General features: G+C 41.1%; 1 protein-coding gene across 2 annotated transcripts; it reads right to left on the bottom strand.

Annotated features, from left to right (window-relative positions):
* Positions 1–141918: 141918 nt before the first annotated feature.
* Positions 141919–254226, bottom strand: zgc:158766 (uncharacterized protein LOC100009641 homolog). Of its 2 annotated transcripts, none has more exons than XM_042331766.1 (24): positions 253906–254226; positions 207462–207659; positions 192536–193898; positions 189444–189518; positions 189016–189231; positions 187469–187592; positions 181446–181539; positions 173499–173585; positions 173250–173366; positions 170264–170362; positions 169619–169761; positions 167681–167819; positions 163753–163875; positions 161737–161928; positions 159773–160722; positions 158143–158392; positions 155863–155952; positions 154093–154317; positions 150045–150215; positions 149585–149762; positions 148475–148591; positions 147147–147416; positions 145825–146042; positions 141919–143379 (listed from the first exon to the last, which is right to left on the bottom strand). In XM_042331766.1, exons 1-24 carry the CDS (start codon positions 253960–253962, stop codon positions 143374–143376), a joined length of 5502 nt encoding a protein of 1833 aa, XP_042187700.1. In that variant the 5' UTR covers positions 253963–254226; the 3' UTR covers positions 141919–143373. The 2 variants fall into 2 exon arrangements, with proteins under 2 accessions (XP_042187700.1, XP_042187701.1); XM_042331767.1 differs by lacking the exon at positions 189444–189518 and adding an exon at positions 144591–144663.
* Positions 254227–288358: the final 34132 nt, after the last annotated feature.

Raw genomic sequence — 288358 nt, 5'->3', positions numbered from 1 at the left:
ATAACAGGCTCCATATCGTATGTTACATGTGTCCATCTCAAGCAATAGCAGAGTATGTTGTACCATGAGAGAATTCAATTAGTCAGAAGAGTGTGCATATATTTTGTACAATATATGTTATAAAATTGCTCTTTGTTGCATTGCAGGTGCAAGGATTCTATAACTTTTGACCCATTTAACACTAGGTTGGCATTACACTATAATGTAATTTGGCAATGCCCCACAAAGTGCTATTGAGCTGCAGTGGTATATAATAAGATGTATAAATAAAACCATCAAGTCCTACTTCTGCTTAAATGCACAACAACCAGAGCTGGCACAGAAGAGAGATTCCTGCTAACTGTATTAACCATTAAGCTGAGATAAACAAATGTGATAGTATTATGTCAGTAAAGGAAACCACATCAACCGAATCAGGGCAAAGCCACGAGCAGAGTTCATTTATTAGAACCAATTCATTAAGTGTTATCATGATAAAGGTTATCTTTCTTGACAAGATTTTGCAGGGCTCCTGAGGATTAATCCGAGATCTTGGCACCATTTTGAATTTTAAAAGATTATTAGTCGTAAATGAGATTATTTCAGACACCAGACCGAATATTCGCTCTTAAAAGGATTCAACAGAAACTCATCATAGCACTAATCTTACCTGCCATTCAGCAATCTTGCTGCACTCAGGTACATGTCACAGAGAACATGCATTGTAGTGTTTTCCAATTAATGAATGAGGCACAGGTAACATGGGTTTATTTGTGGCTGCAAGATCTCAGAATTCTTGCCTACAGAATAAACAATCACTGCTACTTTAGAGCAAAAATCCTATGAAATGTTTTGAGACGATCTTTGCAGCATAAAAGTTTTGTTATCAGATGAAAGGATTATGAAGATTATTAATATATACGATAGGGATGACCTGCTGTATTAAGGGTCTTCATCCACTATGCAATGCAGTCTGGTGTACTGTAAATATATGTAAATTTCCTCGTATTTATTGCGGAATTGCTCTAGTGTCCGTTTTTAATTTGCAATGTTTGATACATTTTTGAAGTCAAACAAATCGGTTTTGGGAATTAAATCCTCAAGGATTTTTCAGTAGTTGCAAACCTGCACAATTTTTCAGGGCTATGGCTTTGCAAAGATGACTCATGTCCAAAAGAAGAAATTGGTCTAAAATAACTTAGAAAGTTTCTGTCATCCACAGAGCGGAAATGTCATCCTTTGATGATATGTGATTACAACGAGGAAATTCCATTATCAGCCAAAATTGTCAGCACTGGCTGGAGTTACAGTCCACATATGATAAAGATTATCCTTGTCTACCAGGATTAAAATGCTCCATATCTTAGTCCTGGGAAGAGAAATTCCACCTGGGTCTAAACTTTGACTTTGTTTTAACATGCACATTTTGGACAGTTCTAAAATACAGCCTTTTGTTTTGAAGTCTTAAAATAACCAGTTTCGTGCTTTAAGAATCCAAATTAAATCCAAGTTAAATCTAAAATGAATCCAGTTAATGGCAGGATTCAACATTTCACCCACAAAATGTCGATTCACTTTACAGTATATTCTGTGAAGTGCTTTGAGACATCTCAATGATGTAATCAGGCGTTATATCAAATGAAAGGATTATTATTATTATTTACAAATCAAGTTGCAAATATTGTAATGTTGTTGCTTTAGCTGTTAAGTGCAGATGAAATTGGTTTGCAGGGCTGGTAATTTAACATTTGGTGAGTCGATTTCCAAAAGATTTCTTTTAACGTTGGATATAATATTTGGCCAGCAGTAAGACTATAATAATAATCTTGATGTTATTATTCATGATCTATGTAGCTGAATTTACTCATCTGATTAATATAATATTGTATTTCAATGAGGCCCCAATTATACATTTCATGAATTGGAAGCAAGGAAGAGAGTTCTCATTTTTTTCTGATTGCATACTATAATTATTCTGTCCTAGGTAGCATATGCATAATGCAGTTTTCATAATCCATAATTAGACAGCAAAATGATATTACACAATAAATGAAGTATTAAAGATTTACATATAAGACATGGGCCCATCCATTAACAAATGTTAAACATTGATTCTATGAGTATCAAAGAAACAAAAGAAGTTGATCTTTCTATGATTACACGGAGGACAAGGCTAGCAGAAAACATCAGGGGATGATTCTCAGATTCTCAGAAACGTTGTCCACCTGATTATGTCTTATTCGCTGCTGGGCAGAGAAACGTTGGTGATGGAATCCCACAGAATAGGAACCCCATCAAATTACAAGGACATTGTAAAATGAAGATAGTAGGATTGGTAAAATGGAAGGATGGAGTCAAATGGTTTTCTTCATCTGAACCTCTCTTGTGACTATAACTCTATAGACATTTCAGCAAATAAATTGAAATTACACATGTTTTCTACCAAGTACTAATTGGGGTTTTACTTGTTTTACTTTCCCAATTTCCATGGCTATCGCAAGCAATAAACCAAATTAAACATAAGAACATAAGAACATAAGAATTAGGAGCAGGAGTAGGCCATTCGGCCCTTCGTGCCTGCTCCACCATTCAATAAGATCATGGCTGATCTTCTCACCTAACTCTGATTACCTGCCCTATCCCCATATCCCCCAATCCCTCTATTTTTCAAGAATCTATCAGTCTCAGTCTTGAAAATGTTCAAGGACTGAGCATCTACAGCCTTCTGGGGTAGTGAATTCCATAAGTTCACAACCCTCTGAGTGAAGAAATGTTTCCTCAACTCTGTTCTAAGAGGCTAACCCTTAATTTTAAGACTGTGACCCCTGGTTATAGATTCTCCTACCAGGGGAAACAGACCCTCTGTGTCTACTTTATTCAGCCCTTTAAGAATCTTATAAGTTTCAATAAGATCCCCCCTAATTCTTCTGTACTCTAGAGAATATAGCCCTAGTTTATTCAGCCGATCCTCATAGGTCAGGCCCCTCATCCCAGGAACTAACCGAGTGAATCTACGCTGCACCCCCTCTAGGGCAAGTATGTCCTTTTTTAAATAAGGAGACCAAAACTGCACACAATACTCTAGGTGCAGTCTCACCAAGGCCCTATACAGTTGCAGCAAGACTTCCCTACTCTTATATTCTAAACCTTTCAAAATGAACGCTAACATGCCGTTCGCCTTCTTAGTTGCTTACTGCACCTGCAAACTAACTTTTTGGGACTGGTGTACAAGGACACCCAAATCCATTTGAATACTAACACTATCTAACTTCTCCCCTTCCAGAAAATAATCTGTTCTTTTATTCTTGCTACCAAGGTGAATAATTTCTCACTTGCTAACATTGAATTCTTAGGAGTACAGCTTCATCATGCAATTTGTACATGTATTGGTTTCATTAACAATGACTCCTAGAAACATCCAGAAAATCTTGAAAACAACTCAATTCCAATGCAGTACAGTGTAAATTTACTGTGGTTTACTTGTATGGATTTGGTTTCAGATTTTGTTGTTTAAAACAGCAATTTATTGTTAATTGAGAAATTCCAGACACTCAAGTTTACTGAAAACCTTATATTTGAAGAAAATAAATAGAATTTTTATTGTTTAAACCTTAATGTTTAAATGTCTGAGCATATCACAAGTTATTACTTGCCAGTGGAGTTACTGTTGTTGTTGACAAACACAATAGCCATTTTACAGACAAACTGCTATGAAATTAATGCCAAAATAATCAGGAGGATTGTTGGCCAGGATACTGGGGGAAAATTCTTTATCTTGTTAAATAGTGTTACAGGATCTTTAACGTCAATCTGAAGAACAGACAGATTGGACCTTGGTTAAACATCTCATTCAAAACACAGCACTGCCACTAATGCAGTGCTTTCCTAGTGTCACCCTAAACTGTGAACTCAAGTGATGATATGGGGCTTAAATCTACTGCCTTATGACCTAGAGGGGAGAGCACTACCAATTGAGCGAGTCTTTTGTGCCCGTTTCAAGATTTGTTAAAATATTCTAAAAGATGAGCACATTTTAAGCATATAAATGTTTTACAGTACTGTTGTTACGATGGGGATTTGTTTTGGTGGTAAAGTTTTTTGGAGATTGGCATAATTTGGCATGATAAATCGATAGAACTAAAAAAAATCCCTCACAAATGTGCCCACCTCTCACACACACCCATGCACCAAGCAATAAAGTCTATTCATTTAAATCTCATTGAACGAGTACTATTAACTTCCAATTATGATTAATGATAGGTTTGAAATTAATTGCACCTGTGGGAAATTTGCAACATTAAACTTATTGCACCACAAGAACTTGAATATGTTCACCTACTAAAGCAGTTATTTATCTTTCACAGGAGACAATTTCCCTTTCAATGGCCTCTAATGGACTAGCTATTAAATCTGTCAAAAATTATAGGCATTGTTAATTTATTCTGGCCTTACACAAAAGGTCAGAGTGTTTGAAATAAATTCAGTCAACAAAAGTGACAGCTATCTTGCAGATATCACTCGCCGGTGGGCCTATTAAAAATTAATTTGCAGTTTGGGGGAAACAGAAGCTGCCTTGCTACAAGTGCAAATTTGGAAAAGTTAAGGTAATTTTATGCCTGTTGTTAAAAATTGATGTGCAGGATAAAGGTTTCTCTGCTTACTTACATGTTACTCTTCCTGGATTCACATTCCTGCATTGTTAGGTGCAAATTGGCTGTCTTGTTTGTCCACAAATATACAGAGAGTAAAAGATGTTTACCAGGAAGGGTGGTTGAGGCTAGGGCACTCGACTCAATTAAAAAACATGTTGCTGCTGTGATGAGAAAGTGTTAGGGTAGGTATTCTGGAAGGATGAGATCAAATAAGTCAAAGTGCCATCTTCTGAACCTCTCTTGTAATATTTATACAAAGCTCTTTGAAGTGCTTTGTTTTGGCGTAATAAGGCTCTATATCAAATGCAAGAGTTATTATTCCAGTTAGCAACATTTTGAGTGACGATATAAATGTGTGTAAGCAGGGGTGGAGTTTCAAGAGATTTTGCTAATAGACAAATGGTTCATGTTTAACAATGTTCTCAGCCTCAGTATTCTTACCCTGCAGACACTGGAGTAGAAATTACCTGAAAGTGGGAGATAAAAAGCCACCTTAGCTTGTTAAGCCTTGCTAAAGATCATTAAGGACAAATTCTTGCAGCATTGCATAACTAAAAAGACCATCAAATAATGAGTACCAAGTTCAGGTCAGGCCTGACAACAGTAAATGTAATGAAAGGGAAAGATTTCAAAGTGCAGCAGTATCTGTGAGTGATGCAAATACCTGTAGTAAACAGATATTTTCTGTGCGGAAGCAAGAATGTATTTGGCAAGTATCTCACATTGCAGAGAGCTGGAGCTGAGATGGTTTAAGGGATATAGATATAATAATCCTTGTATTATGTTATATTGTGCCTAGCGCACCTTAGATTGAGACATCTCAAACGCTTCACTGGATATGCTGTAAAGCGACGTGAGTATTTTGTGGACGAACACGAAAGCCTATTTAATATAGAGCAATGTCCCATAAACTGTCAGGGAGTGAGTGATCAATTTTATTTGGGGGATTGTTGGCTGGAGACTAGGGGAAACTCCCTTCTCTTTTCAAATAATCCAAAGAGAACTTTAACATCCACTTGGATAGGTAGATGGGGCCTTGTTTTGATGTTTCATCTAAAGGACGGCATCCCTGATAATGTTGCTATATTGGTGAATAGAGCCTGTAAATGCAAATTTAAATTGATCACTTTTGAATTTTGATCAAACTTAAGAAATTGAATGACAGTAAAGTGTGAATCAATTCCAAAAGACCACAAGACTGGTTGTTGTTTGAGAAAAAAAGATATATAATTGGGTCTAACACATATAAAAAAAAAAAATAATTTAGTCACTCAATCCACGACTGTTTGTGGGACGTTGCTGTGTGGATTTGTCTGCCGCATTTCACCCACAAAATATACAGTCAAAGTATCCTGTGAAGCGCTTCGAGATGCCTCGAAGACATGATAAGACACTATACCAAATGCAAGGATTATTATTATATTGTTATTATGGCACCCACACAACCATTTGCTGACATAAGTGTTAATCAATCGCATAAAAGTCCATTTGGGCCACAAAATGTTCCCAAAAGGTGGTACGTGGAGCAATGGTTGGACTTGCATGTTATGCATAACACTGCATGATTTTCAGTATGCATTTGTGCTGCTCCACCTTTCACTGTTCATCAGCGGCTCAGAGGAGCAAAAGTCACCAAGAGCAACTGGTGACAAGTCTTTATCGTAGTAGGTAGTTAAGAAAAAAATTGCTGTTAGAGCATTATTTCTGTCACTGTTGCCTTTAGGGGTCTGTTAAAGGAAAGGACTAGCACTGGAAGATCTCAAACCTGTCACATCACTTTCATGTGACATAATCAACTGTCAGGTATCTCATATGAAGTTAATCAAATAAGAATACAGTTTGCAGTCAGAGAGCTGTAGTTATTAACTCTGGGAGCTTCCAAAGTAATATAAAGAATTCAGATTTTTATTCCAGAACTTAATTAAGAGATCTGTTCCTACAATAAAGATAGACCATACTTTGCTAAATGTAAGCCCCCAAATAACAGTGTAAGATCAAACTGCAACAATTTCATTTTAAAGAGATTTTATAAAGATAATTCAGTCTTAATTAAATTCACTTTGGAATGAAAAAGTGAGAAAATATATTATACTCACCAGTTCAATAAGAGTTGCAGAGATATTAAAACATTGAAATAACAAATAAGCTTTGAAAGAAGTACTGATGCTAACTTTAATGCAAAAATAATTTCTCATTTTTTATTGAAACCACTCAATGGGTTTTGAGGTCTGCCTTTCAATAACCAGATAAGTTTGTGCTGTTGGCTGTATTCCACAGCCAATTAAATAATGCTTATTGCATACATTTTCGCTGCCTGATTAGTCTCTGTGACACTATTTCATGTTGCACATCATGTATCTGCATTGCTTGTGAATACAGTATTCAACCCACAAGCAAAGGTCAGACAGTATTTTTTTTTCCGATCACCCACTTAGAGAAAAGTGTGAGATCCAGAGTATAAACAGGACTTTCAAAAACCTTTTCATTGCATCCCCAATGGATTCATAGATAGAGCTGCAATTATGAAACAGGAGTTGGTTTGAATCCCGGTCTTTGCTCAATTTGCTGGTCTCAGCTGGGGCTGCACAGGGAGGTTAGATTGGCTTCACAATTCCTTGGGTGATGGAGGAGAAAACCAAACAGAATTCCTACTTCTGGTCGCTCTATAGCACCATCCACTGGCTGTACGTTGTGTGGCAACTAGGTAGAGGGAGGTAAGGTTTGGCTGCAAACCCCTTTGCAGTCAAGTGGCTTGCCAACATTCAATCCCAAGACATATATATGAACAATGGACACTCAGGCAGAGTACTGGAGGCCAAACATTGCCCATGGAAGTGCATCCCAGCAAGACTAGGCCAGACTAGGAGCAGAGAGGGATACGCCAGTGGGTGGAAAATAAGTTAAAAAGAATTGGACACTCTACATTTTAGAAAAAAAATATTCTTTTAAAGGGGAATTAGATAGGTGCATGAAAAAGAGGAAGCTTAATGAGTGTTGAGAAAGATCAGGAGAATGGGATTATATTAGATCAGACATATGAAGAAAAACATCAGGGTTGATTCAAATCACTGCATTTGATATAGCACCTTATCACACCGTTAAAACAACTCAAAGCATTTCATAGGATTTTACTGATAAGTATAGGGACTATATTTGCAGGCAAATGTGGCAACCAATTAGAGCACAGCAATGCCCCACAAACAGCCCTGGAAGTGAATGATTAATTTTATTTAAGGGATTGTTGGCCAAGATATTAGAAGGAACTTGTTTCTCTTTTCAAATAGCGCCATGGGATCTTCAACATTCACCTGAACAGGCAGATAGGAGCTCAGTTCAATGCTTCATCTGAAGAATGGCACTTTCAACAAATCAGCGCTCTCCAAGTACTGCAATGCAGTATCAGCTGAGATAATGAGCTGAAGTACCAACATAGAGCTTGAATCCACAAATTTTTAACCCAGGGGTCAGAATTCTGCCAACTGAGCTAAGCCAACATCTAATTGAAATTTAATTATTTGATTTCCGTCAGAATACATGCATTAGTGATAGCTCCTGGTGTTAAAGATTCTTTAGCCCAAACAACTGCATCTAGGTCAGCTTATTTCTCAAATCTCTTCAATTAAAACTTGTGAATTAAACAAGCCGTAACTAAATGTTTAAACAGCTGAAAGCAGACAGTGCCTAACTGGAAATGATCTACTGTACGTGAAGAAGATACAAACTGAGTGGCTCAGAAACCAGCAGATCTAAGGTGTAAATAATGGAGGAAAGTAAACTCTGCTAAACACAGGAAACATTTATTTCAGCCACGAGGAAAGAATTTAACCAGAAAAATATTTACATTTAAGTCGAATTATTAGACAATTGTGGAACTCCATTGGAAAATAAGTTAATTACATGTGTTTTTCTTGATATTTATCAACAGTTTCCACTATCCAAGCCACCTTAATATAGTTTCTCTCTGATTTTCTTCCACTATCACATAAACACAACTTTTATGAGTCGTTGAATTATGTTGGGACACACAGGTACCAACGATCTGTCAGAAAGCATCTAAAAGAGGGTGAGGCTAAGTGAGGTGATGGGGAGTAGCCAATTGGAGTACGAAAAGCTCTCGCATGCCAGAGATGTGCTCTCCACCATGGGTATAAGGTGTTGGCTGCGATACCTATGGAGGCACAACAAGAAACTAATTCAACATGGCTTATTCTCCTGGAAGTAGTTTGTAAGTGAAAACCAGAGGTAAGAATCAGCTCATAAGCAGATAGTGTGGCCTTTGCATGAGAGTTAATAACTTAGCAGTGTAACATCATTTGGTATTTGCCTGCCAGCAACTGATTTCATCATAATAATAATAATAATCTTTTGAATTTGATATAGAGCCTTATCGTGTCTTCGAGATGTCTCAAAGCATTTCATGGTTTCTAAGCGGCCATGTCTCATGATTGCAATCTGTGTTGACATTTTGGTCAGCCAGATGACTGATGAATGCAGAAACCCATCACCGTACTTCAACCCAAGTAATACAAACTACTGAATGGTCTACATATGCATAGAAACTCCTGTTTATCTGAAATGGAGTGTGTTTGTCTGGCTTTTTGCAGGGAAGCACATTTCTCACCTAATTGTGGAGAGCATTAGGCTCCCCTGAGTCTGGTGTGGTAGGGTACTACTGGATTTTAACCAACTAACGCAGGGCAGCTTGTCACTCTGAACACTGGCAAGCTTTTAGAAAATGCTCCCAGTAAATGCCCTTCCAAGTCTTCTTAAAACCCAGGCTGGCTGGTCACAAAGCAATCTGTGTATTACCTACCATGATGCCTATGTCTATTTTTCTATCCCTCTATCTTCCTTTGATTCATTTCGCAGTCGCACTGCATTACAGCAATCTTTTCTTTCTATCTTTGTACTGTGCTTTATTCTAGTTATCAGTGTAAGATGCACCCCATTAATGAATCTCCTTCAACTGCCACCAGAGCGCTCTAATGGCATTTTAGTACCTTCAAAAATGCCCAAGCCAACAACATCCAATAGTAAAAACTGAGTTCTGCAATTTTTCTGATTTGACTGCCTAAGCAAAAAGCTACCAGCAACAAATCCTTCTTAGGATCAACTCAGGTTACAACAAATAACAGTATATAAGAAGAGGAGCCCATTGAATCTTATTTCCAATGATTAACATTCAAATACCACTCAGAGTGCAGTCAGCTCAGTATCGGTTGCTAAGCAACAATATTCTTTGCATGTTGATATTGCAGTCAGACACAGATTCGAACAGAATCACTTTCAACCAACTATTCAGTTCTGAGTCATCTGAATGTACAATGAATCTTCATATCAGATCACAAAGCTATCTTCAATTGCTTCACCATCCAGGAGCTCAGTTGGTTCAGTGTTAGATTCAGGACCAGGGTTTGAATCCCCAGTAGTATTCAGTTATTTGCAGTAATATTCATCTTGCACTAGCTCAAATACTCCCTGATGCTCAACTGAGGTCACTGCTTCAACCAACAGGCTTTTATGTTCAATAGAGATTGAGCTCCACAAAGATTACTTCTCTGTCCATCTTTGTATTCAGTGAGCAACCTGATTATACTGTATTAACGGAATGTCTTGGTTTTGTCATATAACAGGTGATTTTTTTTTACTTTGCAATTTTTACTTTTTTCTGCTAAATTTTCTTCCTTCATCTTTCTGAAGGGAGTTTCTGCTGGTACGAAGGCCAACAATTAAAATTGATGGCTGTTTGTGAGGCAGTGCTGTGCACAAAATACTCATAGCCGTATTACTTTGCAATATATCCTGTGGAGCGTTTTGAGACATCTCAATGACATGATAAGACGCCAAATCAAATTCAAGGATTATTATTATTGTTATTACCATCATTATGTGCTGAAAGAGTTGAGCTGAAAGGCAGTTCCGTAGACCCATCTTGGAGATACATTAAGATGCTATGTTACACAAATTTTCCTATCCTATTAAAATTAAGGCTGCAGGGGGGAGGGGGAGACATGGAAAAACAATCTGCTTCTTATTGTCTGCTTTTGAAGTACCTCATTTTGGTAGATTTAAGAAAAACATAATGCTCTGTAGCAGGGGATCAAACAGGATTCTCTCGAAAGTGGAAGTGGGACTGGTACCTTGACCCTTGAAAATGCACTTTATAACATGAACTCTGTTTTCTGCAGGGTATCACCTGTAAGTCATGTTGACTTATGAGACCTTGGCTCCAATTTCAAGGTTTTCTCAGAGTTCAGTTCTTGGGGGTTGCCAAGAGCAATATATATACATATATATATACGGGATTCCCTAGAGCAAACATTGTTTATGTTGCACTTTCTAGCCATGATATGTCAGGGACCTTAATGGTTTTAAGAGGAGTGCCATTCACTAAGATACGGCATTGTGGGTTAGAGAAGAGAAAATAAAACAGGAATTTATAACCTCATTCTTTCGATGTATACAGTGTGTTGAGGGCAAAAACCATTTCAATTTGAAAAGTTCTGTACTTCTCAGTAAAATAATAAGATGTATCCAAACTATCATGAATCCCTTGGAAGATGTCACCATAACCAGTGGGTGATTTTAATTCAAATTTGTGAAAATCAAAATGATCAGAGAATGGGTCATTGTGCAATGAGCAGCACTGCCCCTGAATAGTAGTCATGCACCCATTAAATAAATCAGATATCTCACCCTCCCTCATCATCGCCAGTTTTTTTCACATTGCTGAAGGATGATCATAATTCATTTTGTGCCTGAGGCAACAGTGAGTTATGGGTTTCTCGTACTTGTGAAAGTAGCATCATAACTCACAGTCAGCAGTCAGATATCTTCTCATGCTGCAGATCAGATCATCTGTCCAAAGAAAAAAATGTTTTTTTTTCGCTTCTTGGAATGCCATAATTCTTCTAAGATGAAAGAACGAGCCGGTCACATAATTTAGATAAGTGTAAAACCACGATTAAAGCAAATGTATTTGCTGCAATACTCCTTGTTTTGCTTTACTGCTCCTCCTTGCTGCAACTTAATTGCTTGTTATTAATAAGGGATTGCTGAAAATTTTTCACATGTCTCTGTTAGACCAGGTATGTCCGATATATTTAATGGGTGCACACCTACTATTACTGGGCTGTTCTGTTCACCTCAAAGTGACTCTTTGCTGATCATATTAATTTTGATTTTCATATATCTGTGGCAAACTTTAAAGCATCGCTGAGCAAGAGCATTCCATGCAAGTAAATTTTAGAAGCTAAAAGCCCGAAATATGATTTCTGTGGACCATTTTAATGACAGTGAGAGTTGGATTCCCATCTACCTCTTTAATGCTTTCCACCTCCAGAATCTGCCATAACTCTGCAATCCAATCAATGAAAGTAAATAATTTTAATCAGCTCATATAATAAAAATTGTTTTGAGACAAGCACATAGGCTGAACCACTGTCGCGATGGGGAGTGAAGAAGATGCTCATTCCAATAATTTACAGTGACAGGGATTGGAAGTCTAAATTACCCCAACGAGACCAAGCAGGTTTTCATTGAACGGAGCACCTTTGGAAACTCCCCTCCATAAAATTAATTAAAAATTCTGAACTGAATGTTTTTAAAATCCAATGCATTTAATAAATAATTCACATATTTTCTATGTGAACATAAGTAAGCCTGTAAAGCATCACTGTGTGTTTGTCATAAATATTTTTTTCCTGTTTAAATCAAACAATTGCCAAGTCCATGCTTCTGGTTGCTAGTTAATGATTTCTCTAACTAAGTAAAGTAAGATATATTAAAGTCCCACTGTGTTGGAACGTAAAGCACTGTTTAAACAATGGAGTCCTGTGGCTCAGTGGTTAGCGCACTCGCTTTGCAAGTGAGAGACCTGAGTTCAATTCCAGGCAGAGCGAAACCTTGGGCAAGTTTCCTTACTCCACACGCCTAATAATAATCCCTCCAGAAAAACAAAACAATAATAAATTGGTCATTTTCAATCCATATGACTGTTTGTGGGACATTGTTGTGTGCAATTGGCTGCCTCGTTCGCCCACAAATATACAGTCAATTAATTTTACAGTGTGTTCTGTGAAGTGCTTTGGGACGTCCTCCCAACGTGAAAAGTGCTATATCAAATGCAAGGATTATTATTATTATTAAACTCGCCTCATTAGTAAGCTGTTAGGTATATGACTTTAAAAAATATAAAATCTTGTTTTTAAAAAAAATCAGGTATATGACTGAATGCAGTCAATATTCCCATTTTAAAGGAATCTAATTATTTCCACACAAAATGGGGAATTCCTCTTTTTTGATCAATAAAATCCAAAGAGTCTCAACATTTAATTCAAAGTCTTGAAAGCAAGACAATAATGCATCAAAGAGGAGTCTCATCAATGAGTTTGATAAAGTGTTCAAATGGCATAACTGTTCCTCTTAAAATTTCGAATCACATAGAATTACGGAACACTGGCTTCCAAATTACAACTGAATTTACGAACTGTTAAAATTTAATATTTTTCAATTTTTAGATCATCCGGAATTTCAAGCCTCGGAAGAGATCAAGCACTCCGGAACACTGCCCTGCGTGAGGGGCGCTACATAAATGTGAGTTGTTGTTGTTGTATCTGCTTGGCTCGCGTGAAGGGCACTATATAAATGCAAGTTGTTGTCGTTGAATTTGTATTTTGCAAACCAGATAAGTTCCAAATAGGTCATATAACAATAATAAGCATAATATGTCCATTTGACATATTATCTTATTGAGCATTGAAATGTCTCAAAGGCTTCATGGTATATACTGTACTGTTAAATGTAATGACTGTACTTGTAGATGAATGTAAAAAATAATTTGCAAGCAGCAGGGTTCCACAAACTGCCTGGAAGATCAAATTAACTGGAAGATTGTGGGCCAGGATACCAGGAGGAATTTCCTTCTTTTTTCAATTAATGTCAAGAGATCTTTCATATCCATCTGAACAGGTAGTTTATTGTCTCGTATTAAATTTTTCACCTCCAGCAATACAGCTTCCCCCCAGCATTGTAATGGAGTTTAAGCCTAGACTCCAAGCCACAATTTTGTGGCCCAGAGGTAAAAGTTTTATGCATTGAGCCAAGCTGATAAAGAGTCAATTGTAGGATTATAATAGTAATCCTTGCATTTGATATTGCGCTTTTCATGTCTTCCAGACGTCTCAAAGTGCTTCACAAAAATATACTGTAAAGTGAATTGTGTACATTTGTGGATGAAATGCGGCAGCCAATTGCGCACAGCAGTGTCCCACAAACAATCATGGATTGAAGTGACCAATTTTATTAATATTTTTTTCTTGAGGGATTATTATCAGGAGTGTAGAGTAAGGAAACTTGCCCAAGGTTTCGCCCTGCTGGGAATTGAACCCAGGTCTCTCGTTTGTGAAGCGAGTGCTGTAACCACTGAGCTACAGGGCTCCACAGTCCTCCATTATGATGGTTTTGATTAAGTGATGTGAAATGTAATAGAAATGAATTATTAACCAAATAACAAAACGCAAATGAGTGGTTCTGTATATCCAGCAAAATGTAAGCCGTTGACCCCAAGGTATCTGGTGCCAGAGGGAACTGTTTTGATGGATCAGCTTACAAAGCACAAATGATCTCCTTTGCTCGAATGAATACACTGTTGTAAAAACATAGGATTCAATGGGGTTTTTGCCTACATTATTCTTTGAAAGAAAATACAGAAAAGAAAACAAAGTCATTTTTACTTCTGTTCCAGTTGTTATCAGTTATATACACTTAACCATGTTAGACCCAAACTTTTGAGTCTAAGCAACTCTTCAGCATATAAGAGACAGAACACATCATCAGTTCTTTGGCATTGAATTCTCAGTTTGGTTTGGATACTCTTAAGTATGATACATTTTCAAGGCCCTCCACGGCCTTACTCCCTCCTACCTCACTGACTTGCTAACCCCCTATCAACCTTTCCACTTCCTCCGTTCCGGCCTGCTCCATGTCTCCCGCGCAACCCGCCCTATCATCGGCAGCCTGCCCCCACCCTCTGGATCTCCATCCCACAGTCCTTTCACCTGGCTCCCTTCCTTGCCTCCTTCAAGGCACGACTCAAGACCTTCATTTTTGACTGTGCCTTCAGCCGCCCTCCTCCCTCTCTGTCCTCCCTCATCCCAACTCTGCCCCCCCACCCTTGGGTCCTGATACCTGATTGTTCAGTGCCTTGGGTTGTCCTCCCAACATAAAAGGCTTTACAAATGTAACTTTGTTGTTGTTGTTGACAGATTTCCTCATGTGTCAGACCTCGCACCGCAAAAAAAAGGTCAGTTCATTGGCTTATAACTTTAGTTGAGAGAATAAAGAATCACAATTGAGCCTTTCTGCTTCCTTAAGTGGAAGGGAATTCTACGAAGGAATTCTACATTATTTATTAAAACTTTTTTCATATCTCCAAATTAGCTTACGTCAAATGGAACAAATGGGAAAGCAGCTGCACAATAATTGTGAAAAATAAAAGGCAAAATACTGCAGTAGCTGGAAATCTGAAATGAAAACAGAAGTTGCTGGGGACACTTAAGAGGTTAGGCAGCATATACGGAGAGAAGAAAGGAAAATGAGTTAGCGTTTCAGGTCGATGACCTTTCGTCATATCTGGAGGATGTTGGAAAGTCACCTCCCCCTCTTCCCGGCTCAGCTTTGTGCTCCGCCACTGTCATATTCTCTGGAATGCTGCTCTGCGTGAGGGATGCAATATAAGTGCAAGTTGTTGTCGTCCTTTCCATCCGGCCCTCTTCCGCCCAATATACCAGCCCCAGCAGCACAGAAATCTTGAAACTTTGTTTATCTCAGTCTGCAATACCATTCTCAGGCAGATACGTATTCAGTTCTTTTTGAGAGAATGAATTATTGCACATCATCTACTTTTGTTGTGCGCTATTTTCCTTTCCTCCTTGGGAAAAATTCACTTCCTACATGAGGCATTTTATACTAATCCTTTGCCCTCCAGTTCTGCTTTCACTATCTAAGTCAGAAACCAACTTACATCAACGTCATCTATGTTCTTATTTGATGCATCACAAAGTTACTATATCAAGTCTTTTGTGTTTACTTTATTTTAATTTTTTTCCTTATTCCATTGGGTCTCTTGCTGTCTCCCTGACTCACTTATCATTTTATTGCAAAAAAGTGGCAAGGAAAATAATGTCAGATAAAAGCAGGAAGGAAATATTAAAATCACGTAGTTGGCAGATTGTATTCAGAAGGTCATATACCTAGCGCAGCAAATTATCCTGGTTATGTAAATGACTTACTAACTACTTGTAAAACTAATCCTCACCCAAAAATCATTCAGAGCAGTTTGCATTTGTCCTAAAGGATCTGACAGATCTAACATATGAAAATATCTGCAGCACCTGCAGTTTCCTGTAAGGAAGAAGGTGTACATTTATAGTGTTTGAAACATCTCAAAGCACTTCACAAGCAATTCATGCAACCGGTGGATGTTAAAGTTCCCTTGACACTATTCAGAAACAGAAGGGAATTTATTCTGATATCCTAAGCAACAGTCCCTCAGAATAAAAAACTTGGTCATTCACCTCAAGGCTGTTTATGGGGCTGTTTATTGCTGTACACAAATTGCCTGCCCCATTTGCCTACAAATACACAGTCACTACACTTTACAATAAATCCTGTGAAACGCAGTGATATATCTGAGTGTTTATAACATGGCCAAAGGCATCTCTTCAACCATGACTTTGGCCACTCTCCTACCCTCTTAGCTATCCACCCTCCCTGATCCCAACCCCCCACCCCACCTCCCCACTCAGGTCCTAATCCCTGACTGTTCAGCACCTAGGGTTGTCCTCCCGACTTGAAAGGTGTTATATCCATTGCAAGGATTATATTATTTATGACTGTTTCAACAACGTGAGGCACCATCAAATGCAATGATTAACATTACTATTATTATTACTGTATATCCCATTCTCACAAACAAGAAGGTGATGAATGACAAATTAACCTGGAAGATTGTTAATCAAGAATACAGAAGAAGCACAGAAGAAACTTCTGTGACTTGCTTAATAGTGTCATGTCAAGGTCGAGCAGAGAACAGGCAGGTGAGGCTTTGGCTTATGCTTCATCTGATTGATGGCACCACAACAATACAGATCTCTCCCATATTATACTGAACTATCAGTCTAGACAATGATCGCTTGTCTCACCAAATTAAAGTACCAACAAAACGTTGCTCCGCAGATAAGAATGAGTTAATGGTCATATGATGCTTGAACTCATGTAGCTGAATCAGTCAAAATATTCTCTTTCTATTTGACCATTCATAATTTTGGAAGTCCCCATTTAATTTTCCCTTTAATCTTTGCTGCAGCAAAAACAGCCTCAAACTTTTGAGTTAACAAGTCCTTCACTTTACGGCTGTTTGTGGGGCATAGCTATGTGTAATGTGGCTGCTGCTTTTGCCTACAAAATACGTAGTGACTACACTTTAAAGTATAACCCACGAAGTGCCTAGCGGCAGTCCTCCTGACGTGAAAGGAACTATATCAAATTCAAGCATTGTATTTATTTAAGAGACTACACATGAAAGAGAAGGGAATGGAGAGATATGGGAGAGGGGATGAGGAGGGATGGAAGCTCTTGTGGAGTATAACACGAGCACAGACTAATTGGGCTGAATGGCCTGTTTCCATGCTGTAAAATTTTAAGTCTGAATCGAGAATTATTACTGAAAACAAAAAGGAGTTTGTTAAAGAATTCATTTTTTTACATGGAGGGGCTGTTAGGATATGGATTCCCTTATTACAAATGGCTGTTGAAACTGAGACGATACCAGCATTTTAAAAGGAATAAAACAAAAAGTTGAGGATAAACAAAATTAAAATTCACGGGGAAAGAGCTGGGAAATAGAATGAGTATCAATAATTCCAGTGGGGTAGTTAGTAAAAGCACAGAAACGGTAGACCGAATGGTCTGTGGTTTGTAGGTCAAGGAGTCCTGTAGCTTAGTGGTTAGAGCACTCGCCCCACAAATAAGAGTACCTAGGTTTGATTCCCGGGCAGGGCAAAACATTGGACAAGTTTCCATACTCCACATTCCTCTCCAGCACCTTGGGACGTCCTCCTGAAATGAAAGGCACTATACAAATGCAATTTGTTGTTGTTTACATAGCTGTAAGTAGGAACCCAGTTGTTAGTCAATTAAAGGATCGCTTTTCCGAGTAATAATCCCTTGAAAAAAATAATAATAATTTGGTCAATCAATCCACGCTTGTTTTTGGGATACTGTTGTGCGCAATTGGCTGCCACATTTCACCCTCGAAAGATAGTCAATTCACTATACAGTATATTCAGTGAAGCGCTTTGAGATATCTCAAAAACGTCATAAGGCGCTATATCAAATGCAAGGATTATTATTATATTCTGTGCTTTAAACAATCTATAATTCTGTAGGGTAAATTCTGTGTTGTTCCTTAACCCATTCTTTGTTTTAATTAGCGTTGGCGTGTGTATGAAAATGGTTTCCAAGTTGACCAGTGATAAATTCACTCAGCGTTTTCTCAATGCAGCTCCTGAGATCTCTGCTCCCACTTAGCCCGCTAACCGCTCTGGGATGCTACCCTGTGTGAGGGGCTGTATAAATGCAAGTTGTTGTTGTTGTTGTTGCTGTATTCCCTTTAAACAACCCAGCAGAGTTTGGTTTAAAAAAAACACTACAGGAAATCAACTTTGTTTTAGAAAAGTGAATTTTGGTAGCAGGATGTTTGCTCAGAATCTTCCATTGTACCAAAGCCTCTGCGGGAGGTGGAGAGGTTAAAGGGAGAGAATCCCTTGGATTCTAATAATAAAATGATTATTTACTGTGTTGCTGTTGGTAAAGCCAGGCTTCAAATGGTGGCCGTGTTTTCCTCTAAACTTTGTCATTGCACTTGACAGCAATTGCCTATGAAGCTGTTTTAGCCTTATTAGGCGCTATATCAAATGCAAGCATTATTTTATTTATGTGCATAACTACTTAAATGAAAAAGAGAGATGTCTGGCTTCAGGGCTACCAAGACACACACGCACGCATGCACGTACGCACACACACACACACACTGACAGTATTTTGTGCTGGGGACAGAAAGAGAATATTTTAAAACGTTCAGCACAAGGTTGCAAAATTGACCTTCAGAAGTATCATGATGTTTTGTCCACAGGCTATCACTAAATTCAGGTTAAAGTTATTGAATAAAAAATGTCATTAAAAAATAACATGCACACTTTGAGGAAAATGTGGCTCTTCAATGTGCCTGAACATCCATGTAGATATTCAGCACAGTTTTAATTCTCCCAGTCCTGATGCTTATAGTAATAAGCCTTCCATTTATTTCTTGCAGAATCGTACCTCTTATTCTTTGGCTTTTACAGAAATAATTGTTGCCTTTTATACAGCACCTTATCACCGAGTTGAGGTATCGCAAAGGAGCTCAATGAACTTTATTGTGAAGTGTAGTGACTGCATATTTATCGGCTTTTCAGACATTTGTCCATTGTAGATAAATCGTAATCGGATATCAGACATTAACATCTGCTTATCTGCATATAATAATCCTTGCATTTTCATTTGATATAGCCCCTTATCACGTCTTCAAGACGTCTCAAAGCGTTTCACAGACTATACTATAAAGTGAATTGACTGTATATTTTTGTGGGCAAAACTGTGTTTATTCTTTACTTGAAAAAAAACACAGAAATGGAGTGGGGGAGGAGGAAAAGTGGCTCTAAATCAGAGACACTCCTTAATCTTCACAAACAAATGTACAATTTTTAAAAATTTAAAAAATGACCAGGTAAAATTCTGGAGCCTGACTGCTCTGTCAGGAAAGAATGCCTCACACCAGTTATCAGAACTAGAGCATGTGGAGAGCTTTCAGTATTGTCAGATCAGTGACCTTGGAGATTTTTCGTTTTCTTCTCATTGCTTTCAGAAATATATATTAAAGGAGCTTCATGACAGTGGAATGGAAAACAGATGAGAATAATCTAAAAGAAATGGAACCTACTTAAGATGTTGTAGGAGAGAGAGAGAGATTGCCTTTCAAATCATAAGCTAATTTTAGAAGATATTACCCTTTCTTGAAAGGTTATCATGAATGCAAGTAAATAAGGTGCGTGTCATTGTGAGTTAACCCACATTGCCCGAGAAAGCAGAAACACTACGAATGTTTCGCTAGGCAGAATTTATTGTAACGTATGTTGGGGTGAAAATTGCGACGTGTGATGTGTTAATTAAAGCAAGAAAAATGCAGCCCGTCAATGTCCCTTAATTATCGATTGGTTTAATCATCCCGACTCCCCATCCCCACCAGCAGATCTGTCACAATAGTAGAGCTTGAAGCTGAGTGAGGCATTGGGTACTTATTTTACTCTGGTTTGTTTTGAGTAAAACTAATATCCCATTGGCAATGTATGCACACTTGGGAGCAGCTGAAGGCCTTACTATAACAGAGTCAATGGAGGAGAGGGCAAACCAATATATTAGGATATCAATCGGATACACTTTTTAGTGGTATTGTCAGCTTGGCTCAGCTGGCAGCACTCTCACCTTTGAGTCAGAAGGTTTTGGGTTCAAACCCTATGTTGGTACTTCGAGCTCATAGTGTAGGCTGGTACTCCATTGAAGTGCTAGGAGTGTGCTGTATTGTCAAGAGATGCCATCCTTCATATGTGACATTAAGCCGAGTTTTCATCTGCCTCTTCAGGTGGAATTTTTGATTCCCTGCTCAAGAAAAAGAAGGCAGTTTCTCCCAGTTTCCTGGCCAACAATCCCCCAAATAAAATTGATCATTCACTTCATGACTGATTGTAGGACATTGATGTGTGTGAAATTGGCTGCCATGTTCGCTTACAAAATGTGTCTTTACTTTACAGTAAATCCTGTGAAGCACTTTAAGATGTCTTAATGATGTGATGAGGCACTATATTAAGTATTTTTATTATATATCAATTAACATATGAGAAAACACAAATGTTCGCCCCGTTATCAGTTTCTCTCCATGGTACCTGACATTCAGTAGAAAAAAAACAATATTTGTCAAGAGTTTATTAAATGAAATAAAGAAAAACAAATATTTTTTGATATTTTCATATTCACAACATATCTAATTCTTTAAACAGGAGTATCCTCAGTTCATTCGTATTTTTCCTGTGTGTAATTCCATCATTAATCAGTCTTATACCAATAGAGTGAAATGTAATTAAATATTTACCACTAGTACTTGAGATCGTGTGCTCATTTATAAGGACAGGAAATTAAAACTCTGCACCTGACCCAGCATTGCCATTTTGTGAATGTTTCTACCACAAACAGTGATCAAATGCTGCATAAAATTAAAGTCAGATTGAAAAATGGAATTTAAAATTCCCTATTTCAAAAAAGGAATGGAGTTTCTCCGGGTGTCCTGGCCAGCAATCCCCCAAATGAAATTATTCATTCACTTCATGTCTGTCTGTGGAACATGTTTGTCTGCCAATTCGCTGCCGCAGTCACCTACAAAATACACAGTCACTGCATTTTACAGTAAATCGTGTGCTTTGAGACTTTGTCCAAATGTGGAAGATGCTGTATCAAATGTAAGAATTATTACTATTTATATTTTAACGGAATATTTCCACACTAACAATAAAATAATAATCTTTGCAATTGAGTCTAGTGATTGTGCATTCATAGGGAAATACAGCAATCAATTTGTGTACAGCAATTTCCCACAAGCAACCATGAAGTAAATGACCAATTTTATTTGGAGGATTATTAGCCAGGACACTGGGAGAAACTCCCTTCATTGTCTCTATAGTAACAGACATTGGGTTCCATTTACTTAGCTATATTGTGCAACATGGAGTAGAACTACAACAAGATTCAGAACTTTAGTTGGATGATACTGTAACAACAAACAACAAATTACATTTATATTAGTGCCTTTCACATCAGAAGGATGCCCCAAGGTCTCCCAAGTAACAAACCATCTGACTGGTCTAAAAGCAAAACAGCACTTCCACCATCCCCCGAACCCTTAGGAAGATCAGTTAGCTGATCTGTTCTTGTCGAGTTAATCCAAACTTGATGTACTTATGTTTGTTCAGATACAACTGCATCGGTCACCTGTTTAGTTCAAGTCTTGAACTTTGGAAGGAGCCTATGGCTCAGAGTTGTAGGCTACTGTCAACTTGAAGTTCACTGACATCACTGTTCTCACCCCATTTTGTGGCATCAATACTTTTAGAATATATAATAATAATAATCCTTGCATTTGATATCGCACCTTATTACGTCTTCAAGACACCTCAAAGTGCTGCACAGAACATATTGTAAAGAGTAGTGACTGTATATTTTGTGGGCAAAATTCAGCAGCCAATTGCGCACAGCAGTATCCTACAAACAGTCAAACACTTTCCCCAATACTGTAAAGTTCAATTTTTTTGGGGTTCTTTTGATAAAGAATTGCATGGAATTTCTAGCCACCAGTTAACTATACTGAACAATTAGAGAAATGTAGGCACCATAGTGAGGAGGTCAATGCTTCATCAGTGAAAATCATAATTATGACTTAACACCCTGCAATTTCAAAGTGAAATGGTGTAAGGAAAGAGGAGGGCTTAGGATTAGAGGAGTTTGCAACAGTAAGGAAAGCTGGTGTCAACAAAGACACAACAGGCTAAATGGCCTCCTCTGCGCTATAAATATCTTATTCTAGCACACTAATGACTCTAGTAACATGTCAGCACTGCATAATCATTTCATTCTTCTATTAAAATAAGCCTGTCTATCAGCTCAGCCTCTGGAGAAATACTTCTAGTTCTCAATGTTGTTTCTCATCAAAAGTACCATTGAGCCCTGGTCTCTTCCTATCTTTCCCCTGATATTTTCTTGCACTCAGCAGCAATTTTAAGCTTTCTCGTTTGATTCAATCTCTTAACTACCACACATCTATTGTGATAACTCACGATTGTTAAATAAACTAACCTGATGAAATATATAGAAATTAAACAACAACAACAAAATTGTATTGGCATAGCGCCTTTCATGTCGGGAGGACGTCCGAAGGCGCTAAACAGACAGGGATCAGGTCCTGAGCGTGGGGGGGGGAGCAGGGTTGGGATGAAATGGGTTTTGAAGGTGGCAAGGGAGGGGCCGAGGCAGAGGGACTGCGAGATGCAGTCCAAAGGGTGGGTGCAGAGTGGCAGAAGGCCCGCCCGCCAATAGTGGGGTGAGCAAGGCGGGGGACATGAAGCAGGCCGGAGCCCGCTGAGAGGAGGGAGTGAACATGGTGATAGGGTTTAGGAGGTCGGAGAGGTAGGGAGGTGCAAGACCGTGGAGGGCTTGGAAGGTGAGGACCAGGATCTTGAACTGTATCCTCTGTGTGATGGGAAGCCAGTGGAGTTGGGCAAGGATGGGGGTGATAGGGTCGCGGAGCCTCATGTTGGAGAGGACACAGGTTGTAGAGTTCTGGATGATTTGCAGCCTGGGGAGGGACTACAGTATAAACTACAGTATATGTGGCCAAATGCTGTTTGTAAATTTATGATTTTCCCAGTAGATTCAAATTGATAATTTTTATAATTAATCTGTGATGAAGTGTCACAAATTTCACCCCTTGTATCATAAAAATACAAAGATAACACAGCTCATTATATCTAATCAGATCATCTCATTCCATTTGTATTTAAGTACCTCTATGGAAGCTGTTCTGATATCTCACTATTATTGACATGTTAATAAGAACCAAAGATCCAAATATATACAACCACATAGCCAGGGCTGTTATTCAGGAACCTTCATTTAAGATATTTGGTTTAAAAAAAGGCTTCCACTAAATCCTGTTGACTTGGCAGATGTAAAAGTTTACAACCAGATTGCTTATTTATGCATCACCAACAACAACAAACAACAATTTACATTTGCATAATGCCTTTCACGTCAGGAGGACATTTAATTGGACATCATGTTATATATCCATAACAATGATATAACAATAATAAGTATAATAGCCAACATTTATTGGTAGTCTGGTTCCAGAGCCAGTTGGGTCCATAGTACGCCAGGACATTGCTGATGAAAGCACAGCCAGCCTGGCTTATCAGCAGGACTTGGAAGGCCAGAGTATCTTGCCACTCAGTTTTCTGGTCTCACATACATCAGTGGGTATTTGAAGTAGATTGCCATCATTTGTGGCATGGGTTGACGTGCACAAATACAGCTGGTTGGGACTCATGCTATACTCATGCCATACTAAGCAAACAGCTTGAGAAACCCTTGACACTGATGCAGGTCCAAAGCAATTGCTGATTCAGTGTGTTAACCATCTGTGTCACCTGCGTGCCCATGTTATACACCAGTGTTGTAGATAGCAATATTAGATACATCAAGTATAGCATAACCAAGAAAAAGATCCTAATCATAAGATCACAGCAGAAGTTTGGATGGAGAAGACGCTTGAGCAAAGTTATCTCAGCCTTTGAGAATACTGATCCTATTGACTTTGCATTATAGCATAACATTTTTTTTAATTATGTCCAATGTGTTGGCCTGAAACACTCTTCCTGGTATGTTTTTCAACTATTAATTACCCTTTGTTTTAAAAAATTCTGCTGTGTGCTGTAAACTTACCTCTCACAATCTTGAATATCTGATTCTTCTCCTGCTGCCTTGGTGTATCTCAAAGTATTGCTCTGGCTTTACTTGCTCCATCCCATTTAACATCTTATGATGCAGAGGGGAAAGCACAGAGGAACACTGCATCAACCATGTTAAACACCAACACTGAAAATGTAAATAAATTCATTTTGTTTAGAACAAAAACTTGCAATGCTGCATTTTTTTATTATGCCTTAAAATTGGGGTCTATTGTACAACATGAAAAGATAACAGGAATGGTAAATAGCATCTTAGTGTCAGTAGTGTAAGGATTTTAAATGGTGCTGACCGGTCACTCAAGCAACTCAATAATGAGATTCTCCATTGCCTGTCTCCCTGGTGACTAATCTGCTGCTGATAGCTGCAATGGTGCAATGTAATGTCAAACACCTCCTTCCCTGATTCATTTTATAGTGAGTCTTTTCAAGAGAAGGCAAGTATAATTCAGATCTATGGGACATCTGTAACTAAAAACAAAATGTATTGCCCCTAAAAATGTCCCTTTGGCTGCTCCCAGCTTGTTGGATACTAATTAATAAATAAGGACCAATTAAATGGGACCAATGGAAGAAGATCAATAGGGAGAGAAAGCAGGAAGAACTGAGTAGAGGGTGTTTGCTGTGACTGTTGGATTGTGTAACTGGAGACTTAAATAAAATAATGATAATAATAAAATAAAAGAGTGTTCTACACATTGTTTGTTGAGAATGTGACACAGATCACCTTCTTCTCCTTCAGTCTCTCTGCCCCCACCCTCTGGAACCTAAAAGGCTCCATACAACTGTAATTTGTTGCTGCTCTTGTTCACTGTGATCAATCTTGTCAGTGACTTTAGATTGTCCTGTCTGCAGGTCAGGCAAACCTTCCAGTTGTTGAAGGTGTGAAGGTGCAAAAGTGCAAGGTCCATTTTAAAGAAAAAATGATGCAGTTCCCAATTGATAAGAACACCTTCCCAAACACTTGCACATTTAGGCCCTTTACATGGATTGGATACAGGTACCATCTCTTGAAAAAGTAGATGCTAATTCCTCACATTGTATGCAGTTAATATTTTCTTTGTCTTTTACTCCATAAATCATGGCCGGAATCCTAATTTTCAACACTAAGGTTTCAAATGTAATTTCGGACTCAATGTGGCATATAGGAACAACATCGGGTTGAAAAGTTTGATGCTTCAGATTCAATGTGATATTATATTCATCTGTTATGAAATATCACACTTTCACCATATTATGTGAAAAGGAGAATATAGAGTTTCATTTATCCGAGTGGAAAATAATTAGCTACAGCATGTCTAGTTCTGTACCAAAGATTAAGGTTGCACTACAAGAGCGGCACTTTTTTCAAACAGTTGGATTTTGTGTACCCAAGGATACTTCAACTTTATCCTGTTGTTAAAATCACAGTTGCAATCTCTTACCTGTCACAAGTAGCCTTTACAGTAAGCCTTCTGAGCTGCAGGATACGCCAGTAGTTGCTTCTTGGTATCCTTCAAACAAAGCTTTACCAATCATGAGCAGCTCTTCTTTTCCCCTTTATCACTGCGGATTTCTTCATTGCTTTTGGAGAAGTCAGAACGCCAGGAACAGCGTTAACAAAAGACTGCTAGAGCAACCACTGGCCCTCCACCCCTACTAATTTACTCCCAAGTGTTCACACATACATTTGGGATTTCAACAATTCCTGGACCTCGTGTAGCAGGTGGTGTTGATTCGTACAAGAAAAAGGTTAAAGAACACTGCAAATTCTACACCAAAGGTACACACACAGAAACAAAGTTAATACCAGATTGCTCTTCTGCCTAAGTACTCCCGAGGGCACAATTCCAGTTATATTTGCAATCCTATAGAGCCATGCACATCCATAAACACAAATCTGTACCATTCTGCAGCATTTGAAGTCTTTTCTTTAAATCCCCAGAGTGGGACGATACTTCCTTGATACAATACTCCTTACATTTGATGTAGCGCCTTATCATGCCGTTGAGACATCGCAAAGCGCTTCACAGAATATACTGTAAAGCGAATTGACTGTATATTTTGTGGGCGATAAGTTATTATAAATCCACCCTGCTGTTGCCAGAGTTCTGCCCGCATTGCCGTTGGCGGTTTGGGGAAATTTCTAAACAGTGAATTTAGTTCTCTCCTTTCCTATTGCTTGTGATTTGTTGATACCTCTAACCTGAACTTGTCTGTCCCCAGAGAAGGCTGCCTCAAAACCATAAGAATACTGAGGTATCAGCCTCAATACCTCAATGCTGTCCACAGAGATAGAAATAGGAACATAGGAACATAGGAATTAGAAGCAGGAGTAGGCCATTCGGCCCCTCAAGCCTGCCCTGCCATTCAATAAGATCATGGCTGATCTTCTAATCTAACTCCATCTGTCTGCCTTATCCCCATATCCCCTAATCCCTCTTAAAGTAAAGTTGTCTTTACTTTAGGGGACTGCAAGTTGTCTCTTTTGTTATATCTGATAAATTGTAGATGAATTGATCTCAGTTACAGAGGAACATCTGCACAATCAATTGGGCACGATCCAACCATCGTCCAGCGGGGTTTGAAGCCATTTGATTCTGGTAATATTTCCTTTGCGGTTCTGGGACTGCAAGTAATATAGTCTGGATTACTTTGTTTGCCAATTTCTGGAGATTCTGAAGCAGATGACTATTTGGACTCTGTCTCTCTAGGCTACCTCACCATAATTGCTTTTATTTAGTGCATGTACACTTCTGCTCTTGCTCCCTGCAGATAGCACAATCTAATGCATTTAAGACTCGAGGGGTGAACATTTTGGTGTTGGCATATATCAATTAAGTACCATGGTACGAACACATCAATGAAATTAATGATCGCATATTGGACCTTCAGCTCGCAGCACTGGATGCTGCTTAGCAGAATACTTGACTTTGAATGTTTGATTCAGTTAATCTGGTCTCCTGATAACCATCTGTACAAAGCGACAATCCAAGAACCAGATACACAACACACAAAGAGGCTGGCATCTTCGGCCTGAGCAAGGAGCAGGGTTTTAGTGGATCAGGCCACCTGTAGCACACCCAGGGACCAACCTCGGTGTAAAATATCATAATCTCACTCGTTTCAATGATGTGTTAATTAGCCCATTCTGGTGTTTTTCCCATCTTGGTCGAAGACTTTTGCTGATCCTTGTGTAGAATTGAAAGGCCAGAAGATCCAAACCTTCAATCACTACTTGATAAGTAAAAAATCTTGATAACAGCTCAAACATTTTTTAGGCTGGCGTAAACCCCAAGAGTGCAGCTTCTTAAAAACAATTACCTATAAAGTGCCCACTCAATTTTAACATTGTAGATGCTTTATCAAATGTCAGAACATGATCCCATTGCTAAGAATACTTTGGCCGTAGGCCTGAGGTGGGGGAGTGGGGGAAGAGGTGTTGTGCTTTAATGCATGCAGGGTTAGTACTGGCATGGGTATATGGTGCCAGTGAGTTAAGAGGTGTCCCTTTTTTATGCAAGGTCCATTCCAATACCTGAGGGATTGGAGAATCAAATAGTGTGTTGATTCCTATGAATAATAGATAAGCTTGCCAAAGAAAGTGGTTGCTGTTGTCTGTCTCTCTCACTGAAGTAACACACACAGTACCATTTTCAACACCTTTGAAAAGCAACATGTCAATGGTTGTAATCACTGCTGGTCAAGGTGTTCTGTAGAGCTCTAGAGAAACTAAATGCAGCTTGACAAATTCCACTTTTTTTTAATTTAACCAATTTTGCTTCCTCTCTGTAGACTCCAAAAGGTCCGTCATTCTCAGTAGGTTTTCTTTTGGCTTCTAATGGAAGAGGTTAAGGTTCACACAGTGCAGGTTTACTGCTGTGTGCTCTCCCCAGACTCTTGTATTCAAATCTACTGAATGTAAAGCAACAGGGCTGGAGAGAGACATGCAGAGGGGAAAGGAAACACGCTCTGAGCCAAATGGAACTGATTAAAATACAGAATATGTGACCAAATACAACTGAAATCCTGGAAGTATTTCCAATCCATTGAGCCAATAAAAAACTGAACCAGATGGGTGGCTAATACTTTCTAGATAAACTAATACTGTATTTGGATCTCAGTTTGCTGGCAAGAGAACAAATGGGAGATCAGATAGTTTGACTCATGCTGCATCCCTGCTCCTGAGAGGGGGAGGTAGCACTGAGGTTTTGTGGTTCACATCCACTCTAGTTCAAACAAGGCTGGGGGAAGGGGACATGGAATTGTCCTGGGCTCACTTGTCTATGTTCCAATCAAAGGACATGAATCAGATGGCGTGAGCTTATTGAACAGGCAATCATTTAATCATAATAAAGAGATGGTTGCACATTTGACTCTGACAAAAATAAACACCCAATTTCGTAGATCTGCAAATGTGCCAATTTGAGGTTGCACAGAGCGCAAAGATTGGGTGGGGATCAGCCCCGATCTGAACTGATGTAAACCAAGATGCATAAAGCAAGCTGTACTGCTGAGAGTGAAGTGGCCTTGCTGCTCCAGTACCCCAGAGACAATTATACCTTGATTAGACCTTCAAATAAACCATTAACTGTACACCTTAAAGTGTACATTAACTGTGAAATTGGTTTGCCTTTATCAATGCATGACAATTTATTTTGACAATTGCAGTAATGAATTACATCTGTAAGGATTGTACTGAAAGTATAAAGAAAGAGTTCAAATAAAATAACTCTGTGGGAAACTGATTGACTTGTCTCGTATTTAGTTCTGTGGGGAAAAATAAACTGATTAATAGTGTTTCTTTGGTTTTTGAGTTCCTATCCCATGGGTTTGGAACTTTGATAAGAGATGATGGAATATCTTTGGATCTGCATAGCAAAGAACCCAAGTTAGGTTCTTTGCCACAAGTTGGAGCATTGTGGGTTAAAATGGAGGCTGACTCTACTTTTGAGCTGCAGACACAAGGTCGTGAGAGAGATGCCTTAGAGAGCTTGCAAAGGCAATGCCACCTCCCCACCAGAGACAGTAACCGATCATTACTAATATCTCTGAGTTAGTCACCACTATATTACGTTATCTTAATATAGATTTGTCATAACAATACTTGACTGTTCTTAGATTGAGATTGTTACCATTGTTGTTATGGATTAAGGTAGTAAATGATTGATTGCAACCATTACTGGTGTGGTTATTGTCTCGCAAGCTAATCCTACACATATGCGCAGTACAGATATGGGTATTTAATGTGAAGGGGTCTGGATTTAATTTGTCCACCTCTTTTAAAACAAAGCCATGCTTTTGCGCAAAAGGATAGTCTTGTATTAGCAAGGGCAAATTGGAGAAAGTGATCATCTTTTTGAAAAATGGTGTAACCACAAGCTGTAAGTGGCAATAGTTTGAAATCCTTTTCAATGTCAGAGAAATTGATAGTTTTTTCACTTGGAGTACATGAGTTATGGACAATATAATTTCATACAACCCAGCTTCAGCTGTCAAAACAATGTGTATTGATGTGTCCCCTACACACACACACATGCACACTTACTCACTGGCCTACCAACTGCTGATCTTCAGAGAGGAAAAAGAGAATATTCCCATATAGCCCTTGATGCACCAGATTGATGACAACTGGTGAGCGTCTAAGTGAGATTTATTATTGAATGAACATTTTCAAGTTTTCCCATCAGTCTTGCTCAAATGTTTAGTGGTTGCTCTTTTGCCGGCAGCTGGTGGGAATGCTTACAGTTCTTTTAAAAAAAATTGCCCCCAATCTTACTCTAATTTCCTGTGCTTTTGTTCTCAAATGATTTATTTTTGCTTCTACTAGAAGTAGCTCTTCAGATGTCAGGTGCCCTCCTCTTGCCTCATCTAACCAGCCATTATTGCTGACTGAGCATTGCCAGTAAGCAATGGCAGGTTATTTGACATTAACAACGACAGAGATCCTAGTCCCCAGCAATGGCAGAGATCCCTGGACCCTGGCAACAGCAGAGTAATGAACGGCAGAACAATCACAACAGAACGAATACTAGATGTGTCATCTCCAAATGTGGAGACTTCCTACTATTGGCATTGCATTTTGCAAGCAAGTTATCTCTTGCCATGAATTTTTTTCTAGTTTAGTGATCCAGGGATCCTTGTATTGATCACTTTTCTGTGCTAATACTTCCAGCTCTCTTTCTGGTACTTTGGTCTCCCGGTATTATGATAATACAAGTAAATTATCCTGCAGGTGCTATCTCTGAATGTCAGCTTCTGCATAATGGCGTGATATTCATGGTTAACAGCATCTTCATTGCATTGGATGTCTGGTTTCTCAGCTGTCGAAATGTTGCACCGTTCATGGCTTACTGTTCTTGAGCTTGACAATACAACAAGAGAGTTGTGAGGTCGGAATATTTATTTCATCAAATCTGTCAATCATCTGCCCTTGTGGGTTCTCCATCTCCAACGTACAAGATTCTTCTCAAACTGTCATTCGTTACAAGCTGAGGGAGAGAGAGAGATGAACAAGAGAAGCTACCCCCTGTGAACTCATCAGCACAGACTTTGATTTTTGCTTCTTTGTGGTCAACAGTGCTGTCAATGTTATAGGTTAGATTAGCAAGGAGTTGTAAGTATGTGCCAGCAGCTAATGCGTGATTCAGAGAGTTAATCTTCCCTCTGCGTTTTGCAGCAATCACTAATCTTGCATCCTGCTGGCTTTTCTTCACAATGTTGCAGGGAAGATGATGTTGCAAACTATCAATCAGTTTTTCCGTGTCTAATTGCACAAGTCAGATTACAAGTCGATCTGTCAGTACTAAAAATCACAATATGAATTTCACACGGACCAAACACTAGGAAAAGCAAACAAAAATTAATTCTCACAGTTTAGTTTCCTTGCCTGGGGCCCTGGGACTCGCATATTGCCTACAGGGTTGATCATTCCTGTTGCAGTAGCAGAGTTGCAAGATAATGAGGTCCATTGGGGCCATTTGAAATATGATTGAAAAACCCTTTTATATTCTTAAAATGCATTTGAAATATCTAGACCAATGAGACGGTGTATTACAGAGCAGCAGGTCTGCTATGTCAATGCTTTACAACATCGCCACATACAATAGTACAGTAATACATGTTTCAGAAGATAGATTGAATACTGATAGAGAAAAAGCAACTGAATCATACATACCTCCTGTGGCATTCTTAGTTCCTTGGTGGGCCAACCACTTTTTCTAAAAGAAAAGCCCAAATCCTTTTTTGTCACTGAGGATTGGATCATACCTGTTTTGGAACATACTTGTGGCACAGAGAAAAACTTATATTCATTATGTACTTTTGTTTTGAAAATTTTGCTTGGAGGATATTTACTGTTGCTCTTTAAGAAAGAGGTCATAAAAGGATAATTCACATATTTATAACAATAGTAATAATAACCCTTGCATTTCGCATAGCGTTTTTCACATCTTCTAGATGTCTCAAAGCACTTCACAGAATATACTGTAAAGTAAATTGACTGGATATTTGTGGGCGAAACTCAGCAGCCAATTTACACAATCTGGGGGTGATAAATGATTTCATAATAGTAATAATAATAATAATATGTACCTGCATTTGATATAGCACCTTACCACACCGTTGAGATATCTCAAAGCACTTCATAGGATAAACTGAAAAGTGGTGTAGCCTTGTATATTTTGAGGGCAATAACTGTATATACATGTTACTTGACAGTGTGTATCTATAACCCAGAAACAAGTGTTTACTATAATTTCCCTTCCACATTTTTGGAATCCATTTCTTCTTCCAACTCCACTGCTATTCAAATATTATCAGTTGGGGTCTCGAACGCTTCTGACCTTCCACCTTCTTGTTCCTTAACAATTTGTTCTCACTAACTAGGGTCTAAGATCATCCCCTTCAACCCTTATTTTAATGAATTCAAAGCTCATTATAATCTGGCGGTTTTCTGCCATTACCTTCAACTCTGCGATTCCTTTCTCAGCCCAGAAACTCCCAGAGGTCTAATTTGCAGTATTTCTTCATGGCATTCCTTACTAAAGAAAACCTCAAACACACAAATGGACTGTTGTAAGTCCATAGCATGACAATAGGAACTTGAAATTATAGAGTGTTCCTCGAGGCAGCCCTTTACAAAGATGGGGTCAGACACCAAGCATGGGGAGGAGAAAGAGGCAAGTGAGTTCAGGTCTGGTCAAAGAAGTAGGTTGTAAAGACAGAAACAGGATGGGCAAGGCAGAAGGTAGAGGGAGAGAGTTTCAGAGGCCATAGATGTAGAATCTGAAGATTCAGCCACCAATGTTGGCATGGTGAGGCAGGAGAGGAGGTTGCCCAACAAGCTTGAGAACTGATTGGAGGGATGCCAGCAAAGAAGTGGATTAGAACAAGATCAAAGAGATAGGGAGGTGCTGGAGAGTGAAGAGGTTTATACATGAGGGTGAGGACGTTGAAATTTATCTGTTGGAAGAAAGGGAATGGGTGTAGCCTGGGGACAGCTTGGATGATAGGCATACAGAGTTTGGGTGAGGATGCGGGTGGAGAGGTTTTGGATAAATTGATGTTATGGATAGTGGAGCTAAGGAGGCAGATGGGAATGCATTGGAAACATCCAGGCAGCAGGTAGAGAACAACAGCAACAAATTACATTTGTATAGCACCCTTCACGTTGGGAGGACATCCCAAAGTGTTTGAAAGGGATGGATCAGGATATTAGCAGCATTTGGTGTGAGTTAGGGGCAGAAAGGGTGATATGTTGGAGGAGAAGAAAAGCAGTCTTGGTCAGTAACCAGATGTGAGGGAAAAAAGAGCTGAGGATTGAACCAGATGCCAAGGTTGTGCACTAGTTCATGAACAAAGGATTTCCCTAAGTTAAAACTCCTAATATGGATTTACAACCACATTTTTGCCATTTACCAGAAAATCAATCTTATAAAGTTAGGTTTCTTTTTTACTACCAAGCAGCCAGTTGACCAGGTAACCCCGACTACGAGGGATTAGAGGCCAGGTGCAGTTCGCTGAGAAAAGGTAGGTCCTTTAATAGTCATGATGCTAATTAAGGAATTGAGAACAACTTTGTGAGCAATCCTTAACTAGCTCAAGGAACAGGTTAGGAACACTGGAAATTTTGCCCCAATTATTTTTTGAAACAACCTTCCATTTTCCTCATATAATTCAACAAGCATGTGAGGTTGGGTTTCTCTTTATCTCTTAACTTTCTCAAAACGTATAAGTGTTTTTCAAAGAAACATAATGCCATCTTGTAATAACATCATGAATTCCTTTCCACTATATAACCTGTCAAAGGCTTTAAACAATTTTACTGTTGACACTGTAAATGATTTGTACTGTCCTAGAGTGTTTCGACTCCTGATGGTAGTCAATTGTGGATGTGTCAAGAACAAATTGTAAGGCACTTCCCATCTAAAAGAAAGCTCTTCTTCCTTTCAGTTAAATTGGGCTGAACTTTTCCAAGCTGTCAATACAAATCTATGCAAAAGGTTAAGAACAAATCTGATGGTAGGAATCAGGAGTCTTATGTGTAAAATACAATTGTATAGCTTTTTGTCATTTTTTTAATTAGATCGTAAAGAGAGAATAAAGTATAATTTAATTGTAAAGTTTGGAGCTTTAAAGCAATCTGTCAACTGAACTAATGGTGCTCAAACAATTAAACTCTTTATAATCTTTATGGACAATGAACATTTAGTACAGTGTGGAAAATAAACATGTGCACCAGTCATGTCCGAGTAAATAGGATATGCTGGTTATATCAGTCATAAGACAAATTTAGGTTCATTTATGTTTTTCACACATAGTCTTTCATACCACAAACCAATAGAAGATTATCCTGTCTGTCCTTCAGATGAGACGTGAAACCAAGATCTCCTTTACTTCAAGTGGTCCATAAAGATCCCAATGCACTATTTCAAAGGGAAGGGAGTTTCTTCCAGTGTCCTGGCCAGCAATCCCCTGAATAAAATAGGTCATTCTATTCATGGCTGTTTGTGGGACATTGCTGTGTGCAAATTGGCCTTTGGCCAATACATTTTTCAATATATCCTGTGAAGCATTTTGGGGCATCCTCTTAATGGTAAAGGCACAATACCAAATGTAAGAATTATTATAATTCTTCTTCTTTATTGACTTGGAATGAGGAGAGATGTATTTTATGCATTTTTGCAGGAGTTTGAAGTATCTTTGGAATGCAATTTCCGAATTCATTTTCCATTTGCATTGTGGATGCTTTGAATCAGGTGATGCTGTCATGTATGCGTATTCCGTAACAGTTTGAGGCTGAGGTTTGGATGAGGATTGAGGTGACTATTTTTGCTAACTCCTGACTATTATTTTAAAAACTTCAATCAGATCACCCCTTAACCTTGTAAACTCAAGGGAATAGAGACCAAGTTTAAGCAAACTGTCTTCATAATTAGACCCTTTAAGCCCTGGTATCACTTTGGTGAATCTGCACTGCACCTTCTCCAGAGCCAATATATCCTTCCTGAGGTGTGGTGCCCAAAACTGAACGCAGTGCTCTAGATGGGGTCTGACCAAGGCTCTATACAGCTGAAGCATCATTTTCTATCCTCTATATTCCGTCCTCCTTGAGGTAAAGTCCAACATTCCATTAGCCTTTTTGATAACTTTTTGTACCCGTGAGCTTGTTTTTAGTGATTTGTGTACGTGGACACCTAAATCCCTTTGCTCCTCCACAGTTCTTGGTTTTCCCCACTCACATAATCTGTCTAAGTCCCTTTGTAACTTCTTGCTCCCATTCACACAATTTACTGAGCCTCCCAACTTTGTGTCATCTGCAAATTTTGATATAAACTCTATTCCTTCATGCAAGTCATTTATATATATGTGTGGTGAATAGCTGAGGCTCCAGTACAGACCCCTGGGGAACACCACTTGTCATGTCCACCAATAAGAGAACATTCCTTTTATCCCTAATCTCTATTTCCTGCCTCCCAAACAATTACCAAGTCATGTGGCAAGGTTACCTCGGATTCCATGCAGTTTTATTTTTGCTAATAACATCTGGTGCGGAACCTTATCAAAAGACTCACATTTCTTTCTAGCACACTTAGTAAAATAAAATTTGATTTCAATGGTTCAATTATGCTATCTACTGAGCTACTGTTTATTGCATATGTACCATTCTAGAGTTGATCAAGCTGAATAAAATAACAGCCAAGATGGATTTGTTCTTCATTCCCAATGGGGAGGTGCTCAGCCTCTCACATTACTTACTGTGTCAGCATGGCTGCCATTGGTGATTCTCCATGGAGGTGCGGAGGGGGGAACCTCAAGGTAATCCTATCTCTGGACAGACGTGATCTCCACTGGTTTTTCACAGGGCACTGGGCATCAGGAACCTCCTTTGGTCACCATCTGATTTCATGGAATCCAATCTGAGATCAGATTTAACATATCTAGACACGGGCAGGATTTGCTCTGTACAAATCTTTGTGATTCAGAAATCTTGCTTTTTAGAACCTTCATTTAACCCCATGTGGACTTATTCCTTCACAAGATTTCAAGACTATAGAACTGCTCACCTGATATACAAGTAATTATGCTACCATTGCATTCTAGGAGCATTTTAAGCTCAAGTTGAGCATTGCACTTCTTGATAATATCTTGCTTTGCTCCAGGTATCCTGGTCAACAATCCCTGAAATCAAAATTGATCACTTACGTCATGCCTGTTTGTGCAACAAATTTGAAAGTAATATCTCAGGATCCAGTATATAGTTTGGGACATGATATGTCAAGTGATGCTCGGAGGGGAACTAGATGGAAATTGGTCTTCCTTTGCCTTGAAAGTTCTTATGTTCTTAATTCTTAACTGAACTGTGCACAAAAGGGGTGCTGCAGTTGCCTACAAACACTGAGTATATTCTGTGAAGCGCTTTGAGACGTCTTAATGACATGATAAGCTGTTATATAAAACCTGGGGTACAAGGCACTATATAAAGTGCAAGGGTTATTAGAATTACAGTAAACTCCTAATCACTCATCATTCCAAGGGAAAAGAGCTTAGTGACAAGTTATTCGGAGTAGTAAGTTAGGCATATATATACTGTATGTACATAAATAGATGCAGCCAGTATATTGACAGCAATGATGAATTAAGTGGTACTGATAAGTTAAGCCAGGGCAAGTTATCAGGAGGTTACTGTATTATTTTTAGCATTATTCTTACTCTTGGCACAGTTTTCCTCAGTCTATTATCTGAGCTTAATAACCATAAATTTAAATCAATACCACAGCAATTGTCTTATCATCTCTTCAGAGTTTTACTGAGGATCCCTGAGGGAGGATAAATGATCAGTCAGAGTATAAGGCACTCACAGAGATTCAGATATGTCATCTCTCCAGTAAAGGTAGTGTTAAATGTGGACCTACTGCTGTGCATGTGTAAATCAAGATGTAATTCTGAAGATTTATATAGCTATGGCAGATGAACGAATTCATTTTTAATGTGCTCTTCTTTCCCTCTCCTTAACTCACGTAACATCAATATAAAATCTAAATGGATCTTTCTCATGCAATTCATTTTAAATACCAGTATGGGGAGGGGGCATGGCAAGAAACAATGTATGAATGCTGAATCTCATATAATTCATGGTCACTGTTGATAATTATCAAAAGGATGAAAAATGCAAGTTAAAATTTGCCTTCAACTTTTTCATAAAATAAATATTTTTGATCATATTTTTGGTCAACATCCCTAATTCTCCTTTGTCTGTCATTTTTCAGTGCTCCAGAACATAATTGTTAAGCATTTTGAGGCAGAGAATTTCTCTCGGCATCCACCAGATAAAAACTGATCACTCAGAGAGTGATCAGTTTGCGGGACATTGCTTGCACAAATTGGCTGCCACATTTGCCTACAAATGCACAGTCACTACCCTTCATTTTAAAATCTATGAAGTGCTTGACATGTTTCAATGATGTGATAAGCACAATGTCAAATGCAATGATCATTATTATGAATGATATATATATTATATGACAGGTGATATATAAATACATTTTGCTATACTGTATATGCAAATGAATTTTGTATTGTGATACAATCAATGCAACAACAATGTCAATTCATTTTGAAATACTTCATTGTAAACAATACATTTTTAATATTCTTTGTGAATTGGTAGAAAAAAACTGCAGAAATTACTTTCTGTGAAAGGATTTGTGACGTGCTTTGCGACATCTTGAAGACGTATCAATGCTGCCTTTAAGTAAAAGGGATTATTTATGAACTCGAGAATGAGGAAAGTTGGAACCACAATAGTATTTCTAAATGGTAAAGAGGAATTAAAATTCAATCTGTGTAAGAAGTGAACTAATGGCTTTCCCAAGGAAACAACTAATGGTTGAATTTGTCTAATTTGCACATGAAATACCAGAGAATAATGTATTATTAAATAGGTCATTAAACAGGCTATCCCATGCAAAGTCAAAGCCTTGGAACTGCCAATAAAGACTAAGAATGTCATCAGAGATTTATTGATGACAACCATGATGTCCAACTGAGTTGTCAACTGTTTTATTCTTGAGCACGCCCCCAAAGTAACTATGATGGATCTTGGAAAAAGTATCTTGTTGGAGCAACCCACCCTCATAGAATTGTATTGGAATCCTGTATCTCAGTGGTTAGAGCACTCGCCTTGCAAGTGAACTGGGTTCGATTCCCGGCAGGGCAAAACGTTGGGCAAGTTGCCCTACTCCACACGCCTCTGATTACCTACCAGTAAGTAGGAATCCGATTGTAAGTCATTTGGCGGATCGCTTTTCCGGGGGTAATAATTCCTTTAAAAAAATGTGGTCACTCAATCCACAACTGTTTGTGGGACATTGCTGTGCGCAATTGGCTGCCACGTTTTGCCCACAAAATATACAGTCAATTCAGTTTACAGTATATTCCATGAAGTGTTTTGAGACATTTCGAAGACATGATAAAGCGTTATATCAAATGCAATGATTATTATCATTATTATTTATTGGTAACTTGCTGGACAGTTTGACTGGTAATATTATACAAGCCTCTTTTTTACTGCTTATTTGAGTTGTAATATCTATCTCTCATTTACTAGGCATCAAGAAAGCAATGATTATTTCAAAGCAAGTTGTATTTATCATGGGTTAGAAATTTTACATGCATAGGTTTACTTGATTAAGGTAACACTTCAGAGGGTGCAGAATTTAGCAAATTGCTGAATACGGGTTTAATGTTGAAATCTGTTTTCGGTAGTTTTCAAAGAAACTTGCAGAAAAAGGGCTTAAGGAGCTTATTTAAGGGCTTAAAGAGAGTATTTAAGAATTTGATAGGTTCTAACCCCTTTGAAACACTACGTTAATATAATAAATCTAGTCCGACGTGGAATTTCTATCTAAATGTCTGGACAATTGGGCTTTAAGGTCATAAGTACCTGTTGACATGACAACAGGACTAGATAGATAGACCGGAAAACGTTGATAAGATAGAGGAGCTGCTTTGACTTGTCAAAGCAACTAGTCACCCTATTTCATTCTTGCCTCCTTTCATTACTTGCTCATTTGCCGTAAATTATGATTAGCAGATAAAGTAGTTCTTAGCTGCAATAATTAGAAAATGTTGATAGGATGTGGGAGCTTTCACAGATTTGAGATAAATCATCATTCCTTTCAAATCTTGCATTCCTTTATTACTTTCTCAGAAAAAGGCATTAAGATTATCAGATAAAATGTTTTTTTTAGGTACAATGATTGAAACTTTGCCACTTCTATTAATTGATAAGCTCAGTCCTCATTTAAACCCTGCCTCTTTTGTTCATGTTCAACCCACAGTGAAAATAGTGGAAGTTTCCTCTCTCGGAAGCCTGTAAGATTCAAAGTAAATTTTGTTTGGCCAGTCTCAATTGTACAATAGTATAGCGCAACACTATCTGTAATACAGCACAAATGGAGCAATCTGACTGGGAAAGACCACAAGAGTGATCAGGTTAATGATCAGCAAACGTAATAGATATTCTGTATATCATTGTCTCTGGGAGCTGTTCAAAGGGATCTTGTAGAGAGGAGTGTGATCTGTATGGTGCCTTATTAATCAGGAAATGCAAATGTGAGTTCTACCAGAGAGCTTTTCTATTGATGAATTGTTGTGCTAGTTGACATTAGTGCCAGAAAATGGACGCTATCTAATTTCAGCCATCCAGTGCAGCATCAAACTCTCCCAAGACAGGTATAGTAATGGCTTCTGTAAAGCTCTCTCTACTTGATCAACATTGTGGTCTAACTCGAACATTTTATACTGTACTAGCTTCTCATATTTGAAATAGTGCCAGTGCTGTAACATTAATGTTAACTACCATGATATTATGAATGCATAATTTGAAGCAAATATAATTAATTTTATGAATGTTACTCACTTTGTCTCTTTTTATTTTCTCTTCCCTAATTGTCCACTGCCCTTTCTTTGCTTCAACTTTATTTTTCTATCTCCATTCTAATATTCTAACCCTTCTAATTTTTTTTAGTAAATTGCAAAATCCAAGCAAAGTCCATAAAACAGGTAGACAACAAAACAACACAATACGATTTACATTTAGATAGCTTTTCATGTTAGGAGAACATTACAGAGTGCAATACACAACTTGATGGGCAACCAAGTCAGGGGTAGGGAGCTGAAGAAGATAGTGATAAGACAAAAGATGTCTGAAAGCCAATGAGATAAGGAGATAATTCTTAAGGTAGGCTGTAAAGATGGGAAGAAAATTGCTCTTATCTGACTTTCCCAGCTTGGATTCACGATTTTCTATGAATTTCACAAACTGGAAGTGGCTATTAGCATGACAAATTTGATTTGCAAATTAGACCCATATTGCAGTGTCCCAATGGCTGCAGCAATGAGATCAGCTAATTTTGCACAGACCAATTCAATCAGTAATATTTTAGTATGTATGCCATTACCCAACCAGGGCATCGGGATAATTACTTTTCATTTTAAAACAATTGCACTGGAATCTCAGAACAATTGAACGTGTTTGGTATTTTATTAGTCTGCTTTGTACTCTCTTAGTTTTGCAATTTTGGAAAAGTGAAAGGAAATAAGCATACGGCATAGGTCAGGGGTATTGATTTTCATACAAGAAGATTTATGTGGCCTGCAAAGTCCTCGAGCAAACATGTTTCTATCACTGAGAAACTTTCGAGAGAAAACCTTTCAATTAATCTTTGGAGTTTGGCAGGGTGTCAGCCCTTGTTTCTCAGCCCACTTGTTATGCAGTTAAACAAGTTATGGTTCAAAGCACGATTTAAACCTTTGCATGGTGATCCTCAACAATGATGATAAACCAGCCAGTCTGGCTCGTCAGCAGGACTTGGCGGGACAGACCTGTAACTACAAACAGAGATTCCCATTCAGCTCCTGTTAACCCTGCAACCCAAAACCCTAACAGGTAGGGTGATCCTAGCTTGACAAGTAGCAGGAAAGCTTACCAGACAGTGCTTTCAATGGCAAACTATGCAGGTTTAGCTGATTAAACTTGAGCAGTATTTTAATGGCTCTGAGACTCTGAGATCCCCAAACCTTGATTATTGCCACCATGTGCCTAATACTCTCCAGAATTAGGTAAGCAGGGTAACTCCCTCCAAGGAGAGAGTGCAAGTCTATTCCAGAGACAACAACTTGCACTATATAGTGCCCTCCACGCAGGGTAGTGTCTCAGAGATACAGGGAAATTTGCAAGGGTGGATGGCACACATATCCTATGAAGTGCTTTGAGTCGTCTTCTTGATATGAAAGGCGCTACATAAAATGGAAGGTTTATTAAGGATTAGAATTTGAAAAGTACCTGAGTCAGGTTCTCTGCCACATTCTCTGCAAAGAGATGTGGACCTGTTATCCTAGTCCACAAGCAATTTGCATCATGGGTTATAATAATAATAATCCTTGCATTTGATGCAGCACCTCAACATCTTTGAGACATGTCTAAGCGCTTCACAGAATATACTGTATAGTGAATTGACTGTATATTTTATGAGAGACACGTGGCAGCCAATTGCGCACAGTAGTGTCCCACAAACAGTCGTGGACTGAGTGACCCATTTATTATTATTTTTTTTTTGAAGGAATTTTTACCCAAGGAAAAATGATCAGCCAATCGACTAACATTCGCGTTCCTACTTACTGCTGTGTAAACAGAGGCGTGTGGAGCAAGGAAACTTGACCAACATTTCACTCTGCCGGGAATTGAACCCAGGTCACTCGCTTGCGAGGTAAATGCTCTAACCACTGAGCTACAGGACTCAACATTGATCTACATCAGGGAAGTCTTTCATCATGCTGCAGAGAATGCATATTTTACACCGCTTGGTTTCCTTAATAAGGAATTCTGTAGTTAAGGAATTCTATTAGAATTCCTGGTGACATACAGGAACTCTGCTGCAGAAATTTATTTTATAAAAGCAGAGTTCCTGCGGATCAGTTTGATGTACTGACTGTTATTGGTACTCAAAACGCTTCTCGGGATATACGGTAAAGTGAAGGGATTGTGTATTTGAGAGTATTATGGAATAGTTCAGGGTTCCCATTGCTTATTATTGTTGTATTTTATGGAAAATGACTTGGAATACCTCAATTACAAGTCGTTTGGATGAAAAAGGCCCTTGAACCCACCCATTTGATCTCATCCTTCCAGAATATCTATGTCTTGATACTGTAGCATAAAGGCTAATAGTCACTCCTGCATTCTCTATAATGCGCTTTGCTATCCTCAGTATCTTGCGTCTTCCAATTGTCGTACGCCGTCTTCTTCTTTTTCATCCTAGACAGAATATTCCTGGTCATCCAGGCTGGCTTGGTTGTCGCACATTTCCCTTTTGTGGGAATATATCTATTTAGACCTTGAGCTATCATATCTTTGAAGATCTTCCATTGCTCATGAGTCATTTTACCTGCTACTTTCAGCCTCTCTGCCCCCACACTCTGGAACTACAACCCACGGTCCCTTCGCCTCGCTTCCTCCCTTGCCTCCTTCAAGGCCGGTCTCAAGACCCTTCTCTTCGACCATGCCTTTGGTCTCCCTCCCACCTCTCTGCCTTCCTTCACCCATACACCACCCCTCCCTCATGCTCGGGCACCAACATCTGACTGTTCAGTGCTTTGGGACGTCCTCCCGACGTGAAAGGTGCTCTATAAATGTAATTTTGTTGTTGTAATAGAATCCAATCCTATTTCACCTTTGAAAGAATCAGGCTGCTTAAAGTCAATGTGCTGGCCACACACCTTTTTTTTTCTGCTTCCAGAACAGGCCCTATCTCAGTTTTCACCACTTTAAAAAGACAGGCAGAATATTGTAGAATTCCTCTCCATAGAGTTAATATCTATGTATAAATTATAGGATGCCTGAATTCCTGATTTCTATTTGTACTGTTTCCTCCTATCTCACACTAAACTACATTTTAATCCTACCTTCCTGAGGGAGTTATTTTCTGTCAAAACGTACAGAAACCCACTGCCATGCTTAAGAGTATTCAAACCAAACCACATATGTATGGTTTCTATTTTTTTGGTATGTTGAAAAGAGTCCAAGCCCAGGGGGAATGGAGGATTCTACAATATAATGATCTGTTGGCAGGGAGCAGCAGTGAACCTCAAAAGCACTAAAATTAGATGGTGATGTAGAGAATTCTGATTGTATGAATGATTACACCTCTATCACTATGATAGCATATAATAGGGAAAATTGTTCATTTTGTGATTATCTGTACGAGAGGCAAGACTGATGATACCTCTGGACAATACTACAGTAGTGTAGTATAGCCAGTTTTGCTCACTAGGAGAACACTGATACTCCTAACCAGAAATGTGATCTTGAAATCTTTATCAGCTGAGAAGAGTGAGAAGAAGTCTGGTCCAATGCTTACCAACATGTTTTGAGAGGCCATCCCAACGTGAAAGGTGCTATATCAATGGAAATGTTATTGTAACATTCATTTTCAAACTTTCAAGCATCAAAATTTCAGATCATTCACAGGGCTACAAAATGTCCTCTGTCAGAAAAGAACATACTCAGGAAATTCTTTGTGCTGGGAAACCTTGAGCTAATAATCTAGGTCAGGTAGTCCTCCCTTTTGGCTACTGAAGGCCGGGTGCCTGATTTGAGAAATGTCTGCAGACCACATAATCAATATTTTGTGTTTTCTTTCCAGAACCATAACGCATAAGAACCAATACAATAAAATACAATACAAAATTACATTTGTAGAGCACCTTTCACATTTGGAGGATGTCCCAAGGCACTGGACAGTCAGGGATTCGTACATTAGCAGGGGGTTCGGGGTGGAAGCAAGATGAGTGGAGGGCAAGCAGGGTAGTAGGATGGCCAAAGGCAAGATCGAAGAGGAGGGTCTTGAGACATGCCTTGAAGGAGGCAAGGTAGGGAGCAAAGCGAAAGGAATGTGGGATGGAGTTCCAAAGGATGGGAGCGGAGAGGCAGGAGACATGAATCCCGATGGTGGGCAGGGAAGGTGATGTGGAGCAGGCCACAGCCTGCTGAATGGAGTGAGCGGACATGTCAATATAGGGTTAGCAGGTCACAGAAGTAGGAAGGGGCAAGGGCTTGGAGAGTCTTGAACCTAAGGACTAGGATTTTGAGCTCTATCCTCTGGGGGATGGGGAGCCAGTGTAGCCTGGTGAGGGTGGTGGTGATGGGGTCACGGAGCCTGGTGCAGGAGAGGACACTCTCTGTGTGTGCGTGTGTGTGAGTGTCACTCGCTCTCTCTCTCTCTCTCTGTGGGTCTCTGTATCTCTCTGCTCTGTTACCGGTTTAAAGTAATTCACAGGTTCTGCTGCTAACCAACTGTTTTTCCTGCAGGATCAGACCAAGCCTGGACTCCAGACACACAGTGCAATTGCGCCTTGGGACGTCCTCCTGACGTGAAAGGCGCTTTATAAATGGAATCTTGTTGTTGTATCTTGTTGTTGTGAGCTGGATGATATCATCCCTCAGCCCAATTGGACCACCATGATCTAGGCTGACGAACAGTGCTGTTTTGTCAGATCTGCCATCCTTTGGATGAGACTTTCACCTGAGGTCCTGTCTGCCTGTTCAAGTGGACATTAAAAATTCCATGGGTCTATTCCAAAAGAAGATAGTTTTTTCTGGTGTCCTGGCAAACAATTTTCCATATAAGAAAAGGACATTCATTTTTATGTTAGTTGATTTGAGGGCCACAGACTGTCTACTATGTTCGTCTACAAATATATAGTTACCATAATTTACTATAATCAGACTTTGATCACTGCCTTCTTTGTTATTCTTCAACCGGAGGCGAGTGTACAATGTAGAATGTAAGCCCTAGAGTGTTTGTTCCATGTTTTGTTTATATATTGTTCAGCATTGAAACTAGAAGAAACTATCTTCTTTTGGAATAGTGCCATGTGATCTTTAATGTCTACCGAAACAGGCAGACTTGACCTTGGTTTAAAGATTCATCAAAAGGTGGCAAATCTGACAAAGTTACTAAAGTTACAATGATTAATATGGTAAAAATCCTGTGACGTGCTTTGAGATGATTTGAAGTAATAAGGTGGCATATCAAATACAAGGATTATTATAATCATTATTATAATAAAATGTGTAGTAAAAGAAGCATGAAAGGTGCAATATATATGTAATTTGTACACGTTTTGTCCATTTCCATCCTATTAAATAAGGAATTTTGGTCGATAAAATAATGACTTTTATTGATTCATAAAGTATTACGGGTAAGCAGAAGAGGTCAGATTCTGTCAGGTGGTTGCGTGGACAAAATCTCTGCTCTCTCCAGCCAAAATATAACCTGTTACTGAGTGGCCCAGAAGCCTAAAGCTTGTTGGGCTCGATCAATAGGGCATTGATTTGGCCAGCGATGCCTTGTATTTAGACTCTCCTTCTGAGATCAACCCTGAAAAATAAACAAACACAACACTGAAAAACCACTCTAGGGCTTACATTGTACATTGTACACTCACCTCCGCTTGAAGAATAACAAAGATGGCGGTGATCAAAGTCTGACAGGAAAAGACCACTGGCCAAGAGGGCTTCTCTGGCACCTCGTGGCCAGTTATGCCAGTGATCATTAACACAATGTTAGGCTTAAAATATCACTGGCATTGCTTCACTGTTGACCATTTTAATAAACATCTTAAGTCATTGGAGAGGCCTAAGGTAGATTCATACATGAAAAATATTCATGCTGCCACAGATCATCATTCCTGAAGAGATGGAGGAAGACAATTGCTAGGAAGCTACGGATGGTAAAGAAGGGCACTTTATTGCCTACGAAGAGAAGGGACCTGCGGCAAATCACATACTGTACTGTCAAGCAACAAGATGCCAAGGTATCGTTTGAAAATTGCTCCTTGACTCTGGATTCTGCCACAGAAGCTGAAGCTTTTTTCAACAATATAGTGACACATCGACACAATGGCTAAGTGGATGCCCTTCATAAAAAAATTCTCCTGTACTTTGGGGATTGAAAATGTCTTTGAGGCTGCTCATTCTTGTTTCACCTGAATGCATGGTCACACAGCTGTATAACTTTGCAGATTGCCATTCAGCTTGGCAGCATTGGTGAAGCAGGTAATCTTCCTCGGTACTGTAATCTTTTAACCACACTTGATTGAAAACCTTTCTCTGTTGTTGATTTATCTGCAGTACATATCCAGAGTCTTTGATTTTAATTTCTGATTCCCAATCTCTGCCCATTTTCCTTCTCGTCTCTCCCTAAAACTGCCCGAACTCTAAGCAGCTAGCTTACTCAGTTTACTTATTTCAAAATAAGAATGATTTTTAATATTCACTAAATCAGATCTGAATGCTGGAATAATCCAAGAATAAGCACTCAAATGATTCTTTAGTTGGGCAGCATCGATGACATGATCTTGGAGTCCTGTAGCCTATTGTTAGAATACTTGCCTCGCAAATGAGAGGAGCTGGGTTCAATTCCCAGATAGAATGAAACCTTAGAGCCCGATTTAGGGCCATAATTTAGAAAATGAAAAATCTTCAGCTCAGGGATAGAGTCCTGTAGCTCAGTGGTGAGAGGATCTGGGTTCGATTCCCAGGCAGGGCAAAACCTTAGGCAAGTTTCCTTACTCCACACACCTCTGTTTACACCAGCGGGAAGTCGGAATCAGTCGTTAGTCGATAGGCGGATCGCTTTTCCAGGGGTAATAACTCCTTAAAAAAAAATTCTATAATAATTTGGTCACAACTGGTTGTGGGACACCACTGTGCGCAATTGGCTGCTGCGTTTCGCCCACAAAATCTACAGTCAATTTACTTTATATTATATTCTGTGAAGCGCTTTGAGACATCTCAAATATGTCATAACACACTGTATCAAATGCAAGGATTATTTATTACTCTGACATATAGCTTTTTAATTACCAAACTCTTCACATTTCTTTTAGTTATTTTTTGTTGCTGGAAGGCTAAGAAATGAAGCTGAGTGAGTTAAACAAGGCTCAGGGAATCTATACTGCTTTGTTTTACATGGAGGCACAAGGAGTTATTTAAAGCACCTTGAGTTCTTTTCATTATCAATTTGTTTGATTTTGTGTAGGTCCCAAGCCACTATCCAATTTCTTAACTCTCATTTGCACCTCATTACAATGTAGTCTTGACATGATGTAATGAGACAGAATAATAAATCAACTCAGAGAACATTTTAATATAATATGCTTTAATTTTGTTTATCATTTTGCAATGCTAAACATGAAGTTCGGGTTTGACACTTCAGTGGGTTCAACTCTTAGAGATTCTATTCCCAGCCTCTCTTCCATCTAATGCTGAGCAGTGAACAATATATCAATGAAGCTTATTTGAAGACAATTCTGATGTGTATGAATCCCAGTTTCACACACATCAGAGCTCTCTGCACACAACCGCATAAAAGCGCTCTCAGACTCTACCCTGCGTGACAGGTGCTATATAAATCGTTGTTTCAGACCAAGTTTCGCATGTCACAATTTCTTTGTCGTAATGCAGAATAACCCATTCTCCGTGAGGCTTGGCTATTGGGAGTGACAGGATATGGAAAAGAACTGAGGCAGTTTAAGCATTTTGGATATATCAGAAGATGGATAATGAAAATATCAGGCAGCTTTATATCCAATGTAGATTTTCAACCTAGCTCAATATTGTTAATAATTTTACAACCCAATTAGGCTGAACGAAAAATAAAAAATTTAGTCTTTAAATGTACCCAGTGTAAAACAAACTGGGTATTCAGGTCTTAAAATTGAGAATGATGCAGGAAGATGAAATATTCTTAAACTCCAATCTAAATTTAGAAAAAAAAACTGTTCCTTTTTAAGAACTATGGCTTCCGAATGTAAACAGAATAGAATAATTTTCAACAATTCTGCTCTTATTCTAACCTTATATATCAGGACAAAATCAGGCCAAGACCATGTGGAATTTCAGGCCTATTGACTTTTGAGGTGCTTTTGAGGTGCTTTTCACAAATTTGCTACCGATGTACATTTTCCTCTACGGGTTTCCAGCTGTAAATAAATAAATATCACCACTAAATTAGCAACACTGATCATGGCAACTATTAGGGTGTGTATCAATTAATGTTATTCTCTCATATGCAAGATGCTACCATAACTGAAAGGCTACATATAATTGTACGTTGCTTATAGTTTATTGCTGTTTTAATATTATAATCTCACGCAATGCTGGGGTTATTTACCTAAACGCATAGAATAACCCACAGTGAGTCACAATACATCATACATTCTAATACCAGTTATGATGGAATTTGCAATATAAAACAAGTGCTTAAACCTTAGTGCTGCATTATTCATTATGACACTTACACAAGGTCCAGTATATGCAATGAACCTGTCAGTATTGCAATGTTGTTGTGGAGAAAATAATTTCAACTTTTCAAGTGAAACAAATAAAGACTCTTTCTGCATGAGTATCTTACTGACAGCAGGGCCCGAATAATGAAACAGTGGCTATAAGTTGCAGAAAACTCCACGGAAAATATAAATCTTGCAGCCTGTACAAATCACCATCTTGGAAACGTCCGATAAAGATAACTCACTGCATGTTTTAAACAACTAAAACAAGTATATAAAAATGCACTAAATATGAATAATAAACTTTACATTCACGTGGGGGGACATCCCAAAGTCCTTCACAGGATCACAGAATCATAGAATTATACAGCACAGAAGGAGGCCATTCGGCCCATCGTGGCTCTGAAAAGAGCTATCCCATTCAATCCCACTCTCCGGCACTCTCCCTACAAAGCCCTACAAACTTGTCCTCCCCAAATAATTATCTAATTATCCAATGTAACATACATTCTAAAACCAATTATGATGAAAACGCTTTGAGACATCTCAAAAATATGATAAGGTGCTATATCAAATGCAAGGATTATCATTATTAACATGAATATTATTATTATGTGACAGACATTTTTGTCTTGTATATAATAACAGGTTTTACTGGAGTGGAGTCAGAAGAGCGCGGGGCGGAGGCGAGGCCTAGCTGCGGGCATAAAGCACAGCCAGGAGAGGAGCCACTCAATCGGGAGCGGAGTCAGGAGAGTGCGGGAGGCGGGTAAGTGAGGGGAGGGGGGGCGATTCACAAAGTGACGTCGGCGTGACAGTTAAAAAACCAGCAACAACGACAATGGCCTCGCAGCCCCAGCCACTGCCATCCCAGCCATGACTTGAGAGACAGCTTGAGGGCTGATGACGTCCCACTGATCGCTCGCTCCCGGTCTCTGCTTGCACGTTTTGGCTGCCGCCCCGACCCGAGCCTCCCTCTCCCCATCCGCTCCAAATGTCTCTCCTCCCACACCTCTCTATCCGCTACTCCCCCTCTGTCCTTCTCTTCCACCGCCCTCCCCGCCTTCTCTCTCTCCTCGACCCCATCACCACTTCCCTCTGCTCCAGCCTGGGCATCCTCCGCCCGGACCATCATGACTCCCAGCACTGGCTGTCCCAGACCAGCAAACCCACGTGTCCAATCATTCACTCCCTCCGCTCAAACCGCCTCCTTAAGGCAAACCCAACTTCCCCTTCCCTGGTGTGTGCCCTCCCCAACTCTCCACTTACATCACTCTCCACAACCATCTCTCCTGTACAACCCAAAATCCTCTCTGCATCAGTCTCTCCTCCCTCTCCTCCCTCCAGCAAACTCACCCGCATTTTCCTCCAAAACGTCCATTCCTCTCAACTGAAGTCCTCACCATCCACGACCTCATCCTGGACGAGCACCTTGACATTCTTGGGCTGACGGAAACCTGTCTCTCCCCCAATGACCCCGTTCCCCCTAGTGGACGCCTCCCCTCCAGGCTACACCTTCCACCACACCCCTCGTCCAAACCAACGTGGCGGCAGGGTGTCCTTCATTTCCAAAGCCTACCTTGGTCTCACCCCCTCCTCCTCTGGCTGCTTCCCCTCCTTCGAGCACCTCACCCTCTTCTATCCCTCTCTCCCATTGAAAATCCTCCTTCTCTAGTGCCCCCTAAGCTCCCCGGCTCTTTCCTCACAGACATCTCACACTCCTCTCTTCCCTGTCCCTCTGCTCCGAGCGCCTACTCATAATGGGCGATTTCAACCTCCACCTAAACTCCCCTTGCACTACTTCTGCCGACTTCGCTACCCTCGTCTTCTCCCTAACCTCATCCTTCATATAAATTCACCTACCCACAACCGTGGTCATGCCCTTGACCTCCTTATCACCCCCCGCCTTGACATTTCTGACCTCAGCATAGTGGACAAGGCCACCTCAGACCACTTCCTCATCTCCTCTCACATCCCTCTCTTCTCCACCAAGCTCTCAACCATCCTCTACCGCCCTTGGAAAAGGCTAACCCTGAGACCCTCACAAAGGTCCTCTCATCATCAAACATCCTATCCCTCTGGCCTTCCACCTGCAGAGATCCTGAAGCAACAGTCCAGCTGCTCCATGATCACCTCTCCTTCACCTTCAACTCCCTCGTGCCCCTGAAATCCAGGACCATCTCCAAACTCACCCGATCCCCCTGGTACAACATCCATCTCCACCACCTAAAATCCCAAACCCGGCAGCTCGAGCGCAGATAGTGGAAAACTGACCTGACAGTCCACTGCCAACTGTGGCTCGAGCATCTCCACAGCTACCGCCGTTTTTGACACGCGCAAAAATGGCCTTCTACTCCAACTTCATCTTGGAGGCTAAATTCAACCCCAAAATCCTTTTTTCCACCACACACTACCTCCTCCATGCCCCCCCCTCAGGCCTCCTCAACCTTTATATCAAATGCCAAGTACAAAGAGGTCATAGACTTCCTTTCATCTAAAATTCACAACATCCGCCAGGCAGCCTCATCCACCTGCTTCTTGTCACCCACCACCATGCCCTCTCTGTACCCTTCACCCTGCTCATCATCTCCTCCTACCACCACCCCCTTCCTACATTCCTTCCTTGCCATCTCTCCCTCCTCCCTCTCACCCACCATCACCTCCATGAAACCTACCACCTGCTGCCTCGAACCCTCCCAAACAATTTGCTAGTCACCCAGCTCCCCCTCCTCTGCCCACTACTGGCTAACGTCATCAACCAGTCCTTCTCCTCCGGATCAGTCCCTGACCCCCATAAAACTGCTGTCATCACCCCCCTTCTCAAAAAACCTTCCCTGGATCCCTCAAACCCCAGCCACTACTGCCCCTTCTAACCTGCCCTTCCTCGCAAAAGTCCTGGAACTCATTGTTGCCAATCAACTTCGCGCACATCTCTCCTCCCACTCCCTCTTCGAAACCCTCCAATCCGGTTTCCGCGCTGCCCACAGTAAAGAGACTGCGCTTGTGAAAGTCACAAACAACATCCTCTCTATCTGTGACCAAGGCTCCCTCTGCCTCCTTGTCCTCCTGGACCTCTCCACGGCGTTTGACACAGTCTTCCTCCTCCACCGCCTTTCCTCCATCATCCACTTCAGTGGGGCCGCACTCGCCTGGTTCGAGTCCTACCTGACGAACCGCCAGCAGTACATCTGCACATACGGTTTCTCCTCCCGCCCTCACCCGGTCACCTGCGAGGTACCTCAAGGATCTATCCTTGGCCCCCTCCTCTACGTGCTCCCTCTTGGGGATGTCATCCGCAGACATGGGGTACATTTCCACATGTATGCGGACGACACCCAACTCTATTTTTCCACCTCTCTTTGCGACCCCCAGTCCCCTGATGTTCTGTCAGCCTGCCTGTCAGATCTCAGGGGCTGGATGAGCACAAATTTCCTTCAGTTGACAAAACGGAAGCCATACTCTTTTAGTCTCGTCAACTTCTAAAATCTCACGGCTCTCACCTCCTCCACCTACCCGACCTTCCTCTAAAACTCTCCGAACCCGTACAGAACCTAGGCCACAGGTTCAATCCCCAATTATCCTTCCTCCCCCACATCAGGTCCCTCACTAGCAATGCCTTCTTCCACCTCTGACGCATCGCCCGTCTCTGCCAATATCTCGCTCCGAAAGCGACTGAAACCCTAGTCATGCCTTTGTCACCTCTCAGCCGGACTATTCTAACACCCTCCTCACTGGTCTCCCATCCATTACCATCCATAAAATCCAGATCATTCAAAACTCTGCCGCCCGCTTTCTCACCCGCACCAAACTCTGCTCCCTGATCACCCCAGTCCTTGCCAGACTGCACTGGCTGCCTGTCCCAGAGAGGATCGACTTCAAGATCCTCACCCTTGTATTCCAATCCCTCCACTCCTCTGCACCCCCGCTACCTCTCTGACCTCCTCTCTCCTCAAAACAGTACCCGTTGCCTTCGTTGCTCTAGTCTGGCCTCCTCCCCGTGCCCCGAATCCTCCTCTCCACCCTTGGCGGCTGTGCCTTCAACCACTATGCCCCGAGGCTCTGGAACTCCCTTCCGCACTCCCTTCGCCTCACCCCCTCTCTTCCCATTTTTAGGTCCCTGCTTAAGACCTTTCTCTTCGACCGCGCCTTTGGTCAACTTCCTCCTCCTCCCTCGGCCCCGGGACCTGTTACTGTGAAGCACTCTGAGGCGCCGTCCGGCATGGAGGAGAACGCTATATAAATCCAAGTTGTTGTTGTTGTTTAAGGCTGAACTAATCAACTTCTGGAGAATGTTTTTTTCAATGATTGCAAGACTGAATCACCCTCATCTTGCATATTTATCTTAGCTAACAAACTTTTTTTTATTTAGCCGCTAGTATGCCTTTTAAAATTTTTATTTTTTTAACTATTCAAATTATATTTAGGCGACCATCTGACAAAGAGGTGCAAAATTCGTGCTCTCAACACCTGGTTTCACAGACAGCGGCAGATAATGGAAAATAACCTAATTCCATTCAAATTTTATGTTTGCCATGAAAAATCTAGGTTTCAAGAAAAGATAGACTCTCACAGATACCATTAAAAATCTTAGGTTTGAATCATACAAGGTTAGGTTTTGCCCACAAATATACAGTCAATTCACTTTACAGCATATTCTGTGAAATGCTTTGAGTCGTCGAGAAGACGTGAAACGTGCTATATCAAATGCAAGTATTATTATTATTATGCACTCATGAATAACAAATAATTCTACCAATTTTTATGCATTTGTTAGCAGTTATTTTGCAAGTTGTTTACAAATATTTGAAAATTGGTATGTAATTACTTATTATTTATGAATATACAAATACACAGTATATAAAACATACTTAAAAATATACCGTATTATTTATCAGAATCTGAATGAGAGGGCATGTTAGTCATCTCATTTAAAATGTTGAAAAAGCAAACTATTTTCTATATTATGACTGATACATTATAAATCATTATTATAAATCATTATTTTCTGCATTGCAGATACTTACGACTTATTGATTTGGTTTGGCATAATCAATCAGCCCTTTCAATAGTCTACTATGTGTATTTGATTATTCTTTGTAAAGAAATGCAACAATAACAGCAAATTGCACTGATATAGCGTCTTTTACATCAGGATGACACCCTAAGCAATGAGGGGTTTGCTCCCAAGCTTCAAGTCGGCATCAGAGAGGTGTGAAGGTAAGGGCACAATGGAGGAGGACAGATGACTGAAGGGATGGTTTAAAAGGAAGGTCTTGAGATGGGCCTTGAAGGAAGCAAGGGAAGGAGTGAGGTGGAGGGACTCTGGGACGGAGTTCCAGAGCATGGTGGCAGAACGGCTGAAGCCCAACCGACGATAATTGAGCAGGCATGGCAGGGGACGAAGAGGAGGCTAGTGCCTGCAGAGGGACAGAGCAGTCAGGTCGGTGAAGTTTTGAAGGAGCAAAAACGTAGGGAGGAGCAATTGCGTGGACTGCTTTAAAGGTGAGGACAAGGATCTTGAACTCAATGGAAGATGAGAAACCAGTGAAAACAGGCAAAGATGGGATTAGTGCAGAAAAGAACACAAGCTGCAGAGTTCTGAATAGTCTGCAACTTGTGGAGAGATGAGTTGGGAAGCCCAGCGAACAGGGAATTAGCATAGTCAAGACTGTACATGATGAAAGCATGTATGAGGGTTTTGGCGACCTGAGGGGAAAGGTAGTGGCAGAGACGGGCAAAGTTGCGGAGGTAAGGGAAGACAGAATGGGTAATGACATGGATGTGAGGTTTAATGGACATGCAAATTTAATAAATAAGGTTCGCTTACAAATATAGAGTCACTACACTTTACAGTAAATGCTGCGAAACTCTTTGAGATGTATCAATGTTGTAATAAGGCACCTCATCAAATACAAGGACTATTTAGTAATAGACTGTTTCCTATGAATACCTGGCTTCACTGAAACATGTACAGCAAAGACAGTCCTGCATATGTCAAATTGTTGAATTCAGTCTTAACTTTAAAGTTAGTTTTCTGTTGTTCTTGAAAAAAAGTTACAGAAAACTGGCTTCAAACTTGCCAATTTCTGGATGCTTTAAATTGTTACATAAGTAGAGTAAATATAGACCTAGGTGAAATCTTTCCCCTGCGTCTGTGTTGTCACATTCCCCATGGGGAAAATTGGTAAAAGATAATGAATTTTCATTGTCTACTAATAAATACAGCCTAATAATATTGCAAATCCTGTAACATGATCCAATGCACTTTCATTTCCTGCATCATTAAATCAGTAATACCCTTTGTCCTACATTCCATGACATTCATCTACAAATTGCAATGGAAAAGCTTCATTTCAAACAGGTTGCATCATATTATATGAAAATATGCACACTTAAAAAAAAACCTTTCTGTATTAGTGTCAATTCTTTTAAGAATAAATGAGATAATTTTCTGTATGGAAATAATATCTCGGGATACAATATATAGTTTGGTACATGACATGTGACTGTCAGGATGGTGGAGGTAAACTGGATGGACCTTGAACTTCTTTGGTCTAGCAAATTCCTACGTTCTTATGTACTGTATAAATGCTGAGAAATGCCAAGTAAATTGCTTAAACCCCTTCTAATGTTCTATCTTTAACAGACATGCAATAAATACAAGCTCTCTGGGATGCAACAACAATGCAAGTTTTTGTAAATATTAGTCAAGCCCAATTTTCACTGGGGTCGTTTTTTGGTTATCCGGGTGTTTGACAAATGTGGAAACCAATCATAATACTTAAGCATGTCCAGACTAAGAGTTCCATGCATCCCACCTACACCTGGAAATTCCCATTTATTGGGGTCTAAAATATCTTATTTGTAACTAGAATCGCAACTAGAAACTTCTGTCAATAGAGCACAAACTGCGCTCCAAAAGTAGGTTGCTTCAGAACAGAGTTGCTCACAGATTGGCATGACACACTTCGGAGGATCAGAAGCGGTTGCTGATTTGTGATCTTCGGATTGCATGATACACCCTCACTGTGTTCAATAAGTGCTTTGCATAATGATGTATAGTAAGGACTGTGTTGCATGGGATGGTTTGAACACCGGTTATGATAATGGCTCCATGGGGAGGACTGGCTGTTTGGAGACCAACTCACTTGCACTGGTTGTACATCAGCCACTTCAATTTAAAAATATAATAATCCTTGTATTTGATCTAGCACCTTATCTGTTGTTGAGGTGTTTGAAAGCATTTCACAGGAAGTTACTGTGAATTGCTTTGACTGTGTACTTTGTAGACATACATCACAGCCAATTTGCACACAGCAATGTCCCACAAACAGCCATGAATTGAATATTCAGTTTTACACTAAGGGTTGTTGGCCAAGACACCGCAAGAAAATCCCTTCTCTTGTCATGTTGCGACATGGAAACTTTAGGGTCCGCTGTGACAGAAAGACGGGACTGTGATTTAATGTCTTACCGAAGGATGCCACCTCTGACAATGAGCACTCCCCCAACACTGCATTAGAGTGTAAGCGTCGACTGTCATTTCCCAATATGGGCTTGAACCCACAACCTTCTGATTCAGAGGCGAGAGTGCTACTAACTGAGCCAGGCTTAAACCACTATCCAACATCTGATATCCAACACATATTTGTTGTTGGCGGAAGATCCTCCACTCCAGCATGGGATGCAGTCGTTTGCCACCAGCATTGAGAGTTATGGGAGTCTGCATATTGTAGGGTTTCACAGCATATAAACAAGAGGATCAGCAAGTTTAGGGAGATTAGTCTACTATTCATTATTTACTATCCAATGACTCTTACTTTAATATTAATAATAATCCTTGCATATGATATAGCACCTTATCACAGTGTCGGGAATTCTCAAAGTGCCTCACAGGATATATCGTAAAGTGGATTGACTGTGTATTTTTTGGATGAAATGCGACAGTCATGGAGTGAGTGACCAATTTTATTTGGTGGATTGTTGTCCAAGACACCAGGAGAAATGCCTTTCTCTTTTTGAGTAGTGCCATGGGATCTTCACCATCTACATGAACAGACAGCAGCACCTCAATTTAATTTCTCATCCGAAGATCGGCGCAATCTTGACCATATCTTGGTGAGACTCTTCAGTGAATCTCGGTTAGGATAAAACATATCTATGATGTTCCCTTATCAAATAGCCAAAGATACTGTGTCCTCATCTCTTGTAACTTTAGTCCAGTTATTAGGAAGAAGAAAGGGTTGTAACTTTGAAACATCTGGTCGTGCTCTACAGGTAATTAATGCCGAATGCAGTGATTATTTTTTGTATTTTAATTATCTATCTCATTCAAACTGATCTGTTAAACAGTCACACTAAGAAAAGGGGATTAAAAAAACTTTGGTAAATCCTATTATATTTCAAATATAAAACAAAAACATACAGTTTTGCCTTGAATCCAGCAGGTCACAACTGATGCAGAGCTCTATTTTGTTTTGTAACTTTTGTACAACTGAGCTCATCATTTCATTTCTTTCCTAAATTAGTCTTCATCTTCCAGCATTTTGCAACGACATCTTCTCCACTGATCCATAAATGCAGCAACAGATTTACCTTCTGTTGAACCTGACAGAAATGCCTTCAGCTTTTGATTTATGAGACTGGTTGAACTTTACAATATGAACTGTGTTTGTTGGAAAATCAGGGCTTGATCAACCATTGAATGTCCCCAAGAATTCGTTGTATTCTTCGAAGTGAAAGATTAAGTCTAGCTAAACAGCCACATATCTGGCTAATTTATTGAATAATTTATCTTAGAATTTTACAATTAAGTGTTAAAAACAACAAATCTAGCTGTTTAGTAACACATTAGGAAATCCATCACATTACAGAAACACTGTCTAGATCATTTGAGATCACATGATGTGGTTTTAGCTGGTTAGACTCCAGCAGTACACCAACGTACCCTCCAGGATCCCCAAGCCTTGGCTTTTACCAACCTGTGCCTAATACTCTCTGAAATTAAGTAAAACAGGATGCATTGCTCCAAGTAGACAGTCCGCATTCCATTCCAGACATAAGGATATTTCCATATGCATGGAACTCTTAGTTTGGAATGGATACTCCTAAACATGATGAGGGTTTTCCATATTTGTCAGATTTTGTCGGTGGACCAAACAAAAATAATTTGGGAGAAAGACACTAGAAAGAGTGGGTGCTGCTTTTAACAAGCACAATGAGTGATGAACTACAATCATATTTGGCCAAGGAAGAAACAAAATGTGTCAGAAAGTTTCAAGATCTGCAGGTATGTAAACAATTGACGAATATCAGGCATGAGCTCTAAACAATGATTTTGCTCTACATCCAAAGTAACACTCAGGTTTATCAAAAACAAGTTGAGTTTTCAACCTTGTTAAAGGCTTGGTAAAGGCTTTGAAAGAGTAATAAGTTGAGCGAACAATTGTTTTAAAAGGTTTCACAGTCATCAAAAATCGAGGAAGACTTCAATTTCACATGCACCACCATTTGTGTGAGCAAAGTTGACTTAACATTATTTAAAATAGTAAGGGCTATCATTCATTAAACATCCAGAGGAAATATTTCAGTGCCTAACTCCTATCAGGAATGCACGATCTTCCACTTGAGAGAATCTACTGTCCCAAAGGTTTGTGTGGGGGAAAAAGAAATAAAATAACAATAATAACATTTGCATTTAATGCAGCACCTTTTCATGTCTCAAAGAGATGTCTAAAGCACTTCACAGGAAATACTGGGAGATGGTGAGACTGTATGTATTTTATAGGCAAACATAGCAGCCAATTTGCAACAGCAATGACTCCAAGACAGTTTCATCAGTATATGGGACAGCAGGATAAACTCCCTTCTCTTTTCAAACAGTACTACAGGATCTTTAAAGTAGGTTGCATTATTGGAATATGCTCCACAATTTGGCAATTGCAATAGTTCTCACCTGAGAGCTGGAGGAGAGGCTTTGACAAGTTTCTGTAGAACAGGGGGAGGAAGGAACCTGGAAAAGAGAAAACACTTGTGCAATTAACTTGACTGTACCATGAACTTCCCAACTCTTCCCTCCACAAACTGCAGATTATTCAAAGCTCTGCAGCTCGTGTCCTCTCCCACACCAGGCTCCACGAACCAAGCACCCTTGTTCTAGCTCGGCTTCACTGACTCCCCATTCCTCAGAGAATTAAGTACGAAGCCCTTTTTTCACCTTCAAAACCCTCCGTGGTCTTGCTCCCCCTACCTCACCAACCTCCTAACCCCATATCAGCCTGTCCGCTCTCTCCCCTCGTCAGACACCGGCCTGCTTCAGGTCCTCCGCTCTTCTTGCCCCACCATTGGTGGTCAGGCATTCAGCATCTGCCCCCAGACTCTGGAGCTCAATCCCGCAATCCCTCTGCCTCACGCCCTCTCTTGCCTCCTTCAAATCCCGACTAAAGACCTTCTTCTTCGACAGTGCCTTCGGCCACTTTTCCACCCCTGCGCCCCCTGCCCTCTACCTCTCCTGACCCCAACTTCCAGCTCGGTTCCAAAAAACCCTGACTGTCCAGTGCCCTGGGACATTTTTCCAATGTGAAGGGTGCTGTACAAAAGTAATTTGTTGTTGTTGGATTTGAAACCTTAATGCTTCCTCAAATGTGAACATATAAAAGTTCATGAAAGATGATTCAACTGTTGTTCCACAACATTCATTTGGTTGATAGCACTGCATAATAGACTCCTTCACCCTACGCACCCCCTATTTACTGTAGCATGAAATGATTGTTCGCATTTGGACTTTATACCACAACTTTCAGATCAGTCTTGGTCTCTGGATTCAGAAAATTTTGTTATTGGACTCGGCTGAATCTGGGACGTGAAACTCACCCACAAAATATACAGTCAATTCACTTTACAGTATGTTCTGTGCAGCATTCTTAGATGTCTCGAAAATGTGATAAGGCGCTAGATCAAATGCAAGGAAGGATTATTATTGTTAAATTAAAAGTATCAGAACCTGCGGATAGTTACTCTGCTGTCCTGCTGCAAGACAAAATGTTGCTTCTCCATAAACAGTTTAGTGCACTTTGCTCATTAGATCTAACAGGATATGTTTTGTGTCACATAATTAATCCAGAACGAGAGGAGTAACACGATATGCATTTTAACAAGTAACTTAGCCAGGATGTATTGACTTGCAGATGTTAAATAATGGTCAGCTGAAAGCTTTAGTTGAGCTGAATTCGCAACATACTCTATCTCACTGTTTACCAACATGCATACCACAGGTACATTGCATTTCAACACACAAACTATCATTAAATGTTGTTACAACATTCCCGATCGTTTGCATAGCTGGCATCTGAGTAAGAATCAAGGAGGTTATCAAGAGGAACAGATAGCTGCGTAGTTTGTCACCTGTAAACGCAGTCTCAGCAGATAGAATCTAACCAGAGCATTATTCCGCTGAAGAATAACCTTTAGATTCACCTGTGTGAGATGGAGAATATTTCTGCGTAAGCACATTTGCTTATGCAGAAATAAGAAAGATTGAATAAAAAGTACCCTTACAACAAAAGAGCAAAGATTTATAGAACACCTTTCATGTTGGGAGGATGTCCCAAGGCACTGAACAGTCAGTTGTTGGGGCCCGAGCATGGGGAGGGTAGGGGTGAGGGAAGACAGAGAGGTGGGAGAGCGACCAAAGGCACGGTCGAAGAGAAGGGTCTTGAGACCGGCCTTGAAGGAGGCAAGGGAGGAAGTGAGGGAGGAAGTGAGGTGAAGGGACCATGGATGGAGTTCCAGAGTGTGGGTGCAGAGAGGCTGAAAGCTCGGGCACCGATGGTAGGGTGGGTCGGGCAGGAGACATGGAGCAGACTGGAGCCCGCTGAAGGGAAGAGTTTGGAAGGCCGATGAGGAGGGAGTTCCCGTAATTGAGCCTTGATGTGACAAATACGTGAGTGAGGGTTTCGGCAGTGCCGGTCATGCGCGGATGTGGGGGAGAAAGGACAGTTCATGGCCAAACAAAATATCCAGGTTCCTGACTGGCTTAGTGAGGTTCCTGAGAAATTCCTGAAATAGGCAAAATTTGCACCAACAGACAATAAAGGAATAAATTGTTTATCCAAAATAAATGTGAACATGTTTTCTGTGAATGACACCTGAAGGAGTTGTGTTCTGGCTAGAATACTCAGGTTAGATCATATTGTTCTAGGACTTTGGTTTGAATGGCCATCATTCTTAGGTTGGTGATATTTAATGAGGGAAAACTATATACCTGCAGTAGAAGATCGGAATCAAATCAATTCTCCGTAGCTGGTAGTCCAGTACTTGAGCCAGGTAGGTCTGCCATACTCCAAGCCATTGCTAAGAAATTGTTGATGATACATCAGCCAACTTGGCTTAATGGGACTTCAAGCAGACCAATCACTGTGGGTTCAGATTCTTCCCACTTGGTGCCTGTTAACTCTGCAAGCCAAAGTCCTAATGTGAGGTAATCCTAGCTGGACCAGCAGTAAGAAACTTGTAAGTGTTCATAACGGCAAGCTGCGCTGCTCTATCTGGTTAAACTCCAGCTGTACCCTCCAGCAGACTCTAGGATCTCCCAGCCTTGGCTTTGGCTAACACAAACTCTCCAGGATTAAGTAAGCAGAAGGTAGCCCTCAGGGGAGAGAGTGAACATTCCATACAGAAAAACAGAATATGCAATTTGTCAGAGAACTGTTTTAAGAAAAGTAATGGCTTTTCACAAGTGTCAGATACCTAGTTAGCAAAAAAAGCCCAACCAAAAATTACAATATTTTTGCCCAAACTAAGAACAGGTCAGTGAAAATGTATTTCTCTGTGTAAACACTGATCTTTCTCGATAGTACATGCACCACAAAGTGCAGCTTTTCCATTTCCAACTAAAGATATTAAGCCACAAACAATCTTTCACAATATGTGCCCCTTACAAGAAAGCAAACACAATAAAAAAGCACCAGGTTTCACATTGCAAAACTTATAATTAATTTCTTAAAATTGCTCTCAACCTCTCCTATTTTACAGTGAGGACTGAGTAAAAGACTGTATTGAGGACACATATCTCAGGAACTTGACTCTGGTGGTAGAAAGAAGCACACAAGCTCACTATTGGCAGAGTAGCAAATGCATTGAAATATATGGGCTTAATTGTTGCCGATAAAATGGGAATAGCCAGAAGAAAGGTTGGAGGCTGGGTGCAGTTGAACCAACTGGACGATTGAGGCCACTATAGGGGCTGGCTCGATTCCTACATTCCATTGCTAAACATGTCACCTTGGAGCCAGTTCAGCTCCAAGAAGACCCTGGCTTACCTCCACCTCAAAGGAGGATAGTCACTGGTTGGTCATATGTCATCAGACAAGTGTGGGTTTGAGTCCTTACTCAGTGGATGTGGGCAATACAGCTCAGCATGAAATGCATTGTCACCATCTTCCTGTCCTGTTCCTATTTTTTTTCTAACCAGTTTATCTAATACCATCTAAATGTCCCTCGATGTTTCTGCTTTTGGTCCCAATAAAAATGATCCTATTGTTTCTTTTACATTTTGCAAGATTTGAATTATAAATATACATTGTTATTTATTGCAAGTAAGGAACTTTCCTTATGAATTGCTGAATATTAAGAAATGACTACTGTGTTCTGATATGTTTTGCAGGTTGCCCTTGTAGGCATGCAGGCAGGTATGTGGCATTTCACAGACATGTTATCAAGTGACAACACATTGGGTGATGAATTCTATAAACTGACAGCTCCTTATGGCAATGTCAGCAAAAATATCATTGTTATAAGTGACTCAGTGATGCATTATGAAGTCCAGGCTGTTATTACATAATTAGAGGTCGGTTCTTTAAAAAGAGTAAGTATATGAGACATTGAACTTAGCTGAGTGTCAGAACTGTGTTTTATTTCTGAGCTTGCAGTTCAGTTCCTACAGTTCAAATAGGAATGACTGTATCCTCTGTAAAACAGTTGTTAAGACTCTAAAGTGAAATGACTTTGGTTACCAGTCGGGACACCAAAACCACTCTCAAATTTGGCAATTGTTTCTTCCGATTCAGTATTTTGTTCAGGGAACCCATGTGGGTTTAATGTGGAAAATGAAATGGAAAATATCACATTGGGAAAATCAGCCAAGCATCTTACTAGGATTTTACAGTACTCGGTAGAAGAAGCAGTTGTTCACAACAGAATACATTCACTCAATACAGAATCATTAGAATTATTATCACCCAGTCATATTTTTTGTTACAAGTTTAACTCAGGAATATAGCAATCAGTTTCTTCACAAAAACATGAGAGATTGGATGAAAAAGATCTTTCAGGGCATTAGACCTCATCCTTGTAAAATACCCAAATTACTATCTTCCCATCACAGCATAAGCTATTTTTTAAATGGGCCAAACATTCTGGCCTCAACCACTCTTCCTAGTAATCCGGTCCTGCCATCATTACTCTATGTGTAAAGATGTACAGTTACCTGTACTATTATAATTAGTTGAATATCTTCTTATTGTGCCGTACATATCTATGGTTCCACATACTTCCCTGTGACCTGGAATTGCCATGAATCTGTGGTCTCTTGTCCTTATGTTTTGATGTTTCTTAACATAATGTTTGGGGATTACTCCCTCAATTCCATTTAGCAGCAATGAGGATGATCCCCAGTGTTAGTCGAATGAGTTATGAACAACAGTTAGACAAGCTAGGACTCTTCAGTCTTGAAAGAAAATGACTCAGAGGGGACCTCATAGAGGAGTATAAAATTTTAATTGGGATTAAAATAGTAAATCCAAATTGGGATAAGACAAGACAATAGAATAAGGGGGCATAGATTTAGAGTTGTAAAGGGCAATTTCAAGACAGACACCAGGATATTTTTCTTTTATCAGAGGATAATTAAACACTGAAACACAGGTTTCCAGGAAGTATGGACTGGATTCATTTAAAGTCATCTTGATACTGTGATGGGGTGGGTGGGGTGTCATTATGCTAGGTGTTTTCAAGGGATGAGACCAGATAGATCGAAGGGCTTTATAATAATAATCCTTGCATTTGATATAGTGCCATATCATTTCTTTGAGATAACTCAAAGCGCTTCACAGAATATAATGTAAACTGAATTGAATGTATATTTTGTGGGCAAAACACTGCAGCTAATTGCACGCAGCAGTGTCCCACAAACAGTCGTGGATTGAGTGACCAAATTATTATTATTTTTATTTTTAATCTTCATCCAAATTAATGTTGTGATCTTGTGATTTATATACCTCCATAATGTTCCTGTTGAGATGGCTTTTTACAAGCCTGAAAACACTTTGCTTATCTAGTTCTACCTCATCCAACAACAACTATGGCCTCCTTCTGTGCTGTATAATTCTATGAGTCTATGATTCTAACTACTTGCATTTATATAGTGACCTTCACGCAGGGTGGTGTCCTGGAGCTTATCCTAGAGGTCAGCTCATTCCTCTTGATCTCCTCTGCACTACCTCTAAAGCCTAAGCATTAGCACCAGTTGAATCCATAATAATAATAACAGGACAGATCCAACTGACATTAGCAATGTGTTATTTTTACCCATAGCCTGGGGTATGGAAGTGCAGCAGGAGATTTTGGCTGAATTAACATCAACTGACTTGAAGGGATCCCAAATGATTAAAACTGTGGGTGTGAAATTGCCAGTTACTATAAATACCTTGCACCTTTCACATGCTACATTATTTTGGTGACATAGTTCAATGCAAAAAGTCTGTTGTTTTTCAGTAGATGCCCAAAGCACTGTTTAGAAAAGCTGTTTGACTCATCTATCTTATGAGGAATCTTGGAAGACAGCTGGACAGAGAAAAGTGTAATTGTTTGATTGGCTTTTTTAGAATGCTGGGTCCAATAAGCTGTACTTAGATGATATGTGTTCCAGCAATTCATCAAAAATCCTATACTAGGGTCTAAAATCTAGGATTTGCAAAGGATTTGTAAATATTAAACCTAAAGAAGTGACCCGAGTCAATCGGCTGGGGTTGGAAAGTCAGAAGCTAGAGCAAGAACAACTTACATTTGTGTAAGACGTGAAAGGCGCTTTACAAATGTAATTTTGTATTGTATAGTATACCGCAGTCTCTTGGAGCACTTAACAATGGCAGAGCTTGATCTGGGAGATAAGGAGGTGACCATAGGCATGGTCAAAGAGAAGGTTTTTAGATGCAACCTGAAGATGGGCAGGGAGGGAACAAAGTGGAGGAATTGAAAGTTCTCCCAAGTAAAGATGGACCTGGGATAAGGAACTTGGGTTGGAAAGACAGAAGGTTTTTCTAATCAAACACAGACAGAGCAAGAGGTGAATTGGGCAACCTCAATACAAGAGCAAGAGACTTGTGATTTTTGTGAATTTGGAAACAGATGATATCTTATTTTGCTATTGAATGCTGCATAGAATAAATGGATACTTTTTCAATCCGTATGTTTTGGATGTGGATCTGTACTTTGATGGATCACACACTCACATCCCTGCTCTGAGATCTGAAATAAATGATGCAAAATTCCACCTGGTCTCAATTGCTCTAGTTTTAATCTAGCAGTAAGTAGGAACCCAATGGTTAGTCGATTGGCGGATCGCTTTTCTGGGATAATAATATAAAAAATAAATAATATAATAATATTAAAAAATGAATTTAAAAAATTGGACACTCAATCCGCAACTGTTTGTGGGACACTGCTGTGTGCAATTGGCTGCCGCGTTTTGCTCACAAAATATACAGTCAACTTCACTTTACAATATATTCCTCAAAGAGCTTTGAGACGTCTCGAAGATATGATAAGGTGTTATATCAAATGCAAGGATTGTTATTATCCAACATTTGGTAAATTCTTATAGCTTCAACGTTGAGTCCAATTCTCTATCTTTGAAAGACTACAGAAAAGTTACTTAAAAGTGATGACAATTCAACAATTTACCAAACTCTGAATGCTCAAAGATGCTACATAATAGAGTAAAATTGTGAAATTTCTCCCTCAAGGTTCTTTGTGATGCTAATTGAAAATAAACAAGTTAGCTTTTTAATTCTGAATCCTTCGCTCTTCAGCAGTGATGTGTGGGATAAAGGTTCAGCCTCAAATCTATTATTAAGGACCCGTTTGAAGGATATGTTTTAATTGCAGTTCCTATCCTAGTCATAATTGTCACATCGCACACTGTATATCCCCTCCCCACCATTTCTCATTAACCAACAGTAGATGATAACTTACTCAGAAAAAGCCAAGAGCTGGGTTTGTTCAATGAATCTAGTCAGGAAACCTTAGTAAAGTCAAATTTATTTTTCTAATGTGATTTTGTTGAGGTTTTTTAAAAAAATTTACTTTTTCTGAATGTTCGTGTGCCTTTTGATGTTTTGCCTTGCAATTTAAAGCTCTGTTGCTAATTATGCTGAAGTGATGTGAACTGCCAGTTCTCAATCTGTTACAGTCTCGCTTCACCACAAGTGTAATAGCCAGCCAATAACGCAATTGCTCTTGTGGCCATTTACATTTTTTATGGTCGATTCATAAAAAATGTATTGCAGTTGAACTTTACTTCGAAACCTTAGTAAATCAGTGCAAATGAATGGAAATCTAAACTACAGTTAAAAATTGCCAAGCTCAAATTGCCTCAGTGTTGCACTGCCCCTTAGATATATTACATTGTTGTGCACATTTAGAAAGCTTGATTTTGTCCTCCCTCTCCAAGTTACATTGTGTTTTAAATGAACAATCTGGTATTATGTTTTGCTTGTTGCCAAATCTGGTGTTTGTTTTTTAATGTTATTAAAAATTCCGTTGTGCAACCATCTCTTTCAGAGCTTTAAAAAACAGTCTATTGAAGGCTTTTAATGGTGTGTGAGACGTTCAAACATGTAGAGTCCTGTAGCTTAGTGGTTAGAGCACTCACCTCACAAGCGAGAGATCTGGGTTTCATTCCCAGCAGGGTGAAATCTTGGGCAAGTTTCCTTACTCCACACGCCTGATAATAATCCCTCAAGAAGATAAAACAATAATAAAATTGGTCACTTCAATCCATTACTGTTTGTGGGACACTGCTGTGCGCAATTGGCTGCCGCGGTTTGCCCACAAATGTATACAGTCAATTCAGTTTATAGTATATTCTATGTGAAGCACTTTGAGACGTCTAGAAGACATGAAAAGCGCTATATCAAATGCAAGGATTATTATTATTATAACAACAACAACAAGATTACATTTGTATAGCGCCTTTCACGTCGGGAGGACGTCCCAAGGCGCTGAAAAAATATTCTGACAGGGATGAGGATTGCGAGCCTAGTGAGATTCTCATTCACCTCAATTGTACTGCAGAGCTGTGAACCACACTGCTTGTGAAACTAGTATTTTCTTTTTACATAAGAATTGTTAGGATGTGGAATGCCTTGAAAAGGTGGGTTTCAAGAGTGAAATAAAGTTAGAGATTTGAAAAGGTCTGGCAGTGGGATTGAATGAACAGCTCTGAGAGCCGGTATAGACTCAGTGAGCTGAATAACCTCCTTCTGTGCTGTAATTTTCTATGATTCTATAATGTATTTCATAAACATGAAATGTGTTACCAAACATCATATTTTCACCCTGTAATTCTCCCCCAACAATCACTTTCTAACTGCAATGCTTTGTCCGTCACCTGTAATTTTCTGAACAATGCCAGCCATTCTTTGAGTTCAGTATGTATCGTCCTGTCCAATTTCTAGCTCACTTTCCCAGTTCAGCTTCAGACTCTACTTGGGGAATCCCTTCCACCCCTTCACTTCCTGCAAATCAATCACTATGAGTCAAAGGCCCTATACTCCAGTTTCTTCTGAGTCAGATCCCTAGGAAGTGCATTGAAATGTGAGATTCACTGCCCTTCACCCAAGGAAGTTGGGAAATCACAATCCATGCAGCACACTCAATGTATCATTACAAGAGTGAGATTCTGCAGGCGATATTTCCCACTTGTTTTCCACTGTGCTGGGTTTATTTGACAGAGTTGCAATTTGAACAGTGGAAACTTGTATCAGTGACCCATCTCGGAAACCAGTCTTCAGACCCATACATAAATCGTTGCTCATTGATTCTTTGCTAATGTTATCCTACTTTACAATTGGTTTCGTTTGCTATTCTAAAGATCCAGACAACAAAGACAACCTACATTCATATGGAACACTTCATGCAGGGTAGCATCTGTATAGTGGCTGGATTGAAAAACGAGCAAGGGAGAAGGGAGGCAAATGTTCTTAACATTTACATAGTTTGTTTACACAAATTAAAGTTTGTTATCTTCTGTAATGTATGTACACTGCTGTCTACTAACAAAACCAGTTTAACTGTAATAAATATATTTGTAAAAATGAATACATTTTTAAAAAATATATAAAAATTGTACAGAAATAGATCATGACCTGAGAAAATTATGTAACATTACAAAATTTGAGTGATTTCTGCCAAGAATATTTTATCATAATAGCAAAGACATGCAATTGATTGAAACTTCATTGGATTCACCACTGGTTCATCATATATTGGTTTCAATGTGTGAAATTGCTTTGAACAGTGAAAAGGAATAATGTTTATTAAGTGCTTAATCTCTGAAGAGTCTGGAAATAATTTACACCTAGATACTGTAATTGTTTTCAATAAAAACGTAAGTGTTTGCATAAATGCACGCATTATAAAATCAAACCCCAGATCAATATCAACACTCGAGACACTATCAATAATTCCATTATTAAAAATTCCTTGAATAAAAAATGCAGTTATGGTATTGCCTTGGATATGTCAGGAAGGATTGTGATAATTAAAGTAGTTTCAATAGGGCATTTTTGGAGCACTTTGCTGAAAAGCCACTTTGAACTCCATGGTCCAGCAGGAAGGATCTAAGCAAAGCTCAGGTTTAAAGCCACAGCGATGGCAACGTGAAGTGTTATTTCTTCTGCACTGTTTCCCACATTTGATTTGTTGAATATTGTTATGACCTTTGATTGCAGCAATAAAAACTATCAAATAAATTGAGTACATGTCACCACTGAAAACCAATCAATAAGAAATGGTCAAATCTTCTTTTTCTGCAATATTCAGGATGTGGATTTTGTTTCCAAGGTCTTATTCAAGCTTTGCAAAACAAACGTTCAACAGTGAAGTGGAAAGCAGCATATCTGGGTCAAGCTCTCTTTTGCTCAAGAACACAAAATAGCTGAAAAGTGCAAAGTTTGTGGGTGAAAAACTACACTAGATATAGAGTAGGAGTTTATAATCTTCACATCTGTATTTGAACAACGCAGACCCATTACATGGTAGATGGTACGTGGAACAACGTAGACCCATGCTCGGGCCCCGACACCTGACTGTTCAGCGCTTTGGGACATCCTCCCGACTTGAAAGGCACTCTATAAATGTCATTTTGTTGCTGTTGTTGTTGTTGTGTTGTGTCTGGAGTAACAATGGGTATTAAACACCATAACTTTACACACAATTCAGACAGATGTCATGCTGATTCTCAGGAACTTGTTTGATCTTGATCTACTGTTAGAGCAGTTACTGGAAGGATTTCCCAATTGAATTTCTTAGGTAAAGATTCCCATTGGAAATCACTGAGCTTTAACTGAGTTTCACTCAATTTGTTTCAAAAGCACAAACTTATTTTGTAGCATAAAATTCTATTTTATTCAAGTGGGAATAACTGCATGTTTGATGGGGTTTCAGGGATCACTCTTACTGATCATTTTACATTTATTTGTTAAGAACATAAGATAGCCTGAAATAAGAGAAGGGTATTGAGTTATCTATTGATTGAGGATCTATTGAGTTAATTCCTTCCAATCACCATGTATAAAAAAAACAGGTGTAGGAAAGGTGCAGGAAAGCAGCAAAATAACTAGTCCACTATATTCCTGAAAGAGCTGGAAAGGAAATACTAGTGGAACTGAATACAAAATACAGTCATTGCACTCTACAGTAAATTGTATGGAGCACCTTGAGATGTTCCAATGACATGATAAGGCACTATATCAAATACAAGGATTATTATTTTGATTCAGTGACTTGCAGGATAATGTCATTGCAATATTAAGGCAAATAAGGGGACCCCAGAGAGAGTGGTGGAGAAGCCTTAGGCTTTAACCACTTCCAACAGGTACGAGATACTTGCAAGCTGTGCGGATACGGAAGTCTGTAAGGAGGAGACCCCAAACTGACCCCAGCACCTCTGTACAGGAGACTACACAAGTGGGGGGAGCAATACGAAATGTGGTTGTGATAGGGGACGAGACAGTCAGGTGGACAGATACTCTTCTCTGCAGCTGCAACCAGTAGTCACGAAGGCTGTGTTGCCGTCCTGGTGCTAGAGTTAAGGAAGTCTCTTCAGGGCTGGAGAAGAATTTGAAGCAGGAAGGGCATGATCCAATTGTGGTGATCCACATAGGAACCCACAATATAAGTAGGACTAGTAGTGATGACCTGAGGAGTGAGTTCAATGAACTGGGAAATGAAATTAAAAGGAAGAACTTCCAAGATGATAATCTCCGGATTACTGCCTGAGCCACATGCAAATTGGTACAGGGACAAACAAATTAAAGAGTTAAACGCGTGGCTGAAAGAGTGGTGCAGGAGACAGGTTTTTCGTTTTATGGGCTACTGGCACCAGTCTTGGGGGAAAAAGGGAGCTATTCCTTCGAGATGGGCTCCAACTTAACCGGACTGGGCAAAACAATTAAATAGGGAGATAGGCAGAGCTTTAAACTATTAAGTGGGGGGTGTGGAGGGAAGGTTACAGCTACAGTTAAACGTAAACCGACGATACAAGGGACAGTCAAGGCTGTAGAGCAGAGTAGCAACCTGGGAGATAAAGAACAAAGTGTGTCAAGTAGGGAAAAAAAGCTCAACAGAGGAAATAGGGCATTAACAAGTAGGGGAAATAGTAAGAAGTCAAAATTAAAGGTGCTATATCTGAATGCACAAAGCATTCGTAACAAGATAGACGAATTAGGTGCACAAATAGAGATAAATCAGTACAATCTAATGGCTATTACGGAGACGTGGTTACAGGGACACTAAGGGTGAGAGCAAAACATTCCGGGGTATTCGACGTATAGGAAAGATAGACAATACGGAAAATGAGGTGGGGGGTAGCCCTGCTAATAAAGGATAAGATAAAAACAGTAGAGAGGAAGGATTTTCAATCAGAAAGTCAGGATGTAGAGTCATTATGGGTGGATGTAAGAAACAACAAGGGGCAGAAAACAATAGTTTGAGTAGTTTATAGACCCTCAAACAACAATTACAGTATCGAGCAGGGTATTAATCAGGAAATTAGAGGAGCATGTAGCAAGGGGAATATAATAATAATGGGTGATTTCAATCTTCATATAGACTGGAAAAACCAAATTTGCTAAAGTAGAGGACGGGTTTATAGAATGCATTGGAGATAGTTTTCTAGAACAATATGCTGAGGAACCAACCAGGGAACAGGCTATCCTAGATTTTGTTTTGTGTAATGAAATAGAGCTAAGCAGCAATCTGGAAGATAAGACTCCTCTATGGCAGATTGACCATAACATGATGGAATTTAACATTAAGTTAGAGAGTAATATAGTTGAATCCAGAGCAAGGCCTAATATGTGATAAATTGATCATTTGTTTTGTGACTGTTCATGGGACTTGCCAATGCAGGTTAATCTTGTGCAATTCAATGCCTATATATGTTGATAAATATGGTGATTACCTGTGAAATGCTAAGAGATGTTTCTACTTTATAGCCACTACAATACACGAAATGCAAGAATTATTAATATGAATACTAATGTTTATTCAGCAATAAATCAGTGCTAATGTCATTTGAGGTGCAGTGTTCCAAATGGTTGGTCTGTCTTCCAATAACTCAGGCCAGCACTTTTCAATGCTCTGGTCCTGGCATTGCTGCAGCTGTTATCTTTGAATTACAATAGAGCAGTGATAGGTTTGCTTTAATAAACACAATATCTTGAACTAGCTCCAGTTGTAATCCTGAACTGTCAGTTGATTGAACATTGTAGGGGTGATAAAAATAAATTCTACAGAACATTAATGGGACAGCAGTGGCCAAACTGCATATTTCATCTCCAATGCATCATGGAAATGGGGCTTTGGGGTTTCCTTCAGCTTCTCTTGGTAAGTGTAATGTTAATGTTCGGAATAGAACCTGAATGGCACTGATTGCTTAAGTGCTTGCTTGCTAAAATATAAGATGTAATATAAGGTGTGAAACACAACATAAAATATAAGGTGCAATTTAAGGTGTGAAACAGAACATCAATCACTTCCTACCTACTATAAACAATTAGCATTGAAGGCCGTGTGTTTGGCGAAGATACTGTATTGTTGGTGGACCCAATCTCATACGTTGCACTCATCATTCTGTACACTGGGCCATTGAGTTTCACAGGATGGTACTGCATCCAAAGTGCTGCATTGTGACTCTGCTTGGATCAAAAAAGCTTCTTGAAATTATCAATTGGAAGATGTAAAGGGACATCTGTCCTCATTGTTGACTCATAGCTGAGAGTTACAAAGACCAACACTTTTGCCTTGTCACTGTCTCTTGAGATTGCGCTGAGAAAGTGCAAAGGGCACAAGTTATTCTCGTCTCTCTTCAATGATAGCAAAGTACCAATGCAGGTTAAGCTTGTAGCATATAATAATGATAATAATCCTTGCATTTGAAATAACGCCTTATCACGTCTTCGGGGTGTCTCAAAGTGCTTCACAGAACATACTGTAAAGTGAATTGACTGTATATTTTGTGGGAGAGACATGGCAGCCAATTTTGCACAGCAGTGTCCCACAAACAATCGTGGACTGAAGTGACCAATTTATTTTAAAAAGAATTATTACCCCCGGAAAAGCGATTCATTAATCGACTAACAACTGGGTTCCTACTTACTGCTTGGTAAACAGAGGCGTGTGGAGTAAGGAAACTTGCCTAACATTTTGCCTTGCTGGGAATCAAACCCAGGTCTCTCGCTTGCGAGGCAAGTGCTCTAACCACTGAGCTGGAGGACTCTGAATTATATCCAAGCAGTTCTCCTTCATGGTTCCAAGTTCATGGACAAACAATGGAGGGGTTTCCTTCAGTACATTTTCGAAGTCTAGAACCATAAAGTACAGTGGATTTGTGGTTTAAAAAACAGAGAAGTGGGTGCAGGGAGGACACTTGCCTACACTGATCTGTCACTGAGCACCCAGGTGACAGAACTAGCTTCTCAGTTGGTACCTCTCCTCTTCAGTTTCTCCTCCCCCCTCGCAAGGTCACCTGCTATGTGTCTCAGGGCTCTCTCCTCAACCCATCTCCTTTTCCTCATCCACATGCTTCCTCATCCGCCTGTATCTTGATGACACCCCAAATCTATTTTTGCCTCCCTTAGTCGCAATCTCAAGTCCATTGATCCATTTCTGTCCTCCTGGATGTCAAAGACCAAACGCCTGGCTGAGTGGCAACATTCTGTACCTTAACATGGACAAAACAGAAGCCATTCTCTTTAGCTTCCATCAACTTCTCCTCACCTCCAGCTCTGACCTCCTCAACCTTCACGGCCAATCTCTCAAAAGTTACTGATCCTGCATCTGGCTTGTATACTCTTCTGCACGATGATGGATTTCTGCATGTGTCAGACACTCAGCTGACTAAAAGAAAATTGTCTGTTATTTGAGTTATGCAGACCATAAGTTCACAGAGGGAATTAATTTTATAATTAACAATCAATGAAAAGGATTTATTAATGTAATTAATAACCAATAAAAGGGATTACTGAATTACTCATCTGTTAACACATTGAATGTGTTTAAGTGTTTCAGTATTATAAAATTGCAATATTCATGTTCACAATAACAAACTATGCTGAGGTCACTGAGGTGAGCTATTGAAGTTGACTGTGTTAGACTCCTGCCTCCAGTAGTTTGAATTATATTATGACAATGGCATCTTTTCATATTTTAATAAAAATCAGCTCCTGAAAACATTCTACCAGTAAGCGGAGTACATTGTTTATGACCTTGCAGATAAATTTCAGGGTTACGCCCATATGATCCCCTAAAAAAAACAGTAAGTAGCAGTTAGTCAATTGGCGGATTGCTTTCCGTGGTAATAATCCCTTCAAAAATAAAAATACATAAACAAAATAATATTAATAAGAATAATTTGGTCACTCAATCCATGACTGTTTGCGGGACACTGCTATGCGCAATCGGCTGCCACGTTTCGCCCGCAAGCTATACAGTCAATTCACTTTACTGTATATTCTGTGAAGCACTTTGAGATGTCTCAATAATGTGATAAAGTGCTATATCAAATGCCATTATTATTATTTATTATATCAAATGCAAGGATTATTATTTTGTTATATCTACAATCTCAATGTTTGCACTCTCTACCAGAATAAATCATGCAAAACAGCATGCAATACCCTTGCTTCAGTTGCTTTTTAAAATGGTTGACAGCTATCAGTGGCACAAGCTTGTTGTAATTTGTGAGTTGCACAGAGACAAGCATTCCTTAGATTTTCCACTTTCATTCACAGGACTGGTAATTGCTTATTATGTGTTAGTATGACATGTCTTATAATGAGTGGAAAAAGCAAATGAAGTGTCATTTTTGCACATATTATTTGCTTAATGTTTTCCCAGCCTGCGAATCAAACCCAGGTCCTCTCGCTCGCGAGGTGAGTGCTCTCTCCACTATTCTATAGGTCTTCATGTTGGCCTGTAGTTGACTAGTTTCTCTCGCTCTGCTTATTAAAAAATGGGCGTTTCGTATGCTGCCTTTCATATGCCCTGAGTGTGTAAATGGCGGTGACTGCACTCATTTTCTGGGCGACATAGACCTTTCAGACTTCTGTCAGAGGAAGTGTGGGCCACAATCAATCAGTAAGATCAAGTACAATTTCTTCACAGATCGTCTTCCCAATGGTGCTGCAGCAATAACAGAGCAGTATACTACATTGGTGCATTCACTACTCACGATATGGACTCCTCTACATTGGGAAAACCAAACGCCGATTGAGCGACCAATTTGCCAAGCACCCTGAGCTTCCAATTTCTTGCCACTTCACCTCTCCCTCCCACTTGCACTCTAACCTCTCCATCTTTGGTCTCCTACGTTGTTCCAATGAGCCACAGCGCAAGCTCAAGGAACAGCACCTCATCTATCTACTAGGGACCTTACAGCCCTCTGGCCTCAATATTGATTTCAACAATTTTAGACCATAACAGTTCACCTTCCCTCTCCCCCTCTTCTTTGACCATTACCACATCATTTAGGGCGCAGCTACACCTTTTTCCTCTCTGGTCTGCCTATTTTGTTGCAGTTTATCCCCCTTTATTTTGCATTATTAACACCTCTATTCCTCTGTTTTGTTGCAATCCCCCCTTTGTTTTGCATCATTAACCCATCTTTAACCCATCATACCCTGTCCTCAACCCCATTTTCTCCTTTGTATTCCTTGCCTACCTCCTCCCTCTCTGTTCACCCTTAAAAGCCTTTCCCAACATGCTCCAGTTTTGACGAACGGTCATGGACCCGAAACATTGACTCACTTTCCTTTCTCCATCGATGCTGCCCGACCTTTTGAGTGTTCCCAGCGACTTCTGCTTTTGTTTCAGATTTCCAGCATCTGCAGTATTTTGGTTTTGTTTTCACATTACAATGTATTCCATGAAGCACTTTGAGACTTCTCAACAACATGATTAGTTGCTATATACAATACAAAATTACATTTCTATTGCGCCTTTCACATCAGTAGGACGGCCCAAAGTGCTGAACAGTCAGGGATTCGGGCCCAAGCTGGGGATCGGGATTGGGGAGGATGGAGGGCGAGGAGCGTAGGAGGGTGGCCAAAGGCTTGAACAAAGAGAAGGGTTTTTAGACGCGAATTGAAGGAGGCAAGGAAGGGAGCGAAACAAAGGGAATGTGGGATGTAGTTCCATAGGGTGGGGGCAGAAAGGCTGAAGGGGTCAGCAGGTCTCAGAGGTAGGGAGGAGCAAGGCCGTGGAGGATCTTGAAGGCGAGGATGAGGATTTTGAACTCTATCCTCTGGGGGATGGGGAGCCAGTGGAGCCTGGCGAGGTTGGGGCTGATAGATTCATGAGGCCTAGTATGGGAGATTATTATATCAAATGCAAGGATTATTATTATTATATCACACTATCAGAAATTACGCCCCATTCATATCTCAGTATTTTTAACCATTTAAAGCTGAATTAAACCAGTTTTCCACTAATTGCCACTAAAATGCTATGATCTGCAGATGGCAGGTTCAACTATGCTGGTGGTTTCAAGACCAACTGTTCTGAGGAATTGGGGTGTGTTCCCCATGCCCACTGGTGACTGAGGCATTAACAAGACAGCATTTTCATTGACATGTTCATATCACTCTTGTTAAATTATCACATCAAACATTACAGAAGGATAGCATTTGTTCCCCAGGATATAGAGTATGAAAATATTTACAAGCCCAGAAAATAAGATTTCAGTGCTTATAAATCACAGTGATCATTAATCTCAATTGCAATCCTGGGAAGATCAAGATCGGGAAATACTTTGATCGGGGAATGCTCCATGCCATGTGACATGGCAACACTGTGGTTACTGCAGTTAGCCTCTCAGAAGGCAGTTATAGAAGGCAGATGGTGGAGGCAGATGGATAATGGGTTGCACAGGAACAAGATGATGTGTTAGGCTGGGATATTCTGAACATCATCCAATGTAGGCGATCTGAAATAATTAGTGAGCACCTCTGTCGCATGATTCCACATGGAATAATAGATAAGAAGGAGCATTAATAAATGTACATAATCTTCCTCTCTATTTCCTGGGGAGCAAGTACTAGCGCATATTGCCTTGGAATAGTCAGGTTCCAAAAGGCCTGTGTGTGATGTTTAGGAAGACATTACACATAAAGGCAATGATGGGAAAAATTATGAAATGCATGCATTCATATATTACCTATTTACTATTGTAGAAAGTATACTGTGGAAGGGAAAACCATTTCATTTTAATTATTAATATACAGATGATTTCTTCCAATAATAAGCAGAAGAGATAGAATGCAAAAATGAAACTATTTTCCGGCATATTATTGTGACTGGTTACACATCCAACTTTAATTTTGACTTGGGGTTGTCCTGTCTACCTAAAGATATGCTGTAGTAGCTTACATGTCTCTAGCTATCACTTGGTCCTCCTCCACAGTTACACACACACTTGTGGGAAAACAGACCAGTTTTACTCAGATAAACTGGATCACCCATTGCCAGTGTTAGAGGACACTAGCAAGTATGGACATTGTAGTAATAATTATAATCCTCACAAGTGATTATAGCGCCATTCATGTGAGAAAGTCATCTCAAAGAGATTTACAGGATATATTGTAGAGCTTAGCAATTGTGTGTTCTATGCGAGATTCCTCTGCTAATACGGTTATCTAAGTCCCCTCTATTCTCTTACAGTTTTCTTTCACTGTATTAATTCTACCATTTCTTGCCGAGACATCCCAATACATCCACTGGGAGTCAAGGTGGCTTGTGCTGAGATTGAGAACATAATTGAGTTCCTGTGTTTGGCTCTGAATGGTGAAAATAAGAACATTGAAGCAGAATAATTCCTTGGGTATGCAGAGGATACAAAAGTGGATTACAACTGAAATGAGCTGCTGAAAGTGACATAGGGATATGTGAATTATCTGTGACTTAATGTATTTAAAACCCAGGAGTTTCTGCCACTTCCATCTCTCCTAGTGTTATTTATAGGTGTAAGTCTATGTTACAGGGTTCCAAGGAAGACATGGAGAGGACATGTCTGCAACAACAACAACAAAATTGCATTTGCATAGCTCCTTTCATGTCGGAAGGATGTCCCAAGGCACTGGACAAGCAGTGTTTCGGATCGAGCTGGGGTTCGGAATCGGAGAGGGTGGAGGGCAGTGGGGGAAGGAAGGCAACCGAAGGCACAGTCGAAGAGGAGGGTCCCGAGACATTAACAGTCAACAGTGATGTACCCTTGAGGTGCATTCCTCATCCTTGCTAGATTGTGCCATACATTCATTGAATTCTGTTTGTTTTGTTTTTCCTAAACTTAATTCCTCCAAAAGTAATTCGCATTTTTAAAATTATTTTCCTGAAATTGCTTAAGCTATAGATTCGCCCATCCAATTGTAAAAGTTTTCTTTCAGCGTATTTTGCTCTGAGGATATCTATGTCAATGTTTCTTACAATTTCGTCAGAACGAGCTTGGCTGTGAGACTGCAAAAGATGCTGTTGTTTCAGAAGCTGGTGAATCATCCAGTCCCAGGTTCCTCAGGATACATTGGCTGGCAGAATGCTCTAGTTAAGTTTTTATATGGAATGGAAATTGACGTTTACTGAATGTGTTCGGTATTGTGAAGTTTGACAGAGACTTTATTACTTTTGCAACTTTTGCATTTTCTGCCATTGGGTAACACAAGGGGCCTGATTTTGTCCTTCAATCTCTGAACCTTGATTTGAAAGCTGTCCAAGATAATAGAATGGGATTTCCAACATAGAAATAATTTTGACATTGCTAACCCAACCGAAAGTTGTTGAGGACCCACAATGCTGAACCCTTCCCAATGTAACACAAATAGTCCAGAAATTAATACTTTCACTGAGAAAAATCATAAAGTTGGTTATCATGGGGAATTGAATTATTATTGTTCCACTATATCATGTTCATGAGAGACTGAATTTTTAACACATTTTGGTTAGAGAAACCACACACCATATATTGTAACTAACCAAGGATTGGTTCCATTCCAAGATGCTATCTTGGGCCATCATTCTGCTCTTCAGTCTGAGTTATGATACTCTGCTGTTGCGTCATATGAGATTTTTTACCACGAGATGTCCTGTTAGCTGTTGTAGAGTTAATACAGAACAGGACCCTGGTATTTGCCCTGGTCTGGTTTTGTCCTGGTGATTTCCATGGGGGTAAGTCAGAAAAGAGAGGATAGCCTTCTGCTACCCAGTACATCCTGAGGAACCAGGAACCAAATGGTTCACCAGTTTCTGAAGCAACATCTTCTGCACGATCAAAGCCAAGCTGCAACCAGTAAGATTGCAAGCATCGTTGACCTAGATGCTTTCAGAACAGAATACCCTGAGAGTGGAAACCTTTAGTTGGGTGAATTAATAACAGGAGATTTTCGGAAAATATTTTTTTAAAAAATAACATTAATAATGATCACTCAATCCACGACTGTTTGTGGGATACTGCTGTGCAAAATTGGCTGCCATGTTTGTCCCACAAATTATACAGTCAATTAACTTTACAGTATATTCTGTGAGCTCCTTGAGACGTCTCAAAGACATGATAAGGCACTATATCAAATGCAAGGATTATTATTATTATAGTTATTGTTAAAGAAACCATTACACTCTGTGGAGATAAGGTTAGGGAAGACAAAACAAACATAATTCAGTGACTGCATGGCACAGTCAGGATACATGAAATAAGAAGCAAAAACTCCTACTCCTCCTAAGAGGAATCTTTTGAGTGTGGGCTGAAATGTTTCTATTTCAGTGACTGATGTTCAGTCAGACATCATTACTGTCACCTTTTCTTGTGGCTTGGACCAGCCATTTCCCTGTGACCTTCAACTTCACCGCTGCTTCCAGCATTATTCCGTTTCTCTTTCTTACTCACGACTAGCACTTCTGGGAAAGTGAAACATTTAAAGGGGCACAGTGATCATCAACAATTGTTTGGCAAACCTCATTTTGCTTGAGGAAAAAAGAGCCCAAAGTCCTGTGCATTAGTCATCACAATGGTGACACTGGGCAGAGGGACTCTTCCCACTCAGCTTCTGTTAACCTGCAAGCTAAGGCCCTTATGTGTAGGGTGTAGGGTGGTTCTAGCTGGACAAGCCTTTCACATTGGAAGGACCTCCCAAAGCACTTGACAGTGCTGCCTGGGCACCCCAGCTGGGGGTGGGAGTGAATGGGATTCAAAGAGGTATGTTTTAAGATGGGCATTGAACAAGACGAGGGAGGAGATGAGCTGAAGGGACTATGGAATAGAGGTTCAAAGAGTGAGGGCAGAATGGTGATATGTGAATGATGACTGGCCTAAGATAACCTGTGATTGGACCACTTCTGAGAGCCATTGAGTTGGCGCTATTGCTCCTCAAGAAATTGCAACATTTCAATGTTTGTCATGGACTATAGTTATAACTGAGCTGGGAAAGTTGCCTTGCACTTACCACATAGGGAAAGAAAACTGGAAAGAGAGATATCCTAGACTGCGTAATGTTCTTCCGAGTGGTTCAAAAATACCAATCTTGGAGGCTTGTGGCCAGGCTTTGTTCTCTTTTGACCACAGGAGAATCTGTTTTCCTGCTCCCTAACAAAAAACCTTAGGATTTGTTTAACTTATGGATTTTAAAACCTTGCATTTTTTTCTAACAATGCAGTGAATCATACATATGTAACACAGCAGTAATAATAATAATGATAATAATAATCCTTGTATTAGCAAGTCATCTCAAAGCGCTTCACAGAATATATTAGAGTGTAAAGTCACTTTACACTGATCAACCATGCACAAATACTTCTACATAAAAATATATGTGTTTTCAAACAAGATAAGGGTGCCTTTACAATTACATCTTCAAGTGAAACCAGCAGGACAATCAAACCAATGTGACGTAGTTATATTTCTCACTTCATAATCTCTATAACTGTTCACTTGCTCAACAAAATAAACTTTCCCTTTGGATTCATTTTTAAATTACATTAATTCTTCAGTAAGTATTGGACTGGAAGTGTGCCTCTTATCATCCGTCTTTCTGTCATCACAGAAAACCTAACATACAGGGTACCATTAGGTAAATGATTGAAACAGAATAATTTCCTTGTGTTACTGTCAACTGTCTTTTGTTTCAATGCTTTAACCCTAAAAAGTTTTTTTTTAAAAAGTCCTAGAAAATACAAAAATAAGTTTTAAATAAGATCAAATGCTAATAGTGGACTTTGGGAGCACTCTGCTTCAAACTATAGATGGGCTCAGAGATTGAATGACTTGACCTTTAGTCTTACATTTCCTCAGCCTGACAGGAGAGTAAACACAGCACATCAGTCATTATTTTTTGGTTTAACCAAGGATCAACAAAAAACGCTTCCATTTCAGATTGCCTTTACTGTTGATATACCTATATATTTGAAATGGGGTCTAATTTATGCGAATTCTTAAAGGATTTCTTAACAGGAAATGTGTAATTATTCAAAAGTCTAAAATATTGAAAATGCAGAAATGCTGAATGCACTTTCAGCACATTCAATGTTACAAAAATTGAAAAACGAATATTTAATAATCTTCATTAAAAATGGCTTAATAAAAAGTCTGTTATTAAATATTGCAAATATGTAGATATGTAGATACGCATTTTAATGAATTCCAATTTATTGCAACTTTTTCTAGGACAATTCCTTTACACTATTGTGTCAAACCTGCATGTATAGAGGATAAAGCCATTTGGGGGTTAGATAATATCAACAGCTAATGTGTATGCAGCTTGCATGGCAAGTGCACAGTGGAGTGTAATAGCCCTGGCTATTATGGCAATTGATCGCAAACTCATTATTAATAAAAACACCCCAGAATGGTTTATTTCATTCATTTGTGTTCAGTTTGGCTTGGCCAATAATGAAACACAAACAAATGAGATAAAGCATGCTGGTGCCTTTAATAAGTTTGTGATTGTTCCTTTAGTCATGTAAGACCTACACTTGAACCCTCACAAACAGCGATACTATCAGGGTTATGAAAGTTAGAATGGATGGGATAATGAAGGGAGAGAGAGTAAATCCAATTATTTTACGGGTGGAGGCTGAAAGGAGCTAAAGAACGAAAACCTCACGAACCGCCAGCGGTACATCTACACAAAAGGCTTCTCCTCCCGCTCTCACCCAGTTGCCTGCAGGTTACCCCAAGGATTGATCCTTGGCCCCCCTCCTCTTTCTGATCTACATGCTCCCTCTTGGGGATGTCATCCGCAGACATGGGGTACATTTCCACATGTATGCGGACAACACCCAACTCTATTTTTCGACCTCACTTTTCGACCCCCAGTCCCCTGATGTTCTGTCACCCTGCCTGTCAGATCTCAGGAGCTGGATAAGCGCAAATTTCCTTCAGCTGAACGTTGACAAGACAGAAGCCATACTCTTTGGTTCTCGTCAATGTCTAAAACCACACGGTTCTCACCTCCTCCACCTACCTGACCTCCCTGTAAAACTCTCCGAACCCGTACGCAACCTAGGCATCAGGTTCGATCCCCAATTATCCTTCTTCCCCCACATCTGGTCCCTCACCAGCACCGCCTTCTTCCACCTCCGACGCATCACCCGTCTCCGCCAATACCTCATTCCGAAAGCCACTGAAACCCTGGTCCATGCCTTTGCCACCTCTCGGCTGGACTATTCAAATACCTTCCTCGCCGGTTTCCTTTCCACTACCATCCATAGAATCCAGGTCATGCGAAACTCTGCCACCAGCATTCTCACCCGCACTAAACTCAGCTCCCCGATTACCCTAATCCTTGCCAGACTGCACTGGCTATCTGTCCTAGAGAGGATCGACTTCAAGATCCTCACATTTGTCTTCAAATCCCTCCACTCCTCTACACCCCCCCTACCTCTCTGACATCCTCTCTCCTCAAAACAGTGCCTGTTGCCTTCGTTCCACCGGGTCTGGCCTCCTACTTGTCCCCCAAGTCCTCCGCTCCACCCTCGACAGCCATTACGCCCCGAGGCTCTGGAATTCCCTTCCTCACTCCCTTTGCCTCGTCCCCTCTCTTCCTATTTTCACGCCTCAGCTGAAGACCTTTCTTTTCGACCACGCCTTTGGTCACCTTCCTCCCCCTCCCCCCGGCTCGGCCCCGGGATCCGTTACTGTGAAGCACACTGAGATGCCGTCCGGCATGGAGGGCGCTATATAAATCCAAGTTGTTGGTATTGTATATGGGGTTGTTGAACAGGTTTAAAGAAAAAGGTGCAATGATGGTGTTATTTGACTGAAGGATGAAGGAGCATCCCACATGAAGGATGCTCTATAAATGAAAGTTGCTATTGATGTATTATCGGGAGTATGGAAAGCAGCAGCAGGATGATTAATTTCAATGAATAGATAGGAACGTTGTGTGTTTGCAGGAAGAAATTGAGTAACCCAACATGAAAGACTACATAAATACAAGTTGTTATTGTTGATGTTGATTAGGTAAATAAATGGGGAACTTTTTTTTAGGTAGAATGGTTTATACTGAACTTAATTAAAGTGGGGAGCTAAATCAATGGTACACAATCTAAAAGCCGCACTTATGTTTCATTTAAACTAGAGTGCAGGAGAGATGCTAGTAGATGTACTAGAGAAGACCCTCAGTCTTTTTGTTCATCAAGAGATGAGGAATGTTGAAGTTAAGAATAAAAAAAAGGAAAGTGGAAGAGACCAGAGAAGAGGAGAAATATCAAAATGGAAAATCTCAGAAAATCGCAGATAGAAGGACTAAGCAAACAGACAAGAAGATCAAAGGGGTAAGCTATTGGGATGAATTCAAGACTGTATAGAAAGAGATACTTACGGATTAGGGGTTGGTTGGTTAGGGCACACTTAGTTGGTGAGAAAAAAACAAGGGGCATAAATATACGGTGGTCAGTAGAAGATCTAAATTAAGTTTAGAAGGAGCTTCTTTAGGTAGTAGTTGGTGCGAATGTGAAAATCACTGCTGGAAGCTGTGATTAAAGTGAAAAAAAACAATATATTTAAGAGAAAACAATGCATAGATGAAAGAGAAGGGAATTGTAGGGGACAAAAGAGAGGATCGGGCTGTTGGAGACTTATGTGGGTCATAAACACCAACGACTAATTGAGCTGAATGACCTGTTTTGATGCTGTAACATCCTATGTAATTCTATGAAGGTTCTTGTAAGTATAAATTAGCTGACAATACTTATAGCCAAATACACCACTTATAAATGCTGTGGATTGTGAGCTGCTGGTGAATTGTATTGTGTTAATGGCTCTTCTATTTCCCTTTCATGTTTAGTCTCATTGGAAATTAGATGGTTTCAACACAAGTTCACTGGCAGAATGTATTTTATCAACAGAAAATATAATTGGAAATAGTTCAAGCCAAGTGTCAACTGACATACCAGGATGGTGTTCCTCAGAGCTCTGTCCTTGGCCCTCTTCTCTTCAACATGAATATGCTCCCTCTTGGTGATATCAACGAAAGACATGGTGTCAACTTTCACATGTATGCGGATGACACCCAATTCTTTCTCTCTGCCTCCACCCTTGACTCCAGGACCACCTCTGTCCTGACATCAAGTCCTGGATGAGAGCTAACTTTCTATAGTTGAATGTCAACAAGACCGAGGCTTTCCTGCGCCTCAGGCGCTGACAGCATTACCATCCAAGGATGCACACTCCACCTTATTAAGCCAGTCCAAAACCTTGGCATCTTTTTGACCCTCAACTGTCCTTTCTCCCCCACATCCATGTGATGACCCGCTCTGTCTTCCCCCACCTCTGTAAGATCGCCCGGCTCTGCCACTGCCTCTCCCTTCAGGCCGCTGAAACCCTCATCCTTGCATTTATCACATCTTGGTTCAACTATGGCAACTCCCTGCTTGTTAGCCTTCCCAACTCTTCCCTCCACAAGCTACAGATCATTCAGAGCTCTGCAGCTCATGTCCTCTCCTGCACCAAACTCCATGACCCTATCGCCCCCAATGTTGCTTGGCTCCATTGGCTTCCCATCCCCCAGAGGATAGAGTTCAAAATCCTCATCTTCGCTTTCAAGATCCTCCATGACCTTGCTCCTTCTTACCTCTGTGACCTGCTGAGCCATATCAACCTGTCCGCTCCCTTCGCTCAGCAGGTCCTGGACTTCTTCACTTCCCCATCCGGCCCACCCTACCATCTGCAGGTGGGCCTTCAGCATCTCAGGCCCTATCCTTTGGAACTCTTTGTCTTGTTCCTCCTTTGCCTCTTTCAAAGCACATTTCAAGATCCTCCTCTTCGATGGCACCTTCGGCCACCCTCCTACCCTTACCTTCCCTGCCCTCCAGCACCTTGGGACGCCCCCCCAATGTGAAAGGCGCTATACAAATGTAATTTGTTGTTGTTGTTGTTGATAATGCAGTAATAATCTCAGCATTTGTTCCTAATAAAGAAAACAAAACTTGTTCAGATTATCCTAGCTACTATTACTCAATGAGCTGGATCTTTCCAGGGGTTGAGAATCCGGCATTCAGAAATCTGAGGTGGTTGTGCTATGCTAAAATTTGTAATGCAGTTTGACTGAAATTGTGAAGTTCACTAACTATTCTGGCACTTTCTAAGCACTTGGTGCTTAACTCCATACATCTGAAATGCATTTTGCAATCTTGTTTTCATTTTAACAAGCTTGTTCCAACAATTAAACCTTATTCAGCCAGGATTGTGCCTTCTGCAAAACAGCCCACAAACTGCTTAGTATCTCATTTGCAGGTTTTATTCATAATCCACTATTCCTTTTGAAAGTCTGTGCCGATGGGAACAGATGGAATTCTATCCCCTTATCTTTTATGTGACTCCCCATCTTGCTCTCTTGTCTATCTGGCCACCTCAAATCCAGGTGCTGGTTATCCACATCCTTCACAACTCTGCTCATGTATCCAATAATATAGTGTGCTGCATAGTCTGGCATGACTCCATTCATAAACATATGTAAAGAAACAATGTTTGCCAGAAGGCCACCGCTTCCCACTTTATAACAACAACAACAAAATTACATTTGTAAAACGCCTTTCATATCAGAAGGACATCCCAAGGCGCTGAACAGTCGGGGATCAGGACCCGAGCATAATGGGGCAGTTTTGGGATGAGGGAGGCCAGCGAGGCAGGAGGGCGGCTGAAGGCACAGTCGAAAAGGAGGTCTTGAGTCATGCCTTGAAGGAGGCAAGAGAGGGAGCAAGGGGAAGGGATAATCCTAACGACTACAAATATTGCACCATGTCTAACAGCAGGATCCTACCCATTTATTGCAATGTGGAGGATATAGCTTGGGAGGCCAGCAAGCAGGCGAGAGAGAAGTCAATTCTAGAAGCGACAAAGATGTGAATGAGGGTTTCAGCTGCTTGGGAGTAAGGTAGAAGTGAAGATGGGTGATGTTGCAGAAATGGAAAAAAGCAGACTTGTTCAAGGACCAAATGAAAGACTTAAAGAAGAGCTAAGGGTTGAAAAAAAATAGAATTTCATATTGGCAACGTGAGCTGGAGAATGAGCAATCGGGAAAGTTGAACATATCCTTTCCACCCCTCCCTCCCTTAGCCCATGCTAACAGCTGGTCAGACTTTTGTTCTCGAATCAGGAACCAGTAACTGAATGCTGCTTCATAGGACTTTGAATGAGTATAGCTGGTATTCTCTTTTTAGCTGCATTTAAAATGCTAATTTTTTTGAACAGGAACAGCAGCAGAAGGGACGTATCTTCAAGTCTAACTATTGTGCAGAGGGCAGGGGTGGGGAAGGAGGGCATCAGTCCTAAGGATGTCTAGAGCCAGGAAATTAAGAATTGATAGAAAATTGTGTCGTTTCAGGACCAATGTATTAATTGTCGTCTCAAATCTATTATGAACAGGAAACATCCTGTTGTCCTGAACAGGAACAGTGAATTTAATGATTGTACTGAATTTGCCATGATTCAATTCCTGCACCTTTGTGGTATCTATGGGAGAGGAGTGCATTTATCTTCTCACTGGATGTCTGTGCATAATTTCCTGTTGGACACCGGTCTTTAAAAATTAATTGGATTTTACTTGCTGCTGTATGTGGTCTCTGCTATACAATCACAAGGACTGCTGCTTGGTTGAATGTGAATAACTGAACTTGACCTACATTTCTCCAAAATATGACTGTTACATCTTTATTTCATTCTCTTTATTAGTGATTGCAATGCTAATAGCACACCTTATTTTCAAACTTTTATTCAGCAAACTTCCATCTAACCATAGCTAGAAAGAGTAGGTTACGTGAATTACCAGGTCAACAGATTGAAAATCTTGATTAAAGATTCTGGAAGAAACTTTCCAAAGAAGTTAACAAGAAATCGCTGACCTTTTCCTCTCATCCGAAGATTCAACTGGTGTGGGTTTACGTTGACTGACGGATTGGAATGTAGCAGTGACCTCCATTGTGTTGAGCGAGTAGAGCCCAGCCACGGAAAGCTATCTTACTGAGTGACAGGAAATATAATGCAGTTAACAATGTGCACCAGGAAAGAGGCTTTTTGGAGAGAAAAAAAATGGATCCACCGTTAAATGAGAGAAGGCAATCTAAAGCTACTTCACCTGCACGGCTTCCAAATAGTTTATACTATACACCTCAGAAATGCAGATGGAAAGGTGCATGTTGTTCTGATAAAAGATCATACCCAAAGAATTAATGTATCTTTCCCTTCCTGATTTCCTGTCGATTTCCAGCAATTTCTGTTTTCATTTCAGATTTTCAGCATCTGTCTTTTTTATATCTGTGCTGAAATCTGTGTTTATATCCTGTATTCATCAAACAAAGTCCATATTGCTACTGGGCCTTAAAGAATCATGGAACATTTGGAACACAGAAGGAGGCAAATTGGCTCATTGTGTCTATGCCTGCAATTCTTTATCTTTGGAACAAACATTGTGGACAGGGCCAAGTAATCCTTTCCAATTTTTTCACAAAGCCTGTTAAGAGTATTTTATCTCCAATCTGAAACCTTTGTAGTATTACAGAGGTACTATGCAACCCAACAGGCTGAACAGGTATGACTGGAACAGGTTACCAAGGACGCGTTGTTTAGGCTAGGACACTGAGTGCATTTCAAGAAACAGCTTGATGCTGTAATAGAGAGTTGGAGGAATTTGTATTCTGTATTCTGTAAGTATAAGATCAAATGAGCTTGCTTTTCATCTCATAAAACACAAAGCATTAATCTGTGAAACAAATCGGCTAGATAAAAAAAGGCCAAATAATTCAGAAAAAAATTAACTTTTAAAGAACAGTGGAAAACCAGCTTCCAAATTAAGAGTTTTCCAAAATTTGCATCTTAAATTTTAACAGTTCATTTAACTCTTATGTCAAAAGTCATGAACAATTTTGACCTTCCGAATATCATAATCTTCAAGAATCTAAACATCCAGACTGGATTACAACTTTGCAATTGCTTTACAATATATTATAGGAACATGTTAACATACAAAAAAGGAACAGGAGAAGACTCTGTAGCCATCAAGCATGTTCCACTAATTTTATATGTTGGCAGAGCTTTTATTCCCAATGCCCCACCTTTTGCCAAACCTCTTCAACCCTCTCAAGTATCTGTCTATCTTTTTTTTTAGCTTCCCAATTGACTCCATCCCTGTAGCTTTCTGGGGCAGAGCATTCCACATTCTCTGTGTGAAGAAATAACAATAATAATCCTAGCATTTGATATAGCTCCTTATCAAGTCTTCAAGACAACACAAAGCGCTTCACAGATTATACTGTAATGTTTCCTGTCCTCATTTCTAAAACTTTTGGTTCTGATTTTAAAACTATGCCCTGTTTGTAATGGATCCCTCTACTAAGTTATTAACTATCAAAATTGTCAATTACATTCAGCATTTTGAACACCTCAATTAAATCATTGCTTAAACTCCTATAATGTGATAGACTTAGCCCCAGTCTACTGATCCTTTCATCAAAGCTAAGTTCCTTCAGCCCAAATACTATCTTGTGAACCCTATTGTTGGACATCTTCAAACAATGAGTAGTTTAAACATTTAAGCAGGTGTGTTAGTCTGGCTCAATTGCTAGATCTCTCGCCTCGGAGTCAGAAGCCCTACATTGGGACTTGGAAACCGTTCCGTCCATGCTGATACTCCATTGTAGTGCTAGGTGTGTGCTTGTTGTTAGAGGTGCCCTTCTATGGATGGAATATGAGCTGGGCAAATTGAAAAGTGTGGAACTATTTGCAAAAAATATTACCGAGCATTTTACAATTTTTGTGGGAAATTGTGGCTGTTAATTGGTGGTATTGATAGATGTATTTTGCTGCTGACCTACAGTTTTTCTCTTTTCTCATTTTTAAAAACTAAACATGAAGAAAGAACACATCATAGATTATAGGGAACAAAAACAATGTATTAATGTTTTCTTTAACAAAAACAGAACATAACACCTTTCAAAAGATGCAAACGTGCAGTTTCAACACAGTCTGCAGAGAAATTAATTAAAATTAAGATTTTCATAGTTTCACAGAAACAAATATTCTCAACCAAAAGTTTAGTGCTGGTTAAATTTTAACATGAAAAGAATTGTTATATTTTCTTCTGTTAGGCTTTGTCTATTAACTCTGAATTAAGTCTGAATAAGCAGAAAATGTCCTTTCAACGTCAGCTGTGTTCACTGGTAGCCAAATGTATCTTTTTGCAATTTTAGCAAATTTCACAAATGGCTCAGGCTAGGCTATCCACCATGCTGCTATTTTGTGGTTAGCTGGGATATTTTCTATACAAAATACGCAGATCACACCACTTTACAGTACATCCTGTGAAGCACTTTGAGATGTCTTGATAAGGCGCTATATCAAGTGTCAAAATATTCAGGGATAAGACACTTTCCTCACAGCGCAAGATTGCCTTGGTAAATGAGGACTTCCTAATCTTTGCAGCTCTAATTTTATGGAGGCTTGTTAGTGCAATCTTAGCTCAGTTTTATGCTTCCCACTTGTTTTTCCTCCAGCATCTCATTATCCAGTTTAAAACAGCAAAGAACTGGATTATTTTCTAACAAGGATTAACTTCCCCTTTAATAAAAACACATTCAATGTAATAAATTCTGAATGAAAATAATAGAATAAGATGAAAATTAGCAGAACAGAGGTCTTATGTAGGAACTCATGAGAGTCAAAAGAGCCTAGGGGAAATTATTGATGGATCAATTCAATAAATCAATACGCAAATTAAGTTCTCTGAGCGTGCACAATCTTAATAGTTTGTATAAATGCATCAGCATTGAAATCATTCAATTTCATTTGCATTGCGCAACCTAGATATTTTCCCAAAATGGAAAGGATTTTTTAATAAATTAACAGGATACTACTTCATCTTTGGAATAAAACTTCCCCAAAGCACTTCATATAGTTACTGCCCTATTGTTCAAAGCACAGTTCAGATGATGAGCTTGCCTTCAAGTTATTGCAGCTACTGTCATCTCTGCCCTTTGGCATTTAAATCAAATAGAGATTAGTCATCAAGCTGTCATTGAGAGCTAACCCAGCGGAAGCCATCAAAATTGAAGACTCTGTGCCAAATATCAAAATATCAACATTTAATGCAAGGTCAAGTGGTCAATATTGTCACTGTAGGGAAGAGAGGTAATTGGAGTTGAAGGAAATGCTTGCTAAATGGCATAAAATTATACAAGCTAATAGACTGATTTCTGCCACAGATTGACAATAGCTATTTTTTTCAATTGGTGTCAGTTCTCAACAATAATATTTGTGCATTTGATTGTTTTATTTTCCAATTTGTCCTTTAATATAACCTGTTAGCTATTCAATTTTCATTAGGCACTGGAGGGAAGGATTGTTCTGCACAACTCAATTTATGCAGCAAATCTTTGACGTGTTCTGTCCCTAGCACGAGTTATAATTACACAGTTATAGATAACTGGAGTATATGGGAATTTAATTTTAAACTGCAAATTTTATCCATAATTAAAACCTGAATTAGTGATTTTCAAACTTGTTAAACTTAGTGAATGGATCAGTATAGCCCAGAACATAAAGGAATTGTTTCCATGCTATAGAGAACCTTTATATTGTCCTTGACTTTTCTTGAGCCCGCAGAAAGGTGCTTGTTACATTTTTAGCTATGAAGAATAGTAATCTAGGATGGATAACCCTTTATGTTCATCCATGCTCATACAAGCATTTGATTTTAGTGCCTTAACCCTTCATGCAGTGTTACAATGTTTTACTCTGTGTGAATTTGAAGCTTGGCAAATACCCAAACTAATCTGCTTCAATAAAGTGCCATAAAAAAGTAATGGAACACCAAATCAATTTCCTTTATTAATGAATTCAGATGTGAACACAATATTGATCAAGGCATTATTAAAATAGGACGTCTATATACTTTGTGGATGGATATAATAATAAAATAATAATAATAATCCCCCGCAAATGAAATATTACGTCAGGAGCAAGTTGAGGTTTGCTTTTGCAATCAAACAACTGTCAGTGACAGCATGAGTCATATGTGTGGCAACCCTCAACAGCGATTGCAGCCAGTTTTACAGGACATGGATAGAAAGAGCTGGGCAAAGCAGCGTTCTGACTGCCTATTTAAAAGATGCAGGTCCAAGAAATTGGTGAAAACAGCACTGTTTCAATGCACACTGAATGAGAGCCTTCCTTGACAATTCAGGCTTCAAATCATTCAAATATGGACCAAAACAGTGCATATGTGTTATAATTTGAACTGGTGTCTTCTGTTTGCAAATAGGATTTGAACAATAATAAATTTATAGCCTTTTTTATTAGAATAATAATCCTTACATTGGATAAAGTGTCTTTGAGATGTCTTCCTGAAGTGAAAGACCCTCTATCCAATGTAAAGGTAAGAACTTCACAGGATTTACTGTGAAGTCTACTGACTGTGGAATCCTGTAGCTCAGTGGTTAGAACAATTGCCTCGCAAGCGAGACACCTGGGTTCGAGTCCGGGCAGGGCAAAATATTGGGCAAGTTTCCTTACTCCACATGCCTGTTTACCAAGCAGTAAATAGGAACCCACTTGTTAGTCGATTTGGTGGATCACTTCTCCGAGGGTAATAATTCCTTAAAAAAAAATGATCACTCCAATCCATGACTGTTTGTGGGACACTGCTGTGTGCAATTGGCTGCTGCATTTTGCCCACAAAATATACATGTTACAGTTTATTCTGTGAAACGCTTTGAGATGTCGATATCAAAGGCAAGAATTATTATTATTATTATCTTTATAGGGGAGCGCAGCGACTAATTTGCGCATAGCAATCCCCACAAACAATCATAAAGTGAATGAGCTATTTTACCTGGGGAGTTATTGATCAGGACACTATTTTTTTTTAAAGGGTGCCATTGGAATCTTCTCGTTCACCTAGACAGGCAGACAGGACCATGGATTACTGCCTCATCTGAAGAATGAGATTTCCAAATCTCCATTTTTTTTGCTTCTAGTTTTTCCATAGTTCAATAAGCTCAATGATTGCAAATTTTAGTTTTGCAGTAACTGTTTTTGTAATGTATATTAAATAAATTTGATATCTGAATTGATAGCTTCAGCAGACCAAAACAGCGAACTGCCTCATTACAAGTGATTAAATGTCAGGACACAACAAAATGGCATTGTGTTATGCTTGTTGGACTCAGGCCACTCACTTATTAATAAGCAAAGACTTTTTTAGTTTGGCAGTCAACATGAATAACTTTCCCTTGCAACATAATGTTTCCTGTCTCAGAAGTCCTGTTGCACAGACTTATTACTCTGGCTCACTATAGTCCCCTGTGCTTCAGAGACTCACACCAGTCTTGCAGCCACCACAGAAGGCTGATGATGCCATCTACAAGCTGCTTGTAATGAAAAGTGACAGGCATTAAAAATATCTGAGCTTTTCTCGCTGTCCTCCTTAGCAGTTTGCACAGATTGACCTCTGGGTTTTTTTAGTTCTTTTGCCTCTTGCCAAGGAAATTTGATTCTTGATTCAAATGTCTAAAAGTTTGCCCAAGGACCTTATAGATTATTACTTGCAAACTCAATCATTTCAAGATGTCAAAGCTCAGCTTTTGCAAACCAGATCAATACATCTGTAATGTGGATATCAGATTGTATTGTCTACTGAAACATACACATGAATTATCCTTATTAATTATTGGAGACTTAAGAAAAAATAATTATCATGTATATCTGATAAACTGGAAAACAGCAGGTAACTCCCCTTCCACATACAAACACACAAACTATAAGATGTTCCTCTGAATCCTTTCTTACCACCATTGTCAAACTTGGAATGCCAGCTAATTTCTCATCCAGTGTTGCATATCCTTGGTTAGAAAATGTTATCCGCCTATCTTCTCCACCACTACATAAAACCGGGTCCCTATGTAAATCAATATTAAAAATGTCAGAATTCATAAGTTGCTGCTATGGAGTAGCAGATGAGTTTTGACACACAGGAAGGCAAAGACATGAACCTAGGTAACAATTTTTACATATCTCAATCAATATTTTAGTGCCAGATCTTTATCACAGACAGTTTGGTTCCACATTGTGTGAACTTTAATCTTCCTGCTTCTGCAAGTACTGTACACACTGACAGCTGTCATAAAATAATAATTACAAATAGGACTATAAAATGGATAGCCTTCACCCTTATTTAAAGTTTCAAGATATTAAATATTCTCATCTGCGTAATGGCAGCTACAGTGATAGAGAGATAGAAAGATACAATGTACAGATTTATAATTTTAAAAATTGCTTTAAATTAATGAAATTCACCCTTAATTGAGGCAATACTTGACCATTATTTTATGATAATTATAACAATAATCCTTACATTTGATACAGTGCTTTTCATGAGGGCATTTCAAAGTGTTTCACAAGATCTACTTGCTTTACAAATATAAATTGGTTGGTGACTGACCAGGATCCTAAGTCTTGAGAGAAGGCATCTCAAAGAATACCTCTTGGAAGTGTTTAACACGTCAAAAAGGGTTGAAGGCAAAACTGAGAAGGCCAGGTTTGCTCCATGGGCAATACTTTGATTCCCATGTATTGACGTGTATTCAGAATTAATCAATCTGGGTCAGCTGGGAATCTGAAACATCACAAGATCACTAGATCACAGGATTTGTTTCAATAAAGAAGGCTCTTCAGCTCAACTGTTCTTATGTTCTTATCTTATCCCTCCAGAACACTCCCACCTCCCAAAATATTTTTTATTTGAATGAAAGAATTCTGTGTAAAATATGACCTTTCCTTTCAAACTCTAATTGGCAATTTGTGGCCATCCTTCCTTGAGCAGCTTGTTGTTTTGTTTATTCAACTGTAGCAGGGTTTATATTTACCAACAGAACACAATACAACACAATATACATTTATATAGCACGTTTCACAAAGGGAGGACGTTGGAGTCTTGTAGCTCAGTTGTGTGAGCACTTGCCTCACAAGCTAGAAACCTGGGTTTGATTCCCGGTAGGGTGAAACGCTGGGCAAGTTTCCTTACTCCACACACCTCTTTATACCTAGCAGTAAGTAGGAACTCAGATGTTAGTTAATTGGCGGATCGCTTTTCTGGGGGTAATAACTCTTTCAAAAATAAAAGAAGAATAAATAAAAATAATTGGGTCACTCAATCCACAAATGTTTGTGAGACACTGCTGTGCGCAATTGGCTACCATGTTTCGCCCACAAAATATACAATCAATTAAACTTTACAATATATTCTGTGAAGCGCTTTGAGACGTCTCAAAGACGTGATAAGGCGCAATATTAAATGCAAGAATTACTATTACTAGTACCTCAGGGTGCTTGACTCTTCCAGCTGGACACCCAAGCTGGGTATGGGAGGCTAGGGAGGGTGAGGATGGGAAAGATGACCAAAAGCATGGTCAAAGAGGAATGTTTTGAGATGGGCTTTGAACGAGCATAGGAAGGATGTGAGTTGGGGCAACTCCAGGATAGAGTTCAACAGAGCAGGGGCAGAATAGGTGAAAGCCATGAAGTAGGCTTTTGCCCACTGAGTGTAGGAAGCGGACAGGATGATAGGGTTGAAGGAGGTCACAGAGTTAGTTTGGTGTGAGACCATGAAGGAGTTTGAACATGGGAATGAAGATCTTGAACTCGATACACTGAGGACAGGGGACCAGTGCTGCCGAGCGAGGATAGTCTTATAGGTTAGAGTAGATGAAGTTATGGACTGATTTTAAATCTACACCTGAATGAGAGAGAGAGAGAAGTCTCCTCTGACATCTCTCAAGATTTGCTGGTGAAATGAGTTTTAAGCAGTTCTTATTCAGTTTTAAATACACATGAGTTGATGACATAAAATTGCCCACAGTTTGGCTTTAATTAACGTTGTCTTCACAGTCTCACTCAAGGAAGCCATGAGAATGATGGGAATGCATGAGGTTGGCCTGTTCTGGCCAGAGTCCATCCTCTGCCACATTTCAGAAAAATGGATGAGCTGCCAGTGTTCATAGGATTGATCCTGACTAGAACAACATCACAAGAAATGCTTGCATCAAAGCTAGAGTCCGTGTTTAAGTCAAGAACAGAATATGTTCAGTTAGTAGAAGTCTTGCCTCCAGGTCAGATACGTATGGGTCCAGTGCCCATGCTGGGGCTTCAACTCATAATTTAGGGTAACTCTGAAATGTCAGCGGCGCCATCTTTTGAATGTAATGGTAACCCAACAACAACAACTTGCATTTATATGAAACCCTTCACGAGGGCTAGTTTCAGAGCCCTGAACAAAACTTGATGCCAAGCAAATCTGATGGTATAAAATTGCCATTTTATATTAAAAAAATGTGATTAAATGTTAAATTTAAACTAAGCTTTCTGTTCAGTTAGATGTTTAAGATTCCCATGGCACTTTCAAAAACAGTTCCTCCCTGGATCCCAGCCAATGATTCTCCAGGTGAATTGTTCATTCACCTACCTCATGGCTGTTTGTGAACCTTCTTGACCTAAATGTCTTAATAATATTAATTCTTGTATTTCATGTAGCACCTTATTACCTTGTTGAAACATCTCAAAGTGCTTCGCAAGATTTTTTCTGTAAACTGTAGTGATTGTATATTTGTAGATGGACATGGCAGCAATTTTGCACTCAGTAGGAGGTCCCACAACCAGCCAAAATGTGAATGACCAATTTTATTTTAAGAATTGTTAATAATAATAATCCTTGCATTTGATGTAGCACCTTATCATGCCTTTGAGACATCTGAAGGCGCTTCACAGAATATAGTGTAAAGTGAATTAACTGTATATTTTGTTGGCCAGAACACCAGCAAAAACTCCCTTCTCTTTTCAACTAGTGCCATGGGATCTTTAAAGTCCACCTGAACATCAGACAGGACCTCAGCTTAATGTCTCATATGAAGTCAAAACGCAGCCCCGTTTTGTCCACAAATACACAGTCACTCCACTTTACAATATATTCTGTGGAGCACTTTGAGACATCTCAATGACATGATAAGGTGTTATATCAAATGCAAGGGTTATTATTATTAAATTGGCAACTTTCAGAAATTGTAACTGGTGCTTCTTTTCTTTTTGCTAATATTGTAAATTGGACTTCAAGTCATTAAAATTGGATACACACAATCCAATACAAATTTACATTTATAGAACGCTTTTCACATCAGAAGGACAACAACAACTTGCATTTATATAGCGCCCCTCACATAGGGTAGCATCCCAGAGTGTTTAATATCCCAAGGTGCTTGAAAGTCCTGGTTTGGCTGAAGGTGGGAGCTAGCGATGATTGAAGGAGCAGTCAAAGAGGAAGGTCTTGAGGCTCACCTTTAAAGAGGTGATGGTGAAAAAGGCCAGCAGAGGAGGGTTTCTTTTCTTTGACTCTGGCAGTGACGCTCCCTCAGCCCCTGAAACTGTACTGCAAAATCACTGGGAAGGGGAGGGTTAATACTTTAATACTCTTTGGCCGCATTTGTATCCAGAATCAATATTAAATTATCTTCAATGGTGCAATTTGCTCCCAAGGTTGATGTGTGACATACCTCTAGTTAAAAAAATGAATAAAAGGAATGAAGACAATTTTGAGGTGAAGCAAAAGGAATAATAAAAGCAAAGTTTAAACAGAAGCTGAGGCAGATGAGTTACCATAAGGCTGGGGAAAAATGGTAAGTTATGCCAATATTATCAGCCAAACTCATTTAAAGTCCATCTGTCTTTAGGACCTGAGATATTGAAACTACACTGTAAATTGTAGTTTAATTTGCAGGAGCACAGATTTTATTCCATGTACTCTAACTTCCTTATTTTTAATTTCAAACAAAAGACAAAAGTGTCAAACATTTTGTGTGGAATCGGAAGGATGGTCGATATGTTAGTGTGAAAACAAAAGACCTTGCTCACTTTCATTACTTTTGTGTGTCTGCTCCACTAATGCTAATTTCTATTTTATTAAAACAAAAATCTTTTAGAAGCAAGAGTATGAGACCTCTTTGGATGGAATCCAATTGGGTTGGATTCAGTTTCAGACCTAAAATGGATGATACATATGTGCAAAGAATTCTGCCTTTACAAGAAGCTTTCAGTCAATGGTTTACAAGCTTTCAAACATTCTGTCCCCACTCTCTGAAACTCCATCTCTGTCCTTCCAATTCAAAGTTAATTCAAGAGTTACTTCCTTGACAGTGTTTTTTCTCTCTCCCCTGCTCCCCTCCTCATCCCAGGCTCAGGTGCACAGACAGTTGTTTAAAGTGTTCAGAGATGTTCTCCCAACGTAAAAGGTGCTGTAGTTATTATAGTTATTGTAATAACTCCTCCTCGATACATCTGGTTTATTCCAATGTTTTCATGATTCTTTTGGTTGTCAGGTCTATGGAAATAATGACATGGTTATACTGTAGAACCTACTTTGATCATTTCGAATGGACACATGATAATGGAATGCCTCTTTTCTGTAACTGATAGATGTATTCACTGTTTTTCAAAAAACTTTGTATTTAGATGATCAATAGGCCATTTTTGTCGTTCTCCCTTAGTATTCCAATGTTTCCCCCACAGAGTTAGAATCGAATGTTTGGATTCCTTTCAATCTACATTATCAAAGCTCCTCAAACTCACAGCTGGAAAAACATAGGGTGTAACCTGTGTTCATTATTAACTAAATTCCTTACTAATGAATCCAAATCTCTTAAATGGGACTCCTTCCAACAACCCGAAGAGCATCACATTGACCAATGGGAATTTTGCTCCTACACAATCTACTTACAGAGCAGAGTTGACACAGGTTAACGTGAATTCTAATGAAATTCCTTGATAAGGAATTACAATATATTACAGAGGAGACCTGAAGTTTGTTTCTTATTGCAAAGCCATGAAATAATTTCAAATGTGTGCAGAAGCACATTCTTTTCTTTGAAGGTGTGGGAAAACAAAATGTGATGATTCAATAGAATGCAATATTGATTAACATTTAGATTGTGTCTTTCCCATCGGGAGGAAGTCCACTGCTGGCTGAGCACCCGAGCTGGGGGTGGGAGCTGAAGGGAGTGGAAAGGGAAAGATGTCCAAAAGCACTAGTCAAAGCAGCCTATTTTATATTGTTTCTGCTGCTTTTCACCTATTGCGTTTGATGTTTTTAGTATGACTTATCCTGGTTGTCATAGATCTTCCTACCCTGAGTTCAGGTGCTTGATTGCTTTTGGACAATTCATTTAAGAATAATCCCTGTGTTCATAACTAGTCAGAGTATAGTAGTGGGTAGGCGTTGGTTGAAAGCATATGAAGTTTAAATAATTCATATTTTGTGGATAACCTTTAAAACGAGGAGATGCTGGATTTCCTTGAATCCAAAATCAAGGGAATCCTCTCCGTGGTCACTGCCCCTCCAAGGTCCACCCACCCCTCACCCCTTCCCTCCCACACTCCGACTCCTACCCATTCTCCCCTACACAACTTCGAACCCATTTCCCCACCCTCTGTCACCAAACTCATCCTATCCTTGAAAGCCACCACCTGCTCCCTGGACCCCATCCCCACTCCACTCCTCATCTCCCAGCTCCATCTCCTTGCTCCACTTCTCACAGACACCATTAACCTGTCCCTCTCCTCTGGCTCTGTTCCCATTCCCCTCAAAACTGCCACCATCACTCCCACACTGAAAAAACCCTCCCTTGATGTGTCGCAGCTATCAAGCTACCGGCCCATCTCCAACCTCCCCTTCCTATCCAAGGTTCTCGAAAGAGTCGTCGGCTCCCAGCTGCGCTGTTTCCTCTCCACCCACTCACTTTTCGAACCCCTCCAGTTGGGTTTCCGTGCTGCATATAACACGGAAACCGCCCTGGTCAAGGTCACTAATGACATCTTGACCATCTGCGACCAGGGCTCCCTCTGCCTCCTCGTCCTCCTCAACCTATCGGCCGCATTCGATACAGTCGACCACTCTATCCTCCTCCACCGCTTGTCCTCCCACCTCAACCTTCAAGGCCCTGTCCTTGAGTGGTTTAGGTCCTACCTCTCCCACCTCTTCATTTTGTTTCCACAAACGGCTTTTCCTCCAGCCACGCACTGTCTCGTGTGGTGTCCCTCAGGGCTCTGTCCTCGGTCCCCTCCTCTTCACCCTCTACATGCTCCCCCTTGGTGACATCATCCGCAGACATGGGGTTAACTTCCACATGTATGCGGATGAAACCCAACTCTACCTTTCCTCTTCTACCCTCAACTCCACTACCATCGATGTCCTGACAGCCTGCCTGTCTGACATCGAGTCCTGGACGAGAGACAACTTTCTTCAGCTCAACGTGCACAAAACTGAGGCCCACCTGATGGCTCGCGTCAGCGCCTCCGCACCTCAGGCGCTGACAGCATCAGCATCCAAGGCTGCACTCTCCACCTCTCAAAGCCAGTCAGGAACCTCGGTGTTCTGTCTGACCCTGAGCTGTAATTTCTTCCCCACACCGCCTTCCATCACCTCCGGAACATCGCCAGACTACGGCACTACCTCACCCCTCACGCTGCTGAAACTCTGGTCCACGCCTTTATCACCTCAAGGCTGGACTATGGGAAATCTCTCCTCGTTGACCTTCCCGGCACCTCCCTCCACAAGCTGCAGGTCATTCAGAACTCTGCAGCTTGTGTACGGTCCCGCACCAGGCTTCGGGTCCACATCACTCCCACCCTCGCTCGCCTCCACTGGCTCCCCATCCCCCAGAGGATCGAATTCAAGATTCTCATCGTCACCTCCAAGGCCATTCACGGCCTTACTCACTCCTACCTCTCCGACCTACTATCCCCCTACTTACCTGCCTGTACCCTCCATTCCTCTGGCTCCGGTCTGCTCCACATCCCCCGCCCTAACCGTTCTACAATCAGTGGTCGGGCCTTCAGACTCTCAGCCCCGAGGCTCTGGAACTCCATCCCCCAGTGCCTTCGCCTTGCTTCCTCCCTTTCCTCCTTCAAGGCCGGTCTCAAGACTTTTCTCTTCAACCGTGCCTTCAGCTCCCCTCTCGACTCTCTACCTTCTCCTCGCTCCCTCCCTTCCCTCCCGTCACCCTGACCAGTTCCCCCCTGCTCAGGTCCCGACCCAACTGTCCAGCGCCTTGGGACATCCTCCTGACGTGAAAGGTGCTCTATAAATGCAATCTTGTTGTAATGATCATTAATATTCAGCTACATAGGTTCCCCACTTACTCAATATCTTTAGACTAACATCTAGTGGAACAAAACTGTACTGTCACCCAGTGATTGATCAGCATTAAATGTCCACCTGCAATATAAGTCTGATTGCTTAAGGTCAAGTGGTTAAGGTCAATAATGTAAAAGTTTTAAATTCGACCAGCTTTGATAATAATAATAGTTGCATTTGATACAACAACAACTTGCACTTATATAGCGCCCTCCATGCAGGGTAGCTTCTCAGATCACTTAACAATGATGGAGCCTGATTCTGAACCGGGGGAGGTGATCCTAAGCTCGGTCAAAAAGGAAGGTTTACAGGCGGGACTTGAAAAGGGGGAGAGAGAGGGCAAAGCGGAGGGATTGAGGGAGAGTGTTTCCAGGGTTTTGGGGCATAGTGACTGAATGCGCAACCTCCAATGGTGGAGCAGAGGATACGAGGGACAAATTAGGAAGCCAGTACCAGTTGAGCGGAGATGCTGTGTGGTGGATTGGAGCGTGAGGAAGTCGGAGAGGTAGGGAGTTGCCAGGGAGTTCACCAAACATTTTATTCATAGCAATGTCCTGAAATCAATCAACAACTTGCAAATTCAGTGCCCTTCACGCGGGGTAGCTGGTCGGAAACCTGAACAATGGTGTAGTTTGTCGCCGAGAAAGAAAGGGAACATCGGCACAATCGAAGAGGAAAGTCTACAGATGCGATTTGAAAATGGGTAAAGAGGGGGCAGGTTGAGTGGGATTAAGGTGTGGTGGTCAGGACCTTGATTTACAATATATCAACAACAACTTGGATTTATATAGCGCCCTCCACGCCGGACAGCATCTCAGAGCGCTTTAATCAATTGCAAGTATTATCACGTAACATCTCATCCAAATGTTGTTTGTTTCTGAAATTTCCTGGATGAACAGGAAGAAAATTCCCACCCCAACAATGTTCTCAAAGCTAATATCCAATGAAGCTGGATCATGCATCTGACTTCCAGCTCACAGAATGTGGCATTCAACTCCAAGATAACTGTGCCTCTGACATTTTTGTTCAGTAACAAATGATCATACCTCATCAACCAGCAGTCAAACTACACATGTTGAAAAGTCAAATATGGGACCTGGCTAAATAGAGATCGAGAAAATAAACATAGTACAATCCTTTTACATGCACTGAGACAGCAGAAAAACAGGTCACAGGTTTAGGGTTACAAAGGGTAATCTCAGGACAGACACTAGGAAGTATTTCTTCACAGAGGATAATTACCAAGGAGGGGATGATTGAGGCTAGGACAACAAGACTCATTTGAAAGAAATTACTTGATGCTGTGATCGGAAGGTGGAGGTTTAGATGTTCTGGAAGAACAAGATCAAATGGGCTGAAGGGCCTTCTTCGTCCTAACCTCTCTTGTAATCTTGTGATGCCAGCACAAAGTCTGAAGAGTTTCTGTGTCAACCACTTAATTACTATTTAATAATTCAGGAATTTTTAAATTTAAACTATATGTTAGACCCCCACATTAACAGGTTTAGGCTGGAAACGATCAATGGTCCATCTAGCCTATTCATTTAACTTTGAGACATTGGACAAATTGGCTAGCACATTTGCATGCAAAATATACAATCATCCACACTTCATAGGAAACTGTGAAACATTTTAAGACATTTTGAGGTGATAAGTGCTAAATCAAATGCGAAGTTCATTATCATTCATTTCTCTTGTCCAGTTTTTTCCATGGTAATGGTATACTAATAACTTAATAAGCAGTGGCTCACTAAATCGTTTTATATCACTACACAAAATAATGTTGCGTACGCTGATCCTTAAACAACATTTACATAACTTGCAAACTGCAATAATACTGCTGCAATACGAAATTTTTCAAAAGCTACCTTTAGTCGAAAACATTTCAGATGTTAAACTGTGATTTCTGAAACGTTAACCAGAGAGTGATAAATTCAGTATAAACACCCTAGCTTGAATGCTATTATGCAGTAATTCAGATTACGTAACAATCCAGAGAGTTTAATTTTTGAACAAACCTAGCAATCTGGAAACTTAGGGTACATAGCAATCAGGCACATCATTTCAGGACATTCCTTTAACCTGCTGTCTTGTTGCTTGTGAATTACACTACATACATGTTTTGATAAGTAAACCACTGGGATTTAATATATGCATTTACCTCTAACAGAGCTAAATGTGGAGCACGGTCTTCAGGAGTGAAAGAAAAATGAGAAGCCAGGGGTCAAGGCGGAGGGATTGACAGAGAGATTTAGAAAAGAGGCAAAGAAGATTGAAGGATTTGAAAACTTTTGTTATAACAAGTTTGAGAGGCACTCCTCAGGTTAGTAGTAATGTACTTGCAACTTTTCCCTAGAAAACTAGGAGTAATAGGAGACATATATCAAAGTTTTGAATGCAATAAAAATGGAACAGCATCAGTCTTAAATATATTTTGAAATGCCTTTGGTCAGAAATGTTTATTTGTTAAGACTGGCTGGTGAGTAAGAGCCAAGAGGGTATCAATCTAAGATCGTCAACAAACGAGAAAATGGAGAGATTAGGAGAATTATTTCCACACACAGAGTAGTTAGGAAATAGAATGCCAGGAATGATGATTGAGGCAGAATTCTTATTAGCTCTCAGAAAGGGAATTACATCAATACCTAAAAAGGAATGATTTACAAGGGTGTGGGGAAAGGGCAGATAAATGGGACTAAAATAATTGATCTTAAAATAGCCAACACAGACATGACAGGCTGAATGGCCTTCCTCTGCTATAAAGGTCTATGGTTCTATGAACATAAAATGTAACTGCAGGAATGAGTATTCAACACTTTTGAAATTCTTGGTATTCGAAGTGAAAATAGTCAGATGGCAATGTGCAAACACTTCACCTCAGTCCAGGCCATGCAATTCAGCATGATGAACATGACAAGAAGCAGTACTGTAACATTTTGAGAAAGAGGTTAGGTCCTAACACTTGTAAAGGACTGAAATGTAGATCTACTGTGGGTATGTGTGTGTATTGCCACTGGAAGTACCTGGAAGAAGGAACAGAAGAAACTGCACAAAAGAAAGCACCACAATAAAGGTACATATTGTGCAGAATGATGACAGGACATAGATTTATCTAGAATATTCCAACACAGGCACAAGCCCATCACGTCTGATCACCTGTCACCCAATCTAACCCCACTCTTTTGCTTGCCCCCCTATATCCTTTAATATTCCTCCTGTTTGAATACACTATATATGCTAAAATAAACAATATTCTATTGGAGAATGTTGAAAGTGTCAAACGTGTAAGGAGGATAGGTGGGTGTGGGGCACAGCAAGTGACGTGCGGAGGAAATTATCACAAAAGAAAAAGCAAAAATTTAAATTGACTGCACATTTTATAGCAAAGGTTTTCTGCTTTATTGAAATAATTCCCAGCTAAGTTGAGTAAATGGATTGTATTAAATATGAGTTTTGAAGAGATAAGCAGAGGAATGTATGCAATGCTTCATGTCACACATTCAATTAGTATATTCAACAATATAATAATAATGCTTCAATTTGATATAGGCCTTATCACATCTTCTAGATGTCTTTGCGTTTCAATATACTTTTTTGGACAAGGATGTTTCCCACTCAGCTCCTGTTAACCCTACAAGCTAAAGTCTTAATAGATAGGATAGTCCTAACTGAACAATAGTGGGAAAGTTTGCTAGATAGTGCTTTCAATGACAAGCTATGTGGTTTTAGCTGGTTAGACTCCAGCAGGACCCCAATGCAAACTCTGGGCTCTTGCCAACCGGCACCTAACACTCTTTGGAATTAGATAAGAAGGATGCATTCCTTGAATGCACATTCAAATAAATATTTTGTGAATTACTATGTAAAGGTGGGATGCATGGAAAGCTCAGTTTGGTTCGAATTCACTTAAGCATGGTGATGGGTTTCCGCATATGCCAGACACCCAGCTGACCAAACAAAATTCAACAAACTGACATACAGTCCATGCCTTCGTCACTTCCCGGCTGGACTATTCCAATGCCCTCCTCACTGGTTTCCCCAGCTCCACCATACAAAAGATCAAATTAATTCAAAATTCTGCTGCCCAGATTCTCATTCACACAAAACTCCGTACCCCCATCACACCTGTCCTTACCAGGCTCCAATTGCTCCCAATTACCGAAAGGATCGATTTCAAGATCCTCTCATTTGTTTTCAAATCCCTTCATGCCCTCGCATCTCCCTACTTATCCCCCTACTCCATCACCCGCTGCTTTCACTCGGCTGGCTCCAGCCTCCTGTTTGTCCCTCATCCCCTCCGCTTCACCATCAGTGGCCGTGCCTTCTGCCACTATGCCCTGAAACTCTGGAACTCTCTCCCTCAATCCCTCCACTTTGCCCCCTCCTTCTCCACCTTCAAATCCCGCATAAAGTCCTCCCTTTTTGATCGTGCTTACGGTCACCTCCCCCCTCCCTCTCCACCTGGCTCGGGGTCAGACACCACCACTGTCAAATGCCTCAAGATGCTACTACAATGCAGGGTGCTACATAAATGCAGGTTGTTGTTCTTATTGTTATATTGATGTGTTAACTGTGTTTCTGGATATTTGGAATTGCCAATAGACTCCCATTTGATTTTGTTACTTATTTCTGTTTTGGGGCACTCTGCAGGGTTTGCCAATGTAATTAACATAGCAGATATAAATTAAATAAGCTTGGCCTAAGTAGAACTATTTTATGTTTAATAAAGAGTCTGTTTGAAATGTCATTCTGTAATCACTGGACTGGAACTTATTGGCAAAGTTGACTAGAAAAACAAAAGCAAGTAGATGAATGATGTGAAGGATACAAATGATACATTGCAAAATACAGTGATAGAATTAGTTTCGTGTTTGTTCTAACAAGTGGTAAATGTCCTTCATTAACATCTAATGGAAAACACAGAACAGCCTTTGAAACTGTTTAATGAGAATAGAAGTGCTAATGCCATCATCAAGGGATTTCAATTTCTATCAGGAAACTGAGATAAAGTTTATTGTCACCATTTATTTCGTTAAGTATTTCACATCAATGTGAGGCAGCACAATACTTTTGTACCTGTTTAGTTTGCATATAGAGACAAACACTTTATTAGATATGTAAGGATATATCATATATAATTTTAAAGAGGACAGTGTCACTCTATTATCAATATTTTAAGAGTACATTCTTGACATAACCAGGCATCATTTGCTCCAATAAATGGAGCTGAATATAATAATTGCCCTTATAGCTACTTGACAATTTTGTGTTTCAACATTTTATATTTGTGTTCTAACCAAACTATGGTAATGACAGGTTAATGTTGCAATCAATATGATTTTCATAAATGAGTCCTATTTTAAATTAAACTTTTAATTTTACCCACATATATATACAATACAAATACAAATAATTGTATAACGCCTTTCATGTCGGGAGGACGTCCCAAGGAGCTGGATAGTCAGGGATTTGGACCTGAGCTGGGGATTGGGATTGGGGAAGGTGGAGAGCAGGAAGGGTACGAAGGTGGCCAAAGGCTCGGTCGAAGAGGAGGGTCTTGAAACGTGGGAGGGAGCGAAGAGAATGAAATGTGGGATGTTTCATAGGGTAGGGGCAGAAAGGCCGGCCGCTGGATGGCCAAGCGGGCTGGGCGGGGGGCGTGAAACAGGCTGCTGAGCGGAGGGAGTGGACAGGTTGGTATCGGTTTAGCACGTCACAGAGGTAGGGAGGGTCAAGGCCAAGTAGGGCCTTGAAGGTGAGGACGAGGATTTTGAACTCTATCCTCTGAGAGATGGGTAGCCAATGGAGCCAGGCGATGGTAGGGTTGATGGGATCATGGAGCCTAGTACGAGAAAGGATACGAACTTCAGAATTCTGGATGATCTGTAACTTGTGGAGGGAAGACTTGGTAAGGCCGACAAGCAGGGTGTTGGCGTAATCAAGCCCAGATGTGATGAATGTGTGGATGAGGGTTTCGTCAGCCTGAGGGGTGAGGTAGTAGCAGAGCCGGGTGATGTAGCGAAGATGGGGGAAAGCAGAGCTGTTATGGCATTGATGTGGTGTAGAAAGGACAGTTGAGGATCAACAAGATGCCAAGTTTCCAGACTGGCTCGGTGAGGTGGAATGTACAACCTTGGATGGTGATGCGGTCAGTGCCTGAGTTGTGGAGGTGCTGATGGAAGCCTATCAGCAGAGCCTCAATATCGGTCCTGGAATCAAGGGCAGAGACAGAAAGAGAGTTGGGTGTCATCTGCCTGCATGTTAAAGTGAAACTCATTTGCAGATGATGTCACCAAGTGAGAGAATATAGATGTTAAGAAGAAGTGGACCAGGAATAGACCCCTAAGGAACACAGCAAGTGATAGTGCAGGGTGGGAGGAAATGTCAATGGGATGTCCTCCCGACATGAAAGGTGCCATATAAATATATCAGCAGGGCTATGGAGGTGGAGCTAGGAATAGAACAAAACACAAAATACTGCAGAATTAATAATAATAATCCTTGAATGTGATATAGCGCTTTTCATGTTTTCTAGACGTCTCAAAACTCTTCACAGAATATACTGTAAAGTGAATTGACTGTATATTTGTGGGCGAAACATAACAGCCAATTGCACACAGCAGTGTCCCACAAACAGTCATAGATTGAAAATGCCCAATTTATTATTGTTTTGTTTTGGAGGGATTGTTATTAGACGTGTGGAGTAAGGAAACTTGCCCAAGGTTTCACCCTGCCTGGAATTGAACCCAGGTGTCTCGCTTGCAAGGCGGGTCCTCTAACCACTGAGCTACAGGACTCCAGATGTTGGAAATCTGAAACAAAAAGAGAGAGCTGGGAAAACTCAGCAGGTCAGGCAGCATCTATGAAGAAAGGAAATTGAGTCAATGTTTTGGGTCCATGACCCTTCGTCAGAACTGGGGCATGTTGGGAGGGAGAGGTTTTTAAGGACAAGTTGAGAGGGGGAGGCAGGACAAGGAAAACAAAGACAACAAAACAGAATACAAAGGAGAGAATGTGTTAGTTGATGGGTTAAAGATAGTGACATAAAACAAAAGGGGGGTTGTAAACCAAAAAAGGGGATGGGTTGAAACAAAACTGGGGAGAAGAGCTGTTAATAGTACAGAACAGGCAACACACCAGAGAGAGACAAAAAGTGTCTGGGGTGATGATTGTAATGATAACAGAAGATAGCTCTTCTGGTTACAGAAAGAGGGGGAGGGGGAAACGGTGAGCTGTTGTGGTCTGAAGTGGCTGCAACAAAATTATATTTATATATACTGTATCCACTGCTCACGGTGTGGTCTCCTCTATATTGGGGAGACTAAGCACAGATTGGGTGACCGATTTGAAGAACACATCTGTTCTGTACGCAAGGTCAACCCTGATCATCCAGTCTCCTGCCATTTTAACTCACACTCCCTTTCACAGCCTGACCTCTCCATCCATAGTCTCCTACGCTGTTCCAATGATTCACAGTGAAAGCTCGAGGAACAGCATCTTGTCTATCTGCTAGGAACCTTACAGCCCTCTGGCCTCAATATCGATTTCAGACACTTCAGACTATAACAGCTCACCTTCCCCCCTCCCCCTCTTTCTGTTATGAGAAGAGCTACCTTCTATTATCATTACAATCATCACCCCAGACACTCTGTGCTTCTCTCTGATGTGTTGCCTGTTCTGCACTGTTTGAAGCGCTTTGGGACGTCCTCCCGACGTGAGAAGCGCTATATCAAATGCAAGGATTATTATTATTATTAACACCTCTTCTCCCCAGTTTTGTTTCCCCCACCTTTTGTTTCACACCACTATCACCTCTTTAACCCATCAACTAACACATTCTCTCCTTTGTCTTCTTTTTTGTCATCTTTGTTTTCCTTGTTCTGCCTCCCCCTCTCAACTTGTCCTTAAAACCTCTTCCTCCCAACAGCCCCCAGTTCTGACGAAGGGTCATGGACCCAAAACATTGACTCAATTTCCTTTCTTCATAGATGATGCCTGACCTGCTGCGTTTTCCCAGCTCTCTCTCTTTTTGTTTGAGTTAGGAGTAGAGACAGTGGCGAAGAATAGAATAATTCATGGTGTTTAAAGTGGTAGAGAATTAACCAACAAAAACTTGCATTTGTATAGTACCTTTCTTGCAGGATAGTGTCTTAGAGTTCATGGAGAACAAAGAGGCAAAGTGAGCCATGGTTGCAGTTGTAGAGAACATTGTTGACGACTTTAACCAGGACAGACTGGGTTTCATGGGTGAGCTGGAAATCAGATTGGCATGTCTGAAAGAGGGAGTGATAGAAGAGGAAGGAGCGAGTGAAACTAGTAAACACTGACTCATTCCAACACCTAGGTTGTACATGGGTAAGCAGTTGTAGAACATGGAGGAGTCATGTGAGAGATTCTTGAGGGTTTCCTGAGGGTGGAGCTGATAACGGCAAGTACTGTACACCTCTCAAATTAACCCTAAGTACACTTCTCATGTCAACAGTACTCTCTCTTTAAGGGAACCAGTGCACATTTTAACTCGACCATTAGAATGATTACTAATTTAACTATTAGGACACCTATTGATTCATGAATAAGATACCTCGTTGTGAATGCACTTAATAAATTTAAACGTTTGACCTCTGCCTGACGCAAGTACTTCCTTGACAATGTCCTCACTTTCTTGTCAATGTCTTGCACATCTCATTCCTGTAAAAATGTTTTCTCCAATTTGACTGTATCCATCCTGATGAAAAATCACCTGCAACATTAACCTGTCATTCTCATTCAGTTGTTGATCGATGTGCCTTTTACTACCAGTACTTTCTGGTTTTATTTTAGATTTCCATTATTTGCCGTTTGGTGTAATATATCACTGCCAACTACAGTATGTGTATATATCGTTCATCTTCAGTGAATTTAGTATAACTCATTCAAATGAAATTAGCAGTCAACGTGCTGCACTCATGAAACACATTATTTAGTATTTCAAAGAACATATTTAAAATTTAATAACGTTATTAGAGAATTTAACTGTTACCTAGTTTCTATTATATGTTATTCACCCAGATTGCGATGTGCAATGATTAAAATAAAGTTTGCGCTTGTACGGGTGAACAAGAAATTGGGAGATTAGGGTAAACAAGAGAGGAAATGAGGGCACAGAAATTAATTGTAATGATGGCTTTCATGGGGTGGTGGGAGAGATGGGGTAGAAGTGCAGAGATTTTTATAATTAAAAGGAATCTTATGGGTTGGAAATCACCTTTAGTTGAACTGTGGCAATTAGGATCTCCCCAGGGTTTGTACATTTCTATAGAAGCTTGCAGTGAACTTTGTCTGACAGAACACTAATGTCACATAAACATCTTTTTATCTTGGATTCAACATTACTCTTGCCATCAATCCCAAAAGCAGTGGCAGGCTTTTTCGGTCAGAGAGGAAATTAGATAAAGTCAAGTCTAAGTCGATATGCAAAGTTAAACTGGATATGTCTGATACCTTCTATGGTAACAGTTGTGGGTTCATTTGATCTGGGTGATAGTAACAACTTTCTAACCCTTACACATCAGGTCGGTTAGAAATTAGATGAATCAGCTGCAAAGTTCTCTCACCCATCTTCCATTATTCAAATTAGCAATGGGTTTTGAAAAAAACATCATTGACCATAATTCTGCCAACAGAAATCCAGTTATTGAATGATTGTAGGCAAGATAAAGGGCCGAACTAAACAGATTTCCTGCTGAAAACAACAAAATACTTAGCAATCTTCCTCCTTATGGTTCTGTTCTAACAAATGTTAGACATTGTAATCCATTGTGCTAGTATGATTGCTATGAATAGCGATCTTTTTGTTGTGTCTTTACAATGGAACCACTTCTTTATAAAGACACGATGAAGAGATTGCAACTTCAGTGGTTAGTGGGATGGATCTTATTCTTTATCATATGCATTAAGTGCCTTGGGACATCTTCCCAACATGAAAGGTGCTATATAAATGTTAATTTGTATTGTATATGTATTAGTCATTTTTATTTGAAGCAATTGTGTAATAAACAGATAATTAGGAGCTGGTTTAGACTGGTGTGAGTGAATGTCTCGAAACAAGACATCTTCCTGCCTTTTCAGACAGGAAATGCTATCCTGTGAAGTGGGAATAAACACAACAGCGGTACAATGAACCTTTTTTTTACACACATAAAAAACTGAGGGTGATGGAAAAAGGTTTCTGACCAAAGGGAATACATCAGAAGGAATTACATCAGAATAAGAACCATAGCCATGCGATTGAAATCTAAATACTCCAGATCATGCTGAAGAAAAATAAACACAACAATGGTCAGGTCAGTTCGTCTGATAGTGCTGTACCAGCGCTGTGCAAAGATCACAAAATAATTAATTCAATAGGAATGAATTAACGTTTTGAAATGGATAACAGATGGTTCAATATCTATTTTGCTGTTGACCAGGATCGAATAGATTGCTTGGAAAAATCCCAAATGCCATTTGTATTGGGCTTTTAGAACAGGAGCAAACAGATGGAACTTTCTATCCCAAGGGTCTCCATAGGAGCCCTGAACAGCTGTCCAAGGACAGGAATAGCATTGCCACATATCCATTGTGAATTCAGCATAGGAAACTAAACAGCAAGAAAGGACAACTTTGCTCCCAGGAGAATTTATCATTTAATGTAACTTCTTTGCTAACATTGTGCTAAAAACCTCGTTCGTTTTATTATAATTCACACATTATAATAACCACAAGAAATATAGTAGTTAATTATTCTACAATAATCCAGGTATTCAAGGGAAAATACGCTGAATCAAATAAGAAATTGTTATGCGACACTTGAGCTGTCTGAAGCAATTGTTATCTGTTTAAGATGGGATGATGAAAGTCAACTGCTTCCACAGCTGTCTGTAGAGAAATCTGCCTAGACACTGGGAGGAGGAGAGGAAAACTTCCAAAAGAATTTTGTTTGCCTCCCTATCTATTAACGATGGATGTTTGAATGTCAGTGTTGGTAAGGGTTAGTTTTCCATCTCTTTTAAGAGCATCAAGAACATGAAACAAGACCTAACAAAACCTACTCCATTCCACACATTTATCTCCTTGGGGGAAACTCTGCCTAAATCCTCCTGTTCCCTAGAGATAAATCGAGCAAAAATCTCTTACAGCCTGTAAGATGATTATTTCTTAACATTTTTAGATAGTACAGATTTGTGAACAATTCTTAAATTCAGTCTAAATTAGCAAGTACACTTTCAGCAGTCCTTGAAAAGAACCGGCTTCCAAATTATAGACTGAATTTAAAAATGTTGCAAAATTTCTATTCCACTTACACAATTTCTTACACAATTTAACTCTGGGCTACTTGTCGCCCGTGACTTCATTCTTTCTCTTGGATGCGTAGCCCAGCATGAGTCATACCTTCAAAGCGAACAGGAGAAAATTGGAGAAATGCTCTGTCGGTTTTATTTCTTATGCATTTTTATGATTTTCATAAGCCTGAAAATTCAGGACAGGTATTCGGTTGAGACTAAATGGCCGTGCACTCCATTAGTGCTTCATTATTTCCATAATTTATTTTAAATGTTTCTTCTTATGAGATTTTTTTCCAAGCCTGTTATAATGCTTTAGTTTGTAATATAATATCATTTTCAGCTACCATCACTAAGGCATAGGAATTACCAATTTGGTTTGCTCATTTTTTTTTATCAAACATTGTTTTATTCATCTCAAAGAACAGGTTATGAAGGAGTTTCGAAGCACAAGTGTGGACGTTCTTTGATTTGATTTAAAAGGAAGCTTGGCTGTTAAACCAAGATCTTGTCCTCCTGTTCAGGTGAATGATAAATATCCGATGGCACTACTCAGAAAGAGAAAGGTGTTTCACCCGGTGTCCTGACCAATAATCTCCCAAATAAAATTGCCACACTTCATGTGTGCTATTGTGTGCAAATTGACTGGTGTGTTCACCTACAAAATACACAGTCCTTACACTTTACTGTCTATCTTGTGAATTGCTGTAAGGCATCCTTCAGATGTGAAAGATGCTTTATCAATGATTATTATTATTAAGCTTGTAGGTTCACACTTTGTGGAGTATTTTGTAATATTGTAATATCAATGCCTATTTATTTGAGGTCATTGGTTTCCAACCATTACGTGATTTAAATTTCGTATAAATAGTGGATAAAAACATTAAGAGCTTGTCAATGGGATTCAAACAGATAATTCCAGTGGGGAAACTACTACCTGCACAGATATAACAGGCCAAATGTCCTTGTTGTGAGCTGAAAACAGTCTGAAAACAAACAATGAGCCAGCGGAGAGGGAGGTGGGAGGTGACCTTAAGCACGATTACAAAGGAAGGTCTTTAGACGGGATTTGAAGGTGGGGCGGGAGAAGGCAAGGCAGAGGGTTTGAGGGAGAGAGTTAGGCAGAACATCCCTTCCCATGTACCTCTGGGACAGCTTCCCTCCACCACTGGGGTACAATGGTTTTGTAAACGATTTCTCTGTGCCTGAGATCAAGTCATGACCTCAAGACCCCAATTGGAGTCCTGTAGCGTTGTGGTTAGAGCCTTCACCGGCATGCAAGAGGACCCAGTTTCGATTCCTGGGTGGGTCAGGGCGAAACCATAGGCAAGTTTCTTTGCTCCGCCCACACACTCCTCTGTTTACCTAGCAGTAAGTAGGAACCCGCTTGTTAATCGGTGGATCACTCTCCAGTGGTAATAATCCCTTAAAAAAACATTTGGTCACTCAATCCACAAATGTTTGTGGGACACTGCTGTGTGCAATTGGCTGCCGTGTTTCGCCCACAAAACACACAGTCAATTCACTTTACAGTGTATTCTGTGAAGTGCTCAATGATGTGATAAGGCACTATATCAAATGCAAAGATTATTATTATTATTACCATGGCAGGAGAGACAACGACTTTGGGACAAACAATATAGTTGAAGTTAACAGGTAATGGGCAAAGTTTGCCTGCTTTTTCCCTACCTTGCAAATTATAACGTGGAACATCTAATCTAATCTCATTTGTCTGTTTGTTCCTCATAACTTTTTTTCCCCTGCATTTCAAGCATCCATCTTGTCCCCTTTTGGTAGAAATAAAAGGCTCTGCTTAAACAATGCATAGGACTTGCCTGACTTGGGAGAAGTATATATACATGAACCAATGTTATAAGAATGAATAATAATAATTATTATTATAATTATAATAATAGTAATGAATGATTATGCACATCCTAATAAAGGAAAGGTACGTTTGATATGCGTGGAAAAATATTGAGCTTTAGTACAGTCTCATGTTCAGCCTATGGTGAGTTAGTTAGTTCATCTCATTCGTGACAGTAATGTAAATGTTAAAATTGGCATGTGCTGTGGGGGGCAAAAATCAACTTGGTTTTCCATTCCTGATTGCTATCCAGTGACTCATAATGCAAAATGTGCTTTGGAAAGTCAAATAAGGACAGGACTGGACTCAGCTGGGATGTCCTCATAGTTGAATATCCTGCCAAAACTCATTATCCGGACTCACAAGTGAAGTATGGTCAATTGGGGATAGCACTGAAAGGTTCCAGTGTTCATGGAACCCTGCTTCAGTATTAACCACTGCCTTGAGGGTAAGTGATAAGAAAATTACAGAGGAGATGAGGAAGAGGAGGAGGAGGAAGGTGCATCCTCTCTACACAGTCCTTTTCTGTTAAGTCCTGTTTAATTTATTTAGTGAAATTGTGTCCACAGTCTACTCTAGAACCTAAATAGCCCTAACAGTGTGATTCTTGTTTAGTAATGTTGAATTGTATCTCCAGAGGGAAATGTCATCCCTTTGTCATAATATCACCTGTCATAGCCAATGCCTTCAGTGGCAGCAAATCTGATAGTAGTGAACCAGGTCATTGCCACCAATTATGGAGCTTTTGCTTTACTTTATTGGGAAACATGACTGCTGGAAACAAATCTCCCCTCCATAGGTATTGATGGTGTTACAATACATTTTGTTGAAGTGCAGCATTTCATCACATCAAACAATCTTTGATGCATTTTTTAAACTTGTAACACATCCGTCATCTAGATTTATTTGTGTCAATTTAGTGATACATACTGTTTATCATATCAAACATACTTGGATGTGCGAGAGGTGGATTCCCCGAGGGCGTTCTCAATGGCCACATTCACAAAATAGGATTGCAGCATTGAACTTCTGGCTGGTAGCTTTGGACTGCCAGCAAGCAGGTGAAGTGGCTTGAATTAACAAGGAGCATTAAAATGCGTGCAATCTCATTTTAGACACCATTAAAGTAATTAAATAAAATTGAAATTTACTTATAATAATATGTAAGAATCTCGATTTACATAGAATAATCTATAGGTTCCTAAATTATAGCATAACTCATTGCAGGCTGGAAGCACTGTGAGTTATTCAGCCTTTGTATATGTGTAAAGAAAAGTCATTCATCATCTAGCTAATCCTCTGCAATGGGCCCAACTGCTGTAATCTAAGATGTATTGCCATAAATTTTAGCGTTGCCCTTATTTCAATTATTGCCCTCATTCCCGTGTCTATTTGGTTGTGTAGATATTGTGAGTTATGTATCTGAGACTTGTGCTTGAGAAGGTGGATTACATTCATGCCTGTGTTTCATTCTCAAAAGGTAGTCCTTTAGATTGACTTGACATACATCCAGAAACACCACTCATAAACAGTAAAAACCTTCAGGTGTTCTTCACTGAGAGAGGACATCTGTGTGTACTTGGAGTAATTGTGTTTTCCATGCATTGCAGTCCAATGTTGTGTGTGATGACAGCCCTCCCTGGAGCATAGACTGCCCTGTGCAACCTCACCTGTTCAAGCAAACAAACTCACAATAATTTAAAAGAAATAGATGAGGATCTTGCTATCTTGCCTGCCTGGAGACCAGACTGTCACATTGTGACCTCAGCAGCAGCCAAGCTTACAAGGAATAATATTCAGTTGTTATATTTGTTGAATTGTAGCAGTGTTCCAAGCCAATAGATTTCATTTTAAACCTGAATAAAATCCTGGCAATGACATGACTTGAACAATCCCTTCCCACTGATGCATAAGCTCCCTCTTGTTCAAATTATTGTTTCTTTATGTTTTGGGGCTCTGTATTTTTTCGCCTCCTCTTTTGAAAATACTGACTTTTGTTGGTGCAGTACACAGCTACAAAAGGGCTAATCACTTTCCGATACCTTATCTCCCTGGCTTTTAATATTCATCTGTGAACCGTGACAGTGAGCGTCAGCATCTTATCTGACCTGTTCCCCCACCCCAAGGTCATATATTTACTTTCCAACAGGGAAATAGTCATCAGGAACAGAAATACTGACTACTATTTCTCCTCACAAGCCCGGGGATTGAGAGGGAATGTAACAGGCCATGGAGCTGAGGGTGGCCAAATGGATTTCAAATATGGTCCTCATCGGCAACAGAGTGAGAAAACTTTACCTCATGGGATTTTATCCCATTTCCAGACTATATTCAAAGATAGAAAGCTTTCTGTGTTTGTGTCAACACACCCAAAATCACTACCATGTAAAATAGTGTCAGTGTCAGTTTGACTCATTCAGCAGGTTATTGTTCGAGTACTGAAATAAGTTAAGAAATGTTTGATAACTGGTAGAAGGTGGCGGCACCCCACTCAGGCTTGTTCCTTTCAGGGTCCAAATGCCACCTTTTAGTTTAATAATAATAATCATAATCCTTTCATTTGATATAGTGCCTTATCACATCTTTGAGACGTCTCAAAGCACTTCACAGAATATACTGTAAAGTTAATTGACTGTGTATTTTGTGGGCAAATCGCGGCAGCCAAGAACCATAATCCACGGCCGTGGATTGAGTGAACCAATTAATTTTTTTAAGGGACTGTTACCCCCAGAAAAGCGATCCACAAATTTACTAACAACCGGGTTCCTACTTACTGCTAGGTAAACAGAGGAGTGTGGAGTAAGAAAACTTGCTTAAGGTTTTGCCCTGCCCAGGAATCAAACCCAGGTACTCCAACCACTGAGCTACAGGACTCCATCCCTGAGGTGAAGATATTTCATTTTCTAAATTATAGCCCTACATCAGACTCTGCGGGTTTGTATCTTGTTCAGTATGCATTTACAGCAAAAAGTATAACATTTATTGACTGTCCCAGAGGCATTGGGCCCAGCTTGCCCGATCACTAAAAGTTAATTATCTGACTAAAAAGGGACAGTTAGAAATAGGAACTTTCTGTCTTTTTCAGATAAAGTTACACATTGGTGAAAATGGCCAGGGTACATTCGCAACACCATTACTCAACTGAACACAATGACAAGTGATCCTTCATATCTCCCACTGTTAATATACAATACCATACAAAATTACATTTGTAAAGCACCTTTGGGGCAGACCACCAATGGTGGGGCATGCTGGGCAGGGGACACAGAGAGGCTGGAACCTGCTGAGTGGAGGGAGTGGACAGGTTGATAAGGAATTAGCAGAACCATAAGATCATAAGATGTAGGAGCAGGAGTAGGCCATTCGGCCCTTCGAGCCTGCCCCGCCATTTCATAAAATCATGGCTGATCTTCTAACCTAATTCCATTTACCCCCCCTATCCCCATATCCATTAATCCTTCTATACTTTAGAAATCTATCAATCTCAGTCTTGAATATTCATGTTCAAGGACTGAGCATCCACAGCCTTCTGGGGTAGAGAATTCCACAAATTCACTACCCTCTGAGTGAAGAAACGTTTCCTCAACTCAGTTCAAAAAGGCTGATCCTTAATCTTGAGACTATGATCCCTAGTTTTGGATTCTCCAACCAGGGGAAACAGTCTCACGGCATCTACCCTGTCAAGACCCTTAAGAATCTTATAGGTTTCTATAAGATCACCTCTAATTCTTCTATATTCTAGAGAATTATAGGCCTAGTCTACTCAACCTATCCTCATAGGTCAACCCCCTCATCCCAGGAACCAACCTAGTGAACCTATGCTCTACACCCTCTAAGGCAAGTATGTCCTTTCTTAAATAAGGAGACCAAAACTGCACACAATATTCTAGGTGCGGTCTCACCAAGGCCTTGTACAACTGCAGCAAGAATTCCCATACTTGCATTCTAAGCCTTTTGCAATGAACGCCAAAATGGCATTAGCCTTCCTAGTTCCTTGCTGTACCTGCATACTAACTTTTTGTGACTGGTGTACAAGGCACCCAAATCTCTCTGAACACTAACACTACTAGTCTCTCCCCCTCTAGAAAATAATCTGCTTTTCTATTGTTACTACCTAGGTGAATAACGTCACATTTTCCCACATTATACTCCATCTGCCACCTTCTTGTCCACTCACCTAGCCTGTCTATTTCTTTTTGTATTCTTCTTGTGTCATCCTCACAGCTTACTCTCCCACCTAGCTTCATATCGTCCACAAATTTAGATATGTTAAATTCTATTTCCTCATCTAAATCATTGATATAGACTGTAAATAATTGAGGGCCAAGCATTGATCCTTGTGGCACTCCACTAGTCACATCCTGCAAATCCGAGAAAGATCTGTTTATCCCTACTCTTTGTTATCTTCCTGTTAGCAACTCTCCAATCCATGCTAACATATTACCGTTAATTCCATGGGCTCTAATTTTATGCAACAGTCTTTTATGTGTCACCTTGTCGAATGCCTTCTGGAAATCCAAGTACACCACATCTACTAGTTCCCCCCTATCTAACCCATTAGTTACATTCTCAAAAAACTCTAAAAGATTTGTTAAACATAATTTCCCTTTCGTAAAGCCATGTTGACTCTGCCTAATCATGTTATGATTTTCTAAGTACCCCACAACGATGTCCCTAATTAAGGACTGCAGAATTTTCCCTACCATCGATGTCAGACTAACTGGTCTATAGATCCCCATTATTTGTCTCCCACCGTTCTTAAATAGCAGTGTTACGTTTGCGACCTTCCAATCAATGGGAACGATTCCAGAATCCAGGGGATTTTGGAAGATCAAAAACAAAGCATCCACTATCTCTGCAGCCACCTCTTTTAAAACTCTGAACACTAACATTACCGAACACTACAAGTCAGAGAGTTAGGAGTGGGCAAGTCCATGGAGGGCTTTGTAGCTGAAGACGAGAATTTTGAACTCAATCCTCTGAGGGATGGGGAACAAATGGAGCCGGGCCAGGGTGGGTGTGAGGAGGTCACGGAGCCTGGTGTGGGAGAGGCCCATGATGAAGGCATGTATGAGGGTTTCGGCGGCTTGAGGGGTGAGGCAGTGTCGGAGTCGGGTAATGTTGCGGCGGTGGGGGAAGCAAGAGTGTGCCATGGATATGGGGTAGAAAGGACAGTCGAGGGTCAAACAAGACGCCCAGGTTCCTGACTGGCTTGGTGAGGTGGAGTATGCATCCGTGGATGCTGATGCTGCCAGTGCCTGAGATGCGGAGGCGCTGGCGCGAGCCAATAAGAGAGCTTCGGTCTAGCTGACGTTCAGCTGTAGAACGCTGGCTCTCATCCAGGTTGTCTGACAGGCAATATGTTATATCTTACGGCCCTATAAAACTCCTAACGTATAGATGCTTAACAACAATTGGCGCAGTGCAGGAGAAGGCGATACCAAGGGAAATTACACAATTACTGCGGTCTAAACTGGGCTTTATTGAATCGCCTCTACACATAGATTTGTTCCAGTGGTCACACCTGTTGTTATCACTTCTAAGCCAAAGGAGGTCATGGAAGCTGCTCCTTATCCTCTGTGGTTTGACTTCAATACTGCCTGAATTTTATCGTCTCTATAGAGAACCTTCTTTCCTTCTTCACCTCCTCTGCACTTTAGCTGAATCCCCAAGCACATGTTTTACCTTCTGAGAACTGTTTACGCACTTCCTCAAATGAAATCATCTGCTTATATTTCAGTAATTTAATTTTGCTTTAGTGACACTCACTTGCTTCACTGGTTCCAATGAACTTCTCCACTGGATCACATAATAATAATAATAATCTTTGCATTTGGTTAGCGCCTTGATATAGCCTTGATATAGTACCTTATCACATCTTCGAGATGTCTCAGAGCACATCACAGAATATACTGTAAAGTGAATTGGCTGTATATTTTGTGGGTGAAACGCAGCAGACAATTGCAGACAGCAGTGTCCCACAATCATTTGTGGAATGAGTGACCACATCTTTTTTAAGGGATTAAAAAAAACTGTATGGACCAGTTTAGCGGTCATTAGCTATCGACAAGGTAGAATATTCAATGATATATTAAGTAATAATTTTTCACCATATTTTTCAATATAGTGGAGAAAATGCAATATTCCTGAATGCATTCTTTCATTTACTCTTTTGTTCACTCACAAAATACAATCACTCTACTTTATAGTAAAATTCTGTGAAATGCTTTGAGACGTCCTTCCTACTGATATAAAAGGTGTTATATGAAATGTAAGAGTAATTATTATTATCAATGGCTTTAATTAATAGGAACATTTTATCAACTGGATAGAAAATGCGATTAAAATGTATCCTTGAAATGGTTCCTCATGACAGGGTTGGGTCTGACCCCCCCTCCTTGATTTGTGGACAATAGTGTCTCCATCAACATTTTCACATTCCTCATCTTAAGTTCAAAAGAATCTGAAGTCTGTTCTCCTGTCCACTGCGGCTATACTGTAGCTTTGAAAATTAATTTCAAACTAATTTTTTTCTAGTGAAGAAACATTAAATTGCTGCTCCGAGGCTGAGAATAATTGCCTCCGTGATCCTGGCTTGTTAAAAAAAGGGCATCATGTCGCTAGTTGATTCTTCCCCTCACATCCCCCACCACCCCCACAGCCTGGGTTCAATGGTCGAGGTCAAATATATCTCTGAAGTTGAAAAAAAANCTTGTGCTTACTTAGTTAGTTCTATTGTACCACCTTTCTCTAGGACTACTCCCTGGAGATCTTCCAACTAGCTCCCTCACTCCCCTCGTTAAAAGTCCAACTCAAGACCTACCTCTTTGACTGCTTTCTGTTATCGTTCCCCTCCTCACACTCAACTCAGGTGACCAAACAGCAGTGCCAAGAACTTTGAGGCATCCTCCCGACGTGAAAGACGTGATGCAAATTGTATTGATGCACCATCTTCCACCACGCGTAACTTTAATATTAATTTTGCATTACATTTTGTAGAGTGAAATTCCCATGCTCCGGTGGGGTACACGTGTGGAACTCTCAGCCTGGTTTGGATACTCTTAAGCATAGTGGGTGAGTTTCTCCATGTGTCAGTCATATGGATGACCTAAAAAAATTTGATTTTTAAACATTGATAATAATAATTTGGTCACTCAATCCACAACTTTGTTGTTTGTGAGACACTGTTGTGCACAATTCGCTGCCAAGTTTCTCCCACAAAATATACGGTCAATTCACCTGACAGTATATTCTGTAAAGCGCTTTGAGATGTCTCGAAGACATGATAAGGCGCTATATCAAATGTACGGATTATTGTTAATGTTATGGTGTACAGAAAGATATCTTTATGAAGTACCTCGATCTTTGGAAATAGGAGGCACTAGTTCATTTCACTCCAACCTTTCTCTGTTGAAGTCTTCCTCCCGTCCCCCAAATTGGAAAAAACATTCATGCAAATCAATAATCGGTAGCATGTCGCTTCAAAAAGAACAATTCGTTTGTGTCTACTTAACTGCAACATACAGTACAGAAATACTTTTAATAATTTTATGTCTGAGATTATTTTTCTTTTTTTCCTGATATTCGCTGATAAATTCTTCCGACTTCAAATTCTTCCAAATACTAATTATTCCTAATTGCATTCCATCAAAAATTCATCTAATTTGCCAGTCTACCGAATTCCCCTGAGTTTTGGGGAGGGGTCTCAAAAGATTAGTTCCTAATCTTTTAGCTGGACATAGAGAAAAAAGATTGGAATGGCTTGAAGTGTTTTGCTTCATCTCCTCTCCAAAGGAACATCAAGGAATATAAAACCTGCTTTTGAAATCTAAATAAAATACAGAAATAAGCTAAAAGCGGCAAGGAGGGCTGTAAATGCCTTTGGTTAAAATTCAGCCTGTCTCCTCTCTGGCTCAACTGCTATCATTTTCGCCTGAGTCAGAATTTGTGGATTCAAGCACCTACATTGGGACTTTGAACTCACCATCTCTGCTGACACTAAAATGCAATGCTGGAGGCTTGCATTGCTCGAGTCGATGTGCCATCCTTCAGAAGAGACATTGTCCAGATCCTGAAAGCAGTACAATGGAGAGCAGCGAGGATGATCCCGTTGTGAGAGGAATGAGCTGTGAACAGCGAATAGACGGAACCTCAGGTTCTGCAATCATGAAAGCAAGGGAGATGTCTCAGAGGTAACCTCATAAATGTATATAAAATTTTAAATGGATTGACAAAGTAGTCAGACCAATACTTGTCATAAAATTGACTAAAAATAAAATAAATTAGCGTTTTTCTCCCACAAAATAACTCAATTCATTTTGCAGGGTATTGTGTGGAGCGCTTTGGGATGTCTCAGTGATGTGATAAGGCAGCATATCAAACGCAAGGATTATTATTATTATTTTTATTATTACTTTCAAATGTGCCAAAACATTAGAACTAAGGGCACATGTTTAGGGTTGATAAGAGCAATTTCTGGTCACACACAAAGAGGTTTTTTTAATTTACCCAGAGGTTAACAAACAGAACAGTTTACCAGGAAGGTGGCTAGGACATTGAACCATTTAAAAAACAGCATGACATTGTAATGGGAGGATCGTAGTGTAGGTGTTTTGGAAGGATGAGATCAAATGGACCAAAGGGCTTTCTTCATCCAAACTAATTTTGTGATCCAAAATAAAAATGGACACTGAACTACAGTAGAGTGGTAAGTGGAAGATAGAAATGACAAAAATCAAAAACTTAGAAAAGCAATTAAACTATACAGCAAATTTGATAATTTTTCAAAATAAATAAAAACAAGAGGGAAAATGGGAAAGAACTGCAAAAGAACAAAACAGAGTGATTGCTGCTTAAGTATTTATTTTTCGTTTACATTTAAATGATGCTTTTTATTTGTTTTAATGGTCTGTGGTTAAAACTAAAGTAGTATCTGATATCTGAGGAATTAGTATTTTTTTCAGCTTCTCAACACATGAGCTGAAATGATTCAGTTGAGTTCAGCAAATATAGACAGGGGTTCCTATATCCATGGCAGCAAACTAAGTTACAATAGACAATGTGAATAACTGTGAAGGAAAATGTTTTATGTATTAGCCTGGCTCTGCTGGCCAATCTAACCTTTCGGAAAGGTCAGGAGATGTTTTAGCCATAAACTAATGCTGTTCATGACTGTGAGAATGTCAGCTTTACACGAGAACCTGACACATGATATTTCAGTCTAGCCAGAACATTAAAAACATGCACAAAGCAATCGCATTTAAACCCCATGTTACTTTTCCATCACGTTCTCTCTCAAATTATTGGGCAAATCAAAATGAAACACTGACCCTCTGTGGAATTTTGATATTGGTCTTACATTGGCAGTTGTAGACCTGATAATCCAATGTGCGTTTGTCTGTTTATAGGAAATACTGGAGGAATCATCAGGAAAGTAACAGCTCCATCTATCCTTGCTTTTATATTTTACTTTCTTATATATTTCAATGTCTTCCCACTGAACTTACCAATTGATTTGATGTTGAAATAGAAGTTATGCTGTCAGCTGTGGGGAGGAGAGGGGAAATGCAGTATAGGATAATTAGCATCAGGGATAAATATCACGTCACATAATGCATTTTTACCTCATTATTATTTGTTGAAGGCAGTGATGTGAAGCTCCACTGAACTCTGCAGGAACTCAAACTAAAATAAAATAATGGGGCAAAAGCACAAGCTAGAATAATCTCAAAACACAATCCAGACCAGTGAGACATCACCAGCATGATTAACAGCAATAGAAATTGCCTTCCTTGCTCGTGGCCATATTCTCAATTATAACTGCAAACTAGAGCTGAAAATTAATTTTATTTTGTCCAAAAATAGAATTGGTTTCAAACCACATTTTACCTGTTTACTAACTGAGCTGTCTTTTCCCCCTCTGTATCAAGATAGCAGGAGCAGTTTGCAAGAAAAATAAACCTTTGGCCTTTTTAGTCTCAGTTTTCTAGAATACCAACCCTATCTTCTTCCCAATACAGCACCAAGCTGTTTCTTAAATAAGTCCAGTGTCCTGGCCTCAACTACCCTTCCTGGTAACCTGTTCCACTGTTGATTTCCCTCTGTGTAAAGAAATACTTTTGTCTGTCCTAAACTTGCTTTTCACAGTCCTGTACAACAACAACAAATCACATCAACAAATTACATTTGTTTAGCGCCTTTCACATCAGGAGGATGTCCCAAGGCCCTGGACAGTCAGGGAGCTGCTGATTGGGATCAGGAGGGGGTGGGAAGCGGGGAGGGTAGGGGTAGGAGGGTGACCGAAGGCACGGTCGAAGAGGAGGTTCTTGAGATGAGTCTTGAGATGGGACTGTGGGATGTAGTTCCAAATGGTGGGAGCAGAGAGATGACCTCTTTTTCTGCTGCTCAGGCGTATCTGAAAATGTTGTTTTTCAATCCCATTTATCATTTCATATAACTCTATAAGGTCCCCTATGAAAAGACTGTTTCCAAGACCGAAGAGCCCTAGTTTATTGAATTGTTCTTCACAACCTATCCTCCTAACACTGGGATCAGTCTCATTGCTCTCCTCACTGCTTCCTTTTTTCATCCATGCTGTTGGTTCCTATTTTCTGACATTACACCTATCATTGCACCTTATATTGCCTATTATCCCTTAACAGCAGAAATTTGCACCTATGCTTTTCGGTTCTAAGTGTAACACAGCACAGCACAGTTTGTAGAGCAATTCTGCTTATATTAAGGGAACATGGATAAGGGAAAGCCATCATCATTTTAATTTGTGCACTTGGAGGAGTGAGAGGGCGAAAACTGAAAATCTGAAGATCAGTTAGACTGCCCAAATGAAAAAAATGCAGAAAGAATAGCTCTGTAAGTCTGGCAACTGATAATTTTCTAAATTAACACGAACAGCAAATTATATTTGTATAGCGCAGTTCACATCGGGAGAAGGTCACAAGGCGCTGGAGAGTCAGGGATTTGGACCCGAGCAGGGGGTCGGAATCAGGATGGGTGGAGAGCAAGAAGGGTAGGAGGATACCCAAAGGCGTGGTCAAAGAGGTGGGGGGCGTCTTGAGACATGTCTTAAAGGAGGCAAGGGAGGGAGCAAGACAAAAGGACTGTGGGATGGAGTTCCAAAGGATGGGGGCAGAGAGGCTGAAGGCCCAATCGCCAATGGTGGGGTGATCCGGGCGGGAGATGTGGAGCAACCCGGAGTCTGCTTAGTGAAGGGTGCAGACAGGTCGATATGGAGTTCACAAAGGTAGGAAGGAGCAAGGTCGTGAAGGTCTTAAGAATTAAGAAAGTATTATAGAAGTAATTAAGAAAGTATTATTGGAAATTGCAAATTTTAAAATTCTGAAACATCGAATTCAGTCTTAATTTTGAATCTGTTTTCTTAAAAGAATTGACAAAAAAATGGATTACAAAGAAGTCTGTACTTATAAATTTGGCAAAATTCTGTTTCTCTATCATGTAATAAAAGTAGAAAAAATGTAGACCTGTAGAATTTATATCCTTATCGTCCTATAAGCAAGGGTGAAGAAAGAACTTCCTCTCTAGGGTCGATATGTGAAATTAACTGATTTATTTTCTAATGATTACTTTGTATCTAAGATACTCTCCAATAGGAATCTCAAAGAGGTCTAAGGCATAAGTGTTAAAATAGAAGAGAAACTGCATTGGCTTGGTTTAACAACAAGATTATATTTCACGTCGGGAGGACGTCCCAAGGCCCTGAACGGAGTACAGCATTTCAGGGAGGGAGAAGGGACATTGGGTCACAGAGTTTGGTGAGGGAGAGGACATGGGCTGCAGAGTTCTGGATTATCTGCAGCCTGTGGAGGGAAGAGTTGGGAAGGCCGACAAGCAGGGTGTTTGCATAGTCGAGCCTGGAGGTAATGAAGGCATGAACAAGAGTTTCAAACAAATTGCAGTTTGGGATTAAAATACACAATATCTGTTGTTACACACTGCTGCTGATAAATCTAAATCTGTGTGAATGATGTCTAAATGGAATGAATATTTGTCGGTTACACTGTTTTGACGGTGTAAAATGACAGACTGTATCCACTTACTGAATGAATTCAACGCCAGAAAACAATTTTACAGAATTTAAAAATCAATTAAAAAAATCGCAATCATGAAATGAGTGCATCAAATCAAACTTTCAAATATCGCATTTTAGATATTATCTGTCAGATGCTCATTTCGTGTGTCCGCCACGTAGACAGATGCAAGCATATTCTGGCGGCAAAAATAATTCTTGCACATGTGTTTAATTCTTTGGGATCTTATTGTATTTCTGAGAAGCAAGTGTTTTTTCTGCTAGTGCGAGTGCCAAGTTTGAAAGTCTGAGTCTGGGTTTGAAGCTGGTGGCCAACTCATTCTTTATTTCATAGGACCCAAATCCAGGTGGCTTGACTACTGTTAATTCTTGCATTAAGTGCAAATCTCAGTTATTTTACTCCTAAGAGTAATGGAGTCAAAATGATTAAATCTTTGATTAACGACATGTAATGCATAATTTGGGCACCCAGATGTCCAAATAGGCAAAGGCATTGAATTAACATAACGCTCTTTATGCAGGATAGCATCTCAGAGCACTTAAAGCATATTAAGAAGGTCACGGGTTTAATCCAAGTCTGTGCTGACATTGCTGATCTCAGGCTACGCACCAGTTGGAAAGTTACAATTTGCCTCAGATTGAGGGAGGGGAAAATCAGATAGAGTGCTTACCCCTGATTATGATCCAGAGAACCATGTTGGAAGTATGCATATGTGAATGTGGTTAAAGATAGGATAGGATTTGGCTGTCATTTCCCCTGCCCCCTTTCCCAACCTGTGAAAGAATAGCCTGTTGACACTCACTATCACTCACACATAAATAATGGCTATTAATGGTGAGGTACAGGGAAGAGTCCAGCTTCTCTATTGTACCACAATAGAAAGAAAAATGAGTTAAATGCCTTTAGGAAAGGGAACAGGGGAAAAACTGATGGAAAAGAGAATGCATCCTCTATTATGCAGTAGTAAAGATAGTAAAGCCTACCATTGTATAAGTAACAAGAATAATATTTATTAAGATACAACCAAGTATCCCCTGTGTCCAATTGTCACAATCTGGAATCTGTTACAAAATACCATAATTTTAAGGTCATAAAATTGTTTTCCTGTTTAATAAAATAAAAATAATTCTAGCATTTGATATAGGCAACCACATCATCAACAACAATATCTCAAAACACTTCACAACATTTTTATAAAGTGCAGTGATTGTACAATTGTATGCAAATGTAGCAGTCAATTTGCACACAGCAATATCTCACAAACAGTCCTGAAGTTAAGGAATATTTTTTTCTGGAGGACTGCAAGCCAGGGCAAACTTCCTTCATTTTTGTAAATAGTATCATGGGATTTTTAAAACTCAAAAGTAGATGGGACCTCAGGACTTCTAATGATACAGCGCTCCTCCAGCACTGCATTGGAGTATTAGCCAAGACTATCAATGCATTAATTATTAAGATAATTATTATTACGATAAGATGCTAATTTTAATTAAGAAAGTAAAACTAAGACAATTCAATTAACAACAAGAATGGGTTATTAGAGGTTTGAATGCTGGATTAATTTAAGAAACAGCTTAATGGGAAGATGGGAGAGCAGTTTAATGTTAAAATGGGAAGTAAGATAGGTATTCTGGAAGAAAAAGATCAAATGGGCCAAAGAGTCTTCATCCTCTCCTTCGTGATTTTGTGCTCCGGCTGCCTGGCACATTAAGGGGATTTAGAGAGGTAGACAGGACAATTGGGATTAAGGTTCTGCCAACATTCATCTATACTTGACAGCTGCCAGAAGGTGTTACCTGAAGTCAGAGTTCGCGAACATATGTTCGTAGGTCCAGCACCTAGAATTCGAAGGGAGCAGCTGCTGCTTAAACTCCGCACCTCCAATTGGTGGAACCATTGGTCAACGGGAAGGGACATGTGCCCGAGCTGCGGACAGGAAGACGGTGGCATTGCTCTCACCAGGAAGCTTCCAGGGAGTTCCTTGTACATACCATCCACCTAGTGAGGGCTCAAACCTGTGCTTGTCAGATGTCAAACAATCAACTTGTCACTATCCTCCTGGGGGGGCGGGGGTGGGGGTTGGAGGGTCAAGGAGGGTCTGTATGGAGCTGAACTATTATCCAAAAAAAATCATAATTTCTTTAAGACTTATTAGATATTGTAATGGTATCACGACTTTTTGGTCACCCTGTACTTTCCGGGATTAGGTAAGCAGGATGTGTCCCTCCAGGAAGAGAGTGCACATTCCATTGCAACAATTTATCTCTGGGATTTCCATGTGTAGGTGGGATGTATGGAAATCTCTGTTTGGTTTGGATACTCATAAGCATGGTGATGGGTTTCCGCATGTGTCAGACACTCGGCTCATCCAAAAACAAATTCCCACTCTATGCTTCCTCCTTCTCCTCCCTGAGACACTGCACACTCCAAAACTAGTAAACAGTTTGTCTGTAACTGAGTGGCAGCTGAACCCAAGTACAGGAAGGAATTTACAAACCTGTCTGACTTCTGACTGACTAATAATTCTTGTTTGTCACCTTAGACAATTCTTGGTTATTCATAACCTGTGGAAAATTGGAGGAAAGTTATAGATTTCTCCATGGTTTCCAGTCTTAAGCCTATAATTAAATCCTTAAGAATTCAAATACAGTATTGATATTTTATTTGATTTGTACTTCAAAACCTGAATTTATAATACAAATAACCTACTGCTGCACATCAACTTTTCTTATATAAGTAACAGCGTCAGGTGGTCTTTCGTCAAGCTTCTCCTGCTGTCTCTTACAAAAGTCTGAATAAATAATCTCCTTAATGTACCGGCTGTGCTAACAGGAAGGCAGATGTACCCTTCTGCCATTGATTAAGGCTTGACAGTCAATCACTCAGAGCTTCCCGTCGCTCATCAATATTGAATTTAGTTGGAAAGAAACGAGAAGTCATTTAACAATTGAAACATCTGGAGAGCCATGCATATTATTATTATCCTCTTTTTGGTTTCGCCATATATGCAATCAATTCACTTTACAGTATATTCTGTGAGGCGCTTTGATATGTCTCAAAGATGTGATAAGGCGCTATATCAAATGTAAGGATTATTATCAGTAGTAGTATTGGAGTGATCCCACTTCATCTCTCCTCCTGACATAAAAGACGCTATGTAAATGCAGTTTGTGTTTATGCAACAGAGTGCCCTTCACTCCTTCTTCAGGGCAGTGTCCTGGCTGAAGTTGGCCTCTACCATAACACCGAGGTATCAATAAGAATCAACAATTGGGACTGATGCCCATTGTATCTTCCAATCAATATACTGTAAAGTGCAGCGTCAAAGTTTATTTAATTTTTTTTTAATTTATTAGAATTTAATTTAGTAAAAATCATTCCTTGTAAAAATGTATGGCTGTTTAATTTGTGTGCAAATTGATTGCCACGAATGCGCCAATCAATTTGCACACATCTTATGGTGGCTGGGACTCATACAAATTTCCCCCAGCAAACAGTCAGTGTCTTCAAGAGGAGAGGTGGATAGAAGAGAGAAATGTTACAATAAATACAATAAATGATTGAAGCTGGTTCACCAGTATAAATAGTTTGCTGGAAAAATAAACAATTTGCATTGCGCATCCTGAACAACAGTAGTTTAGACCATTAAATGAATGGCATGGAAAGGAACTGAGTGGGTCTGTAACATTTACAAGGTGTTTTTTTGCCTTGTTTGAATCAGAACCGGAGAAAATGCACTTACTCATTGAATAGTGTTTAAGAAGATGAAACGTCTCCTTGATGTTATTGTTGAGCTGTAAGGAAAGGCTAGACACTTCAATAATGCACTCTCCTTTTTTAGTACCTGGGGATTGCACACTGTCAGGCATGTGATCTTTGATAGGAATACTGGGCATTGCATTTCGCACAGCAACCTTAGATACAGATTTATGAGCAATTTCTCCCTCCTCCGTGTAAAATTATTTCCTTGTCACCCACTCAGCCCAGTGCTCTTGCGAAAACAGGAACAGGACCACTGTGCCATCTAGCTTCCAAGCAGAATATGGAATCACCAGTTCCTTAAAGCCTCTGTACGGTTCCATTCATTCAGATTTAAATAAGTTAATCAACGGCCTCATAAAAACAAATCATTGTGAAGAACAAGGGGGAGAGAATTGTCAGTTCGGGCAAAATTGTTTTCTGTGCATCACTTACAAAATTGTCAGGCAATCTTACCAGAAATCCAAAGGCAGGATTGATGAAATTCACTGACATCTGTTTTCTTTACCATGTTAACCTGGCTTGCGTTCTCCTTGTCGAATTTGTCGTTTATGACACGCATGGCACCATGAGTGTTAGTTTAATAGATTACTGTCTCCAGTTAATGATCAAATTCGAATTACTCTCCTGTTGCTGTTTTTTTCAGGCAACAGATATGGCAGTGCTGATTTCTCAAATGTTTTATTCCTCCCTCCCTTGTTTGTTTGTTTTTTGTGAAACTTGTTTGAATGAAAACATTTCAAATGGATTAAAATCATTAGCACCTGTTTGACTGGTAGTTTATTCGAGGCTCAGTGTCAGGTTCAAGCACCAGCTCTGGCCAGAAAGCTATTTTTGTGCTCAGTTTTATTTGCTGCCTTTCCACCAGCAAGGTTTTACATAAGCTCTTAACCACTGTGTCTGCAGTAAGTTACAGATCAGTCATGATCTTCTAGAATGGTGGATACAGGCTCAAGGGGCTGAATGGCTTCCTCCTGTTTTTATGTTCTGCCGTGATCAGTCTCTGGGACCTAAACTGGTGCCATTGAGTATGGGTATATGACATGTTGCCATCACACTCCAATCTAACTCTCTACTTCTACCCATGAGTCTAGGTCCACTGACGTTCTGACTGCCTGACCATCAGACATCAAAGCCAGGATGAGGCTTAATGTGGACTAGACAGAAGCATTCCTCTTCACCTCCTGCCAATTCCTCCTTGCTTCCGGGTGCAACTTTTTCAACCTCCTCTGCCTCTCTCTCTCTCAATCTCACTGAACCAGTACAACCTTAGCAATCAGTTCAACCCTCTGCTCTCTTTACTCCGTCACTCCAGTTCCTAAAACCCATCTATTTGTTCAGGTGGATCCCATAGCATTACTCAAAAAGAGAAGGGAGTTTCTCCCAGTGTCCTAGTTAATAATCTTTCAGAAAAAAATGTTCATTCACTTCAAGGTTTGATTTTGTGACATTGTTGTGTGCAAATCAACTATTGTGTTCACTTACAAATGCAGCCACTAAACTTGAAAGCAACTCTCAGTGAAGCATTTTGAAATGTATCGACATTATAGGCACTAATAATCCTTAATTCTTGCATTTGATGTAGTGCTTATTACATCGTCAAAACATCTAAAAGTGTCTCTGTATTTGTTAGCGAACATGTTAACCAATTTGCATACAGCAATGCCCCCCAACAGCCACGAAGTGAGTGACCAATTTTATCTGTGGGATTATTAGTTAGACACTGGGAGAAACTCTCTCGTCTTGTTGAGTACTACAATTAGGCACTGATTTAAATGCAAGAATTATTTTTATTAGATGAGAAGAAGATAAAACATTTGCTTGTAAAAGCCGCGTGGAAGGAATCCAGTGACCAGCGAATGGGGACCTCTAGTGGCCATTCAATGTAAGTCATAGCCCATCATCATGTCATGCTCTATTGGCTAACAGAGCCTGGATCAAGTTCACCAATAGTTGTTGGCAAAGTCCAGGAGGTCCCAGAGTTGATCTCTGCTCTCTGCTACATTTGCTGATCTCTGATGGGAATCCAGAAAAGGTTTTACAGTGGCTTGAGCCAGCGTGGAATAAATCAAGTATATCCACTGATATTCTTTTACTCATCTCAGAATGTGGTCAATACCGCCAGTTATCTGTGACTGAGTGGGTCTGAGTGGGTCTGGAGTCACATGTTGGCCAGGCCACAGAATGATGGCAAATTTCCTGGAGTGAACCAGCCACTTTTCTTTACAACGATCCAGCAGTTTGAGCGTTTTTCTGTTGCCAGTCCAAATTCTCAATTTTTTAAAGTTCAAATTCCCCAACTGCCGACATTCATGCTGGTTACCTCTAGTTTACTAACATTACCACTAAAGTTACCATTACATTACCATACCCACAGGTGAATCCTGTATTTTTTATATACTGTTATTGATTTTATTCTACATTTAGTCATAGCTAGGAGTCCTGTAGCTCAGTGGTTAGAGTACTCGCCTCACAAGCGAGAGACCTAGGTTCAATTCCTGGAAGCGCAAAACCTTGGGCAAGTTTCCTCACCCCACACGCCTGACAATAATCCCTCCTGAAAAAAATAAACAATAATAAAATTGGTCACTTCAAGTCATGACCGTTTGTGGGACATTGCTGTGCGCAATTGGCTGCCGCAATTCGCCCACAAATTATACGGTCAATTTACTTTACAGTATATTGCGTGAAGAGCTTTGAGATGTCTACAAGATGTGAAAAGCACTATATTAAATGCAAGGATCATTATTATTATCAATAAACTTGTGCTACCAATCGTACTCTGTTATTTTACGATAGGTAATCCTAGTCCCACTACAACATCAGCTGGAAGAAAATTTTGCACATTTATGAGCATTCAACTGCAAAAGACACCATCGAGAATAATAAGCTCAGTTGCAGAAAATCACAGCAATGATCTTGGGATGCTGAGGTAATGTTTAACTGCTGTCTTTTCCAGACCAGTTTGACATAGGCTCTTTGCTAGGTAAACGTAAATGTTAGGGATTTGTTGTAGCTTTTGTAACCTGGCCTTTCTCTTCAGATTTCAAAATGCCATATATCGAAGAAGGAAATACAATATAACCTGCATTTATATAGTGCCTTTTACAACAGGGGAATGTCTCAAAGCACTTAACACTGCTCACTGGGCACCTGAGCTGGGCAGGGAGCCGAGCAGGTGGGGAGAGGATCGTGAAAACAACAAACAGTAGAATGCTGGAATGAATCGGAATCACATTTCTGGTATCAGAAAAGGCAGAAAAATTCAGATGGCCTAAATGAACAGGATAAGGAAATATTTAGGAATTGCATTGAGATGAGAAATAATTTCAAATTTTAACCATTTGTATTTTCTAAAAAAAGACATACTGCTGCAGATTCTCATTCATGCTATTGGACAGTTCCACACCCAGCAGTCGTCCTCGACGATGTGATAAGGCGTTGTATGCACGGATTATTATTATTTTATAACATTCTTTCAAATTTTACCCAAACAAAACCCTTGGATGACTTCCCTCTTTCCTGCATGGGGCATTAAGGCCAAATCCCTCAACCACTCAACTTGAAATCAGATACCTCAACAAGTTCAGAGATTCTTTACTTTGACTTTACATTTTACAACAATGTAGTGATCATTAAAATATGGGGACTTTACTGATGTTAGAGTGGAGTTTCCATCAGCAATATTAATTGAATATTTGCTCGGGAGAACACATAATTGAGCTTTAGGGAAATTACCATTATGAAAATGAGTGTTAGTTAAGGGTTGTTAATATGGTTAACATCCAACCATACAGATATCACACGATTCACAATCAGTACTGCTGACACCGGCTCTTAATCCATAGAGCAGTGCTAGGGTCTGGGGAAATTTAGTTGCCCTGAGCCAGCCAATTTTTGAACATATTTATCTGCTTCACCAGATACCGGCTTGATTTTAAACAGAACTCTCATGGCTGAAAATAACAGAAACCTCACTCATGAAAAAATTCTCCAACCATTATTTCTCCCTGATCCAGTATTCAATAAAGCTGGATTAATTAATTAATGTTTGTGAATCATTCCTGCACAGATTATCCATTGTGATTATTTATAAAAACCTATCACTACATTTGACAGCAATTAACAGTAAAACACTTCAAGACACTTCCATGTTATAGGCACTATCAAAAACACGTTTTTTGTATTGCAACACATTTCTTTGCTTCAAAAATATACTCTTTGTGAAGTGTTTTTTACATGTTTCAATGTAATAGGGTGCTGTATCAAATGCAAGTGTTTTTTTTTATTTTAAAGCATTAAATCATTTTGGAGAGAATGTTTTTAGCCACTCTAAGAAATAGAATGCATTTTACGTTTAGCTGTATATTAATTGTATATCATCATCAACAAATGTTGGGTTAGATTCAATGTAGGAACATCTAAATGTAGGAGAGCATGGGATGAGAAAAGACAACTCAACTGAATTTAAACCCACTCTTTCCACAGAAAAGACCTACCCATTGCAAACTCCTCCCCACTTTATAATAGTGATCACCTCCACAGATAATAACAATAAACAATAATCCTTACATTTGAAAACATTTTACATCGTTGAGATGTTTCAAAGCGCTTCACAGGATTTTACTGTGAAGTGTGCCTGCTATGTATTTGTAGCAAACGCAGCAGCCAATTTGCACAAGCTGCCAGCAGTCTAAAGGTTAAACTCTAGGCGAGAACAACTTCAATCTTGTATCACTTTGGAGAATTACAGTCAGCGGAGACTTTCATCCTATTCATCAGTCTAAACTGAATTCAAACCCAGGATCGAGAGATGAAAGGATAGTGTTCTAATCCAATGTGTCACCAAATCCTCCTGACATTAAATCATTACCTGCATATCTTGATTTCTTAAAATCAAACTAATACACTTCTAAAATCCACACCTTTCACAATGCATTATTAATATCCTACTGAGCACTCTTCATCATGGATCATTTTAAAATATTAATTCAGGAATGCTGATAGCTTGAGTCTTTTTGGTGCTATCATTGGATTTATCCTGTATATAGACTGCATGTGTTCTGGTGTTCCATTTCATCCTGTAGGTTTCTTTGTTTGATCCAATAGCTCAGCCTCAGCTAATGAGAGCAAAGCCAGTTTTCCCGTTGAATAGGCCTGACAAGTACATCAGCAAAGAAGAAATGGATTCACTTCAAAAGCCAATCATGCTTCTAGTTGCCTCACAGAGTTTAGATCAAGCAGCTTCGAGGGGTTCAAATCTCTGAATCACAGATTGTTGAAATGCATGTGATATTAACTAATAGAATGATTTAAAGAGGTTGAATGCAGATGAGCCATTTTCCTAAAGACCCTGATCTTGTGTTCAGGATGAAATATGCACAGATTGATCAGTAAAGACCCTCAAGGCCTGGTTCTGGTCTGAATAATTCAATCCAGTGTTGCCAACCATCAGTGCTGACAATCAGTAAAAATAAGTTGTTATTTTTGCTCATTGATAAAACATTCTCCAAGAGAGTAGAAATTGTCTGTCATCTCTCTGAAACCCATTCCCGCACAATACCATGACTGCATGGATCTTGCTATAGAATTTAAACTGAATGCCAACAGTAACTCAAGCTCATTCATAGCATTCAATCATAACACACACTATCTGTCACAGGTTAGGTCAACTTATTCCAACTGAGTACAATTCAAAGACCAGGATCCCAGTAAAAAAAAAGTTCTATTGAGGGTGGTAACTTGTCAAAATTCACACTGCAAGTGGGAATGAGAAACAGAGGCTCAGAAAATATGGCACAGAAAATACCAGCATTGGGTGGGGGGGGGGTGGAATCAAACAAACAAAGAGGGTGAGATATCTGACTGAGACAGAGAGACAAAGGTAAAAAGATCAAATACAGGAAAGAAAAATTCTTAAAGTGAAAAAGAAACCAAGACATCCAAAAATAGCAGATGTATATTTAAGAAACGTTTTGAAATTCTGAACAATAAGTGTGATAAAAAAAACTAATATCTTAAGAAGTTTTTTTTAAAAATGATTGCATTTGGTTTAATCTTTTAAAAAAAAACATTTACAAAAACCTTGATCCAGAGGCAAGGTGTATACACAGTGATTGCATTTTACAGTGAATCCTGTGCAATGCTTTGAAACATCCTCCAGGCAGGACATGTCATATCAAATACAAGGATTATGATACTGTCAGCCAAAAAAATACCTTTTGTTGAATCCTGATTAAGTCTCACATCCAAACTAATATACAGTTGAACCTCAATTAAACAGGGTAGTTTCTAACCATAAATCCCAACCAGCAATATAATAGGATAGAATCACAGGTCAATGCTTCTGCATTCACTGTATATATACACAGAGCTTCCTGCCCACTCGTCAGTTCCCATACTAAAAATGGCCGACTTCGGGTCATAGGTCATCGGTGATATCACTTATACATTGACAGCAATGACCTGATGTTAACAACAACAACTGGCATTTATATAGCATCTCAGAGTACTGGTCTGTGCCCTGAAGTACTGCGGACCCGCCTAACTCTGGACCCAGAGTACTGAGAACCTCCAGTTTAGCTCCAAAGGGACCCCACTAGGTCGAGACGATTCAAAGTGAAAACCATTCCATTTTCCAGTACTGACCCATTCAGTCTGAAGAAAACAGCATTTTGAACAAAACGAACTCAATACAAAATTGTCAGACTCTTTCAGACCACTCAATAACTGATATAATGCTAATGTCCTAAATGAATAATGCAATCCTTGCTTCCTTCAATGTTTGGCTAAATTGGTAGCACTCTTGCCAGAAGTTTGCCACGTTGAGCTATATTACAATGCTGGTGAGTACTGGTTGTCAGAAATGACAACCTTCAGATGAGTCATTAATCCAAAGTCATACCTGTCCAGGTGGATGTTAAATATCCATGGTATTATTTGAAGCAAGAAGGAAGTTCATCCTGGTGAATAATCGCCCAGATGAAATTGATTATTCACATCATAGCTGATGGTGGGACAAAGGTTCTTTTTGATGCCTTCACCTAGAGGAGATCCTACTCCACATTGAAAAGAACCATCTCCACAGTGATCAGATTTTTGATTTCGATCAGCCAGGTGTCCAACACATACAGAAACTCATCTCTATGTTTAAGAGTATCCAGACCAGAATGAGAGTTCCAGATATATATGCACCTAGCAGAAAACCTTCAAAACTACCTCATTTAAACCAACTCTCATCAGTCATCCTGCACTCTACCTGAGTAGCTGGCAAATTCATCCGGTGAGAATGGAAAAGTGCAGGTTCAGTTCTGTGAGATGCTTCATTATGCTCAGCCTTTCACCTATCATCACCAGCAGGAATTTGACCCCTGGAGTCATCCCACGTATATTAAAAGGTGTTGCTGGGAGTGTCAAAGATCTGAGCAAAGGTACCAAGTTCAGCAGCACAATAGAGTTTTGAACCAGTTTTGAACCAGAATTAGATGTTGTGAACCAGTTTCAGCTTTTGCAGGGACTCGGGCTGGATCAGCTTAATCATGTAAAATAATTTAGGCACAACCACGTTGCGTGCCTGGAATTTAAGGATCCTGATCTTGATCGGGCACCAGCTTCTTGGGTGCAGGACCTGAACCATCACTTCATAAATGAGCTCACCAAGACATCAATTAAGTTGTCGAACGCCTGAATGTCAAGTTGACCGGTGTCCATTTTCACCAGTAAATCTAAACAGGTCTGTAACAGAAGCATGGTTCTTCCCCATCTCCCCAAGCCTAGTTTGCAGGGGCACTGTTGAGGTTGAACGTCACAGAGTTAGATCAACCAGTTTTAGCTGCTTCGAGTAGATCCTGGAGCTGTTCAAAACATAGTTCTTCAGGTCTCTAAGGCAGGCTCATAGACAAGCTCTACGGGTCCTGTCAGAGAGATCATCCTCACAGTCAGTTGTCTTTCCTAACAGCTTTGCGATGCCAAACTCTGCCGATGGCCATGACTCCACCAAGTCATGAAGCACAGTTGGCTGCTCCAGGAAATAACTGGGTTTAAAAAACAGTGGATACAAGTTTTGTGCGACATGAACTAAACTTCTCTGAGCAATCTGGGCATCTGATACCAAGGCCCGGGCACTCAGAAACTTTAAGATCTTCATTATTCCTCAGTTGACTGAAGCTGGTGGTGTGTACAACAATTCCAGCCCACTGTTTGAAGTGTCTAGTGATTTTTAGCTGTAGTTAAACAGCATCAGCTGCTGCTCAACAACTAGATTTAATCCCTTCAGAGCACAGCAATATGTGGGGGTGTATTATCTATGAATTGATTCTAATGCAAAATTGGTAACATTGGCCCTGGTTTTACAAAACGGAGGACAGGTTTTCTACTTAAAATTGCTTTTTTGCAACACTTGCTGACTATTCAGTTTATGGTATCAGCTTCTTTGTGTGACAATCCCCAACAACCCCCTCCCCCACCACCATCCTACAAAAATGATAGGACAAGAGGAAAAGCCTGTTAAAAAAGGTTTTATATATAGAAGCATAGAATACAAAAGCAAAGCAAAATGCCGGCTTTGTACACATCATTGGTTACACCGCAAATGGAGAACCACGTTCAGTTTTGGGCACTTTCATCTCTTGAGTCAACTGATTGTAAAACTTAGAACATATTCCAGATCATATGATCCCCCTGGAGAACTGACATCTCCGAGACCCCACCCACCCAACACCGAGACCATCTGAAAACCTTACTAAAATTTCCTTTTGTGCCTGTGTAAAGGGAAGAAGCCAAAACCAGAACTCAGTGTTCGTCGACCTTACCATGGAGTAGACCAACAGGCTTTGGATTGGACACTTCCTTCTGTGTGTGTCTGCGTCTCTCTCTCTCTCTCTGTATTTGAAAAGAGCTGAGAGTTTATACCAGTGTTCTAGCCAACAATCTCCTGAATAAAATGAGTCCCTCACACTATCTAACTAACTAGCAGAGAGACAGACTTCCAATCAATCCAGTCTGAATTTGAACACAGGTTCCAGTGAAGAAAGGTTCTGATTCATTACACCACCCAGACCTTGATAAGTATAACCTGATTATTATTTGCAAATACCATGTTTCAGGAGGCTTCATTTGTGATGCAGGCAGGTTTTCAATTTAGCCATTCAATTATTGGTCAGGCAGGCACATAAAAATGAATACAGGTGACATATATATTAGCTTTCTGAGAGTCTGTTGGAGAGAAGAGCTGGTTTGCCATTTCCATCTGGACATTGCCTCCTTTTTTTTCTTGGTTGGTTAGGTCACAGCTTCACAGGATTATGGCTAATGTACGTACAATCAGATATTCCATACAAGGCTTGGAGAAGCCTGGAACCAAATAATCACACTTTGACTGCAACCAAATCCATCTGTCTGATCCAATGCCAGCAGATTTCTTTATTGTCAAGGATTTTAGATCCCAGAAATTAATTTAGTAGAAATATTTTATTAAGGGAATAAAATAAAAAGTATTTCATTTAGGAAATACTTGGATGTTAAACCTTCTGAGCCATCAATCATTCTTTGCTGCAACTCAGCTGCTCCATTTGGATAACTTTCATAAGTGAATTTGCTTTATTATTGAGGATTAAGTTCCTTTGTTTTCCCTTTCCTGAAAGTGATCATTCATGTTCAAGTTTGGATCCAAGATTACGCAAGATTTGCTTAAAGTAAAGCAGGCCTTTCAACCTTTAAGTATTTCATCTCATCATTCCAGAATCATCCTCTCATCACAACATCAAGCTGCTTTCTTAAAAAATGATTCTCATGTCCTGGCCTGCCTGAGAACCTATCGATTACTCTCTGGGTAAAGAAAAACTTCCTAGTATCTATTCCTAAATCACCTTTTCCATCAGTAACCCTATGTCCACTTGTTCTACTGCCTTAGAGCATACTATTGTTCTGGGTTTACTTCTTCAACCCCATCTAACATTTTATATGCCTACATAAGGTGACAGAAGATCACAAGCTGTCTAATCGTTGCTCAAAGCTCATTCTGATCAGAACTTCTGCTGTGTTCTAGGTGCAGCCTGACAGAGCTCTGTATAGCTTGAGTACGACATCTGGGAATCTAAAATCAATTGAATTCAGCAATATAGCTCAGCATGTTGTTTGCCTTGTTTATTTCATTGCTGCATTACACTGTTGACATGGTGATTAATTAAATAACATCCTTAGATCTCTTTCAGTTTCCCCCTTGGCAAGTTCTTTCTATCCATGGAGTATTCTTACCTTGTAGTAGGTAGTACCTTGAATTTATCTCTATTGAACTTCAGATGCCAGTTGTCAGCTCATGTGCATACCCTATTAAGGTCTCTTTATAGGGCCTTTGCTGCTACCTCTGTCAGTTCACCCCAACTTGGTGTCACCTGCAAAATTAACTATCTTACACTGGTCATTAATATATACAAGGAAGTACAATCCACTGAGACATTCCACTTAAAACCTTCTCCCATTTTGACCTAGTTGCACCCCCCACCAAAAAAAAAGACCCTGAACTTCCTTCCCTTCAGCCAATTCTAATTCCATGTCCAACTTCCCGTACCTTTTCCAAATACTTATTCCACAAGTGTGATCTTAAAAGGTAAATATAAGGAGAGTTCGGCCAAGTCCAATCCTGTCCTTTTCCGACATTCACTTGGGTGCATGCTTTCCGGCAAGAATAGTTTCCCGGATCCCTTAGTTTGTATACACACTAGCCAGCAGGAAACTAATCCATATAAACTATCATGGTCTCAGTTTTTGATCTTCACTGAGCTGACTGAGCTCATTAAATACACGTGGACTTGGTGAATTGGTTGCATTCTTCAATTACACACCAAGTTCCAATTACACTTATACTGAAGCTCCAATGACCTCATATGAAGACAACTCATGTACCATATGTAATGAGAGAATGACATCTCTCTAAGCACTATTTCGACTGATCGAACGAGAAAATTACTTCTGAGACCTTTACGTATTCCCATGTGAATGCCTATGTATGTCATGTGAATCTAGAACACCATAACAACAACAACAAGATTTCATTTATAGAGCGCCTTTCACGTCGGGAGGACGTCCCAAGGCGCTGGACAGTTGGGTCGGGACCCGAGCCGGGGGGAAATGGTCAGGGTGAGGGGAGGGAAGGGAGGGAGCGAGGAGGGGGTAAAGAGTCGAGAGGGGAGCTGAAGGCACGGTCAAAGAGAAAGGTCTTGAGACCGGCCTTGAAGGAGAAAAGGGAGAAAGCAAGGTGAAGGCACTGGGGGATGGAGTTCCAGAGCTCAGATAACCATGCTCAGATACACCTCCATCTTACCGGCAATATAAATCACTGGCTGTGGCAGTATATTTTTAAACATTAAATCATTAAATTGTATGCACTGCCTGAAAGGATGGTGGAAGCAGATTCAATAATAACTTTCAAACCAGAATTGGATATTTACTTGAAAAGAAAAATGTTGCAAGACTATGGGGAAAGATTGGTGGAGTGGATCTAATTGGTAGCTCTTTCAAAGAGACAGCAGGCGCACAATAATAATAATAATCCTTGCATTTGATATACAATGAGCCGAAAGGCCTCCTTCTGTGCTGTAGGTTTCTATGATTCTATGAAATACTGTGGTGCTAAAAATTGGTGCCTGACCAGGGGATGAATTAAGATCACTTAAGTATAGGAAATTTGTTGAATATCGGTAGTACTCGATAATTTCTGCAAGGAGGTTAGTCTTCCCCATTTACTCCGCCATACTAGGATCAATTTGATGTGATATTAATTGTGCTCAACTTGTTTATGGTCACTGTACTATAACAAGGAAATTAAATATTAAATAAATAATGATCCTTACTTTGATATAGCGTCTTTCACGTCAGCAGGAAATCTCAAAGTGCTTCCCAGGACATACTGTAAAGTGGAGTGACTAATTTGTATATTGCCTCTTACAAGTATAGAGTAGCAAAAAGGGTAACAAATCTCAGGTATTGATTTTATGCAGAAAAGGCATTAAGTTAGATTTGCAGAGAGTAGTCAATAACTGGGGTGGGTTTCCAAGAAATGTGGTTGAGATCAGCTTACACAGAACTACAAAGGATATTATACCACAGAAACAGGCGATTTGGCCTAACTAGTGTGGGTGAGAGTTTATACTCTACTTGATCATCTATCCTTGAAACTTTGATAAGTGGACAGCAGGGTGTGTAGTCTTCAAGGAAAGGATTAACTGGGCCAAAGGGCCTCTCCATTCAAATCTTTCTTGTGATCTTGCTCTATTAGGGAAGGAGAAACTTTTAAGATAACCCAACAGAATTGTTTCTATTATAAAGGGGATTGATTTAAATTGATCCATACAAATTGTTCACATTGACAAAGGGTTCGAAAACTCGGAGGCATAATTTTTAGAAATGTGAGTATATCAGGAATTCAAGCAGAAATATGTTGAGAAAAATGATTATTATTACATATATATATACATAAAACAAGATGCTGGGAAGGTCATTGAAGCATAAAGTATAAATTAGTTTCAAAGACGGCTTGAAAGATACCCTGCTGATTCGCCCTGGAGTGAGTTGGTGATATTCCAGTAATATCATGCAACAGGAAGAAGGGATTTTAAATAAATATACAGAATATACTGTAAAGTGAATTAACTTTACGTTTTTGGATGAAACACGGAAGGCAATTGCGCACAGCAGCGTCCCACAAACAGTTGTGGATTGAGTGACCAATTTATTATTATTATTTTTTGAAGCAATTATTACCCCCGGAAAAGATGGTGATAGCACTGGAAACCGCCGAAAAAACTGTTTCGTGCCTGCTTTATCAGCAAGAGGAGTCAAAAAACGAGAAAATTAATCAACTGGGGGTCTAAAGCTCAACTGACATTTCAACTGACATTCCTGAGTGAAGAAATCCAGAAATAAATCACATCAAATCAGGGGAACTCAATCTAGCACAATTTACATTTTTAGGGAGAATTCCTGTAAGATACCACGACATTCATGGGTTACAGGAAGGAATGCTGACTTGGATTCCATAATTATACCAAGGATGGACATTAAGGACAGTGCAGAGGAAATCCTATTATAAACAAGTGCAATTGGCACTTGATTAACCCCAGCAGCGCAATATTTAGGGAAATAGAACGCATGGATAACAGTGATACAGGTAAGAAAACACTTGTGTTAGAAAATCTTTTCTATCAGCTTTCAGAGACATGGATTAACCATCACCAGAGATTGTAAGGATTCCCATTCATGGTCACTGACCAATGACCTTTGGTGGAAGATATGCATGCAAGGATCTCAGCTGAGGGCAGACTTAGGATGTGTCTATCCATCCCATGTAATGAAGTCTAACCACACATGGTCAGCTCGCCTATGATGAATGATCATTTGGGTGAGGTACCGGAAGATGTCTGGCAGAGCCAAACTGCTGGGCTTTCAGGAGAAGAAGTGAGGAAAATGGGCAGCAAAGAGCAATTTCAAGAAAATGCAATAAGCATTGCACGAGAAATTCAATCAAAAGACATAAGAATCTTTAATTTGCCACAAACCTTGATTGATAAAATAGGTTTCCATATACCAAAATAGTATTGAGTACAGTCACAAAAGAGTCACTTGGTTAAAGTTGTCCATTGTTTCTTTTAGTATCTGCTGAATATGATATATAGAATTGGCAGAGTGTCTAACACTGAATGAAGGATAGTGGTTCAGGTTCCATGATGGAAGAGAGCTCATAGAAATAAAGAGATCAGTGAAAATGCAACAACATCAACAACTTGTATTTATATAGCACCCTTCATATGGGATAGCATCTCAGAGTGCTGAAACATTCATTGCAAACACGTTAATGGGTAGAACAAAAGCAAACAATAAACAATTGTGATCTTTCCACAACTCTCCTGGTTTGGCTTCTCATCTACCAGGCTAGTTCAAGGAATGCAGGCTTCCAGCACACGTAATGCTTGGAGTCAAGCAGATCACTTGACTGTACTGATCCAGCAATGCATAATCACATCTGCCAAACTCATTGTGGGAATGTCTGCTCTGCAATTCACCTGCAGCCAAAAGTATATAAAAGATAGCTGGCTCAATAAAAAATACATGCACCTCGAAGGAGGAAAAAACATTCATTACAAAAGAATCAAGAGCACAATTGCGAAAAAGATCAAAAAAAGTTTCTGATGTATACAAATGTGGAAATCCAGGAAAAGGTGAACAACCTGTTTCATCCAGGGTTATATTGGAAACCCCCAAAAAGTAACAATAAATATTTACATGGATATAAAGTCGCTACGAAATTTCATTTGTACATTAGATGGAATTAGAGAATTAATCCACATTTACAGTGATGTTTTGTTTTGATCAAAGCCAAAGTCACCATAAATTTCACAAAAAAGGTCATGCAGTTAAGGCACTTCTTGTTATGTACAGAACACAATAATAATTAAAAAGAACTTTTAAAAAAATTATATATAATATATATGTATATATCTACATATAGTTGCTTCATAATTACCCCTTAAGGTTAAGAGCAACGCTGTGATGTTGATTTATAATACAGTGTCCATGATTACTGTTTCAGGCCAGTTAAAGGGTCCCAGGCATCCTTTTGTTCACCCATCAGCTTCTGATGTCTTCTGTGCCAATATTCTAACTATTTTATTTTCCTTCGTAATCTGGTCATGTTGTCAATCAACTGGTTCAGATCGGTGGATGCCATGCAAACAAAATCATCTTCACGAAGTTCTGAATGTTCTTAGATTCAGAGCTGTTTAACACAAAATTCTACATTTTAACAGGAATTACCAATCCAAGAACAACAACTTCAGCAAGGATGAAGCGAAACCAGACAAACAAATTCAGGCATCACAGACTGGTAAAAGTTTCGAAGAAGATGCTTCTACAAGTGACTATCCTTACTCAGGGCTTGAATTTAATTGCTAGACAAGCAGTAGAAAGTTGATACCATTATTCTTTCAGCAGTTCTTTCGCGATTCCCATCTCTGTAAGCCAACAGGCTCTGTATCATTGCAGCTCACGGGAGTAAGTCACTGCGTGACATTCTACTGTCAATCACAGGATTTACTATTTGTGACTCCCGTTGTTTTTGTTTGCAAATCCTTGTTCTAAATTTTGCATTTGCTACTCTTCAGAGGCCTAAGACAGTGGACGTGGGGTCATAGCATGCGAGTTTAAGAGAGATTTAGGCTAATAATGGGCAAAGGGGTGTGGATGGGCCAGAGTAGACAGAAAATGAATGGGGCAAGAGTGACAGGGAAGAGCGTTCAAAAAGAAGTGAAGGATAAGAAGTGGCTCCACTCTTCTTAATTATTGCAGAAGATGCCAACCTTACTGGAGACAGCATCCCTGTGAGGTGACATCATTCTACATCAGATGGATCCGAATTCATACAATGGTAAAATATATATTATATATAGAAAATGTCACCACAGTGGTTTAGACCCGTTTTTAAAAAAAATCCACCTACAATATGTGCCTCTACAATATCCAATGCAAAAACTCAAGCCCTGTGTAAATCTGTATTCACATCAGCTATTGAAGAAGATTGGTGCATGCCACAAAATAGACTGAGCCACATTTGTTCGTGTCAACAGAACGTTAGCATTTCAGACCCATCGTTAAATACTCTTTTTATTCAAAAAAGAGATCTTGATACTTTAAGGTTAGTGAATGTAAAAACAAAACCCTGCTGGTTATTTCACAGAGATATTGAGAGAAAGATCAGTTCAGCTTCAACCAGAGAGCCCATTCACCTTGATAAACACAACCTTGTTAATTGTTACAGAGAAGTAAACACCCACAAACAAGCTTGTGATTAATCACACTGTTTAAAACATGCTGACAGTCTCCGTTATTCTCCCGTTTGGGTTATTGTCCAGTAAATCACCACTTAGATCTGCTTTAGTTCAACATTTATTAGTTTCATTACTATTCAACTGATAAAAGCCAATTACTTACTGAACTAACTGGGTCAAACGCTTGCAAGTCAAACCAGTGTTGAGAGGCCTATTGTTACATGTGAGGCTTTCCTCTGCCAAGACAGTGAATAAACCAAATTAAAACCACAAAAAAAATCTCCCGTTCCAGGAGAAGCTGACTTACACCAGGACATATATCCTTGAGCCTGTAAGGTGAGTGTGTTGACCTGATGTTCAGCCCCTTGGGACATCCTCCCAACATGAAAGGGGCTTTCCAAATATAATTTTATATTGTATTATTCAAAGTGATACTTTCAATACGTCTGACTGAATTTTTCAAGATGTTTAAGGGCTTTATCCAGGGGCACAAAGACCAATGAGAGTGCCCCTTACTGACTAATATCAATTAAATCAACACTCAACAGGGATTGAACTTAAACCTTTCACACTATGTTTTTTGGTAAGCCGGGTGTCTGACACACACGGAAACCCATCACCATGCTTAAGAGTATCCAAACCAAACTGAGAATTCCATGCATCACACCTACACATGGAAATCCCAGAGATAAATTGTTGGAAGCTAATGTACACTCTCTCCATGGAGGGACGCCTCTCACTTACCTAATTCCGGAAAGTATTAATCATAGGTTGGCAAGAGCAAAGGCTTGGGACCGCAGAGTGTGTATTGGGATACTGCTGGAGTCTAACCAGCCAAAACCACATAGCTTGCCATTGATATTGCTGTCGGGCAAGCTTTCCTGCTGCTTGTCCAGCTAGGGCCACCCTACCCATTAGACTTGCAGTGTTAACAGGAGCAGAGTGGGTAAATCCCTACCCCCAGTGACTGATCTGCCCTTCCAGGTCTGCCGATGAGCCAGGCTGGCTGTGCTGTCATCAGCAATGCCCTGGACCTGCCTGGCTCAGTAACTGGACTACCATGACCGCCACAGAGGGCTGGCTCCATGCCGACATTCTGCTGCCAAGCACATCACCTTGGAGCCAGTTCCACTCCAAGGAGACCCCCCCCGCTCAGATACACGCCAAAGGCGCATCTTCTTCAGGTCAGAAGTTGAGCAACCCTTTTTTTATAAGTATTTTTTATTTAGTAACAAAGCAAAATAAATATTCCATAGTAAATACAACGCCTCCTCAATATTCAGATACAAACTTTGAATTTGACTGTTTGCAGACTTGTTAACATTTTCTTGTTTTAGTTCTCTATATATACATTGCCCCACATAATCATGTTTATAGTACACAAAGCAAGTACTTACTGCTGTAATATACTGGTTCTTCAGTGGTTTAGGTGTCTGGGTCCTTGGGGAAAGACTGAAGGATGTGTAATGACAATCTGTCTTAGTGTCAGCATTGGAAGCGTCATCAGAAAATGTTTCATTGGGAAGCTGGGACATGCATGTCTGAGCTGAGTTGCTGAATCCACTGATGCTCTCCCCTGAAGTACATTGAGATGAAGTCTCTGAACTTTCTGTAACTGGAACACACAAAAAAGGGAATTCCTTTAATGCAGGATTACTCTGAAAAGAACCATTCCTGTAGAGGTTTTTTGTTCTCAATTGCATTTTATTCCTCTTCAATCTTCTTCCACCCCCAGCTCGGTTGCCAACCAGCAGCGACAACCACCTAATGTGAAAGGTGCTATATTGTATTGAATTGATATCCCCAGTGGTTGAATAGACTCCCAACAGTCAATGTTAATAATAATAATCATTTGATATTGGGCCTTATCATGTTGAAAATGTTGAAATATCTCAAAACACTTTTTTTGGGGGGAAATTGCTGGGCAGGACTCCCCGAGAAACTGCCTTCTCTTTCAAATAATACAATGAGATCTTTAACGCCCACCAGGACAGGCAGACAGGACCTTGGTTTAATGCCTCATTCCAAAGTTGGCACCTCTGACAATGCAGCACATCTCTAGCACTGCACTGGAGTGTCAACAAGGACTATGTGAGTTCTGAATCTCAACGTGGGATTGAGCCCACAAATCTTCTGACACAGAAGCAACTGAGCCAGGGTGATTCAAGACTGTGATTTAGAGCACCGAGAGAAGTGGTTATCTAAATGAGGGAAAGTGTATAATTGACTTTCCTCATGTTCTGAACGAGGTCAATGGTCTGATGAAAACTGTTTCCCGTGGGCTGGCTGGCAGTTCTTACTTACTTAAAACTTTGCACCAACATTTCAAAACAGAATTGCTTTGTCAGCAGATCAATGTTTTTTACCATTTTTTTCAAATTGTGGTGTTGGTGGATGATCCAGGAGTCACTCCAGAAGTAAGATGTGTAGGAGTGGAGTTGTCACAGCTTGGCATCACGTACTTCCGGTTCAGGAAAGAGTTCCCATTTGTACCACATTCCCATTTAAAAATGCTACATTTTATTCCCATAATTTAATACACTTATTTTCATAAAGGAAATGTTCCTCCAATGTCGAGATCTGACTGAATAAGTGCAGGCCTACCCAATATACCAGTGCCTGAATCGCAATTCATAACACATCAGAAAACAGAGCAAAGCGTGCACTAAATATTTGAGAGATTCAACCCATGAAGAGGACCTAGGCTTTCAAGACTTACTCATGGAAGGTTGGCTTCCAGTTTCTTGCTCCAGTTCATCTTCTTCAATGCAAGTCCCAATGTCATAGGACCAGTGGTTATAAGGTGTCCCATGTGGTCCTACATATGGTGAATTTGAATGCATGTGAAGATTGAGAGTTCCCAGTATGGAAGAGGATGACTGGCTGCTGGAGGAAGATGTGCTGCTGTTGGAGATGGTGGAATGGGGCCTTTTAAAGGGTACTGAGTGGTCAAACGAGGACACTGCTATTGATGCTCGTGTCCTGGATTCTAGAAAATATAAACACAGTGAAAATAATTCAAGTGAAAATGTCACACATATCATGAGAGACAACAAAAAAGTACGGATTAATTAGATTCCTTTTCAGGACCCTTCAGTCTTAATTTTATACGAATGGCTCAGCGAGAGTCTAATTCAGATATTGAATAACCTTTTCTCTCACCTACATGGTTGAAAATTAAAGTGTTTAAATGTTACCGCATTTAATTTGTTATTTGCTTGTGCAATCTCTATATCTCAAAACATGCATCGAAAGATTGCACCATTAAATTATTGTGTTAATTTGTATTTGGGATTTTCGGCTCCTCTGATACTTCACTTGGTATATTCATTGTGAAAAATGAGCTGCTAAAGCAGGAAGGTCACAGGTTTAATTCCTGGTTTGTGCTGACTTAACCAATCTCAACCGAGTTAGCAGTAGTTAGCTAGTTAAGAATAGGAAAATCCACTGCCCTCTCCCAATGGTCACTATCCAATGAGAGAGTATCTGTAAGTGGAAAAAACAATTCAGGCTCAACCATGATACCCTCCATAGCTGAACGATCTGCCAACCCCCACAGTCTAGGCTCACACATGAAGGTCTGTGTGGTTAGTTACCGAATAATGATTGATGATCATTTCAGGAGAGGAAAAAGGGAAAAAATTGAAGGGGAAAAAAATTAAACATCCCTATCTTGGAGAAGGAAGGGAAAATTAAAAATTCAACTTTACACCGTACAATGTGCATAAAATTCTTGCAGGCCAGTAAATGATAATAATAATCCTAGCATTTAATACAGCGCCTTATCACATCCTCAAGACCCCTCATAGCATTTCACAGGATTTTGCTGTGAAGTGTGGATTTGTTGGCCAATTTGTACACAGTAATGTCCAACAAACAGCTATGAAGTGAGTGGTAATTTTATTTGGGGATTTCTGACCAAGACACCTGGAGAAACTCTGAGACATGATCAAGCATTGTAGATGCATTGAAAGGGTAGAAATGTCACAAGGTTATTTGGTAAACAATTAGTTAAACTGCATCCTGGATCTGTTAGCTTTTACGCACCTGTACCTTTCATGATATAATCAATTGCACGGTCACTGATCGCTGCTTCGCTGGGCTTAATGTCCATAAATGGTTTATTGCCTATTCCCATGGACACCATCTCTTGCATTCTCAGTTCTGTAATGAAAACTTTAATGATCAATAGAATATCTCTGCAAAACTATCCTGGGGAAAGAACTATCGACCCGTAGAGTATTTTGGCACCAGGGATATATCCAACAGTTAAAAACACAGCCCTCCAATGATGAGCACAAAATTGGAAACATTTTTAGAGTGCTGTCTATTTCGAAGCCAGGGATTTTTGCAAAGCACCATGTATTTTATTAGTTTTCAAAGGGGAAGCATTTGAAACAAAAGTATTTAAAAAGGTCTACTCTGAAAATTGCTCACGGCTCTCTGCTTACTCTGCAAAGTACACATAAGAGGGAATTTGGTGTTAGAACATAGGAACAGGAGTAAACAATTCAGCCTGTCGAGCCTTCTCCACTTTTTTATTAGATCATGGCTGATCTGCAATTTAATCCCATACTTAATTATTTCAAAAAAAGTTTTATTTCATTGTTCTTTGACTATGTCCTTTGATGCCCCAAATATTCATCTACTCCCCTCATGTGCGAGTACTGTATACGCTAAGGTATGGTGTCAATGCCATCTCATGTTTTGTATTCCCTCAGATACTTTAACTCACTGTACAATTTTCTTCCCTCTAGGATAAATAGACTTCATCCTTCCACAATACAAGCCCTACCATGTTACCCCTTTATAGTATCAAGCTGTTTCTTAGAGATCCTTGCCTCAAACACCAGTCCTAGTAATTTATGGTCTGTGGAAGTCACTGCAGACTTTGGACCTGCACTGAAATGATCCAGTTGTTGTTATTCTTGGTAATGGAATAAATGCGGCATCAGAAAACAACTTAACCAAGTCACCACAGTCTTAATTTGATTCTCTTAATAGATACAAAGGAAAAGCTTGTTCTTTGTAACTCAGATACATGTCTCTACTTTTAAACGCTTCATCAATATGAAAATTTCCACTAACCAAATTTTACAAAGAATTATTTTCTCGTAATCTGTCCATCAAAGCGCCAGGCTTTACTCGTTGACATACCTCGGTTTCTTAGGGCTTGTCGCCACAAGATTTTCCCTATAACGCTGGTCCAGGTTAGTTTGACTTCAGAGGAGCTGGCCTGAAAGATGTACGTGTCGTGAGATTTCCTTCTCCTGAACCAAATCTCAAAACGAAGTCCACTGTCCCCAACATTCTCGGTCATTCCAATTTCCGCGGTCTAAAATTAGAGAAAGTCAATGAAGATACATGTAATATATCAGCAAGCAGTTTTATCATCGTTATAGCTACCTTTAAGAAAGCTGCATTTGGGCATAATAACAAGCAGATTAAAATGAACTGGAAGATTTTCAGATGGTTAGACTCTCGTAAATAATTACAGTATGTATGAAATCCACGTATAAATTATTATAGGAGATGCTATGCATTGCGTAAAATCTTCAAGTTCAAATCAATGGGTACAAAACTATTACAATTCACAATTAAAATCGCTTTTCCAGACCTTAAATGATTGCTTGTAAATGTAGACATCATATCCTCCATCAATCTTTTTTGTTTTGCTGAAGAGAATGAGATCTTCAAACAGGAAGATGTGTCTCAAGTATTTTTTGCGTCCGCACCAAACAATGAATTCTTCCTGACACATCAGCTGTCCTTGCTCTTTGAGATTCACCTAAAAGCGAAGGAGCTCACAATCACTGGATAAAGCACTGTAACACAACATGGTACTTACTACCCAAATTCCAAAGGATATGATGAAAATTTTATGTCAATCTTTTGTTGTCTGATTTCTAAAGTTCACCCATGACTTCAAGACTCAAGACTGACTATCGGTTCTCATGTGTGGATCAGAATATTGTAATTTACAAGCTGAATTCACTCTTGCGCAATGGACCAACCTGTTTTGATAGTTACGTTGAATTACCACACAAAATTGATGGCTCCCAACTTAACAGGTTACAGATCAGAGAGAGTACCTGAGGCTTTCTTTGTAATTACAACTGCAGGAAAGCTTTACAACTACACAATATATTTCTTGAAAGATTTGGCATTGTGTTGCATTTAAAACAATGCAGATTTACATTTATATAGCCGTTTTCACACCAAGAAGACGTCCCAAAGCACTTAACAGTACTAAACAGCACAATTTAAGAGTCCTGTAGCTCGGCGGTTAGAGCACTCGCCTCACAAGCGAGAGACCTAGGTTTGATTCCCAGCAGGGCAGAACCTTGGGCAAGTTTCCTTACTCCACACACCTGATAATAATCGCTGAAGAAAAAAAACAATAGTAATTTGGTCACTCAATCCATGACTGTTTGTGGGACACTGCTGTGTGCAATTGGCTGCCGTATTTCACCCACAAAATATACTGTCAATTCACTTTACTGTAAAGCGTTTTGAGATATCTAGAAGAGGTGAAAAGCGCTATGTCAAACGCAAGGATTATTATATTTAATTTATAAACTACAATCTTAACAGTACACAGTATATATACTACATTATATTAAATCTATATATGATGTTCTATCAGATCAAACTCCATGCTGTGCTTTAATTACTCTTACATCAACTTAATAAATGACTGTATAATGTATTAAGTGCTTTGAGACATTCATTTGAGACATGAAAGATACTGTGCAAATACAAGTTGTTGGTGGTCAAATTGGAAACAAAGGAGAAAAGATTGGCTGATAGATGATTTCCATTTGCTGTCCATTAGCAGCCAAATTATAATCTGTATTTAAAACCAACTACATAATGAGCAGCAACTTCAGTGTGGTCTGCAGCTCACTTAATTTTCATCAGATTATTATTATACATTTTTGGTGCTATTTGGAGACTGTATTGCAAATATACTGTGACAGGTTTTAGGGAGAAAATTCATACAAAAGCAAGGGTCACCAGCTCTCTTTGCTCCCATTTACTGCAGTTCTGAAATGGATAGCTATAACAGATCAGAAAGCACATTTTGGCCATTTCACTGCTGTGTTACATAACATATGGTACAACAGGGCATAGGAGCTGCCTTGGCCTGTAGGAGATGCAGGTTAACCCACTTCAAAATTACTATTGTGAGTCTTCTCCCTTTTCCTGCTAGAAGCAATCAGTGTATGTGTCAGAGCAATGATTGAATTCTGCCTGGTAGATTAATTAAATGCATACTGCACCCGGTATAACTCATGGGAGAATGCATTTAGTTTCTTACTATCATGGATTGCAGTGACATATGAATATTGCTGATTATAAATGTAACAAAATCTGAGTTTACATCCATATGGTTTCACAGTAGTCAGAAGCTTTTAGCCATTCTGGAAGCATCCAAGCTGTACTCAATGTTGTTGTACTCCAGAAAAATATCTAGTGAGTTAACTCATCTAGTGATTGAAAGCTATATCGCCCACCAATGGCCCATGACCAGCCACTGCTGGGTAAGTGGATAACTGAAAGGCAGAATTATTGGCGGGAAGAAAGTTTTGCTTGTTCCTGGATTTTGCCGAGAATGTGCTTTATCTAAAGCACTCTCCCATGCACTTTGCACCAGTTACAGTATTTATCACTGAATCCTTGAGAAACCCAGCCTGGCTCCCTATGCTACGTTTTTCCACACAGATTGGGAGGTGTTTCTATTTTGAAATATGAGTACATAAATATAATAAATGATGATCATTTTCATTCACTATTTTTAAAAGCATAAATTTTATTGTATGGCTCAGCGCTTGGCTAAGTGGTAGTACTCTTGCCTCTGAGTCAGAAGATTGTGGGTTCAAGCCCCACGTCAGGACTTTAAATCGCAGAGTCTAAGATGACCCTCCAGTGCAGTGCTGGGGTGGGTGGGGGTTGTATTGTCAAAGGTGCCGTGCTTCGGATGAAACAGTAAACCAAGGTCCCATCTGCCTGTTCAAGTGGACGTTAAAGGTTCCATGGCACTATTCGAAAAGTTTCTCCTGGTGTCCTGGCCAACAAATAATATTGGTCACTCCATGGCTGTTTGTGTGATATTGCTGTGTGCAAATTGGCTGCTGCGTTTCATCGACAAAATACACAGTCATTCCACTTTACAGTGTATCATGTGAAGCGTTTTGAGATGTTTTAGTAAACAAAAGAAAGTGAAACCTGGGTAATATCTTATTATCTCTTATAGAATAGGAGAGTACTTTGAAGAAGCATACTCCCCTCTAGACCTACGTCTACTGTAATCTTGTGGCATGATGTATTTAATAGTAACTGTTTTCATTTTGTTGCTTCATTTGATCATCCATCAATTATTCTCTCTCAAATTGTTCCCATCATGTACAACCCGAAAGTCTTTGATCTCTTTTCCTTTCTATTGAGGCACAGTTTTATTTGTGGTGGGTACTCTCCAGCAACTCTACCGATTATTCATGTAGAAAAATATAGAATAAATTCCTCCTGGAGAGGAAAGAGAGAGAATTGGAAGAGAGAGAAAAAAAATCATAAATGGCAAACCATGCGAAAGGAAGGAACATAAGAACATAAGAATTAGGAGCAGGAGTAGGCCATTCGGCCCCTCGAGCCTGCCCCGCCATTCGATAAGATCATGGCTGATCTTCTGACCTAAGTCTAATCACCTGCCCTATCTCCGTATCCCCCAATCCCTCTGTCTTTTAAAAATCTATCAGTCTCAGCCTTGAAGATGTTCAAGGACTGAGCATCTACAGCCTTCTGGGGTAGTGAATTCCATAAATTCACTACCCTCGGAGTGAAGAAATGTTTCCTCAACTCTGTTCTAAAAGGCTGACCCTTAATTTTAAGACTGTGACCCCTGGTTATAGATTCTCCTACCAGGGGAAACAAACCCTCAGTGTCTACTTTATCCAGCCCTTTAAGAATCTTATATGTTTCAATAAGATCTCACCTAATTCTTCTGTACTCTAGAGAATATAGCCCTAGTTTATTCAGCCGATCCTCATAGGTCAGTCCCCTCATCCCAGGAACTAACCGAGTGAATCTACACTGCACCCCCTCTAGGCCAAGTATGTCCTTTTTTAAATAAGGAGACCAAAACTGCACACAATACTCTAGGTGTGGTCTCACCAAGGCCCTATACAGTTGCACCAAGACTTCCCTACTTTTGTACTCTAAACCTTTTGCAATGAACGCTAACATGCCGTTCGCCTTCTTAGTTGCTTGCTGCACCTGAAAACTAACTTTTTGAGACTGGTGTACAAGGACACCCAAATCCCTCTGCACACTAACACTATCTAATCTCTCCCCCTCTAGAAAATAATCTGTTTTTCTATTTTTTCTACCTAGGTGAATAACTTCACACTTCCCCACATTAGATTCCATCTGCCACCTAATCGCCCACTCCCCTAGCCTATCTATATCCCGTTGCAATTTTTTTGCATTATCCCCAGAGCTTACTCTCCTACCTAGTTTAGTGTCATCCGCGAATTTAGATACGTTACATTCAATGTCCTCGTCTCGAGGTCAATATTGGTTAGGTTGTTCAAATGGCTGAGAAATACCGAAGAAAACGTAAAGAAGAAAACAGAGTCTGTCTGTAACAACTACAGAAATGTCCTTACATCGCACCCTCGGATGGCATCCATGGCCAGCAAGTCATTCCCATGACGAAGTTGAAACTTGACCATTTCCTCAGCTCCTTGGAGATCAGCGAGTTCCTGCTCCTGCGCTTTGCTGCACTCCTTGATCATGTCCTTCAACAGTAACGCATACTTGCTCATCCGCTGGATAGGCTTCAGCAAGTAGGAGGCCAGGTCCATCTTATCACCAAGAGCCAGTTGCTTATTCTGCAGAAAGATTACATTTTGCTGATGAGTACAGGGGAAAGCAGACTCACTCAATTGGAATTACATGAGGTGAGTACTATTGACAAATCTTGATCTTCCAAGGGCACTTTTAGAGAAAAAAAATATTTCTTGAGACAAGTAATGCCATACTAACCTCTCAGCCCAAGTCCTTTGGCTTGCTGCCAACCGCATTTCAGTCATTGATCTGTTATTCTTTTAAACTAGTGGTTATTTTATAATGAACCATAGGTGACTCTTCTTTGTCCACCGTGTTAAATTTAACACTGCCTTATGTTGCATTCTTTGCCTGTTTTTTGTCTATCTAGGAATGTGTAAGACCTTGTAGTCCTAAAATAGAATTAATTCTTTATCGAATAACTATCTAATTCTCTCTTGAATTTGCTGACCCAATCTGCTTCCACAGGCTCCCCAGTTGTCTATTCCTTGTAGTTGTCCAGTCTTTGTGTAAAGTAACTGTTTTAATTCACATAGATGTGCATCGAAACTGGCTAGGTAGCTGCTGTGATGTGCCCCTATGTAACTGGTCCACCTGGGTGGTTCATAGATCAACAGTCAGGACCCAATGATCTAAATGACGCAACTTACAGCTAAACCGAAAATAATTCAAATTTCAGGTTTGTTCAAACAACAACTCAGGTCAATTTGTGATATTCGCCAAAAGGTGGGAAAAGTTAATTATGATTTGTGTTTTGTTGTCTGTATATTCCCCAATTGTTTACATGTAAGTTCTGAAAACTGACAAAGTGTAAATAAAAATAAGGAGGGCAAATTGGTCCATCATCCATCAGGTTCAAAGAACAAAATGGTCCTTTATTTCAGAGACAAATGTGCATTTTGCTATTATAAATTACAGCCGTCAGTTTTAAAATACTCTCTATCTCCAAGATTGGAGGAGGATAGCATGAACAAGACATCCCCTTGAGCCCTAGCCCTTCCCTATCTCTGTGATTTCCTCCTACTACTCTCTTCTGCTCGCCCCCTCCACTCAGCTAACTCAGGCTTGCTGTGTGTGTCCCATGCACGCCTCCCCCCCAACCGTGTCACCATCGGTAGCCGAGCTTTCAACTTCTATGCCCCTAACCTCTGGAACTCTAGAACTCCCTTCCCCTACCCCTCCTTCTCACTATTTCTCTATGTATCTTTAAATACCACCTTAAAAGCTAACTCTTCAACCATGCCTATGTTCACCTCTCCCTTCCCTGCTCCCTCTTGCTCGGTTTCTGATCCCATCATTATGAAGTGCTCCAAGATGTAGGGCTCTATATAAATGCAAGCTGTTGTTGCTGAATTGTGGATCAATGCATACCCAAAGTGTTACCGCAACCTAAAGGTCAGGTTATTTTCCAAGCTTTTACAACCCTTAAAGCGTCCTCCCGATGTGAAAGGTGCTATACAAATGTCATCTTGTTGTTGTTGTTAAAGCAGTTGGATAAAACTCTAAATGTCTTTCGTCATGATATTCCTGCACAAATTAAAAAATAAAAATAAATTCAGTTCCATTGAATAATTGTGAGAAGCACCTACTTTAAAGAAAGCATTTCCATGACTGGTGAGCAAGGTGTCAGACTGCGGCTTGTTCTTGCTGTACAGTGCATACATTCCAAATTGCTCTTCCTACATTAGAAAAAACAAGCAAAGGTAGTTAAAATAATAATTCTCATATTTAATAAGGCACCTTTTACGTCAGGAAGATGTCTCAAAGTGCTTCACAGGATTTAAAAAGTGTAGTGATTATATATATAGATGAATACGCCTGTTAATTTGCACACAGCAATAATCCCACAAACAGCCATGGGCTGCTGGCCAAGGCACCAGTAAAAACTCTCTTCCCTTTTCGAATAGTGCCAATGGACCTTTAACATCCACCTAAACAATCCTGTTTCTGTGAAAAACAGGCTACAGAAAGAACAGGAATGAGAATAAAAAACCTAAAGGCTATTTATTATATGCAATTCCCTAAATGGCAAGTTCCATATATCTGGATAGCACTTGGAGGAGGTGCAATGTGCACATTTCTGTGGAGCAAGGGGAATAGCAAGCAAGCTAGCTCAGTGACAATTTGATTCCATGCAAGACAGAGCGGAACATAACATATGTTCATTTCTTTGGCAAGTGAGGCAGATGCACTCCGAAGCCTGAGGAAATACAAGGTGCTTCCTTAGTCTATCACCCAAGAGTATGGGCACAGCATAAACAGAGAATGAACACAGGAACCATGGTGCGCTAGAGTAAATGCACGTCATGTTTATGCTCTCTTCTGATTTCCTAACTCACTTCTTTCCTTGTTATTAAGTCTGTTGTTGGCTCAGGAGCTATCCTTGTGGAATTTTCCTGTCTGATGCTAACACAGCTATTGGTAAAAAAGATAACATGATGTGAGCGAGAGACTGAATTGTTTGGGATGGTCACAGCCACACAAAACTGGAGGAGAAATGTGAAGATCATTAAAGTCAGAGAAGAAATAAAAGTGAATCTGCATCTTACAAAAAATAAACCAAAGGAACATGTAAAATTCAATTAAATCAATGTACGTTTACAATACTGGTTTCACCAAAACAGGTCAAATATGCTGATTGATGGAACACAAAATTATGAACACATTACTCGCCCTGAGGGCCAGTAAGTGTCCGACAGGATTGCAATTTCCACATAGTTAGTTCGCCTCAAAGAGGGCTATAGTTAATGTGCTACATGGGACTCAATGCCCCTGATTGGTGGGGGGATGGGAAATCAGACAGGACAGTAGCTCCTTATACATAATCTGTGCATTGGTTGGTTTTATTCTTTGCATTATCTTCGCATCATTTCTTTAAATGCTTCACAGTTTCTTTTCTGTAAAGTGTAATGACTGTGTATTTTGTAAGCCAACGCGGCAGCCAATTTGTGGACCGTAATATCCTGCAAGCAGCTGCGTCCTGAAGGATCATTTATTTCAAACCCTATCGCAATTGAGTGACGCCTGCTGGAAAGAGCACTTGTGCATGTGCGAGTATGGTTGCATGCTGGGTTGATATTAGGTAAGTACGTGATTTGGCTGTTGTGATGTCCCACATTGTCAATGAGTCTACCAGCACTAGCTGTCTTGGTACACAAATAAAAAATAGTCCGGCTCATTGGTGTTCATGCCATCCGTTATGTGCTGTAGCTTGCTTTGGAAAGACAGGGACACCTGGTTTCAACATTTTTTTNGGTGATGATGCTATGTAAAAGATCATGCTGATATGGGTTTCACCATGTGAAAACCCATCATCGTGCTTAAGAGTATCCAGAGTATCTCAGCTAGGCAAGAGTTTCATTGCCTTGGAGCAGCGATAAGAAAAATGACCAAAAGCGATGGGCGAAGAGATGGTATGTCGTTATGTCTTGAGATAGGCTTTGAACTGGGGCGGTGGTTAAGGGAGGGGGAGGGGGAGTGAGAGGGGAGAGCAAAAGAGAGAGAATTGAGGGACTCTGGGATGGAGTTTCTGGAAAATCGCAACAATTTCATGAATTCCCAAAGCGAGTTTCAATGTGCTAATTCCAATAAACAGTTTGCAAATATTAATTTGCCTAATCGCTCCTTCTGAAAGGCAAGCAAAATGTCAAGTCACAATTGGCAAGTAGCATTAATTTGTGAATGCCCTAAATTAGGTTCTGATAAGAGGATATGGTTTTCCGACAGCGATGCCAAGACCATCAAATGCAAGGATTATTATTTATTTATTCTGATGTTATAAGTAGCTGGGAACTACAGCCTCCTACTCACTCAAATGTAAACATTTAAAACTAAGCAAGACAGACAGCAGAGAAGACAGGGGGACTTACGTGTCTGCGGAAGCAGTGGCTGACACGAAGTGGGCAGTTTGCACAATGCTCTAGCTCCTTCAGAAAATACTGACAGTGAAAATCATAAAGCTTCTCCAGATTCCCAAAGATGATATTCCGCTTCCCGCGTAGATCCTGGGGCAGGTCCGGTCTTTCCATCTCTGGGAAGTAATGATCAATAATGTAGCCGAGGGATTTGACATACTCCCTCTCGGTGGCGATCATCTCATCCATTATGTGCTGTAGCTTGCTGTGGAAAGACAGGTACACCTGGTATGAACATTTTTTGGTGATAATGCTATGTAAAAGATCATGCTGATATGGGTTTCATTGATCAGTCAGGTAGTTGACACATGTGAAAACCCATCTTCATGTTTAAGAGTATCCAAACTAGACAGAGTTCCTCATGTGTATATCACCTACACACGAAAATGCCCTTTTGTCTGGAATGAAATGTGCACTCACAGAGGGACTCACTCTGCTTTTATCTAATTCTGTAGCATATTGGGGCAGCATGGTGAGAGCCAAGAACTTGGGGAATTCGGAGTGCATTGTAACCTCTACTGAGGTTACATACTAAATACAGAACAGAAAACAACTTGTCAATTAAGATTTTTCCAGCACGTGAGTGCTGAGGCCCACTGTAGCGCCCAGCTGACAAAACCAGGGATCTTTCTGTTTGGCTCAGCTACACACTGAATAAACCTGCCAAACAGTTACTAAGCCCTAAAAGTTAACAATTTTTCAAACTTTATGGAACATTTAGATTTTTTTTTACCCTCCATAGACACTGGCTGCCTTCCTCACCCTATGGACATTGCGTATGAGATGTGGTCTGTATTAGATTGTGAGGTGCACCTACACACACAGACTCTACAGGAGTCACTACTGGCCAATTCTGTCTCTCTCTTGTTCCTAAAGGCAATGAGATTATTAACACCACTACTGCCACCATAGCTGACTCTTGACAGAATGTGAATTTAACCTGGATTCTTCTGGGTCAGATTGGGTATTTAACCTGGAATGTCAAGGGTCTGAATGATTTAGATAATTGACACAAGGACAGAAATTACAATCCTTTGTGTCTGGGAACTAACAAATGATTGAGCATGAACCCCTTCCCCTCTACCCTCACATCTGGAAAATGGTTTCTCTCGCCAGCTAGATCACTGCCAATTTTACATAAAAAAAAGATAGAATACCTTCCTGTTTTGAATTCTGGATGCCCGCATAGACCTGAAATTCCACCTAGCCTTAGCCTATAAAAGAGATGCCTTAAGATTGAAGGTTGCACAGAATTTTACCGAACTCATCAATTCAATTTGCAAATCTATTGGTTTTGAGAAGCACAGAAAAACAGCTTTAAAATCAGAACAGAATTCAAGAATTTTCCAAAATAATGTGCGATTTTAAATTTTAAGATAAAACTGGCCTTACAGGCTTAAACTGGGTGATATTTCAGCGTTGTAGCTTTCTTCCCTTGTTGGCTTTAGTTTTATAATTATTTTTAATCCATTATGTGTCGAACAAGCATGAAATCCATGCGCTTTCTGGCCCCAAATTAAAAATTTTCAGATGAGGCCAAAGAACCCCAGTAAGTTATTCAACCAATGATTCACGCAAGTATTACCTTCCCGTTTTCTTCACTTCTTCTGTACGTGGAAGGTAAATCCTGGAGGATGATGGCAGGCTGTGAGTCCTGGTTAACACTGGGCTCCTTACCTCTGGCCTCAGAGTGCGCTTTTTGTCAGCCACAACATTACTGACCACCTCCAGTCCTTTGATATAAACCCCAGTGTTTCCGTGCCTGCCGGCTTCACCATGGCTGTCCTCTCGTGTCGACGTCTCAAAGTTCTGCGTCTTCTTCATGATCTTTTTCAGAGGCTGCTTCTTGTGCCGTGGGGACGGAGAGCGGACAGGCTCCGAGTGACAGGAAGCAGTGGATGCACCGACCAACCAGTCATCGTTGGCATCTTCCAAAAAAGGAGAACCTCCTTGGTACCTGCTGCAAGCTGGCGTAGAGGACAGGGATGTTGTGCTGAAGTTATGCAGCGCGGTAGTGGTTTGGTTCAACTCTTCGTAATTTAACACCGCAGTGCATCCCGATTCCAGAAAGCTCTGGCTATACTCCTGGTGCTGTATCTCATCACTAATCCAAACATTGCTCTCCACACTGCCAACTATCTTCTGCGAGAAAGAGTCTCCAAGTTCATCAGAGCCCTCGGTGTCAAACTCACCGCTTGTCCTGGGACCTTCATCCTCAGAGAGTGTTTTGGTAACTGAGTTACTTGTGTGATTACCCGTTTGGATTCTGAGGGCCACAGAGAGTTTTTCTTCCAAAAGGTGCCTGGTTTGTTGGAATTTGTCCCAGTGGATGTTCCACTGCTTGAGTTCCCTCGGGCTGGCAAGATTCAGAATCATCTCATTTACCTTTTGGAGGGTTTCCGCATTGAACTTTGCAGCTTCCTGATGGTAGCTTTTCAAACACTGAACTGCTGCCTCCATGTACTCTGGTGTGCTGTGCTCGTCCATTTTCAACTGTCCAAGATAATCATTGCAGTGCAACACCCATTTGTCAGCCTAGCAACAAGACATCAGAAGAGCATAAGGAAGGGCGCATTGAGCAAAAGCTTTTCACCCCATCAGGACAGTTTCCTCACAGTCCACACAAAAGACATCCGATGATGGGCTTCACCCCACCTGCTCTATATGTTCTGTGAACCATCCTAACTAAACTTCCTAGGAGTCCTGTAGCTCAGTGGTTAGAGCACTCGCTTTGCAAGTGAGACACCTGAGTTCAATTCCAGGCAGGGCGAAACCTTGGTCAAGTTTCCTTACTCCACACGCCTAATAATAATCCCTCCAAAACCCCAAAAAAAACATTAATGAATTGGTCATTTTCAATCTACGACTGTTTGTGGGACATTGCTGTGCGCAATTGGCTGCCACGTTCGCCCACAAATTTGCAGTCAATTCACTTTACAGTGTGTTCTCTGAAGCGCTTTGGGACGTCCTCCTGACGTGAAAAGCGCTATATCAAATGCAAGGATTATTATTATTATTATTACTTAGTAGCTGCAGCAGCTCGAGTAGTTTGGTCACACCATTTTCAGTAAATGGGGGGGGGTTGAGTGGGTGGGAAGGAGCTGTTACCCTCCAGTAATTGGTAGTCTGCAACATCTCCAAGAGAGGAATGTGTCAAGAAACCACATAACACATTGGTTACCACTCTGTAGTAACCCAGTAAAGATGTTTTCGTAAAGAAAATCTTATTCAAAATATTTGCAATTACAACTTGCTTAGGGATTCAAAAATAACTTTCAAAACACATTGTACTCATCATAAATATACAGTGGCTGAAAATTGGATACTGGAACAACATTAAAAACCTATAGGAAGCCAAAAAACATGTTTTATGGTAGTAATAATAAGAACCCTTACATTTCTGTTTGCCAGTACACAATAGTAGTTGCAAGGCGTTATAGCCCCATATTGATGATTCCTCCAATGGGTCAACTTTAATTGCTGAAGGCATTATGCAGGACTCAGGTTTTGTTGAAATATTAAGCTAGAGGAATGGAATGGCATACTTACCATCTCATAGAATTCATATAGATTTACCACGTTGTCCAAATCCAATCTCCGCTTTTCTGTCCTGTTGATCAAGTTGCTCAGAAAGAGTTTGAACTGCTCAACTTCTTCTTCAAAATTTACCTGTTCTTCGGGCGAGCAGTTGTTCAGATGGCCAGCATCTTTGATCAGCTGCGTCCCTTTTCTATAGTGTTGCTCCAAAAAACAGATTAGTGCACCAGATTGAATTTGAGTTATCATAACAAAGCGTGTCTCTATTACATTGGGGTAAAATTTGCATCCTTGCTTTACCCATTCCTCATTTTAATTAGCGCTGGGTTGAAATATGAAAATGGTTTGCAATTTGCAATTGAAAGTTGACATCATTGATAAATTCACAATGATGGGGTCCAGAGGAATCCTGATTTGAAAGTCATATTTCTAGATTTAAAATCACTTTCAACATGAAAACGATTAGTCAGTTTCCGGTACTTTATGACTGAGATTTGACAGGATATCTCATTTAACACAAAGGGCGGATTAAGAATAGCACAAATCTCACCCCAAGTGTTTCTACTGCTCAAGGACTTAACTCGTTTCTTTTTCAGTGACTGATTGATCCAACCTCAATAGTGACTTGTGGTAATCAATTCCAAACTCTATCAGCTCTCTGATTGAAGAAATTGCTTCTAACCTTTTCCTTGATTTTGCAGGCAAAATATGCCATCCAGATAAGAGTATGAAAGTTAAAGTCGAAATTGGGTATTGATTTTCCTGACTCAGGCCTCAACTAACGCATCAGCTAAAAATTAAAACATTGAATTGAAAAAATAATGACTATAAAATTGCTGTTCCTGTCATTGAATTTTCTGAGACAATTTCTCAGGTTTATTTTTGCAGGAATATCTTCTAAAAATAAGCTACAAAAGGGAGAATCATTTGTGTACTTTAACTGTGATTGAGAGGTCTCGGTAGGATTAGAAACCTCATCAGTGGGACAGCTCAGAGCGATGGTTACTCTGTATCCCATCTCTCATGATTCTCAAGGTGCACATCAATATGTTTCACTACACCACAGCTAAGAAGTGGTATTTCCACCCCTCCCCCTCAACCCTCCCTCCCCCCCCACCTCCCTTTCCCCCACCTCCCTGGAAGCATTTTCCATACTGGGAATGGTGCTGCTCACCGTTCTACTACCCGGTTCACCACGAGTAATTGGATCGAGTTTATGTGTGGGGGCTTCATAAATCTTCTGCTCTGTTGTAAGAGGTTTCCCGAAGGAAAACTAAACACTGAGTCATCCCTCCAACCATCATTCAACTTGAAGACTTGACATTGATCGAGAACAGGCACGAATGAGGCCTCTATTCCCACGTCGGGCAAGAATCCTTCACCGACACATGGAGTTTTATTTCATTTAAAAGTGACATTCAGATGGTCTATCAGGTAAAGACACTGCTCTTGTAACAGTAAATACATAAACCAGAAGGTCACAGGTTCAATGATAAACTAGATGATCACAGTTGGGGAAGCAATTCCCCTCTGTATTGATATCCAGTCACTCCTGTTGTAAAGTGTGTGCAGATGTCAGGTGAGGATAAGATTGGATTCAACTGTGATCCTCTCCACTGTTGAATAGCTTACCAATGCTTACCATTTAGTCAGGCTCACATGTGAAGTAATAGTCACTTGATCGAGGTACTTGTACCCCAGCAAGAATCCTGCTGGTTAGGAGAGGAGGAAATGGGGGCAAAATTCACCTAAATATGAGGTTGTGATAATGGGGCTGAAATGCAGACTCACAAGCTGGAATCCCAAATTGCGATTGCTGCCTGCGACCAGGTGTGTATCACTGCAATAACTCTGCCCTAACCTGCCTGGAAGTAGGAGGCAGAGTTCCTGAGGATCAGCTTGACTGATGTTCAGTCACCAGCAAGTTTCTCTATTCGTGAATCCAGATTAAAAATGCAACATTTTCCACCAAACTCTGGAGTGCCCACTATGTCTCTGAGCACCCCAACTACATGTGATAGCACTTACTGTGGCCAGGTCATAGAAGACACTGAACTCTTCCTGTGCCTGTCGTAATGATTCCAGGGAATGCGGCAAACAGTCCAGCTGTATGAGGTGTTTCTCTCCTTCACACTCAGCCCACTGCCTTATCTGCAGATAAAGAAAGGACAGCAATCCGTGTGTGAGCAAACACGTAGCAGGCAGTATGGGCCCCTGTCCAGAAACAAAAAGCAATCAGCACTGCAGCCACCTGGGAACACGGTGGGATTGTGATTCGCATTGCAGTCAGGACATAAAGTGATTTGAGATTGAGTGGTGCAGCAAATTGAAACACAGTTCATTTATCTCTGAGGACGGAACCTAGGAAACTGGGATGAACTATGTAATTTAAACCAGCTCCTGCTTTAATTCAGTTCTCAGCTGTTTACGATTCTTCAGTACAAAACTGCTCTCAGATCAAGCGCACTCATGCGTTGGATTTATAAGCATTGAGCCCCCATCCGCATCTGAAAGGTGGCTCTGCAAATCTGGTGCTGAGAAAGCTACCTTATTTGTAAGACCATGCTTCTTTCACAAACAGAAGGGGGTGGGGGCAGAAAAGGAGGCAAATCACACAGTGAATTAGCGAGCACTCCTGCCTTTCAACTTGCTGCTAATGGAATGGTTGGCCTACCACTCAGCAGTGTCCTTGTCTCCTCTTGTTAACTGTTCAAACCTGTGCTAGATACTTGCTCTGACCTTCGAATCCTTCCACACTCTCACCCCTCCCTACCTCGCCAGCCCTACTCTCCTACCCACAAGTTCTGCTCCACAAACTCTGTTCTGCTATTCATCCCTCACCTCCTTCCACCTCAACAATGACTTCTGAACTTTCAGGGACTTTGCTCCCATTCCCCGGAATTTGCCTCTTCAATCCTTACCCCTCTCCTCCCTGTTTCCTAAACCCTTCCAAATATCTACCTCTTGACCAGGCTTTCAGTCAATTCCCTCCTTATCCCCCATTTCCAAACTTCCTTGGATTTCTATACCATTGCTGTGATGCACTACCAGATATTTATTATTATTATTTGGCCTGCGATTGAAGGGGGTTAAATTCAGAACAAATCTGCGGAGACACTTCTTCAGTGAGCGAGTAGTAAACTTATGGAACGGGCTCCCTAGGGAGATGATGGAAGCAGAAAGTGTTGTGTGTTTCAAGAACAAATGAGATAGATTTCTGCTAGAAAATAATATCTCGGGATACAGTATATAGTTTGGGACAAATGACAAGACAAATGACTGCCAAGATGGTGGAAGGCGAATGAGATGAACCTTGATCTTCTTTCACTTAGCAAATTCTTATATTCTTATGATTCCATGTGAAAGACTCTACATCTGTTGACGTATTAACTAGCTTCTGGAGATTTTTTGGAAAGCAGTATCTAGAACCTCTGGCCTTTGGCAAACCATAACAAAAGTGTTTTTTGTTTTAAAGAGAATGTTAACATTAATGCTATTTCCAGGGATACGTTCATTCCAGTGGGTAAGGTGGTCCTAGCTCTGCTAACAGTTCGCTGAATAGTCACTCAAATCTCATCTACTGCTAAAATTGGGTAGAGGGGAAATCGGAGGCAGTATGTAATGAAAATGTTTCACAGCCTTGTACTTGTCCTGGACATGTTTGTTGCTGTCAAGAAAGAAATAACTTGAACTTTTATAGCACCTTATTATGCCGATATTTCACAAAACACTTTATAGGTGATTTTTGCGTGTCAAGTGAAGTGACTATTTTGGTAAGGTCAAAAGAGCAGAAGTGGAAAACAAAATAGACCACGAAGTAAGTTTGAAAGCAATAAGAAAGTTATAAAGGAATAAAACATTTAAGACTTCACACAGCAGTTTCTGTCCATTAATTGGATCTAATGACTTTGTGATGAGATTTTTAAAACTCAGTTACGGGGAGAAAATCAGTCGTACTGCTCTGAACAGTGCCAGAAGCTGATGTTTAAATTGATTTAAAATCATAACAAGATTCCAGTTTCTACCTCTGTCCAGTCTTTTTTTCGGATGGGGTGGGGGGGAGAAGGGAGATTGGAAGAAGCACACAAATGGAGTCATGGCGTGCAAACTGTAATATTTCCTTTCAGATTTTTCTAACGCGTTTTATTTGCTCAGTTGAGTGTCTTATGAAATGTGTTCAGTCATTATTATTTATTCTTATTATTGTACTCATTATTTATTATTTTAATAAATATAATTTAAATTATAATTAAATAAGAATGTTTTAAGAAACAACACATTTTTAATACATGCGCACATATTTGCTTTGCAAGGAAGGGACATTAAAAAATGTATAAACAATAACATCTTGTGTTTAGATAGCACTCTTCAGAGTCACAAAAACAGAGCACCGTAGACAAGGGAATAATACGAATGATAGGAAATCTCACTCAGTGTTAAGGTGGTAAGCCTTGTACTTCTGTTCCTGAGATCACTAAATTACTAGTCAACTCTAACCGTTACAAATCCTCTCCCAAATAATAGATTTCGTCCACAAATGTAGAGTCATTTCACTTTACAATATATTCTGTGAAGCGCTTTGGGACATCTAGAAGAAGTGAAAAGCTATATCAAATGCAAGGATTATTTATTATTTATTCTTCCTCAGAAAATTGATGAGATTAAATACAAGCATGTCAAAGCCATATACACACAGACTTGCTCTTATTCTTGTTTTCCATTTTTGTGAAACTACCCATATTTCGGATTATTTTAGCAGCACACACAGCCACCTCCAACTGATTTTGAGGGGAAGATGGAATTACGAAGTATATGAAAATGATTAGATGAAAGGACAAGGACAAAGTGAAAGCACACCCTTCCTTCCTGCTTATATCAAATAGAACTGCCCTCAGAATCAGTTAACTCGTTTGAAGTGTGATCGATTTCAAGATCCTCACATTCGTTTTCAAATCCCTTCATGCCCTGGCACCTCACTATGTCTCTGACCTGCTAAGCCTCCAATCCACAACCCGCTGCCTCCACTCGACCTGCTCCGGCCTTCTGAATGCCCCTCGTCCCCTCTGGAATGCTCTCCCTCTATCCCTCCATCTTGCCCCTTCCTTCCCCATCTTCAGGTCACGCCCAAAGAACCCCCTATTCGACCGTGCCTACGGTCACCTCCTCCTGCCCCCAACTCAGCGCCATGCTCCGCCATGGTCAAGCGCTCTGGGACGCTACCCTGGGTGAGGGGTGCTACATAAATGCAAGTTGTTGTTGTTTGTGGTTATACCAGGAAGAAATGCTGGTACAGTGGTAACACTTGTATTATCATGCCATTCCTATAATGACCACTAGAGGATGGAAATGAATACTGCAGATAGTGAGGAGCAGTAAGCAATGGGATTGAAAAATGCTCCTCAAGTGAGTGGAAATGTCACTTGCATCTCACCACACAAAAAAAGTGCCTCACAACAAAACTGAGTTTTCAGCAGAGAAACCTTTGTAGATTGTGCTGAAAAAACAGACGTCGACTCCAAGCCAATATCTCTCCATTTTCTTTGATCAGTCGGGTGTCTGACACTTGAGGAAACCCATCACAATGCCTAAGAGTATCCAAACGAAACTGAGTTCCAAGTATCCCATCTACACATGGAAATTCCAGAGATATTTATTGGAATAGGATGTGCACTCTCTCCCTGGAGGGACACATCCTGCTTGCCTAGTTCTGAAAAATATTAGGCGCAAGTCGGCATGACATCAGGCATGCGGAAGTAGTATAAGCAAGCAAAGCAAAACACAAAGATGATGGTACATTTTTTTCGGAAATCAAAGCGGGAGATCATCAAAGCTGTCTCCTTTGTTTTCACTTCCTCATGGGAGTCTATCGTACAATAGGGTTTCCCATTAAAAAGATGCAATGAAATGTGAGATGTTTTACGATTCCCCGCAAATATACCAGAGTCCTTGCTCTCACCTTACTGCAGCCCTCCTCAAACTGCCTCAGCTCCAACAGGATCTCCAGCTGCTGTAGGGACTTGTTGGATAGTATCACCAGTTTGTGTACCTCTTCATCCACTCGATTGTACAGCAATGTGATGCTGTCGATTGCATCCCTACATTGAAAGATAGACTTTAGTGAGTGCTTAAAAATCTCCATTGCAGAGATTGTATAGTGTATTGGTCAATGGGGTGTCTGTGACGTGCAGAAACCCATAGTTAGGATTACCCAAAACAAACTGTTGAGAGTTCGACATACATTTGGAAATTTACCTATTTCTGGAATGGAGCATGTTTCAATCAAGAACATTACTTTTCAAATGACTTAAAAGCACATTATTAACAAATGCCAACTTACAAGCATTCAATCCTCCAGAGTAGTTCATCTATGACAATTAACTTTTGAATTTCAAATATTAATACTGTATTTTCAATATGAAGTTGTATATCCCTAGCAGGATTCATAAATAGCCTGTGGTAAGTGGAATTGCATCGCAATAAACCATGTAAACTCCCTTTATATAATGAACTATGATGGTTATTCTCTGCTTGTCAATTAATTCCCCTCTGTTTTGGAAGGGCTGCTCATAATGCTAAAATGTCCCCCCACCAAAAACAAAATCTTGGTACATTAATATCTAATGTAGTATGTAGTAATACATTACTACATAAAAGTCAAACGGTGGTGTCAGTGAGATACAAGAGAGACACAGTACAGACAGGTCATGCCCCTGTCCTGCCATGCACAAACATGGCCAATAACACAAATGCGCTGTATAGATCAGAGCTTGTCATGGCCACATGCGTAGGCTGACAACAGCTATACAATACCAAATCTTCATTTCACCCCTAGCTTGGTGACACATGCTTGACACAAATCATTACTTAGTTTGCTGCTAAACATACTGTGATCAAATGCATTTCCTGACTTCTGCTTTTGTGACTTAAGAAATGAAAAAGGAATCCTAATTGTGCCTTCGAGTTTCGTAAACACATTTCCTGCACACAAAGGGGATAAGAGGAATATTTGCTAGAGTTATGTAAATGACTGCAATGTACTAATTTAGGACGTCATCCCATTATAATCAGTGCTGTGATTTATTATCACTGGCCTTCAATTAAAATCAAAGGTATCATTTTTTGGAAGCAGTGAATCTCAAAGATGCCTGAAATCCTGTTATTATCCTAAATGAGCAATGAGACACAGACTTGTATAGCATATTAACAAACTGTCAGACTGATACACAGTCTAACACTTTATATTGTAGCTAAACAATTACAGAATCACAACTATACACACATACACTAAGCGATGAGGAGATCTCGCCAACATTATGTACTTAATTAATTAAATGAGTAATAATTCCTTAAAGAAATTTTTTTAAAAAATAATTTGATCACTCAATCCACGACTGTTTGTGGGACACTGCTGTGTGCAATTGGCAGCCACATTTCGCCTGCAAAACACACAGTCACTACACTTTACAGTGTATTCTGTGAAGTGTTTTGAGATATCTCTTTGAGATAAGGCGCTATGTCAAATGCAACGATTATTATTGTTATTACATCTGGAGTATGTTTTTTTTGGGAGGGGGGGAGGTCAGGGAGGTTAATCCTCAAAGCATTCCCTCACAACAACAATTGCATATATATAGTGCCCCTCATACAGGGTAGTGTTTCAGAGCACTTAACAGTGGCAAAGCAAGATGCCAACCTGGAGGGAGGGCGAAGGTGACTGTAAGCACAGTCGAAGAGGAAGATCATCAGACGCGACCTGAAAATGGGGAGGAGGGGACATGGAGGAGGGATTGAGGGAGAGTGTTCCAGAATTTCAGGGTGTAGTGTCTGAAAGCATGGCTGCCAATGGTGGAGCAGAAGACACGAGGGACAAGCAAATTAACCAAAAAGATCCTACCTATAGTCCTCAGTATCACAGAACTCCTCTTTCCTAATCCTGGCGAGAACTGTTCCGCCTTCCAGCCGCAATCCAACCAGCCGTGTGTCTTCCAGTACGCACTTCATCATTGTCTTGTGCTTGGTAATGAGATCAACGACTTCCTGAGAAAAGCAGGGTCTGGATTTCACAATGGCTCACTTCCTGCTCCCAGAAAGACTGGGTGTATACAACACATGATCACCCAGTTGACACTCCCCCATAAAAAATGAGTTAAATGGGTACTCTGTAAATCTGCTCTCAAATTTGCAGGGTATTATGTCCAAGGGTGCCGTGACACACCTATCCTCCAAAAACTGCAATGCTTTGTTAATATGGAATGCACTGCCTCATGGGGAGGGGTAAGAGTGAGTATAATATGCAGGAGCAAACATGCAGAATCCATTGGGTGGGTACTTGGGAATTTGGTGTATTTAGAAATATGAACGAAAGCTGGGACCATTTCTAACTTTAATAACCTTATTGTAAAACATAACGCAGCATCGAATCTGTTAAGAAGCATCACCAGTTTGTGAAAAGTGTTTTATTTGTCATAATATCAAACAAAAACAAAAACGGAAGCACATCTGCTCCGAGGAAGAAACATGCAGTGTGGAGAGAGGTTACCTGTTCAGTGCCGGGTATTTTGCTGGCATTCAGGCTGTTGATGGAAGTTTGCAGGTAGATGAGGGCTTCTCGACAGCCCATCATGAATGGCTCCAACTTCTGTAATGGCACAAAAAAACAACTGTCTTATAGCAGTTTGCTAAAATACGGTTGCATTAGTTACACAATACAGTAGTTTTTTACCTCCCAATACCAGGGGCACTGAGATCCATCACTGAATGGATCCTCACACTCGTGTTCAAATCCCTTCACTCTCTGGCACCTCCCTAGATCTCCGACCTCCTCACTCCCCAATCCACCGCCTCCGCTCGACTGGCACTGGCCACCTGCTCATCCCTCGCACCCTCCACCCCACCATCGGAGGTCGCGCTTTCAGCCACTACGCGTCGAAACTCTGGAACACTCTCCCTCAATCCCTCCAACTTTCCACCCCTCTCTCCTTTTTCAAGTCCTGCTTGAAAATCTTCCTCTTCGACCATGCTTATGGCCTCCTCCGCTTTCCACCATCCCGCCATTCCCAGCTCGGAGTCAGGCTCCGCCACTGTTAAGCGTTCTGAGACGCTACGCTGCGTGGAGGGCACTATGTAAGTGCAAGTTGTTGTTGTGAGGACTATTATGAGGACTATTCCTGTCCCCAACCTGCTGGAAATCAGCTCATTCAGTGCAGACCTAGGCTCAAATAAACCTTCCTAGTCTGTATGACCCAGTTCCACACAGAGCAATGCCTGTATCAATTGAGGGGCAACAAATACTTAAAATGCTAGAAACCTAGCTCAAAGTTATCAAGCTCTTCAGTCGCAGAATTTAATGGCGCAGTAACTGTATTTAGACATCAGAAAGCGCTCAAAAGAGGCTGTTTTAGAAAGTTTTATAAGTTACGAATAAGCGCGAGTGAAAACAAGAGGCAGTTCAGAGGCTGGGTTCATGCCAATGCCAGATCCGATAAATGGCAATAGAACCTGCCAGCAGATTGTTCCCTTAATTTCAAACACCATTACTGGAATCTCCTCGGTTTTATCAATCTCATTCACTTTCAAGTTCAGTGAGTCAGTGCTGAACAATGTTGCCAATCCTTGTACATATACATGAATGACCCCCATTAAAAGCACACAGTACAAGACTGATGCACCTAATTCTCAGAGATTTGGAATACCTAGGGATCGAGTGGACCATTATCCTCACCAGTTCTTAGATTCAATTCCAGCCTTGATTGATGGGGTTGAAAGTCTCTTCTCATTAAATTGGCTGCAGGGTTATTGCATGAAATCAGTTTGTACAGTTTCAACCAAGCCACTACTGTTTATGCATCCACAGCATAAACTGCTGAGAATTAAACACTCTGGAATCTCACTCTGAGATGTCGCAAATGTTGAGATGGTTAGTGTGATATGAGATTGTCAGTGTGGGATATCCAATAGATTATGTGGATATTAAGATCATGGATGTTAGCATTGAAATGCTTTGACATTTCGGACACCCTTGTGAATGTCAAGCATTAGGTTCAACACGTTTACATGGAGAGGAAAGGTCCCTCATCTAGGCCCCAAACAATGTGCTCCTGGCCTAACCACAGAGCAAACACTGTACTCCACCACCGTGATATTTTCCAGCAGCACATTGACCACCCTGTGGCCTGACTTGGGTGAGATTGAACAAACATTAATGTTAGAATAAGCAATTTCATGCTGTGAACTACTAGGAACACCACATAATATGGTAGAAATTCCACCGGGATCTATATTTATTCCATTTTATTAGCAATCACCCACAAAATACACGGTCACTACAATTTACAGTATATCCTGTGAAGCGCTTTGATACGACTCAACAACATGATAAAGTGCTATATCAAATGCAAGGATTATTATTATTTCAGAGCATGCAGAATTTGGCAAATTGTTAAAAACTGCCTCAATTTTAAAGCCAAATTTCTGTAAGTTCTTTCAAGAGCCAGGAGAAAAAGACAGTTTCAAAGATAAGACTGAATTCAAGAATTTGCCAAATCCTAGACACTCTAAGTGCTAAATAAATAGAGTAAAACTAAACGCAGGTGGAAATTCTCCCCCTGAAGCCACGAGACAGAAGGCTTTCATCCATCCTATTTGTCTGGACAGGATTTAAACCTCTGTAAGTACCAGATGTGAAATGGTAACATCTAAGACATTGCACCAACAACCTCTCCCCCTCTGCCTCCACATTGTTTTCGAAAGAAATATTTGAATATGCGCTAGTCTTCAAATTAGCCACCCAACTCCATTCAGGCTGAATTGACAGCAAACAGAGCATTGGTGACTGTAAATTAATACCTTATTTAATTTCCTTTCATTACTCTGAGATGTCATCCGAGTACAGTAATTATTTATTCAGTCAGTCATTAATACACATATAACTGCTCATTCCTCTGACTCGCTTGAACACATTTTGGATAATCCAGCCCCGCCACCCCCCAATTTCCATTTCTTGGAAATAATAAATAATAATCCTTGCATTTGATGTAGCACCTTATCAAGTCGTCTCAAAATGCTTCACAGAATATACTGCAAAGTGAATCTGACTAATCTATCGCAGCATGCAAATTTATTCTTCAGATGAGGCATTAACTGATTAGCTTATTACCTTATGAAAGTCGTGCTCCTCCACTACGAAGCTCTCTGGGACACTACCCTGCATGAGGCGCACTATATAAGTGCACGTTGTTGTTTTTACTATTCAGGTGGATGTCGAAGCTCTCGTGACATAATTTAAAAAGAGAAAGGAGATTCTTCTAGTGTCCTGGCCAGCAATCCTCCAGGTAAAAATGGGCAGTCACTTCATGGCTGTTTGTGAGACATTACTGTGCGCAAATTGTCTGTCGCATTTCTTTGACCTACAAAACACACAGCTACTACATTCTGTAAACCCTGTGAAGTGCTTTGAGACATTTCAATAATGGGCCAAGGTGCTATATCAAGGGCAAGGATTATTATTATTTTTTTATAGTACCAACCATACGGAAGCGGATCCAGTCGTCGTGATTGTGCCGGAATGTTCCATCAAACTCCTGTGTCAGCTGACTGCTGTCAACGTGCTTGTGTAAAGCTTTCAACGATGTCAGGATTTCATACTGTGTTGAGGACAAAGAGGGAAATAAACATTAATTAACACTGGCTTTGGAACAAGAGATCACAATGCGTGCGTGCACACAAATGCCACAACTTCCTATTTGAGCAAACAGGTCACTGAAAATACTTTATACCTGGACAGCTGTATCCCTCTCAGGTCTGAATGCGGATTCCTTTTCCACCAAAACCAGGACAGAGTTTATGGCATTTGGAATGGCAACCTTGAAGAATGATAAAAGAAACAAACATAGCATCACTGAAAGCAAGCAATTGGTACACATCACAATTAGATGAGGGTTCGTGTCACTGCGCTCTTGATAAATCTTCCTTCCCAGACAACAGTACCTTTATGTTCAGACTTGTTAAGTTGTATTCTGATTCCAAATGCACAGTTCAAGGTTCAAGGTAGCCCATTGCTACCACATCCACCTACCCACGGTGATCCACATATGCTGCCTAATCATCAAGTAACCTTACGTTCAGAATCTTTCTAATTATTCTCTTTTCCTCCCTCTAAAAATGAAGAATGCAGCGGGCCCTACAATCATCAGTAATGATTTCCTAGTTGTTAGCTGACGTCCATAATCAGTACTTTGTGCAGACACATGTAACACATTGCCAAGGTACTGAGGTTTGCACAGATTAGCTCCAATCACTGAGGCACTGTGAACCTTGAACTGTGCATTTGGAATCAGAATATAACTTAACAAGTCTGAACATAAAGGTACTGTTGTCTGGGAAGGAAGATTTATCAAGTGCACAGTGACATGAACTCTCATCTAATTGTGATGTGTACCAACTGGCAACCCAAAACAAAACAAAGACCTGACTTACTGATAAGTAGAGGAAACAGAAATTTCAATTATCTTCATTCAAAAACAGTAATGTACAGACAATTAAATCACATTTGATAAGGGCTGCTTTGCTCATCTCAGTATTGGCACAGATAAGTACCATTGACACAAACCATACTGGGGAGCAGTTTACCAAATTAATTAGACCCAAGTATTCTAAGAATGAGAGGTTTGTGTGTAACCGTAGTTGAAGGCCATAGTTCCAAAGTTACCTTTAAATACTAAAAGTGCACTTTGCGTCAGACTATAATGATTCAGACAAATCAACTAAATATAGGATACACAGAATAGTTCTCCCTACCCCGCTTACTGTTTTACATATCCATCCAAGGAATGGAGGAAAATAGAGACATCTAAAATGTTCATTTATAAACTGGATTTGTATTCTTAACCACGATAACAAGCTAGCAAAAATTGCAAATTATAAATCTAGAAGCATTTTGCTCTTTCGGGCTTTGTTCAGACTTGGCCAGCTTGGAAGTTGCAATTCACTCAAAGTGAATCTGATAGTTTTGCAATCTGATACTTGCCACACCAGAGGTTGCAGTTAACACAACATTTTTTTGGTCAGCCGAGTGTCTCACACAGGCGGAAACCCATCACCATGCTTAAGAGTATCCAAACCAAGCTGAGATTTCCATGCATCCCACCTACACATGGAAATCCCAGAGTTAGATTGTTGGAATAGAATGCGCACTCTCTCCCTGAAGGGACACATCCTGCTTACCTAATTCCGGAAAGTATTAGGTGCAGGTTGGCAAGAGTCAAGGATTAGGAATGCCAGAGTGTACATTGGGCACTGCTGGAGTACACCCAGCTAAACCCGCATAGCTTGTCATTGAAATCGGTGCCTGGCAAGTTTTTCTGCTGCTTGTCCAGCGAGGATCACCTTACCAGTTAGGGCTTTGGCTTTCAGGGTTAATAGGAGCTGAGTAGGAAGAGTTCTCAGTGACTGTTTTGCCATAACAATTCCATTGAGCCATCCTGGCTGTCGTCAGCAGTGCTCTGGAGTACTGCGGACCTGCCTGGCTCAGAAACTGGATGATGGAGACCACCGCAGAGAGCCGACTCGATTCTAACATTCAGTAATAAATGTGCCACCTTGGAACCAGTTCAGCTCCAAGGAAATCCCGCTTAGCACCCACCCCCCAACCTCCACCCCAACCCTGAGGATAGTCATGAGTTGGTCATTTAACATTCCACAAAATCCAGTTTGAGAATCGCACCTTTTACATCCCACAAAACAAAGTTTAATTGTTAAAAAGTCTCCAATGCCAGAATTTCATGTTTACCTTCATTCTATTCTGTTGTTGACAGTTCTCTCCCTGTCTCGATCTCCACTAAAGGCATCGTGTGTATGACTCCATGCTCGCTGGCTAACATCCAACCCCTCCCATAAGTGTCCAACCTTCATGCGTGAACTCAGTCAGAGATGGCAGGCTGTTCAACCGTGGGGATCATCACAGCCAAACTCAATCCTATCCTCACTTGACATTCACACACAAACATTTAACAAAACTCAGCACAGACTGAGAGTCAAACTTATGAGGATTTTTTTTTTTTTTCGTTGAGCACTTTTTGAGCCCCGTTACCTCTAACAACAAAAACATGCATTTATAAACCTGCCATCACATTGAATAACATCAGGGAACATATCACAATAGTGGGGTTGGGCGCCAGGCAAAGGAGACGGGGAGGTGATGATAGGCACAGTTAAGAAAGTAGATTTTAAGGTGGGATTTAAAGATAGAGGTGGCAAGATGGAGAGATAGAAGCAGGGAGTTACAGAGGTCAGAGACATGGTATTGGAATAGTATGGAAGCAGGTCTGTGTTAGTTGAGTGGAGGGGGTGAAGAGAGGTGTGGGGTACAACAACACAACAGCAATAACAACTTGCATTTATATAGTGCCCTCCACCCCGGGTAGCATCTCGGAGCACTTAACAATGGCGGAGCCCGAGGCCGAGCCAGGGGGAGGGGGAAGGGGACCGTAGGCGCAGTCGAAGAGGAAGGTTTTCAGGCACGACCTGAAGATGGGGAAGGAGGGGGCGAGGCAAAGGAGTTGAGGGAGGGAGGGTACAAGCAGATCCAACAGATAGGAAAATGCTAGGGCGTGAAGAGATTTATATGTGTGGGTGAGGACCCTGCAGTTGAATTATGGAAAGGAGCTCGCCCAGCCAGTAAGGGTTCAAAAGAATATGAAATTAATTTCCCATAGGATAAAAGAGTGTATTCATCTGCAAGTAACCTCTCCGGGCCTTTGCCAAACACAAGACAAATACTCATTTGTTGCTGAGTGCATTGTTGTCATCATTTAGGAAACTGTGTAGACAAGAGCTGTCTAATGGCATTTCTTGACATTGATAGATGCAGTTAGTTTTACAGCGATGAGGAAATGGCATATCTTTTTCCCTTTGTGCACCTCACTATGAACATAATCCTTACACATCAACAGAGGGCAGTGAATGAATTGCAAAGGTGTTACGCAATCCAGGTGTGTTCAAATCCCCAGTGATCCGGATTATCTGAGCCCACGGGAATTGTGCGACTGCCTTGAAATCTTCATCTTTTGTTATTTATTGTTTCATATCTCACTTTCTGCTGGTAGCGAGTTATTCATCATGAGTCTAGCAAAAGGCTATTTAATACAAGTTGGACTGGGATACAATGGAAACACAGTGCTATTCACTATTATATTGGATATAATGTTGCATTCTTATTCTGGCTTCACAAGACAATACATATGTCAGTGAAATTTTAGCCCAGCAGAAAAACAGATTATTTGGAAATGTTTAGATTCTTTCTTACGGATATCCTAACTTATGTTCTCTTCCTAAACCAGGTTCATAGCATAATCAAATGAATCCACCCAGCCAGAATTGGCAAGCACTTCTGGATATCCTCCCAACGTGAAAGGCACAATATATAAATGTAAATTGCATTACATTGTAATATGCTGCTTATTATTTATGGGAAGCGCTTGTCAGATGTCTAATAATGAACTAGTGACTATCCTCCTACGGGAATGGTAAGCAGGATCTCTTTGGGTCTGAGCAAGCTCCAAGGTAACTGCCTGGCAATGAAAGATCAGATTTGAGTCTGAGATTTGAGTCCTCTGAGATGGTTTCAGTAGTCAGGCTGAAGCTAGCTAGGACTGAAGACACTTACAAAGACAGTTAAAGCTGACTGTCAAGCTTCCTGTGCACTGCACACATAACAGGAAGACAATCAGTTTGCGATGTAAAGCAGAAGTGCACAACAACAAGATTCCATTTATAGAGCGCCTTTCACGTCGGGAGGACGTCCCAAGGCGCTGGACAGTTGGGTCGGGACCCGAGCAGGGGGGAAATGGTCAGGGTGAGGGGAGGGAAGGGAGGGAGCGAGGAGGGGGTAGAGAGTCGAGAGGAGAGCTGAAGGCACAGTTGAAGAGAAAGGTCTTGAGACCGGCCTTGAAGGAGGAAAGGGAGGATGGCGGCGAAGGCACTGGGGGATGGAGTTCCAGAGCCTGGGGGCTGAGAGGCTGAAAGCCCGGCCACCGATGGTAGGGCGGTTAGGGCGGGGGATGTGGAGCAGACTGAAGCCAAAGGAACGGAGGGTATGGGCAGGTAACAACAACAAGATTCCATTTATTGAGCGCCTTTCACATCGGGAGGACGTCCCAAGGCGCTGTACAGTTGGGTCAGGACCCGAGCAGGGGGGAGGGAAGGGAGGGAGCGAGGAGGGGGTAGAGAGTTGAGAGGGGAGCTGAAGGCACGGTCAAAGAGAAAGGTCTTGAGACCGGCCTTGAAGGAGGAAAGGGAGGAGGCGGTGAAGGCACTGGGGGATGGAGTTCCAGAGCCTAGGGGCTGAGAGGCTGAAGGCCCAGCCGCCGATAGTAGGACGGTTGCGGCGGGGGATGTGGAGCAGACCGAAGCCAGAGGAACGGAGGGTACGGGCAGGTAGGTAGGGGGATAGTAGGTCGGAGAGGTAGGAGGGTGCAAGGCCGTGAATGGCTTTGTAGGTGAGGATGAGGATCTTGAATTCGATCCTCTGGGGGATGGGGAGCCAGTGGAGGCGAGCGAGGGTGGGAGTGATGTGGTCCCGAAGTCTGGTGCGGGACAGTACATGAGCTGCAGAGTTCTGAATGACCTGCAGCTTGTGGAGGGAGGTGCCGGGAAGGCCGGCGAGGCGAGAGTTCCTGTAGTCCAGCCTTGAGGTGATAAAGGCGTGGACCAGAGTTTCAGCAGCGTGAGGGGTGAGGTAGTGCCATAGTCTGGCGATGTTCAGGAGGTGATGGAAGGCGGTGCCAGTTGTGGCGCGGATATGAGGAAGAAAGGACAGCTCAGGGTCGAACAGAACCCTGAGGTTCCTGACTGGCTTTGAGAGGTGGAGAGTGCAGCCTTGGATGCTGATGCTGTCAGCGCCTGAGGTGCGGAGGCGCTGACGTGAGCCAATCAGGAGGGCCTCAATTTTGCGCACGTTGAGCTGAAGAAAGTTTTCCCTCGTCCAGGACTCGATGTCGGACAGGCAGGCTGTCAGGACATCGGTGGTCGTGGAGTTGAGGGCAGAGGAGGAAAGGTAGAGTTGGGTGTCATCCGCATACATGTGGAAGTTAACCCCACGTCTGCGGATGATGTCACCAAGAGGGAACATATAGAGAGTGAAGAGGAGCGGACGGAGGACAGAGCCCTGAGGGACACCGCACGAGACAGTGCGGGGGCTGGAGGAAAAGCCATTTGCAGAGACAAAATGAAGACGGTGGGAGAGGTATGACCTAAACCACTCAAGGACAGGGCCTTGAAGGCTGAGGTGGGAGGACAAGCGGTGGAGGAGGATAGAGTGGTCGACCGTATCGAATGCGGCCAATAGGTCGAGGAGGACGAGGAGGCAGAGGGAGCCCTGGTCGCAGATGGTCAAGATGTCATTAGTGACCTTGACCAGGGCGATTTCCATGCTATGGGCAGCATGGAAACCCGACTGGAGGGGTTCCAAAAGTGAGTGGGTGGAGAGGAAAGAGCGCAGCTGGGAGGCGACGACTCTTTCGAGTACCACACAATGAGTAGCCATAAGTCCACAGGACACTCGTGTTATAAACAAACTGGTGCTTTAGTGAAGTGAAGCACCTTATAAAGAGGGTGCCCTTATTGCAGAACTCTCAGTAGTATGTATAGCTTGGGAGACTCATGCATGTGATAAGCGTGGTTCCATATATCTCAGATACCCCCAAAGACATTATGGTAATTTGCTGAAGCAGTCCTATTAATAAAACCATCCACCATCACTGATCAATTACACTTTCATACCCTTATTTTTACATGAAAGGTGCTGTATAAATAATAATCCTTCCATTTGTTATAGCACCTTATCAAATCATCAAAACGCACTTCATGGAAGTTACTGTAAAGTTTAGTGACTGTAATGTGTAGGCAAACGTGGCAGCCTATTTGCTCACAGCAATGTCTCACAAACAGCCAGAAAGTGAATGACCAGTTTGGCCAGAATTCCAGGAGAAACTCACTTCTCTTTTTGAATACTGCCATGGAACCTTTACCTCAGTTTAACATCACATCCAAAGGATATAAAATAAGGCATTGCTTCCCCAGCACTCTACTGGAGTGCTGGCCTAAACTACGAGCTCTAAGTCACGATCCTCTATCCTGTGTAAATAATTATTATCATTAATTTGGCCAAAGGAACAAGGACGTCCTCCTGACGTGAAAGACACTATACAAATGTAATTTGTTGATGTTGTCTGGAGTGTGAAAGGAAAGGCTAAGTAAAGATTTGAGACATGGGATGAAAAATGCTAACTTTGCAAACAAGTTCTGTTTAGAGCTGAGGTGTCAGGAGTCAATATGAGGAAAAACGATTCCCTACAGAAAGGGCCATTTACAGTGTGAGGTGCTTTTTTTCTGCCAGTGATTTTCATTCCTTGTTATCTTTCAGTTCAAGGGTAAACTGACCTGGAGCAATATCAAGTGAAAGGGAAAAAAAACAGAGACAGTTATGAGTGAGCTGTGGAAAATGCTCTGTGATAAACAGGAGCAAGCTTTGGTTAAAACTATAAAGTTACATGTAAGCAAAGGGATAAATAAGATTAGCACAATACTCAAGCAGGACTCAGAAAAGGCTGAAAACAGAAAGAAGTGTGTCACAAAGATAAAACACATCTACCCAAAGCAACCTGAAACAAATAGCAGCACAAACAAATACCAGTGAACACTGAAACAACTCGGATTTATATAAAGCTGCATAAACAAGCTCGGGCACGCTGCACTTGGTGATAGTGATCTAGCATTTGGCTATAAACACAGGAACAAAGCAAGGGCCACATGCAGAGTTGCCAAGTTCCAAAGTTAAATCTGGTGCAATTTACTGGATCGGATAAACAAATCCACAAACTCCCCCACACCATCTTCAAAATGCTCACCAAACAACCTCCAGATCTCGAGAGCTCGAAACCCATCTGAGATTTTTCTGAAGTTGCTGTGCTTTATACGGAACACTTTGCAAAAAAAGTGTAGCCTAGAAATTCTAACCTTAAAACACAAAGAGTTCCTAAAGTGGTTGTTAAGATATTAAACAGAATAGAGAAGTAAACCCAGAACAATACTTTTATTGAGACCAGCAGGACAAGAGGGCAGGGTTGCGAACGGCAAGTTTAGAACAGAAAACAGGAAGCATTTATTTTACACCAAAGGTAATTCATTGGCAGCAAAGCTAGAACAGTTTACCAGGAAGGGTGGTAGAGGCAGGGCACTGGGCCCATTTTACAAACACCCTATTTTAAAGTTGTTGGGATGGATATCATGGAACAACAAAATCAAATCAGCCAATGTACAATCATATAGCACCTTTCATAGTGGGAGGATGTCTCAAAGAGCTTAATAATGCTGGATGGGCACCTGAGTTAGAGGTTAGTAGAGCAGAGTAGGTTGGGAGTGGAAAGATAATTGAAAGCAAGTCACAGAGGTGCATTTTGAGACGTGTCTAGAAACAAGTATGCACCCAAAGCACTTGAGTGTAATTACTTATGAAGTATTTTGAGATTCTAGGTACTCTATCAAATGGATGAACTGTTATATTAAAAGAAACATAAATGGTCTGTGTGCTAGGTCCGGATCAACACTTGCGCTGTGATCTATCAACCAGCTAAATAGCCAAACAATAATCTTTGCACTGATCAACTTCCAGAACCAAGTGCGGAAAATTTAATTCTAGTCATAAGGACTTCACAGTGACCTCTCACCTGAAGTGCAGTAAAAGCTTTACACAAGACGAGTGCAGGCTGACACCTTCGGGCATCCAGCAGTACAGTCAGTCCCAGCTCACGCACTTCCTTCCTGCAGCAGAGACACAACACAAGCTTATTACAAAGTAAATATCAAATACTGGCCATTCAAACTCTGCCCTCGTGCACTTGATTTTTCACAACAACTGTATAAACACTGTACAAGCCATTTGTTTATTTTTCACAAAATACTTGTGAGATTATTTTTGTGAGTTTGCTCAGTCTGTGTCAGCTGCAACAAGTCAGGAATTTTGACTTTAGTATTGCAGTCTGAACCTCCCACACCCCCCGCCCCCCCCCCCCCCCCAACTCTCTCCGTCAGGGATGAGGGCGCCTGGATATTCTATGAGAGGAAACTGAGCAGGAAGGGATTCAGTCTCGCACGGCACAAGGATGTTTCCTGCCGGTGAGCTGAGCAGCAAGTAGAGATGACATTGACCACGGTGGTGGCTGCAGCACAGGGATTTCTGCATCATTCTTCAGGGGATATATGCACCCTCCTATGAGGGGCATCCACAATCCCAATAAGGTTTCCATGTTATAGTGCCACTGTTTACAAACTGAGGGGCAGATATCCAAGGTAATACCTCCCCCATATAAAAAAAATAATAATAATCCTTGCATTTGATATAGCGCCTTATCACGTCTTCGAGACGTCTCAAAGCGCTTCACTGAATACACTGCAAAGTGAATTGACTGTATATTTTGTGGACAAAATGCAGCAGCCAATTGCGCACAGCAGTGTCCCACAAACAGTCATGGATTGAGAGATCAATTTTTTTTCTTGAAGGAATTAGTCGATTGTCAGAAATGATCTGCCAATCGACTAACAATTGGGTTCCTACTTACTTATCTCTCCATTGTGCAGGGGTATTGGAGTTGGTATTTACTACCTGCATTTACTACCCGCATTCTGAGCCCACCTTGCCTTAGCCTGTAAGCTCATATTCTGCCTTAAAATTTGGAAGCCGGTTTTCTGGAATTTTCAAAAGGAACCGGCTTCAAAATTAAGAATGGATTGAAGGATTTTCCACAATTCTACACAATCTTAAATTTTGGGACAAAATTGTTTTACAGGCTAGCACCAAGTGGAATTTCAGCCTGTAGTTGGCAAGCTGTAAAAGGCATGACAAGAGGAACAAATGAGTTATGGACAGACTGCGTGACCAACACAGCTAATGGTGAATTCCAAGGGAAATATTTGTGCATTTCCTGTTGTACTGCTTCAAAGGCGAAGATCTTAGCTCTGCTGTTTATTCTTTACCACTCTGAAAAGGTCAGAAATCTTATCACGGCACATGGAATCAAAAATAGGTTACTGCAGATTTCCTGCACCCTCCGCAGCCTTGTTACACAGTACTCCCTCTCACCCGGCCCCATCATCTGCTCCTAGAAAACTTGCCTGGTATCATAATGATACAGCAGCTTGTCATGTTGTTAGTTATTTTCTGATCTTAAACTCTAATCAGACTTCCCAACGAGACACCTGGGTTCAATTCCAGGCAGGGCAAAACCTTGGGCAAGTTTCCTTACTCCACACGCCTAATGATAATCCCTCCAAAAAACCAAAAGCAACAATAAATTCGTTCTTTTCAATCCACGACTGTTTGTGGGATACTGCTGTGTGCAATTGGCAGCCGCGTTTCACCCACAAATATACAGTCAATTCACTTTACAATCTATTCTGTGAAGTGCTTTGAAATGTCGAGAAGAAAAAGCGCTATATCAAATGCAAGGATTATTATTATTATAAATAAAAGCTCCGCTTGCCAATATTTCCTCTCCTGTGTCCCTTTCCTCCCCTCGGGGCCCATTTATTATTTCGCCAACAAAATATACAGTCAATTCTCTTTACAGTATATTCTGTGAAGCGCTTTGAGATGTCTCGAAGACGTGATAAGGCGCTATATCAAATGCAAGGATTAGTATTTGTTTGTTAGCATACGTTACTGGGCGAGCTTGCCTTTCCTCCACTGCTTAGCAAATGTACTGACCTTGGAGGCGAGAGCTATTGCTGGAAAATTCCCATTGTAAGCTAATGCCACCAATGGTTTCAACGCCAATGCTTTTTGTCTGCCAATCCTCACTCCTCTGAAGGCATTTTCAAAATCCTTTTGGATTCTAGTGAAATATGGTTCTATAGCTATCAAGGACCCTCCAGATTCTCACTCCACTGAATCATTATGCAGGCTTGATCCTCGGTAGTGAATGCAGGCAGGCTATCTAGCCTTGGGGTGGGAGGCAAAGAAATACAGCATTGCTCATTCCTTATCTGCCACCAGCAATGGTGTCCATCTCTCCAAAATCCCATCACGCCCTATGCCTCTTCTCCCTGCCTTCAAAAACCATCTTAGAAGCCTCTATTTTTGACTACTTTTGCTCAACATCCTCAAACTCGGACGATCTCCACAATACAATACAATAATTTACATTTATATAGAGTCAGGAGGACGTCTTAAAGCGCTTTACATCATCTTTGTAAACGCTTTGGAGACACTATCCATTGCATAAGGTTTTACAGAAGCCAAGCTGTTGTTGTAAGCACCTCCCCCCCATCCCCTTGCAATCGTCTCCATTAACATTTATTTTTACATTACAAGTTTGCTTTCAGCTCAACAACGTGGAATGAAACGTGGACAAATGTCCCAGCTGTTCATTTAGCTGAACCTTTCTCAGGCTTTGCCTCCACAGTGAATTCCTCTCTCTTCAGAGGAAAAGCTGTAGCGCTGAAGTGAGAGGACAAGGAGCCTTTACTTGCACGTGAAAACTTGCCACAGAATAAAAATACCAACAAATATTTGACTGACTTCATACATCCTGCATTGAATATGCTGAGATTAGCGGGAAAATCCGTTCTTGGGCAAAAAGCATAGCTGCAAACAGACACACTAGAGTGTAAAAAATTCTCCTGGGAGAACAAAGTTAATCGTATCAACCCAGCTTCGCTCTTGTATTTAATTGAGAATTATGCTTGTGCTCTCTCTCACTCTCTTCTCCCTTGTTGGTCTCCATCTATACGTTATTCTGAACGAATTCCAGTTTGACTGCTCTGCCGAAGTTGTTCAGATTGATTTACAGGCCCTGGCAGTCTCTAAAATGTGTAGTCTGCAGTGCAATTACTGTTTGCTTCACATGCAAAGAACACTTACTTTTCAAAGCAAGCCTGCACTGCACCCTATTCAAATTTACAATGTTCTCATCAAGCAGAACCAGTGTTCTGGAACACATCAAATCATATGTTTTCAAGCTGAAATAAAGCTTCAAATTGCCTGGTCTATTACACTGTTGTCTTGACTTGCAGAAACTAAGGTCGGACTTGCTGTTGTATACTCAGTGACCTTTATAATTCCACAGAAGAAACAATGCAAGTAGCTATCAAATCAATATTTGTGATGGGGTCCCTGATTACACCAAAATTTTAAATTGAACAAGGTACTATTTTCACAGACCCAGTTGGTAACCTTAATAAGGAATAATAATTCTTGTATTTGATATACACCTTTTAGTCAGGAGAATGTCTCTTCACAGAATGTATTGCAAAGTGTAGTTACTGTGCATTTTGTAAGTGAGTGTGAACCTGTTTGCTACCCTTACTGCTGAGAGTGAAACTGAACCAGACAGAAAGTTCGAAATTCCTCCTTGTCTTAAACAAGTAGGAGATTTTACCTTTAAATTTAAGATTGTGTAAAAGTACAGAAAATTCTTACATTCAGCCTTAATTTGGAAGCCGACCTGTGTTAAGAACTGTGACAAACAAACTTTAAAAGTAAGGCTGAATTATGATGTTTCCACAATTTTGCACAATCGTAATTTTTAAGAAAAAATTATAAATTTTGGGCATTGTTGAGAAAAGCAATAGAAAGACAGAATATTTGCCTACATATACACAATCACTACATTTAACAGTAAAGTGCTGTGAAGTACTTTGAGATGTTTTGACGATATAAGGCACTAAAATCAAATGCAAGGAGTATTACTATTATCTTGCAGGGGGCAAAATGAGAAACAAAATGCTATTCAGTGAACTTTTGTTTATTTTTAAACACAATGTTCAACCATTTTCTGCTTCAAGTTCCATTTAGTGTTTGATCTGCTGCAGCACCTCTGTTTTCCAGAGTTGTAAAGTGCTTCTAATTCACAGATGTTTTCTAAATCTCCAGATTGGGAAACATGCATTGACATCAGTTGCTGCCTGAGCCAGCACACCTGCACTCCAGCCACTTTGACTATGCAAACAGACTTATTTTTTTGCTGCTGAGGCTGTTTGACTCAGAATTTGTGTTTTGGTACAAGGTGAAGAGTTTTTGAACTTGAAGCTACTTTGGGGGTTATTCGGATCTGTCGACTCCATGTAGCAGATTCATTGATTTGTGCTTCTCAAGGAAAGCATGAAAGAAAGAACAAACAAATGACTTTTTTTTAGCACCTTTCCAAATCATTTTATGGTAATTTCTGTCAAGCACAGTGACCATTTTTATTGACAAATTCAGTATCCTTTTAGCACACAGCTGAAATGATGTGCTGAGGTTAGGAAAATAATTGAGTGTATGTTTTGTTCCTCGCCCAAATGCATTTAAGAGATTCTAGTGAAGTATCGGCTAACATACTGCACATTTATGTTTGAGTGTTAACTGCGCCCAGGCTGATGTGCTGAAAGTTTCCTCTCTTGGTTAACAGCAAGGATATGAATATTAATCAAGAGCTGCAACTGCCTGCTCTTTCCCCGTCTCTACCCCAGAAACTCTGAGCTAAGCGGAGGTTGAATATAATGTGTGGTTGGGGAGTCTCAGCTCAGCTTCAGATGGATGCACTCCCACAGAACAAAAAAAAGTTCTTATTATATTTCAGCAACCTAGCACTCTCATTCCAAGAGATCTCAATGATGGCTGGTGTGAGAGATGGAAAATTTTACACTGGTCCTCTCTTATGAGGCTCAATAATAATAATAACCCGTGCATTTGGTACAGCCCCTCATCACATCGTCGAGACATCCCAAAGCGATTCTCCGAATATGCTATAAAGTGAATTGACTGTATATTTTGTGGTTGTGCTTTGAAGTATGGTTGTCAAGATTTACTCAGTATTAACAGGTTCGATATCCGATCCAGGAATGTTTAGTGTTGACATTGGGATTTAGTTTGCAAGGATTCATAAATACCCAGCTCATACCCGGATGTGTCTTGCCCTAACCTGCGAGAACTTCCGTCGGATCGAGTCTTATTTCCAATTCCTGTGAAGTCTGATTGCAGCCACCAGGGTATCGGCATCCAAATGGAGGCTAAGTTGGTTGGTGTGATATGAATAGATAGGTCTAGCATTCAATATTTTAACATCCTTTCACAATTAACACAAATTAGACCCCAGTGGGTTCCTACAACTCACTTCATGCCCTAGCTCCTTCCCATTTCTCCAACATGCTTACATCCCAAACCTCTAAGCACCCTCTCCATTCAGCTGGCTTCATTCAAGCTTCTGCACGTCCCTCATGCCCTCGCCTCTACTATCGGAGGCAATGTTTTCAGCCTCTACCGCTCTGAAATTGTAGAACTCCCTGCCTCAATGCCTCTGCATTGCTCCCTCTTTGCCCATCTTCAGATCACACCTGAAGTCCTTCCTCTTCGATTATGCCTATGGTCACCTTCTCTTTCTCCTCCGGCTCAGCATCAAGCTCGACCGCTGTTAAGCACTCCGCACGCACTGTATAAATGCAAGTTGTTGTACTTGAACAAGGTAAAGGTATAATTTCTCAAATGAGTAAGAAATAAAATCACCAAAAAATAATGTAACTACCCCTTTCCCAACCTACTGCCTCCCTATCTCATCACCAGAAATTTCAACATTTAGTCACAGTGGATTTATGCATTTACTGGTTGAAGTAGAATTAACCACCCCATTCTCTGCCTCCCTCTCCTGAGGGCTGAGCTAGAGGTTAGGGACGGAACAGAAGCACATGGCGAATCGACCACATGTGGAAGTCATACCTGGGGATGGTGCAGTAGTACATGAGTAGATGGGTCACCTCTGCACTGTTGCAGTTTGAGTTCACCCAGCTGATGTTGCGTGTACACACGTGGATCACAGCTCGACCACCCTTGTCTCGATTTCCTTTATTATTAAAACAATAATAATAACTTGCACTCATATTGTGCCATTGATGTAAAAACAAACATCACAAGACACTTTACAAAATAAAGACTGATGAGAAATGTGCAGTGAATGTTGTGATATAGGCAAAAGTGGCAGCTAATCTGGGTCCGCAACTCCCACAAACAACAATGAGATGAGAGCCAATTAATATGAAATTTGGGGGAAATTTAAGATTTTTTAAATGACTGAATTCAGATTTTTTTTCTTATGGATCAGACTGCAGAGTGGATGAAGAACATGAAGCAGATCAGTGCAGGTCAGAGGGAGTGGACGGGCAATATGGTCACAGAGGTAGGTAAAATAAGTAAGTAGTGGAAGCAGGAAAGGACAGAACTGTGGAGGTGGCGCATGAACGGTGAAGAAGGATAGATTGGTTCATAATGCTGAAGGTAGCAAGATGAACGAGGAGAAGAAGGAGCAAACAGAGCTGGACACAGATGCAGATGCAGAGGATATCGTTGGTGACTTTGAACAGAGGAGTCTCTGTGTTATGGATTTGGAGAGTCACGGAGGGTGTGGTGGGTGACAAAGGTTGGGTGAATTCTCTCCCTGCTCCCACCCCTCCCACCAACGCAACTTTAGTTTTGCCCAGCCCTGATGAAGAACATGTTTTGTGAAGGGTAACTCAGGTTTGCTATTACAGCCCTGGCCACTGGGACAGTGATTAAACTCTAATTACTAGACAGTCTTATAATTTAGCTGCATCTGCTGATGGCTTCTCATGTAACCATTTTACCATTAGGTAACCATTAGGTAATGTAACCATTAGGTGCACTTTGATTACATTGCATTTTGTATGACAATCATCTTTTTCTTGTTCAATATCATTTTAGGAAAAAACACAATGTGACGGCATCTAACCACGGTCAACATTTGGTTTCAAATCATTCAGTGTTCTCAGTTTTGTTGTGGGTTCTTCTGGTAATACAATAAACAGGAACTTAATTCACAGACGTTTTAATTTGAAGCCCTCCAGTATTTATCATATTGTTTTTAATGATACTTTTATTTTATTGCCACGTCTTCTTTCCCTCCCGGTCCACCCCAGCATCTGCGATGGGGCCTTCAGTCTTTCTTTCCCATCCTCTGGAACTCCATCCCACAGTCACTTTGCCTCGCTCCATCACTTGCCTCCTTCAATGCCCGTCTCAAGATCCTTCTCTTCGAACGCGCCTTTGGTCACCCTCCTACCCCTCCCCTCCATGCCCTCCACCCTTCCTGATCCCAGCCTCCATCCCGGTTCCAAACCCTGACTGTCTAGCACCTTGGGACATCATCCCGACGTGAAAAGCGCTCTACAAATGTAATTTGTTGTTGTTGTTTGTTTTCACTGCTCCCAAAATAATCTTAAATCCATTGTCAAGGCTGTGAGTGTACACACCTGGTAACTGAGCAAACCCCGACTGCAGCAGATCGGAGTTGACCTTTGCTGCCGTGGTGGGCAGGTCGGTGCAGGACTGTGCGATGTGCTGGGCCTGCAGCACAACCTCACCACGAGGCACTGAAGAAGACGTCTCGGTGGCTGCAGGCGTCAGGCTTAGCACTGCTTGGCAGCTGCCCCTCCTCCGCATTTCCCTCGCGCAGCTCTGAGAGGAACCTGTGCGGAAAGTGATAGGATTTGGTGCAATTGGGTAATGTCACGAGAGCACGACGATAAATGAGTCATGACAGCACAGAGATAAACACGCTGGAACAGGACAATTCTTTCTGCTAATTTATGCAAATCTACATTATTAATACATTATTGGGCACAGCACCCAACATACAATGATTAATTTTTCAGTGTGGCATCTGTGCCATTCTCCTTACCCAGGTTCGTTGGCAACACAACAGTATCTGAAAACCGTTTTTCAGGACGATTCGAGATAAAACTCATGTTGCCATCTGGTAAAACACAAGTAAAACAAATAAAGTGTTCTTTCTAGTAATCATCTCCCATAGTCAAATACTAGGGTTGTTTGTCCTTTTGTATTTACACCATCATACATCCTTCCATAAATCAACCAGAACCACGTAAAACCAGATGTCCAATTGAAAAAAAAAAATAATCCTTGCATTTGATATAGTGCCTTATCATGTCATTGGGATGTCTCAAAGCGCTTCACAGAATATACTGTAAAGTGAATTGACTGTATACTTTATGATTGAAACACGGCAGCCAATTGCACACAGTAGACATGACCACTACTTGAAAAAAATAGGTACTCTACTTTCTGAGGATTTGTGTCAAATGAGCGATAGCTGTCTCACTCCTTCGGTATAACTTCTATCTTCACAGATAGATGTAGCTTCCACCAGCCAATATTGTGATTAAATAACACTGATGAGATATGTTCCCCCAAAAAATATTCATCAACTTCAATCTGTTTTCATAAATTTGGGGAGGGATAAAAATCGAGATGTGTTGAATCCTTGAAAGACACCTTAAGACTCAACAATCTTTGTAATAAACACAGGGAGATTCACAGTAAGTAGACTCCCAAAGTCAAACTTGAATGATGACTCTATTTAAAGGCACTTAAACAAAGCTGGTAATACTTTTTTGAAAAAGGTATGCTGCTATTTTTTGTGCTATGTGACCTCTGTAATTGCACCAACAGCATTAAGCTGAATCAGTTGGACAAGATCAAAGGTTAATGCAAGGGAATCATTGTTTCCCCATAAAGTGAGCCTTCTCGTGTGAGCGTTCCGATAAAGGTCTTTTCCCTTTTACACACACACAAGCTATTCAGCTGACAACTACAGATCTCTGAAACAATTTAAGGCCTATCTTCATGTCAGAACGACAACAGATTAAAGTGGTTCTGACAGGTGGAATCTTCATGCTAACTCATTCAAGAGAAGTAAAAGAGAATGGACATGTCAGAGTGGTTTACTCAGGTTTTAGGTCTTGCAATCCAGCTGATCCTGCATTACTGAATGTTTAGTCCGAGTAATATTGCAAGCCTTAAATAATCCATAGCACATCTGAGGAACCTTCAATGTGCAGTAGCCCTTGGAATGTGTGGATAGAAATTCCATCAGGATCTAGATTTCCTCTATTTTTGTAACGTTTAAGTGTGTGAAGAATTTGGAAAATTGTTAAATTCAGATGGAACTTTGAATCTTGTTTTCTGTAGTTGTAACAAGAAACCTACAGAAAACCAGATTAAAAATTAAAGACTATTTAAGAATTCAACAAATTCTGAACACTCTTGAAATAATTATAATAAATAACAATTATTCTTAAATTTGATATGGTTTATTTCACGTTGGGAGGATGTTCCAAATGACTTGACAGTATATATTTTAAAGTACAGTGACTATGTTTTTTGTTGTTGAAATATTATGCTAATAAGAGTAACTCTTAACCTAAGTGGAATTTTATCCCAGTGGATAGGATTTTGAAACCAACATTGAAAAACACATTGAAATGCCAGAACGAATATCAATAATGAATAACAACTGAATGCATGTGGTTAAGATTATGATAGTGCCTGTTAAGCACAAAGGATGCTGACAGAAAATGTCTGCCAACAACTGAAAGAGGTAGAGAGGAAAAAATTGCCAAATGGTGATGGGTTTCCATATGTTTTAGACACCCAGTTGACCAAAAAAAATATGCAGGAGGTGTCAAAGGTGAGTTCTGTCTTTGCTTATTGGTGTCAATAATTCGATACATTTCACTCAGGGTCACTGGATAGGGAAGGAGTGGGAGACCTGGTTGATTTTCCCCTCTCCTTTCCAGAGAGTTGGGGCTAATAGTACCAAAGACGATGGATCCAAAAGTGTAACCTTCATCTGTGTAGTCTTGTGCTCCACAGGCATTGGTTTCACCCACTAGGCTGTGAGAGACTCTTAACAACTTGCCTTTATATAGCACCTTTCACATAGGGTAAAGTCTTAAAGCACTTTACAGAGATGAAGCTGGAGTTCTAGCAGGGAAGGTAAGAGAGGAGGAGATGGCTACAGGCAAGGTCAAAGAAGATTTTGAAAGGCTTTTATAGACAGGTAGAGAAGGGGGCAAGGCAGAGGGATTTAGGGAGGAAGTGTCAGAGAATCGGTGAATAGTGGCTGAAATCTTAGCTGTCAATGGTGGGGCGGAAACAAAATGTTTAAGCAATATTACACAGCATGACCGCTGATGTCAGCTCACATACACAAAATGCTCATTTGAATGGGAACACTTTGCACTTATGTAAGCCTGCAATAGCATTTGCCAGCTATATCAGCAGGAGGGGAGAAAACTGGTAGAGGCGGAAAATAAAAGTAGGGCAAAACAATTGTAAATCGTGAAATGATGTTTATCGACTGCCATTGGCAGAAGTCTGTTGACGTACGAATCATTGCATCACTCTTTTCAATTCTTATCCCATATTTAACCATTATGAAGCCAACAATTATGTGTCAGCTTGGATCAGTTGCACTCCTGCACTCACTTCAGAAGGTTGTGGGTTCAATCCCACATTGAGTTTGAGCTTATTGTCTAAACTGATCCTCCAATCCAGTGCTGGAGGGGCCACTGAATTGATGCAGTTGCCGTCCTTCAGATGAGATGCTAAACTGAGGCTCAGATGGACATGAAAGATCCAGGACATTATTTGAAAAGCGATGAGTTTTTCCCAGTTTCCTGGCCAACAATCCTTCAGATAAATTGACGTTCACTTCATGGCTGTTTGTGGGATACCGCGGAGTGCAAATTGCCTGTTGTGTTTACAAATCCACAATCAATACACTTGACAGCAAATCCCTGTGAAGTGCTTTGAGATATTTTGATGTAAGAGGCGCTATAATAAATGCAAAGGTTGTTATTTTTTAATAAAATTTCATGTGTAAATGACAGCTGTGGGAGATGCATTTTCTTGCTAATGTTTATATATTTGTAAATCAATGAACAGTGGCTCTGTCTTTAATATATTTACCTGCTGTACTGCATCTGCTTTCAGCACTGGAAGAATGCATAGCAGAATCTAGCTTCCGTCCTTCCACTGGGTATCCATTTAACAATTTTTTAGGATTCCTATTTGATGAATCACCAGAAGAGATTCTTGTCCGTTGAACTTTGCCCTGTGGATTCTTGTACACCATATCTAAGGACTTGGACCTCCTGCGTCCTGCTCTGTTATCGGTTGCAGAGAAACATTCGGGCAATGTGACAGATCTGATCGGAGCTTGGCAGTGTTGCTTGCTGCTAGCGTTCTCACTCCCTTCTTTAGTCTGTGATTTTCCACTTGCAGATTCACACTTCCTGCCTTGCTTGTCACCTGTTCTGGTATTGCATGTCCTCAAGCTTTCATTAGTGAGTGCTGACACCTCAGTTTTCTGCTCCGCACTTTCCTCAGTGATTGACTCCTTGGAGCTGAAGCCTAGTTGCATTGGGTTCTGCAACGCCTCCATGTATGATTTCCGAAAGAGGCGTCTTGTCTCAAAATTTACAGAATCCCTTTGAGGTGTCCTTCGTGGGCAAGGGCTACTTAAGTCAGTCGCAAAAGTTACCATTTTTGTGACATTCCTGCCCTCGGGGACAGGCACTGCCAGGGTATCTTTTTTCATTGTGGGGCTCTCTGCAGGCAAATCACTGGATTGAACTTGAGATGCCACAAGAGTCCCTTCAGTGCTGTTAGAATTATTTGGAGACACTGCATGATCTCCTTTGGTGACCTCACTGCTGTCTTCGGAAGACTCTCTTCCAGCATCATTTTCCAGAGACTGAACAACCTTTGGCAGAACCTTCCTGAGATCCACTTTATCTTCCGACGTCTCTGATTCTGCAGTCGGCATAATATTATCGTCTGAAGTACAATGTTCTTGGGGGTCGCTGCTTTCCAGCTTTTCAGACATCTTCTCTGTGCTGGTGCTGATGTGTATCAACTGATCATGGCCAACAGGCCCAGAGTGAAAATTATCGGGCGTGTTTTTGGGCCTGCTAACAAAAGTAGGGTTGATTATGTTCTTCCAATTCACTCTCAAAACAGCTGTGCCACTTGTCAGCAGACAGCTGTGCAGACAGCAATTCCTCTCAAGGTTTATGTTCTCCAGGAATTCCATCGTGAAGACATTCCCATACAGGCACTCGGGCACCACAACCTCCTCTATAGCCTGCCCATTTCTGGAGAGACATTTTAGCACCAGTTTTGCAGCCTGGCTCCCCTGCGGCACGATCTGGATGTAGAAGTCTCCAAACTTGAGCGGGACTCTGTGGAGCGAGGCTAACTGCACCACCACCTTCTCATGCACGCACAACGGCCAGCCTTCATGACGGAAAATAAGGCCTGCATACTTGGCCTGCAAAGGAAGAGACTGGCATGTTACTGGGTCAACATAGGTCCAACCAAGGATTGTAAAATAAGAGCTGTACAATCAAAAGGAATATATTAGATATTAACCAATGCTTGTAATTGGCTGTGTTTACTGCCCTTCACTGACCAATTCTATTCCTGGAAATCGTTCAGCAAATCATTTGTGCTCACTCTCACATTCACGAGGGACAGAAAAACAGAGTGGCACTGTTTTGATCTCTCCAGTAGCTACATTTTTAGAACAGCTTATCGCAATGTAATGTCCCAAAGTGCTTCTTCACAAGTAATTACTGTCAAATAATCCATGGCATTGCTGCTGTCTGCCTTATCCATCCTTGTAACTGACATACAACTAGTGAGAGCTCAAACCTGCAATTGTTGGATGTTAAATGACCAAATAGTGACTATCCTCCTTGAGGAGGAGGTAAGTGGGGACTCACTGGAGCTGAACTGGCTCCAAGGTGACATGTTTTCCAACAGAATGTCGAAATCAATTCAACTCTGTGTGGCACTCTCAGTAGTTTAGATCCTGAGCCAGGCCAGTTCATAGTATTTATGGAAGTATTGCTGGGCCTGGAATGGAAGTTCACTCTCTCCCTGGAGGGATGCACCCTGTTTACTTAATTCCAGAGAATATGGGAAAGAGATTGGTGAGAGTCAAGACTTGGTGTACCCAGAGTTTGCGTTCAGATACTGCTGGAGTTTAACTAATCAAAATTGCATAGTTTCTGTTGGAAATCAATGTCTGTCAAGCCTCCTGCTTCTTGTTCAGCTAGGACCACTCTACCTGTTACGACCTTGACTTGCCAGGTTAACAGGAGCCAAATGGGAAGAATACCTGCTCCAGTCTGCCTTCCAAGCCCTGTCGATGAGCCAATCTGGCTGGTCTGTCACCAGCCGTGCCCTGGAGTACTGCAGACCCATCTGGCTCAGGAACTGGACAACCGAGACCACAGAGGTTTGACTCGATTCTGACATTACGTTGCCAAGCTCTTCAGCTTGGAGCCAGCTCAGCTTCAAGGAGATGCCGTTCCCCCTACTACATCATCTCGGATACTGTATTGATTTACAAGCGATGATCATAGTGGATGCACTTTGTGGTAATGAATTAAGAGCAACCTTTAAGACGTACAATATATACAACATGAAATTGGCTAAATTACGATTTTCCTTAAAGTGTGCGAATGCCAATAAACAAGCCCATGTTGGATCGATAAGAGTAGCAGACTTGAGTGAGAGGGGAAAAAGAGGGGAGAGAGTCTCTCCTGTAATAACACTGTGATCCACCAGTATATGGCTTGTCATATCAAAGCTGACTTATCATCTAGGCTTGTTCCCCACTCCTCTGCAACCCCCTACCTCTCTGACCTCCTCTCTCCTCAAAACAGTGCCCGTTGCCTTCGTTCCTCCGGGTCTGGCTTCCTCCTTGTCCCCCGAGTCCTCCGCTCCACCCTCGGTGGCCGTGCTTTCAGCCACTATGCCCTGAGGCTCTGGAACTCCCTTTCTCACCCCCTTCGCCTCGCCCCCGCTCTTCCTATTTTCCAGTTTCTGCTGAAGACATTTCTTTTCGACCGCGCCCTTGGTCACCTTCCTCCCCATCCCCCTGGCTCAGCCCCGAGATCTGTTACTGTGAAGCGCTCTGAGACGCCGTCCAGAGTGGAGGGCGCTATATAAATCCAAGTTGTTGTTGTTGTTTAGTACCATACACAGCAGGAAAAAAATAACATTTAAATCAATATCCTTTAATATTGTGCCAATGTGCTTCTTGGATAACACTCTAAATTCATAATCCCAAATTACTCAAACTAACACTGCCAACAACTCCTACTAGTACTGTATATAGCGCAGTGTTCTCGTCCTGCACAGATTTAGTAGAACAAAGTCAACGATTATATGTTTTTTTTACGGTTCAAGTGGGAGTAGTATAAAAATTTTGCACGACATTATTACGCTCCATTGATATCCTGCTGGAAAAATAAACAGCCTGAAGTGCAGCTGCACAAATGATTTCACACGCCTACCAATGCACTTCATGAATCTCTCGGCAAAGAACAGCAGTCCGTGACTAGCCTTTCACAGTGCTGTAACAGCCCTGGTATTTGCACCTAAATGTTCATTTTAAATTCCAGCTGTTCACAGCTCTGCAGCTGCTTGTCCTACTTCCTTCCTGTAGTTCAATATTATTTTTGTGCAGAAGGTGACAAATTCTTGATCTAATGGCAACATTGAGCACCAGCGCGTGCACATGCTTTGGGTTTTACCACTTGTAGGTCTGTTGTAGCACTCGGTATCAGATCATGCCAAATAATTTTGACTCCTTCCCAGCTGTAGACTTTCAACCACTGGTTTAGTGGGATCCCAGCTTTACTGGAATTCAGTGGTCCCGAGCTGGAATAACATTTTTTAAAACCAAACAGGAATTTGCAGGTAGTAAATGGGACATAATAGGCCTGACATACATATTTGGTCAATTTTCTCCACTCTGGCAATCCTGAAGGCAGTGATTCTCATTGGCCCACCAATAATAATAATAATAACCCTTGCATTTGATATAACCCCTTACACTTCTCCACAATCAAAAGACTGAATCCACAAGCCAAAAGCCGACTGGTTTCACAAAGTTTGTCATTGGGGACGTTGTTGGGTCTGTCTACCACATATCCAGGTAATTCATACTCAAGAGTGAAATGCTTTTCATTTAGACAGCAGGTGAGTGCTAGTAAACTTGTGCCTGTGAAACTGTATCCCAACAAGTGACATTGATTTCAGGTGTGACTCAGGGGGAAAAGTGACCAAATAAATCATTCAAGCTTGTCAAGTCTCATTTACCGCCTGTAAATTACTGCTTCATGTGGAAAAAACGTAACCCCAGCTCTATGCATTTTAATGAGATTGCAGGCTGTAGCGCCTATGAATTGGCAATTATAAATCATTATGAGATTGCGGTCTATTGCACGCAGGATGCATCTCTCCGGGGAGAGAGTGCACAATCCATTCCAGGTTCAGGGAAATTCCCATACGTGGTTGCAATACACATGTGGAACTTTCAGTCTGGAGGAATACTCTTAAGCATAATGATGGGTTTCTGCATGTATCAGACACCTAGCTGACCAAAAAGCAGTTAATAATAATAAATAATAATCTTTGCAGTTGACATAGCGCTTTTCACGGCTTCTAGATGTCTCAAAGCACTTCACAGAATATATTGTGAATTGACCGTATATTTGTGGGCGAAACGCGGCAGCCAATTGCGCACAGCAGTGTCCCACAAACAGTCACGACTGAGTGAGCAAATAATTTTTTTTCCTTGAGGGATTATTATCGGGCATGTGGAGAAAGGAAACTTTCACAAGGTTTCGCCCTGCCGGGAATCAAATCCAGGTCTCGCGTTTGCATGGCGAGTGCTCTAACCACTGAGCTACAGGACTTCATGGCACTGTTTTTCTCAGAACATTTCACTGTTTCCATTAGGCTGACCTTGACAACACTGTACATGTCAACACTCAAGAATTTCTACCACTTTGTATTCGATATTCTAAAGCAGGCTTATTTTCAACAAAAGTCCTCCACGTCAAAAATGATAGGCTGTGCTCTCTAAAGAATTGAATCAAAAATATGGCAGGCTCTATGTAGGGTTACCAATCCTCCAGGTTTTATCCTGGAGTCTCAAGACTTTTCCAGACAATTCTGTGAGCGACTCAGGAGAACAAATGTAGGGAATTCTCAGAATGAATATTGAATGGTGAATCAGATTTATCCTGTTATCAGCTTCTCATTTGTTTCATACACACCTGGAGACTCTAAAATTCAGCCGGTGTTTGAAATGTCAAAGTAATGTGTGATTGCCCTCTCTCAACCATCTTATTGGGAAAAAAAGTCTACTGGTGCTGCAACTGATATTATCCAGCTACCGTAAACTCAATGCTGTCTCACTTTTACAATAGGCTCACGAGCATTCACTGTATTTTGCAATTTCAAAAGGAACAGAACCATTTTTCAAAATGGATGAGTGGACATTGACCCCATTTCTGTGGATGATATCACCAAGAGGGAGCATATAAATAAGGAAAAAAAGGGATCAAGGATGGAGCCTTAGGGTACCCTGTAGGTGACTGGGCGCGAGTTGGAGGAGGAGGAAAAAAAAAGGTTTGTTGAATTGTATTGTTGGCGGTTTGTTAAGTAGAACTCGAACCATGCAAGCGCAGTCCCACTGAGGTGGATGAAGGAGAGGCAGAGGAGGAGGATGGCGTGATTGACTGTGTCGAACGTGATGGAGAGGTCCAGGAAAACAAGGAGGCAGAGAGAGAGAGAGGACAACATTCGTTACATGGCTGAGTGCTGTCTCTGTGCTGTTGGCAGGGCGAAAACCAGACTGGAAGGGTTCGAGTAGGGAGTGGAGGGAGAGGTGTGAGAAAAGTTGATTTGCAATGACGCATTCCAAAACTTTGGCCAGGAAGGGCAGGTGTGAGATGGGACTGACGTTTGTGAAGTTGTAGGGAGCGAGGATAGGTTTTTTTTAGGAGACGAATGATGACAGAGGTTTTGAGGGGGAGTGGATGAGAGCCTGAGGAGAGGAACCGGTTGATTGTGTCAGCAAGCAGAGAACTGGCATTTCGAAATCTCTGCATTTCACATAAAATACTGTGGCCCATTAAGAATGTATCTGCTCCCGTCTCCCATTTTAAAAAATATTTCTTACATTTATACATCATCTTTAATGTCACAAGTCTGTCTCAAAGCACTTCACAGGATATACTATAGAGGATGCTAACTGTTTGTATTGTAAGCAAATACGGCAGCCAATTTGCACACAGCAATGCCCCACAAATTTCCTACTTTGAAAAGCTGCTTCCTTATCTACTGAGATAACACAACTTACCAGGATAACTTGTGCAATGCTGGTTTTACATGACACACTTTGCAGTCTCGAGTCATGGGAACAGGACCCCTGAAAGCAGCTCAGAGGCCGAGTCTACCGTTAGGAAATGTTTAACAAATAGACAAATTCCCTTGAATTCACCTGAGGTGATTAAGGGTTCAGAGGAAACCAACCCAACCAGAACTGGGTTAAAACAACCTGTCAAGCGCTAGAATTTTCAACTGATTCTAAACTCATAAAATCCATAGTGGAACAATGAAGCTCTCCGGTCCAGTGGCTATGACAAGAAAGAGAAGGGGGTGGGGAGGAGATGGCATTGGAAATGTTGCAATGCTGGTTGACTGCTTTTATTGTGGATTTGGTTGTTGCCTACAAGCTCTCTGCTTCATGATGCAGCTAAAAGCAATTCTCCATCCCCAGTTAACAGAAGCTTGTTTTTCACATTCCCAACACAGCGCAGCACTTTCAATCCAGAACGAATGGTTTACATGTTTAAGGAATCTTCTAAATTATTTTACACATTATAAGTGAGATTTTACTGCTTGCTCTCACTAGTAAAATGCATTCTCACTGATTCCACAGTAAATCTTGTGGAAAAAGGAGAAACATCATTGTGGGAAGTTGAAATTGTGTTAATACTATCAAAGTTTCTAAATAAAATGGTGATCCAAATATTTTAAAGGAAGTTTTGCAGTAAGCCTCAAATCATTATCCTTAAACCTTTCCCAAATTATCTTTAAACCTTCAGGCATTTTCCTGACTGGCAAAAGAGTTCAAAAGTCTAAGAAAACATTGAAGGGCAAACACTAACTGCAAATTGACCCCTTCTCTACCGTTATTTGGGTCCCAATTTTGTTAAGCACATTTGTGAGCAAATCCCTCAAGTTCTGCCACAAACCAGAAGTCCCAATTAAAAAAATAAATAATTCCTGCATTTGATATAGTGTCCATAAGGTCTCAAAGGGCTTCACAATATTCTGCAAAGTGCATTTGTAAACGAATGCAGCAGCCAATTTTGCGCATAGTAATGCCCTACAAACACCCATAAAGTGAGTGACCAATTTTATCTGGAGGACTGCTGGCCAGGACAGCAGGTGAAATTCCCTTCTCTTTTCGAATAGTGCCATGAGATCTTGAACAAGCAGAGGAGAACTTAGTTTAGCATCTCATCTGAGGGATGGCACTTCTAACAATCCAGTACACCCTCCAGCATTGCACTGGAATGTCAGCCTATCTTAAGAGCTCAAAGTCTTGACATGAGGCTTGAACCCACAATCTTCTGACCCAGAGGCGAGAGCGCTATCAACTAATATAACAATTTCTGGTTTAAAATATGACACCAAAGTGGTTGATGAAATGGTTGAAAGAGCATAAAATGGATCATCTATTAAAGGTGCAGTTACCCCATACTGGAGAGTATTTAGGAATGCTCATTTCCAGGAATACCATTTTCCATGGACTCTGCCCAGACAATGCAATACTATCCCTTCAAAAACAGTTTATCAGCCCATTTGATCTCACTCTCCTGGAATACCAACCCCACAATTTTTCCACTATAGCACCACGCTGTTCGTTAAATAAATCCAGTGTTCTGGTGTTCTTTCCTGGTTACCCCTTTTGTATTTAACATTCAGAGTGTAAGTGTATTGATCTGTTACTTGCTACCTCACACTCCTCTGCACAGACATGCAAAGCGTGGCGATCTCATTCTAGTTCCTACCTGGTAACATGAGTCTTTTAGTGAAAGGATACTCTGCTGCATTAAGCAGAAACATTTTGAGAAATAGAGTAATGTGCTCAACTGATATCAGCCATGGCTACCCTCAGGCAGATAAAATGCAAGATAAGTGATGAGCATAATTACAAAAGGAGACAAAAGTGACTAGAAAGTGGAGGAGAGGAATGAGAAAGAGGAGGTCAACTAAGGTGAAAAACATCAATTTCTGCTCCAGACTATTACCCAGCTATGATAGCGTGCAGTAGTGCTCCAGCCTAGGGTTGCCACTGTTGATAACCTACAGGTTCTCAAAATCTAAACTTAGCATCACTAGCCATTTCTTCCCGATTGATCTCAGCTTCTGTTCAATCTCAGTGGATTCCTGTGCTCTCCTGAGTATTGCTCCATCATTTCAATCTCTCAATACTGCAGTCACTGAATGCATGTGACATTGAACCACTGACAAATGTGACACTGATACTAACTCAGAGACTCTATTAAAGCTAAAAGATAAACCTATTAATAATGATTATATGGGTGAGCCCAGCAGAAAATTTTGCACACAGCAATGTCCCACAAACAGCCATGAATTGAGTACCCAATTTTATTCGGGGGATTGTTAGCCAGGACACCAGGGGAAACTCCCTTCTCTTTTTGAATGGTGTCATGGGATCTTTAACATCCACCTGAACAGGCAGACTGGAGCTCAGTTTAACATCGCATTCAAAGGATGGCACCTCTGACAACCCAGCACTGTATTGGATTGTCAGCTTTGACTATAAATTTCACGTTACAACGTGGGGCTTGAACCCACAACCTTCTGACTCAACAGGTGAGAGTGCTAACAACTGAGCCAGGCTGACAAACCACAAATTTTGTCTGCAATCCTACTCTTTCAGTTTTCAAGAACTCAACATCCACCCTGACTGTCCAACAGGGTGACACCTTAGGCAAGTTTCCTTACTCCACATGCCTCTGTTTACCTAGGAGTAAGTAGTAACTCGAATGTTAGTCGATTGGCAGATCGCTTTCTCAGGAGTAATAATCCCTTCAAAAAATATATTATAATAATTAATAATAATAATTTATGCACTCAATCCATGACTGTTTGTGGGACACTGCTGTGCACAATTGGCGGCTGTGTTTCCCCCCTCCTCTCCCCCTCCCGATAGCACATTCACTGACTTGGAATTCTGCCTCTTCTCAAAGTTTCACTTTGCAGTATATTCTATGGTCAGCATTTTGCCAACATTTTGCACTCTAGATGGCTCCATCCCCTGAGTTCAGCCCACCTTAAGGCCCTCAAAGCGCAGGTTGACACCAAGCAGACGAGATCACAGATTGCCAATAAGTCACCAACGTTACTTACGACCCCACAGCAAGTCATTTAATGAAGGCTTACATCCCCTAGCAATGGGATTGGATTTAAACTTAAGATTTTCAAAGATGAAAGTCTGCAGTTGTGATGATTTGGCCACCAATTCCCCTTCGGCCCTCCCCCTCCACTCAGCACATTTACTGATTTGGAATTCTGCCTCTTTCTGCAAAGTTTCAACGCGTGATCCCAAGACTTGATTGTGTCAATCACAGCTCTGAAGTAAAGTTTGCCCTTTGGCCACACTCTTAATTTAGAACACGGGGAATGTGCACACAGCAGAATCATTCCCTGCTATCTTTCATGCAAATGGCATTCTTATTAGTCCCGGGAACACGGTCTTCCCATCTGGCCCAGATAAGTTTCACAAAACGGATGGGCTATTCTGATTATTAAACGAGAGCGCCGTCTTAGCTAGCAGAGACAGCCATCTCAAAGCTCTTTTTTGAGTTCACGCAGTGTGCCACTTTGCTTCGGGAATTGGGAAGAGGATTAACAAAGCCGCAGAGGACAACCGCATTCCCATCATCGCTGCCTTTCACATTGTTCTGTTAAAGACAGGAGGAATCTTGCTGGCTCAAAGCACCTGTCCCTGAGGAGCTATACCTCAGGCTCACTGTCTGCCTCACTAACCACTAATTTCATGACACTATCAACAAGCCCATCTGACAGGGTGTTGCACAGCCAGACGCAAAGCCTGTGCACTCATCTCCCCGAGAGTGTAAATATTTCATGACTTTCCTAACAACGAATGACTCAGAAATAAAAAATGAGTGATTTCTGTCAAGAGCCTTGTTTACACTGAAGGAAGTGAAGGAATATCTGGTTATACAACAGACAGAAAAGTACATCTGTGTTGATGGATAGAGAGGAAAGCAGCTCTCAGACACCAGACAGACAGTAGAGCAGTTCTTAGACAACAGACTGACTGGATAGCAGCTGTTTGCTCACTGCCATTCATGTTCTAATAAGTTGGGAGGTGCAACAGATGAATGGCTTTCTTTTACAGGAGGGGAAGCAATGGCTAAGTACAGTAGAATCATGTTACAAGGTGCTTTCTTGTAAGCAGGTGCCCTGAGGACCCGCAGCTGGTTTTGCCACACAGACCGTCCAGCTTCGTGTGCACCACAAGCAGGCAGCCTTCTCTGTCATCGGGTTAAACTGACGTAATTTCTTGCACACTGCACATGCCTGATACATGCACAAAACGCTTGCTTATAGTGTACACATGCAGCACACAGGAAGTGATGCCGGTGGGGACCTGTCGATGGGGAAACTGGGCATTTTTCAGGGCTGGTAGCTGGCGCATGTGTGAAGAGCCATGGAAGTGAAATCAGTGTCAGCCATTTATCAGTAAATGGCCTCAGCCACTCTTCGTGCACATTGCTTGCAAGCGCATTGCACAGGAAGTGACTTTGCGGTGGCTATTTTGGCTTTGGATTTATGATCCTCAAACCATGTATTATAAAAGTCTTTTTTCTCTGTAGCTTCCCATCATGACACAGGCAGCGTGTGGAATTCAACCTTGCTCTTGCATCCTGTGGTACAGTGTGCTGGAGCTTTCAACACAATAATTGACAAGGCCATGAACCAGGCCGGGATGTCTGAGGAAGCCACAGGAACAGGTTGTAAAGTGAGTCAGCTCCCAACAGTCGAATCATAGGGGCGGAGGCCAACAAAGCGATCACCAGTCTGTTCTTTTGGTCAAGGAAACAGTGGCTGCAGGAGATCAAAACGAACATGGCAATTAAAATTTAATTTATTCCTAAACATGTTCTTCTGTTCCCTATTGGATGCACAGTCAGTACAGTCAGTGCAGCACAGAAAGAGGCCATTCGGCCTAACCAGTCCGTGCCGGTGTTTATATTCCACGAGTCTACAGTACACTCCTTTTTTCCTCCCATACCTTTCTATTCCTTTCTCCCTCATATAATTTGTATAAGATCGAATGTCTTCATTCTAACCAGCCAAAATATAAATTGAAAAGAAAAAAAGTTTACATTCTTGCAACTACAAATTAAAAATATCCACAAAGCATTTTACAATAAATCCTGTGAAGCAGTTTGGGACATCCTCTAAACGGCACTATACCAAGTGCAAAGAGAGTTCAATAAAGACAAACTTCAAGGACAGTTTTAATAATTTTTTCTGTAGTGTTCAATACATCTTGGGGGAGGGGCGAAAATTATGGAATGGAATGAGTTAAACAAATCTACAACATTTTCATCCTCACAGAGAAAAATAGGAGCAATAAAATGGTTTAATGGTTTGCCAAACAAGATGGAAGTTCACTAACTCAGCAATCTATAGTGAAGTAGCTATGTTCAAATGAACTGATCACTCAATAAAATGCCAGGCTTGAGATTGGCGAGCATTCTGAAATATACTGGAACAAAACTCCTGCTAGTGCTATCATGGCCCAGTTTATTCAGTTATATCTGGATCATTACTAGCTTCACTGCTTAGAGGGATTTTTGCTCGATCATAAGGTTCCTGCCAGTTACCAAATGATTAAACTGTAAATGTTCACAAAGGAGAGCCTACTGTACACTGCAATAACTTGAGATGAGACAGCAAGGCTCCAATAATGGAGCTTTGTCCAGCAGTTGTGCGTTAATCCTTGCACTTCTAATCCTACCCCCTCTGTAAAAGCCTTGTTAAAATGCTTGTGTAGTGCTGTGAATGGGATGATTGTGTGCAGATGGGAACTTCACAGAGCTGAGGCGTTTTCATTCTCATGCTGTGGGTACTGTAAGGCTGCCATTCCCAGCCAGTTAAAAGGGGTGGGAGCCTTATTATCTATCAGAAGGATGGTACCCAAGCTGCTTCCAAATCATTATTGCTAGTGATATTTATGACACTGAAGGCTACGTTTTGCACTACACGAAGAGGAATAATACAACAGAGATAGCAGTGGGACCCCAGCTGGAGTTGCCACCATCATCGAGCAATGAGGAAGAAAATTGTGTGGGAAAAGCCTAATTTAAATTCCACTGAGGGCTCGCTTGGTAAACATACTGCCTGTTATAATATAATAATCTTTGCATTTGATATAGAGCTTTTCACGTCTTCTCAACGTCTCAAAGCGCTTCACAGAATAGACTGTAAAGTAAATTGACCGTATATTTGTGGGTGAAACGCGGCAGCCAATTGCACGCAGCAGTGTCCCACAAACGGTCGTGGATTGACAGTAAACCATGCAGATTACTGTTGACACTAAACCATGCAGATCTTGAAGGTGCCAAATTCAGTGCCTGGTTGGGCTGAGTTAGTTGATCCTAGCTGAGGCAGGATCATTTTATTTGGCCTCAGCCCTTCTTGGCTGTGACAGGAATTAAATCAGCCAAAGATCTCGTCTGTGTTCACTATCTAGCAATTCCCTGCCAGAAGATGTGCTTGTCTGAGGAGGTGAATATACAAGTTTCGGGGGTGGCTACACTTTCCCCGTCTCCATTCACCACTATAATTGAATAACCCGCCAACACGCACCCTTCTAGGTTCTGACATGAAGAAGTCATTCAGTTGAGGTCCTGGAGGGTGAGCATTGTTTGTGGGGCCATATGTAGCATGAATCAATGGCTCCTGGTGAAAGGCAGGACAGAAGGCCAGCACTGATCATTGAGGCAAATTAATCTGCAGTTTAGCAAAAGCAGCCCAAGCAACAAATACAATATCCTCCCTGATGAGGCACAAATTCCAAATGAAAGTCAACCAAACATCACGATAAAGCAGGCAGATGACCTGCCAATGATAATGGACTGCGTTTTCCCTTAACTCATAATAACAATAATCCTTGCATTTGATATAACGCCAAATCACATCTACAAGACGTCTCAAAGCGCTTCACAGAATATACTGTAAAGTGTAGAGACTGTATATTTTGTGGGCGAAACTAATCTTAGATACTGTTTTTTGGGTGCTATGTTCATGCACTTTGCTGTTATTGGTTTCTTTCAATTCCTATTGATTACAAGGAACAAGACTGTATTTTAATCTTGATGACACATCAAGCTCATTTTACTTCCTTTCATATTTTATAACTAATATTACCAGCCAAACAACAACCCTTTGTTCTATACAGGTCCTGCCTCTGATACTCTCTGTCCTGCCATATTCTAGGAAACACTGCCGTTCCTGGTACTCCTCAAATGCTTTATAAATAAAATTCTGGACAGATGTTTCTCAAAGCAGTACAGTTCTTTATTTCCATGAGATAACGTTTACTGTGCCAATCAGATAGAGCAAAGAAGCTTTAATCCTTAAGACTATCATCAGATCCAGAGAATTTCAGGCTCCTCTTTACAGACAGTTTTACTAGTTTTTAGTTCGGGAGAAAACACTTGAGCCTGATCCCACATCCACCCCAACCCAGATTTATTTTTAGTCAGCCAATTGTCTAACACATGCGGAAATCCATCACCATAGTTAAGAGTATCCAAACCAGACTGAGCAGACTACATATGTATACCACCTACACATGGAAATATCCATGTGTCTCCAATGTGTAGGTGGTACACATTTCCAAACACAAGGAAATTTTGAATGCACACTCTCTCCCTGATAAAATAATCTTTGCACTTGAGCGCTTCACAGAATATACTGTAAAATGAATTGACTGTATATTTGTGGGCGAAACGCGGCAGCCAATTGCGCACAGCAGTGTCCCACAAAAAGTCGTGGATTGAAGTGACCGATTTATTATTGTTCTTTTCCTTCTTGAGGGATTATTATCAGCCGTGCGGAGTAAGGAAACTTGCCCAAGGTTTTGCCCTGCAGGAATCAAACCCAGATCTCTCGTTTGCGAGGCAAGTGCTCTGACCACTGAGCTACAGAACTACACTTACATAGCCTGCTGGCAGTCAACAGCTAGGCTCATACACATATAACTGTGTGAGGTACCTGAGTCAGTTGTTGCCAGTGAAACTGGATCCCCATCAAGAGGAGTGGACAGGAGAAAATTGAAAATAAAATAAATCAATTTGGAATACAACTCTATCAAGATGATACCCTTCATGGCAAGAGGTTTGACAACTGGATTAAACAGATCCAATGGAATCACCGACTCACATTAGCACTTTTGATGTTTTCAAAAGAAATGCTTTTACAGCTAATAAATACTGAAAGCGGGCATACACAAAGATTACCAACCCCTTCATCTTTTGTCCACACATTCTGGTCTGCACCTGAAAGCATTCATTATCCCTGTTCAGTAAATCACTGGATAAAGTGGTTCTCTCCCTACCACCCCCATATCTCAAACACATAATCCTGCCAAGGCTTTTACCATTAGCAACCAGAAAGATATTCCTCTCTCCAAGGAATGTTCAGACACACAAATCCTGTGGGCAGTTGCACACACAAATAAAATCAGAAACCTGCTTAAATATCAGTTTGCAACGGCACACATGAGTGCTTCTGGATTGAAAGAGGACTCTGGCTAAACCCACTTTTTTTTGTTGACAGATTATAGGTGCTGCGCGGTTCCACAAGACTCCTGGGAATTTTGTGGTGTGCTTTATGTGTTGCAAAGGCAAGAACAATCCTGGCCTCTGTTCCCTGTGGTGTTTTTTTTACTTACACACGTGTCCTGCTGAATGCACTGCAAGATCCTCTTGGCCGGGACCAGGAAATCAATCAGACAGCGGAGCCCATCACCACGGTAAGATTTTTCGACCACATGGAAGAGCTGCCATAGGACGGTGGCTGCAGTGGCTTCGAACGGAGGGTACAGAGCGGAGAGAGTGTTCTGGATGTAGGTGTCGAGGGATTCCGAGTCCTAAGCGGGAAATTCGAAACAAGAGTAAAGAATCATGCAGAATGACAAAATCAGGGTATCAGCCTCAACACAGAACCATAGAAATTTACAGCACAGAAGAAGGACATTTGGCCCACCGTGTCTCTGCCGGCTCGTGTAAGAGCAACCCTTTCAGGCTCACTTTCCAGGCCTTTCCCCATACGCACCCCTGTTGCTGACTCCTTTTAAGATATTTATCTAATTCCCTTTTGAAATCTTTAAAACAGCCCCATCTGAGAACACTCTGGGCATACAGTGTATTTGTGAATTGCTATGGAGTGGGAGCATTCAGGATTGGTCTTGTGATACGCCCAATCAATCAGCATTGACCTCCTGGTACTCTAGCCCTGAACTACCCACCCTACCAACTCCCCTCCGCGATTCAGGGATGTGCCTGTGATTCTGCGATGTGCCTTGTAAGACCCCAACAACTCATAGTTTTACATCACCTTTCACGTAGTTAAACTAATTGGCAAGGATGGGGGTGATGGGCTTGAGAAGCTTTCTACACGAAAAGATACAGGTCGAGCAGTTCTGGATGACCCAAAGCTCGAAGAGGGTAAAGCTAGGTAGTCCGGTGAGGAGGGCATTAGAGAAGTCTCTTCAGGTGACAAAGGTGTGGTTGAGGCTTTTGTCTGTGTTTGAGGTGAAGTGGAGGGGAGGCGGGTGATTTCAAGGGGATAGAGTAAAGCAAAATTGGTGAGGACCCTCCAGAGGGTCAGCACATCAGTCTATGGGGGTTTCTCATCAGCACAGCATTGGGAACAAATAATCTATCAGTTTCCCTGACAACAGGCAGAGGAGATAGTTCTGAAGAAGCGAGAAATAGGGGAGAGATTTAAGCAGATGGGATTTAAACAGATTTAAAAAGATGATTTTTTTGACCGTGCCTTCAGCTCCCCTCTCGACTCTCTACCCCCTCCTCGCTCCCTCCCCTCACCCTGACCATTTCCCCCCTGCTCGGGTCCTGACCCAACTGTACAGCGCCTTGGGACGTCCTCCCGACGTGAAAGGCGCTCTATAAATGGAATCTTCTTGTTGTTGATTGTACAGCAGTGCGTTATACATGTAAAAATGGGAAGCAAGCTATGAAAACCTAAATTTGATCAGTGTGGTTTGTAATGAGTCAACAAGCTATTGTTCTGAACAAAAAAAGACTCGTTTGAAAGCGATCAAAGTTTACAAACTATGCTACAGTGCAAACAAAATATATATTTGTGCTAAGAGTTGTAGAAAATCAAATAATAGTAACCCCTCCAATGGTCAGTCAATCTTCTGAGGCAGTCTCAGTTCGTGAGTCAGGCAAGTCCGCAATACTTAAGGGTATTGTTGACTAGCTGACTAGCCAGTCCAGTTGATTTGTGGGTCTTGGAGGAGCAGATGAATGACTAGGGACAATGATTCTTCCCACTCGATTCATGTTAACCTTGCAATCTAAATCCCTAATGGGTAGGATAATCTTGGTTGAGCAAGCAGCAGGAATCTTGCCAGTGTTTGCAATGGCAGAGTAGTAACTGATTAAACTCCAGCAGTACCTGAATGCACACTCCCTGCATTAGGTTAGCAGGGTGTGTCACTCTGGAGTCCATATCAGACACAGGGAAATTTGCAGGCACAAACCCATGCACAGCGCCCACAAAATAAGTTTTGCCCACAAAATATTGAATTGCAGTCAATTCACTTTATAGCATATTGTGTGAAACGCTTTGAGAGTTTTGAAGACGTGATATGGCGCTACATCAAATGCAAGGATTATAATTATTATATGGCAACGACAACAACAAATTACATTTATAAAGCGCATTTCACATCGAGAGGACGTCCCAAGGCGCTGGACCCAAGCAGGGGAATAGGATCGGGGTTTGGAGAGCGTGGAGGGGAGGGAAAGTAGGAGGGTGGCCGAATGCGCAGTCGAAGAGGAGGGTCTTGAGACATGCTTTGAAGGGGGCAAGGGTAGGAGCAAGATGAAGGGACTATGGGACGGAGTTCCAAAGGGTGTAAGCAGAGAAGCTGAAGGCCCGACCGTAGATGTTGGGGCGGGCCTCGTTGGGGGTGGTGGAGCAGAGGAAGCGGACAGGTTGATATGGGATTAGCAGGTCACAGAGGTAGGAAGGAGCCAGGCCATGCAAGGCTTTGAAGGCGAGTTGGAGACCCTTAACTGTGGTGATGGGTTTCTGTGTGTGTCCGACAGTTGACACAAATAGATAATTGTACCTGAAAGAAGCGAGTGTGTGCTCATTATATGAGGGCAGGATTGGGTTCATTGGTAACGCCCACTTCAGCCAAAACTCACTGCAGTATCAACGTTCATACATTAATTTGGTCACTTGACAAGACACCGAGTGACCATGGAAGAGGGTCCCAGTGAAAGGCAAAAAATGCATCTTCAGGAGAATAGGAAGGGAAATGGAGAGAATGGGCAGAAACTAGCTGTATTAACAAAATCTATTGTTTTTAATCCTGAGAATAAAACTGTCGTTTGAAAGTTATTGTTATTATTATTGATAATAATTCTTGCATTTGATGTGGCACCTTTCACATCAGGAGGATGTTTAAAAATTCCTCCTAAGATATACAGTACTGTAAAGAATTGACTATATTTTGTAAGTGAACGTGAATCGCAAAATCACATCTGTTTGGCTGAGGGTAAGATATTAACAGTTACTTTGTAGAATTGCCAGCAGTTTGAATAGCAACTTGGTTATAGTGACATAAAGTGGCTGAGGACTGAGTGTTCTTGCTTTCTTCCTCCTGATCAAAGGATTAACTGCGCCGTGCAGGCTAAAATAAACAGTTTGCATCATGACACTTAATATGGTATAAGGACAAACCAGTCAATCCACTTCACAGTATATACTGTGAAGTGCTTTGAGACGTCTCAACAGCATAATAAGGCGCTATATCAAATGCAAGGATTATTATTATTAAACCCAATTTGTGCTGGTACATTGTTTTTGGTGAAGAATAACTGATGAGACGTATTCTGTTTAGGGTGGAGAAGAGCCAGAAGTGCAGCATATCACTTTTGTCCTGAGGACATCATACAGCAGTTTTATGGGATTTTGCCAGTTGTTGGGATTCACAATTAACTGCTTTGGGAATCTCAAAATACAATATAACCCAAGCAGGAGTCTCAATTAATGCCATTGAATCTGGTTTGCACCTACCATCAATTGTGGGATTACACAAGAACAACAACAGTCAAAGAGGAGGGGCTTGAGATGAGTCTTGAAGGTGGCAAGGGAGGGTGCGAGGCGGACGGACTGCGGGATGGAGTTCCAGAAGGTGGGGCAGAGTGGTGGAAGGCTCGCCCGCTGATAGTAGGGCAAGTGAGGCGGGGGAAATGAAGCAGGCCAGTGCCCGCTGAGTGGAGGTAGTGAGCAGGATGGTAGGGGGTTAGGAGGTCGCAGAGGTGGGGGGGGGGTAAGAACATGGAGGGCTTTGAAGGACCAGGATCTTGAACTGTATCCTCTGTGTGATGGGAAGCCAGTAGAGTTGGGCGAGGATGGGAGTGATAGGGTTGCGGAGCCTAGTTCTGCAGAGGACGCGGGCTGCAGAGTTCTGGATGATCTGCAATTTGTGGAGGGAGGAGTTGGGGAGGCCGCCAAGCAATGAGCTTATATAATCGAGCCTCGATGTAGTGAAAGCATGTATGAGGGTTTTGGCGACCTGCGGGACAGTGTCGGAGCCAGGCGATATTGCCAAGGTGGGGAAAGGTAGAGCGGGTCATAGCGCAGATGTGGAGTAGAAAGAATAGTTGAGGGTCAAACAAGACCCCAAGGTTCCCGACTGACTTAGCAAAGTGGAGTGTGCAACCATGGATGGTGATGCTGTCAGCGCCTAAGGTATGGAGGCGCTGACGGGAGCCAATCAGGAGAGCCTTGGTCTTGTTGATGTTCAACTGAAGAAAGTTAGCCCTCATCCAGGATTTGATGTCCGACAGACATTCAGTCAGGACAGTAGTGGTCCTGGAGTCAAGGGTGGAGCCAGAGAGGTAGAGTTGGGTGTCATCAACTTGTATTTATTTAGCGGCTTTCATTCAGGGCGGTATCTCAGAGTGCTTAACAGGCTCAAGAAGGCTTGAGAATGCTTCTATTACTGTCCTGCCACCCAATCCTCAACATTAGATCTACTTACAGGAACAAGACCAACTGGCATGGGATTGTTTTTATCACATTAGTTAGCCCTTGTTGCAAGACACTGATTTCTTTATCATATTACACCCTACCTATTACTACTGCAGAGTACACCAAATATTTCCTCTAGTGCCGGACACAAATTAAATAGGCTAGAAGTTGCCTATTATTGAAGTTGCTTATTATTATATTATTATTGTATTTATAATAATAAAAATAATCCTTACATTTGATATAACCCCCTTTCAGGTTGTCAAGATGTCTCAAAGCACATCACAGGATTTACTGTAAAGTGGACTGACTGTGTATTTTATGGGCGAAACGCGGAAGCCAGTTTGGCCACATTAATGTCCGCAAATAGTCATGGAATGTTTTTTATTTGTAGGATTGTTGGCCAGGACCCCAGGAGAAACTCCTTTCTCTTTTCGAATAGTACCAGGGGACCTTTAACATTCACCTGAACAGGCAGACAGGACCTTGGTTTAAAATGTCTCATCCAAAGGACAGTCTGAAATTATCTTTGAAAAATGTGCCAAGAGTGATTGAAATTATAATTACAAATCTTGGATACTAAAGGTACCCATTTTACTCATATTTATGTTTTGCACAACTGTTCTCTTGAGCGCAATCGTTTTCAAAAATCCAGATTTGTAAAAACTTTTTTAAAAAGATTGTAGCAATGGCTATGCTTAATTCCTCTTAATTTTAATGGAACATGGTTTTCTAGCCCACCTGACAATGTGAAGTAATGAAATTCCTCTCGGCCATTCAAAGCAATTGCTGCTGAACTTTGGCTCAGTTGAACCCATTGCCCGGCATGTGTGAAGTGATGCCAGGACATTGCCATTTAGTGGTCTAGAAAGCAATCATGGAGCCTGACTCCTGCTATCCTCCCTGATAATGAAAGCAGGGGGAGAGGCACACTGGTAAGAAGAGTGGATTAAGATAAATGAAGCCCTTTTATGTTCCTTCACAGAGAAAAGAAATGTATTTTATTCAGTCTTTTTATGAACATTAAGAGTGCCTGCATGCCATCAAAAATTGTCTCGGCTACCCAGAGAGCCATTCTTTTAGATATATTGCCATTGTATGCACCGTAATTTGAGCTTTCCTGCAGCGCCTTTCATATGAATGCCATGCATTTGCAAGCATGAATTAAGCATTCATTTTTTAAAAAAATCTGACAGCTTCTCTGGATGCACGATACTAAAATCATCCAAGTTTTGCTCTTGTTCTTATGCAAATTCAATCACACTTCTCAAATGCCATACTTTTCCCAGTATATTAATTATTGTTCGCCTATTACTTCTCCATTATACGGTTGGGGAGCTTAGCTGGTGTAGACAGACACTGGGTAAACAATCCCTTTTTGTCAAAAAATAATGCTATTTTCAAAGACTATTCATTGATCACTAAGTTCTGAATCATTTGACTTCTGCTGGATTCTTCACAAAAAACAGTAGCAAAAATTTAACAAAAGAAAATAACAACAAACTACACTATAATCAACATCTCACATCACTACAACAGCTTGCCCAGAGGCTACTAGTATTGGCAAAGCATTGGTTTTCCCTGCACCGTATGTGGCGAGGCTGGAAGGATTCAGGTTGTTAGACACAGTGGTGATACAGTGCGGGAAGGTGGATAGGTAGACTAGACCAATGCGTCACTTTGGTGCTGCAGTGTAACTCACCAATAAAGCTTGTGTTTTTAGACCAGGTATCACAGGATTGCCCCAAGAACAGTAGCTTGGCATATTATTATACTCATCTCCTTCAAGATATGACGAAAGAAAATGGATAAAAGGAAAGTTGAGGATATGAGGAGTAAAAGTAAGGAATAAAATCAGGCCATTCAGTCCATCAAACTTGTTCCCTCCACAGGTTTAGTATGTATTATTGTACTTATCATAAACTTGGCTAATTTTGTGTGTCAGAACTGGCACAGCTGGTAGCACTCTCACCTCTGAGTCAGAGGGTTGTGGGTTTAAGCCCCATTGTCGGAGGTGCTGTCCTTCAGTTTAGTCATTAAACCTCAGCCCTGTCCGCTTGTTCAGGTGGGCGTTAAAGTCTCTGCACTTTTTAGTCCTCTTTAAACTTCTCAAACTATTATTGAAATGATTGCAGAAGACTCCACCCTTATATTGGGCTAAAGTCAGTGGCATACCCAGACACCAGCATATTCCATACATGAATTATATAGTCTTCTGGGTTGACTTTCTCAATCCCATTTAAATCCTATATACCTCTATAAGTTCCCCTCTGAGAAATATCCTTTCAAAACTGAAGAGCCTCAGTTAATCTAATCATTGCTAATAGCTGATTCCTCTAACACTGGGGATGGCACTCACTGCTCTCCTCTGCACTGATTCTGGGTAGGCCCTTAAGTCACGGTGACCAGAACTGCATGCAATACTCTAGGTGTGGCCTGACCAGATGACCACACTGGTGCATATCCCACGGTATTAGGAGAACAACCAACTCTAGCTGAGACAAGAGAACAACACAAAATCTGTAAGCTAATGGTTAAATAATAAAAGGTTCTACAAGACCTGCCAAATCTCTTTTTCTGCCTACGTGTAACCTCTGTCACTGATTATGATATATGAGGAACCTGCAGACAATAAACCAGTCAGCTCTTCGAAACAAAAAAAATTAAGGTGTTCTTATAGCGACCTATCTCCATATCTTGGGTACTACTTAATTATGACTCAGAACATTTGGACAAAACAAGCTTTGTTTTCTACTCATTGAAATATTGGATTGAATTAAGATCTGGAGATCAGGAACAGTCTGGCCACAAGATGTACCATTATTCTGTTACTAAAACACAGGAATACAAATATTTGATTGATTGTACTTTTGCACATCAGTTCTCAACTAGAATCCTGTCCAAACATAACACTGACACTTCTCTGAGAACTTCTTTGATCAGAACTGTGCAGACCAGACAATGTTTCTGTTCGGTTGCCTCAGGCTGTAAAATGGAACTTTGATAATTGTTTTAATTGAGAAGCCTATTTCTCCCAATGCAGAATAAAATGTTTCCTTTTGCAAATTTGTAACTGTGCTTCATTCAGTTAAAACTGGTTTCATTTTTTGAATACTGGACTGCTTTAAATAATCAAGGAAACAGACGTTTGGGATGACAGTTGCTGAGAGGCATTATCTGAAGTTATCTGGAGTCAGTGAAGTCTATATATGAGTTGGGTTCGTATATCCAGGGCTTGGAATCCACCTTGATTCTTATGCAGAGGTAAGCACTTGCTGCTCAAACTCCACACCTCCAACCGGTGGAACCATCTCTCAGTGGGTTGGGATGTGTGTCTGAGCTGTAGCCAACAAGATGGTTCAATGCTCTCATTTCAAGCTGAGTGGTGCTGATCACTAAGAAGCTCACAGAGAGTCCCTGGTACCTGCCAATCACGTAGTAAGGGCTCAAATCTGCACTTGCCAGATGTCAAATGACCAACTAGTGACTATCCTCAACAACAACTTGCATTTGTATAATGCCGCTCACACATCCCAGAGCACTTGACCCTATTCCACCACCCCAGGAGGATCCACAGTATTCTAGGGCACTGCTGATGGTAGCACAGCCAGACCGGCTTGTCAGCAGGACGTGGAAGGGCAGACTAGTTCATGAGAGTAGGAATTCTTCCCAGTCAGCATCTGTTAATCCTGCAACCCACAACGCTAATGGGTAGGGAGTCCCAGATGGACAAACAGGAGAAAGCTTGCCAAATAATGCTTTCAATGCCAAGCTATATGTCTTTAACTGGTTAAACTCTAACACTACCCCATACATTCTGGGGACGCCAAGCCTAGGCTCTCGCCAACATGTTGCTAATACTTTCTAGAATTCGGTATGTAGGGTCGGTCTATGGTTCTAGGGAACAATATTCCAGACATAGGCAAAAAATATGAAACTGAGTTTAATTTGGATACTCACAAACATGGGTTTCCGCATGTGTCAGACACTCGGCTGACCAAAAGAAAATTCCCCAGTCACGTACATTTCTTTCCTTTGTTCTCTTTCCTCACTCAGGAAGGGTTGCTCTGGATCCTACTTAATGAGAAATCCAAATTTGTTCTTCCTCCCAAGAGACAAACAGAATACATGCATTTTGTGAAACTTTCAGTTTTTTTAAGGAATTATTACGCCCTAAGAGCGATTCGCCAAGCGACTAACAACCAGGTTCCTACTTAACGCAAGCGAGAGGATCTGGGTTTGATTCCCCAGCAGGGCAAAAACATAGGCAAGTTTTGTTACTCCACACTCCTCTGTTTACCTAGCAGTGTGTAGGCATACGTTTGTTAGTTGATTGGCCGATTGTTTTCCAGCAGTAATAATCCCTTCAAAACATAATAATAATAATAATTTGGTCACTCAATCCACGACTGTTTGTGGGACACTGCTGTACGCAATTGTCTGCCACTTTTGCCCACAAAATACACAGGCACTCCACTTTACGTATATTCTGTGATGCGCCTTGAGACATCTCGAAGACATGATAAAGCATTACATCAAATGCAAGTATTATTGTTATAGCTAAGTAAACATAGGTGTGTGGAGTAAGAAAACTTTGCCCTGCCCGGGCATCGAACCCGGGTCCTCTCGCTTTGGAGGCGAGCGCTCTAACCAATACGCTACAGGACTCCACGAATAGAGTCCTCTAAGCAAGATAACTTATTCAGTATCTTCTGTTCGCAGGATTCAAACAATTACCATACTGGTACTGGCATTTACCAGTATTTGGGGGCACTGGTAAAAGCCAGCACCAAGATTTTTTTAAATTACACTTAGCTGGAAATGTTGTCTCACTGGACTGGATCTCCCCATCCATTAGTCCGGCTAGCCAGAGTTTTAGTGTACTTAACAAAAGAGAAACATGCAATGTAAAATGTATGTCAGAAAAAAGTGAATTTCTCAAAGAAAACTATTTTTCAGGGCAGAACTCCACCTACTCCACCAGGGATGGCACATCAAATCTGGGTGGGCTGTGCAGACTGCAGCTGCTCTTTGCCACCCACCTGCAGTCTGAACCTGTTTCAGCAGTGCTCTCGGGACAGTATACAGTTCAATAGGCTCACCAAGTACTCTACTACTCCAGGTGATGTGAAGCCAGACATAACCATCTGGGCTTGGGTGTGTGCTGGATCTTTTCATTTTAATACAAGTGATGGGAGAGATTTATGTTGTCTCATTTCCAAAAAAAAAAAATATTAAAAAAATGCAGTTTCTGCACTCAGCTATTTAAGAAGAGCAGGAATTTGTTGCGTTTTGCTGGTCGTTCTGTGATTTCAATTATTGCTGTAAATTTTGTAACAATTCTTACCTTTGAGAAATACTGAAAATAAGATGCCTTAAATAAGGAATCTCATTGGAATTCCTGTCAATCCATGTGAACTCCACTCGAAAAGTACTGTACATAGGTCATTGGTATGACATACTTTCGGTTCCCGGAAGCAACAACAACAATGTACAATTATGTAGCGCCCTTCATGAGGGATAATGGCTCAGAGCGCTTGAAATCTGAATTCGACATGCATGCAAATTGCAATCCACATTTGCATGTTTTGGATTCCTTATTGTGGAATCCTGTTGTGAAATACCACAAATTAGACTCCAAGATCCTGTTATCGCTGATTCTACAACTTTGGCTCATGATTTTAATGCCTCTGAGAATCTTTAACATTTCAAATTGTAGACTGCACAAACTACTATGACTTACTGTGACATTAGCATATCAATGATAGCAACTGTACCGAGTCCAGCTTTTGATACAATTAAAGCCTTCTTCCTGGCTTATTATTTATGGGTACAAACTCAGGTGGATATTTTGTTGTCTAAATAGTTGATGTGTGGAAATGCATGGATTTTCATAAATAATGCTTACATTTGATAAGATGCTCCCCCAGAACTGCATGTCAGTCCCTAGACTATCAGCTCAAAGTTTGACGTGAGGCTTGAACTCACAGCATTCTAGATTCCGCGGTGAAAGACCTACCACTGAGCCAGGCTGCTGAAAGCCATAAGATGTTACTTAAGAGGCTTGGTGCAAATAATAAGGCAAATGGGGAAAATGGATGCATAGAAAGAGAGATGGCTATAATGGAGATATAGGGTAGGGGGAAAAAGCATTTAGGGATAAAAGGACTTTGAGATGTGGTCAGTGACATCCCCAGGGTTATGTACTAGGGCATCTGTTATTATCCATAAACCTCATAAATAATCTGTGCCGTAAACGTTGAATGATTTCCTGATCCCTCCCTTTCTCAGCCTGGCTCAGTGGTAGCACTCTCACCTCTCAGTCAGAAAATTGTGGGTTCAAGCCCCACATCAGGACTTGGAATCCCAAAGTCTAAGATGAACATTTTAATGCAGTGCTGAGGGTGTGTTGCAGTGTTGGAGGTGCCATCTTTCAGATGACACTTTAAAACCGAGGTCCTGTTCGGGTGGACGTTAAAGATCCAATGGCAATATTTAAGATAAAAGTGAGTTTCTGCTGATGTCCTGGCCAATAATCCCCCAAAATAAAATTGGTCACTCACTTCAAGGCTGTTTGCAGAACAATGCTGTGCGCAAACTGGCTGTCGCATTTCGACAACAAAATACATAATCAAAACTGCTTTACAGTATATCCTGTGAAGCACTTCGAGACATCTCAACGACACAATATGGCACTGGAACAAATGCAAGATTTTTTGCATAATCCCGCTGAGTGTGTCAGAGACAAACTCATGGGCAGAAACACTGAGGATAGACCACGTCATACTGACCATGAAAACAGCACTTTTAATATGATTCTTTAATCCTCTAAACCAATATTTTCTGAAAAAGAGAAAATCAAATACTTGTGACTTTCAATCCAGAAATCCCTGCTGAAATTTCATACATTGATGAATACGTTTGGTTAAAAACACATTGAATGGAAAGGGTTTGCTTTTAATAATGAAACCAATGTGTTTTTTTTGGAACAAAATACAATAGATCCTTTCTTTAAAGAGTCTTATTTGTTAGATTCGACCAAATTACAAATGTTTCACAAATGTCGAAATCCGGCGTAAACAAAATGCCATGAACTGTTCTTTTAAATCCAAAGAAGTGCTTCTGTTTAGACTGTTTATTTCTGTTATACTTACTCCTAACATATGTTGCTTGCAAATGAGCCTGCTGAGAAGTAACCCCCATTGTATTTTTTTTATTTGTTGCATCTGTCATTCTTTTGCCCGTTCATACTGAAGAGTCCTCAGTGCATAAGCTTCACCCAATGAAGAGCTCAGGCTGGGAGAAATTCTGATACATACTCCCTATCTTCCCATGCACAGTAATGACGTTTGAGACTTCTGCTCAGTCGGACTTCTCCATATTCCAGGCTGTACAATTAGAATTCATACCAAGTTGCAGAAAGAAATACGTTAATGGCTGGAAATAACATTTTACAAAATGCTCTCCTCCTTTCGACACCTGCTATTGAAGGAAATAAATGGAGCTTGCTTTGAAAGATTATTCATAAAAAAGTGTTTAAAGGTATAAGAATGCATGGAAACAATCAGGTCCAATTTGCAGTATTCCTTGATGAGATTTCTTAATTTATAATAACAAAAATCCTTATATTTGATATAGTGCCCTATCAGATCTTCGAGACGGCTCAAAGCACCTCAAAGAATATAATGCAAAGTGAATTGACTGCATATTTTGAGGCAATACGCGGCAGCCAATTGCATGCAGCAGTGTCCTACAAACAGCTGTGGATTGAGTGACCAAATTAATATATTTTTTAAGGGATTATTACCCACAGAAAAGCAATCCACCGATCAAATAACAACCCGGATCCTACTTACTGCTAGGTAAACAGAGGCATAATAAGGAAATTGCCCAACATTTCGCCCCACCCGGGTATCGAGCACGGGTCCTCCTGTTTGCGAGGCGAGTGACCTAACCACGATGCTACATATGAGTCCGCCAATCGACTAACTGTTTCTGCTATGGGACTTAATTAAGAACTGATACAAGTGAAAGTACATCAAGCACATTATACAACTCAAAAATAGATCACGATACAGCAGTGATCCTGCGAGTTGGTATCAGGAACTAATGGATTTCTTAGATAATTACAAAATTCATTAAGAAATACTGCAAAGTAGACTCCAACATAGGACACTGTGCTTTTTTCAACTTGACAGTGATTGGCATTGCCAGATAAAACAATATGCCCTCGGGCCACAACAGCAGATGTTTTGCTGAACAACTATCTCCCAATGATCAATCTCATACCGGTCGTTTTCAGTGGTTCTCCATTGTACAGGGCATTTTTTTTTAAGGGATTATTACCCCAGGAAAAGCGATCCCATTATGGAGTCCTGCAGCATATTGATAGAGCATTCGCCTCGCAAGCAAGAAGACCCGGATTCGAATCCCAGGCAGGGCAAAATCTTAGGCAAGTTTCCTTACTCCACATGCCTTTGTTTACCTAACAGCAAGTAGAAACCTGGTTGTTAGTCGATTGGCTTTTCTGGGGCTATAATCCCTTCAAAAAAATAACTAAATAATAATTTGATCACTCAATTCACGAATGTTTGTAGGACACTACTGTGCGTAATTAGCTGCTACGTTTCACTCCCAAAATATACAGTCAATTCACTTTACAGTATATTCTGTGAAGCGCTTTCAGACATCTCAGTGACGTGATAGAGCACTATATCAAATGCAAGGATTATTATTATTATTTGTTATAACATGGTGTTTTGTGTCTGTAAAATTAGACCTCCCCATCCCCCAATGTAACTCATCCAAAAAAGAAAGACTCTAGTCCAGCTTTCAGGACTATTGCTGAAGCCACTTCTAATCTGTGCAACCAACTGCGATCGCTATTGCGAGCATTACTTGCAATAGAAAAGCTCTCTTTAGCAGTCACGGATCATCAGCTGCCTCCTGTATGCTGCACGCAGGCACAAGATGCCAGTCAGTCCAACCCCATGCCAGAAGCATACTGCCACTTGTCAACACAAGTCCACAGAACACCCACATTATCAGTGAATTCTCTCTCTCGTGAGGTGCGTATAATAGGTCTGCCCTGCAATTGGAATCCTATCCTCACTTTAGACTAAGGAAATGTTCCTTTTTTCAACTAAGCTGCCCCATTTATCTACACACAGAACCTCCCACCCTTCTTACCAGCTGTTTCTTTGAATAGTATCCCTATGTGAAATGCCACGAACAGTAGATTGGAGCAATTCCATCTGCAATCACCCTCTTCCACCCACTGAAATGAAGATTTATGCTCAAGTGTGCACTAAAGGTTCAATCTCTGTGTAAAGAGTTTTTTGGAGTGACAAAGAATGTCAGTGAGAAGTCAGAGGTGGCCACAAGGCAGCATCATTTGTTTTAATGAAACCATTCTTCCTTGATAAAAGAGAACACTATAGAGAGAGTTCTTGTGCAAGTAATGCTCACACTTTTGCATGAATTTTTATTAAACAATCTGCCTGAACTATCCTTTGTGAAGGGCGCTATATAAATGCAAGCCGTCAATGTCGTAAAACACGAAACTTAGGCACTTCAGGCATGGCTCAATGAGTTCACTCAGTGTATGGCCAAGCCATAAAGGCTGGAGAGATACCTATCCGATCTGTGCTAAGTCAACTGATCTCAGTTAGGATTATGTACAGGTATGTGCTTTGTTGTAAATGCAGTTATTCAAAACATACCCGCTCGAATAGATAAAGAGCGATATGAATCTGCTTACAGAAGCACTGTTTCTCTGTTGCCTCATGGGATTTTATTTTCAGATATAACTGCTGAAGACAGAATGTTTCCTTCATCGCAATATTATCTCAAAATTTCAGGATGTGTTATCAATATTTAGGTGGGTAACTGAACTCAACAAGGTGGGAGCAACAGACTCCTGAAGTATTTTCACTGAACAATCTTTCTCTCTCTTCTTAACTATAGACTGAACAACTGATCTTAATGAAGAGAGATGCCAGGTTATGTATATTGTAGCAGAAAACAACAAACAGAAGGATTATCCCACAGCAGAGGTGAACCCTTGAGGATATTTCCTACAGCTTCCACTGAAGGTTCTATCAGGTCAGCCATTACATCAGTTTGCATTTTTTTAGTGCCTTTCACATGGAATAATGTCTTGGGAGTGCTCTACGGAATGTCTGGAGGGTGGAGGAAAGTCGGAGAGGCTAAAGAGGGCTGTAGGCACCGTCAAAATGGTAGATTTTTGAAGACGGATAGCAAGGGCACAAGACAAGACGAGTTCCAGAGGGTGGGGCATAAAGGCTGAAGACTTGGCTAGTGATGGGAGGGAGAAAGAGAGAGAAGGGGAGGCAGAGAACGCACAGCAAAAGCAAGTTCATCAAGTGTAGGGGGCAAGCAGAAGACTGAGGTGGCAGAAAATCGCAGAAGTAGGGAGATGCAGAAGAGCAGTCTTGGTCAGGATGTGCAGAATGAAAGATTTTTGAGGATTAAAATGGATGTACGTCACTGTGCTAATCACAACTTCTGTTTAGCAAATAAAATTGCAAAATCATCTCGGAGCTCTGCAAATCTTATTGTATTATTGGCATTTTATCATTTATTTGATCTTTTGTCAAAATTTTCATCTCTTTCATACGAAATCTTACAAGTCAAAGGTCATTGTCAATCCAATGGAAATGTGGAGCAGCTTCCCACCAAAAGCAGAGAATAACTTTTAACCACAATCTGCATTCCCAACATATTCCTTCAAATGCAAATATCTGCTTAGAAGATTCTAAGGATAAGGAATGATCAAACATTGTATGGGACCATTGAAAAGAGCTGAATATACATCTGATTCCCAACAGGATAGCAGGCATGTTTACTGAATTGATCAAATGCTTCACAGGACATTATGGATCCTGTACAATTGAGAGTTGGGTGGGGGGGGGAATATTACATGGGGAGAGAAGGAAAAATTAAGCATATAATAATACCACTGGTGAAGATCATCACATGAACCAAAAAGTGGTCAAAAGCAAATAGTTATGAATGGCCTCGGGAATGACCTAACCCCCAAAGTCACCATCTGAAGACAAGTGGCAACTATTGACTGCTTTTGACAACATTTTTGATTGATGTGATAATTAACACAGGGATAATATCAGATGCAACATTTTTTTCCCCTCAATATACAAGACATCAAGTCAGCGACGATTAGTAGAGTTGTTGGGATGGGCAATGATTCTGGAGTTTTCTCTGGCCTGATCACCTTTATGAACCGGGAGGAATGGGATCTGGGCTGTGTGACCAAACCAGGAGGAGTGTGACCAAAATCTATGTGGCAACAGTACATTTATCCTAATACTGTATGTCCAGCATACAAAATTTATATTTATTTATCTATCAGAAGTGTCATTAAATAGCAATTAAACAACATGGACATTAAGTCTAGAAAGGAGACTAATATCAGAAAGTCCAGTGGGAGAGTGAGGATGTTGAATGTGTGGGAATTTTGCAGTTTGTTTTAAAGGTTGAAAACAATAATAAACATAAATATCCTATGCCAAGGATTCACAGTAAGTACAGCCCAGAAACAAGTCATTTGTCCCATCCTGTCCAGTCGGTACTTATAATCTACACAAATGGATCTCAAGGAGCAGATGATTCAGACCCAAAGTCAATTTCAGTTTCCATTATCTCTGATCTAAAGTATTTCTGTTTTTTTTATACAGCAAAACACAAGTGGTGTATTACACCGGTGCAGTAAGGAACAACAGATGTTTCGGTCACACAGAGCTGTGTGTGTGGAATTGTTGAGAGATGAATCAGTGCAGTGCTCAAGTTATACTGGACGTTCTTAGAAGGTCAGCTTGTAAAAATCTCAAATTTATCCTCCTTGTGTCAACACACAATGAGGATGAAAACATGATAGATAGAAGCGCTGTACTAACAGTGATTTAGGAGTTTTCAATGAAACTGCAGAAATTAATCTGTAAGGGTTGTTTTATGGCCAGTGTTATCATTTCTGGCTTTTTGCCTTGAGTTTTCAGCCTTTTTTCTTAAAAACACCAACAACAACAACAAAATTATGTTTATATAGAGCCTTTCATGTCAGGAGGACATCCCAAGGCACTTGATAGTCTTGGCTTGGCACCCAAGCTGGCAGTGGGAGCCCATGGGGAGGTGGGGAAGATGACTGAAGGTGCGATCGAAGTGGAAGTTCTTGTGACGGACCTTGAAAGAAGAAATGGAAGTGTTGAGGAAGCCAGAGATGGAAGCAAGGCAACACTGGCAGGTATTGAGGAGGATGGCTTCTGTATTGCACATGCTAATTTGAAGAAAGTTATAATAATAATAATCCTTGCATTTGATATAGCGCTTTTCACGTCAGGAGGACGTCCCAAAGCGCTTCACAGAACACACTGTAAAGTGAATTGACTGTATATTTGTGGGCCAACGCGGCAGCCAATTGCGCACAGCAATGTCCCACAAACAGTCGTAGATTGAAAATGACCAATTTATTATTGTTTTTGGTTTGGGAGGGATTAATTATTAGGCGTGTGAAGTAAGGAAACTTGCCCAAGATTTCGCCCTGCCTGGAATTGAACTCAGGTCTCTCGCTTGCAAAGCGAGTGCTCTAACCCCTGAGCTACAGGACTCCAAGTTGAAGCTCATCCAGGACTTAATAATAATCCTATAAATAAAAATAATCCTTGCATTCACAGGATTTACTTGAATTTCATTTTGTTTAAAATTATATTTGATTTAATTTTTCAACCAAGAAAATGTCAGGGTCTGTTTGTGATCATTTGTGATTTGGGTCACCATGTTTGCAAAGTAAGCAATACAAGAGTGAGTGTCAGAGAGGAACAGCCTGACACAACACTGGAAATTTGAGATCTTTGGTCATGGGTGCAGGGGAGGGGGGTAAGGGAAGTGAGTAGATTTTCCACTGAGTGCTTCAAAACAGCATTAACATTTCCATTTCTGTAAACAATATGTATATTTCACACTCCTGCTGCAATATATGAAAAAACACAAAAAGCATCTTGGTGCCAAATGAACTGTAACCTGCTCCCACTCAGACACCACAGCTGGTTAACAAGCATGACATAGCCCCACATGTTTCCCACAGTTGCACGGATTTCCTTTAGCAAATTCTGAAAACCCAGGCAGAGGATCTCCCCAGAGTTACGTGGAGGGAGCGCAGCTCTCTGAGGTGGAGCGTTCTGAAACCACAGTTCAAAAAAAAAATAAGCGCTCAAGAAGCCATTCATTTCTCCAGATCTGGATGTAGAGCCACAGTATCAGGGAGGAGGGTAAAAACAGGCAGGAGAAAAATTGCATCAGTGCTCCTTCTTGTTGGATTTAAGGGAAAGCTACTGTATAGCGTTTTCAGGAAAAGATTTTACAAGGAAGTACTCCCCCTCCCTGCCTGCTCCAGAAAGCTGTCTGCAAAAATTGTGCGACAGGGAACATCCAAGAGGGAATATCCTTTGTTTACCTTGTCAATAAACTCCTTCAAAATCTGGCATTTGGGGTATAATCTACTGAACCTTTAATTTGCATTTGACAACTTGAAACAGTATTCCTTCCAGCTGTGGGAGGATACAAATTCCTCCTAAATGGAACAGGAATGGACTCGTTTTCTATATATTATTCCAATCATATTTGTTGCGCTGCTCAGAGATCCGATATGGGAAAGGATGGAATTGGGCTGACGCTGTTTCAGTTGGTCAACACTCACTAAGTAAGTCTCCTACAATGCACGAATGACCACTTTGGTTAAATAATGGTAGGCTCCAGTGTCAGTTGAACTTTAACCCCCCCCACCTCGAATCCCCCATGTGTGACACCACATTCAGGAGAGAATGGGAGATAATTGGAGGGAAAGAAAATAGCGGCATGACAACGGTAAGGAATTAATACAAAATGTCAATGTGAACTTTTGGCTTTGGCTTTCATTGAGTATATCAGTACAGCAGATCCTTTCCAAAAGGCTTTCTTTGGGAGGTACAGAAAGAGTGTGTTACAGAGAGAACTGAGTTATGGAGAAGGTGCTTCACATAATATCTTTGACAACAACAACTTGCATTTATATAGCGTCCCTCATGCAGGGTAGTATCTCGGAGCACGACGCCGAGCATGGGGAAGGTGGCTGTAAGATGGCAAACCCCTTATGTGTCACAATTGACTAGCTGGGACTCTGCTGCTCGGACACCAATTTCAGTTCTGACTTTGAGAAGTTGCAGCTCAAGTAGAGAGGCTGGCTGCTGCAACATCTGGGATTTGCTAATTTTGTGCCTCCCACAATTTAGACTCCAATGGGTAAGTTGTAAGAGATGTATATTATAACAGAGGTACATCAATTCTTTTTGGACTTGTTTAACTGTCCCTAGCAAAAGTGCCTAGTGGGTAACTCTGCTGGATGGTATCTTTCCAAAGCAATAATATTTCTAGCCCCGAGGTTGTCACGTTAGACCACTGGCATGTGAGAACATGCTGTCATCAGAGCCACTCTGGTACCTATTCTGGTCTGCAACGCCCAGCTTGACACATGTATGTACCAAGTATTGATCCCCAGACTTGTTCAGCTACAAAATTACTATTTAAACTTTTACTTCATTCCTCCCTCCCCTCCAAAAAAACAGCAGAGAGGTAATCTCTCTTTATCATTCAAAGAGTCATAGAATTATACAGCACAGAAGGACGCCATTTGGCCCATCGGGTCTGTGCCGGCTCTTTTAAAAGAGCTATCCAATCAATCCCACTCCCCCGCTCTCTCCCCATAGCCCTGAAAACTTGTCCTCCTCAGATAATTATCTACTTCTCTCTTAAAAGTTGTTAACGAATCAGCTTCCACCACTCGTTCAGGCAATGCATTCCAGTTCTGAACAGCTCGCTCTATGAAAACATTTCCCCTCACCTCCCTCTGTTTCTTTTAACAACATCATTATGCATGTTCAGAAATTATAATTTGTGCAGCAGGCTCCCTAGGGAAACAGTGAAAGCAGAAAGTGTTGATTCTCTTAAGAATAAATTAAATAGATTTCTGTTAGAAAATAACATCCCGGAATATGATATATAGTTTGGGACATGACATGAGACTGCCAGGATAGTGGAAGGCAAACTGGATAGACCTTGGTCTTCGTTCACATAGCAAATTCTTATGTTCTTATAATTCTGTGCATGCTGGTTACCTAACATGTAAAGTCTACTGGTCTTATTATTTCTCAGTAATCAGCTGCACAATTTGCAGTCATTAACCCCTCAATGAAGTCAAGGTAAAGCATCAATGGCACAGAGAAAACTGTGCTTCCAAATATGTCACGATAACCACTGAGCTGAATAAAAAACACCTACTATTTACTATTTACGCTTTGCAAAGTGGAACAGCTTACCAGCAGCCATTTCAAGGAGAAGCAAAAAGGAGGAATGAAAGTTCCATGTGGGTTGAAAATTTGTGGTGTTTACAGTCCAGAAGTGGCTGTGCTGATAATGACTTTTGGTGGATATCTGCAACCACCATTCTCAGTTGGGGGAAAAGTTCTGAAAAGTCCAACAAAAGCTCAGAAACCAAAAGAAAAACGCAGCCCACAAAACAGCCATCACTGGCCTTCATGATTCAGTTTCTACTTTCTTCAGCAACTCTGGTAGCAAATCTCTCAATTTCAGTCACAAACTGCTTTTTTAGCAAAGTCCAGTTTGTGAATGCTGCACTTTCCACTCACACCAAGCTCACATCACCATGGTTGGTAAACTTACTGGAGAATCAGCCCCGGTGATCATCCCTGTGTTAGAAGGAAAAGCAACCTTTAATAATTAAAAGTATCTGGTGCTTTGACCAGCACGTTCTGATTAAAGTATGAATTTTCCCAAGAGAGCACAATCGAAAATGACTTGATAATTGGAGATACAGGACAGCTGTTTCCGTCGGACGATCCTGTGTTGTTTATGGTGAAGTGGTAAATCTGTTTAGAACTGAAAAGTCTCAGTCCGAGAATGGTGTTTGAATATGTATGGGGCTAAAGTCCACGACAAAGGCATGTGCTGGGGGACGGGGGGGTGGAGTACCGTCTTCTGTTGTCGTAAATGGTCTTTGTATTATTAAACAAATGCTAACTGACTAAGGTACTATAATTGCCCTCAGCACCCGCTAGGTTAGTGGGGGGGAGGGGGAATTATCCAAGGTTACCCCGTCTCTAATGATTATCTACAATCTAAAACCTGCTGAAAAAGATCGAGTGTGGACATTGAGCTTAAAGAAAATATTGACAACCTCCTAACTCCAAGATTGGATATTCGGCAGACACTTTGGATATATGGCTCACACAAGCAGAATAGTTGCTTGATGCGATGTATCACAGGTTGCAATGAGCCAAAGGAACTGTGATCCAATACGTTTCGCCCATGTTAGCGCAGGGGAGTGGAAACACAAAATTGCAAAAAAAATAAAAAATGATCGATTTCAACAAATTTCTGCTCCATTTTTGTATCAGGATGCCAATTCCCTTTGAGCCACTAGAAGGATAGAATCACCAACAGCACAAAATTATTGCTGAATTCACACCATTGCTCCTGTACAACAAAAATCAAAAGGATCATTCCACTACTAACTTCAGCAAAATGACTTCATGTTAATAGATGTCCCATCGGGGTCTTTTTTTTTTAAACTTAAGCGTTTTCACCACCATCATTCTCTTGTAGACCATTTTGTAGCAGGCACTACAATGGTTGTGTCAGGAATGTTACTTTAAAGGTATACCAGTGTTTGATGGTTGCTTTCTCTGGTCCTTCCTTTGTTATGCACCACAGAAACCATGATTAATGATGAAGATTCACTGTTTGTCATTTTCATGTGAATCTCACAGTACCGATATCCACAAACCAAAAATGTCAACAAACTCAATGAATCTGATCTGCGAATATTGTATTTCACTCCTCGGTGGCTCCTCATAGACTACAACTCCACTGTTGTCCTCTGGCATTTAATTCCAATCTAGCAGGCTGGTCAACCGAGGACAGTTCAGCAGTAAACTCCCATCCTTTTCTCATGTACTATTCCGCACACATGTACATTCCAGAAAGGATCACTCATTGACAATTAGGAGGGGCAGTGCAAGCTGTAAATCCCCTCCACACACATATACACAATCCAGAGCAGCTAATAATAGTGCCTTGACCATTTTTCCAGTTAAGAACAGTTAACTCAACATAGGCCAGGGATGGAACTTGAATTTCCTGTGACACATGGCTCATTACCACACCATGTGCCCACCAAGCCATATTCAGATTAACACAAATCCCATTATAAGACTTGTAACAAAAAGTTCAACAGCATTAGCAATCGGCAGGTGATAACTTTAAGCTGCTAAGAGCAAAATTCCCAGTCACACACCTTTCCTGAAAAATGCTCCCAGTGAGGCAACAACCTGTGAGCTTTTCAAAGCTCAGAAAAGTAAATAAATAACTTGAGTACCCCAAGGCCAAAGCATTAATGAAGTCCTTGGATGGATATCACAGCTGTGCAAACACTGCAGGCTGGTGTCTCATTTATGCAAAGCTCTACAAACCACAACCCAGGGCCTGTTAAAGTCATTCATCCCAGTCAAAAATGGTAGGAGCAAAGTGAGCAGAACTGGCAAAGCAGCTGTTTCTGCTGAATAAATAAATGGGTTGATGCTCATCCACTGAAACCCTCCAATAAATCTAGCGCCTGTTTGAAACAAAGCCGTTTATGTGTTTCCTCTTCAGTGGAGGATCCTAAGGCGTTTGCAGCCCACAGTCACAAGGCTGTCACTTGGAGCTGATTAGTATAGACACCTTTGCTCAATTCTAATAGTCTGAGCCATCCAACGACGTGTGAAACAATTACAGCATTCTCCCCTCCCTCGTCACCCCAACCTCAAGAGCAGTCCATTTTCGTAGCTATTGACTCGCAAGTCCAGAGGGTGAAAGGGATTGGCTTCAAATATAATTGCTACCCAAACATCTCTGGTTTTCAGAATCCTGCTTGAGGAGTTACTGCTATGGAGCAGATCCAATCCCCGTTAGCAGAACTCCATTAGGACAATGTTTGTGACCTTACCACTGACCTCAATGCCCCTCAAGTGGAAGACGAAGAATGAGCCAGGGCTCCCGCACATGGTCAGAAGGCCAATAATTTGGTGATTTGCTTCTTGGCTATTTGTGGGATCCTGCTGTGAGCAAATTAATTCGCTACTGGGTTTGCCTATAAGTACAACTGCTCCACTTGACATAAATTACTAAACAATATAATCCTTGCATTTGTTGTTGCATTTTTTACGTCAGGGGAGCATCTCAAAGCGTTTCACAGAAATTTACTGCAAACTGTAGTGACTGGTAATTTTTTAGGCAAAACTTTGAATATGTTTCAGATTATTAGGCAATATATCAGGTGGAATTAATATTGATATTGCACCCAGTAATCCTTCCTGATTCATATACATGTTTGCACATCAAGCCATGGATATTATGGAGTCCTGTAGCTCAGTGGTTAAAGCACTCGCCTCGCAAGCGAGACCTGGGTTCGATCCCCAGTAGGGTGAAACCTTGGGCAATTTTCCACACGCCTGATAATAACCCCACCAGAAAAAAATAATAAATTGGTCATTTCAATCCATGACTGTTTGTGGGACACTGCTGTGTGCAATTGGTTGCCCCATTTTGCCCACACATATACAGTCAATTCACTTTACAGTCTATTCTGTGAAGCACTTTGAGAAGTCTAGACGATGTGAAAAGCGCTATATGAAATGCAAGGATTATTATTATTATTACCACTCCTCTTGGTCACATTGGCTGAATGACCCGCCAGCAATCATTGCCAAGGCTCGCATATGAAATATAGTCACTTGGATTGATTTAACCCAGGACTGCTCATGCCTGTGGGCAGACAAAGTGTCTACAAAAATGTCTTTCAGAAATAAGTGGGGAGATGAAGCTGCTCTGCTAAAGGCTGATGAGAAGTGTGAACGGACAGCTCTGGGTGACCCAATTTACCTGCACCAACCAAGCTCATATTCAAAGTGTACTTGTGCATGTGTGTAACCATACTGCGTTTGAGGTCAAATGTTTACATGTGTGCAGCACTTATACTTCCTGAAAAATCAACCAACAATGACTTGCTTTGCACGTATGGTGCATGTTGTAGCATGATTTCAGGCTGAAACAAAGTAATCCTAGAAAGTCCAAGCTGACTGCAGAATTACAGAGAATGTAGGAAAATCAACATCACATGTAAAATTACCAATTCAAAGTGCTCGAATTAGGTTTTTTTGGTCAGCTGAGTGGCTGACACTTACAGAAACATATGCAAGCAACCATGGAAATTCCTGAGTCTTCAATGGAATCCACATTCTCTCTCCAGAGGGACGTATCCTGCTTAGCTAATTCTGGAAAGCATTAGGCGCAGGTTGGCGAAAGTCTGGATTGGGAATCCCAGAGTGCGTGTTGAGAATACTGTTGGTGTAAAGCACATAATTTGCGACTGAAAGTATGGTGTGGCAAGCTTTCCCTCTGCCTGTCCGCTAGGGCCACCTTACCCTTTCAGGGCTTTGGCTCACAGGGTTAACAAGAGCTGTGTGGGAAGAATCACTGGCTCTCGCAAGGCCTGCTGATGGGCCAGGCTGGCTGTGCTGTTATCAGAAGTGCCCTGGAGTACTGTCGACCCACTTGCCTCAGGAACCGGATGACCAAGACCAACACAAAAAGGGATGGCTCATTCCTGACATTCCATCTCCGAGCATACCACATTGTTCAGAGCATGGATTCACACAATGCCAAAGTCAATACCAATGCAGGCTCAGTGAGTGTTGATGAGTGATGAGCCCCAGTGAAGCCCAGCTAGCAGGAGGCATTGACAATGCAAGGTTCACACCTGAATTGAACCCAGACTGGATACACTGAGGAACGAGCTTTGTCCTGTGAAACATCGAATGCTCCTCACACTGCACATCTGTGTCATCACCTACACAGAACACCCAGTATAATGGATACATATGATGATGTGACTGATGATACCACATTGATCAAAAGGTGTCAATCTTTATCACGAGCCTTGAGGAGGCGAGAGAAATATTTCACCTTTTACGTCAATGTGAGAATTGGTCATATTGTCACATTGTTACAAAGGGACTCAAGGTGAAAAATTGGTAGATCAATAGAAAGAGTGATGGGCAAGAACGAGTGCTACAAATCTCTAGCCATGGCCAAAAATGAGCAGTGCTGCCTTCCTGCTCCCTGGGACCCAAAGCCCTTCACAGGATCCAAGTGAGCAAATTTCCTTACTCCACTTGTCTCTGTTTACTTTTTCCGGGGATAATAATTCCTTGAAAATAAATGTTAAAAAATGAATAATTTGGTCACTCAATCCACAATTGTTTGTGGGACACTGCTGCGTGCAATTGGCTGCCGCGTTTCGCCCACAAAACATACAGTCAATTCACTTTGCAGTTCATTCTGTGAAGCGCTTTGAGATGTCTAGAATATAAGATAAGGTGTTAAATCAAATGCAAGGATGATTATTAAGTGTGTATTTTATAGACGAATGCCTGATACACTTGCTTGGCTATATATTCTGAATAAATCATTTCCATGCCTTTGCTTAAGGAGTAACTTTTAAAAGTTTTGTAAGGCAAATCTATACAAATGGCAGGGAGTAAGTTATCATGTCCTTCCATGTCCCAGATTAATACATGGCTAATAGGGATTGAAATTACAATGCTAATGCAATAAAATATCAGAGAAAGAAACATCACAAAAACAGCGAAACAGAAAATGAAAATGCAATAGCTTGTGATAACTTGACTGGCTGCAGATTCTGAATAAATCCTTTCCATGCTTAATACTCAAGGATTAATCTTTAAATGTCCATCGGACTCCCTGATGGACAAAAGCAGTCTAGCCTAAGAGAGATCACAATTTTGAATTTCTGTCTGTGCTGAGTTAGCTGATCTATGTAGTTGGGGCTCTATAATTGGCCTCTGCTGGAAAGTGCTTATATATGGGTGCTGAGTGAGGTCAGTCTTGGGCTTGACTGTGATGCCCTTTACTGCTAAATACCCTCTGACACTCACTGCAACATCTCAAAGAGCATTAGAAGATACCTGGTTGCAGGCTGTCAGATAGGGACAATTTGAGTCTTAACCAACAACAACATTCCATTTATAAAGCGCCTTTCACGTCAGGAGGACGTCCCAAGGCGCTGCACAGTTGGGTCATGACCCGAGCAGGGGGGAAATGGTCAGGGTGAGGGAAGGGAGGGAGCAAGGAGGGGGGAAATGGTCAGGGTGAGGGGAGGGAAGGGAGGGAGCGAGGAGGGGGAAGAGAGTCGAGAGAGGAGCTGAGGCTCGGTCAAAGAGAAGGTTTTGAGACCGGCCTTGAAGGAGGAAAGGGAGGAGGCGGCGAAGGCACTGGGGATGGAGTTCCAGAGCCTGGGGGCTGAGAGGCTGAAGGCCGACCACCGATGGTAGGGCGGTTGGGGCGGGGGACGTGGAGCAGACCAGAGCCAGAGGAACGGAGGGTACGGGCAGGTAGGTAGGGGGATAGTAGGTTGGAGAGGTAGGAGGGAGCAAGGCCGTGAATGGCCTTGTAGGTGAGGATGAAGATCTTGAAACCAAGACCTAGACCACCTTCTTCCTCTTCCGCCACATTATCTGCCTCCGACCATACCTTACCACAAATGCAGCCGAAACTCTCGTGCATGTGTTTGTCACCTCCCACTTGGGTTACTCAAACACACTCCTTGCCAGTCTCCCCAGCTCCACTATTCAGAGGATCCAGCTCGTTCAAAACTCTGCTGTCCGCATATTGACCCAGACCAAACTCCGTACCCAAATCTCACCAGTTCTGGCCAGGCTCCATTGGCTCGCCATCACCGAACGGATCGACGTCAAGATCCTCACTCTCATGTTCAAATCCATTCACCCTCTGGCACCTCCCTACTTCTCCGACCTCCTCACTCCCCAATCCACCACCTGGAGCCTCCGCTCGACTGGCGCCGGCCTCCTGCTCGTCCCTCGCAACCTCCGCCCCAGCATCAGAGGTCGCGCTTTCAGCCACTACACCCCAAAATTTTGGAACACTCTCCCTCAATCCCTCCGCCTTTCCTCTTCTCTCCCCTCTTTCAAGTCCCGGCTGAAAACTTTCCTCTTTTACTGTGCTGACGGCCACCTCCCCCCTTCCCCAGGCTCGGAGTCAGGCTCTGCCACTGCTAAGCGCTCTGTATCGCTACCCTGCATGGAGGGTGCTATATAAGTGCAAGTTATTGTGGTTGTTGTTGTAAACGGAATAAAATAATTACTGACAATAATAAGTACAAAATGACGAGGAGATTCTCAGCGTTGAGAATCAGTGATGTAAAAGGAGCAATACATAGGAATGTTACCTCATTATATAAAAGGTCATTCAGCCCTTCAGACTGACTACTTCCACAAACCAGCACAAAGTGTGGACTCCATCTCACCCACTCTATCTTTAGGATGAAGCTTATACATGCTTCTTGGCCCTAATCCTCACACAATCAAATAAAAGGTATTTCCTGCATTTGATTGCTCATTACACTACAACCGTCAGCTTCAATGAAATTGAAAGGTTCACACCATAATTAGGTTCAAGAACAAGACTGGAGGAACAGCCCGGGTATCATACGATATATTCCTGGATGACTATCAAAGACTGTGTATCAGCCATAGCTGAACTTACAATGATCAAGAGAGCTATTCTGCAGGAAACAAAACACATCAATCTCTTATCTTCAAATTTTAATGCACTGTCTCAAAAGAAATAACACCTGAAAGGTGCCCAGCAGCTGGAATGATCTGTAAAGCATTTTCAAAGTGCTACATCTAAAGATAGCAAGGCTTTCACCAGCTTCGCTTTCAAACCTAGCCAAAATAATCCTGATGGACTGGAAAGATACCTTTCTTCAATTCAAAAGATAAATCAGTTTGACTGTCCTGTGTCCACCTTAAATACTTTATTATTTTCCCCACTGTCTGCACAGATTCCTGTCTTCAAATTAAGCACCTGTTCAGACAAGAGACGATAACTGGAGTTACCACCTGGTTTGCATAAAGCTCCTTTTATTTGCCAGCCACGGTACCTGCATCTGATAAACTGATGGGATCAGCCAGAATAAGTTGGACGCAACTAGAGTATATTTGGAAAATCAAAGAGAAGCGAGTGGAAGGTATTCTATTCCTGACTGCTCTGGCATATGCTTCTCATCTTCTCTGCACTCTTTGGAGTGCTATGGGTACAAAATATTTCAACCCAAATCTGAGGCCAATGAATTGCACCTAGTAAAGTACAACCTCACAGCAGTGAAACCAGCAGTCAGCCCTGACTAATTCAGATAAAACTTCTCTCAGTCGCACTCTCTTTCCAGAAAACTGCAACAGCATCATTTTTCGTTTAGGGGAGATTAAAATTAAATAGCAACAACAGGCATAATTTTAACAACTGTATACTTTGATAACCTGTCGCAAAGCCAATTTTGTTTTCTAACTCCCTCACTTTTGCACTATAAATATGACAATTGATGTGCGTAGTTACCCATAGCAGCTGGCAACTGAAACCCTCCATTCTCTCCCCACCACTCCACTCCTTTCCAAACCTACAAATCTAAATTAAATGCATTTCACATTGGAAATGAACCGCAGCAATAAAAATACCAATGTACAGCAAACATCTATTTCTCAAGTAATAACTAAGACTACCTAGGGACTGAGAGGAATAGGAAATCAGTCAAAATTCACACTTGAATAAATTAATCAATTTAGAATACAACTTAATTTAACAACCGATATAATCAAAGGCTTGCGCGCCTTCCACATAATGTAGTATAAACATATATTGGCTAAATGTCACTTTTTAGTGAAGAGCTACCAGCCTCCAAAGTTTCATATTTTGGAGAGTGAAAAGTCAAATTGATTGTAGTGGCAATACTGTGATTGATACACAGGCAGAGTGAACAGCACCGAAAAACAACCTCAATTCAGTTCTGCGTTCAACTGAGGGACGGATTCCGTCAAACTTTGCAACAGTAACACCTTAGGCCTCAAGGTAAATACACAAAACATGAGATGGGAGATGGTGGCTGTCCTTCTGTTGAGATGTTAAACCGAGATCCTGTCTAACTGTTCCGGTGGACATTAAATATCCCATGGCACTATTCAAAAAGAGAAGAGAGTTTCTCCTGGTGTCCTGGCCAATAATCCCTCAGATTAACTAATCATTCAAATCATGGCTGGATGTGGCTCATTGTTGGGTGCAAATTGGTTGCTGTGTTTACCTATAGAATACCGTCACTACTCTTCACAGAAACTAGTCACAAAGCCGTTGAGATGTTTCAACCTTATAGACGCTATATCAAATGCAAGGATAAATATTAATACATAATGATTACCTGCTCCAAAAGACCATGGATGCAGAATGAATCAAGACATATAACTATTAAGGAATATGAACAAAAGGCAGGAAAATAGGACTGAATAAATAATGAGATGCAATGACCCGTCCTAATAAAATGGTAAAACAGCCTGAATACATTTGTTCCTTTGTTCTGATGTGTGTTTCTTTGCCACATGTTGAGGTGCATTGCTCAAGCTTTCCTTCTTCATACCCCTTCCAGTCAAGACGAAAAGCATCAGTTCTCTGAGTGAGTCGCCCTAACCTCATAGCTACAATCTGATGGAAGTTACTGCAACTAAAGCAGAAGATTGGAATGTGGCCACTTGCTGGTGGGGAGAGAGAAAGGGAGTGCTTGGGGGAGATATCACAGCATGGAGTCCAGTCCATTGCTACCTCCACACACTTTCTAGCAGGGATCTCTGCATACGGATCAGAAATGATCTGGCTAATTTTTCCCCTGTCATCATCAGAGAGAAGGCGAGACTGGGGACAACTCAGCCTAAACTGGGAATAGAAACCTGTTAGCATCCTCTAGGCTTGTGTGGCCATTATGGGGAAGATACAACCTTTGTGGGTTTTAACCCGGGTCTCAACCAGACAAAATATCCCCCTGCTCCCAATTCTATAGGAGATTTAAGACAGGGAATGGCAATGCTGAAATCAACAGGAAACAAATTGTACCCACGTAAGATCTTCATCTCCAAAATCTAGTCTGTAAGCAAACAAAGCAGTAGTGTCTCTTGAACTACAGCAACAGTAAGTACTTGATCTGAGCCAGAGTGGATGCATGAATGACTTGGGAAATTGTCTGGCACAAGTTGATGAAAAAGATTAAAAGTTCTTGACTGAGTAGCGGTGGAGACAAATGGCTCATTCATGTTAGCAAGTTCTGCTCAATCAACCGAATCGACGAGAGGTTTAAATTCATACATACCCTCGGTATAATTACTCTGCCCTGACGCTCTGTCTTTCCTTACTTCTAATGCCTGTTTGTGATCAGATTCCTTTGATTGCTCAGCATGAACTCTCAGCATGAACTTTAAAGCCTCTACTCTTAAGGTATCTAATGACAGAGTTTTAATGGTGAATACTACGAATTCCCTGGTAGTCAGGGAGATTGGATTTGGTTTGGTTTGGCCGTACTGCTTGGAACCAAATGTGATCCTGTAACCTGATAATACCACAATCATCCTAAAGCAGAAACAGGTACACCTGGATAGACCTATTGTCCTCCCCATGCTCTTTATTACTAACAAGCTGGACATCAGACGGTAACTGTATTTCATCTGTCTATCAAGGGTTGAGTTGAAGTGATTAATGCCCAGATTTACCTTTCAAGGATGAGAACGCAAGCAATTCAATTAAAAAATACTCTGGAATACCAATGGATGTCACTGTTATAAAATTTATCAAATCTGCACTATTTATAACCCTTGCATTTGATATAGCATCTTATAATGTTGTCAAGATGTCTCAAAGTGCTTAACAAAATTTACGGTAAGGTGTAGTGTCTGTGCAGGTGAACACAGCAGTCAATTTGGACACAACAATGTCATGTGTGAATGATCAATTTCATCTGGGGAATTTGTTGGCTGGAACACCAGAAGAAACTCCCTCTCTTTTCAAATGGTGCCTTAGGATCTTTAATGTTCAGCTGGATAGACAGAAGAGACTTTGGTTTAACATCTCATCTGAAGGACGGCAGCTCCAACAATTCAGCACAACCCCAGCACTATATTAAAGTGCCAGCCTAGAAGTTGAATTCAAAGCACCAACATGGGGCTGGAACCCACAGCCCTCTGATACAGAGGTGGGGCTTGCTACCAATTGAGCCAGTCTGACACCTAGTTCTCAGCAACTAAAGGTCAAACGCCTAAAAATGTGCATACTCGTGCACTTGTAGATGTGAGGATGTGATAAACGGCAGTCACTCTTCAGTACAGGGCATTAATGTGGAACCCACACTATAAGTAGGTCTAGAGATTTGTGGGGGCAGGTGTGCGTGTGCAAGCATAGTCTCCCCGCAGCCTGCAACAAAAGAGCGAAGGGCCCATCATTTTGGGGACACCCAAAATTACTACCATGGTTGCAATTCTGTCCAACACACAGCATTCGTATATTTAATTCAGAAAACCAACAGCTGCTTTCATAACAAAGTAAAACAAATAGTTTTCGCAGAGATCAGTTTAACTGATCTATTCAGTGTGGGTGTGAACACCCTCTCCCTCCTTCTACTGACATCAAAACAGTAGTAGTTCTGCGGTTGTCCCACACCGCAGGTCACTGAGACCCTCATACACACATTCATAACATCCAGGCTCGACTACGCAAACTCCCTGCTTGTCGATCCCCTCAACTCCTCCCTCCATAGGCTGCGGATCATCCAGAATTCAACAGCCCATGTCCTCTCCCGCACAAGGTTCCGCAACTCTACCACCCCCTCCTCACCCGACTCCACTGGCTTCCCATCACACAGAGGATACAGTTAATGATCTTGGTCCTCACCTTCAAAGCCCTCGATGGCCTTGCTCCTCCTACCTCTATGAACTTCTATCCCCCTACCAACCTGCCCACTCCCTCCACTCAGCATGCTCCGGCCTACTTCACAGCCCACGCCTCACCCGCCCCACCATTGGCAGGCGAGCCTTCTGCCACTCTGGCCCCACCCTTTGGAACTTCCCACAGTCCCTCCGCCTCGCCCTTCCCTTGCCTCCTTCAAGACCCATCTCAAGACCCTCTCTTTGACCGTGCCTTCGGTCAATCTTCTTCCCCCCCTGCCCTCCACCCTCCTCAATTCCGACCCCCAGCTTGGCTCCGAAACATTAATTGTCCAGCGCCTTGGGATGTCCTCCCGATGTGAAAGGTGCTGTACAAATGTAATTTTGCTGTTGTAGTTTGGCCGATACCAGCCGAAGCCTCTGAATGATGACACAGTTGTTGCAGCTTATGGAGCACAGCTTTAGAGTACCGCTGGACATGATGCTGATCTAACTCTGATTGATTTAGCATCCTATGCAGTAGCACTGCTCCACAGTGTCGTGTGAGAACTCCTCTCCCACACAATCTACTCTCCGAGTGCAGGTCCAGCTGCTGCACAGCTGACAACCAATAACCAGAAGGAGTCTTCTTCTCAACTACGTGATAATCTGAAATAATAAAAGGGAAATAAATACTTGCGGGTTTACCGTTTCTTCCTACTGTCATCATCTCAGTGTCAAAGATGTCCTGATCACTCGCCAGTGAGCAACAAGAGCAACAGAGGATTATCATTGGCTTTTGGCACCTTCACGCTGCTATCTCCAAATTCATGCCACATGATTCTTCACAAACCCAGGGGCCAAGTAATCTTTTGTAAAGTGATTTCCACAGTGCCCCGAGGAGGACAATTTCAGAACCACAAAGAAAGGAACCAGGTGGAACTCACATGCGCAAGACAATCCAGTTGGTAATGCAAGAGAACCAGGTGTTTCATTCAGCCCTGAACGCCTGGTCTGTAATTTCTCTATGCAGTGATAATGATTTACGAGTTGAAATGCTTGAGTATAAAAAGTCTGGACATGGCACATATGTGAGATCACATTTTTTTCCAGTCACCACGAACCACAACAGCAGGTGCTGATGTGAGATTTTTTTTTAGTAAATGCTTCATAATCATTGTAATGCGTCAGACTTTGCTCCATCGGTAGCACGCTCGCCTCTGAGTAAGAAGGCTGTGAGTTCAAGCCTCACGTCAGGAGCTTCAACTCATGTAGTCTAGCTGACCCTCCAATGCAGTACTTGGTGGGGGGGTATTGTTGGAACTGCTGTCCTTCGGATGAGATGTTAAACCGAGATCCTGGCTGCCTGTTCAGATAGATGTTAAAGAGTCCATTCGCTATTTGAAAAGAGAATGGAGTTTTTCCCAGTTTGCTGGCCAACATTCCCCCAAGTAAAAGTGACCATTCTCTTCAAGGCTCTTTGTGGGATTTTGCTGTGTGCAAACTAGCTGCCAAATTTTCTGACAAAATACGCAGTTACTACAATTTGAGACGTTTTGGCTTAACAAGGTTGCACAAAAACATTTTTTCCCAGTATCAAACAACTTTTAGGATGCAGTACTAACCGGGGATTCCCAAAAAGGAAGCTTTTAACAATAAAAAATCACAAATCCTGAATAATGTAGATGCCTGAACACATGTATCCTACACCTGATGTGTCCCACTGAAATTATTAACAATGCCTTTCGTTGCACAGGATGGAACATTATCTGTAACAGCAGCAATGAGTCAACATTCACTCTGTAACATGCACCTCAGATAGAAAACCCAAACTGTTTCAGGAAAAGGATGCTGACTTGTAAACGTTTTCCCCTCCAATTTTCTCCCCACCACCCACGCTCATGGATGCACTGACTCATAAGGCTAATAATAATATCACTACTAATAACATTAATCCTTGCATTTGATATATGTGCCTTATCACATCACAGAATCTATTGTCAAGTGGATTACCTGTATATTTTGTGGGTGAAACATGGCAGCCAATTGCACATAGCAGTGTCCCACAAACAGTTGTGGTTCCACAGAAACCAGCAACCCTTCGGTATCTTAGCAGTCCTCACATATTAGCCCAGGTGTTGGGCTTGAACAAGACACCCGCATACGAGGACACCTTGTATACTTGGCTCAGAACGGAAATTATCTTGGAGCAGAATTCCAGTAGGACAGCATGACGTAAATGGGGTTGCTGCAGGAGAAGCACTTTAGATTCCCGTGTGCCATTTACCCTGCAATTTTTCTACATGAGCTTTTTCAGTCTCTCCCCTCTTCTCCCCACCCCCGTTAAGTGCCATCAAATTCTTTACTGAGAGAGCTTGAAACACACCCATTCAGCAAAATGGCCAACAGATGTCACAAGCACTTCACAACGCAATCCCTGGGGTCACCAAACCTGGGCTCTCTCCAACCAGCACCTTAAACTCTCGCAAAATAGGTAAGCAGGGTGTGTCCCTCCAGGGAGAGAATGTGCATATTCCATGCTAAATACATGGAAATTTCCATGTGTAGGTGGCATATATATGTCGAATGCTCAGTCTGGTTTGGATACTCTTAAGCTTGGTGGTGGGTCCCGCATGTGTCTGACACCCGGCTGACCAAAAAAAAAGCACTTTGCTTTAAAACGATGAGTGACAGGGTGAAATGGGAAAGCAGGAAGAAACTTGGCCATCACTTTACAAACAGTAACTCCTGGGTTTTATTCCAGGCAAGCCCTTCCATCAGTAATTTATCTTTGAAATCTTCAAGGTATTTTCAGAAAAGCTCCAGCAGGCAGAAAAATGCACTGATTCACAAGCCAAAATCTTCTTTAATGCGTAAAGATCATGGCTAATGAAAATGCCAACATTCAAAGGGAACGTGCAATCCCAGGATGCGCTGTGCAATGAGGAGCATATTTCTGTCAGTCAAAATAACAGCATTCCAAGTTTTAAACTACGTTCAGTGCTGAGGAAAGATGAGTACTCAATGAGAGGCAAGTTTCTTTGTGGTTCACCTTACCCCCCCACAATCCTCCTTCACTCAGATTCAGGCCAGGTTGACTTCCCTCAGCGACTCAAACATGAGCTGGCTCCTACCCTGCACACACAGTCCGGATCCTAAACCTAGCAGTAGCCCCTTGTCTGGTCCTAGTGACAGCACTGAATCTTGGTTAATGATGGCCGGCCTGTCATAGCTGGCTAGAAAAGCTAAGCCTCCCTAAATTCAGGCAACCCTCGAGTTAGGGTGTTTGGGAAATTACACAGGATTTTTATTTTTAAGCGTTTCCCCTTGATGAACACCAATGGTCAGTGCTCCACCCTGGGAGATCAGCACTGAGCCCAGTTGGCCAGCAGTGAGCTGACAGGCCAGAGATGAGCCCTGGTGTTTGCTGTTCCACTTGAACCTTACCCATGTCAAACTTCAGTAAGCCCTAATTTATACCACTCATTCCTGCCACTGATGCTCAATAGATTGTATACTCTCAACACACATTTTTTTCTGCTTGGTCCTGTTTTAGCTACAATTTCAAAGGTCACTAAAGTCCTTGTGTAGTCTAACTCCTTATCGTAACCATCACAGCGTGAACAGACAACTCTGCAAGCTTACTATCACCCAGCACAGGTCTAGGAAGGAAGCTACTGCCAGACAACAAACACTATAGTGAGTGCAGATAACTGCATGCAATTTGAAAACTATTTTTGTTTAACTCTTCAGTTTTTTTCTGTGCTCTTCAAAGTCATTGACAGCAATGAAACTTTTGGCTGCAGCTTTTTCTCTCCTGTTCACTAGATGTAATGAGTTTACTGATGTATGCTGGGCTATTCTGCTCTATTTAGCAACTTTGTCGCTCTACTCTTAGATGAGAATAATGACATTTTAAATAATATCGTTAGATTTTAAATATAAAATGATACTATATGGGAAAACAATGGTTTGGTCAGCCAGGTGTCTGACACAAACAGATGTCCATTACCATACTTAAAAGAGTATTCAACCACAACTAAGAGTTCTATACATCTCACCTACACATAAGAGATTCCCATGTATTAGAATGGATTGCACACTCTCTACCTGAGGGAATGCATCCTGTTCACCTAATTCTGCAGAATATTAGGTGCAGGTTGGCTAGAGCCAAGGCTTGCGGACTCCAGGGTGCTGCTGGAGTCTAACCAGCTAAAACCACATTGCTTGCCATTGAAAGCACTGGCCAACAAGCTTCCTGCTGTTTGTCCATCTAGGACCACCTAACGGCTCGAGATAGAGATGGAAAAAGTCATAGAAAGACACAGAAAGTTAGAGACTCAGAATCTGAGACTGCCAGAGGGCCAGAGTAAAAGCGACAAACAGAGTGACAAGACACAAAGTGAGAAGAGTTTGAGAGACAGATAGTGAGACAGACAGAGAGGAGACTGAGAAAGAGAAACAGAGAGACACTGGCAGACAGACAGACTCAAGTGAGCGAGACAGGAAGATCGCCAGAGAGAAGTTATGAAAGGCAATTTTAAGACTGACCAGGAGGTAATTCTTACTTATTTATTGGTGCACAGTAGGAAATTCCCTTTGTTGTAAACATACTGGCGTAAATAATCACATAATCTGCATGTAACATCAAATGACACAGAGCTTTATCTCTCTCTCCCCCACAAACCACAGTAAACCGTTTTCCATAAAGTTTATTCCCTTATAATAAACTTTATACTGCTCTTAAACAAAGCACCTGTGAACTATACACCAGCATTAATCAATACCTTCAGGAAATGGGAGAGAAAAATAAAGTGAGGGAAAAATGAATAAAAACTCTTGCAAACACCACAGAACAGATCCATGATCAAAAATTTGGTTATAAATAATAACAACAATCTTCGGAACACCATTTTTCACATCAGGACATCTCATAGTACTTCATAGGATTTACTGTAAAGTGTAGTGACTGTGTAGGCATACATAAAGGAGTTCCACAGACATCTTTATTGGAAGATATTATACATTACACTTTACAGTATCCTGCGAAGCACTTTTCAGCGCCTTGAGATGTCCTCCCGGCGTGAAAGGCACTATACAAATGTGATTTTGTTGTTGTTGTCGTTGTTGTTGAACATCCTCCTGACATGAAAGGCACTGTACCAAGTGTAAGGATTTATTATTATTATTATTTTGAGAAAGATTCCAGTGAGAGGTTTCATTGACCACAGGACAGCGGTACGGGAGCTGTAATTTGCTACAGTATCCAAGGTTGGGGGGGTGGGGGAAACGGAAATCAGTCAGCATTCCTGCTCTTGATCCCTATCCAGTAATTCCCACTGGGTGTATCTCACTTATGTGGATGCCAAATGAGGACAGATTGAGCTGGGCTGTAATGTTGCCACAAACAATTTGCCCCCCTGACATTCGCTGTCTAGGCTCACACATGAAGGAAGGCCACTTGGGATCAGCAATTCTGCCCTACACAAATACTTGACCTTACCTAAAAGCTTGTTAAAATTCCAAAAGTAGCACCAGGAATGTTAAAGGCACCAAATAATATTGCTGCAATCTTTGTTTTATTTACGGAGACAGAGAAGGAGGACGGGTGTGTCAAATGACCTTCAGTGCAATTGATATGACAATCCATTGCGCAAGAGTTTATTTAATTCCATTTTACGGTTGCAAACACAAAAAGGTGTGTCAAACACTTTTTTCATCAAGCCCTTTGAGTAAGTTTGTTTGGCAAAACTGCAGAAACTGTTTTCCAAAGGGCAAATTCAAGTCAATTTTTAGTTTTTTATAAGAAAAACGCACAAAGCAAAGTTAGATGTTTTCCTACAAAGGTCTTCGTTACATCCACCCCACCCCCAGAGCAATTGTGAAAGTGACTCAGGGGTCTATTACAAAAGGGTTGTTTTGTACATCTGGTTAGCCAGTCCTGAACAAAGACTAATTCCAGCAAATGCAGACTACAAAGTTGACAACTGCTGGTGTCACTTTTTCTCTATGTTGCATCCTGCAGATGTGTGAAATTCCAGCGTAACCCTTTCACCGCACCTTTATGATGCTAACAAACAATATATCCAGGAGAAAGACCTGAAAAACAGCCTCACTTCATCATGAATCCAAGATGACGACTCTGAGTATTTTCGGTCAGCCTTGGCCTCTCCCAATCGTCAGAGGTTTAGGGAAGGGTGGGGGAATGTAAAGGTATTTCTAAACACATTTTAATATATCAGCCTCATCCTTAAATAAGGAATGTTATGTGTCTAAGACTGCTGCAATTCTGACCCCATAGGCTACCAAAAAGAAAATTAATGCATCTTTAAAATGATAAAACGTCCTTTCACATTGGAAATATTGCACCACGTTGACAGATTGCAAATCTAAGGCAAACAGTTTCTGTTCTTTACGTTTCTCTCCAGGATAAAATGCAAATCTCCTGGCAGCCTGTAGCAACCGCATGTGCTGCACCTTCTCAGCTGTGAATCTTGTCAATTCACTCACGTAATCCAAACCCCGTCAGAGACTCGACAGCAACTTGCTCTTATCTCCAGACCCGAGAACCAAACATCCTCTGGGCAAAACGTGACTGCTCGTCTCCAGTTTCTGTTCAGTTGCTGACAGTGAATGAGAGATGTCTTTGCAAACCCTCGGCCCAATGTGGAGAGGTAAACTTGGAGAGAGCACTGCCATAAGAACTTCTAATCACCAGAGTCATATTACACAGTTTACTCTGAAAAGAGAACCAGAATTCACAAAACAATTCCTAGAACTTGATAATAAGACTTCTTTTCAGGGGGCATCTACAGTAGGCTGACAAGATTGTTTTTTTATCAGCTGGGTGTCTGACATGTGGAAACCCATCACCTTGCTTAAAAGTATCCAAATCAGACTGGGTGTTACACGTACTTATGCCAACTATACATGAAAATCTTCACGTGTCTGGAATGGAATGCACACTCTCTTCCCTCGGAGCAACCCATCCTGATTATCTAATTCCAGAGGTGCAATTTAGGTGTGATTTGGCAAGAGTCGAGGTTTGGGACCACAGAGTATGCGATTTCAAGATCCTCGCAAGTACTTACAAATCAATTCACGCGCTAGCACCTTCCTACCTTAACCTTAACTTATAAATCAACTCAAACTCCCAACTCCTTGACCAACTAGGACCACACTAGAGGGTGAAAAATGATGCACTTAATGTCACAATTGTCACCGGCCCAATTATTCACTTCATCGGAACTTCTACTCTTGGCCATGTCTCATGACTGGCAATGAGTGAACACACCCAGCTGCTTGAAAGTGGTTGCATCCAAAGCTTGTAGCAGAAGCCATTGAGGCGTTTGTCAATTTTCAAACCTGCCACTCACTGCTGTTCAGAGCTGGCTTACAAAATACTGTACTAAACTTTTCTTTAGACCCACAGTGAGGTCTATCTAGTATTCCATGTGTTTGTGCAGCTGGGCCTACAATATGGAGACAATGCCATCAACCGTGGAGCAGAAGATGTTCCTGGCTGGATTATTGAACATTATTAGCAAACCGGGCAACATTCTGGATCTCAGGTTGCAGCCTTTCAATGGTGCTTTTAACAGCTTAACCAAATTCACGCCCACTAAAGCAAAAAATTGTTCCCGCTTCAAAATCAGCAGCTCTCCAAGCAGGAATCCAAGACAGTAGCTTGAGCACTTTCAGGCAGCTTAGGGAGCCACAGTTATTCAGAAAACGGTAGGACAGTTAACTCAAAACACAATTTAAGGAACTGATGTGTTCAGTCCTGACTTCATTGTGGATTTCATTTGATTTCTGCCTTGCTCTGATGTCCAACATGCAGCCTAACCAGAATAAATGTGGGAGGTAAACCGTTTGCATTTCTCAAATGCTAACAAGCTCCTACACTGCTCATTGTATCTTGAAGCCGATGATCAGCAATCATAATTCTCCTGCTGGGAAGTTGTGGTGTAAATGAAGCAGATCTAATCAGCCCCAGGAGGGGCAATTAGTTCTGGCAGTCATTTCAGGTACAGGAGGTGCAATGTGTCTCTTTGTTTAGCATTCCAAAAGGAAGAGAGATTTGCATGCTAATTTTGCTGAAATTCACCTCCTTTCGGAACAGAAACACCTGAACTCAGCCAATGCACCTGGATTCTACTTTGTCTCAGATCTGTCTCTCACTCTGTCCTTCAATTGCAATCAATCTGAAGTATGGACGCTCATTGGCAATAAACAAGAACACAATAACAACAATAATAATCCATGCATTTGATATAGCGCCTTATCGAGCTGATGAGGCTTCTTAAAGCTCTTCACAGGATTTACTATGATGTGTAGTGACTGTGTAAATCTAGGCAAAACGACAGCCTATTTGCATAGAGCAATGTCCCACGAATAGCTATGAAGTCAATGATCTTAACTGGGGCATGTTTGGCCAGGACACCAGGAGAAACTCTTGATTTCAATCCTGGATCTTCCTCATCTCAATGCAAGTTGTTGCCTCCTTCCCCACCTCTCCCTATTCCAACGCAATTTAATTCTTTGGTGAAGTTGTTTGTTTGCTCTTATTGCCTCTAGTGAATGGAACATTTTTCCAGGTGCAGCAAACAGTGGAAGCTTTCACATGCCAATTGCTAAGGTTGGCAACCTTCCTATTCCATGTATACCATGGGATTTATCTGCTCGTCACATATGGCAGAAAGCCTGATTCTGTTAACAATCAATAAGTAATGGACACCAGTGTTAGGAGCAAGTCAAAGACCCTCCCCAAAGTCTGTTATAGCTTTTTAAAAATAATAATAAAATGAACGCAAAGATCCCCTAACTTCACATTTAGATTCCCTGCTTTGTGCTGATGGCAGTGCTAGGATCAGAGGCAGAGCAGCAGGATGGATAAATCAGTGTAGCTTTCAGTGGCGTCAGCTACAAGAGCACTGGATCTGAAGAAGAATTACAGGCAATATGCCATATTCTGAACCACAGGACTCAAATTCCTGTTGTGTTTCGATTTTGCTACGTGTTTTATAAATCGGGAAATCTCATCAGAAAAAGTATTGTCCATGTTACTACACGGTAACGCCGATGGAAATTTCTGCCTTGATGTCCTTAAAGATGTGTGCATAGAAGGAGGGACAGAGAGAGAGTCTGGCAGGATGCTTCTTAATGCTAATAAAGGATGTGGGAGCATAGGAAGAGCGTGTATCTCCCTCTTTCAAACAAACACGCACAGATTGTATTATGTCATTGCACAAGGTCATGCAGTAGTGTTTAGAATGACTGTAACAAGCATCGTAACCGCCACAGCTGTCACAGGAGAAACATGCCACTGTACAAATCAATCAGGGTTTAGCATCACAGGTCTGGTAATGAAATTGTCAGTCACCTTGCAAATTCTAGTCAAAGACCATGGATTAACACACACAAGGCAATGGACAGCTGTACAAATTGGATAGCTTCAAACAGGTCATGCACACTAGGGTGCCAGATTGTCATTGTGGGACACTCAGAACCAAAACCGCAGCACATCCTGACTTGATCAGTTGTATATTGCAATACAAATGGCTTTGCATCATTTATAAATAATCTAGGCTTGATTTACAATTCTATAATATAGTAATAATAATAATCCTTGCATTTGATATAGCGCTTTTCACGTCGGGAGGACGTCCCACAGCGCTTCACAGAACACACTGTAAAGTGAATTGACTATATTTGTGGGCGAACGCGGCAGCCAATTGCACACAGCAATGTCCCACAAACAGTCGTAGATTGAAAATGATCAATTTATTATTGTTTTTGGTTTTGGAGGGATTATTATTAGGCTCTGTGTGGAGTAAGGAAACTTGCCCAAGGTTTCACCCTGCCTGGAATTGAACTCAGGTCTCTCACTTGCAAAGCAAGTGCACTAACCACTGAGCTACAGGACTCCAGTAATAGTAATAATATAATAATAATTTGATATAGCATTTGATATAGCACCTTGTCAGGTCATTGAAATGGCTCAAAGGGCTTCACAGGATTTACTGCAAAGTGTAGTGACTGTATTTTGTAAGCAACTGTCAAGTTTTTAGAGGGGTAAGAACGGTGCCAGTGGACAGAGAGAGGTTTATGATATCTGTGAGTAGGGGGGCAAGGAGGTGGAGCTGGGAAGTAAGGAGAGGAGTCGAGTGAGCAGGTGGTTGGTTTCATGTGGGTTATGGTGGTGGTGAGAGGGGAGGGGAAACAGGTTCAAAGGTGTGGAGGGAGGGATGGGTAGGGGTCAGGATGTGAGGGGAAGATGGGGAGGGTGTAGTGGTTGGAAGGGCAGAGGCAGCTGAGCGGATCCATTCGATTTTGGTTTTGAGGAAGTCCAGCATCTCCTCGCAGTTGGCATTGGAGTAGAGGATGGACGAGGCATGAGAGGATTGGCAGAGGAGCTGGTTGGTGATAGAGAAGAGGAACCTGGGGTTGTCCTTGGCTTCCAAGATTGGAGTAGAAGGACGATTTAGCGGAGTCAAGGGCGGGGAGGTAAGATATGAAAGGTCCAACCAGATCTGCCTATTGGATTTGAAGCAGGTGCGTTCAGGGGAATGCACCTGAGCCTTAAGATGGGTTGGTTGGCGGTGGGGGGAGAGATTGAGGAGTTCAGAGAATGAGAAAGGAAAAAATGACCCTTTTCATCTCTCTAAAAAGTAATTTCAAAAACAAATAGGCTGTTAATATATCCCAAATGTAACAAACAGCCTTTAATCTATCTCAAAAATGGTATTTGAAAACAAACAGGGCACTTCTTTATTTATACTTGAAATGATTGCTGACTTCATTTAACTTACTAAGTGTTGAGTTAATTATATTCTGATATTCCAGTTGTTGGTTTTTGCTCTGTGATTGATCAGACAACAGACACACTGTCAGCACAGGCACTGAAGGAGACTAACACCAATCCCATAACTTGAAGCATTTTTCTTTTGAAGTAGAATAAGCGATTGCCCAAAAATATGGAATGAAATATCCATATCAGATTAAACAGCTGGCTTGGACTTAGAAAGTCAACATATTGAGGAAGGAAAGTCCCAGCCAACTATCTCTCTTTTTGCCAATTTTTCTCCCCTTTCCTAGCCCCCTCTCCTGAAGGTAATGCCTCAGGTTTGGGTCTTGTTCCCACAGGCATCAACAACCATCAATTATCTCATGAAAATGACAATTCCTCATGCAACTATCCAATCAAACTATTCAACCATATAGGGCCTCACAAACAAGTCCAATCTACTACTCTAAGCTGACATCTGAACATGTGCACTTTCCAGATTTGGGGTGAAAGGGGCCAAAGGAATGGCTGTTTTTGCATTCCCAAAGCACAGCGGCATGAAGGCTCAGAACCCTATGCTTCAGCTAAGCTACTGACTCAGCACAAACCAAGCATTGAACTTGTGACCTTCTTGTCTGTAAGGTTTAATGTTACACCAGCTGCTACAACAAGTGGTTCTTTATCCAATCAACCATTGCTGGAGGTCACCGTCCAAGTGTCCCGAGAAGAGGGGAGATAAATTTTAACTTTCCACAAGCGGAAAAACACATTGGGATGGGTTTATCACACACAGACACACATGCAGACACACTGTATGAACCACTTCTGTCTGTTCTGTGTGTGGCCCATTTCACGGTAATGAACACACTGATTTCTTTGTTTCAAGTCCACTGCCACAGCTCAAAGCTACCTCATTGCTTTGTGATCTGACTGTTTGCAGCCAATGATCTGTCTTTTGTTCTCTGATTAACAATACACTCAGGTACAATGCTTCAAGAGACAGTAGTTAATATGAATCTTATGATATAGATCCTACAGCATTGACGGGGTTGTCAAAAGTTGAAGGTCAATATGCCGGTGCTATTTTTTCACTCATCCACTGCCTGTCCTTCACCTTCATGCTTCAGAAGATCTCAGAAAGTGGGAGGAATAGGAGAAGGTGTACTCATTTTGCTCGCCAATCAAAGTCAATTGGCGTATCGTTTTTCCAATGTGCTCTGTGCTATGCAAAAACAGCCATATATTTGGTCCCTTTCACCTCAAATCTGGACAGTACACATGTGCAGATGTCATCTTAGATTAGTATTGGACTTGTTTGTGAGGCCCTCCATGGTTAAATAGTTTGATTGGATAGTGGCTTGAGGAATTGTCATTTTTGTGAGATAATTTATGGTTGCTGGTGCCTGGGGGACAAGACCCAAACCTGAGGCATTAACTTCAGGAGAGTAGGTTAATAAGGCAATTTATCAAATGCAACGAATATTATTCTTAAATATCATCCTATAGACCAGAGATCGCCAATTTGTGGCCCATAGGATGCATTACACATATGCAAGTTGGCCATCCCTGCCATAGACATGGAACCATCAGATATGTGAGCCTGGCTCAGTTCGTAGCATTCTCGCCACTGAGTCAGTAGGATGTGGGTTCACACCTCACCGCAGGACTTAAACTCATGTAGTCTAAACTGACACTCCAATGCGGTGCTGGGGTGGTGTAGCCTTGTCAGAGATGGTATCCTTTTGATGAGACGTGAAACCGAGGTCCCATCTACACGTTCAGGTGGATTTTAAAGTAGCACTACTCAAAAAGAGAAAGAAATTTCTTCTGGAGTCCTGGCCGATAATCTCCCCATCCAAACCCCCCAAAAAATCAGTTACTTTGTTTGTTTACTTGTTTCCCCATTTGTGGGACATTGCTGTGTGCAATCTGGCTGCTACATTCGCCTAGAAATACACAGTCACTAAACTTCACAGTAAATCCGTGAAGCACTTTGGGAAGTCCTCCCGACCTGAAAGGAGCTGAGCCAAACACAAGGATTTAGATCCCGGATTTAAAAAGGAAGAAGCATTGGCTATAAAGGCTGTGTGTCTGCAGACAGCACAACAGCTCAATGTCATTATATGTTAAATAACTGGGTGGGGGATGAAGGAAGAAAAACCGTGAACACTGAACTAACATCTCATGTAGTATCTGTGTGGCCATTGTGGTTTACCACTCTATCCAGTGGTGAGTTCAGTATTTCTTGCAGCTGTTGTGCCCATCTGTGCCCATCTGCCATAGCTTACTATCCTAGCTCACACATAATACACTTGTGTGTGTCTGCTTGGCTCAGTTGGTGACATTCCTGACTTTGAGGCAGAAGGTTGTGGGTTGAAGCCCCACATTGAGATTTCAAACTCACATATTCTAGGTTGACACTCCAATGCAGTGCTGGAGAAGTGCTGCATTGTTGGAGATGCCGTACTTTGGATGAGGCATTAAACTGCCGCCTATTCATTTAGACGTTAAAGATCCCATGGCATTATTTGCAAAGAAAGCAGGGAGTTTCTCCTAGTGACAAACCGTCAAATAAAACTGGCCACAGTAATTGGTGGGACAGAGCTCCGGAAGCAGATTGTGATGGAGCAGAGTCCCTGGGGGTCAGTTTGCTGTACTTTCGGAGACACAGAGATGCAGCTTGCAGAATGAGCCAACTCTTTCAGGAAAGGAAGGTAGATGGATGATTTCCACTTAACTGCCTCACCCAGAGTGTGGCGAATACATGGAACAGGTTGTCCCTGGGAGGCTACGAAGGCAGGTGGTGGAGAAGGAATTTGAAGTGGGCAATAAGACGTCTGAGAGGGATTTAGGGTGGAAGCCATGTGAGATTGTGAGCAGTGGTATTTAGTAGATGGGACCGATCCAATATAATAAAATGATCTTTCCTGGTCCTGTACTTTCCTACGTTTGCAAGGAAGGAAATGTACGATGCAGGAAAATCAATGTATTATAAAAACAAACAAGTTGTAAGCACACCAGCAAAACATCATGCATCAGTGTTCAATCTCTAACAGTGGGAGATCCACGTCTGGAGAGAGTAAGTGATGTTGAAGGATCAGAGCCCGTCAGTGCCTTCACAAGAAGCATTTTGGTCCCATTCAAGTCATTGAATCTCGACACCCACCATGCAACTTTCAAGTTGCAATAAGCGATTTACATATCTATCATCGAGACATTCCTGCATGTCAATAAGCAGCAACAGTCCCACCATTTTTGAATTTCTTATCTCCCCTCCCACTTTTGGCAACTGTTGGCCGAAGATATTTTTGTTGCTATTTTGCTTTTTATTCCAGGCTGTTTTGTTGCACCTCAGTTTACAGATTGGGTGAAGTAAAGGAACCGTGCGTGCTGAGCTGCTTCAGAAATTCCAGCAGAGCAGCCCAGCAGTCCGAACATGGGAATTCTCCGGGGAGAAATCTTTCCCTTGTTAAGCACAAACATCAAAGCTGTCCATCTGCTGCAAGACTCAGATTTTAATCACACCGCTTAGTTTTCAGTTAGCCATCAGAATCTGTTCTCAACTCCCTGTCTCAGTCCCTCTGTCTTGCCCACCTTCAAATCACACCTGAAGACTTTCCTCCTCGACCATGTCTTCAGTCACCTCCGTTCTCTTTCCAGTTCGGTGTCAAACCACATTGCTGTTAAGTGGTCTGAGATGCTACTCACGTGGAGGGCACCATATAAATACAAGTTGTTAACTAAAACTTTTTAAGTAGTTAGACTGCCTCAAAACTAAGATTAAAGAGTACCATTTCTCATTTAGGCATGTTCCTTGCAGACCTGCACTGCAGTAAGATCTGGAGAGCTACGATACAACAAACATTGCCAGCACTGAAGCTAGAAGGCATTATAGGACTGTGATGAGCTGATGCTTAAATATCCATTGAAGAAATGTGGAAACAGCACCTTTATCTCAAACAATGTAGAGTATCTCTTTTTGTTCTTTGCCAAAAAAGCCTGATCTGATGTTCCAGGTCAGCCATGGTGCAAAGGATACCTCTCAGTGTCACATCATTAAACACGATGACAACAACAAGTTATAAAGCGCCCCTCACGTAAGGTAGAGTCCCAGAGCGCTTGACAGTGGCGGAACACACCGCTGAGCCGGGGGGAAGGGGAAGTGATCGTAAGCACGATCGAAGAGGAAGGTCTTCAGGCGCGACCTGAATAAGGGGAAGGAAGGAGCAAGACGGAGAGATAGATGAAAAGTGTTTCTGAGTTTGAATATCAATAAACACAGAAGCCAAAATAAAACACATGAAAAAGCAACTTAACTCACTTTAGTGTTTGTTGCTGGAAGAGCGTTAGAAACTGTCAAGCTTGCCCAGTCTTGTTTTAAGTAGTAAGTGCAGCTTTTTGGCTTCAATTTCACATACCTTTATGCTCAAACGGCTATCAGCTCTCGTCTTTGGGGCAGCAGGTCTGTGAGTCATGTTAAACAGATTCAGCACCTAAAGCCACACAATACCATAAAATCCACTCTCTGGCACTTCATGCTCTGTTCTTGAGTCCTTTTCATTTGCAGTGGCAAAAGATCTCTCACATTTTGCAGTGGGACTTCGTTCACATTTAACCCATAAGAATCTACACTCTAGGCACTGGGTATAATATATGTAAAAAGTTATTCTGCAGAGCTCAGTATTGGAGACACACTGCAGGCTTGAACAGTTGAGTCAACCCCCAGAGTCCAGGCTTCTCCCCTGCTGCTTTATTATGCATACTGATGCAACTTCCTCCTCCTATTCTCAAAGTTTAAACATACACACAATTCAATGTAGCCCAGCCCAGCAGGGAGTCAGAGCTCATCCCTCATCACTCTTCTACACAAAGGCACTGTCGCCACTTTCAGCTCAGAAGGTCATGATTCCAGGGGAAACCCTGGCTCCATTTCACGTTATGATTTTTTTAAAAAAGCAGAATGATACATGTCGAAGTGTGCTGAATCAATCTTTACTTTCCTGTCAGACCTGTTCTGATGAATTGAGGAAGGACCGCAGAGTACAGCATAGCACTGCATGGTATGCACAGCAATGTAGCACTGCACTTTTAATGTGCGTCAGAAACATTTTGAAGCCCTGTCACAAAAGTGTGTGCCACTGCCAGAATTTCATGTGAACCTGAACAAACAGAAGATACTGTAATGCCCAGCTCTGTATACGAGTTACAAAGGTTTTATATACCATGAAGGAAAAAACTATAAATCTTCATTATTTTGTTTTAGTTGTAGAAGACTGAGTGATAGCACAAGGACAAACCGCAGTGCAAGTCTCCAGCGAAACTGAAATAACAGGAGAGAGGACGAACATTGTGCAATTGGCTTCTGCGTTTCGCCCACAGTCAATTCACTTTACAATACATCTGTGAAGCGCTTTGAGACGCGTCAACGATGTGATAAGACGCTATATCAAATGCAAGGATTACGACTATTAAATTGAATCAATGGCTAAGTGACTCCAAGCTTGGGTTTCAATACCATCTAATACAATGCGGGTCTGGGATAGTGCTGTTTTGTTGGATATCCCAACCTTTGGATAAAACTTAAAACATGATCCCCTCTGCCTGTTCAGTGGGATATCAAAGATCTCATGACACTAGTCAAAAAGAGAAGGCAATCACTCCCAGTGTCCAAGCCACCAATCCCCCAAATTTACTTCACAGCTGTTTGTGGGATAATACTATGCGCAAATTGGCTGTTGTGTTTGCCTACAAAACGCACAGTCACTAACAATTTACAATAAATCCTGCGAAGCGCTTTGAGACCTCCCTACATGAAAGGCATTAAATCAAATGATACTTTCTAGAAGAGTTTTGAAAGTGGAGAGGATGAGTGCAAGATGGAGAAGGGATTCAATCAAAGCGTTCCAGAGAACGGAACCTGGTGGCCTAAAGTACATCCATCCATGGGAATGAGGGTTGTGGGCACGTGAACCAGCCAGAGTTGGCAGTGTGGAAGGAGTCAGTGGGAGATTGCAACAATACGGTTGGAGGCATTTGAACGGAAGAACGAGGATTTTAATGTCAATCTGCTGGGAGATGGGAAGCCATTGGAGAGGAGTGAAGATGACTGTGATAGACTTGCAAAGCCTGGTACGTGAAAGGGTAAGAGCTGCAGAGTTTTGGATGGCATGTATGGCCCACTTTGATCTGCTCCACCATTAATGGGCAAGCCTTCAGCCATTCTGCCCCTGTTCTCTGGAATTCCATTCAGGAGTCCCACTGTCTCACTCCCTCTGCCTTTAAAACACACCTTAGGACCTATCTTGTTGATCCTTCTTTTAGTAATTTTAACCATCTATGGGTTAAGTGGTGCTGCTCCTTAAAGAACTCGTATATCTTCACTTCCGCAGTCAAACGTCACAATTTAAATGTAGCGTACGTGTGTGCTCAGATCAGTGTACTTGACTTGTACTGCCATACAAGCCCAGTAGACAACTTCAAGCACTGAAACAACCAAACACTTGAGTTCTCCATTCGTTTCATGACTGAATCTATCTCACAATATCAAGCATTCTGTTGCCCTGCCTCTCAGATCAGTCGGGACTGTGATTGTTGCTGCTTTGATCAGGAGACTAAACAATGATGAAGCATGGAAAGAAGCCAGTAGGAATTAACCTGAAGGCCAACATTTTCCACACATTAAATCTTTATCTGAATGAAAGTATTCAATTCACTGGATACTCTTTGTAAAACGGTTTATTATTCATTTTCCAAACACAGTCCAAAACCAAGAACAAAACAACAATGCCCAAAGTTTAATTAAGCTGATATTCCCCGAACCAGCACGGAACTGGGTGGGATCCCCACAGCAGCAGGGTCAAAGGTGCCATCCAACAGCTCAATAGCTGCAGCAAGCAGCAAAGGGCACAGACTGCACTGGGAGCAGCAATTTTCCCACTCAGTTCCCGTTAACCCGACAAGCCATAATGAGCAGTGGTACTCGCTGGATAAGTTGTGTGAAGTTTACCAGGCAGTGTTCAAAATAGTAAGCTGGTTCGCCTCCAGTCTGTTTTAGCTGGTTAAACTCCAGAAGTAATAATAATAATCCTTGGATTTGACATAGCGCCTTATCACATCGTTGAAACATCTCAATGCGTTTCACAGAATATACTGTAAAGTGAAATAGCTGTCTATTTTGTGGGCGAAATGCATCAGCGTGTCGTAGATTGAGTGACCGTGTAATTATTATTTTTTTCAAGGGATTATTACCCCCAGAAAGCGATCCGACAATCAACTAACAACTAGGTTCCTACATACTGCTAGGTAAACAGAGGTGTGTGGAGTAAGGAGCTTGCCTTAGGTTTTTCCCCGTCCGGAATTCCAACGCACTCTCTGGGGGCCCCAAGCCTTGGCCTTGACGTCTTGCTAAATTACCTAACACTGATTAGGTGAATAGGGTACCTCCTTCCTGGGAGAGAGTGCATTCCAGACAAACAGAAATTTCCAGGCTGGTGTGGAACGATTAGTTTAGTTTGGTTTCCGTATGTCAGTCACTTGACTGAGCTGAACAAAAGGAAATGAAATTGAGGAGATATTTGCCAGATCACCTCTGTCAGTCATTGCCCAGGACATCGACAGGAGTAGATTGTCCTATGATGTGATGATTATCACCAGTGCTAACTATCACGTCTCGCATTGTATTTTTTGACATTTTATTCTCTGAATTTGCTTTCTGCCTCTTATGAAAACGCTGACTCAATGCTGGATTACTGTTCCATGAGCAGAGTACCCTCTCCAGTTTCTCATTCTGCACAGGTACATTGTACATCATATTTTTTTATTCAGCGAGTTGTTACGATCTGGAATGCACTAACCGAAAGGGTGGTGGAAGCAGGTTCAATAATAACTTTCAAAAGGGAATTGGATATATACTTGAAAAGGAAAACATTTGCAAGACTATGGGGAAAGAAAGGGGAGTGGGACTAATTGGGTAGCTTTCAAAGAGCTGGCACAGGCACGATGGGCTGAATGGCTTCCTTGTGTGCTGTAAGATTCTAGGACTCTATGTGATTCCAGACAACACATCTTATCTGACTGTTCAACTATAGGCCTCAGATGAGCCGAGCTGAGCCCAATCCTGCCCACAGCTGAGCCCAAATTCCACCCTGTCTTAGCCTGTTACCTCATTTGTGATCTTAAAATGGAAGATTGTGCAGGACTAAGGAAAATACAATTTTTTCTTGATTTAAAAATTAGAACTGGCTACTACATTAATACTGAATTTGCAATACCACGATTCTTAACATCCTAAATTTTAAATGGTCTGACAGAGTAAGACTAGATGGAATTTCAGGCCTCTGATATTCATTCCCACGCACTTTCAATAGAGGTTACTCATGCTGATTAGCAATGGAAAATCTGATTTTGACCACTTCCCTAGCCCAGGGGCACTGAAGCCAATTGTAACAACAACCACAACAATATAGCGTATAGCACCTTTCATGTTGGGAGGACGTCCCAAGGCGCTGAATTTTAACACCTCTTACTTGAGATCAGTCAACTTAGCACAGCCCAGAGATCAAAGCTGGGCCCATCTGGCTTCATATGGCTCAGTTTCATACACGGTCCAAGTGAGCCAGTGTGGGATGTCCACACTTCTCTTTTTGTTTAAAGCGAGGCAAGAATCATTTGGTAAATCAATCATGGTGACATCACACAGAAGTGATGCTATGGTGCTTTGACACATCATACATCATTGTTTGCCTGTTTGTAAAGAAACCAAGTGGGTTTGCAAACTATTTTTTTTCCTTAAGGCAATGCCCCTTTAATAGAAATTACAGCATCATTTGAGGGAAAAACAATGTCTCTTTAATAAAAAAGGCAATTGCCTCCATAATGGAAACAATAATGCCCCAAATGAAAAATCCACTACTTCTCCTGTAACATATTGACAGTGTGTTGTTATTGAGTTATTCCAATCCACTCCAAACATAAAATGTTTGTTTTAATCACAAACATAGCAAAAGCTTATTTTGCTTGCGATATGTTTGCAAAGCACAGTGGCTCAAACTCCTCCACTCAGATTCTATCACCAAACAGAAGCCTACAGCTCATATCAGGCTGTTTGTGAACACATTATGCCCTTCCCAGATCAAGTTGGAAGCAGTAATCTTTTGTTTCCCACACAATATGGAAACATCACTCTCTTTGCACAGAAAAACAGCATCAAGGTTAAATTACACAGACGATGTGTGTTCTGTACAAGTATTAGGATAGCACACACTAGACAGTAAAGCCAGCACAACTGAAGGACTCTGACAATTGTCTCTCAGAGGGCAGATCACTTCTGCACATCACCATAACTCAGCCTCTAATGTGCAGTAAAACCTTTCTGAATGAAGGGAGTTGGAGCCTCATTGATGTTCATTCACTTAAATTCACTAAGCAGTAATATTCAGCACACTTCTAAACACTTTTATTTTGAACATTGTCCCTCGAACAAGGCGAGGGAATATAGAGCAAAAAGTGCTATAGAAGGGGAGGAGGTATGGATTAGGTATGGATGCAGCTGACCTGGATTCAGGAAGACATGCCTGCAAAAGCCAGCCAAGTCTGAAATAATCACAGATATAATGTTGATGACTGACCAGATCAAACTCTGCAGCCAGGATCCTCTCCCTTACCTTCCATGTCGATGACACCCAAATCTACCTCTCTGCCTCCACCCCCGACTCCAGGACCGCTGCTGTCCTGACAGAATGGCTGTCAGACATCGTCCTGGATGAGGGCTAACTTTCTTCAGTTGAACGTCAACAAGACCGAGGCTCTCCTGATTGGTTCCCGTCAGCGCCGCCACATCTCTGGCACTGACAGCATCACCAAGGACTCTCCACCTTACTAAGCCAGTCTGAAACTTGGCGTTTTGTTTGACCCTCAACTATCCACTCTGCCTTCCCCCAACTCCGCAACATCGCCCGGCTCCGCCACTGTCTCACACCGCAGGCCGCTGAAACCCTCTTAAACGCATTTGTAACATCCAAGCTTCATTAATGCAATTCCCTGCTTGTCGGCCTCCCCAACGCCTCCCTCCATAGGCTGCAGATCATCCAGAACTCTGCAGCCCATGTTCTCTCCCACACCAGGCTCCATGATCCTATCACCCCCAACCTCCCTCGACTCCACTGGCTTCCCATCACACAGAGGATACAGTTCAAGATTCTGGTCCTCACCTTCAAAGCCCTCCATGGCCTTGTTCCTCCCTACATCTGCAACCTCCTAACCCTCTACCATCCTGCCCGCTCTCTCTGCTCAGCAGGCTCCGGCCTGCTTCACGTCCCTCGCCTCGCCCGACCCACCATTGGCGGGTGGCTCTTCAGCCACTCTGCCCCCACCCTCTGGAACTCAACGTGCAGTCCCTCCGCCTCGCTCCCTCCCTTGCCTCCTTCGAGACCCGTCTCAATACCCTCCTCTTTGACCGTGCCTTCGGTCACCCTCCTTCCCCACCTGCCCTCCACCCTCCCCAATTCTGACCCCCAGCTAGGGTCCAAAACATTGATTGTCCAGCACCTTGGGATGTCCTCCTGACGTGAAAGACACTATACAAATGTAATTTTGTTGTTGTTGTTACCTGATTCTGCCAGCCTATCATTCCCATCCTTGTTCAGCTCTATGAGCTCCCCATCCACCAGTGAATTGAATTTAAAAACCTTTTCTAACTATCAAATTCCTTCACAGTCTCACCTCACACTATTACTGCAAGCTCCTTCAACCCTACTGACCCAGCTGTTCAGTGAGTACTGGCCTGCTGGACAAGTACGATTAATTATTATATAAACTCTACAACAACAACTTGTACTTATATAGTACTTTTCATGGCGGGAGGACAGCTCAAAGGCTCTGGACAGTTCGAAGATTTGCACCAGAGCTTGGGGTTGGATTTGGGTGGGGTAGGGGTGGAGGAGAGGAAAGGTGATCAATGGCAATGTCAAAGAGAAAGATCTTGAAATGGAGCTTGAAGGAAGTGAGGGAAGGGATGAGGCAAAGGGACTCCGGGATGAAGTTCCAAAGAGTAGGAGCAGAAAGGCTAAAGGCCCAACCACCGATGGCTGGGTGCGCAGGGAAGGGGACATGGAGCAGGCCAATGCCTGCCAAGCGGAGGGAGTGGACAGGTTGGTAAGGTTTTAAAAGGTCAGAGAGGTTGGCTGGGGCAAGACCATGGAGGGATATAAAGTGAGGACAAGGATCTTAAACCCGATCCGTCAGGGGATAGGGAGTCAGTGGAACCGGGGAGGATGGGGTTGATAGGCTCAAGGTTCGCGGATAGGCTACCAAGCTCTAACCTGCCCTGAGCATTCCTTTACATTGCATTTGGAGTCCTGTAGCTCAGTGGTTAGAGCACTCGCTTTGCAAGCGAGAGACCTGAGTTCAATTCCAGGCAGAGGGCGAAACCTTGGGCAAGTTTCCTTACTCCACACAGAGCCTAATAATAATCCCTCCAAAACCAAAAACAATAATAAATTAGTCATTTTCAATCTACGACTGTTTGTGGGACATTGCTATGCGCAATTGGCTGCCGCGTTCACCCACAAATATACAGTCAATTCACTTTACAGTGTGTTCTGTGAAGCGCTTTGGGACGTCCTCCCGACGTGAAAAGCGCTATATCAAATGCAAGGATTATTATTATTATAACTCTTTCAGTACAATTCAGTTAGTGGGTCTTTCACTTTGTATCACGCACACTGCAGATTCTTTTGATGCCATACAGTTTCTAGAAGATGTTTTTGTTAGATACGAAGCTATGAAAATATGATGATTGCTAACATATTTGAGGTGTTATTGAGTCTATTAAGACAGACACCACAAATTTCATCTACTGAATTACAAATGACTCTGGAAACCCAGCTCCTCCATCTTTGGAGGAACAGTTGGGACAGAAGTTATTCTAAACATTTTAACCACCAATATTTGAATTGCACTGGCCTGTGCGTCTATTATTACCAACCCTACAGCATGTCATTTCAGTGCGACATCATGGGACATCAGCTTACCTTTACTTGCCTTAGCCCATGGAGCAACACTGACATGGCACAAACAGTAAATCTATTTACCACCAACTGAGGTATCAGAGAGACTGCAGAGCAATCATAGGTGGGAGAACTTGAACCCAATGATAGATGGTCACGAGTCAGGGGTGGTCATCGTTTCAGCAGATCTTGTTATTTCTTGGATGTTTTCCACACCTTTACACTTATCTACCAATAAATGAACAATGAGTTGCCACTGTTCTGTAATGTCTTATCCTTACAATGAATGCAGCTAGTATAATAGTTGGTCCCATGGCAAATCCCATTCAACACAGCCTGTGATAGACCTGGGATCATGCTAGCACTTATGCGAGGCAGCGGTAACAAGGACCCTGAATTTATAGGTTTCTGTCTAGACTTATTGTATTGCATATGACAGGTTATTCCACTCTGGCAAAGTTTGAAGCAACATCATGAAAAACAGCTCAAAGGTGCTTTTATTGTCATGTTTGCCCAGCATTTTTCAAGTCTAATGCATCATTAATCCCCCTGTGAGATGTTTAACCTTGAATGTAGCTCCATGAGGCTTAATGGATAAACATTGAAGTGACCCGTGTTTGCAGATCACTAAGCACGTCTGGTTTTGGGACAGAATGAGAGCAAAGAGATTGGTTTGGGAAGAAAAAGTCAAGTGTATGAGTTTGTTTTGCAATAGCTTTTCACAGCAAAAGGATTATTATCCAACATGTGCACAAATTAGGTGCCATTTTCACCCACAGAACTTTACAGTGTATCCCGTGAAGTTCTTTGGGACACCCTCACAACATGAAAGGTGCTATACCAAATGTAAGGATCATTATTATCATTATGCAAGGATCATATGCATCTTCTCAGAAAATACCAGATCTAATCAATATCAGGTCAATTGATCAGACTGAATGCTTTACTCTTCATTCAAGCTTCAAGGCTTATGTTATGTCAAGAGCACATATTAGATTTACCAAGTAACTTAATAGTAACTTCAACTAACATTAACTGAGAATATGGTAGAGCTTGCTATCCTTTCCATTCAAAGTTTCTATTTAGTCAGCAGGACGGTCTGGTATTAAATGTTAACATACTATCGAACTGAACCCTAAAACGGAAAATTGCAAAATGGAATGTGATAATTTTAATAATATAATAATAATTCTTGCATTTGATGCAGCGCCTTACCACATCTTCAAGAAGTCTCAAAGTGCTTCACGGAATATAATGTAAAGTGAATTGACTGTACATTTGGTGGATGAAACGCGGCAGCCAATTGTTCACAGCAGTGTCCCACAAACAAAATTATGGTTTTTATTTATTTTGAAGAGCTTACTACCTCTGGAATAGTTAACAGCAGTTTGTAGCAGCAGAAATCAGCACTTTCATGACAGAAAGGGGAGAAAAAAATATAAATTGCAAATGGAAACACATTGTAAACAACATGTGTTTGTGAAAACCATCTTACCTTAATAGAATCTCAGATCGGCACAACTCCTCTCCCAACGTTCACTTCCATTCAGTGCTTCCTGTGATTTTTTTCAGACTGAATTGCTAAAGGGACGATTCTATAGAGTATCTCTCACAATGTGCGGTTCATAGGAATGATTCTGTGTTCAGCAGGTAGGCATCTATCCTAAACCAGCGACGTGTACATGCGAAACACAGGACAGTTAACCGAGACTCCTCATCACACATGAGTTTGCCTTTAAAACCTAAAAACTGTAAATTGTCTATTGTTGTTTCATTCTGTGTTGTTGTATGAGATTTGTTGCCACTGCTTCTGATAAACCCATCTGCTGCACTAAGCCTTTAAGGATAGCAGCAGCATTCACAGCAGAATCAAAAATGTAGCAAGTCAGTAACATTTTATTTTGAAGGAGGAGATTATTTCAAGAACAGCATGGATTAAGAAAATAATAGATTGCAAAAAACTGTATGTCTTTGTTTGTTGTCCTTTGGTTTCTGTTTTGTTTTTTTCTTTACAAGAGACAAATCTCCAATTGCGAAATTCAGGTTTCTTTAAGTAACAGTAATTCAGCTCTACTACTTTTATATTTATTTTCTTTTAATCTGAAAATCAAATGAATTTCATGTTATCCTAGCTCAGTTGGTAGCACTTTTCTCTGAGTCTGAAGGTTGTGGGTTCAAGCCCCAAATCAGGACTTTGAGCTCATAGTGAAAGCCAGGGTGGTCCAATTTGCAGCCCATACCTTTCCCAATTTAATTTTCCAACGAACAAATATAGGCGACATGCAGGCCTGGGTCTGGCCAATCGCGATAAAATATTGCTTATGCCGTCCGCAGACTTTTCTCAAATCCGGCATTTGGAGTCCTGTAGCTCAGTGTTTAGAGCACTCGCAAGCAAGCAAGAGACCTGGGTTCGATTCCCGGCAGGACGAAACGTTGGGCAAGTCTGTTTACTCCACACGGCTCTGTTTACCTAGCAGTAAGTAGGAACCCGTTTGTTAGTCAATTGGTAGATAGCTTTTCTGGGGGTAATAATTCCTTCAAATAAAATTATAATGATAATTTGGTCACTCAATCCATGACTGTTTGTGGGACACTGCTGTGCACAATTGGCTGCCGCATTTCACCCACACAATTTGCCTGCAAACATTATTATTATTATTATCTGGCCCTCAGCAGCCAAAAAATTGGACTATCCTGATCTAGGCAAACACTTCACATGCAGTCATGGCAGTGTGTTTTTGCATTGTCAGAGGTGCCGTGCTTTGAGTGAGACAGCATCTCAAAATTCTGTCATCTGGGTCAGACTGACTTCAAAGATCCCATGGCACTATTTAAAAAGAGAAGGGAGTTTCTCTCAGTTTCCTGTCATCAGTCCCCTAGATAAAACTAGTCATTCAATTCATGTCTGTTTGTGGGACAATTGGCTGCAGTGCTCGCTTACAAAAAAATACGGTCATTACACTTTACAGCAAATCCTGTGAAGTGCTTTGAGAACAATGTGACATGGCGCTATGTCAAATGCAATTATTCTGTATTAAATTGCAGTATTAAACCCACAGGTTTCTTGTTTAAGTCTGAATGGGCTTCTTTCTAAATACTTCGCCACTGTCCTGATACATAATAATAATCTTTGCATTTGATATTTCACCTTTCATGTTGGGAGAACGTCTCAAAATGCTTCACAGGATTTATAGGAATCTAATTTTCTCTCCATTGGAAAATGCTCGTGGTTCCTAGGCTTATACTGGGGTGCAGTTCCACAGGCATGGGTTGCCTGCTGGTTCCCCACCTAATTGACAATCATTCATATCTGAGCGTTGGCAGTTATTATTATTATTATTATTATTAGTGTCTGTAGGACACTCAACCGTAAAGGGCATCAAAGCCAAACCCTAATCTCTTCTCAGCCAGCAACCACACACAGGCACAAACAACAGAAAGTGCTGTACAAGGACTGGGAGCAGGAAACCAGCTGTCTTTCCCTTCCCTAACACTGAGAAAGGAGTCAATTTTGCTTCCTCATGCAGCAATAACAACACATTGCATTTACATTACGCCATTTACGTCAGGAGGACATCCCAAGCACTGGATAGTCACAGGATGTAGTTTGAGCGGGTTGGGCCAGAAAGGCAAGCTCATAAGCTGCAATCCTGCCACTACACCATCGGCACTGACCTCAAATACCACATTTTCAACCTCAGCAACAACAACAACAAAATTACATGACCGTGTTACAGAGCAGAGCTAAGCGTAAATAAAAATCCACTTTAAAACATAGCCTGTCCAACTATAGGAATATTTCCATTCTTTTTAAAACAGATCGGAAACTCTTTTTGTAGTCAAGGAGGAGGAGGAGGAGGGAGGAGAGGGAATATTGACGTTTTGGCAAAGATATTCAGAACGATCCAGTTTGTAAATAGTATATAGATACATTAGATACTTCAGTTGACTAAGTTGTACAAAACTTTGGACCAAGTCCAAATTTGAGAAACATGAAAGTCCATTCGTCGCAGAAAGACAAAGCACTGAGCTGACACTCTTTGATCTGCTGTTAGTCTAGTCTTTTGCGGGGGAAAAAAATATTCAGACCAAACACACCGATTCAGCATCACTATTCCTAGCTCAATATGGTTTATTCTATTAGTTATGCTTTTTGATTCGCATTGTCATTCTGACAAGAGTTTGCAGGCATCAAAGATTAAAAGAGAACCAGAAACCCGAAGAAATATTCAGAAATTATGTTGAACGCCTGAGATCTTGTAATTAGTTTGCAGAATGAAATGGGAATTTTCCTAATCGAAAGGCATTTTAGATTCAACTTGATTTGCCAGTGGGATTTTACAGTGAGATTTTACAACACAACCAGCAGATGTTACTCTACACCACGGGAGGAAAGAAATACAACGCAAATTTCTGTGGATCGTTTTAACCAATAGTCAGAGGAAAGGACATTTTATTTCGCTGCAAAATATTTCTTTTGTCAATCAACACTTGTAAATTTTAGATTTTTTTTAAATTGTAGAAAAACAATAACCTAAAAAAAATCATCACCTACAACTGTACTACAGCTTATAGTAAATCCTGTGAAACACTTTGAAACGTTTTGATATCATACAGCATTTTACCAAACCCAAGGATTATGATTATGATTATTTTTATTATGCTTTATTACTGAACACTAATACCTAAATGCATGCACAAATTGACTGCTGTGTCTGCTTACAAAACACAGTCACTGAACCATGCAGTAAATTCAGTGAAACATTACATTGAGACGTCGTTAACCTTTCCCTGTCCTCTGGTACTGTTCCCACCCCTTTAAAAAACAGTGTCATCACTCCTATTCTTAAAAAAACTCTCCCTGGACCCTTCTCTTCTCCCTAACTACCACCCCAACTCCAATTTCTCCTTCCTCTCCAAGGACCTGAAATGAGTTGTTGTTTCTCAGATTTGCTCCTTCCTCTACCTCCAGTCCCTTCTCAAACTCCTCCAATCGGGCTTCCGTGCCGCCCACAGCAACATTCTGTCCATCTGCGACCAGGGCTCCCTCTGCCTCCTCATCCTCCTTGACCTCTCTGCTGCTTTCGACGATGTCGATCACTCTATCCTCATCCACGGCCTCTCCTCTCACCTCAACCTCCACAGCGCTGTCCTTGATTGGTTCAGGTTGTACCTCTCACACCGCCTGCACTTCATTTCCTCAAATCGCTTCTCCTCTAGCCCTTGGACCATCTCGTGCGGCATTTCTCAGGGCTCTGTCCTTGGTCCTCTACTCTTCAACATCTATATGCTCCCTCTTGGTTACATCATCTGCAGACATGGGGTCAACTTCCACATGTATGCGGATGACACCCAACTTTACTTCTCTGCCTCCACCTTTGACTCCAGGACCACTGCTGTCCTGATAGAGTGTCTGTCAGACATCGAGTCCTGAATGAGAGCTAACTTTCTACAGTTGAACGTCAACAAGACCGAGGCTCTCCTGATTGGATCCCGTCAGCGCCTCATTACCTCAGGCACTGACAGCATCACCATCCATGGTTGCACACTCCACCTTGTTAAGCCAGTGCGGAACCTTGGGGTCTTATTTGACCCTCAACTATCCTTTCTAACCTACATTGCGCCATGACCCGCTCTACCTTGCCCCACCTCTGCAACGTCGCCCAGCTCCGACACTGTCTGACACAGCAGGTCGCCGAAACCCTCATACATGCTTTCATTACATCGAGGCTTGACTATGCAAACTCCCTGCTTGTCGGCCCCCCAACTCCTCCCTCCACAGGCTGCAGACCATCCAGAATTTTGCAACCCGTGTCCTCTCCTGCACCAGGCTCCGCGACCCTATCACCCCCATCCTCGCCCAACTCCACTGGCTTCCCATCACACAGAAGATACCATTTAAGATCCTGCTCCTCCTCACCGTCAAAGCCCTCCATGGTCTTGCTTCCCCCCGAGCTCTCCGACCTCCTCACCCCCTATTACCCTGTTCGCTCTCTCCGTTCACCGGGCTCCAGCCTGCTTCATGTCTCACGCGTTGCTTGCCCCACTAGCGGCGGGTGGGCCTTCCGCCACTCTGCACCCACCCTCTGGAACTCCATCCCACAGTCCCTCCGTTTCGCCCCCTCCCTCGCCACCTTCAAGATCTATCTCAAGACCCTCTTCTTCGACCGTGCTTTCGATCTCCCTGCTTCCCCCCCTGCATTCCCCCTCCCCCACCCCAACCCTCAGCTCAGGTCCGTAACTCTATCTGTCCAGCGCCTTGGGACATCCTCCCGACGTGAAAGGCGCAATACAAATGTAATTTTGTTGTTGTTGTTGAAACAATTTGAGATGTCCTCCCAACATGAAAGTTGCTATATCAAATGCAAGGATTATTATTATTTATGAAAATTGTACTTTTTAAGTCTTTGTCTCTGGCAGGGCTAAAATTGACACCAGACCATAGTCACTTAGAGGCAGTTTTCAGGATGAGACTCTAACCCTGGGTCAACATACACAACAAACACAATCACCACCTGGACAAACATCACTGTCAATGGAAATGGAAGAGCAAACATCATGGAATGCAGAAAAGTATAGCAAGGCAGGAGGAAAAAGCTGAGCTCCAGGGCCAACTATACCTAGCTTCCTGTGTCCTGAGCCACAAAGGTGTTTTTTGAGCCATCAATAACCTTGACTGTGCAACACACCCAAAGTATGAATGGACACAGAAGTTACAGGCCGGGTGAATTATGCCAGTGTTTTCACATTTTCATACCCAAGCGTGCATTGATGGCATTGATGGAGCTGAAGGCTTGTGCGAAGATGACAGAAATCTGATGATGGCTTAAAATATTTTATATACTGTAATTTCTTCTTCATTATTTAATAAATTTAATTTGACATAATCAGCTGTTTTTAGTCATTTGTTGGTTCTGCATTTTCATATTTCCGGCACGGATATATGTCACTAAAGTTCTTTTGAATTCCCAGCATCACAATGTATAGTTTATAGATTTACAGAGCTGTATACCTAGATTCTTGCTGTTCTTGGGAAAATAGCAAGTTTTTGATATATTTGGAAAGTGTCATAACTCGTATAAAACAAAGTCATTTTTAGTGTTTTTCATTGGACAACTGTATCTCCAATAAACAGATATAAAAGACTTTCACAAATTAAGTTTGTACAATTAACCCTTGTTTTCCCGTTAATACCCCAAATTACACTAGTATTCTTAATTTACCATAATGTTGAGTAAGTAATTTTGTGCCCAATGTGCTCCACCAGGCAGTTACTTTATCTAATAGGGAGTACCAAGGCTTTCTCTTGCTTTGAGGTCAATAATAGTGATAAAGTGGAAAGACAGAAGCATTTATTTGATAGATAACAATTATAATAATCCTTGGATTTGATATAGCGTATATAACTTTTCAAATCACACTGCAAATAATTGCTGTAAAGTGTATTTGTCAGAGAACTCAGCAGCCAATTTTCTCACAGCAATGACCCACAAACAGCCATGAAGTGAATGCTCATGTTTATCAAGGAGATTGTTGGCCAGGATATTGGGAGAAACACTCTTCTCTTTTCAAATATTGCATGGAATTTTTAACATCCATTTGAACAGGTAGAGATGATCTTGATTTGATGGCTCATGTGAAGATCAACACCTACAACAAGGCAGTGCTGACCTAGCACCTCACTGTAGTGCCAGGTACAGGAACAAGTATTGTTGAGCAAGGAGATTGCAACATTGCTTTTGTTTGTTTACTAATTAGAACAGCTATTTAATGTGCAAAATAAGCTTAAAGTGTTATGTTGGTTGGAGCTTTTCTATTCATCTTTCCAGATTTCATTTTATTGATCCAGGTTGTCATGTTTTGTGATCTGAATGTCCGTGAAATTATGCAGTCAGCGCGACACATTATGGTGACGCAGGTCTGAAATGATGCATTTAATGGAAGGATTGGGCACTGTACTGAAAGAAATTGGCTCAACTGTGTTACGTTGTGGTAGATTGCACAAACATAATTGAGCATGAGGCATGTGGATCAGAGCAACACATCATCTACATGTGTAATTAAACAATACATCATGCCCCTGTCAAAAATATCTTTTTGGGTTACTAATAAATATTGGACGCCCCAGGCTATTTCATTATATTCCTGGGAGAAGAGCCAAAGCCACAAATTTAAAGGGAGCTTGTGCTTTGAAAGCTTTATGCTTCACTAGTATAGGGCAATGCATATTCCCACAAACAAAAAGAGAATCACAGAAAGACCATGACCAAAGCAGCTCAATTAGGATGTCAAAACTAACCTAAAGGCTAACCTAAACAGAAGTAGTCGGGTTTGAACTCACCAATCTTTTGACTCAAAGGCAAAAATGCTGCCCACTAAGCCAGACTGACACCTAAGGGTACATTTAAATATACAAAAGGAAGACATATTTAAACTGTAAAGTTAAACTCTTTCAACAAGTTTATTGTTTATGCTATCGCTTTAACCTGCCCTCATTCTATCAGTTACAATCAAAAGTAACTAATCAAGGTGAGCTAGAGATGACAAGTTACCTTTGATGTTATCACTAAGATATGTAACATTAATCTCTCTTGTTTAATATGATTAGTTCTTCAAGCCTTTTATGATGAAAGAAAGCAGGACATGAAGAAGCAAACCACTCACTGGAGATTGGAATTCATCCCACTCGGTTCCTGTTAACCTTGCAAGTCCATGCCCTAATGGGTAAGAATGGGAAAGCAGAGGGAAGTTTGCCAGACAGTGCTCTCAATCGCAAGCTGTGCTGTTAAAGCTAGGTAGGCTCCAGCAGTACCCCAACACACACTCTTTGGGTCCCCAAGCCTTGGTTCTCATCAACTTTCACCTAAACCTTCTGGGATTGGGTAAGATGGGTGACCCCCAACCGCCTGGGGAGAGCATGCATAGGCCATACAACACAAACAAAAACATCCACGCATCTATAGAACTCTCAGTAGTTCAGTTACACTAAAGCATGGAGCTGGGTTTCCACAGGAACCACTGCTTTTTAAGCATTATTTTCAGGTGACTGCAAGATCCAGCTTCAAATCCATATCAAGTGCTCCAACATGAAGTACAGCACCTGTTGAGGTGGCGAGTTCCAGACGTTAGGGGCGTGGCGGCCACTACACAACTGAAGTTTATTGCAAAAACAACTGTGAGTGTTAGGAATAACCGGGACCCTGGAAATAGCTTCATCAAAGATTTATTTTCTGTCTGTGGGAAGCTATCATCGTCGTCTGGGTTTTGTTTTGGAAATATTTTCAAACATTACCTCATTGTATTAAGTTACGTAAGAGACAGAAGAGGGTGGTGGGAGAGGGCGAAGGGAGGAGGTGTGTGCACCAGCATGAATCAGCATCTTTAAGAGGAACACAAATAGAAGATTGCAAAACCTGCATTGAACTAGGAAAGATATTTTAACACTACTCTGCACCTATCCTCCCCCCTTCCTTTTCCCCATTTTAGAGGAATATGTGGAACAATGCACATATACCTTGCAGCTAGAGGTAAAGAGCTTATCAATAACCTTTTTATCCGACAGGGAATAGGATTTCGGAGTCAAGTAACAAGACTAGAGATGCCCATGGAATCAAATCATGTGACAATGAGAGATAAGACCAGATCCCAACTGGTCTTTACAACAACAACAACAAGATTACATTTGTATAGCGCCTTTCATGTCAGGAGGGCGCTGGACAGAGTACAGCATTTCAGACCCAAGCTGGGGTCGGGGGTGAGATGGGTGGGGAGGGGAACGGGGGTGTCCGATGGCATGGTTGAAGAGGAGGGTCTTGAGGCCAGACTTGAAGGAGGCTAAGGAGGGTGTGAGGCGGAGTGATTGGGGGATGGAATTCTAGAGGTTGGGGGCAGAGTGTCTGAAGGCTCTCCCGCCAATGGTGGGGCGAGTGGGTCGGGGGACATGGAGCAGGCCGGAGCCGGCTGAGCGGAGGGAGTGGGCGGGTTGGTAGAGGGTTAGAAGGTCACAGAATTAGGGTGGGGCGAGGCCATGGAGGGCTTTATAGGTGAGGACCAAGATCTTGAACTGGATCCTCTGAAGGATAGAGAGCCAATGGAGTCGGGCGAGAATGGGGCAACTGTATCAGCAACAAAAGGCAAATCAACAACCACTAAGCAGCATAGTAAGTACTGCAAGCATAGGCACTGGAAACAGGAAAATGCAACTGGCGCTTTAGTTATCACCATCCCCGTTTACCCCTGTTGGAAAAATCTTTCTAGGCCTTTACCCATTTATCTAGGCTTCCTGCATGGAACTGGAGAGAGACAACATTTCTGACCAACTCCCATTGTCTACTGGAGTGGCAGGGCAACTGGACTCTACACAAGCATTTAGAGCATCAACAGTAAACCTCCTCACATCAAACACCCCTTGATCTTTTCACAGACTACAGCTCAAATACCAAATGTCTCCACATTCCTGTGTAACTGATAGTGCCTAACATGTGGGAAAGTACTTGGAGCTAACAGACATAGGACACACTGTCTGTTTCCCTGATAACACAAGCAATAGTTATGTTTGATAAGTTATTCCTTGATAAGGATTGGACAGAGAAAGGAGAGAAAGGTGACATTTCATAACTGTCATATTGAATCTGTTACAAAATATTGCATTTTCACCCAATAATGTTATTTAAATCCGAGTGAAAAAAAAGTTTTACAATGGTCATAATACTGATGACCGCAACTCCACATTGATGTCTTTATTTCTATTCAAGAGCACATGCCCTACTTAACATGAAAATATCATTGGTAATAATGATAATAATCCCTACGTTTGATATAGAGCCTTACCACACTGAGTGCTTTAAAAAACATCCTCCGGATGCGAAAGGTCCTGCAAGTTGTATTGTATGGATGACTGTGGCTCTGTGTATTTTGTAAGCAAAAACGGCAGCGTTGAATGACCAATTTTATCAGGACGATTATTGTTTGACCAGGACACCAAGACCTTTCTTTTCTTTTCAAATAATACCATGGGATTTTTAAAATCCACCTAAACAGACAGATGGGACCTCGATTTAACATCTCATCTGGAGGACACCTCCAATAATGCAGCACTCCCTCCAGCTCTCTCCTTCTATGGGAGTATCAGCCTACACTACGAGGCTCCAAAGCCCAAAGTGGGTCTTGAACTCACAGTCTTCTTATTCAGAGGCAAGAGTGCTGCCAAGTGGGTCAGGCTGATACCTGATATATGGTACACGCAAAGTGCAGGATGCATAAAGTATTCCTCAAGAAAAGGATGGATAGATTATGAAAAATAAACCACTGAATAAGATGGCATCAAGTAATCTAATTATTTGTCGTTTGCATCTATTCCCGAACATGTACTCTATTTGGCCACATATATTGCCATTATTCTAAACCTTTTCAATAGAACTGGAGTATATCCATAAACCTTTCGTTATAAACTACTGGCAGAAAGGGAATCTGGTGCTTATATAAAGCGGCCAAAGTGGAGGTTGATAGTATTGAGCACAATACCTGGTTAGATTTATTCTGCAATTGTGAAGTCCATATAAACTCACTGCCATACAGACACAAGAGAGTATCTTTCACCATCACCTTGCCAAAAGTAAAATGATGGACAGGATCCCACTCATGTAAGCATCTATTCGTTGGATCAAAATGTAGGAATTTTACTTTGGTATCGAACCCATGCTAGACCTGCCCAGTGGGTACTCAATGCTCCTAAAGTGATAAAAGGATTTTGTTTTTCTTTCCTAGCATCAACATTTAATGAACGAATGGTCAAAATTTAATGGACCATTTAAATTAGTCAATTTCACACTCATCAACACTTTAATGTGTATAAAATGGACCAATATTAAAATTCAAAATCATAAACAAGTTAATAAAGTAAAGGGGTGATTCTCCCCTTGTCAATAAATCTTTGGGAAATTTATAATGTGAAATGTAACACAAGAATAACCATACATGCTTGATGCTAAAGGTCCTAAGATCACAAATGAGATGAAGAGAGCTCTTCGACCCATTTTATTTCACCTTCCAGAATACCCAACATATTGTATTCCCTTCACAGCATCAAACTGTTTATTAAACGAGTCCAGCATCCTGGTCTCAACTGCCCTTCCTAGATGCTCCTTTAGGCATCAGTATAAAGTTAGTAGCACTCTCAACTTTGAATCAGCAGGTTTTTGGGACTTCAAACTCATATAGTTCAGACTGACACTGGAATGCAGTTACCAGGAGTGTGCTGCAATGTCGGAGGTGCCATCCTTTCAACATGACATTGAACTGAAATCCTGTCTGCTCATGAAAATTGAAGATCCCATGGCACCTTTCAAAAAGAGAGGAGAGTTTCTCATAATGTCCTAGCTAACAATAAAGGAATTGGTCATTCATATCCCAGCTGTTTGCAGTACACTGCAGTGCGCAAATCGGCTGCACATTCACCTGTAAAACATGTAGTTACTATACTTCATAGTAAAACTTTGGGACATTCTCCTAACATGAAAGTCACAATAAATAAACTTCCTAAATGCTATTGAGGAAATGATTCACAGCTCTTTAATCCCTCTCTACTGACAAACAGAAATGCTTTAATGTGCATATCAAGTCACTTCTCCCAGGATGTTTGGTTGCCTCCACTATCAGTTTTGTTTACAAGCACAGTCCATTGACAGCAGCAATTTTATTTGTGTACCGCTCGAAAGGGAAGCTTTTGAGCTTTGGTATGGTGAACTTTGGTATCAAGCAATTCAAGGCAACCTCCAACATGAAAGGTGCTATATAAATGTAAACTGTATTGTATATCCCCTCTCTTCCCCCATGGTTCGGAGGTCGAATAACAGTACTCACTGTCTAAACTCACTACTGAAGAATGACCACTTAGGTGATACACCCAGCTCCTGGCGAATTATAGCCATCCCAACTCACCACCTACAGAATAACAATGTCCATAACCCTGATGAGAGTTCACCTACAAAATACGCATTCACCGTACTCTGCAGTAAATCCTCTGAAGAGCATTGAAACATTTCAACAACGTGATGAAGAGCTGTATCATATGTAAGAATTATTAATATTGTTATGCTAGTGTGTTTCTCAAAATACTTGAATATTACTTAAAGGGATGAAATTTATGGTGCTTCACAATGCGCTCCCTGTGGTCATCCTTAACAGGTTTCAGTGAATTTCCCATGTTTTACCCAAAACAGAGCGTAACAATTTTCAGTACCTTTCATTCTACACTCTCCATAGAGTAGTTACATGACTCCTCATGCTACTAATGAATCTTTCATTTCAGAGGGGGGGTAGTGGGGGGCGGGCGGGGTGGGGGAGTGAGGGGTGGGCAGGGTGGGGAGTGGGATGGGGAAGGAAACAAGTTCAGAATAAGAAACCTTCAATTACAAGATGTTGTTTTGCTGGAAGGGAGCCAAGTCATGAAGTGTCCAACAAGTACAAAGCTCCTTTCAGCTGTGCTGAAAACCAGCCTTTGTGCTGACATAAAGCACTCTCTTTCCACTTTGCAGGAGTTCACTGAGTTGTGCAACATGCTAAAGGTAACAGCAGTCTTTATTTAGACCCAGGTATCTGACAGGTTGTGGCTGTTCGGAAGCAAAGAGAAATGAAACTGCGCAACTGACCCCCATGCTGAAACATGAAATGAACTATTATTACGACAGAACTTCTTTTTTTAAAAATCACAGAAGCTAACATTCCTAAGGATGCAAATCACTGAAAAAAAATGTAACCTTTGGAACTTCATCCCACATTCCCTTCACCTCCCTTCAAGGCAGGTTTCAAGACCCTCCTCTTTCACCGTGCCTTCGGCCATGCACCTACCCTCCCTGTCCTCCACCCTCCTTTATCCCAACTACACCACACCCCCCACCCGCACCATCACCTCGGATTCAAATCCCTGACTGTCCAGCGCCTTGGGGCATTCTTCCGAAGTGAAAGGCGCCATACAAATGTAACTTGGTATTGCATTATTATTATTATTATAATTTCCCACTCCAAATCCTGGGATTCCAACAATGAAATCACGGTCACAAATCGTTGTCATAAATGAAGGCTTGGATCAACTCCATTTTTTTAATTCATTTTGATTTGGCTTTGGTGGGGCTGCTAGAATGGAAACTATTTTAAAAGGAAACTTAAGCTGAAAAAAACAAGGACCTATTTTAACTCAAACTACTCACATTTCAATTAGCTCAGATTTCTGGTCCCAGTACTGCGGTTTTTTTATCTGTTTTTTTGCTATGATATGGGGCTTTGTATCATGTTGCTTTGTCTGTACGCTTGCGGTATTTACAATTTCATAATGAAGTGGTGTAACAAATATGTTCGCCTACAAATTTACAGGCACTATTACACTTTACAGGAAATCACGTGAAGTGCTTTGAGACATCTTTGAGACAGACGGGGAGTAGCGAGGAGGTCAGACCGGGAGCAGAGAGGAATATGCCAGTGAGAAGAAAATCAGAAAAATAAATGGACAAACTATTTTAGAAAAGGAATGAAATGTAAACTGTTTCCATAATATTGTACAATCTTAAATTCTACTATTAAAGTTGTTTTACAGGTAATATTTTGGCCCCTTGGATGTGGGCTGAGTTAACTGATTTGAACCTGGGTGTCAGTAGGAACCCTTCAATTGACAACCGTGTCAGAGAGTGGAAACAATCAGTCAGTCTCGCTGCTCCAGATCACCATACACTGACATCAGTGAAGAGTGTTTGTTTCTAGACATCAGTGAGAATGAGATAGGACTCAGCTATGAAGCCGCGCATGGTTCAGTAACCCGCTGACACTCATTATCTCGGCTCACACATTAATAATGGCCGCTTCAGCAGGGTACCACAGAGCACAGTGTCTGTGGACGTGTACCACAACATCATTCAATGCTTTCAATAGAAGAAGAGGGAGTAATGTGCAACAAACTATAGTTTGCCACTGTTCCTGAACGCATATTCTCTCAAATTTGTACAGTACAATTGTAAAATGTAATAATCACAAAACATCTTATTACGTTCCACCATCTGTTCATCTCAGTCCTTTCCTGAATCCTGTGATCCCATCACCCCCATCCTCGCCCGACCCCACTGGCTTCCCATCACACAGAGGATACAGTTCAAGGTCCTCGTCTTCACTTTCAAAGCCCTCAATGGCCTTTCTCCCCCCTACCTCTGAAACCTCTTAACTCCCTACCAACCTGCCCGCACCCTCCGCTCAATGGGCTCCGACCTGCTTCCCATCTCCCGCGTCGGCCACCCCACCATTGGTGGGCGGGTTTTCAGCCACACTGCCCCCCACCTTCTGGAAATCCATCCCACAGTCCCTCTGCCTCTCCCCCTCCCTTGCCTCCTTCAAGACCCATCTCAAGACGCTCCTCTTCAACCGTGCCTTCAATCACCCTTCCTCCCCCCCTTCCCCTCCACCCTCATTGATCCCGACCCCCAGCTCGCGGCCGAAACACTGATTGTCCAGCGCCTTGGGACGTCCTCCCGACGTGAAAGGCGCTTTACAAAGCCAATTTTGTTTTTGTTGTTGCTCAGGATCGATCTTTTGCTTTTAGTTCAGACACACAGAATGTGACAAGAAAAACATAGTCAGAATCAGCATTTAGACAGAAATGGTGCAGCTGGTGAAATGTGCTGCCCGTACACTCCAGAGCCTGGATTATTTATTCAGCACAGGCAAATCCTTCAAGATTTAGAACAAGTTGACACTCTCCACTTACTGAGCAATGTCACATGCTCCGAGACCTAGACCACACATGTACAAGCGCACAAGCAGCAGCCGACAGCCACTGCCAACCAGGCTTCAACCACAGAACACATTTTTTCACTAAAGAATAACTACATTGACATCGGATGGACTCTGAGGCCCTTGTTTATTTCAGTTTCTGCAGCCTTATTTTTCACAGAGCTTTTTGGTTGTTTTGCCCTGGAGATCATTTTTCATAGCCAAAGCAGAGAACAGGCAAACGTGAAACAGCAGTGTAAACAAGACATTGCTGGCAGTTGTGACCGATGTCCTCAGTCCAATGGCTTCAGGAGTCTCACCTTCACTGAAGTTCCCATACTCAACAGGTCTCGAAGCTAAACTATCAATTAATCTTTCCAATTCTCTGTCCTCCTCTACTGATGATGTTAATTCATACAAGGCTATCGTCCCACTAGCATTACCTTTCATTTGTGAGCCTTGGCATTAAGAGTTGGCTGGAGTTCGAGCATGTTGAGGGGTGGGTGGGGTGGGGAGAGTTCAATTAGGGTGGGGTGGAGGGATTCAAGTCAAGCCCACTTTTGTACTCACCCCACACACACACTTACAGAGTCCTGCAGCTCAGTGGTTAGAGCACTCGCTTTGCAAGTGAGAGACCAGAGTTCAATTCCAGGCAGAGGGCGAAACCTTGGGCAAGTTTCCTTACTCCACACGCCTAATAATAATCCCTCCAAAAAACCAAAAACAATAATAAATTGGTCATTTTCAATCTACGACTGTTTGTGGGACACTGCTGTGCGCAATTGGCTGCCGCGTTCGCCCACAAATATACAGTCAATTCACTTTACAGTGTGTTCTGTGAAGCGCTTTGGGACGTCCTCCCGACGTGAAAAGCGCTATATCAAATGCAAGGATTATTATCATTATTATTATTATTACGCAGCACTCAACACACACACACATTCACGACACTCAAATACACGCATTTATTCCCACTACACAAACACAACACAGAAATACACACATTTACTCACCCACATACATGCATACACTTAACACTCCTTCACACATTCAACACACACAAACTCGCTCATACTCACATTTACACACACACACAGACACACACACACACACACACACACATATTTATACACACACCAACAACAACAAGATTTCATTTATAGAGCGCCTTTCACGTCGGGAGGAAGTCCCAAAGCGCTGGACAGTTGGGTCAGGACCCGATGTGCACCCTATGTGCAAGATAGGGCAGTTGTGAATCCCCATCGCTGGCACTCTGTGAGTGACTGGCAAGAGACATGTTTGGACAGATGGAGACACAGGGAAGGCGGGAGGGTTTAAATAGGTCAATTTCACATGAGATTTCTTAATATAAAATCCAAGATACAAGCAACGATTTATCTGAGCAACCACTTGTGTGTCAGGCAGAACTTTAGGAGCGTAATGCTGCAATCTATTGCTGGAAACAGAGTTCCCACAGACCGGGAGGACTCACTTCCAGCTAGGAAGAAGGAATCCTTATCTGTGGCTTGTTCTTGTCTTTATAAAGAAATTCAATTTCAAATCACTGCACAATAGATCCTCTTTTTCTTCCTCCTCTGACTGTTCTAGCATGTCTCACTCCCACTTGACAGACTGTTTAGTAGCCAAGAAAGAAACTAACAGATAGATTTCCTCTCATCCTCATCCCAAGAGTTCAAGTGACACAAAAAATCCCATTATAAATTCCCAGGAGCAACATCACTATTTTAGACATCTTCCCGCCGCAGATGTTCAGAGACTAACGTATTGTGTACAAAATGATGATTGGTTTTGACAGGATAAATAGGGAGAAGTTATTTCCACTCATAGGGGAGTCAATAACTAGGGGACATAGATATGATAGTTATCAGAAGAACAAAAGGAGAGCAAGGAAAGTTTACGAGAATTATTTTTACACGGCATTGTTAGGATGTGGAAGTCCCTGTGAACTAGAGCAAAGCCTATTGTGGGTTTCAAGAGGGAGTAGGTATATGAAGGTTAGAGACTTGAAGAAGTCTGGGATAAGTTGGGGAATGAATGAACAACTTGCTCTGAGAGTAGGTGCAGACTCGATGGGCCGAATGGCTTCCTTCTGTGCTATACATTTTGATGATTCCGCACATTCAAAAGTCTTAAAATATATTCGGTGAAATCTCCTTACCTCCTGTAATGATCTGTGCACGAGATTGCTCTGCAGTTCTTTACCAAACCTATCTGTTTACTGCCATCTGCCGCAGAAACTGAGAAGACAGAATCATAAACGTAAATGTATGTCACAACGTTGAAAAAGCAAGTGAGCACCATCACACACACGCACACACACACAACACTCAAATAAACACATTTATTCCCGCACACACTTAACACTCACACACACACCACTGAAATGCACTCATTTACTCACACATACATGTAAATATTCAACACTTCTACACATATACTCACACGATCAAACACACATACGCACTGATACTCACATTTATACACACACACTCATATTTATATATACACACATACATACACCCTATGTACAAGATGGGGTAATTGTGAACTTCCAATGCTGCCACTCTGTGATCACTGATACAGAAGATCACAGAACTAAAGTTTTTATTCACAAAATAAAAACCTGAGTATTTTTCAGGGGATATTTTTAGTGTCAAAAAACTCGAGAAAATCAAGGACAAAAATTGTGGCATTACAATATCCAAGCGAAAGTTGGTAAAAAAAAATCTGCCACTGATTTACTTTTCTGCCCATGTTAAAGCTAGTCAGAGAGCACTGACTCATTGTTCACAGCACATCTCTCAATTGCAAATTCACCCCCTGGTTGCTAGCAACAAAAATTCGAGAGATTCGGGGCAATTTGCAGTGTATCTAAGATTTGTTTGGATGAAGAAGACCCATTGGGCCATCTGATCTTATCCCTCCAGAACGCCTACCCTACCTTCCTTTCGTGACAACATCAAACCATTTTTTAAATGAATCCTGTGTCCTGGTCTCAACCAACTTCCTGGCAATCATGTACCAGTTATTAATTACTCTCTGCAGAGAGAAAAATATCCTGGTGTCTGTCCTGAATTTGCCATTTTAAACACTAAACCTTTGTTAATAATAATCCTTGCATTTGATATAGCATGTCGTCATGCCATATCAGAATGCTTCACAAAATATACCATAAAATGGATTTGATTGTTATTTAGTAGACGAAATGCAGCAGGCAATTTGCGCACAGCTGTTCTCTTGTACTACTGTCTTGGTGTATCCTAAAGTATTGTTTACTTTTTCAATCACTTTTAAAATTGTATACACCACTATGAGATCACTTCTGAGATGTATTCTCGCAAGACTGAAGAGCGAGCCCTAGCTTGTCTAATGGTGAAACGGATTTGCATTTCTGTATTTTTTATTTGTTTGACAAAAAATGTTGATTTTACACATTCTTATTATTCCCTAATGGATGCGATAGAATCTTAGGAGAATATTTTCTAAAATCTCGTGGGGTTCGGGGTATAGGCTGCCAAAATAGATAATTTTTCTGATGAGGAAGATTGGACAAAGGAACATTCAACATAAAACTCTACGGTGAAAATTGATCAGCGATGTCAAATCATTAAAAGATATGTCAAATCCCGCAGTTAACTTGTAAAGACTTAACTAGTTTCAGTGGGCATGGCAAAATATCTTGGTATAAAATGTTAAATTTAGGTATAGCAAATATCATTGTGAAGAAAATCTTAGAGCATTTACAAACAGCGTCTATAATCATCAACATTTTGCATTTATATTAACATACTTCATGCAGGATAGCATCTCAGAGCATTCAACGGTGGCAGATTTGGACACCAAGCAAGGGAGAAGGAGGAAGGAGAGGTGACCATAGGCACAATAATAAAAATAATCCTTGCACTTGATATGGCACCTTGTCACATCATTGAAATGTCTCAAAGCGCTTCACAAAATATACTGTAAAGTGAATTGGCTGTATATTTTGTGGACAACAACAACAACAACAACAAGATTCCATTTATTGAGTGCCTTTCACGTCGGGAGGACGTCCCAAGGCGCTGTACAGTTGGGTCAGGACCCGAGCAGGGGGGGAAATGGTCAGGGTGAGGGGAGGGAAGGGAGGGAGCGAGGAGGGGGTAGAGAGTCGAGAGGGGAGCTGAAGGCACGGTCAAAGAGAAAGGTTTTGAGACCGGCCTTGAAGGAGGAAAGGGAGGAGGCGGCGAAGGCACTGGGGGATAGAGTTCCAGAGCTTAGGGGCTGAGAGGTTGAAGGCCCGGCCACCGATAGTAGGGCGGTTGGGGCGGGGGATGTGGAGCAGACCGGAGCCAGAGGAACGGAGGGTATGGGCGGGTAGGTAGGGGGATAGTAGGTCGGAGAGGTAGGAGGGAGCAAGGCCGTGAATGGGCATAGGGGACATCAGGGGCATGACCATTGATTTGGTACATAGGAGCCAGGAGACATGGAACCAGTCTGTATTAGCTGAGCAAAGGGGCTGGGCACAGGAGTGGGGTGTAAGAAGGTCAGAGAGATTTGAAAATGGTTGAGTGTGAAGGAATTTGTATGTGAGGGTCTTCCAGTTAATCCTTACAAAACCATAAGAAACCAACAATAACAATTTGTACTTAAATTGTCACTTATGTGTAAGAGAATATGGCAAAGTGCTTTACAGAGACAGAGTGGGACGGGGGCAGCTGGTCGAAGGCACAGTCAGGGATATGTTTTTAGATACACTTTGGAAGAGGAAAGGGCGGGAGTGAGGTAGAGGGATTTCAGAAGTGAATTCTAGGGAGCAGAGGCAAAGTGGCTGGAAGCTTATCCACAGATTTTGGGGCAGAGGAGGTGGGAGATATGAAATGTAGCTTGGGAGAGTTTAAAGTTATGCCTTTCATTTAGAAAAAAAAAGACACTATTCAAAATGAGAAGGAAGTTTCTTATGGTGCCCTGGCCAATAATCCTCCAGATTAATTGATCAATTATTTCATGACTGTTTGTAGGATTTAGCTTGTACAAACTGGTTACTGTACACTATACTTTGCACAGTCTGTAAACTTGACAGCAATCGTCAGTGAACACCTTTGAAATGCATTGATGTTATAGACACTATATCAAATGGAAGTATTATAAATGAAACTGAAACTTTGAAAGTGTGAATCAATCCAAAAAAACTTTTCACACGTTCTTTTATCAGTCCACTGATTGTTCCCAGGAATCTTGTCCTTGACTGTCATTAAGAATCCTCACATTTGGTATAGTACCTTTCACATCAGGAGGATGCCTCAAAGCTCTTCACAGAATATATACATATTTAATACTGCAAAGAGGAGTGGCTGTTTATTTTGTAGCCGAACATGTCAGACAGTTGTGCACAGGAATGTCCCACAAACAGCCATGAAATGAGTAACCAATTTTATTTGGGGGATTTGTTGGCTAGGACTTGGGGAGAAACTCCCTTCTCGTTTCAAATAGTGCCATTAAATCGTTAACATCCACCTGAACAGGCAGAGGGGACCTTGGTTTAACGTCTCATTCGAACGGCGGCATCCAACAATGTTGCCCACCCCACCCCCAGCACTGCATAGGAGTGCCAGCTTAGACTATATGAGTTCCAAATCTCAACGTGGGGCTTGAACTCACAGCCTTCTAACTCAATGATGAGAATGCTACCAACTGAACCAGCTTGACACTCTGCATTGATTGCTGTAGGAAGTAACTTGCTTAAATAATGTCTTCCACTCAGTTTAGAAAGCAGTACTTTGCCATTATCTTACAGCTCTATCTTTGGCATAAACTTGCATTTGGACACAAACAAAATATCACTTTGAACAGTGTTTACCCATTAGGAGTAGACATTTATCCCATTTGCTATGATGGAGGGGAGGGTGAAGATTTGAATATTTTGAATGCTTATGAGCATCTGTTATGTTCAGAGTAAATCCTGGGGGAATTTCCATCTATCCTTTAAGCAATCTGAATTGCTCCAGGCAATCGCTCTGAAAAACAAGAGATCTGCAATGTTTGAAGTGTTTCAGGGTTCCTTGAATATTTTTTTAGGGTTCTAGACATTCCACTGATGGCTCAATGAGTTTATTCAAGGAATTTATTTATTAAAATGGTAAACACTGATAATCTTAGGTCAGGTTCAATCCCTGTTCACCTCGAGCTGAGCGAGAAGTGGCTTGCAGGTTAAGGAGAGCATAGATTTAAGGTGATTACCAAAAGAACAAAGAAGAAGTTAAGAGGTTTTTTTAGACAGAGGGCATTGAATCCTCTATTTCAAATAGTAATTGAGGCAGATTCTACATGACCTCTTAAGAAAGAAGATAAATATCTGAAAAGGAGAAATATAAAAGGGTATGAGGAAAAGGTAGGAGAAAGGGGCTAAACAGATAACTCTTTGAGAGCGCACACAGGCATGATGGGCCGAATAGCCTCCTTTTATGTTGCAAACGTCTATGGTTTTAAGGAGGAAATCAGCTCAAATTCCCAATCCAAATGGTTTAGTCCTGCTGGAAGGTATGTTACTGGGGTATTGTGTGAGGATAGAAAGCTTACAACTGTTTGTCCAGCTTCAGCTTTCAGGCTTAACAGGAGCCGAGTGGACAAAAATTCCCTGCTATCAGTGACTGATCTACCTTTCTAAGTCTGGCTGACAAACCAGGCTGGCTGGTCTGTCATCAGTAGCATTGGGGTTACTGAAGGAGGCCTGCATGTAAAAACTTTACAGCAATCGAGAGAGAAAAAATGTTTCAGGGCATTGATATAGTGCGTGAGTGCACATCATTCCTTCATTAACACCTTTGGTACCCCGCCACTCTCTGACCTTCTGCATAACACACATATCCCCTCATCGGATATATCTCACTGACATTGTTTTGCCTACTCTTTATGTTTTGTAAAGTGACAACGTGCAACTTTGGAATTATTCAGGGAAGTCTAATTAACTTACTTAGTCCTAATGTCATTGAAATAATCACACGTTTGTGTTTCATAAAGACGGGAGTTACTTTGCATTGTAGAATAATTGGAAAATGCAAATTAGTTCTCATTATTGGTTTAGAACGTTTTTTTTAAATGCTAAAGGAATTTGATCGCCATTGCAGATAAGGGATCAAACTTGGCACCTTCGCACATACTGTATGTCACTCAATTTCTGCTGGCTTGAGATTTTATCTAAAATAAGTTTTGGCAGTGTCAACTCCCTCCCTAATGGGAAAATGCTGCACTAATTACTATTGAATTGGCGTTCTCACTCTGCGATTAAAAAAAGAATAATGAGGGAAATAAAAAAATTTATATCCAATGTTAAGGATACTTGCTCTTCTGACTCTGGGTACAACACATTGCTGGGGGCAAAGTAGAGAGAGCTTTAGAGCAGAAGTATGGAACGAGAAATGGTCATTCAGCCCATGATTCACTCATTCCTACAAATCATGTACAACATGCATCTCAAGGACACTTTCCAGCTTATTCAATCTTTGATAAGGGTTGAAAAACTACAGGTGAAAGGTCCAATACAAAAAGGATCGCTGAAATGTTTTCTTCACCAAAGATAAGGCCAAATGTTCTATATTAATCTAACATTAAAATCTGGGCTGCTGGTGGTGTTTCCAAGGCCACAGTGTACAACAGCAATAACAATTTTACATTTATATAGCGCCTTTCATGCTGGGAGGATATCCTATGGCACAGTCCTAGGGGTAGGAGCTGAGGTGGTGGCGAGGGGAAAAGATGATTGAAAAATGAGGTAGGTCTTGAGACAGACCTTGAACAAGGTGAGGGAGTGAGTAAGACAGAATCTGGGATGGAGTTCCACAGACTGTAAGAACAATAATGGTCCATGACTTTTAACCTTCAAACATTTAGTAACCAAATACCAAATAAGATTCAACTTGTTTTCAGAGGATAAACTCCCTCTATTTCTGTCTCCCAGAGAGCTTTAGAACATAAGTTCCATCCTCAACCAAACAACTATGTGAAAAACTTGTTTCATCTGTTTTCTGTGTACCCTGTGCTAAATGCACCAGAATCACTTGCATTCTCAACCACGATCTCCTATCAGCAGGGCACTTTAGCAAAGTTAAATTGCTCCCCAAATGTAATTTTTTTGTTATTGTAATTTTTTTTAAAGCAGTGACGCAAAACCAAACTTGCAACACATATCATTTAAATGTCACTGTTGACAAAAGAATTCCCGTTTGACAATTTTTGAAAATGATTTTGTTTACTGGAAGCCTGGGCATAAGGTACTTCAAGCCTCCAAAAATAGAAATAATTAGTTCCTTCTGGTAAGTCCAACTATCTTTCATCTGATTTTGAAAAAAACTAATTACTTCAACCATTGAGCTATCGTACAAAGCATAAGAGCATGCAAATAAAGTCAGTGTCCTGAAAAAAACATAGCTCCTTGAATGCAATATTATCCTATGTGACAAAGAACATCTTTCTCACATTCATAAAATGCAGTGCCAAAGTAGTGTATTGCCGCCTTAATAACTATTCATTTCCAAAGATAACACCGCAACAATCCAACAAAAACAAGTGATTATTTACCGGATCCTTCTCGCACCTGTAGTGAAAAAGGAAACTATCCTGAGACTTTGTCCAAATGTAAGTGAGCGTACACTTCACATTGGATAGAATCAGACCTATCAAAAGCACCACAAGGGCCAGATACTGAGAGTAACAAGGGATTGAAAATACAATGTTCATAAACAGGATGTCACTGAGTTAAAAGCGTCTTCCTGTTTGTGAAATTACAATATTCCCTATAAACTTGATGAGAAAAGATGGAGCAAAAACACACCAAACTCAATGTCAGCAAAGACTAAAGTTTTGCTTTCCAAACTAGTTACAATGTTTTCCAGCCTTTTCTTGAGAGAAGCAGCCTGCAAGCGAATAGCCATCAGTGGTCATGACTTCTGGCTTGTCAATAGCTTAGGCTAACTCCCTCAAACTGAGTTAAATAATAATAATCCTTGCATTTGATGTAGCGCCTTATCACATCTTTGAGATGTCTCAAAGCGCTTCACAGAATACACTGTAAAGTGAATTGACCTTACATTTTATGCGCGAAATGCATACAAAAGGGAACAATTCTGAGAGAGAATCTCACTACTTTGTCAAAATGTAAATGAGCATACACCTCACATTGGATAGAATCAGACCTATTAAAAAGGAGCACATGGGTCAGATACTGAAAGTAACAAGGGACTGAAAATACAATGTTCATAAACAGGTTGTCACTGAGCTAATAGTGGCTTCTGGTTTGTGAAATGACAGTATTCTCTATAAATTGATAAGAAAAGGTGGGTCTTGTTTACCCACAAATTTTACCAACTTTAAATGCACTTTTACTTATTTTTAAATTAGGTTTTGGTTGTCCTGTTTCAATTTTAATTACTTCCAAACAACCCACTCACAAGCTAGACTGCTGGCAACTATAACCCACATTTCCCAAACATGAAGAATACTCACACGTGATAAGGTATCGAAAGACAGAAAGCACTGTGGAAAAGGGAATTTACCGCAAACACTCTTTGCTTCTTGTCTATAGCTTCAGAAAACTATGATTTGAGCACTTTGTCAAACAGCGAATAATAAGCCTACCTACCCCCATACTTACAAACTATAAGTTGAAGCATAGGATGACTATATATTTTGCAACATATATTAAAGACATACTCGGTTAAAGGCCCTGAAAGTATGTCTGAACCCAACGAATTGCAAATTGTAGGAATCTCACCTGAGATACTGCACATGTAGCATTGTGTCAAAAGACAAGTAAAAATCCATTCTCATCAGGTCCTCTGATAGCTCAGTTGACAAAGCCTTTGCTAAGCCTTTGTAAAGCCTTTCACATCGGGAGGACATGAGACTGAAAGGTCCTCATGTCCTCCCGATGTGAAAAGCGCTTGATAAATGTCAATTTGCTGTTGTTGCTGTTCATCACTGGATTCTGTGCTGAGTTACCTTATCTCAACTGGGACACCATTGGAATTAATTAACTTCTGGCAAATCAATGGTAAAAATCAGCCATACATACATATTGTTACATATTGTTATTTAGTGGTTCTTACTGGAAAGTTCATGTGAGGAGATCGGGTGTGGATAGGACTCAGCTTGACTGTGATGGCCCCATATTTGAATATTCCGCCTATGCAATGCTCTCTGTCTGGGCTTAAACATGAAGAATACTCAATTGATAAGGTATCCAAAGAGAGTTAGCACTGTGGAATATTATGTTCCTCACCTTGAGGAGAAAAGGATGTTGGAGGGGAAGGAAAACTGCAGCCAAAACTTGTCATGGCATCGATCTTTTTTTAAAGTTACAATTACTTGCATTTATATAGCGCCCTTCACACAGTGTAGCGCCTCAGAGCGCTTAACAAACTAATTTGATGGTGAGACAAAGAGAAAGAGGAGGTGACACATTCTTTGGAAATGAAACTTACACTAACCCATGAAAACTGCATCCCCCGCATCTCCCCCACGGCACCTCTCTCAAACATCAGTGGGTTAGGTTTAATTTTCTGACAGACAATGTCTCAAGTACTTCACAGAGTGAAATGTAGTGACTCCGTATAGTGTAGGTGAAATGTGGCAGCCAATTTGCACACAGCAAAATCCCACAAATAACAACAACATTACATTTGTATAGCGCCTTTCCCGTCGTGAGGACGTCCCAAGGCGCTAGACAGACAGATTTTTGGACTTGAACTGGGGGTCGGGGAGGGTGGAGGGCAGGAGGGAGATCAAAAGCACAGTCGAAGAGGAAGGTCTTGAGATGGGTCTTGAAGGTGTCAAAGGTGGGGACGAGGTGGAGGGACTGCAGGATGGAGTTCCATAGGGTGGGGGCAAAGTGGCAGAAGGCCCGTCTGCCAATAGTGGGGTGAGCAAGGCGGGAGATGTGAAGCAGGCCTGAGCCTGCTGAGCGGAGGGAACGAGCGGGATGGTAGAGGGTAAGGAGGTTGCAGAGGTAGGGCGGAGCAAGACCATGCAGGGTTTTGAAGGTGAGGACCAGGATCTTGAACTGTATCCTCTGTGTGATGGGTAGAGCCAGTGGAGCTGGGCGAGGATGGGGTTGATAGGG

Source organism: Callorhinchus milii, unplaced genomic scaffold (assembly GCF_018977255.1).
Source record: "Callorhinchus milii isolate IMCB2004 unplaced genomic scaffold, IMCB_Cmil_1.0 Scaffold2, whole genome shotgun sequence".
Taxonomy (NCBI): Eukaryota; Metazoa; Chordata; class Chondrichthyes; order Chimaeriformes; family Callorhinchidae; genus Callorhinchus; species Callorhinchus milii.
Note: the sequence above shows the minus strand (reverse complement) of the source record. Positions and strands in the feature narration are given on the sequence as shown.

Coding starts and splice junctions, on each gene's coding strand:
- zgc:158766 (XM_042331766.1), bottom strand. CDS start 253,962: ATGACTCACAGACCTGCTGCCCCAAAGACGAGAGCTGATAGCCGTTTG. Junction 173,367..173,498: donor AGAGGGATACAGCTGTCCAG/GTATAAAGTATT, acceptor TCCTCAACACAG/TATGAAATCCTGACATCGTT. Junction 170,363..173,249: donor ACTGGATCCGCTTCCGTATG/GTTGGTACTATA, acceptor GTGCCATTACAG/AAGTTGGAGCCATTCATGAT.